The sequence below is a fragment of the Delphinus delphis genome, chromosome 19, assembly GCF_949987515.2.
Source record: "Delphinus delphis chromosome 19, mDelDel1.2, whole genome shotgun sequence".
Classification (NCBI taxonomy): Eukaryota; Metazoa; Chordata; class Mammalia; order Artiodactyla; family Delphinidae; genus Delphinus; species Delphinus delphis.
The window spans coordinates 21,854,106-22,079,912 of record NC_082701.1 but is presented as its reverse complement, the minus strand read 5'-3'; the positions used below and the strand labels follow the sequence as shown (position 1 = coordinate 22,079,912).

General features: G+C 49.2%; 9 protein-coding genes, 5 non-coding genes and 1 pseudogene across 17 annotated transcripts; 6 read left to right on the top strand and 9 right to left on the bottom strand.

Annotated features, from left to right (window-relative positions):
• Window positions 1-20,808: 20,808 nt before the first annotated feature.
• On the top strand, window positions 20,809-43,305 carry MLLT6 (MLLT6, PHD finger containing). Of its 2 annotated transcripts, XM_059997933.1 has the most exons (20): window positions 20,809-21,108; window positions 22,322-22,401; window positions 22,890-22,944; window positions 23,195-23,304; window positions 24,295-24,398; window positions 24,642-24,735; window positions 26,982-27,137; window positions 27,790-27,888; window positions 30,597-30,816; window positions 31,355-31,969; window positions 32,426-32,607; window positions 32,841-32,949; window positions 34,166-34,232; window positions 34,438-34,577; window positions 35,069-35,266; window positions 35,371-35,459; window positions 36,590-36,939; window positions 37,371-37,461; window positions 38,476-38,832; window positions 39,435-43,305. In XM_059997933.1, the coding sequence occupies exons 1-20, from the start codon at window positions 21,000-21,002 to the stop codon at window positions 39,474-39,476; spliced, it is 3,267 nt and encodes a 1,088-aa protein (XP_059853916.1). In that variant the 5' UTR covers window positions 20,809-20,999; the 3' UTR covers window positions 39,477-43,305. The 2 variants fall into 2 exon arrangements, with proteins under 2 accessions (XP_059853916.1, XP_059853917.1); XM_059997934.1 differs by lacking the exon at window positions 36,590-36,939 and having other exon boundaries at window positions 20,810-21,108.
• Window positions 43,306-43,674: 369 nt separating this feature from the next.
• CISD3 (CDGSH iron sulfur domain 3) lies at window positions 43,675-46,910 on the top strand. 2 transcript variants are annotated; one of them, XM_059998752.1, is made up of 4 exons: window positions 43,800-44,013; window positions 44,334-44,369; window positions 44,938-45,057; window positions 46,561-46,910. In XM_059998752.1, exons 1-4 carry the CDS (start codon window positions 43,975-43,977, stop codon window positions 46,738-46,740), a joined length of 375 nt encoding a protein of 124 aa, XP_059854735.1. In that variant the 5' UTR covers window positions 43,800-43,974; the 3' UTR covers window positions 46,741-46,910. The 2 variants fall into 2 exon arrangements, 1 of the variants encoding a protein (XP_059854735.1); XR_009517133.1 differs by lacking the exon at window positions 46,561-46,910 and having other exon boundaries at window positions 43,675-44,013; window positions 44,243-44,369; window positions 44,938-45,049.
• Window positions 46,911-47,141: 231 nt separating this feature from the next.
• PCGF2 (polycomb group ring finger 2) lies at window positions 47,142-58,506 on the bottom strand. Its single transcript, XM_059996556.1, has 10 exons — window positions 58,413-58,506; window positions 52,484-52,634; window positions 51,652-51,748; window positions 51,292-51,347; window positions 51,152-51,202; window positions 50,840-50,948; window positions 50,613-50,667; window positions 50,427-50,522; window positions 49,331-49,411; window positions 47,142-48,820 (listed from the first exon to the last, which is right to left on the bottom strand). Exons 2-10 carry the CDS (start codon window positions 52,593-52,595, stop codon window positions 48,443-48,445), a joined length of 1,035 nt encoding a protein of 344 aa, XP_059852539.1. The 5' UTR covers window positions 52,596-52,634; window positions 58,413-58,506; the 3' UTR covers window positions 47,142-48,442.
• A 3,590-nt stretch (window positions 58,507-62,096) lies between these two features.
• TRNAN-GUU (transfer RNA asparagine (anticodon GUU)) lies at window positions 62,097-62,170 on the bottom strand. The gene has a single exon. It is a non-coding gene; the product is annotated as a tRNA-Asn (tRNA).
• Window positions 62,171-62,974: 804 nt separating this feature from the next.
• PSMB3 (proteasome 20S subunit beta 3) lies at window positions 62,975-73,291 on the top strand. The gene is made up of 6 exons (XM_059996706.1): window positions 62,975-63,103; window positions 63,422-63,606; window positions 65,727-65,834; window positions 69,775-69,952; window positions 72,146-72,240; window positions 73,163-73,291. Exons 1-6 carry the CDS (start codon window positions 63,101-63,103, stop codon window positions 73,209-73,211), a joined length of 618 nt encoding a protein of 205 aa, XP_059852689.1. The 5' UTR covers window positions 62,975-63,100; the 3' UTR covers window positions 73,212-73,291.
• Window positions 73,292-75,149: 1,858 nt separating this feature from the next.
• On the bottom strand, window positions 75,150-101,940 carry PIP4K2B (phosphatidylinositol-5-phosphate 4-kinase type 2 beta). The gene is made up of 10 exons (XM_059997320.1): window positions 101,691-101,940; window positions 91,918-92,015; window positions 88,758-88,854; window positions 86,492-86,644; window positions 85,457-85,603; window positions 84,365-84,403; window positions 83,713-83,826; window positions 80,590-80,848; window positions 80,020-80,123; window positions 75,150-79,368 (listed from the first exon to the last, which is right to left on the bottom strand). The coding sequence occupies exons 1-10, from the start codon at window positions 101,847-101,849 to the stop codon at window positions 79,288-79,290; spliced, it is 1,251 nt and encodes a 416-aa protein (XP_059853303.1). The 5' UTR covers window positions 101,850-101,940; the 3' UTR covers window positions 75,150-79,287.
• A 944-nt stretch (window positions 101,941-102,884) lies between these two features.
• Window positions 102,885-136,113, bottom strand: CWC25 (CWC25 spliceosome associated protein homolog). Of its 2 annotated transcripts, XM_059997318.1 has the most exons (11): window positions 135,965-136,113; window positions 133,537-133,709; window positions 125,816-126,052; window positions 122,738-122,807; window positions 121,913-122,040; window positions 121,189-121,252; window positions 120,355-120,566; window positions 119,882-119,980; window positions 105,561-105,665; window positions 104,859-105,020; window positions 102,885-104,378 (listed from the first exon to the last, which is right to left on the bottom strand). In XM_059997318.1, exons 1-11 carry the CDS (start codon window positions 135,980-135,982, stop codon window positions 104,264-104,266), a joined length of 1,383 nt encoding a protein of 460 aa, XP_059853301.1. In that variant the 5' UTR covers window positions 135,983-136,113; the 3' UTR covers window positions 102,885-104,263. The 2 variants fall into 2 exon arrangements, with proteins under 2 accessions (XP_059853301.1, XP_059853302.1); XM_059997319.1 differs by lacking the exon at window positions 105,561-105,665.
• Window positions 127,528-128,266, top strand: LOC132414616 (mitochondrial import inner membrane translocase subunit Tim17-A-like; annotated as a pseudogene).
• An 18,800-nt stretch (window positions 136,114-154,913) lies between the features above and the next one.
• On the bottom strand, window positions 154,914-157,704 carry SPMAP1 (sperm microtubule associated protein 1). The gene is made up of 3 exons (XM_059996463.1): window positions 157,498-157,704; window positions 156,024-156,123; window positions 154,914-155,159 (listed from the first exon to the last, which is right to left on the bottom strand). Exons 1-3 carry the CDS (start codon window positions 157,702-157,704, stop codon window positions 155,002-155,004), a joined length of 465 nt encoding a protein of 154 aa, XP_059852446.1. The 3' UTR covers window positions 154,914-155,001.
• Window positions 157,705-160,302: 2,598 nt separating this feature from the next.
• On the bottom strand, window positions 160,303-165,402 carry RPL23 (ribosomal protein L23). The gene is made up of 5 exons (XM_059998618.1): window positions 165,330-165,402; window positions 164,688-164,771; window positions 164,258-164,386; window positions 160,546-160,659; window positions 160,303-160,438 (listed from the first exon to the last, which is right to left on the bottom strand). The coding sequence occupies exons 1-5, from the start codon at window positions 165,340-165,342 to the stop codon at window positions 160,356-160,358; spliced, it is 423 nt and encodes a 140-aa protein (XP_059854601.1). The 5' UTR covers window positions 165,343-165,402; the 3' UTR covers window positions 160,303-160,355.
• Window positions 164,521-164,656, bottom strand: LOC132415632 (small nucleolar RNA SNORA21). Its single transcript, XR_009517352.1, has one exon. It is a non-coding gene; the product is annotated as a small nucleolar RNA SNORA21 (small nucleolar RNA).
• Window positions 165,403-170,379: 4,977 nt separating the features above from the next.
• On the bottom strand, window positions 170,380-170,451 carry TRNAC-GCA (transfer RNA cysteine (anticodon GCA)). The gene has a single exon. It is a non-coding gene; the product is annotated as a tRNA-Cys (tRNA).
• A 5,099-nt stretch (window positions 170,452-175,550) lies between these two features.
• Window positions 175,551-175,622, top strand: TRNAC-GCA (transfer RNA cysteine (anticodon GCA)). The gene has a single exon. It is a non-coding gene; the product is annotated as a tRNA-Cys (tRNA).
• A 1,632-nt stretch (window positions 175,623-177,254) lies between these two features.
• Window positions 177,255-177,326, bottom strand: TRNAC-GCA (transfer RNA cysteine (anticodon GCA)). Its single transcript has one exon. It is a non-coding gene; the product is annotated as a tRNA-Cys (tRNA).
• A 470-nt stretch (window positions 177,327-177,796) lies between these two features.
• LASP1 (LIM and SH3 protein 1) lies at window positions 177,797-215,578 on the top strand. The gene is made up of 8 exons (XM_059997883.1): window positions 177,797-177,813; window positions 178,099-178,254; window positions 185,268-185,362; window positions 194,645-194,729; window positions 201,959-202,066; window positions 211,743-211,887; window positions 212,243-212,346; window positions 214,971-215,578. The coding sequence occupies exons 2-8, from the start codon at window positions 178,186-178,188 to the stop codon at window positions 215,142-215,144; spliced, it is 780 nt and encodes a 259-aa protein (XP_059853866.1). The 5' UTR covers window positions 177,797-177,813; window positions 178,099-178,185; the 3' UTR covers window positions 215,145-215,578.
• Window positions 215,579-225,807: the final 10,229 nt, after the last annotated feature.

Sequence of the window (225,807 nt, the reverse complement as noted above, 5' to 3'; positions counted from 1 at the left end):
TGGAGGAGGAATTCTCTCCACCTCCATTTTCCCTTTTTTCCCCTTCCTTGAATCAGGCATCCCAGAATACAGCCCAGGTGTGAAAACTCTTTGTGGGCACAGAAGCACTATACAAACAGTAGGGGTTAGTGTGAGTAACTTTCCAGCTGAAAGGGCCTAGAGTCATTGAACCTCCACTGTCAGAGGGCTTGGACCAGGGGTGTCTGCTGTGAGACCCTGGGCAGATCACTTGGACACTCTGAGTCTCAGCATATCAGTGAAAAGGCAAGACAGTGGCTTCCTCACAACGTTATCAAGAGGGTGGAGACGATGTGAGCGGGCTGACCCAGCTGTTGCAATTCCTGTTGCCTACAGTAGAGGACACTCGAGGACACTCGACCCCATCCTCAGCCTGTGGGATGAGGAGGTAGCACCCTTCGCAGAAACCTCTCCTCCTCCCCAGAGGAGAAAAATAGGGACAAGCCTGGATGCCGGGTCCCACCTGACTCCTCCGGGATAAGGGATAGGAAAGGCCCCTCAAGACCTGGAAGCTAGGCTTCCCTTTTTGTGGCCCATCTGAGTCTCACCCAAAGGCCTGTGTTCAAGGATTTGGGAACAGGGGACCAGCCCACTTTCCCCAGAAGAAGGCACAGCAGGGAACTGGACCTAGCGTCCAGTTCAATAATCATTTCTATAGTACTGACAGCATTCCAGTCTCTGTTCTAAGAACTTTATGTTATTTAATCCCCATAATAATCCTGAGGTACTTTTTTTTTCATTGAAGTATTGTTGATTTACAATGTTGTGTTAGTTTCTGGTGTACATCAAAGTGATTCAGTTATACATATATATACATATTCTTTTTCATAGTCTTTTTCATTATGGTTTATTACAGGATATTGAATATACTTCCCTGTGTTATACGGTAGGACCTTGTTGTTTATCTATTTTATATATAGTGGTTTGTATCTGCTAATACCATACTCCTAATTTATCCCTCTCCTACCTCCTTTCCCCTTTGGTAACCATAAGTCTGTTTTTAATTTAATTTAATTTTTTATACAGAAGGTTCTTATTGGTTATCTATTTTATACATATTAGTGTATATATGTCAATCTCAATCTCCCAATTCATCCCACCACCACCACCCCCACCCTGCTTTCCCCGCTTGGTGTCCATACGTTTGTTCTCTCCATTTGTGTCTCTGTTTCCGCCTTGCAAACCGGTTCATCTGTACCATTTTTCTGGATTCCACATATATGCATTAATATACGATATTTGTTTTTCTCTTTCTGACTTACTTCACTGTGTATGACAGTCTCTAGGTCCATCCACGTCTCTACGTAATGACCCAACTTCGTTCTTTTTTACCATAAGTCTGTTTTCTATGTCTATGAATCTGTTTCTGCTTCGTAAATAAGTTCATTTGTGTCATATTTTAGATTCCACATGTAAGTGATATCATATGGTATTTGTCTTTCTCTTTCTGACTTACTTCACTTAGTATGATGATTTCTAGGCCCATCCATGTTGCTGCAAATGGCATTATTTCATTCCTTTTTATGGCTGAGTAGTATTCCATTGTGTATATATACCACATCTTCTTTATCCATTCATCTGTCAATGGACATTTAAGCTGCTTCCATGTCCTGGCTATTGTAAACAGTGCTGCTGTGAACATTGGGGTCCGTGTATCTTTGCGAATTATAGTTTTCTCTGGATATATGCCCAGGAGTGGGATTGCTGGATCATACGGCAACTCTATTTTTAGTTTTTTAATGAGCCTCCATACTGTTCTCCATAGTGGCTGCACCAATTTACATTCCCACCCACAGTGTAGGAGGGCTCCCTTTTGTCCTCACTCGCTGCAGCTTTTGTTATTTGTAGACTTTTTAAGGATGGCCATTCTGACCAGTGTGAGGTAGTACCTATGAGGTAGATGCTTTTAATTTTTAAAAATTTACATACTATCCAGAGCCTATTTTAAGGTGTCTCAGTGATTTTTAGTAAATTTACAGAGTTATACAACCATCACCACAATTCAGTCTTAGAACATTTCCTAAGGACCCCTCATGCCTACTTGCAGTAAATCCCTGTTCCCTCCCCAGGTGACTAAACTACTTTCTGTCTCTATAGATCTGCCTTTTCTAGACATTTCATGGAAATGGAAAGGCCATATGCAGTCTTTTGCATCTGACATCTTTTACAAAAAGATAATGTTTTGAGGTTTATCAGTGTTGTAGCATATATTATAGTAGTCCGTTCCTTTTTATCTCAAGTATCCCGTAGTATGGATATACCCCATTTGGTTTATCCAATCACATTTGGCTTTTTTCCACTTTTTTTTTTTTTTTTTTTTTTGCGGTACGCAGGGCTCTCACCGCTGTGGCCTCTCCCATTGCGGAGCACAGGCTTCGCACGCGCAGGCTCAGCGGCCATGGCTCACGGGCCCAGCCGCTCCGCGGCACGTGGGATCTTCCTGGACCGCGGCACGAACCCGCGTCCCCTGCATCGGCAGGCGGACTCCCAACCACTGCGCCACCAGGGAAGCCCTCCACTTTTTGATTAATATAAATAATAATGTTATGAACGTTGGCATACAAGTCTTTGCGTTGACATGTTTTCATTTCTCTTGTATAGATAGCAAAGAGTGGGATTGCAAGGTCATAGGGTAAATTTATGTTTAACTTTTAAAGAGACTGCCAAACTGTCTATTAATATCCATGCCACAAATGAGGAAAGTGAGGGACAGAGATTTTAAGTGACTTGCCCAAGTTCACACTGCCAGCAAGTGTCAGGGGCAGCTGGGTCCCAAGTCCATGCTCATAACCATGGGTCTACCCCGAGACGATGAATCTAAGAGGGAAGCCATTTCTTGGCCGCCGCACCACAGCCACCACCATTTTTATCCATCTTGCTTCCAGAATTCCCTAAGTCAACCTGTGTCAACCAAGAAGTCTGTATTATCCCTTAGCCAACATCCACTTTGGTCTGGAAATTTGCTGAGGTTAACAGCTTAAGTTCTGAACTCAAATGGGTCTCTTCATATTCCAGACTCCTCATTTTACCAGCGGTGTGACTGGGGGCAAGTTACTTAACCTCTGCTTTAGCTTCCTCATCTATAAAATAGAAATGACATCTTCTTTCATGCAGTTTTTAAAAATGGCTTCTGGGCTTCCCTGGTGGCGCAGTGGTTGGGAGTCCGCGTGCCGATGCAGGGGACGTGGGTTCGTGCCCCGGTCCGGGAGGATCCCACATGCCGCGGAGCGGCTGGGCCCGTGAGCCACGGCCGCTGAGCCTGTGCGTTCAGAGCCTGTGCTCTGCAACGGGAGAGGCCACAACAGTGAGAGGCCCGCGTACCGCAAAAAAAAAAAAGATTTAAAAATGGCTTCTTATGGAAACTTTCAAACCTATACAAAAGTAAACAGAGAAGTGTAATGAACCTTCATGTACCCAACACTCAACTTCAAAACTTGTTAACTCATGGCCAATCTCATTTCATCCTTCTCTTCATCCATTTCCTTCTCTACTCCCATTTTTAAAAAACCAACTTTACTGAGGTACAATTTACATACAATAAAACGCACGTTTTAAGTGTACAGTTTTCACAAATGAATATACCCATACTAACCACAATTAAGATAGAGAACATACCCTATATTATCTTGAAGCAAATCCCAGGTATCATATCATTTCATTCCAAACTATTTCAATACATATTGTTACAGGATAAGGACTCTTGAAAATGAACATAACCCCAATGCTATTATCAAACCTAAACAGAATTGTCATCCTTTAACTTCATCAAATAGCCAGTCTTCAAATTTCTAATTATCTTAAAATATTTTTTCTCTACAATTTATTTAGCTTATTTGAATTAGGATCCAAGGAAGGGTTTCAAGGGATTGATATGTTTCTTAACTCTCTTTTAATCTATAAATTCCTCCTTTTTCTCTTTTTATTTTCTCTTTGCAACTTATTCATTCATTGAAGATACCCAACTGTCGTCTAGATTTCCCACAGTCTAGAATTTACTGGTTGCAATCCCACAGTGTTACGTAATCAAGCCACGTAAAAATTACTTCTCTGTAATTCAAATTTAACTGAACAACCTATGTTTCATCTGGCAGCCTTATCTATGTGCCTATGTCACGTTGGAGGCACAGTGGTGAGCAAGACAGACAAACTCCACCCCACCTCGAGAGTGTACGTTCTAGTAAACTAGGGGAAGCCAGGTAATGTACCAGCAGACAACATTCCTTCTGGGAATATTGTGAGGATTAAAAGAGAAACCCGTATATTTAGCACACAGTCCGTAGAAGACCTTGATAGCCTTGTCCCCTTTTCCTGTTTCTTCCCTTTGCCATCCCTGCTCCACACACCCCACCCCATCCCCAGGGATTACTCTGGGTTTGCCCTCCTCCTGCTATATGTCCTCTTCAGGTCTGTAGTTAGTTCATTTATCTATTCACCCAACATTCCCTAGGCACCTCCCTTGCGGCAAGCCCCAGACCAGACCCTGGGGACTCAGAGGCAAAGGGGACACGGTCTGGTGAGAGAGCTGGACATTCTAGGCTAATCTGAGAAGTGACAATAGAAGGATGACCATGGTCCCTGGAACGGTAGAGGCGGGATGACGGTAGAAGAGGGAAGTCTTCACAGAAGGTAGTCTTCCACTTAGGCTCTAAAGGATAGGCAAAAGTACACAAAGGAGACATGGGAGAAGAATTCCAGCTGAGGAAACAGTATGGGCAAGGAACAGAGGCAAGAAAGTGCCTGCCCTTGTGCTGCCAGATACCAGCCGTCACCATCTTTCCCTCCTGCGAAGTAGAGGGGGCCCTGGCATTGGTCCCGTGCCATCTGCCCTCGGAGAGTCATCCCTCATCATTTCCCTTACCAACTCCATCCGCGTGTCTCTCCCATTAAAAAGCCACATCTTCCCTTGACCCCACAGGCTCTAGCCCCATCCCTGTCTCCTCCCCCTCCCAGCCAAACTTCCCCCAAGAGCTGTCTACACACTGTCTTCCTTTTCGCACTTCCCACTTCCTCCTCAACCCACTTCCATCTGCTTCCACCTCCACCTGCCACTGAAATAGCTCCTGCTGTGTTTCCAGTGGCCTCCATCTCATCAAAACTGGCAGGCTCTCATCAGCCCTCCTGTCTTGACCTCTCAGCGGTATCCCACACGATTGGCCACTTCCTCTTTCTAGGAACTTTCCAGTCCCTCGCATTCTGGGCATTGCACTTTCCTGGTGTCCTCCTGCCTCACCAGCTGCTCCCTCTTGGTCTGCAGCCCAGGCTCATTCTTCCCTCCTCTGCCCAGACAAACATCAGGGTTCCTTAAGTCTCATCCAGAACTTCCCTCTTCTCTCTCTGGACACTCTTCTGTGTCCACTGCACAGGTACCATCTGGCCTCTTGGCCTCCACCTCAGGCATTTCAAAAGCCCCACAAACGCAACCTGTCTCAAACCATCAGCGACCTGCCTCCTCTGCGACATGTTCCCGGTTCAGGGAAAACTGTTCCAAGGCATGGCTCCTCCATCCACCCCCTTCCACAGCCAGAAACCCAGGCGTCATCTTGGCACCTCCTAGCCAATGCCTCAGTCGGTCACGTGGTCATTACATCCCAGGTCTTCTTCTCCCCACCTCCATTCTGGCCAACCCGGCCATGCCCTCTATCTAAGCCACAAACTGGATTGTGTTACCCCCTACTCAAAACCTTTTGGTGGCTTCCAATTGCCTTCAGGATGAAGAATGAAACCATCAACTTGGCTCACAGGTAGGTTACAGCAGTAGCCAGACAACCTCCCACAGGTTCTCCTGGGGCGGGGGGACAGGTTCCCTCACCTTCCACCTCCCCTGTGCTGTCCTCTCCCCCTTCAACCACTCAGGCCCCCTTTTAGCACCCAAGCATCCAGCTCCCTCCTCTCCCTCCCTTAGAACATACTGTTTCCTCTGACCGTACACTTTTCCCCCACCTCCCTTCCCCTGTGCCTGGCCCACGCCTGCTTCTATTCGGAGCTCCACTGATTCATTCCTTCCTGGGATAAAGCCGTTCCCCACCCCTCCAGACTGACCAGGTCAGCTTCCACCATCATCCCCCATCAAGATCTGTGTATCTTTCCTTCAAAGCACTCTCATCCGCTTGTCACTGTCCATTTGTTAGTGCAGTTAACTGATTATTCACCTCTCCCCCTGAAACATACCACACTCTGTGTTTCAAGGGCCACATCAGATTTTGCCTTAGCTCTGTGACTAGCACATAACTGGCACTCAAATACATTTTTTAAACTCTTTTTTATTATGCATATTTCAACCTAAAGAGAAGTAGGGAATAGTATAAAATGAACTCCCATATACCCATTACCTAGATAAGTAATTATGTTAGTAATTAGTTTAAAGTTTTTTTAGTTGAAGTATAGTTAATTTACAATGTTGTGTTAGTTTCAAGTGTACAGCAAAGAGATTCAGATATATATATACACATGTATTCTTTTTTCAGATTCTTTTCCATTACCGGTTATTACAAGATACTGAGTATAGTTCCCTGTATTGTACAGTGGGTCCTTGTGGTTTACCTATTTTATATGTGGTATTTTATATATGTTAACCCCAAACTCCTAATTTATCTCTCCCCCCTCCTCCCACTATCTCCTTTTGAAACAGTAAGTTTGTTTTCTATGTCTGTGCGTCTATTTCTGTTTTGTAAATAAGTTCATTTCTATCATTTTTTTAGATTCCACATATAAGTGATATCATATGGTATTTGTCTTTCTCTGTCTGACTTACTTCACTTAGGATGATAATCTCTAGGTCCATCTATGCTGCTGCAAGTGGCATCATTTCATTCTTTTTTATGGCTGAGTAATATTCCATTGTGTGTGTGTGTGTGTATACACACACACACACAAACACACACACATCTTCTTTATCCATTCATCTGTCGATGGACACTGACGTTGTTTCCATGTCTTGTCTATTGTAAATAGGGCTGCTGTGAACATCGGGGTACATGTATCTTTTTGAATTTGTTTTTTCCAGATATATGCCCAGGAGTAGGATTGCAGAATCATATGGTAACTCTATTTTTAGTTTTTTAGGGAAACTCCATAGTGGTCTCCATAGTGGCTGCTGTAATTATTAACATTTTACTATATTTATCATTTTTGCTGAAATATTTTAAAGTGGTTTCAAGTTTGCATGACAGTTTAATCCTTAAATACTTCAGGAAGTTTTCTTAGTACCATATTATAATCACCCCTTACAAAATTATAATAATTCCATATATCATCTAATACCCAGCCCATATTCAATTTTCCTTAATTGTCCCCCCAAAATGCTTTTTGGTTTGTTCCAACCAGAATCTAAATAAGGTCCGCACGTTGCATTTGGTTATGTCTCTTCCGTCTCATTTAAATCTAGAATAATCTTTTTTCCCCTTATGCCATTGAGTTGTTGAATTGCTAAAGCATTTTAGGTAAATTATAGACATCATGTCCCACCTTCTAGATTTCTCTGATTGCTTCCTCGTGGTGGTGTTTACCCTGTGTTTCCTGTAAACTGGAAATTAGATGTACAGGCTCCATTGGATTCAGGTTGACTACACTGGCAAAAACACTTCCTGGGCCATGATGCTTCCTCCCTCGGCCACTACATCAGGGTGTCCCCAGTGCCTGAGCTCCTCTCTTGCTGATGGAATGCTGCTGATTGGTAGATCCCACTGGGGACAGCCGATCCCTTTATGGAGAAGTTGCATTTTCTTCCTTTAGAGCCAGAAAGTAATCTATGGGACAATATTTTGGAATGATTGCGTTTTTAATCATTGAAGTAGGTCAGTGTGGCTGAACAGTGGTGAATACAGGAACCAGAATGCAAAGGGCCAAAGGCCTTGATAAGAAATTTGGACTCTATCCTGTAGGACAGGCAATTATGGACCACTTTCAAGAAAAGGAAATCACATGATCAGACTTGGCAACAGGGAGGGGTGAGGAGGCATAAAGGGAATAGGGAACTAGCACTTCCTGAATGCTCAGCTTGAACTGACACTATGCTAGGTGCTTGGCATACTTGACACAAGTGAAACCTTCCCTGTTTTTAAAAGAAAAAGGTTATTTTACAGATGAGGAAAACGGAGGCTCTGACTCATTCAGTCACTCACCCAAGTTCGCAGCAAAGAACTAGTAAAGACCTAAAGGAAGGCAGTGACCATGAGCGTGGACAGGGCTTGAAGGAGAATCATCGGTACTTATAACTAGCTGGGTGTGGGGAGGAGAGGAACTGGGAGCCCTGGCTGAAGCTGAGACTTCCTGCAGGTTGTGGGTGGGATGCCAGAGGGGATGGAGCAGGTTGGAGGGGAAGTTAAGGAGCTCAGACTCCCAGCTGCCCAGAGGTCTCCAAGCCACTCTCTTGAGAAATGGTGTTTATAACAGGACAATGTCTATATTTGGCTTCCAGCATGACTCGATAATTAGCTTAAGATAGCCCTCATTGGCGTTTCATTCAAAGTAAGGAGACTCTTCCATTCCTTCTGACACGGTCTGTTTTCCGTGAGTGTTACACGGTGAGTGTGAATGCGGAGCTCTTCCCTCTCTCTCTCTCTCTCTCTCTCTCTCTCTGTCTCAGTCTGTCAGTCCAAATGGGCCAGAGACTGATGTCAGGGTGTGTGGGGGCTGTCTGCTCTCTCAGCTACAGTTTATCTGTCTCTGGTGCTGGGGAGTGTGGGCTCCCCCTGGATAGGGAGCTGCTTTAGGGTGGGGTCCTGGGACCTGCACATTCAATGCCCAGCAGGAGTGTGGTCCAGAGGTTGGTTCCAGGAACCATGTGGAGGGTGCAGTGACAAGGAAGATGGTTCTCAGAGGTCAGTTGGGAGGAGGCTGCCAAGGTTGGCTACAAGGATGCTCAGGGCAGAAAAAGGGCTGTGTTTAGGGGAAACAGGGAAACTCTTCCATTTAAGAGGTGTAGACAAGGTAGATTTTATGGGACTTAGTGGCTGACTCAGAGAAGGAGGAAGAGAAAGAACTGAGAAGGACCCTCGGGGTTTTGTCTCAGGAGAGAAGGTGGAGGCTTTTGACTAAGGGGGGACCTACAAGAGGAGGGGCGGGTCCAGGGATGGTGAGACGTCGACTGAACCAGGAACCAAATCAAAGTGGGTGTGGTCTGAGGAGACCTGAGAAAGGCCGGCTGGGACTGGAGAGCCGTCACAGACCCACGGGGCCAAAGGAGAAACTACAGGCATGAATAAGCATTTCCAGGGAAAGTCATGTGGAACCAGAAGAGGACCCCCTGCCCCTGTCCCTGCCTCGGGAAAGGACCCCAACAAAAGCGGCTGAGAAACATGAGAGAGCGAGACATGCAGGGCGGTCATGGGGACCACATGCCATGGAGAGGTTTCACAGGACAGTGATGGAGGGGCTAACGGCCTTTGTGATTCTCAGATGAACCAGTCAAGGGTCTGGGAAACCGACTTCGGCTTCTTAGCAAAAACGAAGTGGGAGGGATCACCTAGAGATGGAGCCCGAGAAGCAAAAAGCAGAGCTGGCTCTCAGCAGGAACGGACACAGGACATGTCACCTACTGGGCACCAGGAGCAAAGCCACCAAGAGGGGACCACCCACTGCCCGCGCCAGCAGCCTCTGTTCTGGTCACTTGCTGCTCAGAGCAGAGCGTGAAGGCCTTAGACTGGCGAGGCTGTATCACATGCCCACATCTCAGTTCCCAGGGCACCAAGACGGAGGCTCAGAATTCCTTCCTTCAGTTCCTCCAGTAAATATTTACTGAGTGCCTGGTATGTGCCAGGCCCAGCTCTAGGCCCCTGAATACAGCAACAAAATCCACAAAGATCTTTGTCTTCACAGCACTGACATTAGAGGGGAAAGACTGACAACAACAACAGACATAAATATGTGAATAATGTAGAAGGTTAAGGACAAAGAAAAAGTATAAGGAAGATTGGGAGTGGTGGGGGAGGGTGCGGATCGCAGTGTACATAAGGTGGCCACGGAAAGCCTAACTGAGGAGGCAGGACATGCCTGGCGTGCACAGGAACCAGCAAGGAAGCGATGCGGCCTCAGCACGTGAGCCAGAGGAAGAGTGGAGATGAGGCCAGAGGCATGGGGGCAACAGACCGGTTAGGACCTTGTCGGCCCCTGTAAGGACTTCGGCTTCCCTCTGAGCACAGTGGGAACTCCTGGAGGACTTGAAGCCCAGGAGTGACCTGGTACAGTTTAAGGGGATCACTCTGGCCACTGTGTAGGGAACAGATGGCAGGGGCGAGGATGGAGGCAGGGAGACTGCTTAGGAAGCTACCACGAGAATCCCGGGGAGAGAATCATGGTGGCGTGGTGGGAAGTCATGGCATTCTGCGTGTACTGTGAAGGTAGAGCATCAGGACCTGCTGACAGAGTGGATGTGGGAGAGGAACCAGAACCGACCCCAGGCTTTGGGCCTGAACAACTAGAAAGATCGAGTTGCCATCAATCGAGATGGAGAAGGCTGTGGGTGAAGCAGCTGGCATGGGTGGGGTCGCTGGAGAGGTCTAGGGTGGATCACCCAGTGGGGCGTTCCCCTGAAATAGACAGGGGGACACTGGGCAGCCACAGCCTCCAGGAAACATCCGCGACAGGTGGTTGCTGGTGACCTTTGGCAGAGCAATGTCAGCAGGGGCGAGGGGAAGCCAGAGCGTAAATGTGAGTTGTGTAGTGGAGACCGAGCTTTCGGTCCGGCCTCCTGATTTACAAAGCAGAGCACGGATGGGAGACAGAGGGATGGAGAGACAAGGCCAAGGGAGTGGCCTTTCGGATGGAGGTGGCCTGAGCCCATTTGGACGCTGAGGGGAAAGAGGCAGCTGAAGGAGAGCTTGTAGATCAGGATAAAGAATCTCCACAAGGGACTTCCCCGGTGGTGCAGTGGATAAGACTTAGCTCTCCCAATGCAGGGGGCCTGGGTTCGATCCCTGGTCAGGAAACTAGATCTCACATGCATGCCGCAACTAAGAGTTCGCATGCCACAACTAAGGAGCTGGTGAGCCCCAACCAAAGAGCCCGCCTGCCGCAACTAAGACCTGGTGCAACCAAAAAAAAAAAAAAGAATCTCTACAAGAAGGAGAGCAGAGGTTCAAGCTCAAGGGGCTAAGGGTCTGGACCAGGGTCAGGAAACAGGGAAGATTCCAGAGACGTCAAAAGAAGAGGTGGCTGGCCAACAGCAGATGAAAGAGAAGGCGGCGATAAGCATGACTCCAGGATTTTGAATCCCAACTCCCGCCATCCTAAAGGCCTTCCGTGTCTATCTCTGAGTCCAGGCTTCCTCATCTTCACACCACTACAGCCCCCGGACCTCACACTGCCCCTGCTATGACCAAGGTCTGCTGCATCCCCAAATCCTCAGCGCCCTGAGCATAGCCTCGTATCTGAACCCAAATACACGCGGCTGCTTTCCCCAATTCTGCCACATTTGGGGGACACTGCCCACTTGCTGGCCCCCTCCCCGCCTAGCCCTTCCATCCCCCAGACCCAAGGGGCTCCTCTCCTGCTTTCCACCTGAGCCCCCATCTCAGCAGTGGCTTTGCTTCCTGTTTCAGAAAGCAAATACAGTGGTGATCGAGAGAAGCTGAACACAGAAGAGAACAGTCTAAGGTTCCACTTTTATGAAGTTCTAGAATCCGCAAAATGAATCTATCAAGATCTATTAGTGATAGAAATCGGATCAGTGTCGCCTGGGGCTGGGGGAATGACTGCCATGGGATATGAAGGCACTTTCTAGGGAGATGGAAATGTTCTATATTTTTATTGGGGTGGTGGTTACACGGCTCTATACATTTGTCAAAGGTCATCACTTGCACACTTAAGATGTGTGCATTTGACTACATGTAAATTATACCATAAAAAGCTGATTAAAAAAACAGAAAACTAAAAAAAATTTTTTAAGGAAAAAATACATGCTATCAAGCAGAAAAATCCCACACACACACACTCATCTGTCCCCATCCTTCACTTCCTCCCTTCTCTGGGGGAAGCAATGTGCCCCCTCTCGTCCACCTGAGCCCTTGTGCTGGAGACTGTCCAGTAAGCGGCAGGCCACCCCTCCCTGACCTTGCATCCTCCTCCCCTGCTGTCCTGTCTCTCTCTCGCTCCCAGCCCAGCCCCTAGGAAGGATGTCTACGCTCACACTCTCTCTCTCCCTCCTCACCCAATCTGCTGACACCTCCTCCACCATGCTGGACCCGTTGCCCCTCTCTGAGATACCTGCCCTGCGGGCCACTCCCTCCCTCCTTCCTCTCTCCTCCCTGGTTCCTATGACACCACTTTTTCTGGAGGTCCTCCTCCATCTCTGGACATTCCTTCTCATGCTCCTTGCCTGATTCCCCCCGTCTACCCCCTCCTAAATACAGGCGTTCCCTGAACCTCTGGCCTTGGCTTTCTGCTCTCTGTACCTGCGCAGATTCCCAGCGTGATCTCACCCATGCCAGGGCTTCAGTTACCATCTATTGCTGACAACGCTCAAAGATATCTCTGAATATTTTTTCAGAGTATCAAGGATATGGCAGAAGAGGTAGGCAGAATATTACATATGCTTCAACAGCATTTTACAATTTTTAAAGTGATAAACGTATCCAACCCTCTTCTGGGATGGTCCACTAGACCTCAAATTCAGCAAGCTCAATCTGAACTCATCAACTCTCTCCCAATTCTGCTCCTCCTCCCTTCTTCAGGAGTCCAGTTGTTTGAGACAGAAACCTGGGAGTCACCTTCCCACTCCATGATCACCAACTGTCAATTACCCGCTTCTCTCAATTTTACTCCCTACACATTCCCTCTCGCCATCCCCACCAACACTCCAGTCCAGGACCTCTTCCTCACTCTCAGACACGTTCAAGCACTCATCCATTCACTCATTTGTTCATTCAACAAGTATTAACTGAGCACCTACTATGTGCCAGACACCGATCCAGGTGCTTGAGTTACATCAGTAAACGTAACAGGTAAAAATCACTGCCCTATAGAAGACCTAAGTAGACATTTCTCCAAAAAAGATGTACAGATGTGCCAACAGGCACATGAAAAAATGCTAATTATTAGGGAAATGCAAATCAAAATCACCATGAGGTATCACCTCACACAGGTCAGAATGGCTATCATCAAAAAGTCTACAAATAATTTATAGAGGGAGAGGGTGTGGAGAAAAGGGAACCCTCCTACACTGTTAGTGGGAATGTAAATTGGTGTAGCCACTATGGAGAACAGTATGATGGTTCCTTAAAAAACTAAAAATAGAGCTACTAAATGATCCAGCTACCCCACTCCTGGGCATATATCCAGAAAAGACGAAAACTCTAATTCAAAAAGATACATGCACCCCAAAGTTCACAGCAGCACTATTTACAATAGCTAAGACATGGAAACAACCCAAGTGCCCATCAACAGATGACTGGTTTAAGGAGATGTGGCATAGATAGATAGATAGATATAGATATTACTCAGCCATAAAAAAAGAAATATTGCCATTTGCAGCGACATGGATGGACCTAGAGAATACCACACTTAATGAAGTAAGTCAGAGAAAGACAAATATTATATGATATCACTTATATGTGGAATATAAAATAGGACACAAATGAACTTATTTACGAAACAGAAACAGACTCACAGACATAGAAAACAAACTTATGGTTACCAAGTGGGAAAGGACCTGGGAGGGATAAATTAGGAGCATGATACAAACAGATATAAACTACTATGCATAAAATAGATAAGCAACAGGGATTTACTGTATAACACAGGGAACTATATTCATTATCATGCAATAAACTATAGTGGAAAATAATCTGAAAAAATATATATCACTTTGCTGTACACCTGAAACTAACACAATACTGGAAATCAGCTCACTTTAATAGAAGAAAATCACTGCCCCATGGAACTGATATTCTAGAGCTCACAATAATTTCAGAAGTCACTCTGTTTTCCACCTTTACCCCTCTGACCACCAATTCTGTTGTGGCTACCGAACTTTGCAATATGTACATCTGCTCAGCATCTTCCATAGGACCTCATGTTCCTGAGGTCAAGTCTGGGCCACAGGTAACGTGTCTTGATCCCTTCCCTCCCACTCCCTTTCCCGCTCCTCCTTCATGGAACACTTGTACCCCTTGAACACAGCAGGGCTCTCACGCTAGCAGGTATATTCGCTCGTCCTTGGCCTGTGATACTCTCCCTCGCCTGGCTATCCAGCAAACTCCTGGTCACCTTCAAGTCACAGCTCAGACCCTGCCTCCTCCAAGGAGCCTTGCCTGATTTCCCCAGGCAGACGCTGGGGCTTCTTCTCCACGGCTCCCTCTGTAAATGGTCCACCCTCCATCATAACACATATCACACTGCATGGTGCAGTTTGCCTGCCCCCACCAGCCAGCTTTTCCTCTCCACCCTGGACGCCTTGCAGGGCTGCAACCCGCTTTGATCCCTTCTGCATCATCAGTGCCTGGCCCACTATCTGGCGCATAGCAGGGGTCAACAAATGGTGGTGGATTAAATAAATGACAGTGAATTCGTAGTAGTGTGACTACTACTAGGGAGATAGGGAGAGGCTTGGTGAGAAGGGGAGAGTGAGTTCTGAGCTAGCCCCAGAGCAGCCCCCTTACTGATCATCTGGACCGCGACCCCATGGTTAAAAGCAGGATTCAGATCCCACTTCTGCACCTTCTGCTTGTGGTGCTCTTTGTGCTCTGAGCTTATTTCCTTCCCTGTAAAATGAGAACAGGAGTCAAATCTATCTCAGGGCTGTTGCAAGGAGGACGGTAGATGCTTAGCACAGTACCTGGCACATCAGCTCTCATCAGAAGTAAGCTGCTGCTGTTATCATTGCAATCGTCATCATCATCACCACCATCACCATAGGTGTCCATCCTTGCCTCCTGACCCACCCATCCCCCTAGTGCTGTTCTCTACTATTTCCTCCCTTCTCACCCCCCAGTCCATGTTTGACCCACTGTGGTCACCTTCCACTCCCACTACTGCCTGGAACTTTCCAGGCGGAAAGTCACCAAGGAGGGACCTCCTCCTCATAGAACACTTTCCTCCCTTGACCTCTCAGTGGCATCACTTCTTCCTTCTTAAATGTCCCTCCCTGACTTGCATGACATGAACTCCCTGCTTTTCAGGACACCCTTCTGGCCTGCTCACTCTGGTTCTCTCCAGCCCAGACTGCTGATCCAGACCCAATCAACTGCCTGCCGAGCATCACCACCCCATGTGTCACAAACACCCGATGTCGATGGCGATGGTACGTCCAAAGCGGCTCCTTGCCAGCTTTACCACCCCACCCTCACTCCTGAGTTCTACTGTGAGTGCAGAGATGAGCTCCAACCAGCAAATCCTCCAGGCTGCACCTCTGGGAGGCATCCTCCCGATCTTGCCTTACAAAACAGTCCCTGTCGTGGTCTTAACATCCCACTTCTTTACATCCTCATACCCTGCCCTTCTCTCATCCCCTCTGCTTCTGCCAGAGTCAAACCCTCATCTCTCAGCTGGGCCCTAACAAGTCTCCTACCACTTGCTATTCAAGTGTGCTCTTTGGAGCAGCAACACAGCATCACCTGGGAGTTTCTAAAAATGCTGGGTCTCAGACCGCCACCCCAGACCTACTGAATCACACCCTGCATTTTAACAAGACTCTCAGGGGATTCACATGCACTTTAAAGGTTGAGAATTGCTGTCCTACTAATCTAGAATCCCCCCACCCTAACCAATCCCAGACTTGGCAACCAGTGTGCAAATAAGGCTATGCACCGCTTACTTAAAAGCCCTTACTGGCTCCCCACTGCCCTCAGGATTAAATCCAAACTTCTTAGCAAAATATCGTAGGTCCCCTTAATCTGGTTTTTGGTCATCCCTCTCACCCTCCCTCCTGTTCTCCTACTACACATACCATCATGGGGTGTCCACAGTGTACAACATCGATACACACTTTGCTGGTTCCTACCTCTGTGCCTTTGAACAAGCTGTCCCCCCTGCCTGGAAAGCTCTACTGCCCCTTATCTGCCTGCAAACCCTCCTTCACTCATCTGGTCCCAGCTCAGGCTATCCCTGATCCCGTAAACATGGTTACTTCCTTCCTGCCAGTGTCAGCACTCTTCTTAGCACTGTCACAGCCCTTACGATCTTGAAGTCATTTCTCTATAGATCTGTCATTCCCACCATCCCAGGGACTATCTGTGTATCTCCTATGGCCTACCCATGATGATTCAATGAAGTGTTTGCTGAAAGATGGAATAATACAGCTTTTTGCAATTCTGTCCTGATGGCAACTATAACAGGAGGGATGATTAGACTTCAGGAGGAACTAGTGGAAAAGAAGAACACAGCAGGGCGAATGTGCTATTCATCTGTCATCCCTCAGCCTGGAAATTTCCCCAAGAGCAAAATCATCAACCACAGAATGTTAACTCCAAGGGGATTTTCAAGATCCAGTCACCCAACCAAATGCCAGAGAGGGCAACTGCTTTGCCCAAGGTCACACAGCTGGTTAGGGGCAGGGCTGGGACTTGATTCCAAGTAGCTCTGGAAAAAGTTTGGGCAGATGGCTACCTCACCCCATGGACCTCTTCCCTTCCTACCCATTTTAACTCCCTAAAGGAAGTCCCTTATGTCCTAACATGGTCAAAGGGACCATGTGGGCTCAGTCACAGCTCTTAAAACACCTGCTGGGAGCTTGGCTGGCTGGAGTTGCCAAATGGAGGAGGGGATCCAATTATCTCCATTCTCCGGATTGGCAAACAGAGGCAGTGAGACTCTGTGTTACACTGCTAGCTAATTTGACACTAAGCACTGTGCTCTTCCTGTAGAAGGACCTGAAAAGCCAAAAATCCCACCAGGGCAGAGTCACTATTTACAATAATCATGACGACGGGTCTCCTAATGCTTGGGGGAATCCCCTCACTCCCACCAGTTCCTCTTTAAATCGAGCCTCTATCCCTCTTGCACAGGATGTCTGACTTAGGAAAGAACCTGTTCACCCACCCTCGCACCCCAACCAAGCCTACTGTAGAGACCACTGCAGAGTCATAACCTTTGACGGGGAAACCACCCCTCCCGCTGTACCAGGTACCTGACAGTGTCACTGCTCACATCAACCCTGAAGGTGGTACTACGTCCACATTCTGAGATGGGGAAATTGAGGGTCCCTGATAAGGCATTACTAATCCATGGTCAAAGCCAGTAAATGAGTAGGCTGGGTATCAAACCTAGGTCTTTCTGACTCTAGTGCCCGCGCTTTCCATTTGGCCATGCCAGACTCTCCCAGCCGGCAGGTAAACCACCTGAAGCCTCTTACTGGCTGGGCTACCTCGGGAAAGTAACTTAACCTCTCTGAACTCCCCCAAGGTCAGAATCTTTGCTTTCGGGGGAGAAAGTGATATGCAAACGAGACGCAAATAAAATGCAAACCCGCGGGCGCCGGCGTAGTCCTTTACCGGAGCCCGGGGCTTTCTAATGCGGAGGGCGCGCCCCCGGGGCCGGCGAAGCGCCCGGCCAGCTAGCAGAAGCGAAACCTCAACACTCTTCAGCCTCCCCCGCTCAGTTCCGGGAACCAGTGAGCAAGGTTTCGTGGAAATGCGATCGGCGGCAGCCGCCTCGGATCCCGGGACCACCCAGACCACAGCCCACAGTCCCGGGCCGGGAGGTGCGGGGGCCGGCGCGGTCGGGCCCGAGCAGCAGCGCGATGCGCGCTTCCGCCCCGCTCCGCTCCGGCGGCGGCCGCGGCGGCCCCACAATCCCCTTCTGGCTCCGGGGACGGGCGGGGCGGGGCGGGGCGGGCCGAGCGGGCGGAAATAATTTTCTGTTTGGTCCTCTCTGCCCCAGTCCCTTAGCCGCGGGACGCGCAAGGCGGGCGAGCGTGCCGGAGGCGGGAAGCGGGAGCGGGAAGGCGCTGCCCTGGCACGCTTAGAGGGGCGGAGAGGGGACGAGCAGGGGTTGAGCGCCTACTGTGTGCCCTAGTGCTTTACAAAAGGGTTTTCGTTAGATCTTCACTGCAGCCCTTGCTGGAGGGGGTTAACGCCCCATTTAAGAGGGACAAGCTGAGCCTCTGAGAGGTGAAGTCACCCGCCGAAAACTGCACAGCCAGGATCAGCCTGACACCCCAGATCAGTGCTCCGTTACACCAAGGAGAGCGCGATGAACTTGAACCACTTATTGGCCGAGTCCTGCTCTTGCTTGTTTTTCGTGGATCGGCACATAGTAGGTGCTCAGGAAGGTGTTGGAAGATGGAGAAGGAGCTTGACAGCTCAGCCCTGGGAGTACCCCTGCGAATCCAGCCCAGCCTGCGGGGCACCGGGTTTCCCCAGACCTCGGAAGGGAACACTTGCGATGGGCGGACATCCCAGTTCGACGCAGGCATTCAGCGAACACGTGGTGGCGGAGCCCCAGCCCTAGCGGAGGACGGACTGGGTTCAAATCCCCGCTCTGCCGGTTTCAGACAGTGTAGGTTTGGGCAAGTCACTTCACTTGCCCGGACCTGAGTTGCTCCATCAATAAAATGGAGGATATTAACATACACCCCAAAGGGTTGTGGGTGGCTTAAACGAAACAATGTTCCTAGTACACTTAACTAAACGCACAGGTGTAGCTACCCGTCCATCCCAGAAGCTTCGGGCGGTACACCTGTACGCGGTGAGAACCCGAACAAAAGTTCCTCTGCCCTTGTCCGCAAGTCGCCCACTCCTGGACGGAGGGACGGACGGGTCTTCGAGTGACCCTCGTCCAGCGAAACCCGAAACTACGGTCGGTCACCTCGGCCAAGGTCGGTCGCGAAAGCAAATATTCCAAAACTGGCGCATGGCTAGGGCTGACATGTTTGCGTTTAATTTCCTTGATGTTTTACTCTTGTCAGTAAAGGTTATTCGTTAGAAACTCCTAAGTGAGACTTCTCGTCTGTGTCTTGTTTAACTTTTCGTATGAGCGAAGTTCACAAAGCAGACCAAGTTGCCGGCGCGTGGCAGTCCTTACGGGGATCCTGGCCCTCGGACCGGCCCCCAGCAATACCCTGCTTCTCGGCCCCCTACCCCAGGCACGGAAGCGGCAGAGACAGGCCTCCCCCACCCCCGGCCCAGCCAGTTTATACAGAGCCTCTACGACCTGGCGGCCCTCCGGATTCTTGTGTCCCTACAGGAGCAAGGGGAGTTGGGGACTGCAGCCTAGAACTTAGCTTCCCCGACCTCCCCAAACTCCAGTCTCGTCGGGATTAAGGGAGTAAATCCCTGATGCCACAGACCAGGTCAAGGACAAGTTCTCCCCCGCCCTACTCCCCCCTCCTGGGTGGGAATTCACCCCCCTTCGCGGATGAAAGGTACTAAATAGACGCGAAGGGAGGGGTGGTGGCGGGCCCCGGCCCCTTGATGTTCCGGTTGAACAGGTGCTGGTGAAAAGGAGGCGGACCCGGCGGAAGAGTCGGCCAGGGGGGCCTGCGCCGAAGTGGGGGTAGCCTCTTCCACGCCTCAGTCCTCCGGCCGGTTTTCCCCCCTCCTCTCGGTCAGCCCCTCCCCCGCAGGAAGCGTTCCCGGCCCCGACGCCTTTGAAGTGTCGCTGAAGCCCCCAGGGCTGCTTCTCCCCTCCGCCACCCCGTCTTACTCTGCGGGAGTGTGACCTTTGGTCCCTGCGGGTGTCCACCCCCCTTTAGGAAGTAGGGGGGTCAGGTTTCGTCCCCCTTGCCCACACCGGCCTTGGGGATGAAGCCTTCGGGTTGACGACGCCCCCTCACTTCTTCCCCAGACCCAATTTCAGGGACTTTAATACTTTGGGGTGCTGTGTGTGAGTCTATGTTTTGTGTTTGTGTACATGTATCGAGCTCAAGTGTAAATGCGTTGTTCGTGAGCACTTCCGCAGTAGTGGCTCTCTAACTCGCGTGGGTCTCTAAGCGCGCCTGAATGGCTGGACCTGGGGTGTGCCCCTCTGGGAGGGTAGGGTAGTGTGGCTGGATGAAGCTAAGAGTGAGTCTGTGTGTCTGTGGGTGCCTCGGCGTGCTTCTGAGGAGTCTGAGTCCCTGTGCGTGCGTGCGTGCCTGTGAGCTGGACCGGAAGCTCCCCGAGGGCAGGAACACCCGTTTGTTCACTGCTCTATCTCAACGACTGCACATAGTAAGCATTCAATAAATATTTGTTGAATGAACAAATGTCTGCGTGTAACACTGTCTACCCTCCAGACAGGCCTCCGAGGGAAGAGCCCTCGAGCGGCCACCCAAAAAGACCCCCGCACACCGAGGGGTGAGCAGCCCACGTCGCTCCGTTGCTTCTAGCTCCCCTTCCCCTGATCTCCACCTCCAAGTTTCCTTGGGGTTGAAGAACAGTCGCAGACGAAGACCTGGGCGGAAGGGGCTGGCGAATCGGAGACCCGGGGCCGAGACCGAAGGGCAAGCAGATGGAGGGCTCAGGAGCGCCAACCGAGAGCCATAGAAAGAAAAAGGAAGAGGGAGAATGAGCGCGGAGCGAGCGAGAGAAAAGCTCCCTACCAAGCCAGGCTTTGTTCCCTGAACCTAAGACTTTACCCGGCGGCGGGCGGCGGGCGGGCCGGGAGCGAGCGAGCGGAGGCGCGCGGCCATGGCTGCCGCGGCCGGGCAGGGGGGCCGGGGAGGCGGCGCGTGAGCGGGCGGCGCGGGGCGGGCGGGCGCCCGCGATGTGCCACTCGGCACCTCCCCCGCCGGGCCCGGGCTGCGCGGCGGCCGGGCGGCCCTGGTAGCTGGGCGTGCGGCGCGGAGGGGGCGAGCCCGGCGCGCGGGTCTCATTGTTGGGGGGGGGCCCCGTCGGGGCATGAGGGCGAGAGCACGGCGGGGGGGGCGGCCAGACAGAGCGAGCGAGGAGGAGGAGGAGGAGGACGCCGAGGAGGAGGAAGGAGGAGGCAAAGAAAAGAAGCGGCGGCGGCGGAGGAGGAGGAGGAGGGAGCGAGGAGGCGCGCGGCCCCCCGCTCCCTCCCTCCCCCCCTGACCCCCGACCCCCGCCGGCCGGCCCCCCGCCCCAGCCCCGGAGGGAGCTCATGGGAGTATGAAGGAGATGGTAGGAGGCTGCTGCGTATGTTCGGACGAGAGGGGCTGGGCCGAGAATCCGCTGGTCTACTGTGATGGGCACGCGTGCAGCGTGGCTGTCCACCAAGGTATGGGGGTGGCCCTCGGGGGGGCGGAGGGACCCAGGGGGCGGCGTGGGCAGGGAGCCCCCGGCCGCGCCCTCTGGAGACCTCCCGGGGCTCGGGCGCCCCTCCCCCACCCCACCTGAAGAGAAGGGAGGAGTCGGGGGGCTGCCCCCGCCCGGTCCTGGAGGACCGGGTCAGGCATTGTTTTCTTGCCTATTGTTCCAGTCCCGCGCCCCCCACCCCAAGTTGAGGGAGTTTGGGGACAGTCTAGGGGCCAATGAGTGCACTCAACGCGCCCCACACCGTCAGTGTCGGGGCTGCTTGGAGAATGTTTACCTGTGAGGTGTACCCTCCCGCCCGGTTATTTTGGTCCCGGCTCTCGGAGGGAGAGGTCAAGGGGGGGGGTCATCCTCCCCTCCAGCTTCCGGATACTGGGAGGAGCGGAATTGGGAAGGGAGGAGAAGGGTCCCAGGGGAGAGGGGACTCCTAAAATCCTCCGGGAAAGAGTTGCGGATAGGAGAGAGGTTGCGCAGGGGGCCGGGAATAGAGAAGAGGGAGGTTTGGAGTTTCCCCCAGCAGCACATGGTTCGGGAGTTAACTCCTTGAGGAATCTTACCGAGGGCGCAGACTGGCATCTCCCGCCTGTCTGGCACAGCCAGCTGCCCCCCCCCTTCCTGGGACAGCCCTTAATCCTGTCGCTGTCGGGTCTTCCCGCCACTCTCCTATTGGTTACCTGCACTGCACCTGCTCTCGGCCTTGACTTTTGAGCTGTACCTATTATAGTTAGTGGCAGAAGATGAGCTCCCTAGACCCCCGACTTCCCCGCCTCTAACATTACTGGCCCTTTAAGAAATGCCCCCCCCCCAATAACAACAAAACGCGTTTGTCTATCGTAAATGTTGTTCCGCTGATTTTCTCTTCCTGATGATGAGGACTGGTCCTGGCAGGAGCTGGGAAACAGAAAGCTGGGTACAGAAAGGGCATGAGGGGAGGATCTTCTAGAAGTTTAAGGTCAAGGACTCAGACTTCCCACCTCTGCTTGGAGGACTTGGTTGTGTGGTTGAAAGCTGGCTGCGTGCTGTTGGGCATTCCTTGTGGTCCTGCTGTCTAGTGAGTGCCCCCCAGGCTGGGAACAGCCCCCTGGCCTAGTTCCTTAGAGTCACCCCCTTCCCCCAGTTATTCTGGGAACAGCCCCTGGTGACAGATTTGTTTGGTGATTCTCCTCCCTCATCCCCAGCTTGCTATGGCATCGTCCAGGTGCCAACAGGACCCTGGTTCTGCAGGAAATGTGAATCTCAGGAGCGAGCAGCCAGGGTGGTGAGTTTGAGACTCCTCTCTCCCCTCTGTACACCTGAGCATCCCCCCCCACTCCCCACCGAGCTAGGGGACTCTGAGGCTGAGGCTGGGGTGGGACTGTCACACAGGATTTCCTGTTTCCTGCACACCTATCACCAACCCCATCTGTCCCTCAGCTTATCCCTCACTCTGCGTCACCTCAGGCACCGGGCCTTTTATTTTTGTTTGCTTGTTTGTTTGAGCTTTTTATTATGGGAAGTTTCCAACCTGTACAAAAGTAGAGGGAATGCTCTAATGAACCTCACGTTGATGTGGATCACCCGTCTTCAACAATGATCACTCGTGGTCAATCCTGTTTTCTCTGTACCCCCACCAGTTCCTCCTTAGACATCTTATCATTACATCCTGGGGCCCTCAGAATGTGTTCAGGGGGGGCCCAGCTCAGCAGATCCCCCACCCGCTTTGGGAAAGCCCACCTCCCAAACCCCTGTGCCCCCTTTTATTGGCAGAGGTGTGAGCTGTGCCCACACAAAGATGGGGCATTGAAGAGGACTGACAATGGAGGTGAGAGGGGTGCTGAGCCTCAGGGCTCATCTACTGAGGTCAGCAAGGCCCCTTGAGCAGGGTCTGGGAAGGCAGGAGTGGTCTGTGGGTGGGGGTGGAATGCAGAGGCTGGTTTCCTTTCCCTTCCCTGGCTGGCAGTGGAGTCTGATGGGAAGGCCGTGGAGGAGGGGACCGTCTGCAGTATGGGGTTGTGAGAGGTGGGGGTCTTGGGCTCGCCATCGCAGCTGAGGCCAGCCCCACACTGCCCCAGGCTGGGCCCACGTGGTGTGTGCCCTCTACATCCCTGAGGTGCAGTTTGCCAACGTGCTCACCATGGAGCCCATCGTGCTGCAGTACGTGCCTCATGATCGCTTCAACAAGGTCAGCGGCCCCTACCGTGCCCCATACCAGTCCCTTCCCTAGCCAACCATTCTTGGGTCCCTCCAGCCCTTCCTTCATCCAGTGTAATTTGATTCTGTCCAACCTACACTTTCGGGGAACTCACGAGGAGGGTAGGCACCTTCCACTGATAGATTCACGCTCGTGCTCTGGAACTCAAGTGAAATAGTAGGCTCCCTTGCAGAAGTACTGCCTGAAGGTAGACCTTAGCGAGCAGTTCACTTATTCATTCACTGAGCACATTTTACTGAGTGCCTACTATGTGCCAAAACTGGGGCAAGATGCTAGACACACAGTGTTTAGATTGATCAAGACAGGTGTGCTCCCTGCCCCACGGAACTCACACTTCTGGGTGGGAAGACTATAGATATCAATAAACAGGCAAATAAAGTAAATGCAACTTGTGTTAAGTGCTGTAAAGAAAACAAACAAGGTACTGAAATAAAGGATACCTTGCGGGGGGGCGGGGGGGGCTTACTTTAGATAAAGTAGTCAAGGAAAGAGACATTTTGGTTGAGACCTGGGGGATGAGAAGGAGCCATCCTTGATGAGGGGGGAGCGTTCCAGGTACCAGGCAGAAGGCATAGCATGTGCAAAGGCCCAGAGGTGGGGATGAGCTCACCGGTGAGGAAGGCAGACACAGTCCCTGGCCTTATCGGGCTCACCGTCCAAGGACTGCACTGTCCAGTATAGTAGCCACTGGCCACATGTGGTTATGTAAATTAATTAAAATCAAATAGAATTTAAAATTCAGGTCCTCAGTCACACTAGCCACATTTCCGGTGCTCAGTAACCTTACGTGGTCTGTGACTGCTGCATCAGACAGTGCAGTAGAGAACAGTTCCATCACCACCAACAGTGCTGTTGGATAGCCCTGACTTAGGATCACGTGGAGAGGATGGAATTGAGGGGGGAGACCAAAGGATCCCTCAGGTGGAAGGGAAGAGGGCACGATTGTACTGTATCCTGCAGACATGTTACATCTGTGAGGAGCAGGGCCGGGAAAGCAAGGCAGCCTCAGGAGCTTGCATGACCTGTAACCGCCACGGATGTCGACAAGCTTTCCATGTCACCTGGTGAGAGCCCCGCCTGCCCTGCACCCACCCTGAACGTTCTCTAGCCAGCTGTACCAACCCCCTCCGAGCTTTGCCATGGGGGGCTGCTAAAGAGGTTCATCCTAGCTGCTGTGTCTTTGGAGATGAGGGCAGTGCTTTCCTTGGGTGGTCTTGGCTTCACCCCCGCAGGGATCTAGGAGGGTGCAGGGGAGGTGGCCGGTCTGGTTTGTGGCCACGCTTCTCAGGCTGACCTTTCTCGGTTAGTGCCCAAATGGCAGGCCTGCTGTGTGAGGAGGAAGTGCTGGAGGTCGACAATGTCAAGTACTGTGGTTATTGCAAATACCACTTCAGCAAAATGGTGAGTTTCATCTGGGCATGAATGGGTCAGTCAGCCATGGTTTAGAGGGTATGGGCTCCAGGCCAGGCCAGTGCCTGGGGCTGGGAGGACAGACGTGGAAGGAACTATGTCCCTGCCCTTGAGGAGCTCGCCACTGGATGAGGAATAATTGAAGCACAGTTGAGGGGTGTGAATCAGAGCCGAACCAGGCTCCATCCAGAGGATGGAGCTCAGGCCCTGCCTGTCAGAGTCTGGGAGGCTTCAAGGAAGAGGCAGCATTTAAGCTGAGCCAACATTTGTGGGGCTCGCTGTGTCCCAGCCTCTGTACTAATCTCTTTATGTGTGTTTTTTTGTGTGATCGTCCCCCAAACCCTAAGAACTAGGTGTACTGCATTTCCCCGTTTCTATGGATGAGTAAGCTCAGACCCACTAAGATTCTGTTATTTATCTCCCAGCTGGTGTGTGGGATTCAGAACAGACAGTCTGAAGCTCCTCAGCAGCCTGCTAAGCAGAGACAGAGAGAAAGGAATCCCAGGCAGAGGGACTGGCGTGGGTAAAGTCCCGAGATGAGAAAGCATTCATAAGCGGCAGAACAGGGTGTGGGGGAGGGACAAGGCAGGAGATGAGGCGAAAAAGCCCAAGGAGGGCCAGAGCTGGACTTGCTTCTGCCCCAGGTTCAGGGGCCCAAGGAGAGGTGGGAGAAGGGGTGCTAACCCATGTTTGTGGAGAGACGTGCATTTCCAGAAGCTGTGGGGTGTCCTGGAGAGGTATGCCGTGGCCTGACTGGGAAGGCAGCTTGGACCTCACCCCCAGGCTACAGGCTTATAAGGCTGCTTGAAAGCAAGAGGGTAACACGATCAGATTTGTGTTTTAGGAAGATTACCCTGGCAGCCACTGTGAAGCCAGATTTGAAGGGCCAGGGCGCGGCTGGGAGACAGCTGTGAGAAAGGGGGGATGGAGGGATGAAGCTGGGTTCTAGAACCATTTCTAGATAGACTTGCCTACATGTCAGGGTAGCTGAGAAGGAGGAGTTGAGGGTGGCACATAGGATTCAGGCTCTCAATGCTGGGTGGATGAGTCTTGAGCACCTGAGGGCGCTGTGAACCGGTGGTGCAGTACGCTTCTGTAGGGCTAGCGTATGTCCTGGTCTGCCCCGGAGAGTCCCAGTTTGTGCCTTTTGCCCTGGTGTAATTATTAATAGCTCCCCCTTTCATTTTCAGAAGTGTCCTACTTTGGATCATAAGTCATAGGGTCATCTAGGTGCAGGGTTTGATATCAACTTAAGACAATGTAGGGAGCTCGGTTTGGTTCATAGGAGGTGCCAAGTGGGGATGTTCAGATTTGGTGGCTGTGAGGCCCCCAGGCAGGGTGGTGGTGGCAGCCCCAGGTGTATAAGGCTGGGGCTGGAATCCCCGGGTGCCCATCAGGTAGGGGGCTCAAGTGTGAAGAGAACCATGAGGTGGGGAGTTCAGAGCTCAGCAGAGTAGAAGCAGTGCCCACCGCTGGGGAGGAATGGGGTCAGACGAGGCCTGAAATTAGTGCTTGCATTTGACGGTTGGGAGGTAGTGGGTGGCCTTAGAGGGAACAGCTATAAGTCTAGGACAGGTGAAGCCATCAGCCCAGGCAGTGGGGAGTCCAAGGCCCTGGCGGGGGGTGGGGCGGGGGGGGGAATGGCAGCACAAGTGTTGTCTGGGTTTTTCTTATGGATGTTTACTCCCCCCCCCCCCCCCCCCCCCGCCTCCGCTTCTTAAGGGCAGCAGGTCCTTTGGGACAAAAGGAACCACTGTGTTTGGTGGAGGGCCAGGAACAAAGGAGAAGGGGTGATGGCTGGAGCAAAGTGTCTGGAGGAGAGGATGGGGTATGGAGTACAGGGGAGCAGGGGCTCCCATGAGGGCTGTCCTGTATGTCCTCCACCCCAGGGAAGGAGGTGGTAGTGGGCCGTGGCCCAGGGCCTGAGAGGGGCCGAGAGGGCACCGTGAGAAGAGGTGGGCGGAGAGTGAGAGGCTGCCTCCATCCGTGCGTTGCTGGGCCGAGACGCCCCACCTCTCTGGGCCTCAGTTGCTGCTGAATCTTGTGCACTGGACAAGCCAGCGGGGAAACCAGGATTCCAGTCTAGGGAATGCACTTCCATTGAGCAGAGTATCATTAAGGACACAGGGTCCTCTTAGTGACGGGCAGTGTGGGGGTGGGGGGTCCCTGATCTTCAGGAACCTTTTCCTAGGCTAGTGGGAGGAGGTTATGGCAGTTCCTCTCGGTTCTCTCCCCAGAAGACATCCCGGCACGCGAGCGGGGGAGGCAGCGGAGGAGGGGGAGGCACAGGGGCAGGCGGTAGCGGCTTTATCGCTGGCCGGAGGAGCAGGTCGGCCTCGCCGTCCACGCAGCAGGAGAAGCACCCTTCCCACCACGAGAGGGGCCAGAAGAAGGTAAAAGTCTTCTCCCTCCACCACTCCTGCCCACTCACAAACACCTGTTTCTTTCAAGAAGCCACCCAGGTCTCCGGAAGGCCATAGGGCCTACCCCCTTCCTTCCTCTGAGGCCACTGAGGGCAGAGAGGGGGCTGAGGAAGTGACATGTGAGGGTCACGGAGGGTGAGGTGAAGGCTTGGCTTCCCTGGGGCTCTTTGTATCTGTGTGGTTCCTCCGTGTCCTCCCCATGACATGACAGTGTCCCCAACATTTGCACACACGCCACAGTCTAGCCATGTGTCGGTCCAGTTTGTAAGTGCACACGCCTGCGTCCCCGCCACACGTCACGGTGTGCCCGGCCCCCGTCCCTCCGCACAGCTCGGTGTCCCGGGTGTGTGCTCACATGAGCGGTGCTCTGTGTCGCTGGCATGATAATGGGACGGGCTATTTTTAGCAGGCAGTGAGGAGGAGGGGGAAGGGCTGTCGGCTCTCAGAGGAACCTGCCTGGGCCACTCCTGTCCCGCCAAAGTCCCCCAGTCCCTCCATAGGGGGAGATGGTGCCCACAAAGCCTTGTCCTTGAAAGGACCCCACTCCCCACACGCATGTGCTGTGTTTATCCTGACCCAGACTGTTCCCCAACATCAGTTCCAGTCCCTTCTTCCTCCCCAGAGTCGAAAGGACAAAGAACGCCTTAAACAGAAGCACAAGAAGCGGCCTGAGTCACCCCCCAGCATCCTCACCCCACCTGTGGTCCCCACTGCTGACAAGGTACTGCTGCCTACACCCAGGAGGGATGGCCACCGCAGCGGGAGGGAGGCACGGGGCGAGGGGTCAGGGTGAGCACCCCTGGGAACCTCCTCAGCTTCATGTTAATATGCCTCTGCTCCCCACCCCGCCCCGCTCTACTCCTCTTCTAGCCCAGGAGGGGCCTCTGCTCCTCAGCCCAACCAGGAGAGGTAGGGGTGGGGTGGGGGGCACCACCCTGCCTGCTGGCTGCCAGATGTTCACATCTGCCTCTGTCCAGACAGAGGGCCTCGGCACTGGGCTCCTGTCTGCAGGTACGGTACTCACGGTGCTTCTCTGATTTTCTGGGGCCCATTTCCCCAAAGAGAGGCAGAGAGGACCCCTTCACTCTCATCCCTCCTCCGCATCAGGAGGCTGCCCAGAGCCTGTCGCCTAACCAAAAGCCCGCTCCATGCAGGCCGGAGGGACTGAAAGTGTGGCCCCTGATGGCTTGCGGGGCAGGCCTGTGGACCACACCCTGAAACCCTCACCGAGCCCACCTTCCCGGTAGGGGCATGGCATGTCAGGCCTGACTCCAGAAACTGGCAACATCTGGATAAGCAACCAGCAGGCCCTATCCGAGGCCAGGGAATGGCTAATCCAAGCCAGAGCAGCCCTCCCTGCCCCTGCTTCCAGCCCGTCCTCCCCATGGAAGGAGAACAGGGGCCTGGAGACGCTGCCTCCTCCTGTCACCATTACTGCCCCATTCACCTCCACTGGCCTCAGGAGGTTGGCAGAGCTCTGGGCATCTTAGCAGGAGGCTCAGGTATCAGGTTTCCAGGGTGATGTTGCTGTGGCAACTGTCCCAGTAACCCTCTCCCCTCCCTGCTGCCCAGGGCTCACCTGGAAAAGCTTGATGTCTGCGCCCTCTGGTCTTTCCCTGGGGTTTGCAGGCAGGGGGAAAGAGAGGGCCAGAGATCTAGGAGTTATCCCAGTGGCTGGGCATCCCTTTGGATGTGTTGGAGCATTCTGCCCATCCCCCTCCACCCACCCCAGCATTTCAGCCACCCCTCCCCCTGGGCCCTCTCCTCCCTTGCTCTCATAACCACATCTGGCTCCCTTCAGAACTCCAGCTGTTGAAAAGAACAAAGAAAAAGACAAGAGACCAGGGCTCCGCCCAGGAAGGGGCAGCACGGGGTGGCTCTCATTCTCCCATCCATCCTCCCTCTGGCATTTGTTCATTTACTGAATACCTGGTCTCCACCAGGAGGAAAAGCCATCCCTGGTAGTAATACAAAGCCCTAACTCACTCACCACATGCCAGGCTCCCTTCTGGAACAGGGGGATGGAGGGGATGCCTGGGGGATTTGCTCATTTAATCCTCAAAATAATCCAATGAAGTAGGTATTTTATTAACCCCATTTAATAAATGAAGAAACTGAGGCACAGAGAAGTTAAGTCATTTGCCTAAAAGCACACAGCTAGGGAGTGGTGGAGTCAAGATTTGAACCCGGGCAGTTGGGCTTGAAGGCCTGTTATCTTAACCACCACAGGACACTGTCTCTGCAGTGTATCACTAGCAGCCATGCCATCAGAATCATCCTCATTATTGACCCCATACTATGTGTCTGGCATTGTGGTCCTCATAATTCTCCAAATAGGCATAATTAGCCCCATAAGGACACTGAAGCTCGGTGAGGTTGAGAGACCACACAACATAACACGGTGGTAACCGGCAGAACCCACCAGGCTAACAGACCCCAGAGACCCCGCTCTTCCAGCCACTGCTGCCACCCTCAGACGTGGGGGACCGTATCTTGCAGTACAGTGTGGCACCTGATGGCTGACGTGGGTGGGTACACGATACCCGGAAATAAGAGGACAGAAAGATTTGTTCCACCCCAGGTAGCTATAGGGTGACTTCACGGAAGAGGGGGCTCTCGAGCTGGCTTTGGAAGGAGAAGATGTTTCCCGGGAAGAGGAAGGCTAGGCTCTCCGGGCAGAGGGCTGGGCATGGAAGCTCAGGTTGTCTAGGAAGGGCATGGAGTGGCCGGGGAGCAGGCTGTCGGCCAGGTGGCTGCTTCTGGGGGTGAGCATGGAGGGAGTGGTGGGGACTGGAGGGCCCAGGAATGAGACCGTTCTCCTTGAAGTTCCTCTTCCCTGCGTACACCAGTTCCCAACACAAGTCCAGCCCTTTAGGCCTAAGTATTTCTTTTTTTTTTTCTTTTTTTGCGGTACGCGGGCCTCTCACTGTTGTGGCCTCTCCCGTTGCGGAGCACAGGCTCCGGACGCGTAGGCTCAGCGGCCATGGCTCACGGGCCCAGCCGCTCCGCGGCATGTGGGATCTTCCCGGACCGGGGCACGAACCCGTGTCCCCTGCATCGGCAGGTGGACTCTCAACCACTGCGCCACCAGGGAAGCCCCTAAGTATTTCTTAAATGAGTGACTAAGAAGATACGTGCATCAGTACAGACTCTGAGACTGTTTTCATCTCTCGCCTGCCCGAGGTGAAGGACAGACAGTTTCTTGGGTTCAGAGCTCCCAACTCTTCACACCCAGAAGTTACAGAGCTGCCCCCCATCTCCCCGGTCTAGGAGCTCCTGCCACTATCCCCTTGCCCGAAAATCCTTCCTGAAGCTAACTCTGGGCTCCCCCACTAGAGCCCTAGGTCCTGTGTCCTGCTCCGCTCCCAAGTCAGGGTGAGCCCAGACCCTGGGGGCCGGCCTCGAGCCTTCCTCTCCTCCTTCCCTCAGGTCTCCTCCTCAGCTTCCTCCTCCTCCCACCACGAGGCCAGCACTCAGGAGACTTCTGAAAGCAGCAGGGACTCAAAGGGGAAAAAGTCTTCCAGCCATGGCCTGAGTCACAAGGGGAAGAAGCTGAGCAGTGGGAAAGGTGTGAGCAGCTTTACCTCCGCCTCCTCCTCTTCTTCCTCCTCCTCTTCCTCCTCCTCTGGGGGGCCCTTCCAGCCTGCAGGTGAGTGTGGGCGTCCCGGAGGAGGCTGGGAGCGGGACGGTCTTTGGCCCTGAGCTTTTCTACCAAGGGCCTTTTTATGTTGGTTTGCGTCTCATTTGCTTCCTAAAGTGGTTGGGGTCGGGGGGATCCCCACCAAGTGACTCCCATCCACACCCTCCCCTCAGCCCTCTCCTCTCGAGGTGGAACTCCCCTCCGGTCTCCCTCAGGGCCCACCTCTCCAACCCCCATAACCATATTCATTATCCCCTGCACTTACGCTGTCAGGTACCACGTTTAAAGCACCAACTCTAATCTCCTGTAATCTCTGTAGTCATCGAGTGAGCTCACTAGGGTGGGAGTTATTCTCCTCCTACTTTATCACAGGTGGGAAAGCTGGAGGGTGGGGACACTGTCCCAGGACACAGACACAGTGGCCGAGCTGGGACAGGAAACTCAGCTTCCCCATCCCCTGACCAGAGTTCTCTCTACTAGTGCACACTGAGTGGGAGGGAGGCAGGGGATCTGGGGTCCAGCTGTAATTCCGTTTCCCCCTCTGCAGTTTCGTCCCTGCAGAGCTCCCCTGACTTCTCTGCATTCCCCAAGTTGGAGCAGCCAGAGGAGGACAAGTACTCCAAGCCCGCAGCGCGCCCCCCTTCAGCTCCTCCCTCTCCCTCAGCCCCCGAGCCCCCCAAGGCTGACCTCTTTGAGCAGAAGGTGGTCTTCTCTGGCTTTGGGCCCATCATGCGCTTCTCCACCACCACCTCCAGCTCAGGCCGGGCCCGGGCCCCGTCCCCTGGGGACTATAAGTCACCCCACGTCTCGGGGTCCGGGACCTCAGCAGGCACCCACAAGCGGATGCCCACACTGAGCGCCGCCCCTGTGCCTGTTGAGGAGGCCCCTGAGACAGGCCTGAAGGAGAAGAAGCACAAAGCCAGCAAGAGGAGCCGACACGGGCCAGGCCGTCCCAAGGGCAGCCGCAACAAGGAGGGCACCGGGGGCCCGGCCCTTCCCTCCCTCCCTGGTGCCCAGCTGGCTGGCTTTACCGCCACTGCTGCCTCACCCTTCTCCGGAGGTTCCCTTGTCAGCTCTGGCCTGGGTGGTCTGGCCTCCCGTACCTTTGGGCCTTCCGGGAGCCTGCCCAGCCTGAGCCTGGAGTCCCCACTGCTGGGGGCAGGTTAGTGACCCTTGGGGATGGAGGGTATCTCAGGGCCCAGCCAGTCTAGTGAGGGGACAGAGGCACAAACATGCAGTTAGAAGGAAATGCGATAGAAACTGCTCCAGAAGACAAAGGATGCAGGTGACAGTCACCTCTGAGACACTCCCCCATACCCATTTTCTGCATGGTTGTAGCGGGAGAGATTGCCAACAGGACTTAACCAAGTTTGGGTTGGGGGATTAGAAAAACTGGGAATTCTCCAGGTTTAGCAGGGCAGTGGAATAAGCAGGCATGGCAAGCAGATGTCACCCAAGCAAGAAGTGACATCTTTGCAGCAAGAGGGTGAGACTGGTGTGTGGCCAGATCCAGGGGAGTGTTCTCCTTGGGGAGAGGCTGCTCTAGCCACCTGACTAAGGTGGGGCGTGGGGGAGGGGTGACTCTAAGCTTCCCTCTGTGTCTGTCTTGTGCCTGTAGGCATCTACACCAGTAATAAGGACCCCATCTCCCACGGTGGTGGAATGCTGCGGGCTGTCTGCAGCACCCCCCTCTCCTCCAGCCTTCTGGGGCCCCCAGGGACCTCGGCCTTGCCCCGCCTCAGCCGCTCCCCATTCACCAGCACCCTCCCTTCCTCCTCTGCTTCTATCTCCACCACTCAGGTGAGGCCTTACTCCTGGGCTCCGCCATCCCTGGGCAGGTGGGGGACAGCCTGCTGAGGACCCCAGCTTCCCATGGGAATTTGAGAGATTGGGCTTGCTCACCACCAGAACTTCTCCCTCTCTCTGGTCCTCTCTCCTCCCCAGCACGCCTGGTCCCCTCCACCCCGGTGCACACAGTTGTGCTCTAGATCCAAGAATAACCACCAGGCTGGACTCTACCTCCTTTCCCTCAGGTGTTTTCTCTGGCTGGCTCCACCTTTAGTCTCCCTTCTACCCACATCTTTGGAACCCCCATGGGTGCCGTTAACCCCCTCCTCACCCAAGCCGAGAGCAGCCACACAGGTATGTGAGTCTCTGACCCCATTCCCCTTTCTTCCCAAAGGCCTGAGGGGCCCCTGTCACCTGCTTGTCACCCCAGAAAGGATGGGAGGGCTTTCTGGCTGCCCGCACCCTCTGGCCATTGCCCACCCTGCAAAAAAACATTCCACACACGACAAACCTACACTTTCACATTAAAACCCCGTGAGGAGGCGGGACAGGACAGGGCAGAATAAATACTGCTCCATCTCACAAAACAAAAAGGCAGAGAGATGAATGACTTGCTCAAGGCAGTTGGGGTAGGGAAAGGCAGCGCAGCAGCTGAAATTCTGGTACCCTGGCTCCAAGCCTCGTTCTCCTACCGGTGTAGCCTAGCTCCCTGCTGGCCTCTTAGTGAGTTCTTGGGATCAGAGTTTACAGAGATCCCACCAGCTGGACAGCAGCCTCTCTGGGTATTTAGGAGTTAAGGGGGCGGATCACAAGTGCCCCTCCCTCTCCCTGGAGAGTCAACCCAGCCCCAGAGAGCTGATTGGTGCAGCGGTACCACCTGGCCGGCTGGAGGGCGGGGCTTACCAGTTCAGGTAAGCCTTAAGGGGACCAATCTGATTCCAGAATTAAGAACCCTACAGAGTAGGTGACTGTATTTTGCCAAAACGCAAAGTGGAATTCAGTGGCCCAACAGAGGGTTTTGACGTCTAATGTTTTAGTTTATTAATATAAAGGTCATATAAAACTGATTATAATAGCTACAGTAATTAAGGCCTTGCTGCATGCCAGCTAAGCCGTTCAGATTAACGCTTCACATTTACTACCTCATTTTAATCCTCGTAACAATCACTTCAGAGAGGTTAGTTTCAAGCCCACGGTCACACAGCAGGTAAGTATCATATCCAAGTTCAACTCAGGACTGTGCAGGCCCCAAGTTTCTATGACTCTGAAGTTGTAAGTTTTCCAGGAAAAAAATTAGGAGGTGGATCTGAAAGTAGCCAGGCTGCAGGAGCCTTTCTGCCTAGAGAAGGAGGAAGGGACGAGATCTCATGGCTTTGCCTCCCACGGCGCTGGGTTTCCAAGCCAGGGCTCCCAGCGCCTTAAGAACTAGAACTGGCTATCTGGGGTTGGGAGATCCTGGGGAAAGGGGTCTGCGGTACGGTCCCAGATCCCGCACCCACTTCCCAGGCGGGGACTGTGAGGCCGACGGCACCTCTTCCTCGCTGATCCCTGCCCTCCTTCTCCTTCCAAGAGCCAGACCTGGAGGACTGCAGCTTCCGATGTCGGGGGACCTCCCCCCAGGAGAGTCTGTCTTCCATGTGAGGGAGAGAGTGGCGGCTTGGGGGAGGGGCTGGGAGCGGGGTGGAGGGACTGTCAGGGAGGAGAGAGCGGAGAGGCGGGCGCGGGGAAGAGGTTGGGATCCAGAGGGGATGACTGAAACCCCTAAGGCGGGAGGAGGAGGGCAGGGAGACAGGAGTGGGGGAGTGAGGTAAGCCTGAGCTCGGTTTTCCCTTCTGACCCCAGGTCCCCAATCAGCAGTCTCCCAGCACTCTTCGACCAGACAGCACCCTGCGGGGGCGGCCAGTTGGACCCAGCGGCCCCCGGAACGACCAACATGGAGCAGCTGCTGGAGAAGCAGGGCGATGGCGAGGCCGGAGTCAACAGTGAGAAGGGGTGACGTCGGGCTGGGTGACCTGTCCTAGGACACCCCCAGACTCGGTCACCTTTCTCTCCCAGGTCCCCAAACGTCTTTACGGTTCCGCCTGCGGCCCCGCCCCTGCCTTAACTCTGGCCAACCGTTGGCCTTGCCTTTAACCCTCGCTGGGTCCTGTTCCTGGGCCCGCCCCCTCTTCGCAGGGCTTTTGGCGCTCACGACCTCCTGGCCCTTATTTTACTAAGCCCCAACTTCCGCCCGCCCCTTCCCTCCCAAGCACTTGGACTCCACCCCAAGCCTCAGGCCCCACCCGTGGTCCTCACACCTCTAGCTCCCCAGGACTCACCTGAGTCCCTCGCTAGCCGGCGCCTTCTCTGCTAGGTCTCAGTCCTATTTCCTCTGTCAGGCCCCGCCCCTCCAGGCCCCGCCCCCGGTCACCTGGCCCCGCCCCCAGCCTTTCCAGGCCCGCGGGGCTCAGGCGCTCTCGCCTTCTGTCTGCAGTCGTGGAGATGCTGAAGGCGCTGCATGCACTGCAGAAGGAAAACCAGAGGCTTCAGGAGCAGATCCTGAGCCTTACGGCTAAGAAAGAGCGACTGCAGATTCTCAACGTGCAACTCTCTGTGCCCTTCGCCGCCCTGCCTGCCGCCCTGCCTGCCACCAACGGCCCTGTCCCTGGGCCCTATGGCCTGCCTCCCCAAGGTAAGGGGAATCCCACCCAGCCCGGGGATGGGGGCTTCTGCTGTGCGGTCGGAACTGGCCCTGACTCCAGCCCCTGACCTCCTTCCGTGATCTCCCTCCCTCAGCCGGCAGCAGCGATTCCTTGAGCACCAGCAAGAGCCCTCCGGGGAAGAACAGTCTGGGCCTGGACAACTCGCTGTCCACGTCTTCCGAGGTGGGCGCCACGGGGAGGGGCACCAGGGACGGGCAGGAGTGGGGAGGTGCAAGGGCCTTCTAGTTGCATCTCTACCTTGCGGCTATTGGAGGCTGGACAATGGAGTGATTGGCTGAGTAATTGGTTGACTGACCCATTCATTCTTTCATTAAATAAGTAATCATTATGAGGTGCCTACTTAGCTCCAGGCATTGGCTAAGCAATGAGTGAGCAAATCGGACAGTCTTGCTCCTGGAGACAGGCTCAATCCAAGAAAATCAATAATTACAAATCAGGAAAATTACTAAGATGGAAATAATTTGAGGGCTATGAGAAAGAATGGAGGGTGGGGTTCTTCTCTGAATATAAGGTGGTTAGGGAAGGCCTCTTTGAGAAGTGTTTGTGAAGAGTTTATTATAGTTTGTTGTAGCTGCACACAAAATAATCCCCGTGTAATTGCTGGCGGTTGGGGGAGCCGTTGCTATTGTTATATTGTGGTTGTTTCTGGAAATCAAACAAAGTGGGTTCTTGTTCTCCCTGCTACTTTCTAAATGTGTGACTTGGGCAACAATAGTCATAATAGTAACCGACATTAATTGCATACTTGCCCTTTGTCACGTCTTGTGCTGAGACTTTTAAAGGGTGTGTGTGTTTTGTCTTCACAATAGTTTTATGGAATAGGTTCTCCTCTTACCCCCGTGTTATGAGTGAGGAAACTAAAACAGAGAAGCCACTCAAGCCATTAAATTGTGGACATGGGATTTGAGCCTGAATCTTTCACTCCAGCTGCCTGCAGAGTTGTTTAGCCTGTTTAAGAACCAGTGGTTTCACCCATAAAAAGGCAGTAACGAGTTAGTACAGGTCAGGCACTGAACCCTGGGTCTGGTTCACCAGGTGGTCACTACCGTCATCACTGTTCAGTGTTAAACAAGCATCGTGAGGGATGCTGGGCCCCTAGGAAGTGACTTGTGAAGACTGTTTGGATTCTTATCCTTTATCCCGGGCCTTGCTTCTTCCTGGGTGGCTCTGCCTGGGGGAAGGGGGGGGTGGCTGTGCTCTGTGAGAATGCTGGTGGGTGCCGGGCCGGGGGGCCAGAAAGGTCATGCTGGCCCCCTGCCCCTCTGACCCCTCCCTTCCCCCTCCCTCCCCAGGACCCACACTCAGGCTGCCCAAGCCGCAGCAGCTCGTCGCTGTCCTTCCACAGCACGCCCCCACCGCTGCCCCTGCTCCAGCAGAGCCCTGCTACTCTGCCCCTGGCCCTGCCTGGGGGCCCTGCCCCGCTCCCGCCCCAGCCACAGAATGGGCTAGGCCGGGCACCCGGGGCAGCGGGGCTGGGGGCTATGCCCCTGGCTGAGGGGCTGCTGGGGGGGCTGGCGGGCAGCGGGGCCCTGCCCCTCAATGGGCTCCTGGGGGGGTTGAATGGGGCTGCCGCCCCCAACCCCGCGGGCTTGAGCCAGGCTGGCGGGGCCCCTGCGCTGCAGCTGCCAGGTTGTCTCAACAGGTGAGGGAGAGCTCAGTCTGGGGAAGGGAAGGGGGAGGCTGGCTCTGGGAGGGAATCCCCCCAAACACCCACAGTTCCTCAGAAGGAAAGCTGTCCTCTGATCTTACAGGGTCTAGAATCTAGTCACCCCAGGTTCTCCTTAGATGTTAGATGTGAGTGCCCTCCAGATGGTAGCTCTCCGTGGACAAAGTCGTCTGTTTATGCCTTGTACCCTAGCTAGCCTAGGTTTTCCTTCTGGGAAAGTTCTTCCCTCTGATGTGCCTCCCTCCCACTGTCCTGTCTGAGCTCAGTCCGTTTCGCTCTAGTCCTCTAATATTTCACATCCCTGCCTCTCCCCACCTGGGTCTGAGGGAGTCTGGGAAGTTAGGGGAGCAGGCGAGGAGGGTTCCGCTGTCCCTTCCCATGGTCTGTGATTTGTCCCCCTGCCTCAGCCTCACCGAGCAGCAGCGACACCTCCTGCAGCAGCAAGAGCAGCAGCTCCAGCAGCTCCAGCAGCTCCTGGCGTCCCCACAGCTGACCCCGGTAATGCCCCTCCCTTCCTGGGCCACCTCCCCTCCCCCAGCTCTGCTGGAAGGGCCCTCTCAGAGGGTCTGGGCCAGCCCAGGGAGGGCAGCCCCAGGCTGGGTGGAGGTTGCCCCTAAGGGTCCTGTGGGGTCAGAGGGCATAAGTGTTCCTCTCGGGGGGGCCCCTGGGCACTGGGGAAGGGATGCTGTAGTGGCCCCAGATCACATCCTAGCGAGAGGTTCTGGAGGGTGGTGAGTCCTCAGTTACTGAGCATTTCCAATTCCAGCCCCAAGGCTCTTCAGTGGGGAACTTCGGGGTCTGCGTAGAGCGGTGGCCAAGCGGGTGACAGACACCGCTTCAACCAGAGCAGCCCCTTTTGGGTCTTTCTTGTGTGTTGAGTTCTGCTAAAAATTCCTTTGGAGGAAAGGAATTCTTCCTTTTAAAAAGGAGGGAGTTGAAAAAATAGAAAAATATTCATTTTCATATAAAGAAATATGAGAAAGATACATAAGAAACCAATTCAATTGGTTATCTACCGAGGCCAGATGGCAGCAGGGGTAAAAGCAAGATTTCTGAAGATAAGCCTTAATAAATCACTTTGGGTTTTGGAACACTGAAAATGCTTTGCCTATTCAAAGCAAAAATAAATGACTCTTAAGGGAAAAAACAAATGAAAAAGAGGGGAGTTGAAAACTATTGACCTCATTCAGTGTTTCTCAACTTGGGGTCGTACCATCCCTGGGGACATTTGTGGTTGTCATAGCAACTGAGGAATTGATTTAGTGAGGGGGGGGGCCCAGGGATGTTAAACCCCCTGCACTTGGCCCCGGCTGTGCCAAGTGCTGACGGTGTGCAACCACTTTCTGGTCTGGGTGGGGAGACTGAGGCCCAGAGGAGGGAGTTAGACAGAACCTTGAGTGTCTCCCAGGTCTTTTGCCTCATGGTCCTAGTGTGATAGGATGGTGCCCAGGCCAGTGAGAGCAAGATGACCCTGGGGACCACTGGCCAGTAAGCAATCTGGGCCCCTTGCAGGAACACCAGACTGTTGTCTACCAGATGATCCAGCAGATCCAGCAGAAGCGGGAGCTGCAGCGGCTGCAGATGGCCGGGGGCTCCCAGTTGCCCATGGCCAGCCTGCTGGCCGGGAGCTCCACCCCGCTGCTGTCCGCGGGCACTCCTGGCCTGCTGCCCACAGCATCTGCCCCACCTCTGCTGCCCGCCGGAGCCCTGGTGGCTCCCTCGCTCGGCAACAACACAAGTCTCATGGCCGCAGCAGCTGCGGCGGCAGCAGTAGCAGCAGCAGGCGGACCTCCAGTCCTCACTGCCCAGACCAACCCCTTCCTCAGCCTGTCGGGGGCGGATGGCAGTGGCAGTGGCCCCAAAGGAGGGGTAAGTAAGGGGTCCGGCTTGGGGGAGGGGCCGGGAGTGGGGCAGAGGGACCGTCCTGTCTCCCTTCTGGATGGGCAGCGAGGGAGCATTAGAAGCTACATCATCAGATGCATCATCAGAAGGAGGAAGGAAGCGACCCCTAGGGCAGCAGAGTGCCCTGCTCTAGACCCCAGGGCCTCTGCCAGCACATGGGTGCCCTCCTGCAGATCTAAGAAAGATACACTTTGCACATGGGCTAATAGCGAAAGGACCAATTAGAAAACGGCGTTCCTCTGGGGAGACCCATTAGGAAAGGCTGTTTCCTCTCTGATTGGACCATTTAGAAGAAGATGATGCTCTGGGTGGGCCATTTCAAGAAAGGCCCTCCCTTCTCCTTCTGAGGGCAAAGGGCCTCAGCTGGCACGTGCCTGCTTAGCTGGGTGCCCTATGCAGGGCAACGCCCCCAAACACACACACACACAAGGTGACCCTGGTGTGCAGCCGCCAAAGCCCAGACCCTTACTGCACCCAACGTCAGCTTTCTTGACCCAGGAAGCTATTCTCAACTGGGTGTTAGGACCAGACACCTCCCAAAGCCCCAGTCTTCCTTCCTCTTTTTCCAGACTGCTGACAAAGGAGCCTCAGCCAACCAGGAAAAAGGCTAAAGCCACCCAGGCTCCTGCTGACCCCCAAGTGGAGGGGCAGATCCTGGTCTGAGGGGTCCCAGCCTGGAGCAGGCACCTGCACCCAGACACTGGAGAGCCCCGGCCCAGAGCATGTGCTGAGGCCCGGGGAGTGTGGGGCGCTCCTGGTGCCGAGGACTGAGACCGAGAGGGGAGCCCCTTCCATCTGGCCCCCCTCCCCCTCTGCACTGGCCCCTTTGTGAGGGGCTCAGAAGGAGGACAGGCTCCAAGCCCGCCTAGGAGCCCCCACTCTCAGCGAATGTTTTGAGGTTCCCCAGAGAGCAAAGTGGGCCATGGCATAAGTGGGGGGTTGGTTGAACCCGCCACGTAAAATGGATTAGCACTTGAGTGGGATAAGTGGGGGGCTAGGCCCTGGGCCTGCCCCTGTGCGGAAGTCTTTTATGGAAGAAGGGGTGGCCCTACTTGACCTGCAGTTTCTTCCCAACTTGGGCAGATGGCAAGAGGGCTTCCTTGGACTGTTTCTCGCTGGGCCCCTTCCCCTGCCCCCGACAAGGGTCACAAGCTGAGCTTGTAAAAGCCCACAGACTGGGGGGCCGAAGGGGGGTAGGATGGCATCAAATTTGGCCCAAGCCTCCCTACCTCTGGGGGGTGGGCCCCAGTGATGGGCTGGGGGAAGGCAGGGGGTGGGTGGCCCAGCCCCCTCGATCCCCTGCCCCTTGTTTGCACTATTGGATTTAGGAGTGCCGAGGGTGGGGAGATGGAGCTGCCTGACTCAGAGAGCGTGTATGCGTGTGCGTGTGTCTGTCCGTCCGTCTGTCTGTCTGTCTACCGCTGGAGCCCGGGCAGCTGAGGGCAGGGATAGGAGCAGTGCTCTGACGAGGCCGTATCAGAGGGGCGCTCCCAGCTCTTGTTTGCACCCTCTCACCTCACCAACTTTGGTCTCTCTCTGGGGCCTGAATGGTTAACAAAAACCAGAACCATACTCCAGTACTGGAGAGTAACTGGGGGCTGGGGGCTTTGAATCAGGGTAATATCCTGCCTTTCCTCCCCCAGACTCTACATGGTCTCAGTGCCCCCTCAGCGCTCCCCTTCCCCCAGTGATACTTGGTCCTGCTTCCCTGGCAAAGGGGAGCCCCAGGGATTGGGGGATGAGGCAAGGGGGGTAAAGTGCCACTTCTTTTAGTGAAACCTTCCTCCCAGGATTAGCCAGCCTGCCTTCCCGCACCCCACCCCCACCCACCAGGGGAGACTTAAGCTTACGCTGACCTACAACTGTCCCTTCACCCACCAGCTATTTCCCCAGGGTGTAGTGGGCAATTCTCACCTTAAAGAGTCCCCACCTGCCCAGAGCTTTTGGTGGCCAAGGTTGAGGGCCGGTGGGACAGCCAGGAGAGGGGCGAGGTTGAAGCCTGTGTCTGTGTCGGGTGCACTGGGGTCGGAGCCAGGAGGAGCGTGGCCAGCTTCCCTGATGACCACGTCTAGTCAGTCTCTTTGCATGTGTGGATTTGTGTGTGTGTGTGTTTCTGTTTGGGTTTTTGTTGTTGTTGGTTTTGTTTTGTTTTTTAAATAAAGAAAAGAAGATGTGTATATTTTTGGCAATGACAGAAACGTAGTGCAGATATATTTTTGCCTGTGCTGCTCAACTGGTTTTTTTCTGATACTGAAAATAATATTAATATTCCTGTTGATAAGACTTTGTAAGATGTTAGGGAGCTGATAATGGAGGGGGTGGGTGGGATCCTTCAGAGGCAATTTCTTAGGCACTTGCAAGGGCTTGGGGGGGGAGGGGGGAGGCAGTTGTGATGACCTCAGAAATACTCACTTTTTATTAACGCTAAATATCAGTTAGAAAGAAATGATAGAATTCAGCATTTTATTCATCTTCATCTATTAAGCTGTCTAACTCCCTGCCCCCAAACCACTGAAAAGAAAAATAACCTTCAGAGATTCTTAGAAGAGTTGCTCATTCACACCCACACCGTTGCCCAAGGCCGGCCCACTTACAGCCAAAGTCAGCTTCTGTTCTGGACAGTGAGGGAAGTCAATCCACCCCAAGGCCGCTGTGGCAGAGAGTGAGAGGTCCAAATGACTTAGTGCACTGGAACCAAGACCTCCCCTTGCCTCCAGCACCCGAGAGTCTGGGGTTCTCATCTCCAAGAGTCTCTGTTTTCTGACTTTCCCCAGGCTGGGGTGCAGTGGCAGGTAGGCAGGTTAGATTTGAAGAAGGGACCCAGGCTGGCTATGGATTGGTGCTGTGCCTCAATTCGGGGCAGGGGGACAGGAGAGCGGTGGTGCATTTCCTCTTTCGAGGGAGCTTTATAATAGGAAAGGTGTGGAGCGCTTCAGGACGGAGTGGGGTCCCAGCGCAAGGGGTATGGCTACCGAGACCCCCCGCCCGCGCCCCTGCTCCCAGCCTCAGTCCCTTTTTCTAGGATGAATTTGGATGGGGAGTAGAAAGGGATGCAGATTTATATATGGCTCTGTCTAGGGGAGGGAAGGATGTGGTTTGCAGGGCGGAAGTGGAGTTTGAAAATGCAGAGTGGCGCTTAGTACGTCATCCCCCTCAGCGCAGAGGTGTGATTGCAGTATGCATGCAGAGCCGCTGTCTGGCCTTGAGGTCACAACTAGTGCACGAATGTCAGAGCTGGAAGGGACCTGTCTTTAGGTGTCTTTTGAGCCAGCTCCTTGCTTCACAGGTGATAGCTCCAAGCCTAGCAGGGCAGGGGCTCAGGGGCAGAGCCAGGACCAGCCCTCAGGACCTTGGCCTCCCGGTCCTCGGCTCTCCTGTCCCACTGCGCTGCCTCCTTGTGGCTGTCCGTCTGTCCCTGTGTGTGTGACGCGTGGTGTGAGTGCAGGGCTGTGCCGGGGTGGGGGGTATCTGTGAAGCACTGACTGTCTTAGCTCAGAGCTGATGGATCCTCTCCAGAGACAATGACACTTTAAAGGTTGCCTTTTCTTCTCTAAGTTTTTCCGATTTGTTTATGAGTTTTTCCCCTCAGACTCCTAGGTCTTTTGCTGCCTCCAGGCGCCCTTCCCTTGAGGCCGATGAGAGCACCCCTGCCCACTCCTGTCCTGACTTCTAGGGAAGTACTCCTAGGAAGGGAGCCAGAGCCTGGGAAAGAGAAAGAGCCAGCTCTGAGAAAGGGTGACCTTCTCCACACTGCCCTTTCCCAAACTGGAAATGCAGACAAGTTTTCAAAGGCACAGGCTCCCCCTGCCAGCTTCCACCATCTTCCTTGGTATGTGGTGGGCCGGAGTTAAGGGTAGGCAGCCTGCTTCCAGTTCTCCTTTATCCCAATTTATTTCCTGGGGAGAGGTGCCTGGAGGGATTAAGGTCACTTCAGTTGGGAATTTGCAGGAAAGCGGGGCATAGTACCCTGGCTCCCTCCGGTCACATCAAACCAGATTAAAAGTGTGTCTGGCTCCCAACCACTTTGACTTGATCTACTGAAAAGTTGGGGACTGAGGGCGTGCCTTCATTGCCCTTTGGTCACGTCCTTCAGCCCAACTTGGGACTTAGGTGGTGGGACTGGAGACCCAAACCCTGGCTCCTCGCCTGTCCCCCCCTTTCCGCCCCAGCCTGTCTCAATGTAGTAGACCCTTCCTAGGGGAGCAGGGAGGGGAAGCTACAGTTTGCAAACCCAGGGGCTCCTTTTTAATTCTTTCTAAAGCCTCCTTTATATCCTCAACCCAAAAGGCAATGCCCCTACCCCGTCACCTCCAAGCCTGGAATTGTGCATAACTCGGATCTTGTATCTTTGTATAACGGATGTTATTTGTACGAAGGGCAGTTCGTAAACAGCACTTGTTCTTTTAATAAAAGAATGTTTTACAAAAAAAAAAAAAAAATCCAAAGAGATCCTGCTTTGTCTGGCTTTACTGAAGGGAAAGGGAGAGGGAGTGCCATCCGTGGGAGCCTTGGGAAGGGATCGGGGGTCGGGGGATGGTCAATGAACATTTCTTTAAGCACCTGGAATAGTAGTTCACAGACCAAAATGCACAACGTACCCGAAATACCCTGCATATTGAAAACGCAGATACCTGTGCCCCACCCATAAGAATGTAATGTGTAGGCCTAGGCCAGGCGCGAATCCGATAAAACAAGCTCCCGAGGCGACGAGATGTGTCCGCACCGCGCTTCTAGAAGCACTGCCCTAAGGCTCCGCAAGAGAAAACGGTTCCGGTCAGGGTCCCCGCTCGCAAGTGAGGGGCCCGGGAGGCGCAGGCAAGGAAATGAGCGGCGATGCTCCGCGCGGGTCATTCGCAGACACGCGGGAACCAAAGGGGGCGCCGGAGAGCCCTCCACACCCCGGGGCCCCCTAGGCGGCTGCGGGGTCGGCTCCTCGGCCCGACTTCCGGCGGCTGGGGCTGGTCGGCTTGCGCAGGCCCGCGGCCCGCACCGCGCGAGCCCCGCAGCGTCTTCCGGGCCGAGGCGGGGCCGGGCCGCTGGGAGGCGGGGAAGCGGGAAGGTGACCGGGGCGCGAGGCGGAGCCGGCGCGCTGGCGGCAGCGGGGCCGACATGGGCGGCGCGGGGGCGCTCCTGAGGCCGGCGGCCCTGGTGAGCAGCCGCGGCCCCGCCGGCCGGCCCCCCCGACTCCCCTCCCGAGCCCGCCCCTCGGCTGAGCGTCCCTGAAGCCCCTACGTCGCCTGGTCCTTCGCAGCCCTCCCTGAGCGCCCGCTGGGTGCCAGCACCTCCCCCAGCAATTCCCGTTCCTCTCTTGGGACCCCTTATTCTTACCCTCGTATTTCTCCCACTCGCCTAAGCCCTGTCGTCTCTTCCCTCCCAGATGACTTCCCTCTGGAAGTCTTCCGCTTTCCGTTGACTTTATATTTTTCTGTTTCCAAACCACCGTCTTGCGATGCCTGCTTGCGTTGCAGAAGCTGAACCAGAGACGGGACATCACCTCCTGGCTGGTAAGTACTACCCACCAATACCCCGTTTCCACTTCTCTCTGCCCTAGTCCCCCAGGCCCAGAGACCCCAAAGGTAGAGACCAGAGGAGGGAACCAGAATGGGTCAGCCCTGCTTTGTAGATTTCAGCCTGAGACTGCCTTGTCCATAGCTACCTTCCCGATGGCTCAGGGGAGACAGAGTGGCCAGAGGGCACAGGGCAGGGAGCAGGCTTCTGCCCTGAGAACAGCGGTGCCTGATAAACCCAGCCCTAGGTGCAGTTACCCCCGCCTAGGCTGGCAGGATCCTGAGCCTCCCGTCCCTTGCACCCAGGTGAGAGCCAGGGTTTGAAAGGAAGGCCTGGACCCCGAAACCTATGTGCTTGCATGGCCTTGAAATCTCTTCTCTGTCTGGAGCTCAGGGGCCTTATGGTGTCCTGGGGGGAGTGTCCTTGCAGGGTGGCATCAGATCAGCCTCCTGCAGAGGAAGCCTGTCACCAGCCAAGGCTCTTGGGAAACTGGACAAGGCCACAGGCGAGAAAGTGCTTCCAGGGCATGAGCTGACCCTCACTCCCTCATCTTCTCTGCCACAGGCCCAATGGTTCCCCCAAACCCCAGCCAAGTCCGTGGTGGCCCTGAAAACACCCATCAAGGTGGAGGTGGTGGCTGGGAAAACCTACAGGTGGTGTGTGTGTGGCCACAGCAAGAAGCAGGTGAGAGACCTGGGTCCCCCTTCCCGTTGATATATGACAGCTGTGGCTGGGGACGCTACATGTTGCCCAGGAACTCCCACCCAAGACGTTCCTCTTTTTCCCACACACACCTGAGGGACAACAAGGGAGACTGGTGGGGAGGGATACTCTCAGGCCAGCGCCACTCACAGCCCTGAGCTCACCGTTCTCTGCATCCCTCCTTCAGGATGCAGCCAGAGAGACAGAAACTCAGTCCCGGGGCCGGTCGGGTGGAGCCAGGGTTCTGTCCTCCTCTTCCGGTGCTCCCTCCTTCTCAGAGGCTCCGGGCTCTGCCCTGTCTCTCTCTCCCCTCTCTCCTTCTTCCTCCTAGGAAGCATCTGGGTCAAAGGTTCCCAGGCCTTGGACCCCAGCATTGGGCAGACTTTGCACAGCCTCTCTGGCCCTGTGTGCCCCTTCCTGGCATCTGCTCCTGAAAACCCTCCCTCAGTTTCTGTGACTTCCCTGGTTTCTTGCTGTCTTGTCAGCCTGGCGGCCTGCTCCCAACTCCTTCTCTCTTCTGCTCCAGGAGCCTTTCGTCCAGCAGGAACCTGCCCCATATTCTTAGCCTCCGGGGTCCCTTTCTTTCTTGAGCGGGCTCTGAACTGTGTTCCTCCAATCAGCATGGCGTGGTGTCAGCAGCCCAGGGACCCGAGTCCCGCTTTGCCACCGATTTGCTGTGGACTTTGAGCAGGTCCTCACGGGGGTGGCGCTGTGCAGCCCACGGGTGAGGCCTAGCACAGGAGGGCCCTCTGTGCCTCTCTGCCTCTTGCCCTCTGGGACAGGTTGCTTATTTTTATCTGCACACTTCTCTCATCCATTCTCCTATCCCACCCTGACTCCAAGGCCAAGAGGCCTTGGGTCCAGCTCTGCCATTAACTAACTAGCTAACCACCTCTCTGGGCCTGTTTCCATTACCCAGGAACACCTTCCGGGATGGAAGGGCATAGATGCTCACACCAGGCAGCCAGTTTGCTGTGGGATGTCCCCTTCCCCCCTTCCCAGTTATTTCCTGGAGCCAAACAAAATTGATACCCCAGTCTTAAAGCCCACCCAGAGAAGTTTTTACCCCAAGAATGTGGAGAAGGAAATGAATTTCGTGAACCAGTGGAGACTCAGAGCCATTAAAAAAAAAACAAAAAAAACACCTATCAGCGTAAACATGGCTGATACCTAAGGGCCCATTTCGCCTTGAAAATTGTTCTTGTGTCCTGGTCCTCTGGGAACCCCAGAAACTACTCCTGTAAAGACTCATACTTACTGAACACTTTCTACAGGCAAAGTGCATGATAACCATAATGTATTTTATTTTCTTGGGATGACGCTACTCTTTTTACTGTCACGTTACAGATGAGACAGGTGTGGTAGCGAACACAGGCAGCATCACTTAGGAGTCTGGGCCCTGAGCCCCGTGTGCTGCTTCTCCCAGCCCTGCCCGGCCTCAGCAGGTGGGGTTGGGTCTCTAACTTTCTTTCTTTCCCTCACCAGCCCTTCTGTGATGGCTCCCACTTCTTCAAACGCACTGGCCTATCCCCACTCAAGTTCAAGGCCCGGGAGACCCGCATGGTGGCGCTCTGTACCTGCAAGGCCACCCAGAAGCCCCCGTACTGCGATGGCACCCACAGGAGTGAGCGGGTGCAGAAGGCAGAAGTGGGCTCCCCACTCTGAGGGGGCGGCTGCTGACCGGCCCAAGAAGGGGTCACCCCAGGGACCCCAGTACCCGTAGCTGGCTCGTGAAGGACTTGCTCCCGTAACCCGAGGTCTCCAGTCTGGGGTGGCTGGAACTGGCCCCTGCCCCAATGCCTGCTGGCAAAGATGGCATTAAATAGGCGTGCCGGCCCAGAGTGGCGTTCTTGTGGTCACTGGTGTGAGGGACGTGACCGGTCCCCCTTCAGGATCTTAACATGGGCTGGGGACACCTGACTGGCCACAGGGAGGGGGCAGTTGAGGTTCACTCCATATAGGGTCCCCCAAGTCAGGCTGAGCCCAGAGACAAGAGGAGGAGGCCAGGGCACCCAGCCACCCTTTCCCTGTCCCGTCTGTCCCGAAGAACTACAGGCTCTGGAGAGTACACAGCATTTATTACAAAGCCAGGAGATACAGATGTCCCAGGAGGAGGATACAGCCATGGCACCTCAGACACAGGACGAGGCGTGAACACAGACAAACCCACTGGGGGACACCTGACCCCAAACACATAGGCTGTGATAGTCTTGCCTCCTCCCCTCGTCCCGATCTGACCTATGTCCATTGGAGGAAAAACTGGTGGGCAGGGGTCTGTTGGGGTCTGCCCCTCAGGGGGAAGACCACTTGACTTCTTGGGATGGAGCTGAGGTCAGATCTCACAGGTTCTGTCTTCTTGTGCTTTTAGATGCCTGTTGTTCTTTCCTGACTTGGCCTCAGCTGCGGGTGGGGAGGGCACTGGAGGACTGTTTGCCTTTGGCAAAATCTGGGGTCTGTGCTTATCTGAGGTCAACACCCCCCCTTCCACCTCTCCACTACAGGCCCCGAGGTGAGACTTCCCCATCCGCCTTGCTAGTGCGGGCTCCTGGGTGGGGGGTGTGGAAGAAGGGGGTGAAGCGGTTTACAATGTTGACACCACAGTGGAAGTTCAAGGGCTGAGGTCTTCTGTGGCCTCAGTCTTCTTTTCCACAAGATAAATGATGCAAAGGCCACACACACAGGGGAAAAAAAAAAAGGCAGAACTATCTATTACACAAAGTTTCTACTGCAAGAGGAGGAGGTAAGGGAGATGCCCTCTCCACTGCCCACTTGCTCCTCAGAACCAGGGGATAGGCTGCGTTTGTGAAAGGCACTGTCTTAGCAATTCTCTGGACATTCAACAATGGTGGGGGGGAGGGTACTGGTCAGGGTCAGGGCAGGACAGCAGCCAAGATGGGGAGAGAAGCAGGGTGGACCTCATACACAGCCAGTTCGAGTCGTGCCTACAGCTTTGGGGGTTGGTGGGGGCCCCTCCAACACCGCATATGCCTTGGGAAACAGAAGGAGGATGGGGCAGGGCTTCACCGAGCCTCAAGTGGCCCCACCAATCCACCTCTAGGCACCCCCAAAAAGAGCAGAGCAAATTACACAAGACCGCCTAAAATTGAGCACCCCATCCCCCACGCATACACACACACATCAAGTTTGTTTCCTGTGGCATTTAAATTAATCTGGTTGGTCCATAGAAAATAAGTATGTATATTTGGTTTTTCCTATGTACATATATATATAGATTTATTTATAAAACCCATCCCCGACCCCTAAGGTGGGGGGAGCTGGGGAAAGTAGAAGAGGTGGAAAAGGGGGCCCAGAAAAAGTGGAGGGGTGGAGAGGCATAGCTGGAAAAGGAGGGAGAGGGTCCCTTTCCTCAAGTTAAGGGGGGCACGGGAGCTCCGTTGACAGTCATCTTGCGCCCCCTGCTGGTGGAAGGCGGTGTCTGCAGGCAGTTCGAGGTGCCCCCGTTGGCAGCTGTGGTGGCCCCACTGGCTGTGGCGGGGGGCGTGGGGGAGGTCGGGTGGGGGGCCGAGGGGCCATGGGAGCTGGGAGAGCCATGGGAGGGGGTAGCTGGGCTGGGCAGGGAGGAGGAGGTGGCCGGCAGGGTGGCAGGGCTGGGAGCCTTGTCGCTGACTGACTCACACTCAGACGCCCCGCTGGTATTGGTGCCCTCGGAGGGGGTGGGCGCTGTGGGCAAGGTGAGCCGCTTGCAGGCTGGCTGGACGCGATACTTGAGGGGGAGAGGGCCATTCTGCAGGGAGAGGGGAGGGGAGGGTGTCAGGAGAAAGAGGCTAATGGGGCAGCCACCCACCTTCACCCCACGGCACCCAAACAGGGAGAAGGGAAGGTCCGGGCCTTGGAGAGGAGAAAGACTGGAGAGAGAGGAGGAGACACGCGACGTGGGACTGACCAAGCAAGGCCGGAGAGACAGGGGCACACAGAGACCCAGAGAGGAAGAGAGCGCATGTGAGACCAGAGACAGAAAAAGGAGAGAGGGAGGCCAAAGAGCAGAAGGCAAAGTTCACTCCTCCACACCCAGCTGGGGCACGTGGGCTGCCCAGGGGTCCTTTTCTCCTTCTGAGTGCGGAAAGTCATCAGTGAGAGAGCGTCCGAAGGCATACCTGGTGTGTGGCAGGCCACCCTGGACATGTCCAGCTCATGAGACGAGGGATAAACTGTGATGAGAGCAGGGTGGCCCACGTGATGGCCCCGTGTCCCCTTTCGGCCCTGTCCCCTTGCTGGTACCACCCCACCCACTCACCCGCCGCCAGGGGTAGATGTAGGCGATATCCATGAGGGTATAGTATTCCTTCAGCGGCTCGTCCTCATAGAGAACCTCAACCTGGAGGAGGAACGGGAGGACACAGCTCAAGCTTCCAGCTGTTTGGCAAAGAGGCTCCAAGCAGGTGGTCCCTCATTACTCTGGGGTTTCATGATGGATTCGACTTCCCTATCAGAGTTGTTCCAACATCACTCCTGACCAGCAGGTGGGAAGGGAAGATACCCACATCATCAACAGCCCCAGCCCCAGCAATCCACACGGTGGTCTGGGTCCCCTTCTATCTCTGGCATGTTCTCCAGAGGAGCTAACAGGCAAAGAAAAGGCCCAGGTGAGAAGGAACTTGTGGAGCAACGACTCTCACCCAGGCTGCACCGTGGAATCACACCAGTGCTTGGATCTCACTCCCAGAGATGGTTTTAACTGGTATGACATGAATCGAGTTTTAATCTCGATAGGCAACCCCTCACGTAATTCTGACATGTGGCAAAGTTTGGGATCCACTGTCCTAGAGCCTCAAGAGTCCATGGACCAACAGCACCGGAAGCACCTGGGAGCTTGCCAGAAATGCAAAATCTACTCAATCAGAATCTGCATTTTGGGACTTCCCTGGCGGTCCAGTGGTTAGGACTCCGCATGCCTCTAGGCACAGCCAAAAGAAAAAAGAACCTGCATCTGCATTTTAACAAGATCTCTAGGGGGTCACATACATGTTCAAATTTGAGAAGCGATGTCCTCGAGCTCCTTGGCAATTTCAGACCAGCATTCCCACAGCCAGCTGGCCCAGGTAAGGCCCTGCATTTTTACACACACGCCTCTGCCATAGTTCTAAACGTGCAAGCATGTACACACACACACACACACCATCTTGGTCTCCTGCACCTCTGCACGCTGGCTTCAGCAGACGCAGACTGCCCCACCCCAATCTAGTTTTCAGTTACCCTTCTACACGGGCTCAGTTACACAACCGTGCAGGCCCTCGGTGACACCCAGCCAGCCCTGAACCATGGCTGAGACGCACAGATTGTCAGATACATCCACACACGGACGCGTTTTTCAAAAGGGACCAGGGACCCACCTTGTACTTGCTGGGCACGTCCATCTTGTTGCGGAGAAACTTGGCGAGATGCATGACCGTCATGGCTGCTGGGCACCGCAGGAAGCGCACCCCTGTCTGGTGGGGGAGAGGCACCCAAGGGCTGGGGTCCACCCCGGCACTCTCTCCCAGCCCACACCCCGCTCCTGGGCAGGCCCCAGCACTCACTTTCTCCTTGTCACCATCCCCATTTTCCAGGGGGCCCTTCTTCTCTTCCCGGTCCCTGCAGAAGGAGAAGGAATGAAGCAAGGGAGACCCTGGTGTAGGCAGGATCTAACTGCACACATCCGGAAGGCCCTCCTGGAAGCACCCTTTCCTCCCAGGGGAATGGGGATGGCATGGGAGAAGGGACCCAGCCTAGGACCCCAAAAGGACCAGGCACGGGCCAGACTTGCCTGACGCCTTCATAGAACTCGATGGAGAGGCTGACGATCTCATCGTCGCTCAGAGCCCCCTTCTCCTGTTCCAGAACCTCACCACGGTCCTCATTGGAGCCATTGGGAACTGCGGAAGGAGAGAGCTCTGAGGCGTTGGCCTAGGAGGGGGGGACAGGAGCCCCACCAAGGACCCAGGGATCTCAGAGCTCAGTGCGGTGAGCCCAGCCACCCCTGGGCTGGGGAGGCCGTGTGCGGTGCCCACCGGCCCTCCATGCATCTGGCCCTTATACCTGGGGCAGCACCCACGCACACACACGTGAACACACTCACCTTCTGTCAGGGGGTAGGCTGCGTAGAAATCCCGCCTCCGTTTCATCTCATCTAGAAGAGAGGGAGCAGGCTGAGGCGGGGGGCAACACGCTTGGGCAGTGGGGGGCGGGGGGTGGCAGGACAACGAAGGGTGTAGGTACCTTTAAAAAGCCCAGGGACCAATTTGTAGACGATGTCTTGAAGGGTTTTGTCAGATCTGGAAAGAAGCACATAGGGGCCTGCTGGCAACCACGTCACACCGACTCTCCAGCCTGGGGCCCCTTCTTCCCACCTCCCTTCCTGAGACCCAGGGCCCAGGCATGGGGGTCCCTAGAGGCCTTGCCTCTACCTCTCTAGAACTTCTCAGCTGGATACACCCCTGAGGGAAGGATGGGGATTCGGTCCATGCCTGGCGCTTCTCCTCCACCTGCCAGCCTGGCTTCAGGAAGCAAGGAGGGCTGGGGGACAGAGGGCAGCTGCCCCAGAGGACGGGCGGGGACAGGAGGACGTGCTGGGCCCACCTGATGCTCAGCAGCGGCCGGGTTTTGTGGACCTGTACGTCGCACATGGGGCAGTACTTGTTGGTCTCCAGGTAGCGCACAATGCAGGTTTTGCAGACTTGGCAGAAGGGTGTGGAGAGAGGAGGAAGAGTCAGAGTCCCCTTCATCCCCCAGGACCAGCCCCCATGCCCCCTGCTCGGGCTCAGGTATCCCCTCTTCTCCACCTTGTTCCCGCACAGATGGCAACTGTGCCCCTTATCATCCATCCTTGGGGGAGGACAGATTGTGTGTGTGTGTGTGTGTGTGTGTGGTGTGTGTGTGTGTGTGGACGGATTGTGTGTGTGTGTGTGTGGTGTGTGTGGACAGATTGTGTGTGTGGACAGATTGTGTGTGTGTGTGTGTGTGTGGACAGATTGTGTGTGTGGACAGATTGTGTGTGTGGACAGATTGTGTGTGTGTGTGTGTGGACAGATTGTGTGTGTGGACAGATTGTGTGTGTGTGTGTGTGTGTGTGTGTGTGTGTGTGTGTGTGTGTGTAAAGGTGAGTCCCAAGTCCCAAGCCCCGCCAACCTATTAGACACCCTATCGCAGGGTCCTCGACCCCCAGCCACAAGCCCGTGGTGCACACCAGGGCACCTGCACCTTCCGGGAGCGCAATTTCAGGCACAGAGATGCAAGGAGAGAACTGAGATTTCAGGTAAAAGTTCCCCAAATGAACTTCTGAGCTGAACCCTCCAGTATCCCCTCCAAGGCAGCTTCTCAGGGACCTGGGACCCTCACCAGACACATGGACGTATTTGCTCTTCAGGGCAGAGGCCACCCACCCGAGGAGCAGCCCCTCGACTCAACTCACAGGAATGCAAGCACTCCACGATGGTAGTGGCATCGATGAAGTACCCCCCGCAGAGGGCACACATGAGGTGAGGGTTCAGCTCCGTGATTTTAATCCGTGTGGTCCGATGCATGATGCCGGGGTGGGGGGCAGGGGACTGGGGAGCGTCACCCTGGGAAACAAACATGGAATCAGGAACCCACAGAGCCAAGAGCCCCTCCCACACTCTACTCCACCTGCCCCACAAGCGACACCGCTCCTGGGCCCAAGGCCCTTCCTTTCCCTTTAAGGCCGGACAAGGTGCACATGAGGGGATGGTTCTTTCTGACCCCCTGTGAGTGTTCACTGGGTGCCAGGGGCTCTGGAGATCTCACGACCTTGAGCAACAAGGTCAGGTTCTATCTCAGGACAGCAGAAAGACTGAGGTTAGACCACAGGAAGTACTACTCAACTCTCCAGAGGATGTGGGGAGGCATGAAAATGGAAGAGAATGGAGTTTTAAAAAATCTCCCTGATCCCAAGCCATATTCACTCAAGTGAACTCACTAAGAACTATGAGGAAACTTAGACTCCTGACTGGGTCTTTCTAATCCATCCTACTGTCCTTCCATCCCATCACTCCTTCTCCAGGATGCGTTCCCTGGAAACACTGGGGGCACATCCGCCCTAAGGCTGAAGGGGGCACCCCATAACTCATCCTTGCACTGCTGCATCCAGCCCCAGCCCCGGAGCAGCTCCCTGGAAATGCACCATATGTTGACCATGCAGGCTCTAGGCCTGGTGCTCAAGCAGGAAGTACTGAGGATGGTCCTTATGTGCCCAAAGTTGGGAACACACGGCTCCAACCCGCCCCCTGGCCCAGCCCTGGACTCTGCAGGTTAACTGCAAAGTCTGGGCAAAAAGACTGCTACTGCCCCTTCCACAGGAAGGCCACCACGGGCCCCGACAAAGAGCCTGCTGCACGCTGCCCCGCCCAGGCGCGCAGGAATCTCCCCACGTGGGCACTGCTACCCACCCGCCGTATCCTGTCTGCAAGCCGGCCACAAGCTGCCCGGTGACAGACCACAGGCTCTCAGAGATGCCTGCCAAAGCTATGCAGAAAGTTCTCCCCACAGCCCACCGAGTGCCCAGCCAGGCCCGGGCGGGGTCCGGGGAGGAAAGGCACAGCCCAGGTCTGGACTGGCTGACGTGCTTACTTCTTGGTGTAGAAATCCAGCCTGCGCCCAGGAGCAATGGTACCTCCCTCCTCTTTCCCAGAGTAGAAGCCCAAGGGGCAGGGCTGGGGAGGGCGGCCAAGTCCCGACAGCTCTTTTACAACATACATCCTTCTCTCCTTTCCAGAAAGATTTCTAAAGCCAACACGCTGGGTTTTCTAGGACCCAAAATTCACAGCTGGGAATCAGCAGTTTCTATAGAGACCCCAGAATGAGTTTGGCCAAGACCCAAACAGCCAACAGAGGCTGGCCAGAGACCGAAAGAGATGGAGAGACACAAAGGCCACATGTGAGAGAGACACCAAGTTGCAGGGCAGACGGAGAGGAACAAGCAAGCCCAGAGCCAGTGGAGACGCGGCGGCCAAGACCTGCAGACATGGCCCGAGGAAGGAAAGGGGTTCCCGCCTCCCCTCCGCCAGCTCTCCCTGCACGGGTCCCCTCTTCATAATTGTGTAGAAGCCTCGCTGGCTACTACACTGTTTGGTCGTTCCCATAGTAACCCCTGGCAAGATGCCCAAATATTATTACAACCATCCGGAGGAGGGAACAAACTCCAAGTGGCTGACTCGCTGAGCGTGTGTAATCTCTATCGGATGCGCACATGCTGCTGGACCCCCAACGGTACCTCATGTGACTACTTGCCCCATGTGTGCGCCTTGTCCAGATGAATCTCAGGGTGTGTGTGCACAGCCAGAAACAAAACGTTTGGGGGTCTGATAATGTATGAGGGTCCTGGTTGCTATTGGCAAATCTCATGCCTTCTTTTCTGTCTCTCTCTCTCTCTCACACACACACACACACACACACACACACACACACACACACACGCTCGCTTCACACTGCCTTAGCCACCTCATTCACATACTCACTGTGTTTTCAAAACAGACACTTGCTTTTAAGAACTCTCATGCAGTTCCTTCCAGGCCAACTGTGGCCTCAACGTGCGAGAGCTCCTAAGCAAATGGCCGTGACCCTCACCCTTTCACTTCTGCAAGCACTCAGACCAAGACTACCCCTCAAGCTCTGTTCTGGATGCACGGGTGAAGGCGAGAGCTGTGGTGCTTACTGGATGAAATGCTCCTCCTTCTCCCTTTAAGAAATGAGCCCCCTTGCCACACTCCCTGCTCCCCCTGCCCCATCCCCAGGGGCCTCAGACCTCTGGGGCTGGGGGTGGGGAGAAGCACTGATTGGTTCCTCACCTGATTGCCATGGTTACCTGCAGGGCCCTGCCAGCAGGTACCAAGAACAACTGTAAACAGGAGCTCTGTTCCCTCACCCACTCACCATCTCTCTCCCCCCATGAGGCCCCAGGGCCCCACACCTCACACTCAGCTCCTCCCCAGCTGCAACTGGCTGGACCTCCAGCTCCCATCACCTTAGGGAAGAGCCTGAGGGTGAAGGAGAGGGAGAGACAAGTCCCAAGAAGCAGAAAAAGGGAGACCAAGGGCCATTTGGAAGTGGCCCTGTGGAGCTCTGGAGGCTTTCACAGGTCAGTACTGACCACATCCCCACAGTGGACCTGAGCACTGTTTCCCACCCACAATACCTCCCCCAACCGGGGGGCAAGTCCTTCAATATCTTCTGTCCCCAAACCACTGTCTTTGCAAAGGCATCATGGTGGAACAGCCCTTGCTCCTGGCCCCTGGTGGCCCGGGTTTCAGCTATAGTGGCAGGAAAGGAGCTTGATCAGCACCCAACCCCAACTCCTCCTTGCCACCCAAGCCTGGCTTGTGTCTTTCCCCATTCTCAAAGCCCCCTACTTATAGAGATCACCCCCCATCTCTCCATTCTTACCAGTCTTTTTCTGGAAGCTCCCCCGTAATTTAGACTTCTCTCAGCGTTAGTTTTTTTTCTTTTTCCACTGCAGAAATAGCCAATCTCTGATAACCCAGAGGTTCCTTTCTGCTCCTTCAGATGCCCAGCTACAGAATTCTTTGCTCTGCTTTCCCTCCACATGAAATTCACCCAACTCCCTCACTAGAAAATCTCCAAGTCTTGGGAAGAGTCACTGAAGGTCACATCCAGACATCTAGAATGGCAGAGGTGGAAGGAATCTTATTAGAAAGCATCTTGTCGAGTCCTTTCATTTTACAGATGAAGAAACTCAGACAGAAGTGACTCGTCTCAGGTCATGCAGTCACTCAGTGGCAGTTCTAGGACTAGACGCAGCCTGACTCCCGTTCCAGTGCTCTTTCCACACTGGCACCCAGGCCGGGCTTCCTACTCATCTAAGGAACCAGTAAGCCTGGCCTGACTCCATCCAGGCAGGCGGAAGGTAGCAGGACTCCAGGTTCCACAGAAGACCATTCAGTGAGCCATATGGGCCAAAACATCACCAACAGCACACATTCTCGCCTTGAAGTAGAAAGAGGGGGCAGAGGCAAATGGCCTCACCCGACTTTCCTGATACAGATATGGAAGCAGGCTCTGTGGAAGCTCAGTGAGCCAGACTGTACTGGATCCCAGGAGTTCGGGTTCAGTTGTGCAAGCCTGTGTATTTGTGTGTGTGTAGGGAGAGTAGGGGGTGGAGGTCTGTCTGGGACGCTGTCAAACTCTCAATGTTCCCTGATCCTTGACCCTGGGTGGAGGATCTGCGCCTCCCACCAGCAGCATCAAAAAAGTCCTCTAGTCTCCTGAAGACAGGCTCACCCTACCTTCCCTCCCTTTCCCACCTCTCAGCTTCCTAAGATCAAACAAAGACAAAAATCCAAAATATACACAGATACACACACACATATGCACACACAGCCAGACACACCCCCTCCGTTTCTCTCTCACATTCACAACACACAAGGCCAGACACTTGGCCAGACACACACACAGACACACCCCATCACACATACAGCCAGACCAGAGCCAGGCCCACGCTTGCCAGATGTACAAGCCGCCCCCACCCACCCCAGGAGCACAGAGTCTGACATCCCTGCCTGAAACCAGAGCTGCAAACACACACCACCCTTCTGCGCATCCCCGGTCTACCGAGGGTAAATTATAACATAAGTCTTCCAGCAACAAAGGCAGTGCAGCTCCCAGCCTTGCTCTGGGGGCCAGAGGCTGGAGGAGTGGGGTGGGCATCCAACCTGCACGAAGATGTCACCTCTTCCTGTTCAGGCTCTCTCCATTCCCATGGCAACAGCTCCATCAAACAAGATCTCCCAGGGAAGACCAGAAGCAGGAGAGAGCACCCCCCACAAAGACTTCAACTTGAACCCCACCCAGCTACACTCTGGATCCCAAGTCCCAAGACTCACCTCAGGCCTGTTTCCTGCCTCATTCCAAAGACAGCTCTCAGACCTCAACCCCCAACTCCAAACCAGGAAACCCCGGGGAAAACCTCCCCACCGAAAAGCTATAACAGAGCTGCCTTTATGCTCCTTCTCCAAGTACTAGCACCTTGGAACAGAGTGGAGAGGGGGAGGAAGAGAAATTATAGAGTTTCAGGAACAGATGCAAACTGCAAGAGGCCCAGAGAAGGAGGCTTAAGAACGGAGTGGGAGACAAGCAGGAGACCCGCCCCCCGCCCCCAGCGACAGGGAGCCCTGGAGACTGAGGCAGCACGGCGGGGGCTGGGGGGGCTCTCTGAGAGACAAAGACCAGGGGCAAGCGCGGGGCAACGCTTCCACAATATTTACAGGCAAATTCACCATCCCCAGGCCTCCTCCTTCCCCACCTCAAGCCATCCGGAGCAATTCTGGGCAGACGGGGGCTGTGGGGGACGGAGAGAGGCATGCCTGGGCCCCCCGTGGAGACAGGAGGGGCAGGGGTGTCTGCTCGCCGAGGGGTCCCATCCTCTCAGAAATAGAAGCAGGAGGACCTAGGAAAGGAGGGGGCAGCCGGGCTCCCCAGTGGAAGACCGGCCAGTCCGCCAGCCCCCTCCTGCATCTGCGGGCGATAGGAAATATCGCGATAAATCTTCCCCATCTCCATTCTACTCCCTCCACCCCGGCATCCCCAGGAACCTGGGTCAGAAGATCAGAGACCCCAGTCACCGGGTGGCCGCTCCTACCTTCCCTAGAGCCAAACTTTCGGCGGGGCCCGAGGAGGGGTGTTCCGGAGAAAGAGGCTCCGCCGAGGTGGCTCGGGGAGGGGAGGGGGCGGGGCGCCCAGTCCCGGGATGGCGGGGTGAAAGGGACCGACTGGGGGGGGGTGCCCGAGACGACCGGTCCCGGCAGGGAAGAGCGCCCTCCCCCGGCCCCGCAGCAATCGAAAAGCTCGTCCCCTTCCTCCCCGCCTCAAGTCCTCGCGCGTCCACGACGCCCCAGTGCCCAACGAAGAAACCGAGAGCGACCCCTCCCCAAACCGAAAGGAGTAGTGGGAGAGGTCCAGGAGCTGAGCTGGCTCGTGGGGAGGGCTAGTGGGGCAGAGATCCGCCCCAGCGCGGAGCCCCAAAGCCCTTGTGGCTGCCTCGGACCCTCCCCCTCGCTACCTCGGGAGCAGGGTCTAGGGGGGCTGAGGCACAAAGAGGTGGTGGTCGAGGGAGACGCCAAATCGTTAAAAGGGGAATGCACTTCGGCCATCTTGGAAGGGAGGAAAAGGAGAGAAAAAAGGGAGAAAGAAAGGCGGACGGGGCGAGCTAGGACAGGGGCCGGCGGGGGTGGGGCGGAGACGCGAGAAGGCCCGGCTCAGAACCTACCCCCACAGGGGTTTGTAAAGAAGGAGGTACCGGCTCCCAGTCCCAGTCCCCAGATGGTTACGGGGTAGGAGAAGGAGGGAGAGGGGAGTCCGCGTCCGCTTACCTGGGTTCGGGGTCCGGTGGGTCTCGGGGAGGGGGGGATGGGAGGGAGGGAGGGAAGGGAGGGGAGGGGGGCCGCAGCCTTGTCGCTCGCTCGGGCGGCGAGAGGGGAGAAACCTACGGTAAGAAAGGAGTTTGTGAAAGCGGTTTGGGGTGGGAGGGAGTGAGGGGAGGGGAGGGGAGGGGACGGAGGGGGGAGGGGAGGGACCAGAGTTCGGAGGCGGGGGGGAGACAAAATGGCTTTTTTCCTCCAGACAAGAGTAGGTCCCGCCCACCACTCACCCACGTGACCTCATTCCTTCAGGGTGTTTGCGGAGAGGGGAAGAGGAGGAGGGGGAGAGGCTAACAAGGCTGCGCCCCCAACCGGGTGCCGGGCCCCCCAAAACTAGACCACGACCTCACCCTTCCTCAACTAACCCCTGCCCCCAAAATATGTGTGCGCCCCCCCTACCCCCTGACCCTGCGATCCTCGCCCCTAGCTGGAGCGCCTGGAAAATGGTGAGATGAGGACTGGGCTGAAATGTGGCTCGCTCTGCAGCCCTCCACCCCTCGGCCGCGACCAAAGGGCAATGTGCTCAGGCGGGGGACGCGACGCTTCTGGCCACGAGTCTGGGTTATTTTCATTCACTTAAGTGACACTCCCTTGAAATTAATAACTGCATGGGTGAGAGCGAGCGTCTCCTCCCCACTCCCCTTGCCCTCTCGGCGGCCCGATCGGCGGCTCTGAAACGCTGAGCCCGAGACCCGGCCCGGGCGCTTCGGGGGAGCAAACCGCCGGGAGGACGGAGGCAGAGGCCTGGAGGACGTCTCGCGGCGAGGGCTCGGTTTGCTGTGGTGGAGGCTGGCGCCTCCGGTGTGCTCGGTCAAGATCGGAACGCAACCTGGACCGGGAGGCAAGCTGAAGACGTCAGCTCAGGCTCCGGGCCCGGGACACAGTAACCCGGCCTAACGCGAGAGGCCCGAATGCACTCGAAAACAAGGCGCCGGGGCTCGGAAGTGGGCCCGCGCTTTTTTCCTGCCGGGCACTTATTCCCGCATTTTTCGCCCGCGCGCCGATTGCGCCCCGACCTCTGCAAGGTTGGTGCGCCTCGCTCGCCCAGGCGGCGGGAGTCCGGCGAGCGCAAAGGCGGCTGATGCCCTCCTACTCCGATCGTTGCTCCGGGCTCCGGTACCCTGTGGCTCCCGCCGGAGGAGAAGACTAGGAGGGAGCTTGGAAAACCTTGGAGCAGCAGCTGAGGCCGGCGCCGGGGAAGCTGATCGATACTACGTTATGGAGACTAGCGTGGGCCCGCCTCATTAGATTAGGACGGTCGATTCGCGTATTCGTTATTCAGTATAGATTAGGGATGATCATTATGTCAGTCACTCCAAAGAGCTCGATTAACCGGCCAGAAGCGCCATTAAGCGCACTGGCGGTGGGTGGCTCAAGTTAGGAAATTAGGAAACGAATCTTCAGCAAGCATCCGACGGCCTTCCTCTTCCTCCTTCCCTCCTCTTTCGCAGCCCAGGCAGACCCGAAGCTGAGGCCACCGTGCTGAATGCTTTCACCCTTTGGCTGGCGACCAGAAGACCTGCGGACACTGGCCGCCAAGTGACCCCAGCTTCAGTCTTTGGCGCACACCCACCGAGTGGGGGCGGGGAGGAAGAGGAAGGGCTGGAGAGATTTCCGCCCAGAGGGGGTGGTCTGAGAACCCGCGGGAGCTGGGCCGGGGAGGATTCGGTCACCTGCTCTCCTTTCCTTCCGTGTGCGGGGAGACCGGGAGTTCGCCGCCCTTCACGGAAAGGGGGCTCTTGGCGTGGACACGCCCACTGTCCCTGGGGCAAGTGTGTTGCTGGCATCCTGGACTCTGCCTGGGAAGGCTAGCGCATCCTCTACGGTCCCCCAGTCACCCTGCGGGGAGTGGAGTGCAGCAGCAAGGACTCCTGGTCTGCCACTCCTTTCGGGCTAGAAGATCCCGGGCAAGAGAAACCTGTAGGGGTTTCGCGAAGGTCTCGGTCTCACCCATGATCCACAGAGGGCACCCAGGGGCTGTCTTGGATGAAGGTGGGAGGATATCAGCTACTGGGAAGAAGGCTGACGTCCCTCTGAGTCCCCACTGCAGCCCTTTAATCCTGGAGTGCTGCCCAAGGGGACGACCGTGCTCACTGGGAATCCGTTCATTTGTTCCTCAGACAGTTATTAAGCGCCAATCACGAGAAAAAACACAAGACAGAAGACCCCACTACCCACTAAAGCTTCATTTTAATCACTTCCATCACTTTCCAGTCCCCATATCCCTGGCCTTTCTGGCTTTATCAGGAGAACCTCTGACCAAACCTTTCTCACTTCTGAAGTTCCCAGGTTTCCCGACAAAGAAGTACCTGTCCTGTGCCATTGTCAAAGACTACACTAAGCGCAGGGAATATAAAGCTGATGAGCCGGGCTGTTGCCCCACAGGGTGCTCACAGGCCGGCGGGGGCAAGCGGGAGGGTTACGCAGCCTGTCCCGTTAGCTTTCATGGGCACTGTGTATCCTTCCGTTTGCCACTTACCGCCCCCCACCCCCGCCCCTGTAAGCTCGAGGTAAGGGTGGGTGAGCACTGGGGAAGGCTTTCAGAGAGGCTTCTTCTGAGCCCAGTCTTGAGGAGGCACCAAATGTGGAAGGGAACTGCTTGAGAGAGTCCTTAGCTTAGCTCCACTTAAAAGCGGAGCCTCCCACTCCCAGCCCAGGGAAACACCTCTGGCGGACGTGAGATGCCAAAGCTTCCCCTCCATTGGGTTAGTTGTAGTATTTCAGGAGGTCACCTAGCTGACAAACTCTTCATCAGAAGAGTCACTGTGTGTGTCATAGACTAGAAGTTTCCAGAGGGCAGGAACTCAGGAATCTAAGTAATTATTTCCAGCACATATACGAAGAGATACTGCGAGGATAAGATCTCCTGGAAGAGGATGACAATGGTAGGAGAGGGCAGCTCCTCTAGTGATATTATGACTGTCTTTAACTGTGTTCTTTACTCTTCTCTCTCCCCAAAACAATGTCCTTTGTCAGATTCTGCTTCTATTTCCCCATCCTCTTCCCCACGTCTCTGTATTTCTAGAAAAAAACCTGTTTTGTTGTTGTTGATTTATTTTTCCTCATGCTTCTCATATTAACTGCTTCTCTTTTCCCTCTATCCATTTTTTCCGGGTCTTCCTTCCACTCACCCGCCTATTTCTCTGTCGTGTCCCCTCTTTCTGTCTCTCTCCGTATATCACAGCTGTGTTCTTCCTTTCTCACCTTTCTCTTCATCCCTCAATTTGTCGCTGCCTTTGTCTCTCGCACTACTTTATTCCTTTCCAAATGTAATATTTCGAGATTGTAACATTGATTGAAGCAGACAATGTAAAACTGTTCAACCTCCACTGCAAATTCATTCTTAATCCTACGAAAAATGCAACGTTAAACGTATTGCATGGTGAGACAAAAACCTGTCTTTGCCTTTCCTGCAATCCAGCTTGGGGGGCGGGGTGGGAGGTAGGCGGAGGAGGGAAGTGCTGGAGACATTATCCCGTCATTAACGGAACAACAACGAATTTTCAGTCACAACGACCCTCTGATTAGCTATAGAAAAAGTGTTGTCCGCTATTTCAATACAAAATTTGGCTTTACAGCGGTTGGGAGAATAATTCATTTAGGTTTTCCTTTTCAGGGTGGAAAAAAAGCAGATAGCGTCCCTGGGTGGGCTCGAACCACCAACCTTTCGGTTAACAGCCGAACGCGCTAACCGATTGCGCCACAGAGACGGTGGCAACTATCTGTGTCGCAGTGAGCCGAGTCAATGGGAGTGAGCCTGCGACAGCGCAGAACTCGGAAATTCCATAACCGGACTAAAGAAGTCAAACCCAAAGAAGGGTCCGGATCTGGGGAGGGGAGCAGGCGGGACGTGCTCGCCTCCCCTCCATTGGCTCGGGGGTGGCGGAAATCGTCTCCTGCCTCCTCTGGATCTTAAAGTTGGGGAAGCCCGTGATGTCCCTCTTTAGGGTGATCTGATATTGGGGATACGTGAAGTCGACCTGCTGAGAGTCCCCCAAAGCAGAACCACCCTCGGCTTCCAAACGTCCCCTTTGCAGCCCAATCCCTGAAGCCGCTGAATACCCGCGACACCCTCCCTGTGCCCCTCCCTCCTCGCAAGAGTAAATACGCACTTTACGGGCACCTCTTAAATACTAGGCACATGCCCAGTGCATGTCCAGAGCCTAGCATGGTGCCTGGCATACAACAGATGTAAGGATTTCTGGAATGAATAAATGAAACAAACTGCATGAGTAATATGCCCGACCCACACAGCGTGCTCTTAACCAACCCCGTGGCCCTTCACTGGAGCCAAAGGGCCTTATCTCGGGTTTCACTAGCCCACGTGGGCGCAGACTCCGGCCGGCGTCTCCTGCGCCCAGAGACTGAGTCCACCGCTATACCAGCTTGCACCGCGACGCCGGGCTCTTCCGCACCGACAGTGACTTTTCACTTTGCGCTTTCCTCACCTTGGTTTTGACTTCTCAACCAAACTCCCGTCTGATGACTGACAAAGATACAGAGCCAATAGGAAGCCAAATTGTCCCGGAAGGGTCGGCCCCCCAGCCAATAGAGACAAAGCAGCGAGAGTGGTTGCGCAGTGAGGCCCGTAGCAGGTTTCCTGGAATTGTGGCTATTGGAGGTCCTAATACGCCGCAATCATGGTGAGGTGGGGAGCAAGGAGAAGGGACACGGGGTAGGGATTGAGGAATGGGGAGGGGTGTCATGGGGAGTTTGGGAGGCGTAGAGGCCTGGTGGTCGATTGAAGGAAGCGGCTCCAGTTTGAAGGGGGAGCGGACCGCGGTGAGGACCGAGGCAGGGAATGGGGCTCCTCGCAGCCTCCCAGCGTTAATCTCAGAGCTGGAGTTCAGGGCATCCAGGCGCCTCCAGAGTGGAGGACGGTGCGTACAGGAGCCTCCGAATCAGAAGCTGCGCCGGGCCGCGTTTGGCCCCGCGCGCTGAGCCCTTCCGCTCTGTTTCAGTCTATTATGTCCTATAACGGAGGGGCCGTCATGGCCATGAAGGGGAAGAACTGTGTGGCCATTGCTGCCGACAGGCGCTTCGGGATCCAGGCCCAGATGGTGACCACGGACTTCCAGAAGATCTTTCCCATGGGCGACCGGCTGTACATCGGCCTGGCCGGGCTCGCCACCGACGTCCAGACAGTGTAAGTGTCGGGGGTCCCCACCTACACCCAGGCTTCTTCTTGGACCATTCTTGCCTAGCGGCTCGAGTGGCGTGGGTGTTAGTCATCTACTAAACAACATCAGTGAATCTGAGACATTGCCGAACACCATAAGCGATAGAGTGGTATCCTAACCAACTTAGCAGCATTTACTTTGTGCCAGACACGGTGGAAAGCACCTTACATCCATGGACTTTAATCCTCTTAACCACGTTACCATGTTGTCCCATTTTGCAGATGAGGAAACTGAGGGTCACAGAGAGTGTATTGCCCAAGATGTAAGCTAATGAATGACCCCCAGGATCCCAATCTCTGAGGCCAAAGCCCATGCTCAGCCCCTAAAGAACTTCAGGTCTAGCTGGGAGAAAAGGCAGGCATACAGAAAGATAACTAACCCATAATAAGATAACTAACCCTTATTAACTGATAGAGCAATTAACAAATAGAGCAGTTACCTAGTTGACAGTGGTTCTGTGAGAGAAGGGAGAGTCTGGGAGATGAAATAGGTGGCTCTTGTGATGGTCCGGGTGTGAAGGTTGTGGTTCTGATGGGGTGGTGAGGTGGGAAAGGAAAAGAAGGCATTTCTGAGAGTTGTTGCTGACCAACCTTAGTGGCTACTTGGATATTGTGAGGCCAAAGAGTTAACCATTGAAGTCGGGGTTCGTGTCTTTTTTATTTGTTATTAGTATCTATTCTAGTACTTGGCATGTAGGCAATCCAGAAGTGTTTTAAAGGTGATTTCTGTTTTGAGCATGTTGACTGAAATACGGGAATTGGGAAGACTGGTTTTAGGGGAAAGGTGACGACTTTGATTTTGATACCAATTTTAAAGGGACAAGGCAAGCCAAGTAGAAACATCTTCTGAGCAGCTGGGGTCTTGAGATTATATCTCAGGGCTGGATAGGCATTGGTGATTTGTTAAATCTATGGGAACAGATTCTGGAGAGACAGAATACACAGAGGGAAAAAGTAAGCTGCAGCTCCAGAGCTGAACTGTATATTCAGCAGTCAGTTGGGGAAGAAGAGAGGCCAGTGGAAAAGAGGGTCAACGTTTCAAGAGGGAAGATGTGGTCACAGGTGGCCTAAGGAGCAGCAGTTCCTGGACTTTGTTCTTAGAAGATTGATAGTTCACTAAGGTGGGTGGGAGCTTGTCAGAAAGTTTTCTCTCTCATTTCCCTTAAACCTCTCTAAAGTCTCAAGAACATATATTTTGGAAATTCTTCCTGAAATCTAACCCAACCAGCCCTTTTTTTCCATTGTTGGTGGAATCAGAGAATGACGGCTTAGCATTCCTGTCAGTATGAAGGCCCCCATCAGCCTTCCTCTCTCCAGTCACTGCTGTTCCCTTCACACTATTTCCTTTTCTTCAGGAGCCTCTTCTCACCGAGTTTGCATGTTTGTGGGCAGTAATTGCTACCTTTGCTGGGCCTCAGTTTCCTCACCTGTATGATGCTTAGGTTGTGTCTAAGGCTCTTTGTTCTGGTGTCCTGTTACTCATTGCTCTGCTTCCAGCATGTATGTCACTGGTCTGTTCCCTGCAGGGCCTATCCCCGGGCTCTGAGATGGGACTGGAGGAGGTGCGGCCTACTTTCTTAGGCGCCTTTCAGTCCATTAGCAGCAGCTGCTGCTTATTAACACCCATACATTATCTCACAAAATAAGGTGACTTATTTTGTCCCTATCTTAGGGATGGAAAACTTAAGTGGTAAGGTGAAGGCTTAGCCCAGGTCAGCTCTCTCAGTTCACTGCTCTTTCTACTGTAAGCCGCCATCATTATGTCTGCAGGCAGACTCCTACCCAGAGTGTACTGTATAAGCTATTCCTCAAAAAAGTGGGGGGAGAATCCACTTCTTAACTCCCCTTTTCTCACCCTAAAAAAAAGTATGAGAAAAAGGGTTAGCAGAGTGGCATGTTTATGGGTAGAAGTGTTGGACAAGACTGAGAAGCGGATGTGAGGCTGGACTTCTGGTAAGAAAATCAGAAGAAAATCTGGCAGATGGGGAGGAGTCTCGGCAGGGGCTGGGATTGTGTGTCTCCATGAGGCGGACACCAGGGGACATTCAGCAATGACATACTAACTCACTTTTCTCCTTTTACCACAGTGCCCAGCGCCTCAAGTTCCGGCTGAACCTGTATGAGCTGAAGGAAGGTCGGCAGATCAAGCCTTACACTCTCATGAGCATGGTGGCCAACCTCTTGTACGAGAAACGGTGAGTAGAAATGTAGCCTGGGACTCGGGGAATGCAGAGACCTTTGATTGGGCAAGTAGTATGGAGGGGGGCACCCAGGAAGGAGATTCCTCCTCCTTGACTCATTTCTTATTTGCTGGATAGTATCCTTATTTTCTGAGTCTTTTCTGTGGACCTAACAACCAAATAGGAAAGAAAGGGCTACTTCAGAAGAAGACAGGGAATGCAAGCAGCAAGTGAAGTTGCTCCCAGGAAACAAAATTAACGCTACCAAAGTGTGCCCTGGCGTCTCCCAGCCAGGAGCCACCCTTACCCAAGAGCTTATTCTGTTGTCATTAGATACTCTGGAATACACGGAACCTAGGAATTGGGTATGTTAATTTTTGACATTTGAGGACTTTATGATGAGAAAAGAAGGAGCTCCTAACTGTAGAATTCAGTGCAGAAGCTGGGATGAAATTGAAGGGAGAACCCTGTAGGTACTTTCCCCACCCACCTCTGGGCAGAACTGGGTGGCAAATGGGAATGTAAATTGATACAGCCACTATGGAGAACAGTATGGAGGTTCCTTAAAAAACTAAAAATAAAACTACCATATGAGCCAGCAATCCCACTCCTGGGCATATACGTGGAGAAAACCATAATTCAAAAGATACATGCAAGGGCTTCCCTGGTGGCGCAGTGGTTGAGAGTCCGCCTGCCAATGCAGGGGACACGGGTTCGTTCCCCAGTCCGGGAGGATCCCACATGGCACGGAGCGGCTGGGCCACTGAGCTCCGCAACGGGAGAGGCCACAAAGGTGAGAGGCCCGCGTACCGCAAAAAAAAAAAAAAAAAAAAAAAAAAAAAGCAATAAACCAGACATTTTTAAAACACGATTTGGAAAAACATCAAGACTATCAGTAAATTCCTTGAAAATACATTTCTAAGGTGCAGTCATTGAAAATATGTTTATTAAAAAAAAAAAAAAAAAGATACATGCACCCCAGTGTTCACTACAGCGCTATTTACAATAGCCAGGACATGGAAGTAACCTAAATGTCCATCAACAGAGGAATGGATAAAGAAGATGTGGTACATATATAAAATGGAATATTACTCAGCCATAGAAGGAACAAATCTGTGCCATTTGCAGAGACGTGGATGGACCTAGAGACTGTCACACACAGTGAAGTAAGTCAGAAAGAGAAAAAGAAATATCGTATATTAAAGCATATATGTGGAATCTACAAAAATAGTACAGATGAACCTATTTGTAGGCAGAAATAGAGACACAGATGTAGAGAACAAACGTATGGACACCAAATGGGGAAAGGAGGGGTGGGATGAATTGAGAGATTAGGATTGACATATATATACTACTATGTATAAAACAGATAACTGAGAACCTACTGTATAGCACAGGGAACTCTACTTAATGCTCTGTGGTGACCTAAATGGGAAGGAAATCTGAAAAGGAGGGGATATATGTATACATATAGCTGATTCATTTCATTGTACAGCAGAAACTAACACAACATTGTAAAGCAACTATACTCCAATAAGAAAAGAAAAAAATGGCCATTAAAAAAAAAAAGACTGGGTGGCAAGAAGACAGGTTAAGCTTTTTTTCTTTCCTTTTTTTTTAACTTTTTATTTTGAAATAATTTTAGACTTTATAGAAAAGTTGCAGAAGTACTCTTTAGCTTTCAAAACTAAGTTTTTGCCATTTCCATACCTGGAGCAATATTACTGTCTTTTTACTATTAAAAAATAAAACAAATGGTTACCTTTTTTTTAGGTTTATGTTAATATCCTCAGCTATGAATTGTCTGCCATATGTAGTAACCATGTTTATCAAAATCCCAAATTGAGAAAGGCTTAACAAAAGATCTTTTTTTTTTTTTTTTGTGGTACGCGGGCCTCTCACTGCTGCGGCCTCTCCCGTTGCGGGGCACAGGCTCCGGACGTGCAGGCTCAGCAGCCACGGCTCACGGGCCCAGCCGCTCCGCGGCATGTGGGATCTTCCCGGATCGGGGCATGAACCCGTGTCCCCTGCATCGGTAGGCGGACTCTCAACCACTGCGCCACCAGGGAAGCCCCAAGAGATTTTAAAAAACTGGTTCATGGGGGTGGGGGGAGAGGTCTTTATTTTTCTTTCTTTTTTTCTTTTTTAATTTAGGTGTAATTGATTTACAATATTATATTAGTTTCAGATATAGGGAGGAAGTCTTACAAAGTTGTACAGATTAACTCACATTTCGGTATATATTTAATGGCTCATGTTTACTCATAATAAAAATACAGGACATTGAAGCTGACCTGGAAAATTCTAGATTCTCAGCTACTGTAACCAGGGGCTTTCTCTACAAGCCCAACTGAAATCATTGATTTTCCAGCAGGATAGGCTAATGCAGTGATTTGCAAAATTGAGCCATGTACAGACCCTTTTTAAAGTAAATAACTTCTCATGGACCCCAGAGAATCCATCCAAGCACCTCTGTGAAACACTGACCTTTAGGTGGTACCGTGACATCGACACGACTGGAAGTACAAACGCAGGCCCTGAGCCATGTTGTATTTAGTTTTAAGGTTGTTACCCAGATAATACAGGACATTCTTATATTAACTTTGTTTTCAGTTTATTGAGAGGAAAATACAAAATTTAAGATTTGTTAGAGAAATTTGATACCTAGGGATCTGTTTGAGAAATGCCAGATCAAAGCACGCTACTCCAACCTCTTCCTCCACCTTACAATTATTATTTTTTTATTTAGAATTATTTTTTTACAGAGTTGTAACTTAAGATCATGCCCGTAGAAATTACTGAGAGCTGATATAAGACATGGAAAATGTCTGTTTACTTACTGTTTCTGTTGAGGATAGTGGCTATTACTTTTTGAGTATTTTCTATTTTCTATTTAAATATCCCTAAGATTGATTCTTCTTAAAGCTCAGTGTCTAGAACAAGTTTCTGATAAGCTATTATTTCCTAATGGCAAACAATGAAAATAACCCAGCTCACTGAGTATCCTTCTTTGCTTTGTCTGCTGGGAGACTCAGAACAAAACTTTGTGTTTTGTCTGAGTGTCTTGTATTCTTGATTTTGGGGTTGTTTTTTTCTTTAGTTGGTGCATAGGAAGGACTTTTTTTTTTTTAATTAATTGAAGTATAGTTGATTTACAATGTTGTGTTAGTTTCTGGTACAGCAAAGTGATTCAGTTATACATATATATACATATTGTTTTTCATATTCTTTTCCATTATGGTTTATTACAGGATATTGAATATAGTTCCCTGTGCTATATAGTAGGGCCTTGTTTATCTATCTTATATACAGTAGTGTGTATCTGCTAATCCTAAACTCTTAATTTATCCCTCCCCACTCCCTTTCCCCTTTGGTAACCATGAGTTTGTTTTCTATGTCTGTGAGTCTGTTTCTGTTTCATAAATAAGTTCATTTGTGTCATATTTTAGATTCCACATAAGTGATATCATATGGTATTTGTCTTTCTTTTCCTGCCTTACTTCACTTAGTATGGTAATCTCTAGGTCCATCCATGTTGCTGCAAATGGCATTATGTTTTAGCTGTTTGGTTTTATTTTTCAGTGCTTTTTCTACAAACTGCTTCAAATCCTTTTTTGAAAGGAGTAAAGGTATAGGTGTATAAATAGAAGATTGAATGGTGATAGGACCTGGATGAGAATAGGGAGAGTAGGTTAAAAAAACAACAACAGAATTCCCAAAGAAAGGAAGAGGAAGAGAGGGTCGGGGTGAGGAGGATATGAAGGTAAGTGTCAGAGAAAAGAAGAAAAAGTCTTAGAGCATTGCTAGATGCCAGGAGAGGGGGAAAGGGGATTGTCCCAAACGGGCCCTCCACTTTCCTCCCTGGGTCTGGGCCGGGGCCTTGTCTGAACAGGCCTGAACAGGAAAGTGAATGTTCTTGAGCTCCACTTTCTCTCTCTGCTCCTGGCCCCCACAGGTTTGGGCCCTACTACACTGAGCCGGTCATTGCTGGATTGGACCCGAAGACCTTTAAGCCCTTCATTTGCTCTCTAGACCTTATCGGCTGCCCCATGGTGACTGAAGACTTTGTAGTCAGTGGTACCTGCACTGAACAAATGTACGGGATGTGCGAGTCCCTCTGGGAACCCAACATGGTGAGTTGGTGGCATGGAGCGGGGCTGGGTTCTCAGGTGCCCGCCCCTTGGCCATCAGGGGAAAATGTGTTTACCTGGCAGGTAATGGGAAGAATGGTGCAGGTAGGAAAGAAAGCCACAGCTGCTGAGCCTTGGAAGGGCATCCAGAAACTCCATCTGCCAGGGCCTTGGCTCCCAGGGAGAGCACCTTCCATGAAGAGACCTCAGTCAGATACAACAACAAATAATTCCCCACGTTGGGTTTACAGGGTTCTCATATCCATTCATTGAACACACATTTAACAAGGTATAGGGTTAGGGGCAGCTCAGGAGAATGGGCTGTGGAGTCAGGTTGTCTGGGTTGGAAACCCAGATCCACCTACCATCTCATTAGTTATGTTCAGGGTAAGTCACTTTACTTCTCTGTGCCTCCACTTCCTTAGCTGTAAAATGGGGATAATAACAGAATCTATTTTATGAGTGGTGGTGTGAGGAAATCACCTGGGAAGATTGGAACAGTACCTGACAGGGTCGGCTGTCGCGCCAGCTCTGCCAGGCTCCGGGGAAGCCAGATAGTCTGTCTTCGAGGGCTTATTGCAGCCTAATGAAATAAGACAGACCCACAGATACCTGCTGAAATGAAGTTTGCCAGGAACAGGAGGAAAGAGAGGGCCTGGCTGGCAGAAGGAGCAGCCTGTGCAAAGGTCAGAAGTACAGGAGGGGCCCAGTGTGTTCAGTGACTGGAGAGAGCTTGCTGTGGCCGCTGGCGTGTGGGCAGAATGTGGGGTGAGAGGAAGGAGGAGAGTGAAATCGGGATGAGACTCGGAAATGCCTTGGATGCCACGCCAAGCAGTTGGAACTTTTTTTTTTTGAATTTTATTTTTTATATAGCAGGTTCTCATTAGTTATCCATTTTATACATTAGTGTATGCATGTCAATCCCAATCTCCCAGTTCGTCCCACCACCACCCGCCCCCCCACCCCGCTTTCCCCCCTTGGTGTCCATACGTGAGTTCTCTGCATCTGTGTCTTTATTTCTGCCCTGCAAACTGGTTTATCCGTACCATTTTTCTAGGTTCCACATATATGCGTTATTATACGATATTTGTTTTTCTCTTTCTGACTTCACTCTGTGTGACAGTCTCTAGATCCATCCACGTCTCTACAAATGATCCGGTTTCGTTCCTTTTTATGGCTGAGTAATATTCCATTGTATATATGTACCACATCTTCTTTATCCATTCGTCTGTCGATGGGCATTTAGGTTGCTTCCATGACCTACCTGGCTATTGTAAATAGTGCTGCAACGAACATTTTGGTACATGACTCTTTCTGAATTATGGTTTTCTCAGGGTAGATGCCCAGTAGTGGGATTGCTGGGTCGTATGGTAGTTCTATTTTTAGTTTTTTAAGGAAGAACCTCCATACTGTTCTCCATAGTGGCTGTATTAATTTACATTCCCACCAACAGTGCAAGAGGGTTCCCTTTTCTCCACACCCTCTCCAGCATTTGTTTTTTGTAGATTTTCTGATGATGCCTATTCTAACTGGTGAGAGGTGATACCTCATTGGAACTTTTTCTTCTGACATGGTGTCAAAGGCAGTAAGAGACCTGAGGCACCAGAGGCCTGCAGGTCGGTGTGGCACTGAGGTCCTGAGCAAAGAGAGTGGCAGTGGGGGAGCGGGGCAGCCAGAGTCTAGAGTACTTGGTCACTTAAAACAGAAGTGAGCGAGGTGGAGATGCTGAGGACACTTGAGTTTTCTAGCTAAGCCAACCAAGATAAGAGGATGTGGTGGATGCAACAGGTTTGGGGGGAAATGGGTTCATGGTTGGACAGGTTGAGTTGTGCAATACCTCTGAGCCACCCAGGAGGAGAGTCCATGAGATAGCTGGTAAAGCACATAGGAGCCATGGGGATTCTTCCCCCATTTTACAGAAGAGGAATTGAGGCTTAGCGAAGGGACATTGACTTGCTCAAGGTCACAATGCTGGTTAGCGGAGGAAGTGCAGGGCTTGAACTATATCTTACGTAACCTTGCTGCCTTCTGAGAAGGAGGTGAGGGGGCTTCTCGCATCCAGGGAACCATCCCTCACTCCAGACACGGGAGGGGCCAGAGCTGGGCACCTTGAGCCTAGAGAAGAGAGAGTTAATGGGCCAGACCAAGTGAGGGTCCAAGGCTCTGGGGATTGAAAGGTTTCTGCTCTGTCGGCAGGACCCAGAACACCTGTTTGAAACCATCTCACAAGCCATGCTGAATGCTGTGGACAGGGATGCGGTGTCAGGCATGGGAGTCATTGTTCACATCATGTAAGTGTGCACTGGGAGAAGTCTAGAAGCTCTGCAGACACGTGCCTCTCCCCTCCTGCACAAACACCCCATCTTCCCAGCCCCCTAGTCAGGTGTGAAATAAGAAGGGTGCTTGCAGCAGGCCCGAGATAGCAGAAATCCATGCTTCCTAAGGGTGGCAGCTAAGGTGGGAGCCTACCCAGATTCCCCTGGCCTCCGTCTGGTGAGGCTCTGTGTCCCCGAGTCTCCTCCCCTTGCTCACAATAGACATTTCTTTCCTTCCTGAGCACTGTCCCCAAAGTCTCAGGGACCTTTGTGGGGATGAGCCCCAGCAGAGCTACTGCAGATTGATCAGAATAAATCCTGGGTGGCTCCTGTCCTCTCCCAGCTCACACCAGCATGGAACCCACAACTGTGTGGTGTGCTGAGCCCTGGGAGTGTTTTCCAACCCCCCAGCCGGATGCCTGCCACCCTCTTTCCCTCTTATTTGGGGCTGTCACCAGGAACCTGGTATCCTCCCAACAGCTTTCCTTGGGAACCTCCCAGAACAAGCATTTGGACCCTTTTGTTATGGGGTAACCTGCTTAATTACCGTGAAAAACAGGTTGGGGCTAATACAGACAATTTACCACCCCAAGGATCTTTTCCCTTCACTGGAGTGAAACACCTCACACCTCCTTCCTAAGTTACTTGTTCTCTAGGCCTGGGGAGCTCCTTCCCTGCTTTGGAGTGCTTCACACTCCAGCCCTGAATCATCCCAACTCTTGACGGCTCCACCTATGGAAGTTTCTCCATTCTCCCCTTCCTCACCACAGGCCAGGAAAACAAGCTAACATTAGTGTAACGTGGGCAAAACAGTTAACCCCAGAGTTAGGACAGCTGTTCTAGTTTGTTCTGCAGTCTAGAATGGGTGTAGACGTTCTGTGACTTTCTCCCTCTGCAGTGAGAAGGACAAAATCACCACGAGGACACTGAAGGCCCGGATGGACTAACTCTGTTCTTCCCAGAGCCCACTTTTTTTCTTTTTTTTAAATAAAAGATTTTCTTTCACTCCTGCTTCTTTGAGTGTTTTACCACACATCTCTGTCCCCAGTTGGGCAGTTACAAATAGCTACTCGGGGTATAGCTCAGCCCTCAGGTTTTCTTGACTTGCAGCGTGCTCCACCGGTCCACCAGTGGGGATAGTACCTACAAATCACTTGTTGGGTACCTGCTGTGTGCTAGGCCCTGCACAAAGTGCTTTACACATTCTAAAATTTAATCATCATATTGACTCAAGGTAATATACATTAATTATCCTTGTTTAACGAGTTAAATAACTTGCCAGGGCCACTTTGTGATAGGGCAAAGATGTCAACCCATGTTCCATTTGACTCCAAAGCCTAGCATCCTTTTTACTCAACTCTCGGAAAACGCTTAAATCTTCTTTGTTTCAGGTAGAAATTTGGCCAAGTGTCCATAAGTAATATCCTTGCACATCAGTGTTTCTTTTTTGTGTGTGTTTCTTTTATTTTTTATTTTTGGCTGCGTTGGGTCTTTGTTGCTGCGCGCGGGCTTTCTCTAGTTGCGGTGAACGGGGGCTCCTCTTTGTTGCGGTGCTCAGGCTTCTGATTGCGGTGGCTTCTCTTGTGGAGCACGGGCTCTAGGCACGCGGGCTTCAGTAGTTGTGGCACACAGCCTCAGTAGTTGTGGCTCACGGGCTCTAGAGCACAGGCTCAGTAGTTGTGGCACACGGGCTCAGTTGCTCCGTGGCATGTGGGATCTTCCCGGACCAGGGCCTGAACCCGTGTCCCCTGCATCGGCAGGTGGATTCTTAACCACTGCGCCACCAGGGGAGTCCCCACATCAGTGTTTCTTAACCTTAGCTGCATATTAGTCACCTAGGGAGCTTCTAAAACACAGGTATTTTGATCCCATCCCTGATTTATCTGGCCTTTTAAAGGGGCTGGGGCACCTCTTTTTTCGAAAAGTTCCCCAAGTGATTCCAGCTTGCAACCTGTAGCAGATGCCCTAATAAGCAAGTAGTTCCTGAACTTTAGCCTCCATTAGACTCTGGGGGGCTTGTTAAAGCAGGGGTCCCCAGTGCCTGGGCCTCGGACCAGCGGGCGAGCGAGCGAAGCTTCATCTGCCGCTCCCCATCGCTCGTGTTACCGCCTGAACCATCCCCCACAACCATCTGTGGAAAAATTGTCTTTAATCCCTGGTGCCAAAAAGGTTGGGGGTCACTGTGTTAAAGCACAGTTTCTGATTCAGAGCTGCAGAAGGCCCTAAGAATTTATGATTCCCAGGTGCTGGTCCAGGACCACACTTTGAGAACCACTAGATTTTTTTTTTTTTTTTGGCTGTGTTGGGTCTTCGTTTCTGTGCGAGGGCTTTCTCTAGTTGCGGCGAGCGGGGGGTCACTCAACGTGGTGCGCGGGCCTCTCTTGTTGCGGAGCACAGGCTCCAGACGCATAGGCTCGGTAGTTGTGGCTCACGGGCCTAGTTGCTCCGCGGCATGTGGGATCTTCCCAGACCAGGGCTCGAACCCGTGTCCCCTGCATTGGCAGGCAGATTCTCAACCACTGCGCCACCAGGGAAGCCCGAGAACCACTAGATTTTAAGCTAAACGTTTAGATGGAGAACCGGAGGCACATAGAGGTGACTTGTTAAGTCAGCAACATAGCTAGTCAAGGGAGAGCTAGGACAGGTGTGTCGGGTGTGTGGCTCCCAGCAAGTGTTGGTTCTACGCGGCTGGAGAAGTGAGGGGCTGTTGGTCCATTCCTCAGCGAGTGTGGTAATGGCAGCTGACAGGCAGATGGTCCGGTGCCTGTGCTCTTAACCATTGCTTATTAACTGCATCTGAGAGTGGGTGACCAAAGTCATTGACTGTTCTTTCCCCAAACTCAAGCCATACCCTGATTTAGCCCAAGCAGCCCCTAAAACTGGGACCAAAACCTTTTAATTATGAAAAAGATAGATAAAAGGCTTATTTCCGAAGGACTCATACATAACAGGTGTGTACACAAACCTTTTTTGAATTTTATTTTTTTCCTCGGGTTGGAGATTCACCTTAACATGCATGCATCTTAAAACAGTAACAGGGTCTCGAACTGTTCCGAGCAGACATTAGACAAGCACAGGGGGTTGAAAATTCCTATTTAAAAAAAATGGAAATTGCAGTGGGAAATTGAGAAGTCACACGCATATGGTGGGGTGGTCGTTTATCCTGCTCCCCCAAAAGCTGAATCTAAACTTCATTCACATTTTTTTATTACAATGACCCGACCTGATGCTTGGGTGTGCTGAGCCGCACCAGGCCTTCCCCCAAAGGTTGTTGGTTCCCACTTCCTCCCAAAATGGCTCTGAGTAAGGGGAAGGGGCTCCTCTGGAAGTTTCCTCCCCAGCCTCCAAAGGATTGCCCGCCGGGGACAGCCGATTCTCCTCGTCCCTCTGGAGACACTCTTCATAAGTGGCACGTTTCAGAAGAAGGCCAGGGCTGTGTCACAAAGCCGCCTGCAGATGGCTGGTAGATTTGGGGGCAGTTTGAATGGTTTCCCTTTGATTCCTGTGCTCAGGCTGGAGCCTCCTCCCCACATTTCTGCCAGAAAAAAGTGAGGTCTCTGGTACTGGGGGAGCCACAGGTCTAAGGCCAGAGCTTCCTAAGGGTTGTTTTAAACACACTGTCCCTTCTGGCCCCTAACACTTGAGTAGCTCAAATGCTGGGGATTGCTGAAATTTCTTCTCTCCCAACCTGAATTGGTAAAAAGACAATTAGGAGGGTGGGACTGGCTACTGAGAAAAGTCCTGGGTCTTTGGTCCACCTCCCTGGGGCAGGCCCTGGCAGACTGTGAAGAGGGGAAAGTCAGTAGGGCAGGAGTATGTAGTCCCAAGCCCTGAGCGCTACCACGGTACCTGTTTGAGGCCTAAAGCACAGGCAAGAGAAACAGAAGTAGGAAGAGGGAGAAGGGATGACGAGCTGCCTGTGGAGGGAACCTAGGGAGTGCCACTGAGAGCAGCCACAGGGGCGACTCATAGCACATCCCACAGACCAGTAACCCCTGAGCTAGATAAGGAGACATCGAGCATTGCCTCAGGCTGTGCTTCTGGAACTGCTGGCTTCCTAGCCTGCCCCATAACCCCCAAACTGCAGGGCACAGGGAATGAGCTTGCACTAGGGGACAAAGACTCAGTGGTTCATTAATAGGAACAAGGGCCAAAGGCCGCCTTCTAGTGGTCTAGGTGGAGTTTTCAGAGAACCCCTTACTTTGGTGGGGAGACCTGGGAGACTAGAGTTTTCTCAGCCATAGACTTTCAGAAGAGGGGCAGGGCGGGAGAAGCTGTGACTGGTTAAATGGCAGAGGGAGAGAATGGAGAAAAATCCTGCCCTGTCCCCATCCAGGCCTCACCCAGTCAGCCACGTTCTATTCTTATGCCTTTGTTCTTGGGAGACCAAATTATTCTGGGATGCCGTAAGACCATTCAGTTTTTCTTCATGGCTCCAAAGAGTGATGGTGAGGGTAGTCACTTCCCCTCAGACACCTGCCCAGAGAGGGCATGGTGGGACTTGGAGAAAAAACACAAAGGTTTGGGGATCACTTCACTTTCTCTACATTCAGACTGCAAACCAAATTTAACATCTTCATCGTTACAAAAAGAAGAGAAAGAACTTGTATAAAACCAGATAAATAGCTTTCAAACATTTGAATGCCAAAGGAGCTAAAGGACCACACCCAAGGTTTCGAAGATAGCACAGAGAATGAGCTTTAAACAAAATTTAAAATCCACCAAACCACAGCTTAAATGTTTTGACCCAGTCAACAATACTGTTAGAAAAACAAAAAGAGCATTTAAAACAGAATGCTACCTCTCAAAATGTAAACAATATACAAAACAAAAACAAAAGCCCACAAAAACTCGATGTTAAAGAAGTTAGATACCTGGTAGCTCACCTTCAACTGAACACAACTGGTTACACTTTTCGTACACATGATGGCGACATGATCAGCAGACCAAATGCAGGAAGCCGAGGGAGCCCAAGGTTGTGGAGGCTGCAAGAGGACAGCCTGAAAAGCTTGGGAGATGCTGGGCTCGCCTAGGAGCAGATCCAAACTTTCATTCTTGATTAGGAGGTGGGGAAATCAAGTCCAAACATTATTCCTACTAATCCCTTCCTAAGTCAAATTTGTTTTCTCCACGAGCCACTTGGTTCCAAGTTCTTCCGGTCACTTCGCGGTCTTGCTGCTGACGTTCAGAGCTACCTACAGCCCCTTCCTGGGGCCAGGGCAGTTGTTTGGCCCCTGTCTGCCTCTTCCAGAAGGGTTCCAACAGCCCCAGTAGAGTCCAAGAATGCGGTCTCCATTCCTCCCTGACCTAAATACCGTGGGTTGGGCACAGAGATGGTGCTTGTTCCTGCTCCAGAAGCTGAGCCTGGCCAGGTTTGCAGGGAGCCAAGGAAACCAATCCATTCATTCAAAATGGTTCCACACACTTTCCTTCCATTTGCGGAGTTATCTACAGGTTTTACCGTGTCTCATCCCAAGACCCCAGTTCCTGGTGAGATGGTGAGAAGACGCAGGAATGTACCTCCCCCAACACAGGGCTGTCTTCTCTCCTAGCCAGACCAGACTGCTCTGACGGCATCGCAGAAGGACACAATTCTGAGGCTTAGGTAGCCGGCTCAGAAGGTGGGTAGAGATCCTGAAGGAAGCTGCAGGATGCCACTCCTGAGGAGGCTTGCGGGTGGCAGATCTGCGAAAAGTCTGGGGGGCCATCGAGGAAAACCAGATCCAAGGTTGGGGCCAGGTTGAATCGCACATCAAGCCTCCAAATTGGATTTCCCAGGTCAGATCCTCAAGTGGCTCAGAAGCAACCTCAGGCTTGGGTGCCACGCTCCAAGGTGGGGGGCACCACTCCCTGCTGGCCACAACCATCCAGGTGACAAACCACAGGGAGGCAGATTACCTACATGGCAGCCCTGGGGGTTGAAGAGGTATCTCTGCAAGGAGCACCCCAGGCACATGGAGATCTGCCCCCAACTAAAAGCTCACCTACAAATGAGAGTGCCTGGGAGAAGGTCAGAAGGAAGTAAATGGATGGAGGGCATAGGACCTCATTCGATACTCATCAGCTTTGCTGGGCTTTCCCAAGGGGAAGTAACCGTTTAATAAGCACGAGGGTCCTGTTATAGCCAAAGGTGCTTTCTAGTTCCTCTTGACTCAGTGGGAGGCTTTACAGAGAAGACATCTGAACTCCAGGAGCCGAGAGAGCCCAGGAGCTTGGGTGGTGATCATGGGGTTCTCTGAGAACCAGCTGTCCAAGAGCCCAGCAGCCCCCGACCCCTTACCATCCCATGAGGATGAACTCACTCCCCTCTGAGATCTTTGATTCTGATCCAAGATGCCTGATGTTGATCTGGAGTGTTCCTTCGGGAAGAACAGCACTTAGATGGAGGAATCATGTAACATTTCACTTGGAGCTGAGGCTGAAAAAGTGGAGGAAGCTGTGCACAATACTCCATGAAGTTAAAAGTTAACCTCGACAAGATCAAATGCAGCAGGGAGGGCAGAGGCGTCTAACCTCCTCTCCTGTGGCACCAGAGCGCTTTGCTCTGAGAGGACCCTTCGCTGGGTCTATGGGTGCTTCTCTAATCGAAGGGAAGTGAGAGCAGGTCAGGGATGGGGAGGGTGGATAGGGTGATGACATACATCGTTATAAATAGCAAATCTGGAGCAACGAAATTTCAGAAACAAAACCCAAATAAACCCACAAAGTCATCTCTAGCCCCAAGGTATCTTAAAAAGTTACAGGGTAACAAAAAGGAAACCCCTTTTTAACCTGGGTCAAACGGGGGGGAAATCAGGGGTAAGCAGGTGAGGTTCCATCCTGTGAGCACGCGCACACACAGCACATCCCCTCCTCTCCAGCTAGTCTCTTCCAGTGTCACAGGCTGCAGTCGCATTGCTAAAGCCCTCCCCTCCCCGCCACTCTGCTCCCCACCCTCCCATCCAGCCCAAATAACACCCTCTCCCTCTTCCAATCCCCGACCCCACATCCAGCACTCTGGCTCTGGCTGAAGGTACAGGGTAACTACGTCAGGATGTTGGACATGAACTCGTTGAAGCGTTTGGAGTACTGCTCAGGGTTCACAGTTGAGATCTCCGCTCCCGCCTGTAATACACAGAGGCCCTAATCAGGAGGCTGTACCTAGGAGGGGCCTGGGTATTCAGGAGCCTCTGGCTCCACGTTAGAGTTGAATACTGCCCCCCGCCCCCAACTGGGCAGGCCACCTTGAGAAATGGTTCCCATGTCTCAGAAGTGCCCTGGCCCCGCTCCTCTGATTCACAATCCCAGGGCTGCTCCCACTGAAGCAGGAACAAGACAATGGGGAGACGGCAGAGGGGCCCCAGAGCTCTGGGGGGCCCCTGTTTAGAGAACAGTAGCTTGAAGCCCATGCGGAAACAGGCCTCTGGCGAGCAGTGTGGGCATGTAAACAAGGCTATTACTGGCGGTCAACAAGATGCATGACAGGCCCAGCAGCCCTGGGGGAAGGAGCCAGAGAACAAAGCAAGTTGGGCATATCAGCCAGCTGCAGGGAGGGGATGGGACGTAGATGGCAGAGAAAGAACACAAGGCAACCAGGCGGGCTGCTCTTCCTGGTCCCTGTCCTGGGAGAAGGGGCCACGAGAGCATCCCCTTCGAGCAGGAGGCCTCCCTGGGGGTCTGAGGCCCCACCCCCAGGCCCGGATGGAGACACGAAGGACTCACCCCGGGGGTCTGAGGCCCCACCCCCGGGCCCGGATGGAGACACGAAGGACTCACCCCGTGTTTCACTGTTTTGGCAGCATGTGCAGCTTTCTTCTTAGCATCGTACGGCGTGAGGATATCGATGATGGCCATGAAGTAAACCTCCTTCTTGGGGGCACCTGAAGCGGGAGGGGAAGCAGGAAAGGAGGAAGAGCAGGGAGAAGAGCAGAAAGCAGCTGGGTCCATAACCCTCCAGATACGACACCCAGATTCATCCCTATCACTTTGAATGTGAGGAAAGGAATGACCCATGGAGTTCTTCTTAGAAGCTTTCATAGCTCTTATCTTATGTGATCTTCACAGCCACCCTGTGGGGTTGACGTGACACCGTTTAGGAGGCTTTGTCCATCCCATGAACCAGAGCCAAACCAGGCCTCAGCTATCCAGGACAAGCAAAGAGGTGAAGGAAGGCCTGACAGAGAAGGACCCCAGCGCCCCAGAAGACAGCGTTACTGCTGGTGACCCAGGATGGAGGCAGAAAGGGGCCAAAGTCAGCAGTTACTAAGATGGAGGCCCACTGAAGAGGGGGAGGGCGGGTAGGATGAGGGCTGGGGGCAGGGCAGGCAGGCAGAGGTTCCTACTTACTTTCATGGCTTTTCATGGCATAGACATCAACAGAGGGATCAAATTCCCCAGGACCAAAGAACCGGGGAAAGCTGAGGAGGTTGCCAGGGCTGTCCGGAGGTGTGCCGTAGGAGCAGAGCAGGCTGCCCCCCGCCCCGTCGTGCTCACACTCCTCATCCTCCGCCCGCTCCTCCACCTCCATCTCCTCCTGCTCTGCCCGGTCCACATCGTGGATGCCCACCAGCAGGCTGTAGTCCATGATCTTCAGCTGGGCCAGGAACTAGGGGCGTGGGGGGAGGAGAGAGGGAAGGAAGAGGTTACAAGGGACATCTGGAGAGGCAAAGTGGCATCTGGAAAGGAGAGAAAAGGCATTCCTTTCAACTTAATTCTCCCATTCTGAAATACAGCAGAGAATAAGACATCAGAGCCTCTGCCCTCAACGAGCTCACTATCTAATGGAGAAGACAGTCACTCCACAAGGGCGAGGAGCTGTGGGAGTCGACGGCAGAGGGGAGAGGGCCTCCCTGAGGAAAGGAGTTGAGCCTGACCCAATGAATGAAGAGCAGTCAGGCAGGCAGAGGCTGTGGGAGTAAAAGTAGAAGGAGCACTGCAGGAAGAGGGAAGAGCCGACTCTGTCTGGGATCAAGAGGTGAGGTGAGGTGAGGTGGAGGAAAGAAAGAATGGAACGCTGCACTGCGCATTTCTCATCCATATAACAAGTGCTGGGAGCAGGATGGTATCTAAGTCTCCTGAGCCAGGACTCAATGACTTGGAGAAGAACAAAGAGCGTGGGAATGATACAGGATGGAAATGGCCAACTGGCATTCCAGTTTAACTAATGTGACGCCACAGCCACTGGTCCAAGTCCTCTGTGAACTAGCCAGCAGCCACCATCAGCCATGTGCCAGGCATCCTGCCATGGTCACAAATGAACCTGCAGCACTGCAGGAAACTGTCTGACTGACTAGACGGAGAATCATAATAGGACCAGAGGGGCTCTATGCACAGGCCCAGAAGACAACTAAAAGCATAAGAAGCCCCAGTGGTAGGAGATCAGCAGAATCTCCTCAGGAAAGAAAGGTGAGGGGCACCATTGCAAGCACCTCTGGACAATGCCCTCTGAAGGCCGAAGGAGAAGGGACCAGTGTCCCAGAAAAGAGAGACTCTGTGAGCCGCACCCCCTCCCGTCCATCTGCAAACATTTATAAAGTAACATGCAAGTGAAAACAAATGAATTGTGTTAACTGCCTTAAATTCTTCTTGAAGGCAGAGTAGGGAGAAAAGGAGGAAAAGGAGGAGAAAGACTCTGGACAAACCAAATGTCAGAATAAAAGCACAAACGTAGTAGGGGGTGGTTAAGGTAAAGCTTACTAACAAAAATAAGTCTGTTAAACCCATGTTCGCAGGAGCATTATTCACAATGAAGCAATCCAAGTGTGAGGGTTGATTTTATGTGTCAACTTGACTGGGCTACTGGGTGCCCAGAAATTGGGTCGAATATTATTCTGGATATGTCTGTGAGGGTGTTTATGGATGAGCTTAACATTTGAATTGGTAAATTGAGTAAAGCAGACTGCTCTCCCTAAAGTAGGTGGGCCTCGTCCAATCAGTCGAAGGGCTGAGAAGAACGAAAAGGCTGACTCTCCTGTGAGTAAAAGGGAACTCCTCCTGCCTAACTGCCTCTGAGCTGGGACATCAGTTTTTTCCTGCCTTCAGATGCAGACTGAAACATCAGTTCTTCCTGGGTCTCAAGCCTGCTGGCCTCTGGACTAAAGCTACACCATCAGGTCTCCTGGGTCTCTAGCTGGTCAACTGCAGATCTTGGGACGTGTCAACCTCCATAATTATGTGAGCCAATTCCTTACAATAAACATCTACCTATCTCTCTACACCCTATTCTGTTTCTCTGGAGACTAGAAACTAGATTAATTAGTTAACCTTAACTAGTGACCAAGTGTCCATCAATGGATGAACAGGTAAACAAAATGTAGTATATTCATACAATGGAATATTACTCAGCCTCAAAAAGGAAGGACATTCTGACACATAGCACAACATGGATGATCCTTGAAGACATTACGGTAAGTGAAAATAAGCCAGACACAAAGGACAAACACTGTATGATCTACTTATATGAGATTCCTAGAGCCGTCAATTTCACAGAGACACAAAGTAGAATGGTGGTTGCCAGGGGCAAGGGAGAAGGGGGAATGGGGAATTAGTGTTTCTTGGGTACAGAGTTCTCGTTTGAGAAGATGAAAAAGTTCTGGAGATGGATGGTGGGGATGCTTGCACAACCATGTCAATGTACTTAATGCCACTCAAATTCAAAATGGTTAAGATAGTAAATTTTATGTTATGCATATTTTACCACAATAAAAAAAATAAAACATTTGCTGAAGTTTATAGAATTTGGTTTTAATGAACAGGCTCCCAACTGATTAAAATAGGAGACACTGGGACTTCCCTGGCAGTCCAGTGGCTAAGACTCTGTGCTCCCAATGCAGGGGACCCGGTTTCTATCCCCGGTCAAGGAACTAGATCCCACATGCCGCAACTAAAGATCCCGTACGCAGCAATGAAGCTCCGCGTGCCGCAACTAAGACCTGGCACAGCCAAATAAATATTAAAAAAAAAAAAATAGGAGACACTGAATTATCAGATATCACATTCATTATTTACCACCTGTCCTCCCCAAAGGAACTTCTCCACAGGAAGTCCTGTTCCAACCAGAATGCTGCTAGGTAAGTGCAGAATCAGAGCCAGAGAAAGGCACGGTTGGCAGATCTTAACAGCTGGTTTCCTGTCACTCTGACAGCTGGATGCCCCCTCCACTACGGGGACACCACCAGAAAGGAAGCTTGAAGAGGGGTTGGAACAGACTAGAGAAGAGATGAGGGAAAGCACTCCAAACCGAGTTACACACGTTCCACTGGCACAAATTGTGTCCCCCCAAATGGAATGTACATTTGCACTAGCTTTAGATGCAAATAACTACCTACATGGCTCAAATCACCACCCTTCCTCTTGTCTACACTCCTGGGAAGTGGTGAATTCAATTTTTCTTAAGATTAAAGAGGTTTCTGCTCTGGGGACAAGAGGAGGTCCTGTTTAACCAAAGTAAAAACGAGGGTAAATATATACCTCTACATCCCGTTTCAGTTTTTCCAGGAAGTTCTTTTTACTCTCTTCTCCCACGTGCAACTTCTGCCCTTCATTGAGGAAGTCATTGTCTTTGAAGGTTGGCAAGTCCTTGGCCTGAGAGAGCAATAGCAGTGTTAGGCTGGTGGCCTGATTTGTTCACCCCAAGGAGTCCTCTGCTGGGGGCAATGGTACAGGAAAGGAAAGGATCCTCAGCACAAAGGTGGCCAAGCTGCCAAATCAACAGCTCAGTCCAGGGGCCCACAGTCCCAGCTTCGGGCAGGCAGGGATGGCAAACATGTAGCACGAGTCAGACAATGAGGACTGACCAAAGGACTTCCTGCTGAGCCCTGAGACTACCTCAGAGCTCAAGCAGCCAGCCACCCACGGATTCAGGCTGGCCTGAGATGGAAACTGCTACCCCTCCAGGACTACGAAGAACCCAGCAAGGGCAACGGAAAAGGCTGGAGACCAAGGCCTAGGCCAAGGATGAGGACAGACACAAGCTCAGTGACACAGCATTTCACATCAACAGACCGCATGTCTGGGAACTAGGCTGGGGCGGCAGCAGAGGAAGGGACAGGATGGCCAACAGAAGGTGTTTTTGATTCCCAGCGACCCATTCCACAAGTGATCAGCACAGGCCCCAGCATACCTTCTCCTTGTCACTCGCTTCTCTGGCAACAGTAGAACCCTGAAAGGATAAGAGCCATCAGGAGGAGTCCAGCTGAGGCAAATTCCGTTGATCGAAAAAACATGCACCGGTCTTTAGGGAGAGGCAGCAGGTGAACTCAAGTAGGCTGGTTAGACTCCTAGAGGGGCCAGGAGGCAGCAACTTGTTCACTTCCTCTGTCACAGACCGCTTACAGAGCTCTGACTATATACCAGACACATGCTCAGAATATCGGGCTGAATGGAGAGACTCAGTCGCTGCCCGTAAGGAACTCTCCTTCTAACAGGGGAGACAGACAGTAAGCAGGAGTTACACGATTAATTAATCCATTAATTCCAATGGTGCTCAGTGGTACAGGGGAGAAGGCAGGACTCTGAGAGCATGTAGTACAGGGGCAGGGTCCAGACTGGGGAAGGGCGGTGGCCAAAGCCTGCTTCCTAGAAGAACTGATTTTGAGCCGAGCTCGGAAGGCTAAGTAGGACGTAATTAGGTGGGGGAAGGTGGAGGTGGAGAAAAGGGCAGGGAGAGAAAAGATCACAGGCAGCCTATGTGAGATCTGGGGAGGCGGAGAGCACGGGCACTGCAGGAACGGAAAGGAAACCAGTGCAGCCGCAGCAGAGAGAGGGAGAGTGGTGTGAGGAGACAGGAGTCAGGAAGCCAGGTTCAAGAACAACGGAGTGCTGTGGTTCACAGGCACACGTGTGTTTCTGTCCGTGTCTAGAAATGTGCTTGTGCTGTCAGTCCATGGGGCTTGGACAGCTGCCAGGGTGCCTGCGTCTGCACAGCCTGTCCCCGTACTGCTGCCCTCTGTGCGCACATCCCCCTGACAGGGGTGGAAAAACATCAATTGTTACATAAATATGGTACATTGGGGGCTTCAATAACCTCTTGTCACTGTCACCTGGACTTGAGACAGCCTTTGGCTCCTAAGAATTAGGCACATCAACTCCAGAGCCACTTGCCCATGCGAAAACATACACTCCGGCTTTCCCATTATGTGGAAGTTGGAGTCGTGGCCCCTCCAAGCCTCAGGGAGAGGGAGGCCACAGAGCTGGGAAACACAGGGCCCCTTACCTTGAGGTCATACTTGCGGTGTACAGTGAGCCGATGGCTGAACACATTCCTGGTGACCACCATGTAGGTTTCTACGCCGTCCACAGTCAGGCGGTACATGCCCAGGAACTGTGGCAGAAGGGTATTGCCGTGACACTCCACTATGAACTAGAAAGGAAGGCAGGGAAGGAACAGGTGAAGGTGCCAGGATGGACGGGGCTCTTCCTGGGCTAACATGCTCCCTGGGATTCTAGCCTCTAGACCAGTGGTTTCCAAACTGGATTCTGTGAAGTCATGGGGGTTCCTCAGACTTACAACAGGTAACAGCCGCCACCACCCCTAACCGGCAAGGCAGAGGGAGAGGCTGAGCAGGCAGTGCAGAGCCCCTTTGGTTTCATCCGATTGGGATTCTGCAGGAAAATCACTGATCTAGGACTTGCATCTTCTCTGCCAGCCTGAAATGGGAAAGCCAAAGGGCAGAGAGAGGATGCAGAGGCAGGGCTGTGATGGGGTCGCCTGGGAAAACTGAATGGCTTCGTACCCAAAGCTCTCGCCCATGCCAGGCCCCGGGGTTTTCTGCTGTAACTCCCGAAACACCAGAAGTCCCTTTCACCACCTCTCAGGTGGCCAGAGAGAAGCCAGCTTTCCCTGAAGACCCAGGCAGGCTTCGGACAGGCACTCCCTGCCTTTCTCATGGGCAAGTTCCAGATGAGAGGAGAATGGGAGCGGGAAAAGCAGCAGCCCTGCTGAGCCGACAGGACCTCTTTTAGAAGAAATGAGGCAGGTGCCAGAGTGTGAAAACTTTCCAACTCTGACGAGACACAGCTGTTCAACTGGGCCTGCATCCATAACGTGCCTTCATTTCTTTTCTCTTTTTCTCAAGTAGGCATTTCACCTCACAGAAACACGGCCCTGGGGGAGGGCAAGTGCTTGGTTATCAGGAGGTACCTGCCATTACCAAAGAGGACCAAGCTCTCCCCAAGAAGCTCTACCGGGGGCTCCTCTCCCTCTTCCACCAACCCATCCTCTGCTGTTGAGGCTCTTGACTCACCATACCTGGTGGTATTTCTTTAAGATGTTGTGCATCTCAGCCACATCCTCACTTGACACAGTCTTGATCACAAAGCGCCGGTCATAGGTGGTGAGAAAACGTGTGCCGCACCGGCCCTGGCTGTCGCTGTTGATGGGGGCGCTGCGCGTCACTGAATTCTGATGGACCAAGACAAAAGCTGGTCTTGGGAGGGGAATGAAGATTCTGACTTGTATTCTGAGTCTTCTCTTACGGGTCAGACTGCTCTAAGGCCAACAACACTGAGACAGATGGGACCTTACCCACCCCATTTCTCATGGGAAATTCACATCTTTCCCAAAAAGTCTTCCATAAGAGAGACAAGGGTTGTTCCTTACCACCTGCTCCTAATCCTTGACTGGGATGGGAAGAGGACTGACTGAAATATTTCTTTTCATTCTGATCCTAGAGAACTTGCTCTAAAAACTAAAACTCGGCCTCAGATGTTAGGGGCCTCGGCTCTAATCCTGATGCTCACGTGTAATAGGACCTTGGGTGAGCCACGGAACTTCTCTACTCTTGAGTTTCCTCACCTGCAACATGAGATGATTGTCCCAGTCTCTTGGGGGTGACGAAGACAAAGCTTAGGAAATATTCAAGAAGTCAAGCATAAAGGAGGAGTGGACACAGTCATCTTTATCTCCTGTATGTACCCTCATGCTGGAAAACCTTTCCCAAAGCAGGAAGCTGGTCCTCACCACTCTGCCCAACACCTCTCCCCTGACCTCAGACTCCTGTTTGTCTTTGCAGAGCTACGAGGCAGATCCGGGGAGCTTTTCTAGCTCTGTCCCTGCTCCTTCTCGGAGGCCCATTCCCATTAGGATCAGAAGGCAGGAGAAGCCTCAAGCGGGGAGGGAGTAGGGGAAGGTGTGAGTCAACCAAAGAGATGTGTTCACCGAGCAGATGCTGGGAAAAGACCTTCGGGAGGTCACAAGACAGAGGGTTGACAAGCATAATTCTACCCCTGCCTCATTTCCAGGCAGCATTTCCTGTCTCTTTAAGTCACTGGTAGTCTAAGAGCAGAGAGTCCCCTCCCTGAACACCATCTTCCCTGCCCCTATTTCAGTCTTGAGCACCATTATTTGCCCAAAAGTCTATTAGAGAAAAAATACAGGATGTGGCTAGATGGCCAAGGGGAAGGGAAAGAGCCACCATGGAAGGAAGATACCCGAGCAACCTTGCCAATAATGGCAAGAAGTTTTCCAAAAACCTCATGCTCCAATCAGGGCATGACTTAGTTCAGGGTCTGGTCCCAATAGGAGGGGCTGGAGGCCCTCCCAGCACCTCCTGGACACGGCTGGTCCTGACTGTGCAAGTCTCTGGCATCTCTTCCTCCTCTCACGTTCCCTCACCCTCCTCTTCAGGAGGCCCCCTGGATGGAGGACAGAGGAGAAGGAGACCCTGCTTCTCATGATCTACTCTGTGAAAGACTTCCTGGGAGCGGGATGGGAGGAATGACAGCCTCTTACAAGATGTGAGCATGCATTTTAGATTTCACTAGGCTGTACTCTCCTTTTTTCCCTCAACAGACAACTGAAAATCAGCTGTATTTCTCACTGCTGCACAAGTGAAGTGGAAAATTCTCCCACCTTCACCACCAGGCTGTCTGCCAGGGGAGGAAGTCCAAGGAAGGTGCTGGGTGGAGAAGTAACAGAAGCCCCAGACAATGAGTCAGACTAGAATGTCCCTGATATTGGGACTGATTCCTCCCAATAGGCCAAAGGCCTCTGTGACATGATCACCCCCCGAAGGGGGCAGCTGCCCTGCCATGCCTAGCCCCCCTCCCAACGTTAGGACAGGGGAGTTTAGGAGGTGGCACTCATACCTGGCAAGAAGTTACACTACCCTTGAAGTCTTCCTTTTATAATCTGTCTTATCAGCTTTAAGAGGCCTCATCTCCCGCTGGCAATAATTCTCTCTTTTAAGTCAAACTACGAAGGAGAAGGGTTCTTCAGCCTAGACTGGGAATGTCAGACTAAAATGAAGCAGCTTCCGTAGACCCCTCTCCCTCCCACTGTGCTCCCTCCCAGGGAGAGGAGCCTGAGCCTGTGAGGCATCATGAGAAGCACTTCTAAGGCCCTCACTCCTCCAAGAGCCCACCAACACTGGAGAAAGACTGCCTGGGCTGGAGTGAGACATGACAGGAAGACGCAGCACAAGAACAGTAGACACGTTTGGTTCCCTACTTGTCCTGTGGCTTCCTGACCCCCCTCCACTCCCTAACCCCTACGATTTTGCAAAGACACCCCATACCTGGTAATCCTGATCATCAATCCCAAACCTCTCCCGGAGATTTCGGAACACCATGGGGCAGTACTCCTTAAACTTAAAGCGGCTGGGGAGGTTCTCTCTGGGGAAAAGCAGAGACATGTTCTTGTGAACTTCTTATTCCTCTAACTCATACACCAGGACTTCTCAAAGTGTGGTCCACAGGTCACCTGGATCGGAACAATCTGCAGCACTGAAAATGTAGGCTGCTAAGCCCTCAGCATTCTCGAGGTCAGTCTAGAAATCTGCATTTTTAACACACACTCCAGGTGATTCTGAGCATGTAAAAGTTTAAAAACCTCACATTCCTTGTATATACTTTGTAAAAATTAATCTAGCTGTATTCTTATGATTTGTGTGCTTTTTCTGAGTACATGCTATCTTTCAATAAAATTTACATTAAAGGGAAAAAAAACCTTACCTGCAGAGAAGTGAGACTGAGTGTTGGCCCTACTTCACAAGTGCTGTACTTGCTGCAGGTAGGTGGCCGCATGTGAAGAGCTGCTGTGAGGTAAATGTCAGTCTGACTGCTAAAGGGAAAGGCTTTTCTCATCAAAGGACCCCCCTCCTCTGGAGATGCTCCTATCAATACATCCTGAAGACGGTTACACCCAGCAAGTCCTGCCCTTGGCTTCCACTGGGATGGAAGGAGAGGGTGCTTTAGATTGAAGAGGTCCTCAGTCAACTGACTGGGATCCCATCTTTCCATGAAGCCTCGTTTGCTGGCTGCTGGCAGCAGTCTACGTCGTCCCCACTCCTTAGTCAATCCACAGACTCCCAGGAGGAAGGAGATCACCTTGAAGGGATGCCTCCTCCAAATCCTCCATCTTGACAACAGTCAACCTGCTTGGGAACTCCCTTTCAGAAACATGGCCCTCTGTTCTCATCACAAGGAAAACAATTTTTTTTCTATTTCTTTAATTCTGTGTCTATATGAGAGGATGGCTATTCACTAAACTTATTGTGACAATCATTTCATGATGTATGTGAGTCAAATCATTATGCTGGACACCTTAAACTTACACAGTGCTGTATGTCAACTATATCTCAATAAAACTGAGGGGAAAAAAAAAGAAATATGTCCCTCTGACTACTCCAGGATGGTAGACTTCAAGGAAATAAAAAGCAGTGGCCTCTCATGAAGGCAGGGGCCTGATCTTCTAGTAAACAGCACTGCAGTCTTATAACTAGCATGTAAACAGTTGTTGAAAAGACAAAAGGAATCAAGAAAGATGAAAAAACAAATAAAGATACTGGATGTCCACTTTAGGCCAAGATGTCAATGTGGTGGACACCATGGACCCTGGTACAATAATGGCCACACCTGAGCCCGGACCTCTGGCACAGAACAATCCCCTTTCCTGCCTCACAGGGTAGCACTGCCTCTCTTTCCTTAGGTGGTGTGATACTGGATATAATAACAAATATATATTTAGTCTTTGTCCTTGTTTCTGGCACAGAGCTCCTAAAATCTTTGGAATTTCCTAAGTGGTAAGAGTAATAAAGGTGTCTTGTTATCTGTAACAAACCCCCTTCAATCACACCTGAATTTATGTTAACGAGGTGACTTTTGTTAAGCCTCTAAGGATGGGTGCTCTTTGCCAGGGGAGCCAACCAGGACTAGAGGGTTGGAACTTTCAGTCCCATATCCCTGACTTCCAGGGAGGGGAGAGGGGCTAGAGGCTGAATCAGTCGCCAGTGGCCAGCGACTTAATCAATCACGCTGTCATAAAAAAGTCCCCATAAAAATCCAAAAGGACAGGGTTCGAGAGCTTCCAGGTTGGTGAACACGTGGAGGTTTGGGGCAGGTGGTGTGCCTGGAGAGGGCATGGAAGCTCCCTGCCCCTTCCCACATACCTTGCCCTATGCCTCTCTTCCATCTGGCTGTTCCTGAGTTGTATCCTTTTATAAAAAACCGGTAATCTAGTACGTAAACTGTCTTCCTGAGTTCTGTGAGCTACTCAAGCAAATTAATCCAACCCAAGGGGGAGGGTCATGGGAACCTCTGAGCTACAGCAAATTGGTCAGAAGCACAGGTGACAACCTGGACTGGAGACTGGGGTCCGAAGCGGGGTGGAGGGGCAGTCCTGTGGGACTCAGCCCTTAACCTGTGAGACCTGATGCTAACTCCAGGTCGAGAGTGTCAGAACTGAACTGAATTGTAGGACACCTAGTTAGTGTCCTACAGAATTGCTTGATGTGTGGGAAACACACACATTTGGTATTAGAAGTGAGTAGTGATGTGAGAGTAGAGGAGAAACAGTTTTTCTTCTATACAGGTGGCCACTTAGCAAGTAGCAGCTATGAAGACAGACAGCTTCTAGAATATGATGTTATTACTTACTATGGCAGAGAGAGGCCACTAATGGATTTTTTCAAATCAAGCTTCTCCTCTGGACTAACAGTCTGGGAATGGTGGGGTGACAGAGCCCAGCTGGTGAGGTGGTGGAGACAGTGAGACAATGGAGAGTGGAACCAGGATTCAAATGCAGAAAGGAAGAGAGTGTGAGCTGCAAATATTTCCTTGGGTGACCCACAGGAGGATGAAAAAGCAAGGCCTCTAAAGGGCTTACAGCAAGCCCCAAACTGTGCCAGGTGAGGCAGCTGCGCCATCAGAGTCCGAGACAAAGACACCAGTGTTAATCCAAGAAGCCACAATGAGCAAAAATGGGAAGAATGATTTTAGATAGCGCCCCTGGGCACCATGCTCAGCCTGTTGTTCACACGCTAGTTGGAAAGAAAGAAGCTTGGCTGCATCCCAGGCCAGGAACATGCCTGGCAGCTTCTTGCCTCAGACTAAGATCAAGATAGGGCCACTGCTGTCAGCCTCGTACTAGATACCTCAGCTCCCGAGCAGCTCACTGTTAACTAAACTGGCCCTAGATGAATCACTCTGGGCTGAGCCACAAGCCCTGAGGGACACTGGAGGTAGGCTGATAAAGGACTGAGATGACAGGACGGCACAAGGGGGAGAGGCACATAATGAATGCATTTTCCCAGCCAGTTTTTCAGCTCTGTGAGCCAGGTGTTGCTGTCACACCCTGCTAGGTGCTTGCCTGTCCTCACCACGGTGAGGTTTGGGAAGCTCTCTGCCTTGAGGGAAGGAACTGCCACAAAACCTGAGCCCACTCAGCAGGCAACTTACTTATTGAAGAGATGATTGTCCACCTTGATCTTGCTGTATGCTTTGAAGTCATCTGGCATTAGCATGACAGGGACAGGGACATTGCTCAGCTCATTGATCTGCAAAGCAAGGGGAAAGTGAGGTTCTCAGCCAAGGCACCTGCCTCAGAGAGAAAATATGCTACACCGTGGATGCCACCATCTCACCAAACACATGTCCATGGATTCCCTCCTTGTCTTTTTTTTTTTTTTTTTTCTTTGGCGGTACTCGGGCCTCTCACTGTTGTGGCCTCTCCCACTGCGGAGCACAGGCTCCAGACGCGCAGGCTCAGCGGCCATGGCTCACGGGCCCAGCCGCTCCGTGGCATGTGGGATTTTCCCAGACCGGGGCATGAACCGGTGTCCCCTGCATCGGCAGGCGGACTCTCAACCACTGCGCCACCAGGGAAGCCCCCCTCCTTGTCTTTATTTCTGTTCTTTTCTTCAAATAAGTTCCCAACTTCATCTCTACCTACTGAAATTCTCTCCACCTGATAAGGTCCAGCTCAAAAGGCACCTCCCCTATGAAGCTTTCCATGATTCTCTAGACCATAAATGTTCTTTCCTATCTCGGGATTCCTGAAGCATTGTTTGTATCCATCCTTTGGCCATCTCACAGCCTCCCTCACGTTGCAGTTAATGCTTACAAACCTCACAAGCCTGCTTGACTATAAGCTAGGCAAGATCCTATCACTGATCTTTGTAAGCAAAGATCATCTAATTGACCTTGGAGGCTCCACACATGGTACTTGGCACCACGATTTGCATATGGCAGGTACTATATATGTATTTATCAAATGCAATAATACATGGATCTATGAATAAATATCACCCAACCTATGTGAGTATTAATTGAGGGCTTTGAACATCTTCATTACAATTGGGGATCACTCAAGAAATCAGCCTGGGGCAAGAAAAAAGCTGGATGGGTTTATGTGGGTATGTAACTCTTATCTCCAAAGTAAAGGATTAAATTTAAAGTGAGCAGAAGAGGTAGACATCTGGCCACTGGCTCGTTCTTACTCTCCTAATTAAAGCAGGGCCAGGCCCTAAAGCCATGTCCTCTCTTGTGCTGAACTGGGGGAGATGCGGGAGGGTGCCTTGCCCCCACTGCAAACAAACCTTCTCATTGTCCTTCATCCCCCCTTCAGGGAGCTGGAGGCTGCACAGGGAACTGGCTTCCCATTGGTGCAGAGCTGAGAGGGCAGCTCCTGCCCTTCCCCATCCCCAGTTTAGCCAATTAGTGGTCTAATTAGCCGCAGATGTCCTCTCCCATCACAGCAGAGTATTTGACATTTGACCCTCAACCCAGTTGCCACTAATGCATTCAGGATTTAGAGAGGAAACCTTAGTCCCGACTTAATGGATAGGGAGCAGGGGGAGCACAGTCTTGTGTCTCCTGGATACTTTCGTTGCAAATCCTATTATCTCAATGAGGCCCCATGTGGCAGTGAGGGAATAACCTAGTCATTAGGACTCCTCCAGGAGCATAAATGGGGGGAAATACCATGTAATTTGCTGCTCCTTTCATGTTCCAAACCTTTTTTATTTAGAAATGTCAGAGGATGGAGGAAGTTCAAGTTAATGTAGTAACTGGGCTGGGGAAACCATACCTTCCTAGAACTGGTGAAAAACTCAATTTACTCACAGGGAAATGAAGGAAGGCATAGGAGTGTATGTGTATGGGGAGGGGCCGTAGGGTAGCAGTGTAAGTTGGCAGTGGGGCAGAGACAATAAACTGCTGGCATAACTGACTGGCATAAACGTAAAAGTACAGCGTGTATGATTCCATTTATATGAAATTCTATAATCTATCGTGACAGAAATCCAGTAAGAGGCTGCCTGGGTTGTGAGGGGTGTGGATGATTATAAAGGGACGTAAGAGGCGCAATTCTAGGCTATTAGAAACGTTCTATATGTTGTTTAGGATGATGACTACATGAGTACATCATTTTGTCGAAAGTCCTCAAATCGTACACTTAAAATTCCCAGCATCCAGGTCTGAGATGCCCACCACTGGCTCAACAGCCACAGAAAAAAAGTTCTGCCAGTTACCATTCCAGGGGGTGCTCACAGGGCAAGCTGGTTGTTTAGTGAGCGACTAGAGAGGAAACCATTTCGCATCATTTTTCTGCCAATAGAAACAATTCATTGTAGCTGTCCCACTTCCTTTTTCCTGGCATATTAAGCCTGGCTCTGAGAGTTTTAAAAAGTTAAGTTCTGCCTTTTCTAGCTTATTCCACCATGCTAGAAAGAACATAACACTGGCTCAAAGAATATGGTTTTATACCAAAAGGTTCTAGTATCTGCTACTGATTGATTTGGGTTAGTCTAAAATCCAGACTCTATGCCATGGCCAGGGCTTGTTACTGGGAGAACTAGGAAAGACTAAAACACTTGCTTGCGAGGGGTCAATTGCCCCTTAGCCAGGATGAATTATTCTAATAAGAGCTATTCAGGGATGTTCCATTCGTTAATTCTCTGTGTAATTCTAAGTGCAGCATAGTTTGAATAGTTGTAAGCTGGTCAGTTTTTAGTTCTCAATTCATCTCTATTCTTGACTATAGGAATTTCTAACAGATAATATATTGCTGAACAATCCATAAGCTGAACTACGTAGACTCACCCTCATTTCCACTGGGCCACATGCAGATGATTCACTCTAGGGATCAGCTGTACTATTTTTTCTTTTTTTTAGTTGTGCTAAATTTTACATCCCCAGAGAGTTCTATTCAATTTCAGTTGAACAAGCACTTACCGAAATACCTACTACATGCTTCATTTTATGTTAGGGAGAAGGGGGTGTGCAGCAAGGGAAGCGTTGTGTGCACTGTGCACACAAAAGTGGGAGGCTTATCCTTTTATCCGGGAGATGACACAAACCTATGATACAGTAAATCTGGAAGTCAAGGAGCATTTAAGTAAGTGAGAACACAGGGACGGTGAACAGAACAGCCATGTCAGAGGAGGGTGAGGTTAATATGGTCAGAGTCAGACGCCCAGCCCTTACACCTCAGGCTAGAAACGGAACCTAATGCCCCTCCTGGTATTGCCAAGAGCACTTGACACTGGAAGAACCCACAACAAGATCACGTTACACCCTGCCTAAAAATCTTCCACGGCTCCTCACCAACCTCAGGGTAAAGTTTTAACTCCTTCAGCCTAGCAATTAAGGTCTTTCCTGATCTGGCTCAGACTCTGCCAAACTTCTATTCAGTTAACTTCTACTCAGTGTAGCCTTACTATGTGCCAGAAGCTGGGGATACAAAAATGAAAAGATATGGTCTCTGTTTACCTGGGAAGACAGATAACAAATAACAAATACAACGTGATGAGTGCTATAGAGTTATGAATAAAGGTAGACGGAAAAGTAGCTTAAGAAATGACTGATTCTGCCTGGGCATGGGAGAGCTGGTGGCTAGAGGAAGCTATAGAGAAATACCCGTGAGAAAGGCCTACGAGGGTAGTTCTCCAAAAAAAAAAGGAACAAAACACAAAACCCGAGGAAGGGAATCCCAGCTGTGGGAACAGTCAGAAACAAGCCTCAGAGCTGTAAAAGTATACTGCCCGTTTTAGGTAGGCGGGCGGGGGGAGAGTGGCAGGGTAGGACAGAGGTAATAAGTAGTGGAGGGAGACAGTACAGGAAAGACAGGTGAGCAGCCTCACATATTATCAATATTAGTAAATAACAGCTGCTTCTATTTATGGAATGTCTGTAAGTGGCCAGTGCTTTATATTATTATATATATCATATATCTCACATATATATCCTATTCTACATTTCTAATATTTAATGGTCACATTAATTATTATTAATCTGATTTTGCCTTTTGCAAAAGGTTTAAGGCACCTCGCTCAAGGTCACACAGACAATATGTGGAGAGTCAGGATTTGCTCCCAGGTCTGCTGGTGCCAAAACCTGGGCTCTGTTACACTGTGCTGTGCAATCCTTCTTATGGGCAGCTACCCTGGCTAAGGTAGTGTTTTCCATTCCTTTCCTCTGTCCTAATAATCTGCAAGGAAAGTGTTATGCTCATTTTATAGAAAAGGAAAATGAATCTCAGAGAGAAAAATTACTACTCCAAAGCTATACTAAGGGACATACCCTGAATTTGAACTTAGTTTGTCCACTATATGATAAATTTGGACTTAACTCTGCAGGCAATGGGAAGTCCTCTCAGGTTTAAGTCCTCTCAGGTTTAAGTCTGGGAATTCACATGATCAGATGGGTGATACAGGAAGGTAATTCTGAAATCAAAATCAAGTAAGGATTGGACAGGGCAAAGGTAAGAAGCAGCAAGACCATTTACGGGGCTATTACAATAGTTCAGGTAGTAGACTATGGCAGCAAGACTAGAAGAAGCTTGAATAAAGCTAACAGAATCAGCCAAGATCTCACTAAATAACACTTCTGTGAAAGCTTCCCTGTCTTCCCCAGGTTGAACTAGTTACTCATTCCCATGTGCATCTTTATATCGTAAATATCACATTTGCCTGGGTTATTGTTTGCTTACATGTTTCATTTCTCCACTAGACTGTGAGCCCCTAGAAGGAAGAGACTACCTTACCCATTTTTATGTCCCTAGCAGAATGGCTGGCACAATTAGTTATACAATAAATGTTGGTTGGAGGGATGGATGGCTAGAAAAGGGGGACTGAAAGATGGCTAACACTAGGATAAAAAGAAAAAGAGATAGCAAAGCTGCTGTGACCATGCCTAAGGTTCATGGCCTGGAAGATGGGAAAGATGATTAAGGTTAGCTACTGAGGCTATGACCAGAATGTAAAGAGTCTTAAATGCCAGGGAGAGAAGAATAAAGGAGAGTGACCAAAAGCTTTGAAGCATGAAAGGTTGTGACTAAAGCAATGTTTCGGGAAGACGTGCCTTTCCTTTACTATCTAGCACATTTCTCGGCCAACCTCCTTCACCTTCAGCAGAAGTGCACTTGCGGAATGCAAACTCATTGGAGTAGCACGATAAACAGAACATATTAGGATGGTAAATCTGTTGTATCTCACATCATGTAAGTGGTTTTTGGATTATCCACAAGATGAACTCTATGAGCCATCAGCATAAATAATGAGGAGGCTAAACAAGCTGAGTGAGAAACAACTTAGAAGCAGAGGGTTTACCCTGTGCTGATCCTACTGGACATGAGAATTCAGTCACTAGTTCTAGCCCGGTGAACTGCTGATTCCAGAAGCCTCCACTTCCCTCTGCGACCTTCATAGGGGTTGCTACCCAGGAGGCGCGCGTTGGGCATGCAGGCTTCCTGACATGTCCCAGGGTTCTGTGGGTGGCTCATCAATGGGCTGGCCACCACTGACAATCATTTGTTACCTGCCACCATCAGAAAACATGACGTGTTGGGGAACACATTCCCGAGACCAAGGAGGTCCAAGCGAGATGTGAAACTCCAGAAAGGAAAGGGGCAAGAACAGAGAGCCACAGGTGCCAACAAATCCACCCCTGGGTTTATTCCTCCTTTTTACACCTTGGTTTTTCTTTTCCTGTTTGAGTCCCCAGTGTTCTCTGTGAGGTGGGAAGGTGTGCTGAAGGACAAATTCATCCAAAGGCTTCACTAGAGCAGGAATATTTACTAAAGATTTTTTTTTGGCCACGCTGCACGGCACATGGGATCTTAGCTCCCAGGGATCAAACCCATGCCCCCTGCATTGGAAGCGCGGAGTCTTAACCACTGGACTGCCAGGGAAGCCCCTATTTACTAAAGATTTTTAAAGTAGCAGGAAAAGAGAAAAAGGCAGGGAAAGGAGGTTCTGGGTCTGCATTAGGCAAAGAAAATGTGTGGACAGAATGGGGGTAGAATGTGGGAGAGAACTGAGCAGACTTAAGAATAAATCTGTTCCTCACACCATTCACAAAAATTAACTCAAAATGGATTACAGATCTAAATGTAAGAGCTAAAACTAAAAGAGTTTTTCTTAGAAAACGCTGAGTTTTTCTTAGAAGAAAATATAGGAGTAAATCTTCACGATCTTGGGTTAAGCAAACCCTTCTTTGATATGACACCAAAAGTACAAACAACCAGAGGAAAATAGATAAGTTGGACTTTATCAAAATTAAAAACTTGAGCTTCAAAAGATACCATCAAGAAAGTAAAAAAGGGCTTCCCTGGTGGCGCAGTGGTTAAGAATCCGCCTGCCAATGCAGGCAACACAGGTTCAAGCCCTGGTCCGGGAGGATCCCACATGCCGCGGAGCAACTAAGCCCGTGCGCCACAACTACTGAGCCTGTGCTCTAGAGCCCGCGAGCCACAGCTACTGAGCCTGCACACTGCAACTACTGAAGCCCACGTGCCTAGAGCCCATGCTCCACAGCAGGAGAAGCCACTGCAATGAGAAGCCCATGCACTGCAACAAAGAGTAGCTCCTACTCGCTGCAACTAGAGAAAGCCCACGCACAGCAACAAAGACCCAACACAGCCAAAAATGAATTAATTAATTAATTTAAAAAGAAAGTAAAAAAGATAACCCAAAGAATGGGATAAAATATTTGCAAATCATGTATCTGCTAAGGGACTTGTATCTACAATATATAAAGAACTCTTACAAGTTAATAATAAAAAGACAAATAGCCCAATTTAAAAATGGGCAAAAAGTAATTGGCAAAGGATCTTAATAGATATGTCTCCAGTGAAAATATACAACTGGCCAATAAGCACATGAAAAGATGTTCAACGTTGTTAGCTATCTGGGAAATGCAAACCAAAATCACAATGAGATACCATTTCAAATCCACTAGGGTGGCTATAATGAAAAAGACAGACAATAACAAGTGTTGACAGGATGTGGAGAAATTGGAACCCACACACACTGCGGGTGGAAATGTAAAATGGTGCAGTCACTTTGAAGAACCAGTCAGGCAGCTTTCCAAATAGTTAAACATAGTTACCATCAACTTCCCCTATTCCTTCTAATCACTGGGATGAGGCTTCATACATACCCGGTTCCTAAAATGGCCAACAGGTTATCAAGCCAGGTCTGCCTCCTCCGGTCTCCACACCCCTCTCCCAAGCCACCTCTTCCCTAACTCCAGACCCTCTGGGCTGTATTTCATTCACTAAAACTCTGGTTTTCTCTCTCTATTAGTTCTCCCCTGACAGATCCAAAGTCTTCTGATTTTTTTCTCCCTGTTTCCTACACAGTCTTCCTCTGCAAAGTCCAGGGGCTGCATCTCTTGTCCACAAGAGGAGCTCCTGTTACAACACTGAGTTCAAAGGCCTCTTTTTCCACCCAGAAGTAAACCAACCACCTCATGAGAGAGTATGTAACTGACTTGTACTACAGATAAAGACATATCCATCCTTCATGTCTCATATACCATCAACCATAGACCCTCACAGCCTAAATGCTTAAATGGGTGAGAAACTAAAGAATCAAAGAAAAGGTGGTATCTGAAAACTTAGACTGCAAAAAGTTGCAACGATGGGCTTCTGAAGGAAGGTGACCTCCAAGAAAGGCCATCAATCCACCAAAACAATGTGGTCCTGACCCCCTTGAGAACTGCAAGATTTTATAGTCTTCTGGGGAGATGCTCCATTTCCCAAGGGGACCCACGAAGTCCTAGACCTTATTGCAGGCTAAGCGAAAGCAAGAAAACTTTTGACTAACTGAGGTCCAAAGCTCGGCCTGTCCAGGGCAGTGGTGCCCAGTGCATCTCCCCCTGAGGTGTTCGCTCATTATGTCCAGAGGCTTGGGTCTTGCTTAAAGTCAATGCCTTCCCAGCTAGCTCTCAAACAAACTTTCTTAAAGTTAGCAAAACTAGAGGGTGACTAGGAATCACAGATGCCTCTTCATCTGCCAGAGACTCATTGCCTGCCTATCAGAAAACCAAGCACCACATACACTCCTGGGAACTGGCAGGCACAGGCACACACTCCTGACCGTAACATTCAGGTTCTCTAACAAGACCATAATTCCCATCTGTCCTGGCACTTGGATGAGAGGCAGGACAAGGAAAAGGAGGCAAAGAAAACGAGACCTCCTATTCAAGCACCACCATCGGCCAACACAGCCCACAGTACTGGACAACGAGCTGCGTCTTTTGTTGTAACCACAGGCGACCTAGTCCTCCATCCAGGGCCTCCATTTCTTCACGTATAAAATAAGGGGCCCGAAGTCCCTTACGACTAGCTGTAACATTCCTGACTCTCAGACCTCTACCAATTCTCCATACAGACAGGATGCTTTCTAGTGAGAAACAAGCTGCACAACAAAATCAAGGATTGATTTCAAGGCAGGGACACAGGGTTCACATTTTGATGACCCAGTTTCCCTTGCAATGTTGTCAGATGACCCCTGAGGCAGCAGGAAGCAGTGGCAACAAATGCTGCTGGACTACTGAATCAAAGCAGCTCCCAGAAGTCTAGGCATTAAACCAGCGGTTCTCCCCACCCTGGCCAGGATGTCCACCTCAGTGGGGTTACTGAAAACAGTAACCTGCCCAAGACCCCCATGTGCACTTCTGTATTAGCAGTAAGGATCTAAAACCCCGGCTCAGACTATGGTTCATCAATCTCCAGCCAGAGGCTCTTCTAGAAAAGCAAAGCAAAAAGTCCTGCTGGCCCTGCGCCCCTTTGTCATCATTTGGTCTTGTGGGCAATTTCAAGTGCTCAGAAAAGTCAGGGAGCCTAAAGAACTGATATTCACGGGAAACTCAAGCCATTAGCTTCATTTTTCTCATTCCAAACTTTTAGTTGGTGAAGCTGGCATTTCAGGTCCTCTTACTTCCTCTTCTCATTTCCGGTGTAGGGACTCAATGAAATGGTCAGAACGCAAGGAGCAAGTGGCTGGAAGAGAAAGAAGATCCCAAACAAACAGGACACAAACGAAGTCCTCCAGATCAAACACTGTGCGGGGCTCCAACTTCCTAACAGGAGCTGTTGGCCAATCTCAAAACACCCCAAGGATCCAGGAAACCTCTCTCTCACCTTAATCACTGTCCATTATCACATCCTCATGACCATACAGTAGAAAGCTCAGTAACTGAGAAGTCAACATCTTTGACAAGAACACCACAGTATTCAGGAAGACACATCATTTCTACTATGAGTGGTCCTCATAAGCAGGCCTCACCTTCTCTCAAATGGTTACATTCTCCCTTCTCCCTAACCCAGGAAGACCCTGGTAAAGTGTCTGTGGTCCAAGGAAGCCTGTGCTTCTTCAGTTGATACATCTCGTTCAAGAAGGAAAAAAGGAAACCCAAGGAGGATTTCCAGTCAGTGGCCAGGAGGTCTGGAGGATGGGGAAACTCTGAGCAGTCACACCAACCAAACGACCAGAAATAGAGGAATACTCAGGCAGGCCAGTGCCACCTGCCCTGTCAACTGGACAGTGAGCTAGGCAGCCAATTATAAGGAACATGGGGGAAAACAAATGCAACAAACGGGGTGAGGCGAGAAGAGAGGAAGAAGGGATGAAAGCCATTCCACCCCACCCAGGCCTTCCCTCTGCGCTCCAGGAGCTGCTCGAAGCCAGACGCAGGAAGCTTGAGGGACTGGAGAGGAGGGAACGACGCGACGGCATACCACCGACGGTGACACCAGGCCTCGCGTGGCGCGCGGGGAGGCACACCCGGCCGGGACGGCGTGCAAGGGTGGGGTGGGCGTGCAACTGGCTTGCCAAGGGGTTGCAGGCGTCACTGGCGGGGCCCGCCGGGCAAAGGCCCGGGACTGCGGGGGGCGTGAGCACGCGCGGGGCCGCGCTCGGAGGGGCGCGCGCCGGGGAGCTGGTTACCGTGTGGTTCACCCCCCACATCAGGACGCTGAGGATCGGCTCGCTGGCCCGAAATAGCTTCACTTTCTGGCACACGAAATGCTTCTTCTTGGTCTTGGTCTTGCTGGCGCTGAGCGGCGCCACCGCCACCGCCGTGGTGCTGGTGCAGTTGGACGACATGCCCGGGGCGGCGGCGGCGGCAGCGAAAGGGGGGGCGTCCGAGACGGCACACAAGCCAGCGGTCCCAGGCCTCCCCCGGACCGATCCCCACCCCCGCTCCCTCACCGCGCCATGGTCGCGCCCGTCCCGTTACCTCCCCACCCCGCCCCGGTGGTTCCGTCCGCCCCACGCTCCGCCCTTCTCGCCCCGCCCCAGGGAGCCGGCAGGCCCGCTCCGCACCCCGCCCCCGGGCGGTGCAGTAGCCCCGCAGTCACCAGGCCCTTTCCTCCCCGCCTGGGTGGTATCGCCCGTTTTGGGGAGGCAGCGGCCGCCAGGCCCGCTCCTCCTTCCCGGGCCTGACAGGAACTGAGCCGGCCTCCGCGCGCCTCAGAGCCCCGCGGCCGAGCGGGGAGGGGAGGAGGGCTGGGTAGGTCTCGCTGTCTACCGCGGGAGGGGCTCCCTGTTCGGGGCCCCAAAATTTAGCGTTTGGCTCTTTCCTCAACCTGACGTGCCAAGATGGCGGCGGCGCCACTGCTCCGGAGGGGAGGAGGGGCGGAGGGGCGGGAATGCGAGGAGGGTGGGACGTACCATCCCCACCCCGGGGGAGAGAGGAGGACCACAGCGAGGGGTAAAGTCCTGCCGGGAAAGCAAAGAAACGCCCCCTCGCTGCACCCAGGCGTGGATCTTCCCACTCCCCTGGGCCCCGGGGCTCGCTCCACCCGCAGGACACGCCTCCTCCCCCCAGGGCCAATGAGAGGAGCCAGCCGGGAGCCCTGGGTTTTATGAATGGGTCCCGCTCCCACCCACTGGCTGCCGACCTCCTCCCGCCAAAGGGTCCAGTTAAGGGACAGGCCGGCACCGTAAGACACCTATCCTTCGGTAGAGAATTATAATCATCTTACTCTCTGGCTCACTCGATGAAATCTTTGAGTAAACTGTCCACGGTTTGTTACATAATTCCTCTCAGACTAAGGCTCTCCATTTTATACTAGACACAAATTGCGGATCAATATTGTTCTGTATGGGAATTCGTTACTCAGCACAGGTGGCTTTTTGCACAGTTACAAAAATAAATGTAGCCTTTATTACCGATTAATAAAATAAAAGACATAATTAACCCTAGTATAGGGAAGCAGGATAAGGTGATTAAATGCATAACAAGTGTATGTTACTTTCTCTCTGGGGAAAGACTGGGTTTTAAGCATAACAGTGTCTGGCATCATAAGTGCTCAAAAATATAAATCCAAATTCAGTTTAAGCAGAGTTAGGAATGAGCAGAACAAGGAACTGGCCCAGCTAATGTGTGGGTCAAGAGTGCCTAGGACTTCCTGGGTCAAAGGAGGGCTTCTGATAAAAGAGAAGGGAAAGGGGTAAAGACAAGGAGATGGATCCCATGAGTCTGGGTTTTTTGTTTTGTTTTGTTTTGTTTAATACCTGACTAAAAAATAATAGCAAACAACTCCTGAAAATCTAGAATTGTAATAAGATTACTACATGATAAAAGGGAAGCCATGAAATAAACAGCTTCCATTATATTTTCTTTTAAGAGCCAGGGAGCATACTGGTAGTTTGGTCCTGACTACTAAAATCATTTGACTTCAACACGGCACTGCCCACATTAGAGGCTGTAAGCAGTGTAAATGGAGAGATACCCTAGATCCTATCAACAAACCCAGGCCCCTCCACAACCAGCCAGATTCCAAGAGGAAAGAAAAGCTGACCTGCCTTACTGTGTTACTGGATAACAAGATACAATGTGGTTCTATTACATAGTAAAGTCACTTACCAAACAAGATATTCTAACAAAGCTAACTACTTTTTTTTAAAGCATGTAAAAATTACACATTTCTACATATACACAATATACTTTACAGTTTGAAAGATAGTCCAAATAGTTCAACAGTTCATTTAGGGGTTTTTTTGCATTGTTTTCCCTTCCAGATTCTTTGTCACTCCCTTGGCTCTGCCCTAATCTGACATCATCTGTCACATTATCTACTAAATCAAGTAAATGTTCGTTTACCCTGGTAAGCACAAACTATCTGGGTGACTCTGGGGAGAGAGGTTTCTGAAAGGTCCAGTCTATTCTGAGGTGGGAGAATAGGTTTGTTCACACAGGTGGAGGGAAGAGGCATAAGGGAGCCTCCTTCCAGAGCAAGATGAGTGCTCACACCTTGATGTTCCAGTGCTCACCCATTTAACAACAGTTAAGACCTGCTCTGCACCCAGCAAGTTACTGAGGGTCCCATAGAGCAAGTCACACTGGTTCTCAAAAGAAGTGGGCTGTTTTTGGAATCCATAGAGGAGAGTCACTTTGAACAGTGGTGGTTTGACATCTGTGGAAGAAGCCATTTGAACTCTTATAAAGAGAATTTTTAAGGGATCAGCAGCCTCCCTGGAAATTTCAGGAAAACCAGCAAGAGAGGGGATGGCTTTCATCTTTTCATAAAGTTCTTCTCCAGAGCTACTGAGGTTCTCTGTAGAGAGTAGATATTCCGCTTCACCCGATCTTCCAGAGAGGAGGTAGATGCACTCTCTAGCTTCATGCGGCTGGGAAGAGAAGACAGGTGAAAGTTAAGTAACATGCACTTATCAACTGGTCAACTATCTGGCAGAGTAAGAAGAAACAGGTTGCTAGCCATAAAGCCGCTGTAGAAGCACAAGCTCTCTTAAGCCCATGTAGATAACTTTCGAGTGACTCCATCTGGAACTCAATTTTTTATAAATTTATAAGGGAAATGTATCTGTTTTGGAAAGTAAGTCCAAGCTTCATTTGAAAAAGGCTTCCTGAGCCATGAATTCTTAGGAGAAGGCCAAGGAGATTCACTGAAAATACCAACTCACTTCTCCCCTCAGATGAAAAACGTCCCACTGTCTGGCCAGAAGCTGGGAGTAGTAACAATGGTGTCTGGGGGCTGAGCTCCGCAGCGACACAGAAACACTGGGAACACAATGAATGAACCAGTTGCCCAACTGCCTCCTTGGGACCATCGCCACAAAAGCTGATAGGCAGGAAAATGATGCACTCACTGGATAAACTTCCCATCCCGGGAGTCTAGCTTTTCCAGCCTCTGCTCCCGTTCATCGTCCTTAGCGTGCCTCTTGAGGATGTTCAGCCTCTCTTCCTCCCGCCACTTGGCGTTTTCCATCATCTCTTGCCGTTTTCGCTCTAGCTCCTCTGATGAGAGCTTTCTGTTGAACACAAAAATCACCCTAAGGTCTACTTCTCTCCCAGCAACAACAACAAATAGAGAAACACCACAGGGAGAAGAGAAACCAAGTAGGACCCCAGGTTCTCCAGCCCATGGCTCTCTTCTCTCGGAAATGCCCAGCCCAGTGCCACACTCAGCACGAGTTTCCTTCCTTCCTAATATCTTGTTCAGGTGGTTGCACTCAAATGTCAAAGACTTTTAGTGAAGGATTCCATACTCTCACTCAATAATCTCTGGAGTAATTACTCTGAAACAATAAATACAAAAAATAAACTGAGAACTAATCAGGAGCCTCAGGCTATGGCAATTATATTCCAGTTGTTTGCTCAACAACTTATAAAACAGGGGACTAAGTTCATCCATGTAACGGTTAACATCTGCCACCTACCCACTAGAGGTGCTTAGAAATTCATGGACGTAGTGCATGAGTATACCACTTTAGGACTAAGCTAGAAGCAAGATGCCTGAAGAATTCAATTTAGCCTCGGACAGTAATAGGTAGGTCTTTCCTGGCACTCACTGCAAATGAAGAGCAAGAAGAGGAGGTGATGAACCAGCTCGATCACTACCAATGTCAGACATCCAAATCCATTGCTTCTCAAATTTGTGTGATGTACTGATCCCCCTTTAAAAGGAAAAATAATTATCGGAGTCCCATAAGGGAGTGGGAGCCCAATTTTGAGAAAATTAAGATACTAAAATTTGACATTTAGTTATCTATAGCGAAACGAAAAGCCTCCCCTTCAAACACCCCACTAACTAAAATACATAAAAGCACAAGAAGATGGAAGAGGAAATAACACTAAATAAGAGATGTGAACAAACTGTCAGAAGATGGAAGTGGATGAAGGAGTAGTAACCACTTTAACAGATTAGAGGAAACTGAATCCTAAGTGCCTGATACTGATCAGAAGCAAGATATTCACAATGCAAAACCCAGGAAAGGTTCAGGGACTGCAGGAACCAAGCACTTTGGAGGGTGGTGCACAGGGTTGAAAACAAAGGGACTAATTTAAGGTCTGTATAAGGAGCAATTAAGACATTCTGGGGTCCTCATGCCTGACTCGGGGAAGCCTGTGACTACTCTCCCAAACATCTACAGCAGACCCTCTAGAAGGTAGACCCTCCAGTAGTTTCTGAGAAATTGAACCACACAGGAGAATGACACCAGACAGGTACATGTAAAAGAATGAAATTAGAACATTTTCTCACATCACATAACAAAAATAAACTCAAAATGGATTAAAGACCTAAATGTAAGACAGGAAACCATAAAACTCCTAGTTTTATGGACGTGGAGTTCATCTCTCTCCACGGATACATGAGGAATACATCTATAAATACAACAATTCTCACAGAACACTGGCTGAAAACTAGCAGAAGACCTTGGACGCCAGAAAGGACTATAAAGATCCCTGCATAACTGGGTAGGATGGAAAAAAAAGAAGGGAGAAGGAGGAGGAAAGGAAGCGGATGGGGACCTGCACTCTGGGGCGGGGGAACTGAAGCAGAGGAGATAGTCCTGAATTCGGGGAAACCCCCTCTCCGACGGGAAAATCGATTGGGACAGAAGGGAAGCATTTGAGGCTGTTGGAAGAGGGTAGAGTGGCCAATCTGTGGCAGACGGGACAGAGTGAGAAATACACAGATGGTCCATACCGCGGGCCTGCGTGCCCCAGACTGGGACATGTGTTCACAGGTGTGCAAGGGGGCTGGGAGCTGGTGCATGGGGATTGGAGAACGGGCCCAGAGTGAGAACCGCTGCTGGATGTGGGAAGATGAACTGAGGGGATGAGAGGGAGGAAATCTGCAGCAGGAAATGCCTATGCAGGAAGACTGGACTGCCATGAAAGCAGGCGCTACTGCTGAGTCACATGCATGGGGAGGAGCCACTACTGTAACCTCTCTCTCCCCACACAGCCGGCGCCTGCCAATGACAATAAAAGAAGCCCACTCAGGGCTGGCCCTCACACGCCTACTGCCGGATGCCAGAAAAACCCCGGCCGGGGCTGGCCTTCACGTGCCTTATGCTGGGCGCCAGAAAAGGCCCTCACTAGGGCCGTATCTCGTGCGCTCGTGGCCGCCAGCTTCCCTGCGCATTTGGCACTGTCCGGGCTCCTGCGATCCAAGCAGTCAGACCACCTCTGTACCCCATCCTCACAGGGGCAGACCCAAGAGCTCCAAGGCAGCCTCAGGACCAGACTCCTGTGGGTGGACCACACACAGAGGTGGGGATAAAACCAAAGCTGAACCCCAGGGACAGAGAAACTAAGGAAGAAGATTGAAAATCTTTCCGTCAGCATACAAGCTGCAGATTAAATCCCCAGGATCAGCTAGGTAGACCCTGCATCTATGGAATATCTGAGTAGACAATGAGTGTTTCCCACAAATGAAAACGGTCTAGCTCTGGCAGCTGTGGACTTTGGGGGCAAGCACACACAGGCACTGGGCCAGATCAGAGTCTGAGTGGTGCTCACAGGGCCCACAGCAGGTCCAGAGACCAGCCCAGAGGCAGAGGAGCCTCTTGGGGAGGCAGAGGTGGGCTGTGGCTCATGGCATGTGCAAGGACACTTACAGCAGAGACCCCAGGGAAACATAATTATTACTATTAATTTTATTATGTTTTGATTCATTCTGTTGTTGGTTCTAGCTTTTTTTTTGGTTTCTTTTTCTTTTCTTTTTTTGTTTGTTGTTGCTTTAGTTTTTTTTCAGTCTTTTGGGATCTCCATGTTTTATTACATATTTTTATTGTTTATTTTTATTTTTTATCCAATTTTATTTTTACTTTGCTCTTCTGCTGTTCTGTGTTCTTTCCCCTTATTTTTTCCTTCCTCATTTTCTTTTTCTTTTTTGAATCTTTTCATTTCTACTTTGTTTTTCTGTCGTCCTGTGTTTTTTCCCTTTTTATTTTCTTTCATTATTATTATTTTTTAATCGCTTTTATCGGTTTGTTCTGTTTCCTTGCTCTACTCCTCGGCTGGCACACTGCTTTGGTTTTGTTTTTAGATCATGTGTTTTTGTTAGTTTTAATCCTAATTGTTTGATTTCATTTTTGAGTTCTTCTCTTTGTCTGGTTCTTCTGCTTTTTGTTTTATTGGGCTCTGTTTTTGTTTCTTTTACATGAGTGTTTCTGCTTTTGTTTGATTTTGTTTTTACCATTTCTCCAGGGTTTTGTCTTTTTCTTTAATATATTTTCTATTTTATTGTTTTGTATTTCTGTTTCTACGCTGCTTTTCTGTTGTTCTGCCTTCTTTCCCCTTTCTCTCTCTTCTTTTTTTTACATCACTTTTTGTTGGTTTGTTTCATTTCTTTGCTTCATTCTTCGGTTGGTGCTCTGCTTTGGTTTTGTTTCGGGGCTTCTGTCAGCTTTCTTCTTGTTTGATTTCGTTCTTGGGTTCTTTTGTTTGTCTGGTTGTTACCTTGCTATTTGATTTATTTAGTTCTGTTCTTGTTTCTTTTGTGTGTGTGTGTGTTTCCTTGTTTCTGTTTGTTTGATTTTACTGTTTACCATTTGTCTGGGGTTTTGTTAGTCTATTTTTTAATCCCCTTTATTGCTGGGATGAGCAACTTGCGGGGTCTTGGTCCTTCAACCACAAGTCAGGCCTGGGATTCTGGAGTGGGAGCACCAAGTCCAGGATGCTGGACCAGTAGAGAATTCCTGGCCCCAGGGGAGATTAATCGCCGAGAGCTCTCACGGAGGCCTCTATATGAATCCAAGACCTGGCTCCACCCAACTACCAGCTGCTCCCAGTGCTGGATGCATCACACCAAACAACAAACAAGACAGGAACAAAAACCCACCCATTAGCACAGAGACTACCTAAAGTCATACTAAGCTCACAGACACCCCAAAACACACCACCTGACATGGCCCTACGCAGCAGAGGGAAAAGACTCAGCTCCACCCACCAGAACGCAGGCACCAGGCCCTCCCATTAGGAGGCCTACACAAGACACTGGACCAACCCCACAACCGGGGGCAGAGAACAGGAGCAAGAGGAACTATAGCCCTGCACCCTAAGGAAAGGAAACATCAAATACTGTAAATTGGACAAAATGAGAAGACAGAGAAATATCGTACAGACAAAGAAGCAAGATAAAAACCCACAAGACCAAATAAATGAGGGGGAAATAGGCAAGCTACCTGAAAAAGAATTCAGAGTAATGATAGTAAAGATGATCCAAAATCTTGGAAATAGAATAGAGAAAATGTAAGAAACCTTTAACAAGGACCTAGAAGAACTAAAGAGCAAACAAACAGTCATGAACAACACAATAACTGAAATTAAAAATACTGCAGAAGGAATCCATAGCAAAATAACTGAGGCAGAAGAACGGATATGTGAGCTGGAAGATAGAATGGTGGAAATAACTGCTGCACAGCAGAATAAAGAAATAATGAAAAGAATGGAGGCCAGTCTCAGAGACCTCTGGGACAACATTAAGTGCACCAACATTCGAATTATAGGCATCCCAGAAAAAGAAGAAAAAAAGAAAGGGTCTGAGAAAATATTTTAAGAGATTATGGTTAAAAACTTCCCCAACATGGGAAAGGAAATAGTCAATCAAGTCCAGGAAGCACAGAGTCCCACAAAGATTAAAGCCAAGGAGAAACACGCCAAGACACATATTAATCAAACTAACAAAAACTAAAAACACAAAGAAAAAATATTAAAAGCAGCAAGGGAAAAGCAACAAATAACATACAAGGGAATCCCCATAAGGTTAACAGCTGCTCTTTCAGCAGAAACTCTACAGGCCAGAAGGGAGTGGCAAGATATATTTAAAGTGATGAAAGGGCAAAACCCACAACCAAGATTACTCTACCCAGCAAGGATCTCATTCAGATTTGATCGAGAAATTAAAAGCTTTACAGAGAAGCAAGAGTTGAGAGAATTCAGCACCACCAAACCAGCTTTACAACAAATGCTAAAGGAACTTCTCTAGGCAGGAAACACAAGAGAAGGAAAAGACCTACAATAACAAACCCAAACAGTTAAGAAAATGGTAATAGGAACATACATATCGATAACTGGCTTAAATGTAAATGGATTAAATGCTCTAACCAAAAGACATAGACAGGCTGAATGGATACAAAAACAAGACCCATATATATGCTGTCTACAAGAGACCCACTTCAGACCTAGGGACACATACAGACCGAAAGTGAGGGGATGGAGAATGATATTGCATGCAAATGGAAATCAAAAGAAAGCTGGAGTAGCAATACTCATATAAGACAAAATAGACTTTAAAATAAAGACTATTACAAGAGACAAGGAAGGACACTATATAATCATCAAGGGATCACTCCAAAAAGAAGATATAACAATTGTAAATATCTATGAACCCAACATAGGAGCACATCAATAAATAAGGCAAATGCTAACAGCCATAAAAGGGGAACTCAACAGCAACACAATAATAGTTGGTGACTTTAACACCCCACTTACACCAAAAGACAGATAATCCAAACAGAAAATAAAGAAGGAAACACAAGTTTTAAATAACACAATAGACCAGATGGACTTAATTGATATTTATAGGACATTCCATCCAAAAACAACAGAATACACTTTCTTCTCAAGGGCACACATAACATTCTCCAGGACAGATCACATCTTGGGTCACAAATCAAGCCTCGGTAAATTTAAGAAAACTGAAATCGTATCAAGCATCTTTTCCGACCACAATGCTATGAGACTAGATATCAATTACAGGAAAAAAACCTGTAAAAAATACAAACACATGGAGATTAAACAATATGCTACTAAGCAACCAAGAGATCACTGAAGAAATCAAGGAGGAAATCAAAAAACACCTACAAACAAATGACAATGAAAACAAAACAACCCAAAACCTATGGGCTGCAGCAAAAGCAGTTCTAAGAGGGAAGTTTATCGCAATACAATCCTACCTCAAGAAACAAGAAACATCTCAAATAAACAACCTAAGCTTACACCTAAAGCAATTAGAGAAAGAAGAACAAAAAATCTCCAAAGTTAGCAGAAGGAAAAAAATCATAAAGATCAGATAAGAAATAAATGAAAATGAAATGAGGGAAACAATAGCAAAGATCAATAAAACTAAAAGCTGGTTCTTTGAGAAGATAAACAAAATTGATAAACCATTAGCCAGACTCATCAGGAAAAATAGGGAGAAGACTCAAATCAACAGAATTAGAAATGAAAAATAACAAATGACACGGCAGAAATACAAAGGATCATGAGACTACTACAAGCAATTATATGCCAATAAAATGGACATCCTGGAAGAAATGGACAAATTCTTAGAAAAGTACAACCTTCCAAGACTGAACCAGGAAGAAACAGAAAACATGAACAGACCAATCACAAGCACTGAAATTGAGACTGTGATTAAAAACCTTCCAACAGGGGCTTCCCTGGTGGCGCAGTGGATAAGAATCTGCCCGCCAATGCAGGGGACATGGGTTCGATCCCTGGTCTTGGAAGATCCCACATGCTGTGGAGCAACTAAGCCTGTGCGCCACAACTACTGAGCCTGCACTCTAGAGCCCGCGAGCCACAACTACTGAAGGCCACATGCCTAGAGCTTGTGCTCCGCAACAAGAGAAGCCACAATAAGAAGCCCATGCACCGCAACGAAGAGTAGCCCCCACTCGCTGCAGCTAGAGAAAGCCCACGCACAGCAACGAAGACCCAACACAGCCACAAATAAAAAACAAATACATAAATAAATTTATTTAAAAAAACCACAAAACCTTCCAACAAACAAAAGCCCAGGACCCGATGGCTTCACAGGCGAATTCTATCAAACATTTACAGAAAAGCTAACACCTATCCTTCTCAAACTCTTCCAGAATGTAGCAGAGGGAGGAATACTCCAAAACACAGTCTATGAGGCCACCATCACCCTGATACCAAACCCAAAGATGTCACAAAAAAAGAAAATTACAGGCCAATATCACTGATGAACATAGATGCAAAAATCCTCAACAAAATATTAGCAAACAGAATCCAATAGCATATTAAAAGGATCGCACCCCATGATCAAGTGGGGTTTATCTCAGGAATGCAAGGATTCTTCAATATACGCAAATCAATCAATGTGACATACCATATTAACAAACTGAAGGATAAAAACCATAGGATCATCTCAGTAGACGCAGAGAAAGCTTTTGACAAAATTCAACACCCATTTATGATAAAAACTCTCCAGAAAGTGGGCATAGAGGGAACCTACCTCAACATAATAAAAGCCATATGTGACAAACCCACAGCCAACATCATTCTCAATGGTGAAAAACTGAAAGCATTTCCTCTAAGATCAGGAGCAAGACAAGGGTGCCCACTCACACCACTATAATTCAAAATAGTTTTGGAAGTTTTAGCCACAACAGTCAGAGAAGAAAAAGAAATAAAAGGAATCCAAATTGAAAAAGAAGTAAAAATGTCACTGTTTGCAGATGACATGATACTATAGACAGAAAATCCTAAAGATGCCACCAGAAAACTACTAGAGCTAATCAATGAATCTGGTAAAGTAGCAGGATACAAAATTAATGCACAGCAATCTCTTGCATTCCTAAACACTAGCAACAAAAAAATCAGAAAGAGAAATCAAGGAAACACTCTCATTTACCACTGCAACAAAAAGAATAAAATACCTACAAATAAACCTACCTAAGGAGGCAAAAGACCTATATGCAGAAAACTATAAGACACTGATGAAAGAAATCAAAGATGATACAAACAGATGGAAAGATATACCATGTTCTTGGATTGGAAGAATCAACAATGTGAAAATAACTGTACTACCCAAAGCAATCTACAGATTCAGTGCAATCCCTATCACATTACCAATGGCATTTTTCACAGAACTAGAACAAAAAATTTTACTATTTGTATGGAAACACAAAAGACCCTAATAGCCAAAGCAATCTTGAGAAAGAGAAACGGCACTGAAGGAATCAGGCTCCCTGACTTCAGACTATACTACAAAGCTACAGTAATCAAGACAGTATGGTACTGGCACAAAAACAGAAATATAGATCAATGGAACAGGATACAAAGCCCAGAGATAAACCCACACACAAATGGTCACCTTATCTTTGACAAAGGAGGCAAGAATATACAATGGAGAAAAGACAGCTTCTTCAATAAGTGCACCTGGGAAAACTGGACAGCTACATGTAAAAGAATGAAATTAGAACAATTCCTAAAACCATACACAAAAACAAACTCAAAATGGATTAAAGACCTAAATGTAAGGCCAGACATTATAAAACTCTTAGAGGAAAACATAGGCAAAACTCTCTTTGACATAAATCACAGCAAGATCTTCTCTGACCCACCTCCTACACTAAGGGAAATAAAATCAAAAATAAACAAGTGGGACCTAACAAAACTTAACAGCTTTTGCACAGCAAAGGAAACCATAAACAAGACAGAAAGACAGCCCTCAGAACGGGAGAAAATATTTGCAAATGAAGCAACTGACAAAGGATTAATCTCCAGAATTTACAAGCAGCTCATGCAGCTCAATATCAAAAAAACAACCCAGGGGCTTCCCCGGTGGCACAGTGGTTGAGAGTCCGCCTGCCGATGCAGGGGACATGGGTTCGTGCCCTGGTCCAGGAGGATCCCACATGCCGCGAAGCAGCTGGGCCCGTGAGCCATGGCCGCTAAGCCTGCGCGTCCGGAGCCTGTGCTCCGCAAGGGGAGAGGCCACAACAGTGAGAGGCCCGCGTACCACACACACACACACAAAAAAACCAAAAACAAACAAAAAACCCCAACCCAATCCAAAAATGGGCAGAAGACCTAAATAGACATTTCTCCAAAGAAGATATACAGATTGCCAACAAACACATGAAAAGATGCTCAGCATCACTAGTCATTAGAGAAATGCAATCAAATCCACAATGAGAGGGCTTCCCTGGTGGCGCAGTGGTTGAGAGTCTGCCGGCCAATGCAGGGGACACGGGTCACCTCACACCAGTCAGAATGGCCATCAACAAAAAATCTACAAACAATAAATGCTGAAGAGGGGGTGGAGAAAAGGGAACCCTCCTGCACTGTTGGTGGGAATGTAAATTAATACAGCCACTGTGGAGAACAGTATGGAGGTTTTTTAAAAAACTAAAAATAGAACTACCATATGACCCAGCAATCCCACTCCTGGGCAAATACCCTGAGAAAACCATAATTCAAAAAGATACATGTACCACAATGTTCATTGCAGCACTATTTACAATTGCCAAGACATGGAAGCAACCTAAACATCCATCGACAGATGAATGGATAAAGAAGGTGTGGCACATATATACAATGGAATATTACTCAGCCATAAAAAGGAATGAAATTGAGTTATTTGTAATGAGGTGGATGGACCCAGAGTCTACCATACAAAGTGAAGTAAGTCAGAAAGGGAAAAACAAATACTGTATGCTAACGCACATATATGGAATCTAAAAAACCGGTACTGATGAACCTAGTGGCAGGGCAGGAGTAAAGACGCAGATGTAGAGAACAGACTTGAGGACACAGAGCGGGAAGGGGAAACTGGGACAAAGTGAGAGAGTAGCACTGACATACATACACTACCAAATGTAAAATGGATGGCTAGTGGGAAGCTGCTCCACAGCACAGGGAGATCAGTTCGATGCTTTGTGGTGACCTAGAGGGGTGGGATAGGGAGGATGGGAGGAAGCCTCAAGAGGGAGGGGATATGGGAATATGTGTACACTTATAGCTGATTCACTTTGTTGTACAACAGAAACTAACACAACATTGTAAAGCAATTATAATCCAATAAAGATATTTTTTTAAATAATATATAAAAAAAGAAACATAGGCAGAACATTCTTTGACATAAGTCACAGCAATTATTTTTTTAGATCTGTCTCCTCAGACAAAGGAAACAAAAGCCAAAATAAACAAATGGGACCTGATTAAACTTGAAAGCTTTTGCACAGCAAAGGAAACTATCAACAAAACAAAAAAAATGAGACTTCCCTGGTAGCGCAATGGTTAAGAATCCACCTGCCAATGCAGGGGACATGGGTTTGAACCCTGGTCCAGGAAGATCCCACATGCCGCACAGCATCTAAGCCCGTGTGCCACAACTACTGAGCCTCTGCTCTAGAGCCCATAAGCCACAACTACTGAGCCCGCATGCCACAAGTACTGAGCCCACACGCCTAGAGCCCATGCTCTGCAGCAAGAGAAGCCACTGCAGTGAGAAGCCCGCACACCGCAATGGAGAGTAGCCCCTGCTCGCTGCAACTAGAGAAAGCCCGTGCGCAGCTATGGAGACCCAATGCAGCCAAAAATAAATAAATTAATTAACTTTAAAAAAAAAAGAAATACAACTGATTTTTTAAAAAACCTACTGAATGGGAAAAATATATTTGCAAATGATATGACTGACAAAGAGTTAATATCCAAATTACATAAGCAGCTCAAACAACTCAATATCAGAACAAACAACCCAATTAAAAAATGAGCAGGAGACCTGAATAGACATTTTTCCAAAGAAGATATAGTCTTCTATATCTTCTTGTGCATGTTGGCTAGTCTTCTTATAGTCAACATGTACATGAAAAGATGCTCAACATTGCTAATCATCAGGGAAATGAAACCAAAACCACAATGTGATATCACCTCACACCTGAAGAATGGCTGGTGTCAAAAAGACCACAAATAACAAAGGTCAGTGAGGACGTGGAGAAAAGGGAACCCTACTTACCCTGCTGGTGGGAATGTAGATTAGTGCAGCCACTATGGAAAGCAGTATGGAGGTTCTTCAAAAAAGTAAACATAGAACTACCATATGAACCAGCAATTCCACTCTTTTTTTCTGCCACGCCATGCAAGATCTTTGTTCCCTGACCAGGGATCGAACCTGTGCCCGCTGCAGTGGAAGCACAGAGTCCTAACCACTGGACTGCCAGGGAATTCCCAGCAATTCCATTCTTGAGTATATATTCAGAGAAAATAAAAACACTAATTTGAAGAGATACATGTACCCCAATGTTCATAGCAGCATTATTTATAATAGCCAAGATATGAAGCAACCTAAGTGTCCATCAACAGAAGACTGGATAAAGAAGATGTGGTATATAATGGAATATTACTCAGCCATAAAGAAGAATGAAAATTTTGCCATTTGCAACAACATGGATGGACTTGGAGGACATTATCCTTAGTAAAATAACTCAGACAGAGAAAGACTGTATGTTATTACTTATATGTGGAATCTAAAAAATGATACAAATGAATGACTATAACAAAATAGAAAACAGACACACAGATGTAGAGAACAAACTAGTGGTAAACAGTGGGGAGGGGGATGGAGGAGGAACAAGATAAGAGTAGGGGACTAAGAGGTACAAACTACTATGTATAAAATAAATATGATACAAGGATATATTATACTGCACAGGGAATATAGCAAATATTTTATAATAACTTTAAATGGAGTATAATCTATAAAAATATTGAATCACTATGTTGTACACCTGAAACTGATATAATATTATAAATAAACTACACTTTAAAAAAAGGTGTCTATTGGGGCTTCCCTCGTGGCGCAGTGGTTGAGAGTCCGCCTGCCAATGCAGGGAACATGGGTTCGTGCCCCGGTCCGGGAAGATCCCACATGCCGCGGAGCGGCTGGGCCTGTGAGCTATGGCCGCTGGGCCTGTGTGTCCGGAGCCTGTGCTCCACAACGGGAGAGGTCCGCGTACCGCAAAAAAAAAAAAAAAAAAAAGGTGTCTATTATTTGATCGAAACAATTAAAGAAACTGTGCTTTAATAATAGTAATTAATGCAAGAATAGTAACTCCATTTTCTATTTCCTATTGCCACCTTTGTTCTGGGCAATTTACAAGCCCAACAGAAGGAATTTTAGCCACTTCTGGGGTGTGACCTTATAGTAGTGATCTTTGTTAGTTTGTTTTGAGCATACACATTTTTTAAAATTATAAGTGTTGTGGGGCTTCCCTGGTGGCACAGTGGCTGAGAATCTGCCTGCCAATGCAGGGGATGTGGGTTTGAGTCCTGGTCCAGGAAGATTCCGCATGCCACAGAGCAGCTAAGCTCGTGTACCACAACTAGTGAGCCTGTGCTCTGGAGCCTGCGAGCCACAACTACTGAGCCTGCATGCCACAACTACTGAAGCCCGCACACCTAGAGCCCATGCTCTGCAACAAGATAGGTCACCATAATGAGAAGCCTGCACACCACAATGAAGAGTGGCCCCCTCTCGCTGCAACTGGAGAAAGCCCACGCACAGCATGGAAGACTCAACGCAGTCAAAAATAAATTAATTAAATAAATTTTTTAAAAAAGTGTTGTGATATCGTGATATCTATCACATACAGAATGCATAAACAAGGTCCTACTGTATAACACAGGGAACTGTATTCAATATCCTGTGATAAACCATAATGGAAAAGAATATGAAGAAGAATGTGCGTGTGCGTGTGTGTGTGTGTGTGTGTGTGTGTGTGTGTGTAACTGAATCACTTTGCTGTACAGCAGAAATTAATACAACATTGCAAATCAACTATACTTGAATAATTTTTTTTTAAAAGTGCTGTGTTGACTGTAAGAAATTTAGGAAGCACTGAAAGCAATGGAAAAATAATGTGGAATCCCTCAGTCCCCCAAAGAAAAACTTAAGAGAAAAAAAAAAAGTCTTAGTCTGTAAAAATCGCTTTAAATTGAGAGCCTCACTGCTAAAGAAAAGCTTCATCCTTCAGCTAACAAAAAGTTGTTTTAGATCACTAATTAAAACAAAACATACATACAAAAGATAACTCAAAAAATTTTAAATCCTTACAGAACTCTCAGGCCCTTGAGGAAATATCCAGTGACTCTCAATCTGAGAAACAGTGGAACTAGTGCTAAGAAAGGTTTCACAGCCATAACTTTTCTTTTGTCTTAATTCAGCACCATCTTGGTTACATCTTTGGTGTTCAACTCCCTGGAACACCAAACCAAAACAAAGAGATATCATAGAATCCACGCTTTCAAGTTTCTGTGTTTCCATTCCTGGAAGACAAAGTCTTGAGGGCTCTAACTCACTTTATTTATTTATTTATTTTTAAAAATTTTACTGGGACTTCCCTGGTGGCACGGTGGTTAGGAATCTGCCTGCCAATGTAGGGGACACAGGTTCAAGCCTTGGTCCGGGAAGATCCCACATGCCGCGGAGCAACTAAGCCCATGTGCCACAACTACTGAGCCTGAGCTCTGGAGCCCGTGAGCCGCAACTACTGAGCCCAAGTGCCACAACTACTGAGCCCAAGTGCCACAACTACTTTAGCACAACTACTGAGCCCAAGTGCCACAACTACTTTAGCACATGCCTAAAGCCCGTGCTCCGCAACAAGAGAAGCCACCGCAATGAGAAGTCCGCACACCGCAATGAAGAGTAGCCCCTACTAGCTGCAACTAGAGAAAGCCTGCACACAGCATCGAAGGCTCAACGTAGCCAAAAATAATAAATAGATTTATTTAAAAAAAAAACTTTATTGAAGTATTGGTCTATTGGTCCTATACAGTAGGACCTTGTTGTTTATTCTAACTCATTTTAAACCACAAAATTCAACAAAGATTCTAAGGGCGATAAGAAAGGCTGACAAAGTGAGACAAATTTAAGTGATGGCAGATGGCAAAAGAGACAGAAAAACAAAGCGGGATCTGAAAAAGCAGACCTTGCGCTGACCAAGAGCCTTAAAATACATCAAAAAAAAAAAAAAACACTCATGAGCATCCATCCCTAAGAACAGCATGAATTACAGCAGAAGAACTGACCCAGTGTCACCAATAAAAGATTAAATTATGCATAATATACCCTCCCTCTCTGGGAAGGCAGGGAAATATGTACATGGGTATTTTGGAAAGTTGCCAGTGAAAATGAAACCTTAAACTTAGGGAATCAGGCAATTAAAAGTTAAAAGGGACTTTAGGGTTTGCCTCTCTTCTAACAGCATACTGAATAAAAGAGGTTGTTAGGAACTCTCAGTGGTTCTCAGTGCTGGTTGTGCACTGGAACTACTGGGATGCTTTAAAAATACTGATGTCTGAGCCCATCCCCAGAGATTGTGATGTAATAGGGCTGGGGTTCAACAAGGGATTGATTAGGATTTTGGTTTTTCTTTAAGCTTTCCAGGTGATTCTAATGTGCAGCCAACTGGGGGAGGCAGTTAAAGGAAGTACACAAAAGTTGCCCAAGTCAACTAAACTTTTTTTTTTTATGAGATCTTCGTTCCTTGACCAGGGATTGAACTGGAGCCCACGGCAGTGAAAGCGCCGAGTCGTAACCACTGGACTGCGAGGGAATTCCCTCATCTAAACTTCTAAGAGCAATCGAGACCCCTAGGGACAGCCTTTCATGGGCACAGCCAACTCCCCTCAGGTCCCATGACTGCACACCCATGTTCTGTCCGACCCACACCACACCCAACTCAAACACAGAGTTTATCTTAGGGTGTCTGCCCTCAAGGAGACCACCTTCCTGCTTCCCTTTCAGCTGATGCCTCAAGAAAGGAGCACACTCTTAAGAAAAGCTTCCTGTAGAAATCTCTGTGAGAATAACATGTTTACAGGTGTTGAGAGACAATCACTTAGTGAATTGGTCATTAGTTCAATAGTTCAAAACTATTTACTTTGTCCTTTCAATGTGACTCGCATGGGGTTGGGGGCAGGGCAGATGGTTAAAAGTTGACCAAGATGAATAAAAGAGGGGTGGGCAAAAAAGGTGATATAGATTATCCACTTGCCCTGGTCTGAGCCATTCCAAGACTCAGGCCTGAAAGTCTGAAGTTAACCTACTGGGCTCTTGACTCACCTGGTGTACCCATGACCATGCCGCCTTTGGTAGATGTCTTTTTTAGGTGATAGGCTCTTACTTCGGCCTCTGTCTCTCCTATTTACCTTAGAGTTGTGCCTGTAACAGACACAGAGGGTAGAGAGGAGAAGAGCTTTTTCAATACAGTGGCTTGTATCATGTCCCTCAAATGATGGAAGAAAAGCTAACAGTTTTAGAACTATAATCCAAATTGAAGAAAATAGAGGGAAGAAGTGGAAGAAAAACAAAGGCATTAGGATACATAAGATTTGATATTAATCTCACTCTAGAGATTCCACATATATAAATATGTAGTTCTAGGGGTCTGAGCTTTACATTAAAAAAAAAAGTAAAGATAATAACAAAGCAAAGACTTTGGAAGAGTTGATGAACAGACATCGCTAAAAGCAAATACCAGCTGTAACCAGGCCCCCACATACACAGGTTATTTCCCGCTGAATTCCCATACTCACGGTTTGCTTGGCCTTGGGGACCGTGACCTTCTGCCCGGGGATCGAGACCTCCTGTCCCGAGACCCTGCTTCTCTGGTGCTCTTCTTGCTGCCATGTCTGGGAGGTGAGGGAGAGGAGCTTCTGGACCTGGAGTAATTCTTCAACCCACGCACTCGCTTTTGCTCAGCTGTCAGAGGACCCTGCAGTCCCTGGCTATGGTCAGAGTTCCTGACCTATATCATCAAGGAAAGGAAGAAAAGTTATTCATAGGAAAATCTAGCAGCTCAGGAGAAGATGCAGTGAAACAAGAAAATGAGTAAGCACTGAGGTTCTGTAAGGAGCCAACTGGGTATACCGATCCCATCACACAGTTATCACTGAGAGCTGTATAAACTGAGGAAAGTTATCCTCAGAACGCCCTAAAAGGATGTATCACCCAACCACCTAAATTGGCTTGGCTCTTTGCTACAGCCGAAGGAGGAGCAGGAGGCAGAATACGGAGGACAGGACCTCAGGTTAAACATACTCAGGGGAAAAAAGGAATCCAGAGGGATGTACATTAATCAGAAAGTCATCAACCCTTAACATGTACGCATTTCATGTAAGTTATATGCAGAGGGATGGACGGAATGCCTAAATGCCCACTGGTAGTTTAGCCTCTCTGCTCAGAGGGCCCTCAGCCATAGTCAGAGGCTCAGGGATAAGGAATGGGCCTGTTCTCCAGTCTGTGCTGCCCAAACTCCCTTCTTTCCGCACGTCTGATTGGCGGCTAAACATGCTCTGTGTCCAAAAAGGTACCCAGGTTGGCACGTTCCAGTCCCACAGTCACTCCCTTTGAGAAGCCCATATCCTTACCTGTAAGCCATATCCAGGGACTTTGGACAAAACAGGGGAAGAATTTGCCATCTTCTTTTGAGATCTAAGAGATTAAAACACATATTCATTGAAAAAGAAAATGCCTAAAGGTCCAGTTTACAGCTCTTGTGCTGAGACGTGCTTCCTGTTTCAAACGTGACCTCTCCCACCTCCCGGCTCTCACATGGGAGTGTGTTTCTCTAGCTTTGCGGGAAGATGCATCAGCACAGTCATGTTTTTACTGAGAAAAACCGTGGGCCTTGCTTTTCAGCCCCAGCGCCCGAGCACATTCTCCTCTCACCTCGTGCTGCTATTCTAGGGACTACGAGTGAGTCAGCAGAGACAGCATTGGCGGCTCCCGCAACGGAGACACACAGAACAGGTCCAGATGGGCCCATTAATGCATTTGGGAAAAAAAAAAAAAAAAAGCCTCCATAAAACCCACGTAAGTCTTGCAGGAATCAAGAGCTGAGATGAAAGTCATATCCAGGACGTCTGACCTAAGACTGACACAGCTACAGCCAGCTCCCCTGGGGGTTTCGCCAACTCCTCCGGGAACTCAAGTGCTAGCTGGCCAGCTCTGGGGGCAGAGGGCCGGTGTGCAAGTGTTCTCCACTGAACCCCCAAACCTGGTGGCTCCTGGCCTGGAGCAAGTATTCAGTTCGTATCTGTGGAATGAATGAGTGAGTGAATCCAGGTGCAGGACGCCGTTCCACACACTCACCTCTCCCGGCCGTGCTCATCCTCGCTGCTGCAACGATCGCTGCCTGAGCTTCTGTGCTTATGTTTCTTGTGCTTCTTTTTCTTCTCCTTCTTTTTCTTCTTCTCCTTTTTTTCCAGACTCATTTGCAACTAGAAAATGCCCAGAACATAACCGCGCAAGATTACTGGGACCCCTGTCAGTCCCTCTGAGGGGACAGGGTCATGTGTAAACTACCTGCCTCCAGGCCTCAGGGTCTACAGGGGTCCAGGACATGATCAGACGTCCCCTGTCGACAAGAGTGGAGGGTCTGGACCCTGGTTGTGCACAAACACCCCTAGACTACTGAACAGACTCTCTGGTGGGTGGGGCTGGGAATCTGTGTTTTCAAACAGTCCCCAGAACCACTGCTTAGGAATTCCCATTTGTCAAAAGACTGCAACTCTGCTGACAGTAATCAGGGACCACAAGATCAATCTTTAAATTTTCCTTACCAACTAATCCAAGGAACAATCACATAATATGTCACATGAGTGATGAATGGGCCCTAAAGGCTTGATACCACCTGATCTCCTGAACACACTGCATGATCATGCTTTCTACAGGCATATCCCAATACCCCTCTTTTTCTGGAAGAATGATAACATGCTGTTTTTCCAACCAAAAGACATAAAAGAGAAAAATCAAGCATAATTAAGCTTTATATGTTAAGATTGCACAAAATCACCAGGAGAAGGTCTCTAAAAGACAAAAATGTTTAAAGCCATGCTGCTTTCCCTCTCGTAAGAGTAAATGGAGAGGAGTTTTCATGTTAAGCAGCTCTTGATGCTTATTTGATGTACTACTTACCAATTCTTTGATTTTCTTCATTTTCACAGGATTATTCAATACCTCTCTTTTTTTCTCTTCTTCTTTCTTCCTAAAGAGAAGTTATAAAAATCATGATTCTTTCTTTCGCAAAAGGGGATTAAACCATTCATTCTACTCTCCATAATTCTATACAGCAATCTTTTTTCTCAGTGCAGGCAGACAGGCCCCATGGTGCAATCTGCATGATTGTGTGGAAGCCAGAAATCTTTCCCAAATCTGCATAAGGGATTGACTATTGTGGGGAAAGTTCACACTGGTTCCCTGTTGTGCAAGAAAGTGAGTTTGGTCTGTTGCTTATTAAGCTTCATGCTCAGGGCTTCCCAACTGGTCAAGTAAATGTATGTCATCTTGTGTATCAAACGTATGCAACATTTCAATACTACCTCCACTGTTTAGCATGATAACCCCTGGGAAATAAACAGAATGGATACCTCTTTCAAGAAGTCTTACTCTCACATAGGGTTCATAGGAGGGTAAACTGGTCAACCTTCCCGGAGGACAATTCGGCAACATTTATCACAGCCTGTACATACTCACAAACTCTTTAGTCTTACAAATGCTTCCTCAAGAATTTGTTACTGAAAGGATATAATCAAGGAAGGTCACTAAAAAGGTGTTCATGTTATAACAATGAAAACTTGGAAACAAGTTAGGGATCCAACAGGAGAATATTAATAAATTATGGTAGAGACTTCCCTGGTGGGCCAGTGGTTAAGAATCCGCCTTCCAATGCAGGGGATGCAGGTTCAATCACTGGTCAGGGAACTAAGATCCCACATGCTGGGGCAACTAAGCCCACACACACCACAGCTAGAGAGCCCACGCACCACAATGAAAGATCCTGCGTGTCGCAACTAAGACCTGATGCAACCAAAAATAAATAAATAAATAATTTAAAAAACAAAACAAAAAAAAAGAAAGGGAAGGTGTCAAAAAAAATGTTTTAAAATAAATAAATAAATTATGGTATATCCATACAATATAGATACTAAAAATGATGTGACAGAAGTATAGTCAGCAACACAGAAAAATGTCCCATATATATGACTAGGTGATAAAAAGGAGTTTATAAAATAATAAGCACAATATTTGTACACCAATGTTCATAGTAGCATTATTCACAATAACCAAAAGGTGGAAATAACCCAAATGTGCACGACAGATGAATGGATTAAAAAATGTGGTATACACATGCAATGGAATATTATTCAGCCTTAAAAAGGAAGGAAATTTTGATACATGCTACAACATGCATGAACCTTGAGGACATTATGCTAAGTAAAATAAGCCAGTCACAAAAAAACAAATATTGAAAGATTTCAACTTTTATGAGTTTCAGAATAGTCCGACTCATAGAAATGTAAAGTACAATAGTTGTTCCCAGGGGCTGGGGGGAAAAGGAAATGAAGAGTTGTTGCTTAATGGATACAGATTTTCAGTTATGCAAGATGAAAAACTTCTGGAGGTTGGTTGCACAACAATTTGGATACCCTTACTACTGAATTATATATATACTTAAAATGGTTAAAATGGTAAATTTTATGTCATGTGTATTTTACCACAGTTTTTAAAAAGAAGGAAATTCTGACACATGCTGTAACACAAATGAACCTTGATGACATTATGCTGAGTGAAATAGGTCAGTCACAAAAGGACAAATACCATATGATTCCACTTATATGGGTAACTACAGTAGTTACATTCATAGGGACAGAAAGTAGAAGTGGCTGCCAGGAGCTGGGAAGAGGAGAGAATGGGGACTTACTGTTTAATGAGTATAAGGTTTCAGTTGTGAAGATGAAAAAGTTCTGGAGAAGGATAGGTAGTGGTGATGGTTGCACAATGCTGTGAATATACTTACTGCCACTGAAATGTACACTTAAAAATAGTTAAAATGGGACTTCCGTGGCGGCGCAGTGGTTAAGAATCTGCCTGCCAATGCAGGTGACATGGGTTCGAGCCCTGGTCCAGGAAGATGCCACATGCCACGGAGCAACTAAGCCTGTGCACCACAACTACTGAGCCTGTGCTCTAGACCCCACGAGCCACAACTACTGAGCCCACGCGGCACAACTACTGAAGCCCATGCGCTCTAGGGCCTGTGCTTCGAAACAAAAGAAGCCACCGCAATGAAAAGCACGCACACCGCAATGAAGAGTAGCCCCCGCTCGCCACAACTAGAGAAAGCCCATGTGCAGCAGTGAAGACCCAATGCAGCCAAAAATAAATAAATTTATTAAAAAAAACCCAAACATGTACTCATGATACAATGTGAGTGTGGGAAGAGTGCCTGCTCACATTTGTACGCTGGTGAGTTTAAGGAACTTGAAAAAAAAAGAAAAAAAAAGTTAAGATGGTAAATTTTATGTTATGTATATTTTACTACAATTAATTAATTAAGACGCTAACAAAATGGGAGAAAATATTTACATATAAATATATATCTGTAATATATAGATAACTTTAAAAGAATTTTCAAAAGAAATGTAAATAAGAAATAAACATTTTTTAATGTTCAACCTTACACACTTGAAATAAAATAATGAAAATTAAAAACAAAAACAAAAAAAACGCACCACATGATTTCATTTAACACCCAAAATGCAACTCTACTTGATCTGTTACATATCAGGGTTAAATAAAATTCTAAAGTTTCTTTTCAAAGGGTTCTGCTGCAAAAAGCAAACAAAAGGGAGGGGTAGAGGGGAGGGGAAAAGGCCTATTCAACCCCCCAGCCAACTCTACACATATCCCCCAATTTCTAAGAAGCTGCCAGTCTTTCTCACCTTGCTTCTACCTCTTATTTTTGTTTAAGCGCCAAAGGTAAGTGAATAAATTTGGTCTGGCCTGGTACATTTACCAATCTCTTCCCAAACAGCCTAGTTCAGGCACCCTTAATAGAGCCTCCTTTTCAACATCAGAAGCCCAAATGGAGACAAATCCTTTTACATGGCAGACAAAAGCCAACAGGAAACCAACTGCAAAGCGAGAGGTGAGATAACATCTCTGCTAAGCATCTCTGTAATAAAAACCCCCTTCTCAGCCGCTCATCAGTACCTGATGATGAAGAGCGGATCCTCCCGGATTTTGCTGGCCATGTCAAGAAGGGAATTGGCACCTGATGGGGCAAAGATAGAGCCTGGGAGGAGTCCTGTCTCAGAAGAACAGCCTGCCTCCTTCTCCTCCATCTTCTCAAAAACGTATTTGTCAATGGGACGCCCCAGCAAGTACTCATCACGGTTCACCATCCCACCAGGACCCTGGTACATCCAGTCCAATTTTTCTTCCTTTTTCCTAGTTGAAGAAAAAAAAAAATACAGTCAAAGAAAATGTAGACTTCTCAAACCTACACACAAAACCTGAACATGAGGGATAGATAAGCACAGCTGGGGGAATCCCCTGGCGGCCCAGTGGTTAGGACTCCATGCTCTCACTGCCAAGGGTGCAGGTTTGATCATTGCTGGTCAGGGAACAAGGATCCTGCAGGCCTCAAGGCGTGGCCAAACTTTAAAAAAAAAAAAAAGGCACAGCTGGTCAGAACTGGACTCATTCTACAGGCCCCTTAGCAAGGGCTAAACACCACACTCCATGGGGCACTTGGGAAGAAACGGTAATTGCTGTCATGGAGTTTACATTTTAGGAGAGAGATCATTTCCACACACCTAAAGCAATTTCTGAGGAAAAAAAAGTTCCTCAGCCTGTGGCATGGATCTTCTGCTCAGGGTTTCTCAAGTCTCCTTTACAAAGTCTTTATGTTGTGCTTTCATTTCGAGGATAATCTGAAAGAGCTAACATGCATGTTCTGGATCAGCTCATCACCAAAACGATTTCAGTGACCACATATGCAGTTGTGTTTACTGTGTGTTTTGGTGCTTATTGTCACCTTGGCACCAGTGGTAATATACTACATTCGAGGGGATAATGAGAAAAGACCAGCAATAACAAGTTATGCTTTCAAGCCAAAAGAGGGAAGCCAAATTATGTCACAGTATCATGCCAAATATTTTCCTGTGGTTCTAAGAGAAAAAAAGTGGTGAGAAAATTGAGCCTTCACACAACAGACAGTAAAGGTGTGCTGAATTCATTCATAAGAGCATGTGTTGGAGCAGCCAATATCACATTCACACTACAAGTAGCAAAGTAGGTTCATCGAAACAATATTATCTATAACATTAGGTGCAATGGTTTTTGACTATGACTTTTAAATTTTGTATATTTATTTTTGTTTAAGATTATATAACAACTATGAGCATAAATAATACCTTCCTAGTTATATCTTTGCATATATTTTTAATAAAAATAATTTAAACCAATAATAGAGGGTCTAACCCTTCAGATTTCTTTTCCTATTATAAGGATTGGCTTGAGAAACACTATAGTCTATGATTAAGAATTGATTGTGGGGCTTCCCTGGTGGTGCAGTGGTTAAGAATCCGCCTGCCAATGCAGGGGACACGGGTTTGAGCCCTGGTCCAGGAAGATCCCACATGCTGCGGAGCAACTGAGCCCGTGTGCCACAACTGCTGAAGCCCGCGTGCCTGGAGCCTGTGCTTCCCAACGGGAGAAGCCTCCACAATGAGAGGCCCATGCACCACAACAAAGAGTAACCCCTGCTCAACGCAACTGGAGAAAGCCTGAGTGCAGCCAACAAAGACTCAGTGCAGCTATAAATAAATAAATTTATTAAAAAAAAAAAAGAATTGATTGTGGGCCACAGGGGTCAGGCTCCACCCAGCTTACCCAACCTCACTCACACCACTGGGGTCAAGATGGAGGAGCAAGAGTGAGAGCCGTGCCCCGGAGAACTATGTGGAAGACTGTGGTGGGGCCTTTATGATGGGTACCACAGGTAGTAGTGTCTTTTATGCAATTAAAGGTTTTCACCATTCTCCAGTGGGAGTAAACCAGAGACTACGTGGGAGTTTGACAGCTATTAAAACCAGGCCTCCGGGCTTCTCTAGTGGCGCAGTGGTTGAGAGTACGCCTGCCGATGCAGGGGACACGGGTTCGTGCCCCAGTCTGGGAAGATCCCACGTGCCGCGGAGCGGCTAGGCCCGTGAGCCATGGCCACTGAGCTTGCACGTCTGGAGCCTGTGCTCCGCAACGGGAGAGGCCACAACAGTGAGAGGTCTGCATACCGCCAAAAAAAAAAAAAAAAAAAAGAAAGCAGGCCTCCACAGTTGGGAGGTGGCTTTGCAGTTTGGGGAGGTCTGTTTTCCATGATTCTCTGCTGGATGGTGCATGTTAGAAAGACCTCTGGAATTCTGTCACAAGTGCAGCCTTCACAGGAGTCACACTGGCAGCCAAAAGGGACCAGTGGCCACAGTTGTTGGGTCAGCTGTGACTGGTGGCATTCTCCTAGGGTTAATTGGAGGAGCTGGTATCTTACTGACAAGATCTGCCTCTGTGTAGTTTCCCAATGGCCCTCGGTTTGCTGAAGATCCCTCCCAGGTGCCTTCAACTCAGTTACCACCCTCACCTTTTGGAGACTATCAACAATATCAATGACTTCTTTCCCAGAATTTCTTTAACAGAATAAGCTGTAATTCAAGAAGGATTTTGGAAGATCAAGATACAATGTATTTTTAAATCACAGGTGAGACAACCATGGCCAAATAGGCTATTAAGAGATATTGAGCACTTTTTTCTATTTAAAGGAACATGGGGGATGGGTGTAAGAAGACAATACAGTTATTTATTCACAGTTGGACTGTATTTATAATCAAAATACATGTCTAACAGCCTTAAAAGAAACTGTAATAAGTGCTTAGAAGATGAAGAACCAAGGGACAAATAACAGTGAAACACAACCATCATTTCCTTGGAGACTTCTCTGCCTGGTTTTGTGTGTTCTGTTATTCAAACAATAAAAAACTCCTGGGGGTTGGAGGGAACTGACTGTGAAAGGCAGACTACATAAGAGCTTAAAGAGGTCTAAGCAAGAAGATCAGTGGTGACTAGAATATTCTGGCAAGCTCATTTTCCTGAAAGGCAGTATAACATAATGGTTAAGAGCACAAGCTCTGGAGTCAGGCAACATGGATTTGAATCCCGGCTCTAAAGCCAAGCAACTCATCTGAGCACTGGTGTCCTCACCTGTAAAATGGGGATAAAAGAGTACCTGCCTCATAGGGTTGTTGGGGATTAAATAAGTCAATGAATTTTTAAGGTGTTCAGAAGAGTGCATGGCACAAAGTAAGTACTAAATAAACACTAGCTAGTCTGTTTTGTTTTGTCTTTGTTTTACTTCAAGGGCAACTCATCAACTGGCAGAAGAAACATAAATGTATTGAGATAAAATATGTACTTCATAATTTCTTTGCCCCTCCTATCCCATAACCTACCCTGTAGTTGTGTCATGTCTTCTTACCCTGGCGATAATCACTGATGTTCCCACTAGCTAGTCTTTTTATTCTCTATGTATGTGTTTTGTATCTCCCACCAGGTTTTTTTAAACTCCTAGATGGCTGGAATGAATCCCAGACAGTTGCCTAATATGTTCAGTGTTTGACAATTCATGGGCAATGGGTCTGGAACTGGCAGTACTTTTTGAATGAAAAGCAGGTCTCAGTGATCGAGTAGGGAGGGATCCTAAAAGGACTTGTCAAAGATGGCTCAAGGGATCATGTCTATGCATGCCTGACACGAATGCAGATGGGGAAACTGGAAATAAATATTTGTTTATTCATTTGTAAACAATGACTTGGCACATTTCCTATGTGCCAGGCAGAGCAAGAAGGTCAGAAAGATGACAAAGATTCAGGCAGCTGAGTTGCTCACAGGCTACCAGATGAGGCACAGAGGTCAACTAATTACTGAACAGTGCTGCTGAGCGCTAAGTATGTGATGGGTAACTGTGGGACACTTGAAGCAGAACTGCCTGAATTAAAAAAAAAAAAAAAGAACTGCCTGAATATACAGAGGTACAAGAGTTTGTGTGGGATAAACGTGGGAGTCGTCAGCATGCAGCAGACACTGGTACCACAGGAGTGAAGGGAGAAGAACAGTGAGCCTTGGGAAGCAGGAGCAGTTACTGGATGAGGGAAAAGAAGCTAAGCAAGTGAATAAAAGAGAAGAGACAGTATGAAGAGGTAGGAGGGCCAGGAATATGCAGGCAAAGGAGCAAGACGTATCCAGAAGAAAGGATAGATAAAATGAAGACAGACACTTCTATAAAGTAGTATTTTCAGGGCTACAGCTACTCTTAAAAGGACTCAACTAATATCAGTCCTGCTCAGGCCCTCCAGTAAGAGAACATGTTGTATCGCTGAGATCCAGTGCCACTGGACTTGACCTGGTTCCGCCACTACCCAGGTGGGTAAACATGCAAATTACTTCTGTGCACTTCCATATCCTCACGTCTAAAATGGAGCTAGTAACTGCCATTTCTCATCATTTTTAAAGTGAGACCCTCTCTCTGAGTTTTTAAATGAGAGAACATTTGGGGTAAAAGTCATATAAAAACCAAATGGTGTATAGATTTTTGCTGTTGCTATCACTAAGGATATAGAACAGGTTCTCAATTGAGGCTGCCCATGAGGATCACCCGGGGAGCTCTTAAAGTATCCAGATGCCCTCGCCCCAGACCCCCGCTGCTAATCTTAGAGAGTCTGCTTGGGTGGGAATCACTCCCATCTTCATTTATCTAATCTTCCAAGGACACCCTAAAGTGCAAGCGTTGAAAAATGCTGGTAAAGAAAACACAATTTTCTAATATTATCAGTAAATACTTAAACAACATTCTACTGCAAAGAGGGATTTGGATGGAGATCAAGGATAACATGCATATTGAGGTTTCTTCTTTGTTCTAAGAGAGCTGTATAATAAACACAGAAAAGATTATCTGAACCATACAAGTGAATTGTTAAATAGCAAAGGGTTGTATTGGATAAATGAAAAGCACGACACTATGCAAAGAACTACACAAACCAGTCAGCTGGACAAGCAGATCGTCTAAATACATCTGCAAGTAAAGACCAAAAAAAGGGACCTACGTGCTAACCTTTGAGTTTCATAACATTGGAGAATATGTGAGGGGGCAAAAATATCAAAAGAATATAAAATCACCTTCCTCCCATTCCCAACAGACAAGAGAGCATGAGGGTCAGCAACAGGATATACACTGACTCCCGGCTCTGAAGCTGCTCATCTATACTCTGACCTCATTAATTAGACTCTGCAAAGCCCAAATTTCTGACGTATCAGGCACAGAATATGTAATGCTTGGCTGAATAAAAATTTCAAAATAATTTTTTACTTATGGTTAGTGGGAAAGTAAACTCTTATAACTAATGGCTATTCCGTCTAAAATTGACATTTGTTTTAAAATCAAGCGTTCAAAAAATCTCAAAACTCACATATAAAAATGTCATATAAGCTGCCCAGGAATTAATTCAAATGTGTGAAATTTATTTAGTTTAAATTATAAAGAATATAATTTATACAAAGTATATAAAGTAAAATAATTTAATGTGTATCTATGGTTAAAAAAAACTTATAAAATTTCATTATTTTACCTCATTTTATATATTAATGCCCTAAATATATTGTGCTGTACTTTAAAAACTCCAAGACTCCATTTATTTTAAAACATTTCAAATTTTATACTTAAGTCAGAATGGCCTTCTGCCAATCCTGAAAGAATGTATACATATATACAATGGAATATTACTCAGCCATAAAAAGGAACGAAAATGGGTCATTTGTAGAGATGTGGATGGATCTACAGACTGTCCTACAGAGTGAAGTAAAAGTAAATCAGAAAGAGAAAAACAAATATCGTATATTAACACATATATATGGAATCTAGAAACATGGTACAGTTGAACCGGTTTGCAAGGCAGAAATAGACACACAGATTTAGAAAACAAATGTATGGACACCAAGCGGGGGAAATGGGGGGGGTGAACTGGGAGATCAGGATTGACATGTATACACTAATATGTATAAAATAGGTAACTAATAAGAACATGCTATATAAAAAATAAATAAAATAAACAAACAAAAAGAAAGAATGTAATTGTTATCCTGCCTAAATTCCATAATGCCATTTCCACGAACTGAAACTAAGTCTCTCTCTCTCTCTCACACACACACATGCCTCTGAATGTCACAAATCCTCCTGTCATGAAATTACTAAGGAAAAGTCCTGTATATCCAACAGGGGAAGTATGTCACATGTCACCCTGGAGACTTGCCCACTAGGATATGAACAAGGGATAGTACAGATAAGTCAATTTTAGTCTATCTGGAGTTTTTATTCAATTCTGATTTAGGAATGCACTGCATATTTTTTTTAAATTAAAAAATGCCGATTTATTGGTGATCGTTGCAGTGAAGACGTGGGTTTTCTCGGATTTGTTTTTTTCATACAGAATACAGTTTGTTGTTATTATATGCACATTTTACTGAAACTTAATCAGGAAGTCAAACAAGAAAGCAATAGCTCTTACCAGAAACAAAATTTCAAGTATATTAAAATAAGTCAGAGATTATAAATAGCTTTAGTATATTCACTACTCATTGCTTTTCACTGTTTTAAAAAAACAATTCCCAAAGAATAATTTTACATTTGATTTTAAAGCAGGTGATTTTTAACTATATTTTCTTACATTTAAGATTTACAAAAAATATGTATGTACAGATTGTTTTATGTTCTTGGGATAAAAAAAAACATATTGACGACTCCCAATTTCCACTGAATACTACCTGTACTCTCAAACATGACATTTGAAGACCTTCACTTTTCATTAGCTGCAGAAAAAGTACGTTGAACATTTAGAAACAAGAAAGAGTAAAGAAAATAGAGATGGAAATTTGGATCGGCTTTAAAAAAAAAAAATTGGGGCGCTCTCACAACACCTAGCTTCTATCCAGTGCTAACTCCATTAGTGCCACCATAGACCACCTCCCTGGCTCAAGAAACCTCCCTCTGAGAACAAGTTAGACTTTGCTTTTGCCCTCCCTGGGCCGTGGAACCTCCGCTTGAGAGCACCCTCCCCACTGCGCGGCCACTTCCCGGTCAAGAGCCCCGGCTGGACCCGGAGCTGATCTCGCCTTATTAAATTACAGAAATCAGTAAAGAAGAACATTCCCACTGTCTATCCTCACACCCCAGATTAGAATCCCAGGTTCCGGGAAACCTGCACTGCATATTTTATGCTTTTAATTTTTCTCAGAACACATTTATTCCCATCCCCTCTTATGAGATGGGTAGAGTAATTATTGTCTGTTACTCCTATCCTATATTATACAAGAGGAAACTGAAGTCAGGGAATATCGAATGAGACTGTCCACATTCACACAGCTTTTACTGACAGACACACCATCTACCTCCTTCCACGGGACCTCTCTGCCTCCCTAAAATAAGCCTGCAATCCATAAATAAACAAAAGCAGGACTGAGGCCTCAACACGTACTGAGAAGCAGGGTATAGGCAATCATCCTCAGCCACAGGTGTTTGGCAATCATCTACCATGAACTTGGTCTACACTAAGCCCTTTACATGTCATCTCATTTGATCCTCAACAAACCTTAGGAGTTGGGTACTCTCATTCCCCCGGTTCTACCAAGGTAACCAAGGCTCCCAAACTTGCTCCCAGTTACACAGCTAGGCTAGTCCATGCCATGCCAGCCTCAGAACCCAGGCCAGTCTGATTCCAAACTCACGCTCTTAACCAGCTATTATGCAACAACTGGACGATGCACCTGCAGGCAGTTCTGCAATTCCCCACACACCAAGACACCCCCAGGCCAAATCGCTCCAGCTCCTCACGTACTTGACAGCTCCAACGTCCTCCGCGTAGCGCTGCATCTCCTCCCGGGCCCTCTCCTCCCGCAGCTCGCGCTGAAGCTCCTCAATCTTTTTCCGCTCAGCCTCATGCTTCTGCTCAGCTTTCCACACTTTCTCCACATTGCGGAGGGTCTGCGGGTGCCAGCTCTTCTTCAGATTCTGAGGTAAATGAAAGGAGGGAGAAAACAATGCGGGCAGTGGGTGGGTGGTGAGTATAACTGGCCCTCCCTTTCCCACCCCTATATTCATGCCAAGGCAGGCATGTAAGGGCAAGACGTCTTTAACAATGGCAAGGTTGGCACCCAAAAATCTCACACATGGCGGGGCGGGAGAGAGGTTGTTCAAGTACATAAAGCTTCAGGATAAAACAGGCCCCTCCGAGATTCCCTTCAAATACTTCTATCCTTAAATGTGTGAGTCTGACTTCTACTGGCCATGCCTGAAGTGAGGGTTGGTGATGACAATACAGGAGGAATGGGGTAGAGAAGCAGGAAAGTATAGACTCTGAAAGGCAAAAGAATTCAAGTGCCTTTGGCACTGGACGTTCATTCTTATGAACACAGCCTTCTTTTCCTTGAGTCCACTTAACGTGCCTTAAACTTGCATGGTTTACAACCCCACCTAGTACCTCTTTCAACCTTCCTTCCCAAGAATCTCCCCCTGGTTCTGATCTTCCTCCTCACCCTCAAGGAATGCTTCTCCTCTCCCTCCTCCCCATGAGCCACTGCTTTGGTTCAGCTTCCCAACCAGGAAAGGTTTCCTGGAGGAAGTGACATCCAAGGATAATTATAAATTAGCCCAGTGATGCAGGAAGCGGGAAGGAGTGGGGTAGCTTTCCACACAGAGGTAACAGCACACACAACTGCCGGCCCAGTGGTGAGAAAGAACAAATAATTCAGCATGGCTGGAGATAGGAGAGCAAGCTGATGGGAAGGGGCTCAAGATGAAGCCAACTAAGAAAGCAACAGATTAAGGGCCTTATAAGCCATGTTAAGGGATTGGATTTTATCCTGTTGACAGTAGAAAACACTAAACATTCATATGCAGGTGGGAGGCATGACCAGCCTAGCATGTAAAGAATGGATTGGAGAGGATCAGGATTGAAAACCAGGAGACCAGTTAAGAAACCTAAATGAGGGAACTGCCTGGTGGTCCAGTGGTTAGGACTCCGTGCTCCCACTGTAGGGGGCAGGGTTCAATGCCTGGTCAGGGAACTAAGATCCTACATGCTGCTCAGTGTGGCCAAAATAATTTTTTTTTTTTTTAATGAGGGCTTCCTTTTCTCTCTCTCTTCTTGTACTCCCTTTCCCCTCATCAGGTTGTTCAGTCCTTCCTCCCTTCCTCCCCAACCCTCCACCTTGTCCTAATGGTCCTCGTCTCTCGCCTTCAATATGGGTGATTTTGCCTCCCAGGGAACATTTGGCAATGTCTGTAGACAGTTTTGGTTGTCACAACTGAAGGAGAAAGGTGCTACTGGCTAGAGGCCAGGGATGCTGCTACATGCACAGGACCACACACACAACAAAGAATTATCTCCAGCCCAAAATGTCAATAGCACTGAGGCTGAGAAACTCTGGATTAGAGCTTTCCTATCCCTAAATGCAGCTACTTGAAGACAGTAAGTCAGAAGAACCTTGATGGTATCTTGGAACTCATTCTAACTGATAACACCTGACAAACTCTAATATAGCTACTGGACAGGTGGCTAAACGAATCTATTTGCTGATTCAATTAGCTACACTTTCAGGAGATTAGCATTTTTCTGATCTTGCACCATGCTCTTATGGGTACATTTGCCCAATTCGGAGGCTTAGCCCCCTACAAATGAACTATACAGTTTAAGAGAAATAGCCACACAACTTATATTAAGTGCTATGAATTCAGAAGAAAGCTCTGCCACTACAGATCAGAATGCAGCACTGAAGAAGGAGTGGAAGTCAGAAAAGTGAACATGAGGAAGATCTTCCGTGACCCCAGGACATGGCTCAGGGACGAGGAGAACGGGGGCACAAATCACCCCTACTACAGCCCAGGACATGACTGAACTCCTAGCTGAGGAAAGGAGATGTATCCCAAGACAAGATATACAAAACAAAGTGACACGTCCTCCATACCTGCCTCCTTTCCTAGCCATGGTTCCAACCGCCCCCGAGTCTTCCCAGAATTTCCAGCCAGAAGAGCTCCCTGTCAACAAACACCATCTCCCCTCCTTGGCGACCCACCTCACATATCTTCCCAAGTCTCCGCCCGGTCCCTCATGGCCTTAGTTATCCGTCCCCTGTCCAGTGCTACAGCTCCCTGTCCCCAACGGCTGCGTTGCAAGAATACCCACTGCCACCCCCACCAATTTCCGTCCCCAGCCTCAGTCGGTCTCCGGCCTCAGTCTTGCCCCAGCCCTGGGCTCCCTCACTTACCAGGTCTCCGCCCCCCATGATGGTGGAGAGCCTGGAAGACTCAGGAAGGATCGAGGCGAAACGCAGAGAAAGAGTTCAGCTACGACCTCCGGAGATCTGATCCCGGGGACGACTGGCTACCACTTTCACTGCCCGATCCAGAGACCACTTCCGGGAGGGCGTTGTATTAGAGCGACTGCGTCGCGGTACCATGACGTTTAATACTCGCTGTCGCGCTGCGTGGCGGTAGCGTCACGTGCAGCTTCGCAGGTTGCGGCCGTGATATCGCGGGATCTGTGGTTTCACTTTGGTCGCCTCGGGTTGGCTCCTCCCCTGATTTCTGGAGTAGTGAGTTAAAACGCTGCGGCTGTTTCGAGTTACAATTGGTCCTGGGCCTAGCCCGGCGGTTCGGTTGCCATGGCGACGCACCGCGGCGTCCCCCTCGGAGCTCCACTCGGGGCCTCCCTAGCGAAGCCCCAGCGTGGATCAGCCTGGGCCTCCCGGAATTTCTAAACGGCCTTTCAAATCCGCAGTCTCCTCAAACCTCGACTCACAGCCAACCCCCTTACTCCAGGCGTATTTTACGGAGTTAAATAGAAACCATCGAACCGAAATTCCATCAGCTTCCCTGCACCAAACCTTTAGAATCTGCCAGCTTTCCCCTTTCCTTCCCCTTCGTTTACGATGCAAGAAGCATCCCTCCTAATCTAAGGCACGGCGGTTCATCTGCTCGGATCCCACCCCTCGCATCTGGTATTACTCAATTCCTCCCTCTCTCCTCTATCTCCCTAAGTATTGGTTCTTTGTCATCATCATTTTAGATACGCTCAGTTGATCCTTAAAAAAGAAAAAAGCTCATGTCTTTCCCCCAGCTGCTGCACTCTCCTCTCCGTCTTTAGCGAACTTGAAACAAGTTGTCTCCACTTCGGAGACAAGATGCTTGCACTTCGGAGACAAGATGTTTCCGCTTCATCTTCTGCTTAACCTAAACCCTCCGCTCAACTATTCTTCCCGTGATCTTCAGTAATACCCCTGTATTTAAATCAAAAAACACATTTCATCCTCATCTGGACTACCCCTAGCCTTTGGTATTGAGGAGCACTCTCTCCTTATCGAAACACTTTTCACTTGACTTCTTCCCATCACTCTCCAAATTTTCCTTCTCTAGATCCTTCTCAGGGAACATTTTCTTGTTTTCTTCCTCATCCGTTCTGTCTTAGGTCCTTTCACCTAAGGTGAAAGGTGCTCTCCTTGGGTGATCTCATCTACTCACAGGGTTTCAGTTACCATCTATATGCTAATGAATCCCAAATTCATTAGCTCCACTCATAGCCCTCTTTCAAGCTCCAGGGTTTTAAGCCTGGCTATTAGTCATTTCCAACTGGACATCTGGAAGTCACTTAAACTAAATGTGTTATCTCACCTATACTTACTCCCCCAATCCCCTACTACCACCACTTCTCCATCCAGACGTCATTCTTAGATCTCTCCCTCATCTCCAACATCCAATCAACAAGATTCTAACTGCTCAACATCTCTCAAATCTGTCCACCTCACCATGACATTCACCACCTACCTGGTTCAGGCCATCATCATCCCTCACCCGGTAGAAGTCCACTTCCCCGTTTTCAGTTTTATCCCTTATAGATCTATGCACTCTTTTTATAGCTAAGAGTGATCTCTCTAAAATGCAGATATGATTGTATCAACCCACCGCTTTAAAACGTTTCATAGCTCCCCATTATTCATACTATAGAGCCCGCGTTTAAAAAATGTGAAGTCCTGGGAATTCCCTGGTGGTCCAGTGGTTAGGACTCTGCACTTTCACTGCTGAGGGCTCGGGTTCAATCCCTGGTTGGGGAACTAATATCCCATAAGCCGGGCTGTGCGGCCATGTCGAGTTCTTTCATGATCGGACTCTTCTTACCTCTCCAGCTTCATTAAGACTCCCTACCTCTCACTCACTATGCTAGAGCTAAACTTTTATTTCCCTAGCCAAACACTCTTAACAACAACAAAAAAACATTTTTTAGTGGGTAATACATTGTAAATATGTTTTAAAAGATACAAAAGTCAACACAGTAGGGAGTTCCCTGGCAGTCCAGTGGTTAAGAATCCACGCTTCCACTGCAGGGGTCCTTGGTTTGATACCCAATCAGGAAACTAAGATCCTGCTGCTGTGTGGTGAGGCCAAAAAAAAGTCAATGCAGTAGAAGCCTCCCACCATCCTTATACCCTCCTCAATCAGCGTTCATTTATCCCATGTTTCCTTTATAATTTTATATTACATATTTAAGTCTTTGATCCATTTGGAATTTTTTTTTTTTTTGGTCTTTCTAGTTGATTCACCTCAACACCTCTACAGAATAATCTTATATTTTCCCTACTGGTGTGAAATACATACATATATACATATACTATATTCCCATTTGTATCTGAGTCTGTTTCTGGATTCTCTATTCCATTCCATTAATCCATCTATTCATGTGGTCTTATCAAACTGCCCTAATAGCTTTATTTTAATGACGTAGGCCTACTTCTCCCTCACTACTCTTCTTTTTCTGGAGTTTCCTGGTTCTGTTTACAATTTTATTTTTCTAAATGAACTTTCAGGTCAGCTTGTCCAGTTCCAGAGACAGTGTTTTTTATGTAATTATTGAGAGATATATTAAATTTGTAGATTAATTAGGCGAATTATATTATAGCACTTACTCTGTATTATAATTGCCTATGTAAGTTCCATAATGCTAGAGACCTCCACCTTTGTGTCCCTTGTGCTTGGCACAGTTTCTGGCACATAGTAGTTGCTTAATTATTGTTAAGTGAATACATGAATGGATGGATGAGCCTTAAAGGCCCTGTGTTTTGAAGTCACCATTGACCAAAGTGTTTTGCTTAGGGCATGACTTCATAGAAATAATAATAACCATTAATATTAATAATTTCATACAATAATAATGGGGGTTATATGTTTGAAAAAGCAATGGCTTTGACTTGCATTTGAATCACAAGTCTGTCAGCTACGTTACGTGACCTTGGACAAGTTACATAACCTCTCTGAGAGTTTTTCCTCATCCTTAAAATAAGAGCAATACCACCTACCCTGCAAAGTTGTAAGAATTAGGTGCAATTACATTTGTAAAGCATTTCACATAGTCTCTGGTAGATAGTAGATGCTCAATAAATGATAACAATTCTATCCACAAAGTTACCAATATCCATAGTAACTTCTCTTCTAGGGCTGATTGACACTAAAGGTTAGGAGGAAGGAGATGGTTCTAAAAGACAGTGGTGCCATAGTTTTGTGGTGGAAAGTACTTGAAAACAAGACAAGGCTATTTTTGAGGCAGAGATAACTGAAATTGCAGAAACTACATGAGCCAATTTCTTTTCACTAATGTTTCTCAAAGTGTGGCCTGGGGACTACCTATAATAGAATACCTTGAAGGTCTTCTTAAACATGACATGTTCCTGGACCCTACCCTTGAACCACTGAATAGACTTTCCAGGGGTGAGATTCTCAGATTCTAGAAAGTTCTTCATGTGATTCATGTGCACACTAGAGTTTGAAAACTACTGCTTTAGAATAAAGTTAGTTTTCAAAGATAAATAAATAAATGAAATAGTCTTGTCTTAAGCCAGGAAACCTAAAGGTTATTTACAAACACTGTAATACAGAGCTGTTTTCCCAATGAGGAGAGAGGCGTTATGAGAGGCAAATCAAGGAATTAATTGCCATGACTGATCTGTGTTGCCTTTCATCATCATTTATTCATTCATTTGTCCATTCAGTGGATGTCAGGCTCTGGCCAAATTGTACTATAGCCATAGTCTGTAAACTGATAAATGCTCTTCCCAAGGTAGAGTCAGGTCTTTGCTACTCCTCAGCTACTCCAGAGATGGTTTTCCCAAATTCTGCTGCTTTGGAGCTTGTACAAGCCAGCCCTACAGTCAAGTAACCATAAATAGCCCCACAGCTGTTAAGTCAGGTTAACAACTATAGGCCCTGATCAAGCGGTCTGGTTAGGCACGAATCCTGCAGAAAGTGGTGGAAGAGTACGCTGTTGAGATAGGTTAAGCCAGAAAGCATCATCCAAGTTAGAGAGCATTCTTTTCTTCCTTCCTGCATCCATTCAGCAACCTAAGGGAAAGATTATTATGTGCTAGTTAGCACTATACTAAGAACAATGCTAAGTATGGAGGCTACAAAGATGGAAACTTTCCCCTGGCCTTTATACCCCTTTATGGTATAAAAGAGGAGGCGGATGCCTAAATACCTGACATCACTATAGTGTAGCAAAGGCCATAATTGAGAAACATACAAAGTAATATATTAACCCGGGGAAATAAAGATTTTTTGCACAAACAGTGAAGCATAGTGTGTGCTGGAGTCCAAACATACCTGGGTTAATATCCTGGCATGCCACATTGCAGGTCGGTTAACCTTTCTGTGCCTTAGTTCCCCCATTACTAAAACAATGATTTTATTAGTACCTAACCGACCTCATAAAGTTGCTGTGCAGATTCAATGAAGTAACGTTCTACTTCTCCACTTCAGTCATTCAAGTACTGCTCTCAAAATTTTTGTCACATTCATAAAACAATGATATTTAATACTTTTACTTACATTGATTCACCTTTTTTAAAAAGTCCCCAACATTTTATTACAAAAATTTTTCATTCAACACAGGTGAAAGAATTTTACATGACACACCCATATAACTACCAGCTAGATTCTAGAGTTAACATTTTATTCTACTTGCTTTATTACATTTCTATACATATATCTATCCTTCTCTCCATCCAGTAAGTCCTCCTATTTTTAGTACTTTTTTTTTTTTTTTTTTAGCGGTACGCGGGCCTCTCACTGTTGTGGCCTCTCCCGTTGTGGAGCACAGCTACGGACGCGCAGGCTCAGCGGCCATGGCTCACGGGCCCAGCCGCCCCGCGGCATGTGGGATCTTCCCGGACCGGGGCACGAACCCGTGTGCCCTGCATCGGCAGGCGGGCTCTCAACCACTGCGCCACTAGGGAAGCCCAAGTACATTTTTTTTTAAAATTATTTATTTTATTTATTTATATTTGGCTGCGTTGGGTCTTCGTTGCTGCGCGTGGGCTTTCTCTAGCTGCGGCAAGCGGGGGCTACTCTTCTTTGCCGTGCACGGGCTTCTCATTGCGATGGCTTCTCTTGTTGCGGAGCACGGGCTCTAGGCGGGCGGGCTTCAGTAGTTGTGGCTCGTGGGCTTTAGAGTGCAGGCCTAGTAGTTGTGGCACACGGGCTTAGTTGTTCTGCGGCATGTGGGATCTTCCCGGACCAGGGCTCGAACCCATGTTCCCTGCATTGGCAGGCAGATTCTTAACCACTACGCCACCAGGGAAGTCCCTTTAAGTACATTTTGAAGTAAGTTGCAGACAAACAGTACACTTCCTCCTAAATACTTCAGCATGCATATCATTAACTATAATCAGATATTCAGTTTTTACAGTGTTTATGTTAAAGTTACATTAAATGAAATGCATAAATCTTAGGTGTATGTTCACTAACTGTGTAACCCAAACTTCCAGCAAGAAATGGAACATTGACATCATCCCTCATTCCCCTTCCCAGTTAATCTTTGTCCCTCCCCCCAACAGGCAACCACTTTTTTAAAAAAAAATTTATTTATTTATTTTGGCTGTGCCGGGTCTTAGTTGTGGTATGCGGGATCTTTAGTTGCAGCATGTGGACTCCTTAGTTGTGTCATTCATGAGGGATCTAGTTCCCCGACCAGGGATCAAACCGAGGCCCTTGGCAGTGAGAGTGCAGAGTCCTAACCACTGGACAACCGGAGAATTCCTGCTATGAATGTTTCTGTATAGGTCTTTTGTGAGCATATGTTTTCATTTATCTTGAGTAAAATCCTAAGAATGGGATTGCTGAGAGGTAGGTCAATATATTTTATTTTATATGAACTGCCAGACCTTTTCCCCGAATGGTATATACCATTTTACATTCCCACCAATTTGCTTGAGAGTTGGTATCTGATATTGTCAGTCTTTTTAATTTTAGACATTCTGATACATGTGGAGTGTCACAATGTGATTTTAATTTGCATTTTTCTGGTAACTAATGATATTAAATATTTTTTCGTGGGTTTATTGGCCATTTATTTGTATCTCCTCCTTTGTGAAATGTCTCTTCAAATCTTTTCTCTATTTCTTAATTGGATTGCTTACAATCTTTTTACTTTCAGGTAGTAAGAGTTCTTTACACATGCTGGATGCTAGTTCTTTGTCAGATATATATTTTGCACATAATTTCTCCTAGTCTAGACTTGCCCATTCATTTTCTTTTGATAGGCAGACACTTTAAATTTTGATGAAGTCTAATTTATCAATATTTTCTTTTATGCTTCTTGTGTCCTCTTGGTAAAGGAAAAATTATTCATGACACTTGTTAAAGAATAATGTTATTTAAGATTAGGGCCAATAGGGACCACTGCAATGGGGTCTTGTAGTGGGAAAGAGATTGGGCTCGACTCTGAATGAAACATGGACAAGTGGGAATTTACAGCCAAGCAGCAGTGCAGGGGTTAGTGGATGGAAAATCACTAAGAAAAAACATCAGGGGTAGGGATAGAATTCTGGCTAAATCAAACTAAAGGCAGGCCAGAATGATCACACATCACCTGCAGGATGATGGGGGATGAAGGACCAGGTCAGATATGGTGGAGGGAGGATTCTGATTCTAACTAAACTGACTTCGCAAGATTCTTGCTAAAATTGGACAATGCAGAGAGGAACACGGAAGTCCAAAAGTCAAGGCTTAGTTTGGAGAGAACTCAGAAGAGTGTGCATGCCTAAGTTTGCTCATGGAGAGACTCCTAGTCATGCACTAAGAAACCTTTGCCTAGCCTAAAGTCAGAGAGATATTTTCCTATGTTTTCCTTTAACATCTTTAGGTCTATGATCCTTCTAGAATTAATTTTTTTGGAGACAATCATTTATTTATTACACAGGATAAGGTCATTTAAACAGGGGGACATCATAAAAATGTGTTCAGCCTGGGGTTGCAAGCATCAATGCTCACAACTCCAATGGAAAGAGGCCACATACAACCAGGAAGGTATTGACATGCCACTCAAAAACAAGCCACAATGCTTAGGAAACTATTAGAGAGTGTTAAAAAAGTAAACAACAGGCCCCCAAATGGAGTCACTTGTGCTAAGTCTCACATCAGCAAACCAAGACTTAATACCTAATGTAACTGCAGTTTCAGCTTCTCCCAGGAATGTGACCAATCTGGAATTACCTGGTCAACACTAGTGAGGTAATCTACTTGATAGACCCCCCCCCCAACTATCCCCAAAGAAAGGTGACCTTGCCTGAAACAATCCATTCTTTGCTAGAATAACTTCCTTGCTCTGCCCCCTTCCGCCGATAAGTTTTCCATTTTTGTACAGCTCCTCAGAGCTCCTTATGAATTGTTATATAAAACCAACTAGATCTTCAAATTTATTCAGTTGAATTTTGCTTTTTAATAGGAGTCACAGAGCATAATAATAGTCTCCAGTTCACCAGTCTGCATTTTCTGTGGCTGGGTCATTAGCCCGTAGCATTTGCCTGGTGTTGTGGTTATTGAGAAGGAGACTTCCTGTATTCTAGAGAGCCTTGAAGAGTACACACTTCTGGATGTCACTGAAATCATAGTCAACTCTAGGCTTAACTAGCTCACATCACTACATTTTGGGTCTACCCTAGGTAGTGATGAGCCATCTCTGGAATTTATTTTTGTGTATGGTATGAGATTCATCTTCTTCCATATGGGTATCCAGTTATTCTAGCACCAATTTTTGAAAAGACTTCTTATCCCCATTGAATTATTTTGGTGCCTTGTTAAAAATCAAATGACCACATAAGTGGGATCTATTTCTGGGCTTTCAATTCTCCACCACTGATCTATTTGTCGATCCTTATGCCAGTACCATCTGTCTTGATTACCATAGCTTTATATAAAGTATAGAGAACAGGCAGTGTTAAGTCGCTCAATTTTGTTCCTTTCTTTGAGGATGACTTTGGATATTCTAGGAGTTTTGTATTTCCGTATAAATTTGAGAATCAGCTTGACAACTTAAAAATGCTGGAATTTGATTGGGATTGTGCTGTTTCTATGGGTCTGGAGAACTGACATCCCCTATCATTGCTGAGTCTTCTATATGTGAACATGGTATATTCTTTTATTTATTTGAGTGTTCTTTAATTTCAGCAGTGTTTTGTAATTTTCAGAATAGAGGTCTTGCCCATCTTTTGTTAAGTTCATTCCTAAGTTTTTGTTGTTGTTGTTTTGTTTTTGTGCAGTACGCGGGCCTCACTGTTGTGGCCTCTCCCGCTGCGGAGCACAGGCTCCGGACGCGCAGGCTCAGTGGCCATGGCTCATGGGCCCAGCCGCTCCACGGCATGTGGGATCTTCCCAGACCGGGGCACGAACCCGTGCCCCCTGCATCGGCAGGCGGACTCTCAACCACTGCACCACCAGGGAAGCCCCCCTAAGTATTTTTTAAATATTTATTTATTTATTTGGTTGCGCCGGGTCTTGGTTGCGGCACGTGGGATCTTCGCTGCGGCATGAGGGAATCTTCTTTTTTTAGTTTATTTAATTTATTTATTTTTGGCTGCACTGGGTCTTCGTTGCTGCGCACAGGCTTTCTCTAGTACCGGCGAGCAGGGGCTACTCTTTGTTGTGGTGCACCGACTCTAGGCACGCGGGCTTCCGTAATTGTGGCACTTGGGCTCAGTAGTTGTGGCTCGCGGGCTCTAGTGTGCAGGCTCAGTAGCTGTGGTGCACGGGCTTATTTGCTCTGCGGCATGTGGGATCTTCCCGGACCAGGGCTCGAACCTGTGTGCCCTGCATTGGCCACCAGGGAAGTCCATGAGGGATCTTTTAGTTGCAGCATGCAGGCTCTTGGTTGCAGCGTGCATGTGGGATCTAGTTCCCTGACCAGGGATCGAACCTGGGCCCCCTGCATTGGGAGCGCAGTCTTGGCCACTGGACCACCAGGGAAGTCCCAGTATTTGTGTGTGTGTGTGATGCTATTTTATTTTTGATAGATTTTTTTTCTTTCACTTTTATTCTTTTTTTAGCAAGAAAAAAATTATTAAAAGAATAGTGAAGGAATTCCCTGGCGGTCCAGTGGTTAGGACTTGGCGTGGCTTGGCCAAAAAAAAAAAAAAAAAAAAAAAGAATAGTGGAAAACTTACAGATATTGAAAATAAACTTATGGACACTAAAGGGGAAACGTGGGGGGAAGGGTTAAACTGGGAGATTGAGATTAACATATACACACTACTATATATAAAATAGATAAGTAATAAGAACCTACTGTATAGCACAGGGAACTCTACTCAATATTCTGTGATAACCTATATGAGAAAAGAATCAAAAAAAGAATGAATATATATATATACATATATAAAACTGAGTCACTTTGCTGTACATCTGAAACGAATACAACATTGTAAATCAACTATACTCCAATAAAATTTTAAGAGAGAGAGAATAGTGGAAATGACTCATATGTCCATTAATAGAATGTGTAAGTAAACTGTGAGAGTCAGACAATGAAAGATGACAATGAAAAAAACAAACCACTGATAGAGACGACAACATGAATATATCTCACAGACCTAATCTTGAGTTAAAGAACCAGAGAGTATGCACTGAGCATGTGCTGTTAATTCCACTTATATAAAGTTCACAACCATGCAAAACAGATCTATGGTGTTCGTGTCAAGACACTGGTAACCGTTAGTGGCAGAGGGACTGCAAGGGCACCTGGTGAGGGATGCTGCATGCTGGTTACCCAGGTGTGCTTGGGGTGGGATGTTCATTGAGTTGCACACTTGATATGTGCTCTTTTCTGTGTATGCATCAAAGTCACACAGAAAGAAATCAACACAGAGCTACTCGGTAAGGCAAAATGTCACCCCTAAGTGCTCAAGAAGCAGGGTTGGGGCTGTAGGTCCAAGCATGCTTCCCAAACCTGGCACAGAACTTGAATGAGCACCTCTCTGTTGCTGTGGCTGAGCACTAAATGCGGCTGTTTGCTTGGGGATGCCTCTGCCTGGGTTATGCCCATATCAGTACTTAACATTGGATTATTTATGCATTTGTTTATTTTCTGTCTCCCCAACTAGGGTGTGATCTCACTGCAGGCATGTAGTAAACACACAACAAATATTTATTGGATGTATTTGTCTCTATATCCTTCCTTCCCTGAGCAGAATTTGCCTTCTCATGGATGTATTCTTTCACCTATATTCTTTTCTTGCAAACATCCATCGTCTTATATAGATACAAAATAAAAGAAATAGAAGAATTTTTCCCTATGATGAGAACTCTTAGGATTTACACTTTTAACGAATTTCATATACAATACACAACAGTGTTAATTATATTACTCATGTTGTACATTACATCCCTAGGACTTATTTATAACGGGAAAATTGTACCTTTGACTACCTTTGTCCAATTCTCCCCACACCCCGCCTGTGGTAACCCCAAATTTGATCTCCTTCTTTATGAGTTTGTTTGTTTTTAATAACTACATTATTTTTCAGAATCCAGCAGCTTTTTAAAAATATTTATTTTTGGCTGCATTGGGTCTTCGTTGCTGCGCATGGGCTTTCTCTAGTTGCGGCGAGCGGGGGCTACTCTTCGTTGCAGTGTGCAGGTTTCTCATTGCAGTGGCTTCTCTTGCTGCAGAGCACGGGCTCTAGGTGCACGGGCTTCAGTAGTTGTGGTACACGGGCTCAGTAGTTGTGGCTTGTGGGCTCTAGAGCGCAGGCTCAGTAGTTGTGGTGCATGGACTTAGTTGCTCTGCGGCATGTGGGATCTTCCCGGACCAGGGCTCAAACCCGCGTCTCCTGCATTGGCAGGTGGATTCTTAACCGCTGCACCACCAGGGAAGTCCCTGTTTGTTTTTGAAGAATAATTGACCTACAACACTATGTAAGTTGCTGGTGCACAATATAGTGATTCAATATTTCTATACATTTCAAAATGATCACCACTGTGAAGCTATTTTATTATTATTTCTTTTGTCCGCACCACACGCTCATGGAATTTAATTCCCCCACCTGGGATCAAACCTGGGCCCTGGTAGTGAAAGTGCTGAGTCCTAACCACTGGACTACCAGGGAATTCCCCACTAATTAGTTCTTGTAGCTGTTGTATACGGAGTCAATATTTACTTAAATTTATTTGAAAAAGAAACTTTAACAGAAAATCAACCCTTTGGAAAAAAGTCTAGCAGTTCCTCAAAAGGTTAAACATAATTACTGAAGCAGAGCAGGACCCTGTGGTCCTTTCCCGCCATAACCTCCGCCTGCCTTTTGTCTGTGAAAAAACTTTAGCCAAAGAATAAGTTTAATCAGAGAAATAAGATCGTTTAGTCATTAAGCATAGTCAAGGACCTTTAGTTCCTTCTCAAGGGCTATAGATAATATTCTGAGCCATGTCCTGTGAGCTGTCTTGTAGATACAGAACCCCCCCCAGAAGTTAACTATGTGATGACCAGACTGTAGCCATGACATAAGCTGCTACAATTCCGAGAACCGGCTTCAAGGAAATGGGAACAAATTGACCCTGGAACTGAAGATTAACTGTACTTACAACAATCAAGATGATGCTGGTCAGACCACCGCATGACCAATTTTAAGATAACTGTCAGAGCTTTCTGCATGTAGCCCCCTCCCTCCATCTATAAAGGCTCTTGCCCACTGATTGTCAGTGGTGGGGAGTCAGCCTTTGGACAGGAGTCTGCCCTCCCCCCGGTTTGCAGCATTCAAAATAAAGCAAATTTTCCTTTCCACCAAACTTGCCTCTTTATTGTCTTTTGAGCGGTGAGCAGCCGGACCCCACTTTCAGTAACATTACCAAATGACCCAGCAAGTCCACTCCTCAGTATATATGTAGGCTAAATGATAACATATATCCATACCAAAACTTGTACATGAATATCCATAGTGATGAAATAAAACTCATATTTTATAGCAAGAAAAATTTAAACAGAAAATTTGTCTTTGCCCATTTGAGCCTCCTCCCCCTCCCCTTTAGTGTGCATCTGCATTAACCAGATCTCTTTAGAGATAACATTCCTTCTTAATCTCATCAAGGGTCACAACTCCTTGGGAGATAACCTTCTTCTTAATCTTGTGACCCGTGACCCACCCACTACTTGCTTTGTACCTGTAGACCTGGATTGTGTAAACTGTCATTTAATGTACAGTCCTCAGTCTCAAAACCATATATAACTGTGCTTTGACCTCTAATGGGCAGAACAGTTCTCAGAGCTTTCTGAGAGACTGTTCCTGGGTTATAGTTCTCAATTTGGCTTGAATAAAATTTTCCATTTCTTTCTTAGATCAACTATTGCTTTTCTTTGACGATAGCAGCATAAGAGCCAACACATGGAAACAGCTCAAATACCCATCGACTGATGAATGGCCAGATAAAAGTGGTATATCCACACAATGGAATATTATATGGCCATAAAAAGGAGTGAAGTCCTGATACATGCTACATGGATGAACTTTGAAAACCAGTATGCTGAGTGAAAGAAGCCAGTCACAAAAGACCACATGTTATATGATTCAATGTATATGAAATGTCTAGAATAGGCAAATCTACAGAGACAAAAAGTAGATCAGTGGTTGCCTAGAGATGGATAGGTTGGAGGGAATGGGGAGTGATTGCCAATGGGTATGGGGTTTCTTTTGGGGTTGATGAAAGTGTTCTACAATTGATTGTGGTGACCATTTCACAACTCTGTAAATATACTAAAAACAATTGAATTGTACATGTTTGATAGGTAAATTTATCAAATACGAATTATATCAATAAAGTTGTCATTGAAAAAGGAAAACCAGTATCACTTGCCATAAATAGAATGGAAAATCAAATACAAATTATTAAACACTAGTTAGGGAATTCCATGGCGGTCCAGTGGTTAGGACGTCATGCTTTCACTGCCCAGGGCCCGCTGCGTGACACAGCAAAAACAAACAAATAAAAACCACTAGCAGGCTACCCTGGTGGCGCAGTGGTTGGGAGTCCGTCTGCCGATGCAGGGAACGCGGGTTTGTGCCCCGGTCCGGGAGGATCCCACATACCACAGAGCGGCTGGGCCTGCGCGTCCGGAGCCTGTGCTCCGCAGCGGAAGAGGCCACAGCGGTGAGAGGCCTGTGTACCACACACACACACAAAAAAAACCCACTAGCAAGATAGTTACATTTACTCTCTGATTAAAAAAAAGAGAGGATTCAGAAGTGTTAGACAGTTGACACCAAAGAAAACTTTTCCCTTAAGTTACTCAGGAACAAAAAAGAATTGAAAAAGGAATCATTTTTTCACTCTGTGGTTCAGTGTTTTTTGTGACCTGTTGGCTAGCTGCTGTCAAATTGCACGTACCTGCATACCCATCCCACCCTTGGGACAGACTGAGGTACAAGATGTGAAGCCAAAGTACAGCACCGAGTGTGTGGCAGGTACTCCATCCACTTAAGCAATTCTTACTAAATGGCAAAGGAAGGGACATAAAAGCATTTCAGCTATCAATGTACAAACAGGCTTCTAAAAGTGATGCCAATTGGGTTTAAGCTGTCTCTTAGAAATAGAGGGGGGATTTCTGGGAAAGAAAACTGAATTGAAATAGGGACCAGCTGCCTTGCGATGAACTATTCCACCACAGAGTTCTGACCTCCACCAGCGCATTGCCATCATCCAGTAATAGACATTCCTTCTGAATACTGTAAGGAAGTACTCTCTCCCCAGCTGGGGCCCTGTGAGAGCAAAAGGAAGGGACGGCAAGTCCCTTCTTCCACACTTTGATGATTAATTAATTAATGAAGGCAGTTTCAGCTGACCTTTCTCAAACACTTTCTCAGCAACACTGGGTAGAATTGGACCCAAAGCCCCCAGGTTTCCTGGAAACTACTAAGAGACAGAAAAGGTGCAGTGATTGCAAAGGGAACAGTAGGACTTGAGGTTGGGACTCCTGCTGGATAATGAAAGATTCTAGTCCTGCTGTAATAAGCCCAAATTCTGTTAAGTGTTGCAACACTTAATTAAAAGGGTGGGGGACTCCCCTGGTGGCGCAGTGGTTAAGAATCCGCCTGCCAATGCAGGGGACACAGGTTCGAGCCCTGGTCCGGGAAGATCCCACATGCCACGGAGCAACTAAGCCCACACACCTAGAGCTTGTGCTTGGGAACAAGCCACCGAAATGAGAAGCCCGCACCCTGCAACTGATACAGCCCCTGCTCGCCACAACTAGAGAAAGCCCGCGCACAGCAACGAGGACCCAGTGCAGCCAAAAAATAAATTAATTAATTAAAAATAAATAAATAGAAAGGTGACCTTTTAATTACTAGGGTTAAAAGGTGGACGTGGCTCAGTGTGTTGAAAGCAACTTCAAATATCATCCTGGCATGTGTCTATCAAAACAAAGACACAACAAAAAGGGCAAGGAACTGAAGACAGCTTTCATTTGACCAAATGTGTATGTTGGTAGAGTTATATCTGTTGTTTGGCCAAAAACTGCCCCTATGTGGGGCATACGCTGTGCGCCCAGCATGTGGTAGGTGTTCTGTACTGTGGCTACATGAACAAATGAGTGAATGAATGAATGGGAGAATGCAAGAAAACTGTTTCCTGGCCACTGTAAAGAAAGAGCAAGCACAGCAAAGCAGTCGCTCTTAAGGAATTCCAACTCAAGAGCTAGGCCACATGTATGCACACTTTAAAATCCATATAAAAATAATTATCATAGAGAAACAAACATGGAACGTGTATTTATCAATAGCTCCATCCCCTCCCAAAACTCTTCTAAAACAATAGCATATATAACTTGACAAGGACAAAGAGAACTGGAGACGGAACAGAAGAGCTGTGTCAAACAGTTTTTGAAGGTGGAAAGCAGTGTGGGGGGGTGTGATTTAGCTGAGAAGAGGAAGCTGAAACCTAAGTATTGGCGCTGACAGTGGTTCTTCATCTTGAGTGCACATTAAAAGGACCTGGGAGATAAAGAAACAAATCTGGAGACCTGGGTCCCACTAGGCATCAAATTTTAAAATATCTCTGGGTATATGGCAGTTCCTCAAAAAATCAAACATAGAATTACTGTATGATCCAACAATTCTGCTTCTGAGTACACACTCCAAAGAATCTGAAGTAGGCACTCAAACAGATATTTGTATATTCTGTTCATACTGTTCATAGTAGCATTATACACAGTAAGCAAAAGATGGAAGCAATGCAAGTGTCCACTGACGAATGGATAAACAAAGTGTTTATATATATATGTTTGTATATATATAAAATGCAGCCTTAGAAGGAAATGAAATTCTGACACGTGCTACAACATGGAGGAATCTTGAAGACTTTATGCTAAGTAAAATAAACCAGACAGAAAAGACAAACACGGTGTGATTGCACTTATATGAGGTACTACAGTAGTCAAATTCATACAGACAGAAAATGGAATGGTGCTTTCCAAGAGTGAGAACTGTGGAGAGGAATAGAGAAGAGAACTGATTGATACGTGAGGAATCCCAGAAAAGCTGGGAACTTGGCACCGCCAGGTGGGCTGCAAATAGGGAATTTTGGTGAAAGTCTATATAAGGAGCAGTTAAGATCCTTAATCTCCCTCCCCAGTCCCAAGGGTGAAAGATCTGTTGGGGAGACTGAACCTGTGAGACCCCTCCACTTCCAACTGCGTGGCCAAGGGCTTTCAGAATGGCTGTAGGGATTAAGCGAAAGTCTGCTTATTAAAAAATGGCGTCACTAATTCCCTTCCTCCTCCTTGTTCTACTCCCCAGGCAGGAGATCTCAGAATTTTTCTATGGAGAAACTAAATGACCCAAGGAATAGGGGCATGGTGGTCCACAGACACAGACATTTGGAAGTTCCCAAATGAAAAGGCTGGCTCACCGTTGGACTCCCCACAAGGAAATCCATCAGTCAGCAAGCCTACTGAAGACTATAGAGCTTCCAATGGCCTTTACCCTATGGAGTGCCAGTTATTTGGTGAATGCTCTCAACACAAGAATCTAAAACCAAAGGAAACAGCAGCAAAAAGGACACTGAGGAAAAACAGACAGTACTTGGAGAAGAATACTTCAGAAACAACCATAATTTTAAAGAAACCAGAGAATAACCTGTATCCATAAAACTAGAACAGAATGTAATAGCAAAGGAGCAGTTGGAACTATGAGAAAACTGAAATCAAAAAGCTAACAAAGAAGTCGGAAGATCAAATGAGCAAATCTCCTAGAAAGTACGACAAAAAGACAAATGAAGAGTAGGGGGGAACAAAAAGACAAAGGAACAGTAGGGGAGAAAAGGTAAGTCCCCAGATGAGCAAACAATGGAGAACAAAGTATAAAAGAAAAATAAAACTTAAGATAGGATTTGAATCTCTAGATTGAAAGGGATCACCAGGTACATCATTGAAAAACTTCAGAACATCAGGAACAAAGATTCTAAGATTTTACAGAGAGAAGCAGGTCACATATGGAAATAAGAATGACATCAAACCTACCAAGAGAAGCTAGAAGACAATGATTTTCAAACTTCTGAAAAAAAAATTCTCAACAATAATTTTATTCCCAGACAAACTATCTCTCAAGTGTTTGGGTAAAATAAAAATATTCTCAGACATGCCAGGACTCAAGAATTTTGCCTCCCATATATTCTTTCTCAAGAAGCTCCTGCGGATTATTCTCCACCATATAAAGAAGGAAACTAAGAAAAAGGAAGACATTGCCCAGGAAACAGAGAGAATCCAACACAGAGGAGACAGAATGGGAATTCCCAAGGCACCCCAAACTGGGTGGCGGGTCTAAACAGCCTGAAACAGAAGGATGGAGGGTGTCAGGAGGACTGCCTTGAAAAATTAATTTGGTAGGTTTGGAGCAGGTGAATAATTGTACCGTGAGGCTGTTGAAGTTCAAATTACCAATCGGCACAAAGAAAAATACACAAATGAGAAAATGAGGTAATTTTCTTCAGAAAAATTTTCAAGAAAGGAAATACTATCACGGTATATATGGATAGACTCAATAATAAATAGTATTTACATGATCATGATAAAATGTGAACACGATTTAATACAAACTTTTGATTTAATTAATTTTGGCCAATGGGAAATAAAGGGGTATGAGAAAGCAAACCTTTGACTGCCAGGACTGAAATTTATAACTTATCATGCTCTCTCCTTACAGTAGTTTCTTCAAGGAGGAAAAAAGGTTGCATTCATTTTTACATCCAAACACCCACCCCTCCAATTCTGGGGTAATATCTCGTGTTGTCAAACCTGGTGAGGCAAGGCCAACCTTGTCCCCTTCCTGGAGGAAAACGACATGCATGTCTGACCACGGCTCGGCCAATCAAATGCTTCCACTTGGCATTTTCAAACTTGAGGTATCGTCCTGAATATGTGCCTAGGGTTCTTGGCACAAGCAGTGGACACTTCCAGGGACAAGACTGAGCTGGATCTCTAAATTATATCTAGAAAAAGTGGGTAGGTCTTTTTTAAAGTTTCTTAGCCACACAGCACCTGTGGGGTCTTAGTTCCCCCGACGAGAGATTGAACACACACTCCCTGCATTGGAAGCACTGAGCCTTAACCACTGAACCACCAGGAGAGTCCCTGAATAGGCCTTTTTAAAAGGTGAGAGTCCCTGAATAGGTCTTTTTAAAAGGTATCTCTTTCTTGAGCTACAGAGTGCTCTTCCTCTGATGGCTGTGTGTGAATGTGTCAACTTCCACTAGACTGAAAGCTCCCTGAGGACAGCTGCCCTCTTTCATCTTTTAATTCACTGCAGCCTTGTGTGTACTAAGCTCTCAACAATACATGTTGTACAAATGTCTTTATCTTTACTCTGTCATACATCATATTGCTAAATTGTGTTCACCGCGCTCAGATCTAATCTCAGACGAAGAATTTCCTCATGGACTTTGTCTTAATTGAAGCCCAACGGAGTCCTCCAGGGATCTGTTCTCAGTGGTCATTTAGAATGTGAGAGTAACTAGTAATTCTGAACAAGAATCCATTGAGAATTCTTGTCTTCCTCCTCTAGTGACCCTGGGGCTGGGAGTGAAGAAATATTTACTCACTTCCACTTAATGGAAGTAAAAGGATAAAGGAGGAAGGGGGCAACCAGGATTGAACCAGAGACCTCTTGATTTGCAGTCAAATGCTCTATCTCTGAGCTATAACCCCATGGCCTCCTGGGACTCTCTTTCTTGTCCACTTACGGTGATTCAATACGAACAGGTTCCACCCACTCTGGAATTCCGGCAAGCTTTGTATTCTAAAGCTCCACCTCCTTTTCTATCCATCATCTGCTCTGGTTTTCCTCTTGGCCACCAATAAACCGGGTGGGGCACTTGAAAAATGACATGCTGGAAACTAGCTGAAAAGGAAGCTGACATAGCATTAGTAGAGAAAGCGTCCGTATACACGGTATTACTGTGTCAGAATCCTCGGCCCCAGATACACTCTGGTCGTCCCCTGCCTCTTGATGAGTTGAGGGTGGGAAGGAGAAGGAAGATGTCAGTTCTTTCGGATGGGATGACTCAGGAAAATCAGGAACTCCTTCTCAGGGCAACCAACGCCAATCCCTGTGGCCACACTGCCTGCTCCGTTCTTGATGGAAACGGTAGCCAGCTTCTGACCTGGGCCGTCCCGATGCCTGGGGAAGAGCTTGGATGTGGGCTTAAGTAGTGTCGTTCCTCCTTATCGCAGCGGCAGAGGAGACCTGAGGCCTCTCCTTTCAAGCCTGGCACTCCGTTTGCATGGAGTTTAAGGCACAGCCTGAGATGCCCTTTCTCCTCTCACCTCCTCCATAGGGTAGGGAAGCCGAGGACGGAGAAACTAGCTTGCCCCCTCCACCAGCCTCAAAGAAGAAACGGCACACTTGGAGACACACACACAAAAGTTTTAATATCAAATAACACTGAGAGTTCATATACACATCTCAGAAGTTCAGGTCGAGGAGTGTGAAGAGAAGAGCTGCTGTTAGAAGAGAGGGAATTGGGTGACCTCTCCAAAGACAGATGGGCGCTGGCGGAGGGCTGGGGTGTTCCGGCGATAGCCAAACCGACCATTGAACCCCTGGGTCGCATTCAGATTGGCATTATAGTTGTCATGTCCGGTCACCTGCTGGAGGGAATGCCCTTGCGGGACAGAGAGAGAGGCCTGAGCCTGTATTCAGCCCCCTCTTGCTTTCCCCACTCCCATTGGGCTGGTATAGGAGGCCAATCCAGGTGTAGTCACTGTGCTCCCATGTCCCAGCTGAACCCTCAATCCTGAAAAGCCAAGGGTTGGTGAGATGGAGGAGGCAGATGGCATCCTAGAAACCAAGCCTCATCCTAGGACTAGCATGCAGGGGAGCGTGAATGGTACATGCTGGGACAGGAAGGGCCAGAAACTTCTGGGCTTGGCTGAACTTGCTTTGCTGCCAGGAGAACAGAGAAAATTTCCCCCTTGCATCTGACCCAGCTGGAGAAAATGGATGAGCTCAATTTGACCAATGGTGCCAGGGGACATGTGACTAGAATGTGGCCAAAGGGTGGTGGAGTTGGGGTGGGAGGAGGGTTCACCCTGCCAGAAAAACAGGTCTCAACTCTCCCTTTTCCTGTTGCTGCTAAATGGGGCCTAGAGAGTGAGCAGGACACAGCCTGCTCTGGGAGCAGTGAGAAGAACACAGGCTTTCGTTGGAAAGAGGAGAATTCCAACCCCAGCTCAGCCCTTCTTAGCAAATCATTTTAACTCCCTAAACCTCAATTTCCCTGGCTGTAACCTGGGGATACTCTGAGGGTAAAAAGCACCTGACATACAGCGGATGTTCCATAACTAATAGGGAGCACTGTGACACCATCTGCTCATGTATGAGAAGAAGAGCTAGAGGATGCAGTCAGACCCTGGGTCTCTTCCCCCAACCAGGTCTCTTTATGGCCCAGTTTCTCTCTCTATGGAATGCACACCACTCTTCCTAGGTGGGACCATGGTGAGACTGGAAAGGGAAGTGTCGCACTTGCCTGCCCCTGACCAGTTTCTCCTGTTGAGGTATCTCTGTCCTTGCCCGAAGATATGGAAATAATCCACTATCCAGCCATCCCTTCCTGTACCGCCATGATCCTGAGAATGAGGGAGAAAATGCAGACTATATCAGTCATGATGCAGAGAGATGCACAGTCCAACCCCTGCCTCTGGGCTTGCTGGAGGGAGGGAGAGGTCACAGCCAGGGGTAACAGGGCCAGACAGATTAAATATACTTAGTGACTTATTGCCTTTCAGGGAGAGGCAGTGTAGCTGCCAGTTAAGGGCTTAACTGCCAGTTAAGGGCTCAATGTCTAACACCAGAGAGACTGGTTCTAATTCCAGCTCTACCCCTAACAAGCTGTGTGACCTTAGGACAATGACACAGCTTTTTTGGACCTCAATTTCCTCATCAGTAAAATGGTGGGTTGCTTTGAAATTTAAGTGAGATATAAAGGGCCTTCAAATAAAGGGCCTGGCATATTAAAGTTTCAGTAAACATGATCTTCATTTAAATGAAAATAATACCTACCACAAATGGTGTCTGTGACGATTAAAGAATACTTACAAAATAGAACATAGAAAAATTCAAAAGTGTGTACACCATATTATTTTTCAAGCTTTTAAACTCTCGAGTTTTCCCCCAGATTCTGGCTCCTTCTGCTATAAAAATCACGAGTAGACAGCAAACACACACAAACATGGCACACACAGATGTGTGTGTCCATATGCATGTACTGAACACACATGTGCACACACGAACACCCGGGACCACAAAAACTCCCAAGATTTGTTCATAGAATAACCCGCATTAAGTCCTCCTCTCCCTAAGTCACTGACATGTATTATAGACACAAATATTGGAAGCAAAAGTGTTGAAAAACATTGGAGCTGAGCCTATAATAGCCTCAGAATCTTTGATCCAGGGGAAGTACTCTGCGGGGGAGGGGCAACATCCACGAGGGAAAAGGCCTGGGGAGAAGCGAGGGCTGCAGAACTTCGGGAGGTTTCCTTCCAGTCAGCTCACAGAAGGTCGCAGCGAGCGAGCCCTCTTGAACTATGACGTCACCGGACCGAGGGCGCCTCACCTAGGCAGTTCTTTGTCTTTTTACCGATTGTCGGGCTTTTTGAGAATTTGCGGCGGGAGGTCACCCAAAGGGTGGATCCGTGATGCCAAAAACGACAACGAAACCCATTTGTTTGGCAGAGGCTTGCAGAAACCCAAAATGAAATCATTCTCAAGTTCAGGCGTGGAAGGTGGTTCTGTGAGCTCAGTGAGCTCGCGCTCAACACCTGTCTCCCGCCTCCGCCAGTTCCCGGGTTTCATTAAGAAAACTGAGAGGGTGCGAGTCGGGGAGCCTCCCTGGTGGTGAGGGCGCTGCCATGAGACGCCCGGATCTGGGAAGTCGGCCCCGCCACGAGGGCCAAGCTCTGCGGGCACAAACGGTGGGGTCCTCCACGGCGCTCCTGTACCTGATCGGTTTTCCGCAAGATGGGCGGAACCACGCGGCTCCGGAAGTACCGGTGGGCGTGGTAGTCCTGCTGCGCGTTGTAGGGTGGAATCGCCGACCAGAGCTTAGGCCTCAAGTGCTCATAGGTGCGGGCCATGGTGCTCACGGCCACTCCATCCAAGATGAAGCGCTTCTCCAGCCACAGGGGACACGCGCAAAAATGCCCCATCCTAACCACCGCAGCCTCCGAGGACTTTTCTAGAGGGAGCGGAGGGTCCTAGGTGGGGGCTCCCCTGCGCATTGTTACGTTATGTCAAAGACCCCTGTGACACAAACCGTACTGTCCCCATCCTACGAGGTAGGCTCTCGGGGCTACGGGGGAAGTTGCTTAAATGGTCCAGAGGTGAGGGATGTCTAGGAGGGAACCATGCAAGAGGAATCAAGAGATTGAAGAGAAGGTGGGTTACTGAATGTGCGCAGTGTTAACGCAGTCGGGCCCAGCTCCCTGTTTTCCTTTTAAGAGCAAGGTTCTCTGCTCCCACTTTATTATATACATTTCCCAAACCCAGTTCCCTTGAAAAGCTTGTACCCACAAAGGATCAGAAAGAGCTCAGAGAGCATCTACGTCCAACTCTCGTTGTACAGAACTGGAAGTTGAAGCTCAGAATGTTGGAATATTCCCTAAATCCATTTAGTGGCAGACCCAGAACCAGAATTCAGATCTCCTGATTTCCAGTAAACCCACTTAAAGCACTTCTCCCCTCCCCACCCAATTCTTTTCATCAGCTATTCCTCCTCCCGTTAAAATTTAAAAAACCAACAGTAAAAGTTGTATACTTATCAATAAAACAGTAAGTACCATACTTCCCTCTAATATTATGTATGTATGATAGGATACAGCAAAACATGAACAGTGATCTTCCCTATTGTTGTTACAAGTGATTTTTCCTTCCTTTATATTTTTTACTTCCCAAATTTCCCCCTTGAATAAACTCATGGATGCTTAACATATCAAAGTGGCTTATACAAATTATTCTGCTCCTCACACCAACTCTGAGGTGCTATTATCATTTTACAGATGAAGCAATAAATCCAGGAATTCTTTTGTTATTATAATACTAGTAACATAAACATTATATATAATACAAAGGCACATGTATTAATTAGAAAAAGGTTGCATTATACCTACACGTAATAATCACCAATCCCAGCATCTCAATACTCAGCATATGTAATTTTTCTACACTATGACAGGCGAGCTCCTAGCAATCAAATTTGAAATTATAGGAAGTCTATAATTTGAGCCCATTCTATTAAAACGTGAAGAGAACCTGGAAAGAACATGAGAGGACGAGGGGAAAAAAAATGACAGGCCCAACTCTCACCTCACATTTGAGGAAGGCAGGTGAGAAATTTCATATTATGCAATGGGATAAAAAAAGATTCATTTTAAATGGAGTACCTGGGGACTTCATGTCACATTAAAGACTTGAAATTCACCTGCCTGGAGGATGGGGTAGGGGAGGAAGACCGGTCTATTTTAGACTTTGGAATTTAATATTCCTAAAACCAAGACTGACTCAGTCTAGACAGAGGACTGGTCCTCAATCTTGGCTGCACTTCAGAATCTCTTAGGGACCTTTAGAAAGTCTTGATACCAAGCTTCCCTGGTGGCGCAGTGGTGAGGAGTCCACCTGCCGATGCAGGGGACATGGGTTCGAGCCCTGGTCTGGGGGGATCCCACATGCTGCGTGCGCCATAGCTGCTGGACCTGTGCTCTGGAGCCCACACGCCTAGAGCCCAAACTCCGCAACCAGAGAAGCCACAGTGAGAGGCCCGCGCACTGCAACGAGTGGCCCCCGCTCCCCGCAATAGAGAGAGCCTGCGCGCAGCAACGAAGACCCAATGCAGCCAAAAATTAATAAAATAAATGAATAAATTTATATCACTGCTTTCTAGTTCTGGTACATCTGAAGGACATCAATCTGAAGTACAAGAGAAGTCATCTCACCAAGTGACTCTGTGCTAGGGTCTTCACATACACTCTAATCCTCAGCCTTTCATCGTACCCAATCTTACAGATAAAACAATTTCCAGATACTAGATAAGTGGACACAAACTTAGCGTAAAAATCCTCTTCCAACATCTTTAGGCCAGACTGGAGTGCTCATTTTCCCCAGACCCTGAATGTCACCTAAATCAACTGTCATGGATTGGAAAAAAAAAAGCTACAATGCTCAATACCTTCAGGCAGAATTTGCCAGGGCTCATGCCTGTCGTGCTGGCATTCTATTATCTTTTATTCTCAAGCTAGGGTTTGGCAGATATAAGACCATCGTGTCAAAATACTTTTGATAGCAAAAAACTTGCAGATATTAACAACTTAGTCATCTTCCATGAGAGCAATTATTATGTGGCAGGTTTTATAAATATAAACTCATTTATGTGCCAACTTACCCAAAGGAAACCTGTTAACTGCAGAAGTGCACATATATACGCGTATACCTGGTTCCTACTCACATCACTCCTTGAACTCCATGAGTGTTCAGGATCTGACCATACGCTACCTTATCTCAAATACCTTTCTAACTGTAAGGCAGTCACCTGGGATAACCTGTCACCAAGCGGTATCTACCACCTGAAATTTATTTTAAGAACTAAAAAACTCAAGTTTTTACAGCAGAAATTGCAAAGTCCCCAAAGTCTGCATGCTGACAGAAGTGCAAAGACTGTTTATCTTTTTTTACACATGCCCACAGAAAGTCTGCACTGGGTAGTTTTATTTTACAGAGGGGGTAAGGGTTAGGTGGTGTCAAGAAGAGTGACATGGAGCAAATAATTTTTATTATCATTGTTTTCTTTTACAAATACACCGAAGAATCATGCAATGCTGCCAGCATTGGATGCAATCCTGGGCCACAAGTCTGCACATTCCTTTGCAACTGGTCCTGTGATGGCAGAACCTGCATAAAAGAATGATACGACACATAAGCTCAGAGGGCCCTTTCCTTGTACTCAAGTTAAATCATCCAATCTCAAAAGCCTAACAATGATGTGCATTCTTTATTACCTTTCATCTCGCCTTTATTGTTTACTATGACCCCTGCGTTATCTTCAAAATAAAGAAACACACCATCTTTTCTCCGGTATGACTTTCGTTGTCGAATTACCACCGCTGGATGTACTGAGGGGGGGAAAAAAGCAGCTGTCATTTAACCTGCCAAGTTCCAGTGCCACCACGAGAAAGCAACTTACACCTTGGCTAGCTCTCCAACATTTCCCATTTGGACAGAATGTATACTCATTAGCTTTTCATTTCCTAAAATCAAGTGTGAAAGACAGTGCAAACACCAATCACCCCTTAAGGAAAGACCTTACTCATTTCAAGTCCAAACTGCCTGCATTTCCTTGCAGGTGTGAATCTGTACTTTGGGAGGATGATTAGCAACACACCAGCAGGAAACTTGCTAAGCACTTTCTATACTTTTCCTCACTTCACCCAAGAGGTGGGTACTATTTAAGATCCTAATGTCAGAACTTCCCTGGTGGTCCAGTGGTTAAGACTCTTTGCTCCCAATGCAGGGGGACTGGGTTCGATCCCTGGTCAGGGACCTAGATCCTGCATGCCGCAAATAAGAGATCCCATGTGCCACAATTAAGACTGGGCACAGCCAAATAAATTTTTAAAAGATCCTAATGCCATAGAATTGGGAATGGGACCCTCCTCACACTGAATGAGTGGAGAGGCCAAGCTCTTAACTCATTATGCAATATTCCATCCCAATTTATATCAAAACTTCCAAGAACAAACCTTAACCTAAAAATTAGTACTTTATGCCTAACTGCAGGGCACATGTTGTTTTAAGAGCAAAACCTGGAATTAACCTAAATATCTCAGGACACATGCACAGAACAGAACCATTTTAAATGATTATGTACTTCTGTAATTTTTTAATATGCAAGACAATCATTTGTGAAGCAAAAATGGGTTATGGGAAGGTAATGGTCCCATTTACATTGGAAAGTAGGACATAAAATATTAAAAACGATCATCCCCTGGAGGTCTAAGAGCTGGGTAACTGAAATTCAACTTCTATTTCTTATTTAATTAACTCTAGGTTTAACTTTTTGAGGAAATGTTTTCCAGGGTCATAAGTAACTTTTAAATCCTGCCTGCTCCAGGGCTTCCCTGGTGGTACAGTGGTTAAGAATCCGCCTGCCAATGCAGGCGACATGGGTTCTGGTCCGGGAAGATCCCACATGCCGTGGAGCAACTAAGCCCGTGCGCCACAACTACTGAGCCCATGCGCTCCAGAGCCCGTGCTCCGCAACAAGGTAAGCCATCACAATGAGAAGCCCGCACGCCGCAACGAAGAGCAGTCCCCCCCACCCCCGCTCGCCGCAACTAGAGAAAGCCTGCGCGCAGCGACAAAGACCCAACACAGCCAAAAATAAATAAGTAAAAATAAAATAAATTTTAAAAACCAAACAAACAAAAAACGCTACCTGCTCCTAAAGTGAACATTTTTCCAGACATTCAAAGCATCTACTGCACTTAAAAGAAAACATGGATTCAAATCCTGACTGACAGTAACCTGGAGACCTTGAACAAGTTACTTAATCTTCTGGAGTTCAAGTTTTCCTCTTCTAAAGTAGGGATAATAGTTACATTTCCATATTTAATATCAGACACTAGAAATGCAGGATCTTCTAAGGACAGAGATCCTGGCTATCCTTGAAGCAAGTACTATCTATGTACATAGATGGTCTCTGAGTTTTTTAACAATGGGAAACACACTGAGAGACAGATAATATTGGCTGAGACCCTCCTCCATTGGACTCTCATCTACTTAGTTAAATTCTCACAAATGCATCCAGCAAATAAGGCCACACAAATACAGGACTCTGGATTTCCAGTCCTGCAGTCCTGCTCCTTGCCACATTTCTCTATGTTATAATTAAGTCTAAGGCCAGGAGATGTAGCTGATCCTTGAAAAATGAAGGGTTAGGGGCGCCAGCCCTGTGCAGTCTAAGATCCATGTGTAACTTATAGTTGACCCTCTGCATCCACTGATTCAACCAATCTCGGATAGCGTAGTACAGTAATATATTGTGGGGGGAAAAAAAATCTGTAAATGGATGCATGCAGTCCAAACTCACGTTGCTCGTTGTTCAAGGGTCAACTGTATTCATTTAGAAGAAACAAGGACCAAAGAAAAAATTAAGAGTTGGCAAGTCAGAACTATTTTTAAAACCATGAGTGTCCTCTGGTCTGTCCCACAACTGACTGAGAGAGACAGCACACCCTGCTGCCACCTCACCCATAGTGATGGACAATTGTTCTGCCCTTCCCTGACAGCTCCCCAGGCCACACACCAGACCCAGCAAGTGTTCTAAGAGGAAAGCCTGTCTAGTTGCATGCTGATCCCAATCAACACATTGATTTATCAATGCTTAGGCACAATGCTTATTCCTTGCCTACCAAGCCAAGTGAATATTAGAGGTCAACAAAGTACGATTTCTGACCAAAAGGCTAAACACCTGGGGATAGAGTAGGATACAGACCTTCAAAGAGTAACTGTGATACACGGCTGAGACCTGTCACACGTGTACTGTGCGTTAAGAGGACTTCTCAGGAAAAGCAAAACATCCCAGGCCAGGGACAGACTAAGCAGGCACAGGAGAAAAGTTCAGGAGCTGGAAACTCAAGTACACTGAGTATCAGAAGCTCTAAAGTCAGTCAAGTCAGAAGTGTCTGAGGCCCCCCCTCTAACCCATACATCTAGTAGGAAAACTTTCGGGGGTTGTCCACGATTAAGCAATGAGCAGCTCCCTGTTTTACTTTCTACCAGAAGACATTTAGAAGCAACCATGCCAAACTTTTGACAAGTCACAACCCTGAGTTAATCTCATCTATGTATAATTATTCCTTTTCAAATTAGTAGTTCCTGAAAAGGAAACTTGCCTGAGGTGACTTAAGTCTTAAGGCTGTGATCTCACCTGGAACCACCATGTTCATTTGTAGCCAAGGAGTCAGCAATTAATTAAAGACCTGCTCTCATAGAAGAGACAACCCTAGTAGGGGGCACAGCAAAAATCTGAGGCACAAAGGAAGGGATTTAAGTTGGAACAAAAAAACCAAGAACTAAAAGGAGAGCTGGGGAAAGAACTACGTGGATGGACTGTAAATCCCAGAAGGACAGAGCTTTTGTTTCTATCGGTATAAATATGTGAGGTGGTCTGTTAACTATTGGCTGAACTTGCTGGGAGAAATGGCAGGGTAAATATGAAAAGCCCCTAGCTTACGATGGAAGCCAACTAAGAACTTAACTGGGGGTGGGGTGGTGGTGGTGGATGAATTGGGAGATGGGGATTGACATCCATACACTATCAATACTATGTGAAAAATAGATAACTAATGAGAATAACTAATGAACTGTACAGCACAGGGAACTCCACTCAATGCTCTGCGGTGACCTAAATTGGAAGGAAATCCAAAAAAGAGGGGATATATGTATACGTATAGCTGATTCACTTTGCTGTGCAGTAAAAACTAACACAACATTGTAAATAAAGCAACTATATGCCAATAAAAATAAAAGAATGGTCTTTAAGACAGCAAGAATAGAACTTCAACTGCAGGTTAACTCACACTGCCTCTCAAAGAAAATCAAGCTTTAAGAGGCCCTGAGAATGGTAAAACTACAGTTCTATTTTCCAATAGAGGGAGAAGTCCTTCAACTGTCCACAGACCAAAAGGAGGATTTGGTCTCTCTACTGACCCTTCTTTCTGAGCTCTGGTTTGCCTTTCTTGACTGTGGCCATCACCATGTCACCCACACCAGCAGCAGGAAGTCTATTCAGCCGTCCCTTGATCCCCTTCACAGAGATGATATACAGATTTTTGGCTCCTATACAAGGAAGTAAACAACAACAAAACGTTTTTCTTGAGAGCCTGTTAGGCAGTTCTGCATTTCTCCAACACCTCCAAGGCCTCCCCCTCCACACACACTCCCAAGAAGTTAGTCCTCCCCCAGGTGGAACGCCTTGTCACACCACCGATTGAAGCAAAACAACACAACATGCTGCCGCTTCACCCAAAAGCGGTGTTTTCACTCTGCCCTTTCTTGACGGCTCAGTGGGTCATTAGCAAAAGGCCCACTGAGTGCTTTTAAAAGGGGCAGTTTGGCAGAGTGCAGCCGAAGGTCTCACCTGTGTTGTCAGCACAGTTGATCACGGCTCCAACCGGAAGACCCAAGGAAATCCGGAATTTCGCACCAGAGGACCCACCACGTCCTGTAAGTAAGAAGGGAATCAGGAGAGGTCCCTTCACATTCTTAAGCTATATAATCATTCGCATGTGCTTCGGGGAGCTGTACACCGTAGTTTCGCTCTCTCTAGGACTCCTTATCCCCTCCCCATGTGCCACCCAGTTCTCAAGGCAAATAGCCAATTCCTCACTCTTAGCACGTTACATTGAGATTAAGGGACCTGGACGACTCAATTCTCGATCCAACTTTTGCACCACGTAGTTCTTCCTACAAGGCGAGTGACCGCACAAGTCGCCCACTCTGGGGATTAAGCCAGTCTAACTCCAACCCCATTACTGAAGCGCTAGGCGCGGAGTGAACCCGCGGGATTCAGCCAAGAATCACGACTGGATCCTGCGAACTCAACCCTCCAGGCCCTCCCGTCACTTTCGGGGGCTCTCCCGGTGCTCTCGCGGTGTCCCTCCCCTCCCTCTCCGGCCCGGAGCAGAGCAAAGCGTCCCAGCTGTCCATGGCCGCCGTTCCCGGCGAGGCCAGCAGCCACCTCGCGACAGATGGCGAAGGATCTCCCAAGGCCAAAAATTACCTCGCTTCGACATCTTGAACGCCGGAAAGTGACAAAAAGGAAGTAGGGATAAAGGCCACAGAGATCTCAACCCCAACGCCCCGCCCAACATGGTCACGTGACCCGGTGTTCGTTCAATCCGCCTCTCTTCCCCAGGGCGCGGTCTTATTACGTCACAAATCCTGGACATAGCGTAGAACTCTTTCTGTGAAGTGGGCGGAGGAGTGGTTGAGGGCTGCAGGAGTGTACGTGGTACCCAGTACGCCGAATACGAACTCGAAAGTAGTTGTTTGGGACACAGAAACATTGGTTTAATTTATCGGAAAACCTCTCTGAGCAATAAGTATGTGCCAGGGACTTGGATGGACGCTAGAGGTTCAGAAATGATTAAACGGTCTGTGCTGTATAGGGGCCTCCAAAGAACACACGGCGTCGGGGGCTAGAGGGAAAGAGTTCGAAACGGTTTCATTAGGTTGTGATATAACTGAGAAGTACCATTATAGCGCTACAGATAATTCCATATGTGTGTGCTTGGTCCCATACCCATCTGTATTTTAGATATCTTTATTAATTACTCCTTTCACTGCTTCAACTTCTCCCATTCTTCGGACTTCTTTCTGCCGATATATTCATTCAAATATTTATTAAACGACTACTTTATGCCAGATCCTGTTCTGGGCATATGCTAGACTACATGAGAGAACAAAACAGATCAACATTCATGCCCTGTGGAGCTTACATTCAGCCAGGGTGGTGGTGAAGGTGGGTATTAGATACTAAGCCATAGACGTAGTAATTGCAGTATATAGTATGTTAGATGGTGATAAGTACTATGAAAACAAAAGTAGAAAAAAGTAAGAGGGATCTGGAAGTGGGAGGAGAGGCAGATTGCATTTCAAAATAGAATGATCAGTGTGGGCCTCATGGAAGAAGTTGACATTAGTGCAAAGATTTTTAAGGTGAGGGAGCTAGCAATATGACTGTCTAGGGAAGAGCAGTCCAGATAGAGTCATCAACCATTGAAAGACCCTAAGGTGGGATTGTGCCTGAACAATGTGAGGACCAGCAAGGAAGCCAGGAGTGACTGGACAGAGTAAGTGAAGGGAAGAGTAGTAGGACAGAAGGTCAGAAGTAATGGAATTGGATCATTAGAGCTTTGTACACTGCTATGGACTTTGACATTTACAGACTGAAATAGGAAAACAATGAGCCATAAGCAGAGGAGGGACATGATCTGACGTGTCAGAAGGATCACTCTATTTGAGACTAGGCTGTGGGAGGGAACACAAAGATACAATAAGGCGATCTATTGGGAAGCTCTTGCAGTAACTCAGGAGAGAAATGATGGTGGTTTAGACTAAAGAGGTAGCAATAGAAGTAATGTGATGTGATCAGATTCTGGATATGTTTTGGAGGTAGAGCCAACAAAATGTGGGGTGCAAAAGAAAGAGAAGAAAATGTTTCCAAGGCTTTAGTTCTGAGCAAGTGGAAGATGGCATTGCCATCAACTGAGATGGGGAAAGCAATGGGAGGAACAGGTTTGGGGGTAAGAGTATGAGTTCAGTTTTGGATATGTTGAGTTAGATGTCTGTTAGACAACCAAAAGAGATTTAAATAGCAAGTTGGACATATTAGCCTGGAGTTCCAGAAAGAGGGAGATATAAATTTGGCAGTCGTCAGCATATAAGTATATTTAAAGACATGATAGTGGATGAGTTCACAAAGAAGCAAGGGTAAATTAAAAAGACCATGGGCTAAGCTCTGGGGTACTTCAACGTTAAGAGGTCTATAAATCTATACATTTATAAATTTCTCTTATGACTCTTAAATCCTTCACTTGCTCCTGCCAGTTTCTCTAGTTACCAGTTTTTCTCTCTCCTTCACTTCTCAGCCAAATTCCATGTGTTTCTGAATATATGATTTCATTATCATATTTGTCTCTGTTGATAAATGAAACTAGCATCCATCCAGGTGTCCCTCTGGGATTCCTGTTCATTTCTCTTCAGTCTGACTTCTCAATGTCTCTCAAATATATCCACTTCTCTCCATCTCCTCTGCTAATGCTCTAGACCTAGTCACCTCCATCTCTTGCCTAAACTATTTCTGAAGCTTCCTAACATGTCTCTTGACCTCTATTTCTCCCCCCTCCATCCACTCACTCTTCATACAATGGCCAGAAATAATTTTTCAGAAACGTAAACATTACTATGTCACTCTCCTGAAAATCCTCCAATGGTTTCTGTACTCTTAGAATCAAAGTTAAAATCCATATCACAGCCTACGAGGCCCTGATCATTGTCCTACCTCTTAACCTCATCTTGCACTGTGCTCTGTCTTGCTCTGCAGGGTTGACGTTTTGGTGCCAGATACCATCCATGCTCCTGAATACCCGTAGGCCTCACACATGCTTGGAATACTCTACCCTGCCTACCCGTATCACGTATTTCACGTGTACTGATTTTTCAGATCTCAGCTTAAATCTTTTCCTTAGGGAAATTCTACCCTGACCTCTCTTACATAGTATTTTTCCTTCTTACTATTTATTTCAATTCTTCAATATATATTTGATGACTTTGTTGAATAACGATCTCCCCCAACTAGTCTATATGCTCCATGAAAGGCTGAGTCCATGTTCTCCTTTGTGTTCAGTGGTATATCCCCAGCATTCAGCATAGGGCCTGGCTCAGTAAATACATGCTGAATGATTGCTGAACAAATGAAGAAGTCTACCTCTATGGTCTCCATACGTCAGCATCCTTGCGTGAAGGAATTTTTATTCATCTATGGCAAAATTAGAAATATTTGAAAAACACAGTTTCTTATAAAGCTCCATTTGCTCAATTTAAAGGACTGCCTATTATTCTGGGATTATCTTCTTTCATCTTTCTTGTTAAAAATGTTCCTTTTGGGCTTCCCTGGTGGCTCAGTGGTTGAGGGTCCACCTTCCGATGTAGGGGACACGGGTTTGTGCCCCGGTCCGGGAAGATCCCACGTGCCGCGGAGCGGCTGGTCCCGTGAGCCATGGCCGCTGAGCCTGCGCGTCCGGAGCCTGTGCTCCGCAACGGGAGAGGTCACAACAGTGAGAGGCCTGCGTACCGCAAAAAAAAAAAAAATTAAAAAATGTTCCTATGTCAACTGTCAACTTTCTACCATCCCAACACTGCCCTTTTTTTTCTCTTTGTAATTTCAGTGGTCCATGAAAACCAAAGGTCTGGGAATGATCTGTCTCTATTTCCTTACTTCCTGCATGCACATGTTCCTTGAACCCCTGTAGTGTAGTTTATGTCCTCACTACATGACTGAAATTATACTAGAAATTATATATACTGAAAAATTATACTAGAAAGGTCACCATGACCTACTCTTTCCAAAATCCAAGGACCCTCCTCAGTCTTCCTCTTACTTGACCTCACAACGTTTCACACTGGGGCCCTTCCCATCTTCTTGACACTCTTCACCCATGGTTTCCATGATGCTAATAATAATAGAAATTACTATTTTTGGAGTGCTACTAAGTACCAGTCATTGAGTTAAGCATTTTACAGGAATGTGGCTTCTTGAATCCTCCCCACAACCCTGTGATTTAGGTATTATTCTTCTCATTTTTCAGATGAGAAAACTGAGAAATAGAAAAGTTAAGCCATGTGTCCAAGATCACACAGATCATGAAAGGTAGAGATGGAATGGCACCCTGAGTCTGGCTGATTCCAAAGCACAGACTCTAAGCCACTCTGTTGTATTGCTCTCTCCTCCTTACTCATTGTCCCTTCTCAGTGTATTTCCCTGAGTGATCACACCACCCAGTAGCTTCCATTACCATCAATATGCTGAGAACTCCCAAGTCTGTATCTCCAGCCCAGACATTTCTGCTTAGCTCTAGCCAATGTATGGAACCAATGACTGGGACACCTCCACCCCACAGGCACTTCCAACCTGATGTCCAAAGCCGAAATCATGATTTTCCCAGAAATTTTGCTTTTCTGCCTATATTAGTTGTCTTGGTTGGTGCTACTAATTTTTCTGTCCGTGCATCTAAAAGTCTGCCCTTGGTTCAAAGCTATTGCAACAGCCTCCAAATGGTCTGACCATAACCTCTGGTTGCTTAAAAGCCTGTACTGGCCCTCTAGTGCCTATGGAATAAAGTCCAAGCTCCTTAGGATGGCATTGGAATCTCTTCCCGAAGTGGCTTACCTTCTCCCTGGACTCATCTCCCATCACCTCGCCTCTTACACTTCACACTCCAGAAACACCAAACTGCTTAGGATTTCAGGACTCTTTCTTGCTTTATCCACTACATGTTCTTCAAAACTCTTTTCGATGTCATGTATTTTTGAACAAGCCATCTCTTCCCTGTGCCATTTCACAACCCCAGCATGCTCTTCCCCAAACCACCTCTTTACTTAGAGCAGTCATTCTCCAATATCTTTGTCTGAATATTCTTTACATTCTTAAGTTATTGAGAACTCCAAAGAGGTTGTGTTTATACAGTTATATCTATTGACATTTACCAGATTAGAAATTTAAATTGCGAAATGTTTAAGGTAATGAATCCACTGCCTGTTAAAAGACATAACATTTTAAAATGAAAAAGAACTGTATTTAAATTTTAAAAATAATGAGAAGAGTAGCTTTGCTTTACGTTCTTTTAGAAATCCCTTTAATATCTGGCTTAATGAAAGACAGCTGGATTTTCATGTTTCCACATTTAGTCTGTTGTGACATCATGTAGCCTCTGGAAAGCTCCACTGTACTCATGAATGGATAAGAATGAAACAGGTAAGTAACCAAGTATGAAATAAATTCTTTTTTCCTACGTAGAAAGTGTCTCACAGGCAGACCTCCAAGAATTCAACTCCCAAACCACAGACTGGGAACCATTGACGTAGAGATAGAGAACACAGAAAATTCCTTTGCGCGTTGACCTCATTGGAATATAAAATCTACGATGCTGTAGTTTATTACTTTTTGTATTCCCAGAAAACACTCAAGAATGACCAAATATTCGCTTGGTTAGTACCACCTTTCTTTTGTACCATCTTTGGGATGATTCAAGGTTTAAAAGGGAAGCACAAGGGGGCACCCGGATTTGAACCGGGGACCTCTTGATCTGCAGTCAAATGCTCTACCCCTGAGCTATACCCCCTCTACTGGCAAATAGGAGATTACAGCTTATTTGTAGTGTTTACTGACCAGACAGTGCATTGGTGATTAACAGTAGTTTGATATGTATGACCAATTGCTTCAGGTTTCCTGGGGTGATGCTAAAGAATGAAGAGAAAAGGCAATTCGCACCCAGGTGGTAGAAGGGGAGGGCGAAGTCCAGTCTGAGCTGGGCTTGAAGGTCCTGTGGGGTGTGCGATGGGATTTCTCTCCTTCAACAACAACCACCTCTTGTACCTCTGGCATCTTGAAATTCTTTAAGTCTAATTTCCATACTCCCTGCCTGCACCCCGAGCTGCACTGGATCCCCAGCCTGTGCTTTGCACAGGAGAGGAAGTGCTTCCCTTGTCCTTCCCAAGACACCCCTGCTCTTGTACCAGACATGCCCGCAGTATCTCCATTCTCTCCAGTATCTTCAGTCTCTTCCACTCGCTTGGCTCCTTCAAACATCAACAGGCTTTCCCTAGACTGGAAAATCTTCCCTTTAGCTGTTATCGCCTGTCCATTTCTTCTTTCTCACTACCAATTTTTAAGAAAGCCTGTGACTTCATTTCTCTCCTTATCAATAACCTGTCTCCATAGTTCTGTTACTCTCTACATTTACTCTCTCGACTGTCAGGTATTTTTTTCCCCTTGGAGTATGTATCTTGTTTCTCCAACTAGACTGTAAGTTCCTTGAGGGCGGGGATCATGTTGCATTTCTTTTTGTATTCCCCACAGTGGCACAGTGCCTGGTTCACTATAAGCCCTGGGTGGTACCTATCAGCCAAACCTAATTAAACTCAACTCTGGCATTCTACCGAGCTTGCACCCAAGCAGCAAAATGTTGTTAGGGGAGAGCTCAGAAGTCTGGGTCACTCCACCAATCTCAGACAGTCTCCCTGTTTAGGACTCTTCCACCACTGACTGACTAGTTTCACTTTCTCACTCTCTAAAATGACTATTTCACATACGTTCTCCAGTCTCAAACCTTCTACACCTTATCTTTCCTCCTCAGAGAGTGCTGAAGAGCTGGCCTCTTCCTTTCTGGAGAAAGTCAGAAGCCGTCAGGAGCAGGGTTGTGCTGATAAATGGCTGACGACTGGCTCCAGGGGACCTGATTTTTAGCATTTGCCAATTCCCATAGTGCAAATTCGCCCACCTGTCAATTTCCAGTGAAGTCAACTGGCTTTAAAAATTCCTGAAAATTTAACAATTGGTTCTCACAAGGCAGTATGAGTCGAAGTATGAGTCGAAGCACACTTTTGGGATTGACTCCCTCTTTCACCAGCTACCAATTATACACTGACAACTCCCCAAATTATGTTTCCAACCTGGACATTTCCCTGAACTTCAGAATTAACTGGATCTCCACCTGCACACTTAACATCTCCACTTAAATGTCTACAGGGCACCTCAAACTTAGCATATTGACCTCATACTAGAATGTGAAGTCTATGAGGCTAGGAGGTTGTACTTTATTACATTCTGTTTCAGAGCTTTAAAAAGAAACTCTTGAGGGGTTTTTTTGTTTTTGTTTTTCCTAAACTTACTCCTTTCTCAGTTCTTTATCTCAGGAAACCACATCCACCCAGATAGTGAAGACAAAAAAGAAGAGTTATTCTTTTTTAAAAATTTTATTTTATTAAAATATAGTTGGAGAATTAAAGGGAGTGGGTGTCGGAGGCAGAGGTTCTGAAGTTCACGACTCCTAGAAGGGAAGGGGAATGAAAGGCTCTCGGTGAAGAAGGACTCCTCAGAGTCTTTCTATCCTGATGACAGCGTGACTCTTTCCAGAGAGCAGCAGTGACAGCTCTGGAATGTCTAGGGAGAGGAAGGGCTTAGTGACCAGAGTCTGCTGGCAGCACAGGATCCTAGGTCCAGAACCCTTCAGATCAGCTTACCAATAAGTTCACTATGTAAAACAGTTAAATTTGGTTCAAATGGGGAAGGATGAGAGTTATTCCAACCTGGCAACACTCCCTACCCCCATTTCCCCCCCTCCCTACAGGAGAGGCTCCAGGGAGTACTTTGAAAACCATTGGAAAAATTCTCCTCATAAATGACTTGAAATGCCATGTCTGTAATATGCTACATTAAATTTTTTTACCCATTCCAATTATTTTTCTGCCCATCTCATACTTTAATTAATTTAGAGCCTAAGAGCTTTGTAATATAACAAAGGAAGACACTGTAATGTCTAATAAGTAAAATAACAACATGTTTTTTGGGGGGGCTGGCGTATTAGTGTATTTCTTTAAAATAATGTCTACTATTGGCAAGATTTGACTAGATACCTTCAACATAGAGATTCACTTGGTAAAACTATATATTGATCAATCAATCAATAAATAAATATAGTTGATGTACAATTTTGTGTTAGTTTCAGGTGTACAGCAAAGTGATTCAGTTATACATATATTTTTTCATATTCTTTTCCATTATGGTTTATTACAGGATACTGAATATAGTTCCCTGTGCTATACAGTAGGACCTTGTTGTTTATCCATTCTATATATAATAGTTTGCATCTGCTAATCCTAAACTCCCAAGCCATCCCTCCCCCGCCCCTTGGGCAACCACAAGTCTGTTCTCTATGTCTGTGAGTCTGCTTCTGTTTCCTAGGTAAGTTCATTTGTGTCATATTTTAGATTCCACAAATAAGTGATATCATATGGTATTTGTCTTTCTGTTTCTGATTTTACTTAGTATGGTAATCTCTAGGTCCATCCATGTTGCTGTAAATGGCATTATTTCATTCTTTTTTATGGCTGAGTAGTATTCCATTGTATATATGTACCACATCTTCTTTATCCAGTCATCTGTCGATGGACATTTAGGTTGTTTCCATGTCTTGGCTATTGTGAATAGTGCTGCTATGAACGCGGGGGTGCATGTATCTTTTTGGATTATAGCTTTGTCCAGATATATGCCTAGGAGTGGGATTGCTGGATCATATGGCAACTCTATTTTTAGTTTTTTGAGGCACCTCCATACTGTTTTTCATAGTGGCTGCAGCAATTTACTTTCCCACCAACAGTGACTCTAAAGAAGAGTCATTCTTGATTCTTCTCTCTCCCTCATCTTTCTCAAGCCATCCAGTGTACAGGAAGGACATGGCTCCCCTGCCATGGTCAATCTGGATGCCTGCTGTCCTCTCTAGTTCTGCTGTTGCCCCTGTGATAAGCTAAAAAATGGGCCTCCAAATATGTCCACATCCCAAGGCCCTTGTGAATATGTTACCTTACATAATAAAAGGGACTTTCTAGATGTGATTAAGGGTCTTGGGGTGGGGACATTACCCTGGATTATCTGAGTAATCAGAAGAGTCCTTATAAGAGGGAGGTAGGAGGATCAGAGTCAGAGAGGGAGAGACGTGAGGACAGGAGCAGAGATCAGAAGGTAAGGAGATGCAACCCTGGCTATGAAGATGGAGGAAGGGGCCATGAGCCAAGAAATGCTGGCGGACTCTCCAACCTACAAAAGTCAAGGAAACTGTTTCTACTCTAAAGCCTCCAGAAGAAATGCGGGCATACCAGCACCTCGATTTTAGTCCAGTAAAATTGATTTTGGAATTCTGACCTCCAGAACCGTAAGGTAATAATACATTTGTGTTGTTTTAAGCAAATAAGTATGTGGTAATTTGTTACAGCAGCAACAGGAAACTAATACGTCACTGTCGTCTCAGACATCGCTACCATCTCTCACTTGCACTGTTGCAATAGAATCCTACCTAACCTCTCTCTCTCTCTTTTTAAAAATTTTATTGTGTCCACTTTTCTTCTTTTCCTTTATTGTGGTAAGAACACTTAACATGAGATCTACCCTCTTAACAGATTTTTAAGTGCACAATACAATGCTGTTAACTATAGGCACAACGTTCAACAGCAGCTCTCTAAGACGTATTCATGTTGTATAACTGAAACTGTGTACGCATTGATTAGCAACTCCCAATTTCTCTCCCTCATCGCTGGCAACCACCATTCTACTCTCTGCTTCTATAAGTTTGATTGTTTTAGGTACCTCATGTAAGTAGAATCATGCAGTATTTGCCCTTCTATGATTGGCTTATTTCACTTAGCATAATGTCCCCTGTTGTTGCATATTGCAAAATTTCCTTCTTTTTAAGGCTGAATAGTATTCCATTGTATGTATTCTCTGTTTCTATTCTTCACTCCCTGTAAATCTCCCCCACAATAGCGTGAATGATGATTTCCAGTCCCTCTGCTCAAAACTGTCCAACGGCTGGCTTTTCATCCATTTGGAATAAAATCCAAACTCCTTACTTGGGCCTATAAGGCTCTCTGGCTACTTCTCCAGCTCTCTTGAATCACTCTCCCCTGTTTCCTGTTCCTCCAGCTACTCTGGCCCTAGGGCCTTTGCAGTGGCCATTTCCTTTAGCTGGAATGCCTGCCCCTGACAGATGGGCTGGGCAAATGGCTGTCACTTTCATATCATTCACATCTTAACTCCAAACTCACCTGCAAAGAAAAGTTTTCCATGACTATTCGCCTTGAAATACCCCCCTGGACCTCCCTAAGACACCGTCTTGTTTTTCATTTTAGTCACTTCCCTTATTACTACTGGGCATTTCCTTGTTTATTCATTTGTTCATTTGTTTCTATTCTGACTCCACTAGATTTTAAACTCAGTGAGACTGAGAACCTGTGTGTCTTTCTATTTGAAAGTATATTCTGCACTTAGAGTGGGGCACATAGTAGTTGCTTCATAAAAAGAGAGAGGGACCACTAGAGAATACAGCCCAGGAAAGTCTCTCAGTGGAGATGTCTGTTCAGCTGGTGTTTGCATTCCTTTTAGAGAGACCAGGGGAAAGGATTCTCTATTCAGTTTTGCAAGAAGCTCTTCTCTGACTTCTTAGGGTGAAGAGATGAGTGGGATTGTGGATAAAGAATTGAACCTAGAAAAGGCTGATTGGTACCTAAGTTCACATGTTTTCAAAATTCCATGTTTTTAGTTAGTCTTTTTAAACTCGTTATTACTAAATTCAGTATCATGTAACAAGAAGAAACTAATTTTGGATGTTTTCAGAAGGAAAAATTTGGAATGGATTTAAAAAGAATTTACCAACATTTTGTCCATAGAGGGGGTATAGCTCAGTGGTAGAGCATTTGACTGCAGATCAAGAGGTCCCCGGTTCAAATCCGGGTGCCCCCTTGTCTACTTGTCTGTTTTTCACAGCCACTCAGGTTAACCCCGAATAACGCAGGAGTCTGAGGTTTCTGAATCCAGGATCTAAAGAGGATCCTGGAGATCCTCTTGCACCTGGTGAATATTTTCTCTCCCCAGAAGTCACACGGGGTGACTCTACCATGTTTCAACTGAATACCCCCACTCAGTGGCAAGAAGCCTGAGCAGGCAGAAAGAAGGCTGAGACCATTCCAGTCCCTGAGACCCTTCAAGACTTACTGGTTTAATGTTAATAACAGTTTCTTTGCGGGGTGGGTGGGTGATGGAATGTTGGGGCGGGCAATATTATTTTGCCTAGTTCATACTCTGACCAGGCAGTTTAGAAGAGAATCCAAGTTCAGAAGGTTTATATAGTGGCGAAGTTTAACGGGACACAGCATAGATGTAAGAAGGAGGGTGAAAAGTGGACAGCTTTCTCCTTCTTTATATGAGTTCAAAGGCAGGGCTTTGGCCCGTTACACCTACAGGTGGTGAGATTGAGGCCTGGTGTCCAGGAAAGGGGTGAAAAATTAGTTATTTCTCGGGTCTGGGCTTTGCACCGCACAGCAGATCTGTTTAATCGCCATGTCCAGCTTCGCGACGCATCGCACAGTAATGGGAGCCGTGGGGAAAAAATGCATTTGAGTAGTATTCCCCCGGGGCCCCGAGGGCTGACACAACCAAATTCCGAGTTTAAAATATCACAATTGCCCCCTGTCTGAAGAAGCATGCCTCTCCCACTATCCTTTCTTTTTCCTTTTTTTGGGCAAAACCTAGTCGAGAGGCCTTGCTCCCTTCTCGTTTTCCTCGGATCCAACAGTGATACTGTCAGTCACGCAGCCAATAGATATCTGTCCCTGTCTTTAGGTTATGAAACTTGATGGCCTTTTATTATTTGTTCAGTGGTTCTCAAAGTGTGGTCCAGCAGCATCAGCATTCCCTGGGAACTTGTTAAAAATGCACATTCTCGGGGTCCCACTCCAGGCCAAGAGAATCAGAAACCGGGAGGTGCTTTAACAAACTCTCCAGGTAATTCTGACACAAGCTCAAGTTTGAGAACCACTACATTAGTTTATATCAGTTTACATCCGGATGTAACTTTATTTTTGTAAATGAACTTTTGGGTCGGCATTGGCCATTTCCACGTTCTCGAAGTGCTTTCACTCTGCCGGTGGCATGAGCAATAGGGAAAGGTGAACACGGCATGCGCCTGTCACCTGTAATAAAGAAAGTTTAAGTTGGAGAAAGTCTGTGTCTGTGGGTTTCCTTCCCTTGACCCAGCCCCACCCAAAACTGAACACGAATTTGGGGGAGTCTTGTCTCTTGAACCAGCTCCTGGAACTGCCTGACACCCCTGAGGCTGCCAGCGGTGACCGCAGAAATCCTGATACCGCTGGCGTGGGTAGTGGGGACCTGCAGCTTTTGTACCTGATTTGTGCCTGTACCCACCCCCTCGTCCTGCGGAGTACGAAATAAAGCCGAAAGCTTTCCGTTACGGTTGGAAAATGAGGAAGGAATTTTTAAATAGCTTTTCAGTTCTTTCTTTAACCTAGAACCCAAGGTTAAAATATGAGTCAAGAATGAATTATATTAGTTACATAAGTTTAGGAAAAAACTACGAGGGGGCACCCGGATTTGAACCAGGGACCTCTTGATCTGCAGTCAAATGCTCTACCACTGAGCTATACCCCCACGCCGTCCCTGGGCTTGGATACTGCTCTTTTGGGCGTTAAGTCAACGCTACACCAAAGGTGGAGAGTAAGGATATAGAGAAAGGAACGAAAGAGGAAAAGGGGCCAAGCAGAAAGTAGAAGGCCCCTGGATCCGGGGAACCACAGGAAAGCTGCACGGCAGAGGCGCGGGGAAGGAAAACCTAACTCGAGCTGCGAGGCGCTGAGTCCTGGCGGGAGGGACTGGTTCCGCCCTACAAATGTGGGAAAGGATGTTGCAGGGGAAGGCTAATGAGGGCGGAGCAGGGGCTTCCCGTTCGGTCCGCATGTTCTCGCCGGGTACCAACGGGTACAAAGGAAGTCTCCAAATCTGGAGAATCTGATTTGGTGTTCGGGTGGGCTCAAACCCCACCCTGGAGGGGTGCGAGGGGTTTGCCCGCCTCCTGCAGCCCAGACGCCCAGATGTGCAGCCAGATCGGCTCCGCCCCGCCGGAAGTACCCTGGGCAAGGTCGTCTGTCCGCGCCTAGCCTCCGGGCCTATCTCTCCAGGGCTCCTTCTGCTTGGGAGCTCACCTAGGCGCGTACCCCCGGGCCCGCAGTCGTCCCCGGAACCCGCCCCCGCGCAGCCCCGGGTCGCCCGGGGAGCGCGCCTCGCCGCGCGCGCCCCTGCCCGCGCCCGCGGCGCGTCCCCGCCCCGGTACAGCCCCTCCTCCCCGCTGTGTTTATTAGGGGAAGGAGGGCGGAGGCGGAGGCCAGTTCCCTAGCTCCAGCCGCCGTCGCCGTCTCCTGTGCAGTTGCAGCCGCGGCCGTCTCCCGCCAGCTCGCTCCAGGGAAGAACGTGCGCGAGCTCCGGCGTCCCCGCCCTAGCCTTTCCCGGAGCCATGAATCCCAACTGCGCCCGGTGCGGCAAGATCGTGTACCCTACGGAGAAGGTGAACTGTCTGGATAAGGTGAGACGCGGGACCCGGAGGCGCGTCTTTGCAGTCCCCGAACAGTGCTCCAGATCGGGGGAGGAGAGCGGGGCTGGGTCTATGCCGCCTCATCCCCGCGATCCTGGGAGGAGGGAGGGAGGGAGGGCGGTGTCGTGGGGTTTGGGGACAGACCCCAGTCTGGAAACCAGGAGATCGGGGCAAGGCAAGGAGTCCACGCGTGGCGGGCAGCCACTACTGGAGAAGAGTGGGCTCTGTGCCCAGGGGTTGGGAGGACGCGAGTGGAGTAGGGAAGCCAGGCCCCGGAGTGGGGGTGGGGAGTGAGGGAAGGTTAGGGGTGCAGTCCCGCCCCCTAGGGCCGGGAGAGTGAGAGGAGACGGCCGCTCCCTCTCCTCGCCTCGCCTAGCGCCAAGTAGGCGGAAGCGCTGGGCGCTGGGGGAGGGGGCGGCGGGGGGGCGGGGCAGAGGTTGGGGGCCCCAGCGAAACCGTCCGCTCCGGCGGCGAATGGCCGGGCTTCCTGGCCTGGAGACTGGAGGGCGGGGGCTATCAGCCGGCGAGTGTTGCATCTGGTGAACTGGCCTTCGGATAAGGCCCCAAGCCTCACTGCGAGACCCCTTTTTTGCACGACCTGCAGTTCTCTTGGTGGGTGAGCGGTTAATGGACTAGCAGACGTCCTCCGTACCTTCCCAGCCCCCACCTCAAATTGGAAGCCAACTCCCAGTGCTGGTCCGCCCAGCCGGACCGGGGAGGGGTCGCGTGCTGGAGTAGGGTGGGTGGGGGTCGCTTCACAGAAATCTCCTGAAATTGTGCTCAGAGGCTGAGTCCAGCTTGTAGAACAAAGAGCTAACTTTTCAAAGCAGGTTTCCCCAGTGGAGGGTGGGGTTGGCTGAGTTCAGGGGAAGCCAAGAAAAGGGGGAGGTGTTAGGGGGATGGGAAGGTGGCCTTCTGGAAATTCACTGTCCCCTGGGGGCCCTTACGCGTCTTCCTCCTCCCCCCGCCCCAATCATGCTGGACTCGTTCATCTGGTTGCCATTATACTTTTGGAGGGGGGCGGAGAGTAGAACTGGGTATTTCCGGCAGTTTGGGGTAGGATCCTGGCCTCTTTTAGTCTCCCGAAGACCCTAAGGCCAAATCCACCTCCTCTCTGCATCCCCTCCCCAGTCTGGAGGAGCAGCCTGTGCGATTTTGTCCCCCTCCTCATCGTGCCTGTCATCCACCTCCTAAAGCCTGTTCCAAGTCCAAAGATTCCCTCCTTCCTGTCTGGACCGGCAGGGGCTGGGGGGCATGGGATGGAAGAGGGGTGCAGAGCCCACCTGGAGCCAGGTTTTGTTTGGGAAAGCGCAGTTCGTTGGATACTTTTGTCTTTCCCCTCCACCTGGGGGTTGGTGCTTCCTCAGTGACCTTTGGTCTCTGAGTCAGGGTGAAGGGGTGGGGTTCTAAGGTTCTGAGATGCATTTGAAATTGCTCTTGGAGGAAAGGGGCATATGGGGCTGCTGCTGTTTCACAGTCCTGGGCCTGGCTGGGCAGGTGGAGAGGAAGGCCATGTTATGGGTACAAGGGTTGTGGGTACTGACCTTCCTCCCAATGACCATGCCGGAAGGCAGGATTTGAGCTCGCAGGCAGGACCTGAGAGCTCTCTGTCCTTGCACACTGGGGTTTTTGCCCTTCCCCGGTGATAGGGATTTTGGTCTCTGCATCTTGAGTTCCCTGTGCGCTCCTTCTTCTGCACGGTTATGAACTGGGAAGAGGCTATGACCACTTTCCACCCACATAAGGCAGAAGCAATATATGATGGAGGGATTGCTAGCCTGGGAGTTGGGAGACTTGGTCCTGGTTCCAGGTCTGCTCCTGCCAGCTCTACGAATGGCTCTAGGCCTCAGTGTTCACCATCTATCAAATGGGTATGGTAATGTCTTTTCCTTGAAGGTGGGGAAGTGCACTAAAGTGCCCGGAAGGGGATGTGGTATAGGCTGTGCCCTGCCTACCTTGCTGGGGTACTCTCTCCAGCCCCACACCTTTGGAGTCAGAGCGGAGTGGTGCAGGGATCCTTCAAGGTGCCCTCCCCAGCTGTTCTCTTGCCCTCGCAGAAAGAGGACATTCAGGTGGAGGTTGCCCTGGGAAGTGAGAGTTCGTGATTCCTCTCTCTTTTTAGAACTCTCCTTACAGGAGGTGGCCCTGGGGACACCTCACCCCTGCACTGAGCAGGAGGCCTGGAATATCCAGGTATCAGACCTATTCCTCCCAACCCCCTTCAGGTAGTAAGGGCAGGCACTTGGAATGGGGACCTGGTGCCTGGAGGACTGAGACCTGAGGGGGAACCTTCGGTCCCATAGATACAGTTGCTAACCAACTTCGCAAGGCTTCCCCTTTACAACAGGAGAGAGTCAAATTAGACTTGCCTGTTTCACTGCAATTTCCCTACGACACGACATGACCCAGAGCACAAGCTACGTCCTTGGTGTTAGCCTTTTCTCCTCCCTGAAAGACTTAGCTGGGTTAAAAGCTATGTCACCTCTGATGGCCACCCTGCCCTCAACCTGCCATACCTAGTGTGCTCTGTGTGCTGAATAAATATGTATTGCTGGTGTTTGAGGTCGAGATTTGCTTCCCCAGAGGACTTATGGGATCAGAGTTGGGGGAGAAACAGGGTGACATCACTCATTCATTCAACAAATATTTATTGAGCATTTACTTTGTGCCAGGCACTCTCAGGGGCTGCTGCAGGGCCTTTGGGGAGGGAGAGGGGCTGTGTCTCACAACGTCCTCTACATTTTGAGGGAGGTGGAGTTTTGTCCTAGACCCTGTGAGGAAGCAGTCGTATCTGGGGACCTGCATTGTCAAGAGTCTTGCCATGTCCGTCTGCCCTGGCTTGCTTTCGCCGGGCTCCTGAACACAGGTGGAGGCATTTGGGAAGGGTTGAGGATTGGTGAGCTGCTAGTTCCCCGGACTCCCCCATTGGGAGAGTTCTCTGCCTCTGGCTGTCTGAACCACCCTCCTCTCAGCCCCCACAGGTGGCAGCAAGGTAGAGGGAAGCTGGGCTGGACACAAAAAAGGAGAAAAGGCCTTGCAGCCCTGGTGCCTCATTTCCTAGCTGAGAGCACCGCACGATCATCCCGTGACCATCCATTCATAATAGCTACGACTCATTGGAATGTGCCAGGCTCAGTCTTCGCAGGAGCCTTACCAAGCAGATGTGATCGCTCCTGTAAATTAAGAACCCCATAATCAGAGGCTCAGACAGGTCATGCAGCTCACTCCCCTTTCTGCCAGAGCTGGAATTCAAATCTAAAGTTCTTCGTGCTCAGCTCTTCTGCCTGTTGTGTTTGCAAAAAGTACTTTTATTTACACTATCTCATTAACAGTGGTCCCTCCCCTTCCTGACCCTGGCCTGAGGAATGCTCTGGGCCTGGGCTCTTGAACCAGGAATCTGGGGTGGTGCAGCCACGGTCTATGCCTTTAAGCCAGCCTCCCAGGTGGCCAACTGAGCTAGGCTGGTGACCTGGCCAGGGTGGGGCTAGGGTTGCCCCTGGAGGAGTGAGAAACTGTAACCCTGGGTGACAGGAAGGGAGGGAGAGGTCTCATACTCCAACCCTGAGTCATAGGCAGCCCGGGTGCAGAGGGCAAGGTACCAGGCTGCAGGCACAGCGACCCGAACTTCACGCATCCCCCTCACCCAGAGCTGTGAGCAGCCGCTTCCGCACCTCCATGGCGATTCCAGAGAGACAGGGCTGGCCTCACCCAAGTGCAGGGGATCTTGCTTCTGTCCCATCAGCCTTTGTTTGCCTTTCTGTGGAGTTGGTGGCAGCTTTGGAGCTGCAGGCAAGGGAGAGTTGAGGGCGATGCTGGAGCCTAGGAGATGGGCTGAGAGGCTTCTCACAGGCACCAGAGGTCTGGTTTTTGGTGAATAGGGAAACAGCGGACTTCTGGGGCAGCAGGGAGGATTCAAGTTGCATGCCTAGAGGTAACTTTGCTCCCTGAGTCCCGGGATGCTTCTCTGAAATCTTCTTACCTGTGGCCTCCAAGAAAGAGGGGACTCTTGAACTTCCCTGGTGGTCCAGTGATTAAGCCTCTGTGCTTCCAAGGCAGGGGGCGGGGGTTCGATCCCTGGTCAGGGAACTAAGATTCCCACATGCCGCATGGTGCGGCCAAAAAATACAAAAAAGATTTTTTAAAAAAAATTGAAAAGAAAGAGGGGACTCTTGCTCTGAGACAGGGCTCGTGGGGCAGGGGAAAGAGGCAGACAGAGGCTCATTGTGGGGTTGTATTGACTTATTTCCCTAGACCCAACTGAGACAGGGATGGGTTTTTTTCATTTGGGGTCCCCTCAGAGTTCCCAGCCCAGGCTTGGCCCAAAGGGGCTGTTGAATGACTTGTCATTTTCTGCCCCTGCTCCCCTCGCTTTCCTACCCCAAAAGGACACAGCGGCAGGAGCTGCTGGACTTTCTTGAACCTTGGAGCCCTCCTCCAGAGAGGGGAGGGAAGTGATGAGAAGCAGCTAGTGTGCCAGGCTTGGAGCCTGTGTCATCTCCCAGCACCTCTTTGGGACCAGGAGTTTTAGTTCCTCTTTACAGATGCAGAGACCGAGTTCCGTAGTTACCCTGAAGGTACTCAGTCCACTCGTTTTCATTTTCCTGTTCCTGGACCCCCTGTAAGAGAACAGATGACCACTGCCTCAGCCTCTAACATGTGTAGCTGAGAGCAAGGCGGGTGGGGGTGAGGTGGGGAGGAGCTACCGATGGAAATGGGCACCGTTCCCTTGTACGGGGGCTCCCCTTCCTCCCAGTGGCAGCTGGCGTGTGTGTGTGTGTGTGTGTGTGTGTGTGTGTGTGTGTGTGTGTGTGTGTGTGTGTGTGTGTGTGTGTGTGTGTGTGTCTTGTGGAACCCCCGGATTGGCTGTTGGCCCTGTACCCCAGCCTGGCCAGTATACTCTGCCCCCTTCCCAAGGGGCTTGGCTCCGGAGGGGGGGACCTGGCTGTCGGCTAGGGTGCAAGTGTCTGTGTCTCTCTCCTTCTCTCCCCCAAGTCAATCAGGGGGCAGCTTCGGAGGTCCCCAGGCCTAGGACAGTGCGGATTCCTGCCTACGTGTGTGTGAAAGTGGGTCATGGTCTGGATTCCAGAGAATGTTTTTCCTGGCAGGCCCCTGCGGGGGTAGGGGCCCAGGCAGGGACATGTGCAGCTAAGCAGGCAGAGGCCAGCAGACTGGGTGGTGACAGGGCTGGGGCACTCTGCCAGTGCCTCCCAGGCATTGGGGAGGGAGAGGGGCTTTCATTTCGCGGGCTGGTGGGGGCAGGGACTACCCCATTCTAGCTTTCTGGTGGGTCGTCTGTGCTGGGGTTTTGCACCGGGAGGAGTGTGGGCTGGACTCAGGGATAGGCCCCGGTTGGGGTGGAGGTCCTTGCTTCCAGATTTCCTGCTGACCTTCTTCCCAAAGAGCAGTTCTCCAGTCACTTCGTTTACTGTTCCACCACTGGAGAGTCCTTTGGGTCTCCTTGATGGGGAAAGTACCCTGTTAGAAGGTGATTATCCCCCAAATTACCCCGTCGTCTCTGGTTGAAGCGGGCCAGGGTGAGGGAGGTAGTATGCCAACGTCTCAGCTTCCTTTTTTCTGTCCCCTTCTCCGAAGTGTCCTAGAAGCACCCCTTGGTTGGGAAACACATTTTGAAAAGCACCTCCTTGGGGGAATTTCCTGACAGGTGGCCAAGAACTGGGTGTGTGCTGGGCACCTTGAAAGTCTCCCTGTGCCCTTCCCTGGCTTCTGGCCTCTTTCTTTGAGGGGTCAGGAGTGTCTCCCTTGGCTGCTGGGAAGTGGGGCAGGGACGGGCCAGCTGGGTCACCCCAGCAGCCCGGATTCTGGGGTCCTGGAAGCTGGACTCCTGGTGGGTGCTGATCTGGGGGCCTCGTCCTGGGCTGCCAGGGGCAGATTTCTCTCATTTGCTTGGGTTCGCGTGAGCATCAGTTTTCTCAGGGTGGGCTCACCTCTGTTGCATCAGTTCCCCTGCCCTTACGGTCTTTGACTCTCTTCCCCTCCCTCAGCCACCCTGGATGGATCCCTGTTCTGTTCTGGGTCCCTGGGCTTCACTGGAGTCTTCCCTGTCACGCATTCTCACTCACACGCATTGTAGCTGTGGTTGGGCACGGCAGAGCCCCACCTGTACTCCAAGACACACCCACCTCCCGCCAAGCTGCCACGCCCCGCCCAGCACCTGACACCCGAGTAAGTAGGGATGCCACGTGCTACGCTGAGGGCTCTGTAGGTGATTTCTCATTGAAACCTCAACAATCCCAAGAGAGATGGGTATTGTGATTTCCATTCTACAGACGCAGAAATGGCTCAGAGTAGGTCCTGACCAAGGTCACACAGCTAGTCAGGGTGGGGCTTTGATGTCCACTATTGCGGGGGGGGGGGGGGGGTCGTCCACCTCCAAGCAGAGGAGGGCGGTGCCTCAGAGGAAGACCAGCTGAGGGATGGGGGAAGGGTGTGGGTGTGGTGGCTAGAGCCTGGGGCACCCACACCCAGTCTGGGCAGGGGTCACTCAGGAAGCGGGGAGGCATTGGGGCTGGCGCATTGCCCAGGTCCAGGTGTGTCTGGAGGCCCTGGTGTGGGAGCTAGGAGGGACTGGGTGCATGGGGGCTGGGCCCTCCTCCTCTGTCAAGGCTGAGGAGCTGCCCCTCACGTTCAGCACCGGCTTCTTAGCAACCCTGGCGCAGCTTTGCATAAGCAATGAGGCTTCTGCTTGGTCAGAGGGAGTGGTCTGGGGGAAGCGGTGCAGACCTTCTGGGGGCTGCTCGCCACTATTATAACTGGCTTCTTCCCCACTCAACCTTGCGTGTGCCCTTGTCCCCCTCCGGATAGCTCCAATGGGACAGGGGAGGGTGGTGTCATCAGCGGCCAGAGCCTGTGACCTGAGATGGCCCCAGCTCACCTGGGGTGTGGGTGTGTTCCAGTCCGCGGATGGAGTGCTCCTTCCTGGGGCCTGAGCCCCTTTCCTGAATCCTGGTGTCTGACGGGTGTCCTCCCTCTGCCTCTGTCCCCAGTTCTGGCATAAAGCATGCTTCCACTGCGAGACCTGCAAGATGACACTCAACATGAAGAACTACAAGGGCTATGAGAAGAAGCCCTACTGCAACGCGTGAGTCCTGCCTTGGGCGGGGGCTGGGCGGGCATTGGGCTCCCTCCTAGTGCTTCCTTGACATGGCCCAGCATTTCCACACTCTGCTGCATATGTTTTAACCATGTTGAGTCCTCCTCACCACAGCTGGATGAAGTTAGGGCTGTTAATATGCCCATTTTACAGCGAAGGAAACTGAAGCTTCAGGAAGGGAAGGGGCTTTCCCAAGATGAAGGACTAGTGACAGGCCAGTTCAAACCCCGTAGAGCAAGCTTGTTCCTTCCACCGCACTCTGCTGTGAGAGAGGGATCCAGCATGGTCTTTCAAGAAAAGGTCCTGTTCTGCTCAGTTGTGTTCTCCACTTCGCCTTCCACATTTCTTTCCCCATGACAGCACCTGACTGTTTCCTCTCCCCTGCCTGCTACCAGCCGGTCTGGGCACTAGGCCTGGGGGTTCCTGGCCACGGCCCTTCCCAGTAGTCATTTCTTGAGAAGTGGGGGCAGCATGAAGGGAGTGGCCTGGCCCCAGGCAGATCTATTCCCTGCCTGGTGGGAGGTGGAGACCTTCATGTCTTTTCCAGTGGAGTTTGCTCTGGTCTACTGTGCGGAGGTGGGGAGAGGTGGGTTCCCCCATTCCAGGGGGATACCCCCATCCCATCCCGTGCAGTTTCAGGTTGATTGCGTTCAGCTCAGGGCTCACGTAGGACCTCACAGCCACGCTACTAGGCGGGGCTTCAGAAGGTCAAGTCACTGCAAGTAGGCGGCAAGATCAGTGTTCAGAAAGATTCAAGATCTGACTTGAGTCCTTTTTCTTTTTCTTTTAAATTCTCAGTCAGGAGGTTTTCTGCAGCTGAAGTTCACCTGGGAGGGGAACGTTGGGACCTGTCTAAAAGGAGTTGGGGCTTTAAACCCCTGTGAAAGGCTGTCTTCCCCCTTACTGCCCTCCCCTCCCCTGCACATACCACAGCCTCATCTCCTTGGGGCTGGCGCTTACTGCCTGCCCTGCCGCCTGCTAGGTGCCAACCTGTGCCAGGTGCTGGGGAAACAGATTTTCTGATAAAATCTCAAGCCCAAGAAGCACCATGAATCATCACCTCCCTTCTGGGAGGGATTGGGACACTGGGAAGACTGCCTGGGGTAGAGGGAGGGTCACAGCTCTGTCCTGGCTTCTCCTTCAGCTGCCCCTTCTCCTCTATTAGCTTCCACTGGTCTCCTTCCCCCTACCGACCCCTCCCACCCCCCCCAAGGGAAATGGGACATTCTTCAAATTCTTAAAGGCTCACACAAGCCCTGATTCTCTGCAACTTCCTCCCTCTGTTGGGGAGTAGGGTGGGGTTCAGCAAAGCCAGAGGCTGGGGCAGTTAACCCCTTGATTGCCGGCCCACTTCAGGCTAGATTCTGGGCACCTAGGCTCCTTTGGGGGCAGCTTCTGCGCCTCGGGCCCTCCAGGCAGAAGTCTGGCTGAGCCCGGAGCCCAGTGGATGGCAGGGACTAAGGCTTCTTCACGTCTCTTCCTAAGACCCCGGTAGCCTAGAATGCAGCAAGCACTGGGAGTTGGAAGAAAGAAATCGGAGGCTTGTCCTTGTTTTCTCTGCCTGTTCTCAGTCTAGCGCCGAAGTCCCAGCTTACTTTTCTCACCCTCTTCTAGGGAGGCGGCAGCAAGTAGGGGTGGGTAGCTCCTGCAGGGGTTGGGGGGGCAGCTCCTGCAGGGGTTGGGGGGGGCTCCAGGAAAGGCAGAAGGTGAAACACCCCTCCCGGGATGCTGCTTCCAACCTGCCGAGGGTGAGATGCCCCCGTCTCTCTCCTGGCCTCCAGCCAGAGAAGCAGGTTGGCCCCTCTCCGTTCCCTGAGCCTTTACAGTCCTTATTCTTCGGCGCCTAGCTGACCTTTGGCCCAGCTGGGATGTTACCTGGGAAGGACCCTGGTTGAGGGGCCAAACACTTGGGGGATTTGTGGCCCAGCTGTGTTTCACTCGCGCTGTGGTAGCACCTGGCCCGAGGCAGCCACCCTCCCTCAGCTGGAGTCTGCTGAGCTGCAGGTCCTTGCCAGCGAGCCAGACGTGGGGATTCCGGGATAACCGAGAGGCAGGCCCGGCTTGCTCGGGGCGCCCTCCGGACCTGTCCGGGCCTCAGTTTTCCCGTGGTTAAAAATTCCTACCCAGGGATGCTGGAGCCTAGACCAAAAAGTTTTGTGCACCTGCGATGTGCCAGGCACGGGAGTTGAGTGTTCACTCTCATCCCTTCCTGTTTTCTTCCTGCCTTTGGCTCCATCCCCCAGTGACATTCCAGTTCCTGAATCCTGGAGTTTCCAGGATAAGGCCAGCCTGGCCTTCCTTTGTGAAGCTCAGGCCTGGCTTTTCAGCACGTCCCGCTCAGGACCCAGAGGGACAGGTGATCGCTCCCGGCCCCCGGCCCCCGGCCCCCGGCCAGGGAGTTGAGCCCACCCAGGGAGGGAGTGTGCAGGTTTGGTGTGCAGGGGGGCCTCTACGTTCTGCCGATCTCTGGTTAGTCCCTGAACCAGAGTCTTGCAGGAAGGGTGGGCAAGAGAAAGAAGAAAGCTGTCTGTCTCTCTCCAGTGGCTTCCCAAGATTGAGATTTAAGTTCTGGAAAGTGACTGAAAGCAGCAAAAAAGGCCTCTTCTATTTCTCTCTTTGCACCAGACTTATCTGGGGTGAGGCCGGGGAGAGAACATAGGCCAGAGCCCACAGCCGGCCTTCTGGGTGGTAGTGGACCCCCGAGGATGCACATTTACACACGTGCCTGTGCATATCCAGACACACGCGCTGCCGCCAGCTGTGGGGCCAGGGAGAAACGCCAGGGTGTCGGACTTGTATAGGCTGTGTTTGTGTTCACACTTCCCAGGCCATAGGCACTCAGCCTTGCTATGACAAGGTAGAGGGGAGCATGCCTGCTTTTGCATAATAGCCAGTGGGGGAAGAGCCCACTGTTAATCGAATTCTCCCTTGAAGCTTCTGGGTAGGTGGGGTGAGCCTATTCCAGTTGTTATAGGAATATTTATGCCCTCGATGATCTGTTTTGTAAACTATTCTTTCTGAAAGTGGGGCAGATGGGTCCACGAACAAACCTGGTCCTTTGTCTCCACGCAAACAGTTGAGGAGCCTGGAGGACGGGGGGTGGGGGTGGGGGTCAGGGGGACACGTGCCTGTTCCTTTCTCCTTGGGGGCCATGAGTCTGTAGCGGCTGCAGACCTGAGGCAGAGTTGCAGGCCAGGGGAACCAGCTTTTGGGGTGTCAAGTAGTGGGTGGACATGGGCTGGGGAAGAAAGCGGGGGATGCTCAATTGTACCTTTCCCCTCCTCACTGACTGCAGTGGTAGGGGTCTGTCCTTCAGTTGCCTTGAGCTGTGGGTTTAGGGGCTGAGGAGGGTGGAGGTGTCCCTGGTTCTGGGGAACAAGGGACTGGGGTCCTACTCCTTCCCCAGGCCTCAGAGAGTAGAGTGGGGCCTGTGCTGGTGGGGCTTGAAGTATCTCTGGGTTCTAGCAAACTGTCTTGAATCCCAGCTGCTCTTAGGGGATGGGGCAGCAGTGGGCAAATCCAGGAATAGGGACTGGGGCTTTCCCACCTCCACAGAGTTCTCTGCCTCTGACTGGGAAAAATGGGATCAGATGTCTTGGGGAGCTGGGGGTGGCACCAGGAGAGGGCGTGGGATGGGTGTGTGTGCTGTGTTTGGGAGCAGGGAGCCCAAAGGGGTATCCACAGCGAGAAGTGTGGCCTCTAGGCAGCCCCTACCTCTCTCTCACCCCCAAATCCTTATACTCAGATGTCAGGGCCTCAAGGAACCTCAGGGATCACGTTGCTTCCTAACAGCCCATTTTATAGATGAGGAAACTGAGGCGCAGTGTTTCCATGCCTTTCCTGACTTGGCAGAATCATTTCTGTTTGTGTATTGCCCTTTTTCATTTTGTCTACGACCACTGAGGGCTGGTAAGTTCTTCTTCATGTCTAGCCTTGATCTTTTTGGCTGCTCATTTTTTTCCCTCTGGTCAAACAATACCTCCTTGTTGCTTCCTATCCCCACCGTTTCAGCCCCTTTGGCCTGGGGAACTGGTGAGAAACTGGGTGAGAAGGGAGCCCTCCCTGCCCGCCTGCCCGTGGGCAGTGTTCCCAGCAGGGGAATCAGCAGCTCCTTCCAGAGGCAGGATGTAGGGGCTGTGGGTTTTTTTCCTCCCCCTTTTGGTGAAACCAAAGGCTCCTTGTTGCTTTTGTTGATGTATTTTTGTTCCTCCTTGAACAAAAAGCTGTGGTTTTTGAAGGGATCCAAGGCTGGAAGAGATGAGGTTGCCTGTAGAAAGGGGGAGCTGGGCTTCCAGGATATCTGGTCTGTTCTTGTTCTGCCTCTGGAACACAGCTGATGGCGGGACTGGGAGTGGGGCTTCCTACAAGTGATCTCTGTCCCCAGTAAGCCCATAGCAGGAGCCCTGCAGCTTCTCAGCATCCTCCCTGTCCTCATTGCCCCTCCAAGCAGGAAGGTGACTCAGAGGTCCTCTGGGGCAAGCCCCCCTTCTCCTGCATTCCCGCAGGTCATGTCTGGACTCTTGAGACACCTGCGTTAGAAATGTCTTAAGGAGTAGGTGGCTTCTGACTGGGGGTGGCTGAGAGACCCCAGAGGGTTCTCTCATAATAATAGCCAAGCTTGGAAACTGGTTGGGTTTAGAAGAGGAAGTTCTCTACCGACCCAACCAAGCATATCTTTCCGCAGAGCTGGGAGTGGGCAGGTGTTCACCTGGTGGGGGAGGGATGTCAGCCTGCGCTTAGCTGGCTGGGCAGGTGTGGTATAGGGGAGAGTGCATTGGGCCAGATCTCTGTCCTTGACATTGAGCCTCAGTTTCTTTTTCTTTTTTTTTTTTTTTTCGGTACATGGGCCTCTCACTGTTGAGGTCTCTCCCATTGCGGAGTACAGGCTCTGGACGCGCAGGCTCAGCGGCCACGGCTCACAGGCCTAGCGCTCAGTGGCATGTGGGACCTTCCCAGACCGGGGCACGAACCCATATCCCCTGCATCGGCAGGCGGACTCTCAACCACTGCGCCACGAGGGAAGCCCCTCAGTTTCTTTATCTGTAAAATGGGCACAGTGATAACGCCTGCCTTTTTTAGCCCAAAGCCTTGTGGCAGGTTTCAGGAGAGAATGTGCACAGGATACGGTGTATCCAGAAGTCACTTTATGTGACTCTCAGTTTTCCTAGAGGCCTGGGCTGCTGCCAGCAGCTGCCTGATTGTCCTGTCCCCCAGACTTCCTGTCCTAGTGGGCTCTCTCCATGCCTCTCTCTTTCCCAGAGCAGCTGATACTGCCATCGAGGGTGGGGAGGGGCATCGGCAGAGGGCCCACCGCTTGGAATGATTAACAAGGGGCCGGGTGCAGGCTGGCCCACAGAAGGGACAAAGAAGAGCTGTGCTCTGGACGCGGCTCCAGCCCAGGGTTGGGACACCCAGTTCTCCCCACCCTGGTCCCTTGTTCCCTCACCATGGCCCAGTCTGTTGGTGGGGCTGGGGTTCCAGTGGGGTCACTAGCTGGGGGCGGGGGGACCCCTCTTCTGCCTTTGCGCCTGCACTGGGATACGCATATATCCATTCATCTCAACTGGGATCTGAGGGTAATGGGTTGCGGGGGCACTTCAACCTGAGGATAGAGAGGGAGGGAAAAGGTAGAATTCCCAGCAGTTGTTTCTGGAAGGAGGTCAAATCGATTGTAGCCCTCTTGGAAGGCAGTCATGTGGATGGGGGAGGGGCACAGCACTGGCATTCTGGCATATCCTCCCTTCTAAAAACAAACCCGTGGCACCTGTCTTCCTCAACTAAATTGTCTACAAGGATCCTGCAGACACAGCCTCCTAGTTTTGCCTTCGTGGGTTCCTCTGCAGTTGAGGACCCTGGCTGTCTGTGTCTCTTCCCCCACCCCCATAGACTCTCTCTGCCTGCTCTCACAGCTCTCCTGCCTTGAGCCGAGGATGAGGTTGCCATGGGAACCCGAAGCGCAGTGAGCAGGGGACGGGAAAGGCAGAGTTGTCTCGCCAGGGCTGGGGGCTGTGGGTAGGGGACAAGGTTGACCCAGCAGGAGGAATATAGCCCGTGCTCATGGCTGCCTGCCTTTTTTGGCCTGGGGTTGGGGGTTAGGAGGCAAGGGTAAGAGACTGGAGGCTTCAGAGCCCCTCTTTAATCTGTCTTAATCTGATGCAGGCTTAAAATCCCCCTCCTCCTCCCACCAGATTAAGCTGAGTCGACGACATCTAGGCTGGTCCCCCCCTTCCCTTCTGATGGAATTAGTGTTCTGGCTGTGGGGGGCTGAGATCTGGGGGTCATGATGGCTCCAAAGAGAGGATGAAAGACCCGCCAGCCCCATCCAGAGGCACCCACTGCATGTTGGGGGGGGTCTCCTGAGACCCTTCTGGTGGCGTGTAGGAGGTATGTGAATGTGGACCTGCTGGCGTCAGTGTCTCGGAGAAGTGCATTGCTGCAGAGGGCTCGTCTAGATATTCATCGTGTGTGAGGAATAACGCAGAGTGCACAGGAGCCTCGGAATTGCAGAGTGGGGATGCATCTGGCTGACCTTGGGCCATGGGACCTGGCGTTCCGTTTTAACCCTGTACATTCAGGCAAATGGGAAACCATGGGTTTGCAGACTGGCTCCTGTGCATATGTGTTTTCCGAGCCTGCCAGACACCCTTCCCCACCAAGGGCTAACCAGAGCCACCATCTCAGAACTGACCCTTCAGGCTCTGGGTCAGAGCTGCCCTGAAGGTCTTCTCCATCCCCCTGCTTCAGGACCTAACCTCCCTCCTGTGCTCATGAGCCCCTACTTACAGACGCTCTCCTCACCACACTGCCCACCCCTTGACACCTTCATAATGGCTCTGATTCGGTGGGAGGGTCATCTCCAAAGCCCTCCCTCCTAGGACCTCAGGGCCCGCCAGTTCTGCTAGAGATCTCACTTAGATCCCTCCTGCTGTTCTCTTTCTAGTCTCCAGGAACAGACTCCCAGTTGATCCTCCCTTTTCGTGGAACTGCTCAGGGATTTTGAATGGCGCACCTCAGCTATAGGTGGCCCTGGCTTTGCGGAGCTGGGCCAAGCCTGGGACTGGACCCACAGCCTTAGCCCCACGTTCATCTATGGGACATTTCTGTTGACGGCCGCAGGCACCTGTATTTGCTTTTTTTTTTTTTTTTTTTTTTTTGCGGTATGCGGGCCTCTCACCGCCATGGCCTCTCCCGCCGCGGAGCACAGGCTCCAGACGCGCAGGCCCAGCGGCCACAGCTCACGGGCCCAACCACTCCACGGTACGTGGGATCTTCCCGGACCGGGGCACAAATCCGCGTCCCCTGCATCGGCAGGCGGACTCCCAACCACTGCGCCACCAGGGAAGCCCTGTATTTGCTGTTTAGTCTCTTGCCTTGCTCTTCCCTCTGCTCGGGGAGCCCTGGGCCTGGACTGATCTGGGAGGCAGGACTCAGGTGGGGCAGTGCAGGCTACGAGTTGGGACACAGCTAGAATCACCTTTTGTGCTTCTAGGTCCAAGATGATGAAGTTAGCTCAGAGGGAAAAACGATTTGCCAATCACCCTGTGAGACAGTGGCAGGGCCAGCACCCAGCACTGTGCTCCTTCTAGCCACCCCCCACCCTCCCCCCCCACCATTTAGTTGAGTTCTCCAGCCCCCGAGTCCTGCCCTTGACACGGGGAAGTCTGTGTGTGATTACCAATAGCTCTCGCTCAGGATGGGCCGGGCAGCTGGAGAACACGCCAGGCTTGGTGAGACACAGAGGTGGAGGGCTGCTGGTGTCCAGTTCCGGGGCACATCAGCCGACCTGGCTGGCTGGAAGATGGCGATCCAGCTCTTACCTGGGGACAGGCTGTGCGTCTGGCATCGGCTAGTGGTCATGGTTGTGGTGGGGTGTGGCCAGCCAGAGCTCAGAATGGCTGGCTTCTGCTCAGAGAAGCCACCTGCCAGTCCCTGAAGTCACTGGGGCCTATGTAGCCCCCCAGCCCTTTCACACACCAGCATCTACACACAGACCACAGTGACTCAGGGCTGCCTCTCCTCTAGCTGGTTTGCTGGGGGCCTTTGTGATGACCCAGGGGAACGGAGGAGACCCGAGTTCTAGTCCTGGCTCAGCTTCAACACCTGGTAGGACATTCGTTTATTCAACAAATATTTATTGAACACCAGGTATTATTTGGGGAGCTTGGAATAAACCAATGAAGGAAAGACCAAGAATCCCCTCACCTCATAGAGACCCAGTGGAGAGCGAAGACAGTAAACCGATGTGATAAATAATTATGAAGTCAGCTAAGTGCCTGGCACCAGCACACGACTTCCTCCTCTGGGAGAAAGGAGAGGGGTGGACCGGATGGTCCTGGAGGTCCCTGCAGGCTTGGCTCTGAGGGCTGAACTGGTTCCTGCTACCTCCAAGCCAGCCCTCTTTCTGGGGGACGGGACCGTGGTCTGTCCTGTGTCTGGAGATTAGAGGGTTTGGTTCAGGGTGTTGGGTCCTGGGAGACCGTTTGGGTACAAATCTGGATGCCTCCAGTTACTGGCCGTGTGCCTTAGCCACATTGTTTAACCTTACCAAGCCGCTGTTCTCCAGTCTGTCAAAGAGGGATAATAGGGCGGTTTTAAGAAGTTGATGAACTAAGGCATGTACACCCTTAGCACAGGGAAACATCAGCTGTTGTTACAGTGTTCTTATCTGTCACCCGTGGTGACCTCTTCTCGGCCTCAAGCTGATCTCTCATCTACCCTCCAATTATGTTGGACCTTGTTAGCTGTTTGAAACACCACTCTGGATGTGTGTGTTTTTTCTGTCTCACTGCCTTTTCCTGGAAGCCCCCCTGGATATGTGTATCCCTTTCCCCTTTACTTCTGTCTCTGTATCCCTCCTGCCCTTCCTCTGCTACATTGGTCTCCACTTCTGGTCTCAGCTGAAAACTGTGTCCTAACCCCATGAGCATCTTCCTCCCAGCCTGGCTAGGCCCTCCTGGGTGCCTGGCCCCCTTGACCTTCCTGTGCCATAGACATGGATTACTTGGGTGATCTGAAACCCTTAGAGAGTGTCCCCATGTCCCCCCTTTGGAGTCCTTGGTGGCCAGCCAGCCACTCGGGCCTGATGTGTCTTCCCAGTTCAGCCCAGGCTGAGTCTGAGAAACGCTTGCCTCCCCTTGGCCATGGGCAATGGGCATTGTGGTTCTGATGCTGGGACAGGGGCAGGGGCTGCCCAAGGATAAGAGAATGGAAGCCCAGAGGTTCCCGCCCCTTCCCCCAGAATGACCCTCTTTTTTCTTTTCTGTCCTGCAGACACTACCCCAAGCAGTCCTTCACCATGGTGGCCGACACCCCGGAAAACCTCCGCCTCAAGCAACAGAGTGAGCTCCAGAGTCAGGTGAGGGGGCGGGGCCTGCCCCTTGGGGGCGGGGCCACCCCTGGATTTGGCAAGGGCTCCTTCCTTCTGTGGTTACTCCGCAAGGCCAAGGCGCTGAAATCCTAGCAGTTACCAATCTCCCTGCCCCCACCCCGCCCCCAGTTACTTCACATTTCCTGACTTGATCAGAGAAGTGGGCGAGAGCGTACCCCGCTTCCTACCTAAAGTGGGTGGGAGGGGTGTGGGCGTTGGATTTTTTCTGCTTCAGGAATTTTGTGGGGGACCCCGAGAGCCCACCTCCTCCAGGACGCTGGTCCCCTCCCCCTCCTCTCCACTCACACCCACCCTCAGAGGGCAGGCTGCGAAGGGGGCCTGTCCTGCCTGTGTCTCCTTGGGCCTGATTTTCCTGAGCGCCTGCTGGGTGGGGAGCCGCCCTTCGTGTCACCGCAGCAGGGGAGGAGACGGGCTTCCTGCGCCAGGGAGAACCCAGTCTTCAGGGGACACTGAGGAATAAGCAAAAGGTCCAGAACCTTTAGGCCAGAACGACTAACCCTGCCTGGGGGTCTGGGAGGGCTTCTGGGACAAACCTGGCCTGGACTGTGGGGTGGAGCGGGGCAGAGCGGGGCTTCATCAGAGACCCCTTGGGGAACGTAACCAAGTGGGCAGGGTGCCCAGGGCCAGGAAAGTGTCTTGCAGGATCCACCAGGGCCCCCGAGGGGGATCTCTCCTGATCCCTCCGGAGTGGGGCTCCTGCTGCCAGATCTCGATGTGACGTCTGTGGTCACATGAAGGAGAATCAGCCCTGGGCCATCTACACGCATTCTCTTGTTGAATCTTCCGAGCAATCCTGCGAGGAAGGTGCTGCTTTCCCATTGTACAGATGAGGAAACTGAGGCTCAGAGACAGTAAGGGACTAGCTAAGATCATATATGTAGCCATAGAGGTAATAAATGTATTAATAGTTAATGTATGGAGTGCTCAGTGCTCTGGGCGTATTAATGTTCAATCCTCACAAGAGCCCTGTGCAGTTGGCAGGATCGGTCTCACTTTATGGAAGAGGTTCAAGCCTCCCGTGTGTCCCACAGTGATGGGGAGCAAGTAGGGGAAGCTGATGTCAGCAGCAGCTCACATCTGCCAGCCCAGACCCTGCCCCCGCTATGGTGTGAAAGCCACAGTCACTGGGGGAGCCAGTGTGGATACCAGAGTCTTGCCAACTGAGGAGGGCTGAGTAGCCCAGCTGGCAGGAAGTAGGCTTGAGACAGCGCTGGGGCCTGGGCCCGATCTGCACAGGGAAGACCCTAGCCAGGCCCTGACCACCGCCCTGGACTCCCCATCCTGTCTGGAGCATACTGGGGCCAGAGGTGGAAGGGGCTACATGGGGCCGGCAGACCAGAGCACCATGGGGTGACCTGTAGTCACCCCACAGCTTGAGAGGAGTGTGGGAGTGTGTGTACACACTCAGGCAGAAGCAAGGGACACACACACACACACACACACACACACACACACACACACACACACACACACACACACACACACACACACCCCTACTCTCAGAAGGAGAAATTCAAACCCTGTTAATTCCCTCAGCCTTTGTTGGTCCCACAAAAGCTGGGCTGCAGCTCTTTTTGCCCCTGGAACTTGATCCCTGCGGGGCGGGGTCTGTGGGAGGAAGCAACCCCTGCTTCCTTCAACCCCAGGGTCTGAAGGCTCTTCTGACCTGTACCTGTCCCCCTGCTGTCCCCCAGGGGCCTGGCCCCACTGCTCGCCTCCTGGGTCCTGGGCTCCTGGCTCTGGGGCCGACTGGGGACATCATGAGAAAGGCAGTCACTCTTCATAGGTTCTCACTGCGTCCTTCATAGGACCTCATTTAATCCTCACAACCACCTGATGACGAGGAACTCTTGTCCCTGTGGTGCAGATGGGGACACAGGTGAGAGAGGCCATGCCCCTTGCCAGAGCCCCGTGATGGAGGCAGAAGTCAAGCCCCCCTGCAGCCTGCTGTGGCGCCTGTGCGCTAACGCCCAGGATGCTCCAGTCACCCGTGGGGACAGGGGGCCTTTTAGAATGCAGAGTCCTAGGCCCCGCCCAAGGCGTTTCTGTTTGGCAGTTCTGGGCAGGTCCAGGAATCTGCATTTTGGTGGCCCTGGTGATTCTGATGAGGGCTTTTGGTCCCATAGACATGCTCTGAGAGGCTGAGCCAGGCTGTGGGGTAGGGAGGGAGCTAAGGAGCTGCTGGGAGGGGTGTGAGTTAGGGCTTTGCATTGAGGCCGCTGCTGCAATCTGCAGTTGGGCTCCTGGGGGCTGGGGCTGAGATAGACGGAGGGTGGAGACCCCGGTCCTGCCCTCTTTGCAAGCCTGGTTCTGTCTCCTGCCTCCCCCCAGCTGTGTGGTCTGAGTCTGGCCCCCTTGCCTCTCAGAGTTGTTTTTTTTTTTTCCTGCCCGGTAAAATAGGGACAGCAAACCCAGTTACCTAGAGGTTGGGGGCTGGGCCCGATGCTCTGAGGCTTGAAGGGCTGAGCAGGCCTGGCTGGGGGTGGTGATGGGTTCTGGTTCCCTTGGCCACTGTGGAGGCAGGGGCGGCTGGCGTGGCCTGTGGCTGACGGGAAGGGAAGTGGGAGCCTCTTCTACCTCGTCTGCCCCACCTCACCCGGGTGTCAGCTGGTCTCTTTCCAGGCCCCTTGCTGGGCCTGCATTGGTGTGTCTCTTCTCAGTCTCTGGGAAGTTGTCCATGCTATTTCAACTTTGTTTTCCTGTCTCTAGATTGGTTCCCAAAGTGGTGCTTTGGGTGTCTGGGACACCTGGAGCCTCCCCTGTGGGGGCAGCGGCCACAGAGCTGACCAGAAATGACCTTCTGGGTGGTCCTGCCCAGGCCTGGCTGAGGCAGGGCACTGGTGGCTGGGCCTGGTAGCTCTCCCACTGCCAGCCCTGCGCTGAGAGGCAGCAGCCTTGGGGTGGGGCTGAGCTGGGGCGGTGTGGGCCCCTGAGCCCAGGCAGAAGTGCAAGAAAAAGGTCTCTTTCATTTTTCCCTCCTCATCCATGGTGCTGCGCGTGGGCTATGCCACAGGGCACATGCCTCAGGGCACAGGAGAGTGTAGCAGAGCCTCATGCTCTGCCCTGCTCTTGGCAGGGTTCCCACTCTCTTATCTTGAATCTTGTGACCAGCAAAGCAGGCAGCATACCTGTGTCACTCTTACTGGAGCTGGCTGAGGGTCAAATGCTGGATCTGCCATCACGAGCTGTGTGCCCTTGGGCAAGTTATTTAACCTCTCTGAGCCCTAGTGCCTTCATCTGTAAAGTGTGGATTACCTCTCTCCAAAGGTTATTGAGAGGATGTTAGTATATATTAGGCATTTAAAAGAGTTCCTGGCATACAGTCGGCACTCAATAAATGTTCGCTGTTACTATTCTCCTGGAAAGGAGAGGAGATGGAACTTGGGTATGATAAAGCTGAGGAATTCTAGACCTTCTGATGATTGCTTCCAGAACTGACATTCCAGAACTGGGAACATTTTGGGTTTTTTTTCCATTTATGTTATGAACTCATCACAATCCCTCTTTTTTTAATGTTGTGTATTTTCTTTCTTTATTTATTATCTTTTCTGGCTGCGTTGGGTCTTTGTTGCTGCGCGCGGGCTTTCTCTAGTTGTGGCAGGCAGGGGCTACTCTTCGTTGCAGTGCGCGGGCTTCTCACTGCGGTGGCTTCTCTTGTTGAGGAGCATGGGCCCTAGTGTGCGTGGGCTTCAGTAGTTGTGGCTTGCGGGCTCAGTAGTTGTGGCTTGTGGGCTCAGTAGTTGTGGCGCACGGGCTTAGTTGCTCCGCGGCATGTGGGGTCTTCCCAGACCAGGGACTGAACCTGTGTCCCCTGAGCTGGCAGGTGGATTCTCAACCACTGCACCACGAGGGAAGTTCCTGTGTGTGTCTAATTTTAAAACGATTTCTTTTTTGTTAGAAGGGGTTGGGTTACACAGTATGTGGGTCCAGCTCACAGTAGGCACATAATTGGAAATTGTTGGTATGTTTTTTGCAATAAAAGTTTTTAAAGTTGTGATCTTTTCTCTTATGTTGGGTCAGCAGGGCAGTTTTTTTTTTTTTTTAACAGCTTTATTGGAGTATAATCGCTTTATTATGGTGTGTTAGTTTCTGCTTTATTTTTCAAATTATGCAGCCTGTTTGGAGGTTTCACGTCTGCATTCAATTCATTCATCATTTACCCGACAAACACATGTTTATACCTACTGTTTGCTACAATAGTGGTGAACAAGATAGATCCTGAGAGAATAATTAATAAATTTACATATTAAAAAGTAGAGTTTCTTGGGGCTGTGGTTGTTCAGGCCTGAGGGGCCTCAGGCATCATTCCCAGCCCTGCCTTGGGAGTTTCCAGGATGGGAGGCCCAGGCAGCATCCAGGCTTCAGTTATCTAGCTGCAGTGCTGAGTTGTATCCTGAATCTACCAACAAAGCAGGTTGAGTGACCTTGGGCAGGTAACTTCCCTCCTAGAGCCTCCTGTCCTGTCCTGGTGAGCCATCCCAGATGAGGGCAAACACTGCTGCTTCGGTGCTGAGCGAGGCTCTAGGCAGGGGCCTCCCCGCGCTCTTGGTTCCCCCCCTTTTACCTCTGCCACACACTCCACCTCCAAACAGCCTCCTGGAGAATCTTCCCCCCCTTGATTCTCCATAGTCAGGGCCTGCAGGTGCTTAATAGATATGGTCACACACTCCAGAGCTGGGAGGGCTTTTAGAGATCAGCTGGGACCCAGACAGGGGGACTGACTAGCCCAGGAACATACAGCAAAGTAGTGGTGAGCCCAGTCCTCCATCCTTTCTTGCCCCCACTCCGCCCAGCCCTGCCCTCTCTGGGCCGCCTGTGCCAGGAGTGAAATAAATTACCCTCCCCAGCAGGGAGGGAGAGGCAGTTCCTGAGCCTGGGAACCAGCTGATGTCATTGTAGTGTTGCCATGACAATTATTCCCCTGGATTAGGGGCCTGACAGCTCCCGAGGCCAGGAAGTAGAGCAGGAGTGGGGGAACTGGCATTTGTTCAGCACTTTAAGGTTGACAAAGCACTTTCACACCTGCCCTTATCAGTACGCATTGAGCCCTGCTGTGTGCTCCACAGTGTGTTTGCTGCTTTAGAGCCACTGTCTGTAATCCGCACCGTTCATTGGAATGGGTCCATCGTGATCCGCATTTTACAGATGTGGAAACTGAGGCCCGAGAGGTTCAGTCAGTTGCCCAAGATCACTCAGCAGGTGGGAGACAGCCTATGTTCATACCAGCTCCCCCTGGCTCTTTGCCTATGCTTGGTGATAGGAAGCCCCCTCCCCCTATTTTAACTGGTTCCTATGACAGTCCTCTTATAGGGGAGGAAACCGAGGCCAGAGGCCTTGGATCTGGGCTTCTGCATCTGGAGCTACCCATTTTTTTTTTTTTTGGAATTTTTGAATTTTATTCTATTTATTTTTCTATACAGCAAGTTCTTATTAGTTGTCCATTTAATACATATTAGTGTACGGAGCTGCACATTTCTGACTCTAAGTTTCTTACCTTTCCTGATGCCCCCTTCCCAGAGGGTTCTCTCCACCCCGCTACCCCCAACACTAAGAGTTGCTGTGCTGGCCCAGGCCTTCCTGGAGGAGCTGATGCTGGGCAATTCTGGGCCCTTGGGGTGGGTTGGTACCTGTACCCACTGTGTTAACTTCCAGTCTGATGGGAACTAGCACATCCAGGCCTTTGTTTTTAGTCTGGATCAGAACAAAAGAGGTTCTGAAACCTTTTGGGCACAAGAACCCCATGGATGGGTAAGCTGGGGCTCGGGAGACAAACAGGGACCCCAGCCCCTGGGGGATGTGCAGAGGACCTGACAGGTATGTATTGTCAGTCGGGTCACACGGGTGCAGCTTGGCCCTGTGGCCAGATGACTCCACGCCTGGGAGCTGCCTGGAGATTCCCAAGGTCCTGGGCCTCATGTCCTGGGCTGACCTGCCTCTAGGGCAGTACAGCTCCCATGGAGGGAATCCAGGCAGCTGGTGGGGTTTGGAACAGCTGGCGCCGAGGTGGATGGTGAAGACTCAGAAAGCCAAGGAGCAGTTCTCTGCCCCAGGGACATTTCCAGCCTCCGTTCTGTTCCTCAAAACCCCAGGGAAGGACAGGATAGTTTTCATATTTCAATTCTTTTAGTGCTTGGGAAGTCCTTTCTGACGTCTGACTCAAGTCCCTCTGGTACTCAGGTTTCCATGGAATTCTCAGAAAAGAGGGGGGCAGTGGAGGTGTGGTAGGGGACTTCCCCGGCGCTTGGAAACCCGTTCTGAAGTGCTCTCTGTCCCCTGCCAGTTTCATCCCCTCCTGTGGCGTTGACCTCAGAAGCCAGCCTGGCAGCCGCCGGGGCCTGTCAAAGGCTCATTGATTGAGTTTTCCGAGCTGCTGTCTTACCTCCCCCCTTTCTGGGCACCAACTTTGTCCCTTGGTACAGCCCTCACTCAGCTGGTCACTTAGAAACTCCCTCGGGGGCTTCCCTGGTGGCACAGTGGTTGAGAGTCCTCCTGCCGACGCAGGGGACACGGGTTCGTGCCCCGGTCCGGGAAGATCCCACATGCCGCGGAGCGGCTGGGCCCGTGAGCCATGGCTGCTGAGCCTGCGCGTCCGGAGCCTGTGCTCCGCAACGGGAGAGGCCACAACAGTGAGAGGCCCGCGTACCGCAAAAAAAAAAAAAAAAAAGAAACTCCCTCGGGCTTTCGGCGGGTAGAGCCACATCCTGGCTAGGGTGAGGGCTGGGCCCGTCATTGGAGCTCTGGAAAGAACCTTCTTCCTCTAGCTTTCAGGCAAGATGGGCCAGTGGTGAAGGAGCAGGAGTCAGGCAGATGAGGGTTCATCCTGGTGGCTCTGGACCTGAGCTCCTAAGCTGCATGACCTTGGGCGTGGGACTTTGCCTCTCTGCGGCTCAGTTTCCTTGTCTGTAAAATGGAGCTAATGATAGTATACAGCAACACTTAGATGAGATAGTTCATGAAGAGCGCTTGGCACTCAGGATAGACTGAATACATATTAATGGTTTATTATCACGAGTCTAATACTTTTTGGCCAAGGCTTGTGCTTTGAGTTGGGGCGTGGAGGTGGATGTCACTGCAGGGGGGTTTCTGGTCAGGGTCTCTCTCCTGGCTGGTTGCTGCCTTAGAGATGGCTGCAGGCTGGGGCCCTCTCTGCTCCCCGTGCCTCGATTCCAATCCCTCTCCACCCTTTGGTCCTCCAGGTGCGTTACAAGGAGGAGTTTGAGAAGAACAAGGGCAAAGGCTTCAGTGTGGTGGCAGACACACCCGAACTCCAGAGGATCAAGAAGACCCAGGACCAGATCAGTAACGTAAGCTTCCCTGCTCCCTGGGGTACCATACTGATGCCCTGCGCTCTCTTCTCGTCCCCTCCCCGCCCGTCTGGCAGACATGCATGAGGCCAGTTCTCCGCTGCTTCTGCTCTCTTAGGCGGGCCTGGCTGGCGGCTGCTTGAGCAGAGGGAAGGGAAGGGTTTGGAGTTCCCAGATGCCTTTCCTCTGTGCACCCCCAGATTCCCCCTTTGATACCCTCTGCCCACATAGTATTTCCGCCTTAAAAGGACTGGACTTTTGGGGGGTGTACAGGGAGGGCCTTTATGCTAAATCACCCCCGTACCCCTTACTCTCTCTGAAAATCCCCCCCCCCCCGGCTGTGGTGAGTGCCAGGGTCCAGACTGGCTGTTTCGTCTGAGCACAAAGGTCAAAACTGGGTGGCAGAGGTGGGGGAGGAGCCGGCCTCCCCCTCGTCTGCCTCTGGGTGCTGATATGCAGTCATTTCCGCCCCTCCTCTGCCTCCTCCCCCACCTCGGCTTGCTCTTCCTTCCTGTGTAAAAACCCCAGCCGGTTTTGCCTGCTGGCCCCGGCCTGGCACTCCTGGGCCCAGGGCGGTGACCAGCGTCTGGCCACGGCAGGGCTGGGTGTGGAGCGTGGGCAGTGGATCGATGCGCCCCATGGCGCCTGTGGCCAGGGAACAGGCCTCGGTTCCCTGCTTGGTGGAGCCATGGGCCAGCAGCCTGAGTGGCTCTGGGCTGCGGGAAGGCTGCCTAAGGGGCTTTGGGCAATGTGAGGTCATGGGAGCACCACTGTGAGCCCCAAGCACAGGACGTGGGCCGCAGACCCGTGTCGAACAGGGCCCTACAAAGGACCGGGCGAGCGGTTGTCTTCATGTCTGGAACAGGAAGAGGTTGACAAGTTGCCCATGTCACTGGGCTGAGGGACTGGAGATAGAGGCTGCAGGGGGCCTGGGTGTTAGCTGGTCCACCCGGCATCCAGCCCGCAGCCCTCCACCCGGCCTCCTTGGTCGGGCACTCCTTCTAGAAGTTGGCTGGACCGTGCTTAGGGTGGACTCCGGCAGTGGTTCAGGTGGATGTCAGAAGCCAGGGCCCAAGCCGTCAGAACCTGCCATGCCCCAGACCATGGCTTTTAGGCTTTGACAGCAACCTGCAGTATGAAATACATGTCACATCGTGACCCACCCAACAGGCCTGCTGATTTATTTAAGGGAAACAGAATCAAAGCTTCCAGGAAAGAGGGCTTTACCGCTTAAAGGGCATTCGGATATCTTCTGTTCTATTTTAGTTTGTGAAAGACGCTGGTTGCCGACTTAACTAAATGGGTTTCGCAACTAGGTTGTTGACCAGCAGCTTGAAATTCATGGCTTGAGGAAATGGAGTGCTTCCCTTGGGCTAGGATGCCTCTGAGGGCTGTAATCCCTACCTGCTCCCCTGCTCCTCTGCCTCCCACCCCCGCCAGAAAAAAAAGCCTGTCTCAGTTGCTTCTTCATAAGCCAGGGCCAGACCTCACACCCTAGAGCTTCCCTGCCAATCGGTGGCCGGACCTCCAAAGGGTAAAGCCGGAGGAAAGAAGGTGTGGGTCTCAGCTCTCCACATGGAAAACGGGAGGGAGGGGAAGCCACGGGAAGGGACGGAAGACCCAGTGGGCTCCCAAAGCTGGAATCTTGAGTCTTCAGCCTCTGTGGCTTTTCACTGTGAAGACGGTCTTATCTTGGATACCTGTTCCCCCCCACCCCACCCCCGCCTACAACCCAACCCCCAGCACATTCACTCATTGCTTCCAGCCTGGGGCTTTTAGAAGAAGGGAGACAAGCCCAGTCATCCCTGCCTCCCTTTCGGAGAGCCTTCCAGAATACTTCACACGCAGCCTATTGCACCTGCGCGCACCCCTCCCCCCTGCCCTCCCCCCAAACTGGTTATTGGAGGTGTTAATGTCTGAGGAGCCCTGGTAACAGAGCTCACCCTGGCCAAGACACTCACACCTGAGGAGATAACATCTTATCATTAACCACAGGGCTGCAATTAGCTGATTGTCCTCTGCTCTGAGGTGGGGGAGGTGACTCGAGCCTGACCTGGTTCTGCTTTTGCAGCCTGGAACCTGTGACTTGTGACCACAATGCTGGAAGACTCTTGGTTTTAGCAAGCAAGTACAGTTAGTCTGTCAACTGTGGGCCTCCAAACAGCTGGACGAGAATCACTTGCAAAGGTTGATTGAAAATGCAGGCTCACAGGCCTCCTCCCCAGGCCACCTGGGAGCAGAACCCAGGAACCAACATTTTCTCTCTCTTTTTTTAGGAACCAGCATTTTATTTTTAAAATTATTTTTGTTGTTCCTTTTTATTTTTATTGAGCTATAATTGGCATACTGCACTGTATACCTTTAAGCTTTCCAACATAATGATTTGCCTTACTTACATCATGAAATGATTGTCGCAGTAAGTTCAGGGGACAGCCATCATCTCATACAGATACAAAATTAAAGAGATAGAAAATAAAATTTCTTTTTCAGGAACCAGCATTTTTAACACATCCCCTGGGTTACCTGAAGTTTGAGAATCGTCACCAAGAGCCTGAAAAAGTTTCACCAGAGGTGCCAGGCCTGGCCACATCCCAGAACCCCCCAGGGAACTTTAAACCATGTTGTTAACTTGTCCCTCCTCCAGAAGAGTTTTGGGAAAGATGGTGTTTTGAGCCACACCTTTTGTTTTGTATCCAAAATAGTGTTCCTGTATGTAGCCTGTCACTCACTTCCCAGGTTAACGTCAGATGACTCCTCATTTGCGAGGAAAATGTCAAGCACTTAGCATGTGATAAATATTGTCAGTTGCTATTAATTTAAAGGCAGACTCCTCTGCTTTCTATACTGTGGCTAAAGAAGGGACATGGACTAAAGTTTGGCTGAAAAGTTAGGCCATTGTCTAGTACTGAGAATGTCTGGAAAACTGAGGGGGCAAGGTGCTAGTTAGACATCTGTGGTGAGTATTTGTGTCTTTTTTTTTAAAATTGAAGTCTAGTTGATTTACAATGTTGTGTTAATTACTGCTGAACAGCAAAGTGATTCAGTTATACATATATATATATATATCTACGTTCTTTTTTTTATATTCTTTTCCACTGTGACTTATCATAGGGTATTGAATATAGTTCTTTATGCTATACAGTAGGACCTTGTTTAGTAATTGTGTCTTCATTAAAGGCACCTGAAGGGGTGAGAGGCCAGGACCGCAGGCTGTGAGCTGAAATTTATCCTGGCCTTTGGTCACCAGCTGTGATGGCTGTAATGGACGGGAGTCTTTAATTGCTGAGGTCCCTATATGGGAGCCACAGCCTTCAAGCAGAAAAGCTTTTATTTATCTACACATCTACTTATATACTGAATTTCTGTGTACAATTTTGGGTCTTTTAACTTTTCCTTTTTCTGTGAAGTGTAACACATAAACACCTGTGTGTGTACTCACCATGCAAGTCAAGAAGCAGAGCGTGACAGCACCCCTGTCAAAATAGAGTTTTCAAAGTGTTAAAAAAAACAACAACAAAAAACGTAACTCTCATGCAGTGAATACCTATCATATAATTACCTTAATTATGAGGAACCAGCTGGAGCATCTGACAGGCAGAGGTGATGCCTAGTCTGTGAAAGAAAGCACTGGATATAATTAGATACAGAACTAGTTAGTGTTCTGCCATTAGCTGCAGAACTAGTTAATGTCCTCCAGGACTATAAAACCATAAGCTTTGGGCTTCCCTGGTGGCGCAGTTGTTAAGAATCTGCCTGCCAATGCAAGGGACACGGGTTCGAGCCCTGGTCCGGGAAGATCCCACATACTGCGGGGCAACTAAGCCCGCAAGCCACAACTACTGAGCCCACGTGCCACGACTACTGAATCCCGGGCGCCTAGAGCCCGTGCTCCGCAGCAAGAGAAGCCACAGTGAGAAGCCTGCACACTGCAACGAAGAGTAGCCCCCTGTTCCTCAACTAGAGAAAGCCCGTGAGCAGCAACGAAGACCCAACACAGCCAAAACAAACTAATTAATTAATTTATTTATATAAAAACCCAAAACCATAAGCTTTGGAGATAGCCTTGCTACAGGCAGAAATCCTTTGCATTTCTTTCAGTCAGAAATAATTAGTAGCTTATATTCCTTACATAAGCTTCATTCCTTATAGTCCAGGCCTAATCAGTAGTAAATAGTAAAGTCAAAGAAAATTCTAGCCCCAGAGTCAAATGCCCCAGAGGTGGGCTTGTTGGACAACCCTGTAGTTTAATTTTTGAAAGCGTGTGCTGTTCTTTCCTTTACAATTTTAAAATGTAGCTATGCTTTCTTTTTTTCACTATGTAATTTTTTTTCTTGTTTTTAAATTGAAGTATACTTGGTTTACAATGTTGTGTTAGTTTCAGGTGTACAGAGAAGTGATTCAGTTTTATATATACATATTTTTCCCCCAGATTCTTTTCCCTTATAGTTTATTACAAGATATTGAGTATACTTCCCTGTGCTATACAGTACGTCCTTGTTGATTATCTCTTTTATATTTAGTAGTGTGTCTATGTATCTCAGACTCTTAATTTATCCCTCCCCCGCAACTATGCATTTCTGAATACTATAGTTTTGTTTTTCCCAATTTTGAACATATCTGTTCTTTTGCGTCTTGCCTCCTTTGGGCAACGTTGGGTTTAAAGAATCATGTACGTGTTTGCATGCAGCTGCAGTTTGTTCTTTTTTGTTGTTGTATAGCATTCCATTTAAGATGCTTATATTGATGCTGGTGTTGATGGTCATTTGGAGTGCTTCTACGGCTGTGGACAGCTTCATACATATTTCCTAGTGTCGATAATGTGGAGTGGAATTGCCAGATCTCAGAGCGTATGTTCCTTCACCGAACTACTTTTCGAGCGGTGGTATTGATTTACCCTCTCGCCGGCAGTGATGAGAGTTTCCGTGCCTACATCCTTAGACTTGTTCCTTTTAGCCATTTTGATTGTGTGTAGTGGTATCTCATGGTTTTAACTTGCATTTCTCTGATTCCTAATGAAATCGAGCACAGATTTACGTTTGTTTTAAAAACAAAATCGTGTTAGTCTCTCACAGGGAGCACAGCGTAACCTGGTGGTTGAGAACTAGGAGCTGACGTTAGGACTCACCCACCCCTTACCTACCTCCTGAGCATTGGTTTCCCCATCTGTAAAATGGGGATGACAGCGATACCTTGTTCTTGGGCTGGCTGAGAAAAGGAAATGAGTTATACATATAAGGGCACCACAGAGGACTGCAACAAACGGAAGCACTGTTAGAAAAAAACAGTCCCTGGCTGGTGAGTTGACTATTCCATTCAAAGCCTGATGTTCCCTTCTTGGTCATGATGTAGAATCATGTGGAAGCAAGTGTGGAGTCAGACCTTTGTTTTCCACCACAATCAGGAGAGCAGGGGTTCAGAAAACGGAACATCAGCTAGCAGAAAAAATGCATTTTTCTTAGGTTTGGAATGGACCCTCAACTAGTCATCCTGGAGTCCTGGCTGGCAGGGCCCTTGGATGAGTGAGGAGGGTCCTGAGGCCTGGGTCCCTCTACCCATGTGCACTTGGATCTCATGGGCACAGTTACAGCCTGGCATCCTTCCATGGGCTCCCAGGACAGTTTTTAGACCAGGGCTCTGCTGACATTTCTGAGCTTATGGTGACACCTTTTCAGGGCATTTAGACGATTAGAACTTTGCTGAGCTTGGAACAGGGAGGGATCAGACAGGGCCTTGGCCTCTGAAAAATGTTCATTTTCCTTTTGAATGTGCTAACACCCTTTAAGGTGCCTCTTTGCTTCTCAAACCATTAGGTTGATCAGCAAAGTAATAACAGTTTCCCCGCTTGTTGGGCAGGGGAGGGAGAGGAAGTTGAGAGGATTGAAATTTTATCAGGTGGGGCTGGGCAGAAGGGAACTGCAACCTCACTTTTTGCAGTCCATTTCCCCTCTGTGCTGCAACTCCTGACTTAAGTGCCAGGCACCCCTTCTCTCAGTTAGGGTGACCTTGTGATTATCATCCCTTTTGAGAGTGAAAGGCAGTGCTATTCATATCTATTCCAGAAGACATGAACTGGTACTAGGGGCAGACTTGGGCATGTGGTCACCCTGACCCAGGAAAGGGCCCATCCAGCTGTGGCTTTGTCCTTGTGTCCCCAGCCTCAGCCCTGACTGAGTAATGAAAGTCATTTAACTTCTGAGCCTCATTTACTTCTGTAAAATAGGAATTAAAGTGTACCTATCCGACTTATTTTTTAAGGGTGATTATTGTCAGGGCCAAGGGAGATTATGTGCAGAGAACTCAATGTGAAAAGCTGAGCAAAGGTCAAGGTTATTACTATTAGATTAACCGGTGGTTCCTGCATCGATGGTGGGGAGGCTGCCACGACGCTGTCCGCTTGAATCAGCTGGGCCTAATTTTATAGGTATTTACGCATGTGGGGTGGCTTTTTAAGGAGCAAGATGGATCCCATCAGCCACTTGTGGAAACGCACACACGTCCATACTTGCTTTCAGCTCTAGAGTTCGGCTAGGTTCCTAGAGGTAGTCGGGAGCCTCCAGACCACGTGGGAGCAGGTGGTGCCGTAACCTCTTTTTAAGATGAGGAAACTCAGGCTCAGAGGGGACGGGACTCTTCCAAGCTCACTGAGCAAGTGAAGGGCTCATGACTCCGGGGATGAGACGTGGGAGGGACACTGCAGCTCTCGATGAAGGACTAAGTCTGTGGGACACAAAAGGGGAGATGGGTGCCAGGCCTGGGACCCAGACATGCCTCCTTCCTCAGAGAGTCACCCCTTCACTAATACAGACAGAGCCGTACCCAGAGAAGTGGGCCGTCAGCCGGGACACACCTGCCCCTCAGCTCACCCCCTGGCTCCCTCAGGGCCCGGTGCAGGCCTCTGTCGGCCTCCACATGTACACTTTCCCTCCCCTAGTCATCGGCTCCCAGAGTCAGGCCTCTTTTCATTAACAGACAGTAAACAAGGGAAGCTGACCTTTCCCACCCCCCAGGACAAAAGTCAAAAGGCCAGTTGCCTTGGGAGCCTAGAGGCCTCTCCTTGTCCCCACCCCCGACTGCTCACCAGAGGACGGGGTCACCAAGGGAGTGGGGCTAAGGGACACTCACCTTTTGCCCTTGTCTTAGGAATTTGAGAGCAGGGCACTGGCCCTGTGTCTTTGAACTTCACCCCTGGGTGCTCTTCCTTTTGGGAGTTCAGGGATTCGATGAGTTTTCAGTCTGACCAGGATCAGCTGCCTCCCCTTCAGGAATGGGCTCAGTTTATTTCACCATTTGGTTGTGGGTCCCTACTTGGGCGTGAAGGGAAGGGGCAGGGGGAGGAGGGGGCTGGTCCTCCCTGCCTCCAGACAGGGCCCATCCTGGGCTTTGCTGCTGCCCCACCTGTTCTCCCAGCCTGGGCTGCAGTGGGTCACCGTCAGTTAACAGCTGGAAGAGCAGCTGAACGATGTGGGTGGAACGATGTGGGTGGTCCCAGCCCACCACCCCTGCAGACCTTTAGCCCAGCTACTCCTGTGTAAGGCCTGCCTGGCCGAGTGTTAACTCTTGCCCTCCTTGCAAAGCGGATACGAGAAGGCAGCAAAGAAAGTGGGAGGGGGTGGCCCACGGGAGGTCCTGGCTGGGACAGCTGGATCAGGCCTTGGTAGGGGCTTCCGGGGCACAGGATCGCTCGTCGCTTCTGCTCCGGGAAACAGGGCAGGCTTTGCCCCCATCCGTTCCCTGTCCCCTCACCCCACCCCCTTTTTCACTGGGAGAAGCATGGGGCAGGATCCTGGTGAACAGGAAGTGAGAACCGGCTTCTGGTCCGAGGCCTGGAGACAATTCAGCCCCGGGTCTGCTCAGGACAGGACCAGTTTTCTGTGTCCTGCTTTCCAGGTTTCCTCTGGGGGGTGGGGGGGAGCTATTCTGTCACTCTCTGTCCCACTTCCTCCCCGAGCCCCGGCCCAGCCCAGCGATCCCGGAACACACAAACCACGGGCTTTCCACCTCCTCGGTTGCTTCCTCCCCACCAGGGTCCTCTCTGAAAAGTGAATAGACCCCACTAGGGGTCCTCAAGGTGGGGTGTGGGCTACATGCCAGTGAGAGTACAGGGAGAAAACCCTAGAACTCCTGGAGGTTGTTCTTTTTCATCTCATCCTTTGTTTTATTCATATTTTTGGTGTGAGTTTTACAGGAGACATTCCATATTTGTAAAGTGATGCTTGTGTGTAATTGATAAAATAGATGCAGTTTGGGAGGATTGTGTAAAACAGATTTTACCAGCAGGAATATGCATTCGACATATTTGGGCAAGCAGGGGTCAGCAAATTTTTCCTGTAAAGGGCCAGATAGTGAATATTTTAGGCTTTATGGGCCGAAGGGCCTCTGTCGAAGCTACTCAGCTCTGCAATGAAAGCAACCATAGGTAATGGGAAATGAATGGTGAGACTGTGTTCCAGTAAAACTTTATTTCTGGACACTGAAATTTGAATGTCATAGAAATTTCACATGTTACCAATCTTATTCCTCTTAATCCTCCCCCCACTCCCCCATCCCCATCCTCCAAACATTACAAAATGTAGAAACCGTTCTTAGCTCGCAGGCTGTGAGCAAACAGGCTGCAGGCCCGTGGACCAGAGTTTGCCAGCCTCTGCTCTAGATCACTGGTTCTCAAACTTGAGCCTGCTTCAGACTCACCTGGGGGAATCTTTTAAAAGTGCATAGTCCCCCCCACAAAAAAAAAAAAAAAAAAGAAAGAAGGAGAGAGAGAGAAAGAAAGAAAAAAAAGTGCATATTCCAAAACCCTAGCCCTGATTTTGTAGATTCTATGGAAGGTCCTGGAACCTGCATTCTAACAAGCGGCTCAGGTGGGTTGGGAGCAGACAGTCTGAAGACCAGATCTTAACGCAGCTCTGGGTCCCAGTATGTTCAGTTCAGCCAGCCCTTGCTGAGGACCCTGGGGTGTGTGGCTTCTCTAGGCCTCTTTTTGCCCATTTTTGGAACCTGAGGAGAGAAGGAACTCATCTTCTAGATACCAACCCACCCTCAAGGGAGGGCCTGGCATTTCTTTGCCCTGCAGGCTAGGGTCCTCAGCAGAACTCTGCGAGGTCATGCCCACAAGAGGCAGAGTCGCCTGCTGGTTAAGAGCACAGCCTCTGGAGTCTCCGTGAGCATGGGTAACTCATGCTGCTTGTCGGTGACTTAGTTTCCTTCTTGTCTGTTAAATGGCGACTATACTGTACCCCCTTGTAGGTGCTGTCAAGGTAAAATGAGCATGTGATGCAGAACACCTAGCACAGTGCCTGGCACCTAGTAGGTGCTCAATAAACAGGAGTTGCTGCTTTTGCTGCTGTGGACCAATGTGAAAGCAGGGTAGCCCTAGCCCCTGCCACAGGCACAGAAAAATGACCACTTATATTTGTCTCGTGCTTTAGTTTACGTGGCCCTTTTACATCCATTATCTCATTGCATCCTTCAGCAACCCCTGTAAAGTGGAAGTGGAGGTGTAGCAAGGTTAAGTGCTTGTTCAGGGGCACATAGCTGGTACATCCCCAACAAGAACCCAGCTCTCTTTGCCTGGAGACCTCCAGGAGTCTCTCCCGTCCCAGGATCTTGAGTGGCAGCGGAAGGGGAGCTTTGGCTGGTTTGCTGTGGGTCCTTCACCCAGCACTTTCTGCCCCCGCAGATAAAATACCACGAAGAGTTTGAGAAGAGCCGCATGGGCCCCAGCGGGGGTGAGGGCCTGGAGCCAGAGCGCCGAGATCCCCAGGACACTGGCTATCGGCGGCCCCAGGAGCAGCAGCCTCACCACATCCCAACCAGCGCCCCAGGTGAGCATGAGGCCTGTGCGGGCAGAGGACCTGAGGCCAGGCCGGCTACAGGGTTGGGAGGAGGTGAGAGGGAAGCCTCGTGTACACACACACACCCAGGTCTCATCCCTACTGAGGGCACAAGCACCAGGGTCAGGGCCCGTTCTGGGCTCCCAGCGCCATGGGGGGAGATGCAGCCCCTGCTGCAGAATTCGTGGCACCGGCAAATGTGCACACAGAGACAGAAGCCTTTGAGCAGCGTGGCGGTTGAGTGAGGCGATGGGCGGTGGAAATACATGGCATGGGCTTCGTGGAAGAAGGGAGCAGGCTGGCTTTGGCAAGACAGTTTCTGAGCCCGTCTCCTGCCGGCTTCCAGTTTACCAGCAGCCCCAGCAGCAGCAGGCAGCCCAGTCCTACGGTGGCTACAAGGAGCCTGCAGCCCCGGTCTCCATACAGCGCAGTGCCCCAGGCGGGGGCGGGGTGAGTAGCCCTGGCTGCGGGGAGAGGAGGTGTGGGAGGTGAGTGGGCCTCGGGGAGACGTCCTGGACGTAATTCTTGCACTTTCCTTAGAAAACCCACCCAGGAGGGCTGGCCTCCCCTGACCTTTGACCCCAGCTCCCTTGCCACCTGCAGATAATAGGGGTCTCAGCCTCTCGAGAAGAAAGCAAGTGTGGTGTAGGGGGCAGATTGGGACCCTGTGTTCCAGCCATAGCTGTACATTGGGCGAGTCTCGTCCACCCAGCTCCCGGCCCACGTTTCCTTACTCCAGCTACCTGGGAGCACACAGAGCACCTTTCTGCTTGGGGTCCTCCAGACTGCGCCCTGCTCCCCAGTCTCCATGACGACGACCTGCCAGGTCCTTCAGATCTCAGCTTGCCCCTGCCTCTGAGGCACCCTCCCAAACCACCCTGTGGCGAGTGGGTCTCCCCTGACGTGTCTGTCCTTCCGCCCCACTGGTTTCCTTCAGAGCACTTTTTCCACCTTGAAACAGTTCTCTGGGTTTGTCATCTTCTGACTGTGACCCCCACTGGACTTGACGCTCCATGTGGGCAGGGCAGTGTCTCTTTGGTTCACCTACTCTGAGCCAGGCTCAAAGCGGGAAGTCATCAATTTAGTGAATAAATTAACGAGCAAAGTGGGAGGTGGGGTGGGATCAGGCTTACCAGCCCTCAGACTAGAGGTTTGGTCTGTAAGTCCTGCTACTTATCCCAGTGACGGTGCAGCCAAGCTCAGCTCCTCTGTGCCGGGTGCCTTGGAATTCAAAGTAGCTCACGTAGAAGCAGGAGGGACAATACTCCGAGAAATAAAGTAGCTTGAGATAAGTGGCCTGCTCGGGCCTCAGGCTCTGGCCACACAAACGAGGGAGTGATTGTCAGTGCTATCTGGGGTGTCAGGTGGGCCGGAGAGGTCGTGTGAAGGATAAGGTTCCAGATAGACCAGCCAGTCCTTCCAATGCTCACTAAGCCTGTTCTGGACTGAAGGGATTTGGCTCTGAATAAAAGTCCACCTTCCTGCCCTCTTGAAGCTTACATTCCAGTCGGGAGACAAACACGAAAGCCAAGAGATAAGTAGGTAAGTAACGAAAGGTCAGAGAGAAGCTGTGAAGAAAAAGACAGCCGAATGAGAAGGGGAGGGAACAGCAAAGTTCTCAGTAAAGTAAAGGAATGAGTGGTGGAGGAGAACAGCAATTGCAAAGGTCCTGAGGCAGGAATGTTCTAGGAAAGTTCAGGGATCAGCAGGAAGGCCAAGGTGACCAGAGAGGGGAAGAGGGCAGGGAATGAGGTCTGATCATGCAGGGACTTGTAGGCCATAGGAAGGCCTTTGTGACTGGTGAGCTGTGCAGAGTAAGGGGTTTGACTTGTGTTTTAAAACGTGGCTCTAGCAGCTGCGTTGAGAAGCAGCAACAGAAGATTGAGGGCGGAAGCAGGGAGATGAGTTAGGCGGCTATTGCAGGATGCAGGCTTAGATGTGGTGACTTGGCCCAAGAGATTAAAGGCAGAGTTGGTGGTAAGAGACCGAGGTCACTTCCGTCATTTCTTGAGGGTTGTGACCTCTTATTCCATAGCCTTCGGGGCTGATGAAGCTGGTTTCTGCTGCGGGGGTGGGGGCGGGTTTTGAAATTTCATGCTGAAGAGGTTAGGGGGCCCCTGAAGGATTTAAAGCCAGGGAGGAACATCCTCAGGTTTGCATTTTGGAAAGTTCCCCCGAGATCACAATGGATGAACAGTTGGAGGAGGCAGACCAGAGGCTGCAAACAGAAGGTCTGAGCAGGGGTCCTGGTGGTGGGGCGGGGCAGCGGGGGCAGATCCCGGAGGTTTCTAATGGGCTCGTCCAGCCCCGGACCCACACTGATCCCAGAGCCTGGCCTGGGGCACCGTAAAGCCTGAGCTGACCCCCGGAGACAAGTCGATGTCAAGGGCAGTGAGGGTCAGAGGACGTTAGAATCTTGCCTATTTTCAAGATCACAGCTAGAGTTCATGTGTTTTTACTGGACATTTCCTAGAGCTTAAGCACAAGACTTTGGCTGAGGTTGGAAGGTGGGACCTGACAGATATGTCTTGTGTCACCTGGAGGTTTTTCTCACAGGAATTGGTCTTTGTCCTGAATTTGGGAACCAGCTTCATCAACAGCTTCAAAAAAAAGAAGAAAGACTGGTGCTTATAATAACACAGATAGGGACTTCCCCGGCAGTCCAGTGGTTAAGATTCCGAGCTTCCACTGCAGGGGGCACGGGTTCGATCTCTAGTCGGGGAACTAAGATGCCTCATGCCACGCGGGGCGGCCAAAAGAAAAAAAAATGCAGATAATAGAACACATGTCATATTTTTAACCTCTACCCGGCATGGTGTCCACCGGACATTACTGCGTTCCTGTTCCGAGAGACAGGGCAGAACTACTGTAACCTCCGTCCCTGTTTATGCCTGGCCCTTGTTAGACGCCAGATGCATTATTAAAAAGGTGGTTGCTCTCAGAAGATGAGACACAGAGGTGAGAAAATTCATGGCAGAGCCCAGCCCTTCCGTGTCTCCCAGCTCCTGGTCCACTCTGCTCTGGGGTCCCAGAGAGTTAGGCACCCCTGACTAACCGCGCCCCGACCCCTGCAGAAGCGGTACCGCGCCGTGTATGACTACAGTGCCGCCGACGAGGACGAGGTCTCCTTCCAGGACGGGGACACCATCGTCAACGTGCAGCAGATCGACGACGGCTGGATGTACGGGACCGTGGAGCGCACCGGCGACACGGGGATGCTGCCGGCCAACTACGTGGAGGCCATCTGAGCCCGCCGGGCGCCGCCCGCCCCATCCGTCTTCAGTGCATTCCACAGCATCGCATCCGTCCTGGGCGTGACCTGTCCACCCTTTGGTGTCTCTGTTTTTTAAAATCTGCAACAGCTTGTTTATTCTCCCCCTCTTCCAGCTTCTTTTGCCAACCGAAGCCTTGTTCTGCCACTTTCGCGGCTCCTTCCTCTGGCAGGTTTTCCCCTTGACCAACTCCTTGATTTTCTCTCTGGATGGAACAGGTGTGGACCTCTCTGAGGGAAGCCGAGGCCCGTGGGGCTGGTCTGGGGGGGCGACCCGTCAGCTCCCAGGCCTCTGCCTTCTCTCTTTTCTTCCCCCTCAGCCCCTCCTGCCCACCTCCTCACACACCCAAACATTCCAGGCTGGGGTGAGCCCCAGACCCCCAGGACTCCCAGGGCGGCTGGGAGTTGCTTCACACACTCCCGGGAGTGGGACCCACCGCCCTTGCCCCTGGGATGGGGACAGGGGTGCTGCTGTCGTGCAGGGACCAGTGAGATGGGCTTTGCCTCTGCTTCTCAAAGATGGGGCTGCCAGCCCTCCAAGGGGCTCCCTCACCCTTCTCTCCCCAGCTCAAGGGCAACAGAGGAGGGTGAAGTTCCTGCTTTGGGATTCATTCTTCCCTCCGGACACGGTTCCTTTTCACACTGTGATTTTGCTCAGCTGCCCACCCGAGCCTGGTGTGGGTGAGCAGCTCCCCAGGAAGCTCGGCTTGGGTCCGGTTCTCGCCTTTACTTTAGGGACAGCTGCAGGAAGGAGGGGAACGGGGTGTTCTCTCTGCAGCCCTTTTCCCTCACTCCCACCCCGGTCCCCAGGGTCCCTGGCTTGCCTCCTTGTGAAGGGTGCACCAGGGAAGCCTCGGGCCTCTCGCCCATGCAGCCCAGCCTCTCGCCCATGCAGCCCAGCCTCTCGCGAGATCTAGTTAGGCCGCTCCTCGCCGCGCCTCCTGGCAAGGTGTCTCCAGGCGTTCCATGGCCTCCCCCTTCCCCACTTCCCACCCGACCCCAGGTGGACTGTGCGAAACCACAGGACCCTCTGTACCTCCAGGACTTTGTTACGGGGGAAGGAGCGAGTGTCTGCAGGTGTCCGTGACAGGCGAGGGTGAGTGTGAGCGTGAGAGAAGCGGGCGGGGTGCGGGCTGTGTGTGCAGAGCTGTCCTCCCCGATATTTTCCTCAAAACCCACAGTGAGAGGGGAGGACGCTGGGGGAGAGAAATTCCTTATGTTTTCTTTGGAGTGAAAAATCCCTCCTTCTATGCCCGAATGGAGGAAGCCCACCCACCCCCTTTCCAATGTGCCAGGCGGAAGTAAGGGGGGGGTGTGTGCTTGGTGGGGGAGGGGTGGGGGAAGGCTTTGTGGCTCCAGGCATATTCTCTCCCCCATCTCTGTGTCCTGGGCCGCAGAATAGGGGGCCAGGGGACCCTGTGTCACCCACACTGTCTCCCCCGCCACCCTGCCCAGGCTAGCTCCCCATTTACTTAAAGCCTCCTTGAAGCAGAGGGGAGGGTCCCAGGGCTACAAAACTGGAAGCACAGACCCAGGGTGAGGAAGGGAAAGATGGTGCTATCTCCAAGTCCCTTCTCTTGCTCGTTGGTGGCTGTGACGACCCTCACCTGGCTTTATTCATCTCTGGGCTTTCTTGTCACCCTTCTGGGTCACCCCTCCCACCTTCACCCCGAGTCCGCTGACTCAGGCCCCACAGGTGGACATCCTTGCATCCTTGTGCCCTGCAGGCATATTTAGCATCAAGTCCTCACTGCTTGTGAGTTGACTTGGGAATATTTACCCCAAATCAGAGGCTTGAGCCCCTGCCTGACCAATCCCTTTCCCCCTTGGCCAGAACCAAGGTGAAGGCAGGTGGAGTGTCTTATGTTGGGCCATTTGGGGGATGAGGGAGGCAGAGAGGGAACAATTTTGGGAGCCTTGAGGCAGGCGCTGGTCCATTTTGTTTCCTCTTGATCTCAAAGCACAATGTGGATTCTGGGACCAAAGGTCAGAGACACATCCTGTTGGAGAGCCTGCGGTTGGTAGGGTGGTGAGAGGGTGGGAGGAGGACCTGGGGGAGCAAGAAGTAGCCTCTTTTCACTCGGCTTAAATTTCCTTCCAAAACAAGGCAAGCCAGCCGCTGGAATCTTGCTGCCAGCCCTCTGCTCCTCCCATCCTAAAAATAGGGGACCTTTTCTTACACACCCCCAGAGAGAGGAGGGACTGTCACACTGGTGCTGAGGGACCCAGGGGCTGCTGGGAGTCCTTATTCCTTTCCAGAACCATCCATCCCTAGAAGAGCACAGAACCTGAGGGCTGGGCCAAGTCCTGGTCTCTTTTTTTACGTTTCACAGGTTTTTTAGCTGATCTAATCCCAGGAAAGCAAAGCTAGAATGTGAATATAACTTTAGTGGACCAATAATGAAATGCAAGAAGCCCAATGGTGAGAAAAGTGAATTCTCTCAATATTGCTTCCTGTTTTCTTTCTCATGTCCCTCCAGGGAAAATTGTTGCTTAATTTCCGCCTTTTCCCCCTCACATATGCACTTCTGGGCCTTTTTTTTTTTTTTAATAGCTGGAAAAAAAAAATACCACCCCACAGACCTGTATTTAAAAAGAAACAGAAATGACCATGTGAAATTTGCCTCTGTCCAAACATTTCATCCGTGTGTGTGTGTGTGTGTGTGTGTGTGTGTGTGTGTGTGTGTGTGAAGCCGTCGTTCATCTTTTTATATGGGGTGGATGTCTTTCCTTGGTCTGTTTTGGTCCCCTCCCTCGTGGGCTTGTGCTTGGGATCAAATCTTTCTGGGCTGTTATGATTTTGAACATTTGACTAGGACCACAAGTGACTCTTTCTCCTGGTGACTCAAATAAAAGTATAATTTTTACCTGCAGACTTGGTTATCTCTCTGGCTCTGAGGTGCTGCTGTGTCTGTGTGTCCCGTCTGCTTGGGGGGCATTGGCCCATCACCCTCCTGGGAGCTCTGCTGCCCTTCAGGGGGAGAATGACCAGCCTGGAAGCTGTCACCCTGGGAGGAAGGGAGCAGTGGTGTGTCTGCTCTGATGGGGGCCTGGACACCTACTTCCTCCTTGTGGAGAACTCCTCACCGGCTAGCTCCTGGCTACATCCCTCTGCCCAGCTTGGTGACACTCCCAGAAGTTTCTTTGAGCTCCCATATTCTCGTCTTAACTGTCTTACTTCCTTTGTTCTGCACCTGTCTCCCCACTAGCCAGTGCGCTGTCAGGGCAGGTAATGGGGCTAACTCATCTTTCCAACCCCGCTGCCTGCCCAGGGCTGGGCACATAGCTGCTCAGCAAATGTTTGCTGAATTATTGAATGAGCTCAGCTTGGGGGTGGGGGCAATTTTGCCTCTGCCTGACACAAAGGAGGAACTCAGCACGTGTTTGAGGAATGAAATGACAGATGGCCTGGGACAGTCTGCAGTGGGATGACATGGGTGAAGCCATCCACAAGATGCTCTGGCAACCCGAAGCGGCACTCACAATGTCTGATGAATGGATCTTAAACACACATTTTTTCCCTTTGACATTATTACCAGCTCTGTGAGAGAAGTAGCTACTGTGATGTCCATCTTACAGATGGGGTTCACTGAAGCCCAGAAATGCAGAAATGTTTGGTGGGAGTCACACAGCTGGTGGCAGGGCTGGAGGTGTTAGGACCCCAGTGTGATGCTCCCAGCCTCCCGCTATGACCTTGCCACATGCCCTTTGCCCCTCTCCCGGCAGTATCTCCCTTGCTCCATTCTTTGCTCCAGGTGACCTGGGTCTGACCTCTGACCAGGCACGGCAGCCAGCTTCCCCTCTTCTGCAGGGTTGGGAAAGGGACAGTGGTAGAGAAGGAATCCAGATCCTTCAGCCCCAGCGCGGGCCCACCAGTCAGGCTTTGTGGAGAGGAGCATTGCCCACTCGGGCTCAGAATTAAGGCTTTCCCTGGCTTCCGGATAGCAGCAGGCTGGAGAGGAAAGGCCTTTCCCCAGAGTAAGCCTTTGTAATTAGGGGATGAGGCGGCTGCCAGGCTGCAGCGGTGTAGTGAGTGGTGAGGCAGTACTGGGTAGGATAATTAAAGTCAGTACTGACACCTGCTCCCCTTCCGAAGGCGCAGGCTGCCTAATATTGCCCCAATAGCGGGGAATGAGTTGGCAACTCTTGCCTCCGTTGGCCTGCACCCTGTTGTCTGTGGAGCCTCTTCTTCCCAGGAGCTTCAATCACCTCCAGAGTGATTTCAGGGCTGGTCTGCTTGGGAGGGAACCAGCGCCAAGTCTCCACTCCCTAACAGCTCTGTTCCCTGCCCGCTGGAACCCATGCGGGGAGATTCTGAACCCCCTTCTAGAAATGGCCTAAGTTCCTGAAGCTTAGCATGATGAAGGGGTTGCTAATGCCCTCGTCCTGGGTCCTTCAAAAGAACTAGCTGGGGTGGAGCCAAGGACACTAGACCTCAGAGGTGACACAGGGAGGTTTTTTTTGTTTTTTGTTTTTTTAGTAGGAAATAAGACAAAAGGCGTAAAAATTACATAAGACATAACTGACTACCCGCCACCCAGCTTAAACTATAAAACACCAATTCTCCTTTCCCCTCAGAAGAAGCCACTTGAAGAATAGGAAGAAGAATATATATATATGTATAACTGAGTCACATTGCTGTACAGCAGAAATTAGCACAACATAGTGAATCAACTATACTTCAATTAAAAAAAAGTCGAGTTGCATTTCTAGACACCTACTGCAGAGGGATGGGCCTAACCGAGAGTTCTTTAGTGCCCTCTCTGGGTATAACACTGCAATGAGTTCTGAAGAGGATATAAGAGGGACAAGGATGTGGGAAATGACCACGAAGAGATAAGGAGTCAATGGAGGAGAGACCTCTGGGGCTCACACTGTAATCGGAGGGATCCGAGCAACACGCATCGCAAACTGAGAAGTGCAGGTGGGGCTGAGGGGGCATTTCAGACTAATAGGGTGGGCCAGTCTGGAGCGAGAGAAGAACGTTGGACTCCGGAGTGGACAAGCCTAGTTTTGAATCTTGGTCTCTACCCTTTCCAGTGAAACATTACGCAAGTTCCTGACCATCTCTGAGCCTCATCTATAAAAGACTTGTAGGGAGGTTGAAATTACACCACGTGTGCAGTATCTGACACAGTATAGAAATCCCATTAAGTGTTAGCTCCATCCCCAGACATGTCATCTGAGACTCACATGAGAACTTCATCCATGTCCCTCCATAACGTGACTTTACAATGTGCCAGTGGCCCACCCAGCTCCCAACCATTATTTTCTGAGCTTATTTGCCAAGGATGATGGGAGGGAAAAAGGAGAAGAAAGGCACTCAGGAGTATTCATTCCTTGGGCACCTGGATACAGATCAGATCTCTTCCTACTTCCATAACATTCAGACTCCATTTAGATACAAAGGGGTAGGATTGGGTTCCTGGGGAGAAATTGAGCCTCTTCACTTCTGCCTGGTCGAAATCGAGCAGTTCCTTGGTTACCCGCTCCCGGGCTTTGTGATTGGTTGGCTGTGGGGTGAGGGGGGAGAGTAAGCTGCTGATGGAGATGCAGCATCCCTTGGTCTCAGGCCCTGGGAGGGGGAGGGGAAAGGAGGGCTGAGCAGTGGAGGGAAGAGGGAGCCATTTCTCTCCACTGACTGCAACCTCCGTGCTCACAGCTCACATTTCCCCGGGACCCAGAGGCCTCCTCGGCCAAGGACTCCACAATGCTGGATATTTTCATCCTGATGTTCTTTGCCATCATAGGTCTGGTCATTCTGTCCTACATTATCTATCTGCTCTAGGGGCCCGCAGCGGCGGCGTGGAGCCTACAGCTCAGGGGGGAAGGATGAAGCTGACTGGCCGAGCATCCTGCTTGCTGACGCACCGGTGGATTTTTGCTTCTGGCCATTATTCCGGGTATTGATTCAAAAACAAAATTACAAGAGATCTTGTTTTCCTATTTTTTTCTCAGGTGCACTGATGTAGCATTTCCCAGACCACTCTGAAAAGAATAAGAAATGCCAACTTCTTTCTTTGAGACCTAATTTAAAGTAACAATTTTAAAAATGAAAAGTAAAGCCCACAATGCGAAGGATTTTTAAGTAGAATGTGTTGGGAGTGGTGTGCGTGGTGGGAGAGACTATATTTCCTAGTTTTTTCTTCAAGTTAGGTGCTCAAACTCCAATTTGTCCATTTTCTCCTGGTAATTAAAGGTAAAAAACATCTTTATATGTCAGCAGGGTGGCTTACAATCATGCTTGCATAATTGCATTAATTAATTAACTAGTGACTCATTCTAATTTGAGGATGATACAGCAAATCAAATTTACTTGGGAGTGGGGTTTTGCGGGAGATGTCAATTCTTTCCCAACTGTGGGGCTTGGCGGAGTGGCGAGAACTCCTAATTCTTGTCTTAGTCCGTGACTAGTATCGGAAGCTGATACCTTTGCTGCTATTCCCATCTGAGCCTTGCTGTTTCTGGGTTTCCCACAGCTCCTGGACTCAAGTCCAACAAGAAGCCTCTCATCAACAGCAGTCCTGCTGCCCAGCAGACCTCTTCCAGAGCCTTCCGGATATGGTTAACCCCTGTCAAGCAAGGGGCTTTTTGAGCTCAGAGGCAGAGGCACTCAGCTGGGACATCAGGAATTCATGGGCATGGCTGGCAGCTGCTGCGTGCGTTTGAGCTGTAGACAGAGGTGTTGAGAACACAGAGAGCTGAAATGTAGACTCATTAAAGTTACTATGGAGAACTGCTCAAAAATTTATTTGATAGCCTTTCCTTAGGTCTAAGTGCAACTGCATATTATGCTAAAGTATGTTCTTTCCTTTCTCACACGAGGGGGTTCCCTTGTAGGTCCAAGAGCATGTTGTCTGTCTTCATCTATGAAGTAGTCACTTTATCACTGTCTTTAGAGATTGCACAATCTGGGGTTGTGTGATTTCCCACGTCTCACTCTCTAGAAGGAAGTTGTCATTTGAGTTTTTAAGATTTATCATATGTTCCCCACTCCATACCCCTTGTGCTCCAGCTTCTCATTTAAAGAAAGAAACAGTTATATAGTCCTCATTCTTTCTGAATAGCTGAATTATAAATTATTGAAATAAGATGACTACACTTATCTTCCTTGTTATTTGGGAAAAATCTCTCTCTTACCCTCAAATAAATGTTTTTTATATGGTCATATGTTCCTTTTCTTAAAAGCAAAACAAAACAAAAAACTTTCAACATATTTCTCTCTCCAAGTAGGTTGAAGAAACCATGTATTTGAGGGTCCAGAGTAGACTTGGGCCCCAAATCTGTGGTATCTATTCCTTTGAAAAGTCTGTCTTGATTGTTCTACATTGATTTTTATTTCTACCTTAAAAATAAACAAGGAGAAAGATTAACTTAATAGTTTTTATTTATAACATTGTGTTCAATTTCCATGTTTTAAAAAGAAAGAAAATTGAGGCAGTATATGTCAAACTTAAGATGGAAAACTTTCATTTTAAAATACTGGCCAAGAAAAAATACTGTTCTAGGAGCTTGTCTAGGCAACAAATTATGTGGCCTTCAATAAGTGATTTAACATTCAGGGCTTCAGTTTATTCTGACAAATGTAATGGTTGGACTAGAAAATTGTTAATGTCTCTTTCCATTTCAAAATTCTATAATTCTAGGATGAAAACTACATCTTTGAAAACAGAATTCCCAGGAACAAACTCTTTAACAGTTTACCAGTAGTCCACTTTTCTGCTCTCCCCAAATGACACTGTATAATGAAAACTCAACTTCAAAGTCTTTTTGGGTACCAACCACCACATTGTGAGGAGAAAATGAAAATATTTATTTACCCCAAACATATATCAGTGATCATTTGTCTAAGCTGCTTAGGGAATATTAACAAGTACAATACTACATGGTGGTACATAACAAAAAGGGGTAATCTGACAGATACACTAATGCAAGAAGCATGGCTCTGAACATTAATACATTCAGGGATGATCTTCTGTTTTCTGTGGAGTCCGTGACGTAACATTTCCCACTGAAACATTCCTCTTAACTCTTTGGTATAACTTGTGTTTCAAACTAAAATTTTGTACTTCAGGTCAAGAGAGCAGCTCTATGTCCTTACCTAGGTAATTAGGGCAAGTGTCAGTATTTTGGAGGGATCCAAGTTACACAGTTAATTATGGTGGTGTAGATCTTTGTGGTATAGTCTCTAACCGAGCTCCCTCTGAAGTCTTTTATGAGGTCAAGGCTCTTCAGTCTGTATCCATACAAAGTTGAAACAACTAATCAATTCAGCGAAAACAATCCGCCAATTTCAGTTATCCACCAGTGATATGTACCACTGGTATTGGGCACAATGTAAAGACAGATACCCTTATTTTCAATTACTTGTGAAATATTATGGTTTTAAAAAATAAAGTTACATTTTGGAAGAAACTTTATGACTTTGTACCTCTATCCATGCTATAATATGCCAGTTTATTTTTTATTTTTTTTAATATTTATTTATTTGGCTGCATTGGGTCTTAGTTGCGGCATGCAGGATCTCTTTTTTTTTTTAGTTGTGGCGTGCGGAATCTTTTAGTTGCTTTTATGGGATCTTTTGGTTGCGGAATGTAGGATCTTTAGTTGTGGTACGTGGGATCTAGCTCCCCGACCAGGGAACCCAGACCCCCTGCGTTGGGAGCATGGGGGTCTTAGCCACTGGACCACCAGGGAAGTCCCAATATGCCAGTTTATAACAGAGTTTTACTGGGTTCATTTCGATAAAATTTTCTAAATTTCACATTTAAACTATTTGTGTATTGCCATCCTAAAATATAATAAAACACTGAAAAAATTACTCTTGTATCAATATTATAGTTTTGTGTAAATTTTATAAATCTATGTCATAGGGCAATCATGTCCTATAAAAATGAGGATTGTACTTGGCCCACATCAATGTAGTAAAAACATCTCTAAATAATTGCAGATTACTTAGAAAAAAATTAATGTGGCACGATGCTAAGAATCATTATATTAATACCTGCTTTCTTGGTTAAAAAAAATAAGGGGTTTGGGTGGAAAAAGGATTTTTTTTTTTTTTTTTTTTGCGTTATGCGGGCCTCTCACAGTTGTGGCCTCTCCCATTGCGGAGCACAGGCTCCGGACGTGCAGGCTCAGCGGCCCAGCAGCTCCACATGTGGGATCCTCCCGGACTGGGGCACGAACCCGTGTCCCCTGCATCGGCAGGCGGACTCTCAACCACTGCGCCACCAGGGAAGCCCCAAGGATGTATTTTATGTTAGGAGAAAAAGAATATATTTTGGGAAACAGTTAAATAATGGGAAGATAAATGTTACTAAGTTGGAGCCACCTAAAACTCATTGTTTGGGTACTTTATATGGAATCAAATCCAAACTTTGAGTTTGAAACTTGGCATGACGTGATTTATTAAATTTCCGAAAATTTCTTTTCTTTTAAAAGGCTTAAAATTAGCATTGTTCAAACTTCAAAATCCCTTAACAGTATCATTTTAATTTTAAATTATTAAAAAATAATGCGAATGTCCCTTAATAAAGGACTTAAACATAGTTGAAGTGGGAAAATTGTCTTTGTAAATTACATGCTTTGGCTTTATCACGGACCAAATGCTTACTAAGCCCAGAACGGCTTCTTCTAAGTTAGTTTTGCTTCCATCTATTTTAAGTAAAAATAAAAGCAAAGTCATATATAAAGGGGGAAACAGAAAAAATCACTGACACAACTTCCATTATAAACTAAAAAAAAAATCTGCTAAGGCAGACATTTTTTAGAAATATTTAAGAACTCTGTTCATAGAACTACACTGTAAGATCTTGTAGTCATGGGAAATTGCAGGTAATCCACAATACTTAATCACATATTTTGTTTTTTGAAACTGGTGTTAAACTATGACAATTGTAGTATATTAGCAGCAATCGGAATATTAATTGCTTGGGAGTTTGGTCTCTGAATTAAATAACAGAATAGTATAGAATACTGTTCTGCTTATAGATTTATTGTTCAATTTAACAGTTGTTGCTAGTAAATGAAATTATTTATTTATACACTAAAATATTAAGCATAAAAATATACATAAATATATAGCTAATTGAAACATTATTTTGTATTAAGACATTTAGTTTTTTGATCATGGTAGGGCTATAATTAACAGCTTAAATAAAAATAAGTTCTTCCACAAGAAATAATTTAAAGGAATTACATAGCAAATATTTTATAATAACTATAAATGGAGTATAACCTTTAAAAATTGTGAATCTGTAATTTATATAATATTATACATCAACTATACTTCAATTTTAAACATTTAATTTTTAAAAATACAAAAAAATTTAAAAGAATTACATGCTCAATGATTTGCATCATGACAAGCTCTGAACAAGTTAGCAATGTTTCCAATTTTAATTTTATTTTATTAATATGAATAAATAACAAATAAAATTAGCAAATATTTTAAATATTTAGGTATCAAAGACAGTTCACCAGAAATACAATTCTTTAAAAATAACAATGAATACTTTTCAGTTTTGTGCACCTTTAAGAAAGCAGTGATCTTAGAATTGTACAATTATTAATTTTTAAAAATTTAAAAGCCTTTCAAGGGCTAAATTAAGTTTTTGTTTTTAAGTCTAGTTACTTGA

Coding starts and splice junctions, on each gene's coding strand:
- RPL23 (XM_059998618.1), bottom strand. Junction 160,660..164,257: donor ACCAGAGCTCAGAAAGAAGG/GTCAGTAGAGAG, acceptor TCCCCCCCTCAG/TACATCCAGCGGTGGTAATT. Junction 160,439..160,545: donor CAATAAAGGCGAGATGAAAG/GTAATAAAGAAT, acceptor TCTTTTATGCAG/GTTCTGCCATCACAGGACCA.
- SPMAP1 (XM_059996463.1), bottom strand. CDS start 157,704: ATGGGGCATTTTTGCGCGTGTCCCCTGTGGCTGGAGAAGCGCTTCATC. Junction 156,124..157,497: donor TCTTGCGGAAAACCGATCAG/GTACAGGAGCGC, acceptor CCTCATTCTCAG/GATCATGGCGGTACAGGAAG. Junction 155,160..156,023: donor GAGAAACTGGTCAGGGGCAG/GCAAGTGCGACA, acceptor CTGTCCCGCAAG/GGCATTCCCTCCAGCAGGTG.
- PSMB3 (XM_059996706.1), top strand. Junction 69,953..72,145: donor CCCTCTGGGAACCCAACATG/GTGAGTTGGTGG, acceptor CTCTGTCGGCAG/GACCCAGAACACCTGTTTGA. Junction 72,241..73,162: donor GGAGTCATTGTTCACATCAT/GTAAGTGTGCAC, acceptor CTCCCTCTGCAG/TGAGAAGGACAAAATCACCA.
- PCGF2 (XM_059996556.1), bottom strand. CDS start 52,595: ATGCATCGGACCACACGGATTAAAATCACGGAGCTGAACCCTCACCTC. Junction 51,749..52,483: donor CGTGGAGTGCTTGCATTCCT/GTGAGTTGAGTC, acceptor CCTTCTGCCAAG/TCTGCAAAACCTGCATTGTG. Junction 50,523..50,612: donor GGGATGGTGACAAGGAGAAA/GTGAGTGCTGGG, acceptor CTCCCCCACCAG/ACAGGGGTGCGCTTCCTGCG.
- MLLT6 (XM_059997933.1), top strand. CDS start 21,000: ATGAAGGAGATGGTAGGAGGCTGCTGCGTATGTTCGGACGAGAGGGGC. Junction 22,402..22,889: donor AGGAGCGAGCAGCCAGGGTG/GTGAGTTTGAGA, acceptor TTTTATTGGCAG/AGGTGTGAGCTGTGCCCACA. Junction 35,267..35,370: donor CTATGGCCTGCCTCCCCAAG/GTAAGGGGAATC, acceptor TCCCTCCCTCAG/CCGGCAGCAGCGATTCCTTG.
- CISD3 (XM_059998752.1), top strand. CDS start 43,975: ATGGGCGGCGCGGGGGCGCTCCTGAGGCCGGCGGCCCTG. Junction 44,014..44,333: donor TCCTGAGGCCGGCGGCCCTG/GTGAGCAGCCGC, acceptor CTTGCGTTGCAG/AAGCTGAACCAGAGACGGGA. Junction 44,370..44,937: donor GGGACATCACCTCCTGGCTG/GTAAGTACTACC, acceptor TCTCTGCCACAG/GCCCAATGGTTCCCCCAAAC.
- CWC25 (XM_059997318.1), bottom strand. Junction 105,666..119,881: donor CATGGTCATGGGTACACCAG/GTGAGTCAAGAG, acceptor TTCCTTTTAAAG/GGGGATCAGTACATCACACA. Junction 105,021..105,560: donor CTTCTTGCTCTTCATTTGCA/GTGAGTGCCAGG, acceptor TGTGTTCAACAG/AAAGCTCTCATCAGAGGAGC.
- PIP4K2B (XM_059997320.1), bottom strand. CDS start 101,849: ATGTCGTCCAACTGCACCAGCACCACGGCGGTGGCGGTGGCGCCGCTC. Junction 88,855..91,917: donor GACAATCATCTCTTCAATAA/GTAAGTTGCCTG, acceptor GCTTTTCCCCAG/AGAGAACCTCCCCAGCCGCT. Junction 85,604..86,491: donor TCTTAAAGAAATACCACCAG/GTATGGTGAGTC, acceptor CTTCCTTTCTAG/TTCATAGTGGAGTGTCACGG.
- LASP1 (XM_059997883.1), top strand. CDS start 178,186: ATGAATCCCAACTGCGCCCGGTGCGGCAAGATCGTGTACCCTACGGAG. Junction 185,363..194,644: donor AAGAAGCCCTACTGCAACGC/GTGAGTCCTGCC, acceptor TCTGTCCTGCAG/ACACTACCCCAAGCAGTCCT. Junction 212,347..214,970: donor GTGCCCCAGGCGGGGGCGGG/GTGAGTAGCCCT, acceptor CGACCCCTGCAG/AAGCGGTACCGCGCCGTGTA.